Below are 288358 nucleotides of genomic sequence, written 5' to 3' on the forward strand. Positions count from 1 at the left end.
AGCATCACTTTTGGTATAAGGATCAACTCATTGGCATTATTTTTCACTAAGCAGCATTTGTACTTACTATTTCGGTCAATGTCAGACCTTGAAGTTAATAGTACACTAAAAACACAACATGGGGGACACAGCATTGTTTATCATAACCAACAGAATAAATGTCTTAATTGCTTAGCTACACTGATATTTGTTTACTTCCATCATAACTCAAATACAACATTTTCGAAGAGACTAAACTCCAAACATCTGTGGACATTCCCTACAACCATTTCTGAAAATAATCACTGTGCATCTATAGTTTACAACTACTGGCATAGAGTCTGATTCTCCCAGTATTTATATATTATAAATCTGCCAAGCTGCCTTAAAGCACATGAATCGTCAGCATTTGAAGGGATAAAGAAATAGAGAAGAGAGTTAATGGTTAGAAATTGGTAGAGAGTTAAAACCTTTCTTGTTGGAATGAGATGAAGGATTTAAGAATCTGTCACCAAAAAAAGAGTCAGTTTGGTGCTTTGTCATTGACTTGCTCCTGTTTTATGGTGGAATATCCATGTACCCATGAACATGTGAATCAAGTTTAAAGGCAAAGAATTGAGTGTATGGTAGTAGTTTATAAATATTCAAAAGGTGTAAATGTCATGAAAAGGCAGGTTTTACCATTGAACATGAGAAAAAGTGGAACTTGAAGCAGAGCCATAAATTTAAGGTAAATGAAAATGTAGTTCAAGTATCTAGAAGAAAAATTGTTTCATGAATAATCATTTCTATTAATTATTTTGACTTAAAATGCAACAACATATTAGAGAACATGGTGTTTTCCTTGTGTACATCCCAAGTCTCCTTTCACTCTTTAAATTTTAAAGAGCGCTGACCCATTTAGAGGTATAACAGCTAAGTGAAGCAGACACTTGAGCCCCACAAAGCTAAACTGTAGCAGATTAATTGGGCATCAAACCATAAAATATTCCACGTGAATAGAAAAAGATTTTTGGAGATACAGTTCTGGTGCTCTCGTCAATAGAGACTGGACTGTTTACAGGAAGAGAGAGTGGCATTTTAAAATGCTTCATGACTAGAAAAAGGTTGTTTTGTTATGTAAAACATAAATAAATAAATAAGGCATTATTTTTACCCATCCTCAGAAATACCTGTCAGCATGTGACTTTATTAGAAAGCTTTTCTGCATCTTCACTTTTCTTGAGTTGTTAATAATTTGTTTTTTGCTTTTTTTTTTAAATATCCTTGTACTTCCCTATGGTAAACTATTACTCCCCTGAGATTGCTTTTCACTCTATTTTAGAAAATCATGGAGAAAGCAAATGAGCCACCAGGAAAAAATATACTACAGGACCTTACATGTGTCTTCCTCTAGGCTATTTTCTCTTTACCATAATTATGTCACACTGGAAATCATACCAACAGCCAATGCCAGTTACAAGCATTGTAATAAACGTAAATATAAATATTCTATCCTGAGCAGTCAGATGAACAAGGAAGCCTGCACCATTCAGTGTCAGTTGAGGCATCTCTGGATTCTGTAACTGTATTCAGCTACTTTTATCTTCCCATGAAACTGAAGTTAAAATGAATTTGACATGCAAAAAAATTCTGTAGATTGCTTCAGAAGGATGTATATATCCTTAAGTTACTAAATATGAAGGGTTAGCCTTCTAGTTTTTCAACATTATCTTGTATAATTTCTCTCCTATGAAATCACATGGTTTGAAGTGCTTGAGATGTCATTAAATGGTAAGCTTGCTGGTACACAGGGTCTAGAGTTCTTAGCATTTCAAACAGTTTAATGTTTTGGTGACAAATAACTATGCAGCTACCTGACAGTTTTGAATGGCAATACTATCTTACCATTAAAAACATACAGATCAATGTTGTAACTGGAGGGTGTAGACTCAGTTTTTTCTGAAATTGGGGTGCAGAAAATACTGGTGGCAAGTCAAATCTAGTCTGCTGTCTTAGTAATTAAATTTTATTGAAACACAGCTATGCCTATTCGTTTAGGTATTGTGTGTGATTGCTTTCATGTTATGATGGTGGAGTTGATGGTTGCAACAGAGATGGTATTGCCTAAATTATCAATTCTGTGGCCTTTTACAGAAAAAATTGTTAACTTGCTTTAAAACAACTTTAGCATATTAATCCTTTAAGTTATAAGCTAAAGAAAAAAGTGGACTACAGTCTTTAAAATTTGATATTTGAATTCCATTTCTGCTTGGCTCATTCTTGCATTGGTTTTTAAAATGCAAATTTTACAGATGCATTAATAGTCCGATCTTGTATTAAGCTCTCATAACTTGCTCCATATTCAAATTCTGTTCCTGTAATCAAGGCTAAGAGTAGTTAAATGAAAGCCGAAAGCAGTGTTACAAGGCTCTTGGCAGAGTTCTCGCCGTGCAAGAGTAAAGTAGCAAGATGATTGCACTTGAAATCTGCTTGATCCTAGTAAATCATTGATGAGAGAGCAGAAACCTCTCTCAAGAAGTCAGAACAAAATTCACTGAACATCCAAACGTAGATTGTTGTGAGTCCCTTGATCCATCACAGCTGTCCCAACCCTTATGGCCTAGGCATTGTAGTTATGTGCCCAAACTTGGATGTAGGTGGCTTTAGTGAAGTTCAGATTGAGTGAGAAATAGTCACTTTAACTGTGACCTAATAAATGTATCAACGTGGTAGTGAGCAGAGATAAGTTCACTGCTAAGGCCACTGTAACCCATTTTTCTTGATTTAAAATATAGCTGAACTTTCTGTTAGTTACCATTCAAATTGTTATATTTCAAAATCTCATCAGCTAAATGTTTTTATAATTAATTCATATAGTGACCCTTAGGAAAATGGCCCATAATAAAATAACCCTCTAAACCCCAATCATCTAAGTCATCTATGTTTTTGGTTTTGGAAAATTAAAAAATCATTAATGATTCTGTTCAGATTTTTGGACAGAAGTCGAGGTTTAGGTTGGTGCCTAGCACCTACAGAATTTGTAAGATTTTGACTTGATATCAGACATCAAAATAATCTTCGTATGCTTTTATAAGAGAGGATGCCTATTAAGACATACAACGTCCTTTCTTTAGAAAAGGAACCAAAGCAGAAAATTCAGTTTTGAAATGCATAGGAGGTTAGTTAGTATCTTACAGCACTTACTGTAACGAATTTTATAATGAAGTACATGCCTAACCACAGCACGTTCATAGGACTGTATAGTATGCGGGGTTTTCATCTACATAATTCATGATTTTACTTTATCCCTTTCAGTGTCCCTTTCTTAGACATCTTCTATGTCTAATTTGTTATTGTATTTCATGCACACTTGAGGGCTGCCTTTAACTTAGGGGAAAATGTGTGAAAGTCTTAACTGAAGTAAAATTGTTTTAAAAATGGCTGTCCCGGGCCTCCCTGGTGGCGCAAGTGGTTGAGAGTCCACCTGCCGATGCAGGGGATACGGGTTCGTGCCCCGGTCTGGGAGGATCCCATATGCCGCGGAGCGGCTGGGCCCATGAGCCATGGCCGCTGAGCCTGCGCGTCCGGAGCCTGCGCGTCCGGAGCCTGTGCTCCGCAACGGGGGAGGCCACAACAGTGAGAGGCCCGCATACTGCAAAAAAATAAAAAATAAAAAAAATAAAAAAATAAAAATGGCTGTCCCAATTGGTTAGGTTTTTCATTCATAAAGACAGAAAAGTAAAAAACCTCAAAACAAGGATATAAAATAATCACTTTTCTACTTGCAAATTGTTTTAGATAGGGTAACATGATAGCCCCTTTGCATTGCAAACTCTACTTCTCTAGGATATAGGAAATGGAAATTACCATTTATGAGAGCTAATACTGAGCACCCATCATAAACCAAACACATAATAGATACTTTACTTACACTATCTTATTTAACTGCCTCAAGAATACTATTATTATTCCAATATTATTAATATAAATGGAGAAATTGAGGCTTATTGAAGTTAAATAATATAAGAAGTTGTGGAATAGGGTCCACTTTTCCAGAGTTATTTAGAGAGGCTGTAGCTCTATATTGATAGCTATGGCTTAAATTACTCCACCAGCATTCAGGAGACCTACTTTTTAAAAAAAAATCACGGTAATGTACACCTGACAAATTCCTAGTGAGAGCATCCTTTCGTTCCCAAATCAACAGCTTTACTATAGACACTGTAGTTATTTTACTTAAAAAATTTGCATATAAATGTATAAGTGAGATAAATCTACAGTTTTCATAAACAATCTCTAACAGGTTGTTAGTATTAAATGCTCCTTTCATAACATGATTTGGGAATATTTCCTTTTTATGAACTGGAGTGATTTAAATGACATTTGATTTGTCTGTTTTTATTTTTTGAAGTATAGATTGACTAAGTCATAAAACCAAGTCGTCCTGCTATCCTTATAATGAAGGAACTTTAACAAGTGTTGTAATATCTTCTTTGGTAGTGGTAAATTCATGCTTTCTACTTCTTCTCGGGTCAAATTTTATAATTTATATATTTGGGGATGTATATGGAAAATAACATAATATGACTAAGTAACTTTTATTCCAAGAATTTTCAATATCAGGAAATCTGTCAGTGTAATTTATTATAATAAACAGAGGATAAAATTCCAGACGTCATAGAGTACATACTTGTGGAAGTAACTGTTGGCTCTCCCACAATATCTGTTCTCCACATCTTCAAAGGTAATACAATATTCCAATTTCAGCTGGGTACGTGGTTGCCTCGAATAAAAATTGTATTTCCGACTTCCGGTTTCTGGTTCTGTATATACGGAACTTGGAAGCTGCCATTCCATCCTGACAGCAGGTAACAGACTGGAAAATTAATAACTCTACTTGGATCCGTAAGAGAGAGGAGGACAAAGGGCTAACCACTGCCCCCATGATTGGAGAGACGAACAGGTGATTACAGGCTGTCCCTGTTTACCTGAGCAGAGACTCTCAAGCAGAAATAGCCACAGGAACTAGTGCTGGGGTAGGAAAACCTGCACTATAATTGGTGAATCGCTGGAGGCTCAGTGTGGGCAACTCAGAGAGTTAAAAACTCCAGGTGGACCCATTCATAGGGGGCCCCCCACAATATTGTGATTTACCTCTAGGAACTAACCAGGTTCCTACAGTAAATATGGGGGAAAAAATCCCTAGTGCTTCTGGGAGGGAGAGGAGAAAAGCAACCATTTGGAAATAAACCAGAGCAATGTGTTCTTAACAAGGCCTGATCTCAGGGGAAACTAGTTAACCAGAGCCCAGCTGACCTAGTGAGGGAGAACGTACCCAACTCCAGCCCATTCTAGCCATCCTGTCTCACCTAAGGGGAGGAAAAAACTGAGACACGCTTGTGAAGTTCACAAGTCAGAGGCACAGGCTCACTAAGAGTCAGAGTCCTAATCATAGGACAATAGAACATCCCCCCCCCACACACACACAGCTCACCACCATATTACCGAAGGCCTATTTACAGTGGTTCCTTGTATCCATCACATCGTCTGGCTATCAAGAAAAAATTACAAGGCATAACAGAGCAAAAAACACAATTAGAAGAGACAGGGCAACAATCAGAATCAGACATGGCAGGGATGTTGGAATTATCAAGCTTAGAATGTAAAATAATTATGGTTAATATTCCAAGGGCTGTAATGGTTAAAGTAGACAGCATGCAAGAACAGATGGACAATGTAAGCAGAGAGATGGAAATTCTAAGAGAGAACCAGAAAGAAACGCTAGAGATCAAAAGCACTGTAATAGAAATGAAGAATGCCTTTGATGGGCTAATTAGTAGAATGGACACAGCTGAGGAACGAATTTCTGCGCCAGAGGATATATCATAGAAAAGCAAAGAGAACAAAGACTGAAAAACAGAACAGAATATCCAAGGACTGTGGGGCAACTATAAAACATGTAACATATCTGTAAATGGAATACCAAAGGAGAAGAAAGAGAGAAAGGAACAGAAGAAGTATTTGAAACAGTAATGACTGAGAATTTCTCCAGATTAATGCCAGAGACTAAACCACAGATCCAAGAAGCTCAGAGAACATTAAGCAGGATAAATGCCAAAAATCTACACCTAGGTATATCATTTCAACCTGAAGGAAATCAAAGGGAAAGAAAAATCCTGAAAGAAGCTGGAGGAAAAAAGTGCCTTACCTATGGCATAACAAAGATAAGAATAAAATCCAACTTGTCAGAAACTACGTAAACAAAAAGAGAGTGGAGTGAAATATTTAAAATGTTGAGAGGAAAAACTCCACCAACCTAGAATTCTGTGGGATTATTCTTCAAAAGGGAAGGAGAAATACTTTCTCAGGCAAAAATTGAGGAAATTTGTTGCCTCCGTAGACTTGCCTTGTAAGAAATATTAAAAGAAGCTTTTTTAGAAGAAAAACGTGTCAGAAACTCATATCCACATAAAGTAAGGAAGAGCATTGAAGCAGGAATACACAAAGAGAAAATAAAAACGTTCATTTTTCTTGTTCTTAATTGATCTGACATAACAGTTCATTCAGAATAATAATACAGTGTATTCGATTATGTATGCTTACATATATATCTTGTGTGTGTGTGTGTGTGTGTGTGTGTGTACATATGCATGTATATGGTTATGCATGCCTGTATAAGTGAAATGAATGATAGCAATGATACAGGGGACAGGTGAGAGGAATTAGTTTTATTTTGTACTTGTAAGTATTCACGCTACCTGTGAAGTGCTATGGTGCTCTTTGAAAGTGAATTGGGGTTAGCTGTAAACGTATATTGCAAACTTTAGGGCAACCACTAAAAAAAATTTTAAAGCAGAAATATGATCAATATGCTAAGCAAGGAGAGAAAACAGAATCCTATAAAATGCTTATTTAAAACCACAAAAGGCAGGGGAAAAAAAGAGTGGAAAACTGTACGGCAAGGCCGTATGACTAATTTCTGACCAATGTAATGCAGACAAAGCAGTGTGCGCATATTTTGGCAAGGTTTTTCAAAGGAAGGGGACTTGCCCTTTATTTTTCCATTTATTTTTCCTGCTGGCTGGAATGAAAACATGGTGACTGACCCTGAGGCATCTATGGCACCACAGCTATTTGTTGAGGTAGCAGAACAATAGGACAGAAGGAGCCCGGGTCCCAGTGATTGTGGATCTGTCACCCCAGCCCTTGGCCTACCACATTTATACACCCAAGAAAAACAAACTTCTATATGTCTTAAGCCGGATGACTTTTAGTCATCTGCTCTTCACAGCTGAACTTGACCCTATATAATGCAATGCAGAAAAAGGACTATATAGCTGTAGTTCAGCAACTGGTAAAAAAATTCTCAAAGAAAGAATAAAAATAATTTACTTAAATGAGACAGACTATTCATCAGAAACCAACAGCTAATATTTTTCTACATGGTGCAGTACTAAAATATATTTCAATTAAAATCAGAGACTAAATAATGTAACAGCTACTGCTATTGTATTGGTGGTTCCAAAACAAGAGAATATTATAAAACATTGAGAAAGAAGATATAAAACTTCTCTTCTTTGCCAATGATACTATATGTGTATAAAGAAATACCAGTGGGAAAAAAAAGTGTATTTAGTAAGGATGGATACAAGATAAATATAAGCAAAACCAATAGGTTTTCTTGTGTTAGCAATAAAAATGTGGAATGGGAAAATATTTCATCACAATAGTGATGAAAACTTTAGCAGTAAACTTAACCAAAAAGATTCAGAGCCAGTTGTGTAGAATTTTATTAAGGGTCATAAAAAATTAATCTTAAGTAGTGGAAGGCATAGTAATTCTTGGATGGGAATACTTATTAATAAAATAAAATTATCAGTGTTATAAGTATATAGATACAATATAATTCCTATTAGAATCCCAGCAGAATTTCTGTAATGAATCGCATAAAAAGCTTTTAAAAAATTATGTGGATTCTTTTTTTTTTTAACATTTTTATTGGAGTATAATTGCTTTACAATGGTGTGTTAGTTTCTGCTTTTTTCAACAAAGTGAATCAGCTATACACATACATATATCCCCATATCTCCTCCCTCTTGTGTCTCCCTCCCACCCTCCCTATCCCACCCTCTAGGTGGTCACAAAGCACCGAGCTGATCTCCCTGTGCTACGCGGCTGCTTCCCACTAGCTACCTATTTTACATTTCGTAGTATATATAAGTCCATGCCACTCTCTCACTTTGTCCCAGCTTACCCTTCCCCCTCCCCATGTCCTCAAGTCCATTCTCTATATCTGCATCTTTATTCCTGTCCTGCCCCTAGGTTCTTCATAACCATTTTTTTTTAGATTCCATATATATGTGTTAGCATACAGTATTTGTTTTTCTCTTTCTGACTTACTTCACAACTTACTTCACTCTGTATGACAGACTCTAGGTCCATCCACCTCACTACAAATAACTCAATATCGTTTCTTTCTATGGCTGAGTAATATTCCATTGTATATATGTGCTGCATCTTCTTTATCCATTCATCTGTTGATGGACATTTAGGTTGCTTCCATGTCCTGGCTATTGTAAACAGAGCTGCAGTGAACATTCCAACCCACATTTTCAAGTTCCATCCACATTCCTTGCAACCGTCATACACTTGGCTACTTCTTGGGGTTAAGGTATACATGCTCCTACAGCATTGTCTGCCCTCAGCAGGATGAACTTGGGGAGGAGAGTGCCTCCCTCACAGAGGCCATTTGGGCAGGAATTCTGGGATCTTAGTACGTATAGCATAGTCCAGATTAGGAGAGGTGTATGGACTCAGAAGGGGTATTAATGTTTGGCCTTTCAGACTGCTTGCCCATTAAGAGGCACACTGCCAGGGGAGGGCCAGATTAGTGCCTTCTAAAAAGTGTAGACTAGGGCAGGATATTTTTTGACTGATACCAGTGTTGTCATCATTTTAATTTTCTTTCTGCCACCACAACTGTAACAATGTCTCCGTCAGGATGTAGGAGTAAAGATAACTTGGAGCAGAATTTCCTAAAAATGGGAATATATCATGATTAAGAAATAAATCGTTGTTTATATTTTGGGTTCGTTTGTCACAGCAGCATAACCTACTCTTTCCTTACTGATCAACTTGCATATGTGTGTGCAAATGTGTGTCTCTGTGTGTAAATGTGTGTATATATGTGTGCAAATGTGTGTGTATATGTTGATGAGCATATATATAAACATGGATATTTATCAAATAGTTTGTTAACATGGGTTACCAGTCAGGAAAGAAGTAATCAGAGGTTGGGAGAATAGAAAGAAATGGGAAGTGTAAGATAAAAAATAAAGGGGAAATAGTAAGATGACAGACTACATTTTTTAAAAAGCAGGTAAGATATAATGCCACTTACATAAAATGACGCATTTATGATACTTATGCATAAGGAGATGCATGCAAAGATGGGCATTAAACGTTAAAGGTGATCATTTCAGGGTGGGATACCAAGTGATATCTTACTTAGCACTTTATGTCATTTGAATTTTCTAAGTGATCTTGTTATTTAAGTAGCAAGAGGGTAATAGTGAAACCATTTTCTATATAGAAGAAAAAAAAGGTTAATCTGGGAGAACGTGAGCCAGTTTCTTTTCTTGAATTGAACTACCTGAATTCCTTCTGGTCCCATGACTGTGACCTTCTTTCTTCTGGTAAGCTGTGGTTTGTTCCCAGAATTTACCTAGACTCCAACAGTTTCGTAGACAGAAATCATGACATTTTCTCACAGTTTCCTTGAATGGATTGGCTAATTTGTGAGGGAAGAAGACACTGTCTTTCAGGTATTTCTGTGTGCTGCCATAGGGCCACATTATCTTTATTGCTGAGGGTATATTTTTGGCTTGTAGGTCGATTCAGTTACCTAGTGTCAGGGGTTCATAATAGCAGTCAGACTCCCCTTTCAGACTGATTTCACAATCAAAAGATTTATCCAGGGAGGGAATTGAGGGGATCTGGAAGAGACATTGTAAAACCCATAAGAGGAAAAACATCTTTCAACATTCCTTGCTTAGGGCCTAGACTGATCTCCCAGATGCCTCCTTTTAGCCAGTATTTCTGCTTGCCATTTATAAATGTTGGGTAACGTTTAAAAGAAAACAAGAATTATCTTTTAAAGTAGATGATAAAAATAACCAAGATAACATAAGAAAACAGTAAGATAAAGTGGCGTAAAATAAACACTATAAAGTGGCAAAAATAAAAGTCCAGAATTAATAAAATATCATAAAAATTAGAGGTGAGACAATAAAAACTAGAAACTAAAAGATTAAAGAAAATAAAATTTAGAGTTGAAAAGTAATATTAGCTCAAGGGGCAAACTAAATGATGTCATGAAATAGAATATATAAATTATCTTAGAGACTATAATAAAAATAGTTAGAATCATAAATAAGGACCAAATCCAGGGATTAGCTGGGACCCTTTGGTCTGAGGCTGCTGTGAACAGTTCTTGGGCTTCATGTTCAATTCTTCTTCCTAGGCTGGAAGTGTGTTGGCGGGGATTTTGCGGCTTTGAGGCTCCCAGATGGATGATTTCAGGAGAGCAGAGCCCTGAGGTTTTGGCCATGAAGCTGCCTTCTTGTGTTTTTCCTATCATGACCCCACCCATTACTTCCAGTCAGGCAAAGTAGACCCCGATAGCTCCCCAAACATATGACTGATGCAATCTTTATTTGAACACATACTCAGATATTTGCATTTCTTTGTACTAGTTTCTTTGGGCAAAGAGAAAGAATAAAAAGAAACTTAAACTTAGCAAGAACCCCTAAATTTTACACTCAGCCCTTACTCTCATTTTTAAAAGAGAAATCACTCTTATACTCCTCTCATTTTGTAAAGCTGGTTTAAATTACATGTGTGTCAGTACGAATTCATATTACAAAATGATGATGTTGACTTCATTTCACATATAGGAATTTCTTTAAACATCTGATTTTCCTCTCATTATCTTCTAGTGTATAATGCAAGTGGTACAGACTAGTATGGATCTTAAAAACCTATGAATAATTCTACCAAGATCTGAAACAAACTTATCTTAAGTGGAAAGGATATCACTGAGATATGAGCAGTGAACATGTTTTTCTTACTCAGAGTGGCTTGAGATCATTTTATTTTATCAACCTGCAATGATTATGTCATAAGCAAAATGATTTAAATTAAACAAATGTCCTTGAATAAAATTTCACCTTGACTTGATTCCCATTTGACTAAATCTGTTGTAGTAAACCTACATGTCACATATAAACAGGACCACATGCATGTATTCCCTATAAACAGGCAACAGATGGCAAACATTACATCGAAAGTGACACACAAGAACAAGTGTGGTTTAAAAAAATCTTGAAATCTGGGGAAATTTGATAAAGCCTATTGCTCCATAGGAGAAGGCCAGGAATGAGGCCATTTGGAGAATTATGCACTGACTGTTGTCTCTGATTCATTCGTTTCTCAATTAGTGACCACCGTCTTTGGGGTAAAATTTTAGCAATATAATCTGCTAGACCTCTTCAGGAGTAGTTATTTATTCAAGAACAACAAGAACAATAACCAACCTAGGATTGTGTTTTAAGGACTAGCTAAAGTTAATATTTCAGTTCAACATTTCAAACCTAGGATGAGCTTATCTCAAAAGCTTAACTCATTTAAACTGCTTTTGAGGTCTCAGTACTAAGGCAAGCCATAGGGGTGGACTTTTTGGGAGCTGGGAAAACAACAGTGACGGTGGTGCCACCATACAGACTCTGTGACAACAGTGCCTGATAGGGCTCCAGAGCTGCCCCAAAAGAGCCACGGAACTCAGCATGTAGTGACGGGTCACCTGCACTGCTGGGTCATTGGGACTCTTCCTGTGTCATAACTCACTTTGCTGAACCAAGTTAACATGGATTTCAGCTGCTTTTGGATCAAGCATATTTGAAAAACCACACGTATTTCTGACCCCCAAACACTTTGGGGGATGGTACTGTTAGAATTTATTTTTAATTCCCTTCCAACACAAGTTCTTGACACCATCACAATCATGGTGGACTGACCAAGAAAATCGAGTTTACCCCTTTTATAGGACTTATTGATCTCAGACAAAACAGCACACTTCCTACAGGAAGCATTTAGCTGTGTAGCATATTCAAAACTATTGTTTAAAACCCTGGGCTCCTAATCATATATTTCAGAGGAAGCACTTGGAATAGTTTGCAGAATTAGTACTTACAAATTTTTCTACACCCTGAAACAGAACAGACCCTTCCTCTGGAATTAATAGGCTTCACCTGTAGCTTCCTTGCTTTGCTCAATGAACCTGGATTTTGTCCAGTGCTTAGAAAAGATTCACACAGTCTCTAGTTTATCCAATACTACTGTTGCTGTCATCCCCACATTGGGGGAGAAGCCATTGGTTCAGAAGATTAGGTATATTCATCTCTTTTTATCTCATTTGTATAGCTTAGCACTGCCACAATGTCAAAAACAGGTATCTGGGCCTGTTTCATGTTGCCTGATCTTACTATTGTCCTGTTGCACCTGTGAAGCCTACCACAGTGACTAAGAGGAAACTAGAATGTTTCGACCAGGCTACTTAGGCTTCCAGGGCTGTAGAGATAAAGCACCTGGGGGAACAAGAGGGGCACTGAACAGAAGACTTCATTTAAAAAGCCCACTCTGACCCACATTTTGCCAGGCAAGCCTCTGTACATTTTTGCCCACCCCGTGTTCAAGGATAATGTTTAGTTTAACTCACTTCTTTAAAAGCCTGGCCATGCACCCCCCCAGTCCCCAACTAGGCTGCTCATAGAACAACATCCAATGGATGCTCAGTGTTTGCCAACCAAACTTCCCTGTTTGAATTTTCTCCCACCTCTTGGATTCCCCATTTTCCATCGTTCCCTGGTCCTGTCTCTGTAGGCACCCACTGTGTGTTTCCTGACTTGACTTTTGGTCCTAAAATTCTGATAATCTCTTGCATTTCACATAATCTCTCTAAAAGCAGTAATGGATATTGACCTTCTCCCTCTTTTTTGGTATTATCTGTGTATTTCTGTACCTGCCTACCATTCTTGCAGACCAGGCAGACATTGGACAAGGCTAAGACCAAGAGAAAAATTGGTGAAAATGGTTCAATCCAACATAAAATAGTTCAACCGTTAACAAATCTAGTTCAAAAGGATTCAAATTAGGTTAGAGTAGTTAAAATTTACCTTTTAACAACAGTCATTTCAAATTGGACATCTAATTCCTCTTCATCTAGTTTCAGTTCTGGTCAGTAGAATGCTTTTTCTCTTTTGGTACCTTAAGATCTTGTGACTGTGAAAGAATTATTTACTCAAAAATTCATATTTATATCATGAATCTCTTTTGAGCCAAAGATGGTAATTTCATTTTGAGAAACACCGATGAAATAATTTGATCACTCGAATAGGAAGAAGTTACCTAAAATCTTAGAAAAATATAGATGAAAAAAATACCACTTCCAACATTCTTTGTTTGAATTTCTAAATTTAAAGATAAAAACCATCTATGTCTGAGAATATGAAGGCAGAAGGCAGCATAACTTTAAAATCCAATATTATTAAAGGAAATGGGAAAGAAAAGAGAATGTTGGAACTATGTAAACTATTTCCATTTGAAATGTAGTTCTTAAACTTCCAGGCTTTGACCAGTACTTCTCAAAACATATAATCAACACCAAAAAAAGTATATATATTTAGGTACCACCTTGCTCCAAAGTCTAAAGAAAGGAGTCTTTTTATATTAAAAGGATAAAGAAGTATGGTGTGAAAGTCATTTTTCTTTCAAGCAGTGTTCATATCCAGGTTTTTTTTTTTTTTAAACCTACCTAAACATCTTTTCATGCACCATATTTTTTCAATCAGTTTTTTGGCAATATATCTTAAATTTAGAAATGAAACCGTTCCATTGAAGTCTCCCAGAAAAGAGAAAATGAAAAATTAAGTGCTGATTTCAGACTTATTGAAGTCTCTGCCTAAATCTGATTTTGAGAATTAATAGTGCCAAAGTTTTTTCATTTGTGACTTATTTACCACTTGGCTGAAATTAAAGAGTAGAAATCATTATCTTATCACATCTTTGCCTCCAGGGCCAGCCATTTCCCTTCAGTGAATGCCTCCTAAAACAATAATTTTTTATGGAAAAGTGATATCTGTATTAGAAAGTACATATTCTCTTGGTCTCTACTGGAGATATTTCTTCACACTTGATGGATGATGCTTAAATTTTGTGCTATCCTTTGTGAAAAGCTTAGTACTTTGGGTACTTCCTGTATACCACGCAAATCAATCAGTTATTGTGCAACTCTTTGCCATTAATGTGGCCTAAGTAGTGAAAATAAATGGTATCACCATATGAATCTAAGTGATTTGAGGGAAAATGCCTTGGGGAACGGGAGAAAACTATATATTACTGAATCAGAGCATTAAGAGATGGAGAAGATCTTTGAGGTCATTTAGTCCAAACTTATTTTAGTTGGAGTCAACAAAATTAAAATCTAGAGAGTTTTGGGTTGTGTTCCAAATCCCACAGATTATTTAAGGCAAGAATCAAGTCTGGCTTTCAGAGTCCTGTTCTGGAAATAAATAAAATAAGTGTCCACAGTGTCCTTTTAAGCAAAAAGTAATCTCTAATGCTGTTCAGTTGCCCACAAGCACTGTCAGTCAAGCCGTATATTGTGAATATCATGATTCAGTTAGAAAAAAATATCTTTTGTTTTCATTTGAAGTTGAGCCACAAATACTCAAACATGCAGTTGGCAGAAAGCTAAATTTCCATCAAAATTTTTTGTTTTGTTTAGCTGATTTTTCCCATCTGATCCAATGGCCAATGCAGCCAATTTTGTAGTTAACTTAAGGGCAGTGTTGGATAGCCTTAGGTGATAATGATAATAATTACTACACTTGACTTGTGAAGCTTATTACAATCCTTTGGGTTTAGTTTCATTCCCGGGATATGGCTAGGACAGTAGTTTTCAACCTTGGAAGAACATTGGAATCACCCAGGAGGGCTTTGAAAATACAAATGTCTGGGTCCCAACCACAGAGAATTTTAATTGGTTGGGTGTACCACATGGGTATCAGATTTTATTTTGAAAGGCCTCTGAGTGATTCTAATATAGAGCTCAGTTGAGAACCACTGGGTAAGGAAATGTGGTTACCGTCGTTGTAGCTGATTAGAGGCCCTTGGAAATTCAGCTGATGTGCCAGTCATCTTAAAAATCTCTATTTCTGCTCTTGTGTTCCAAAGCTAAAGTGGTGGGTTACTGTGTTAAGGGTAAGTCAGAAAGAGAAAAACAAATATTGTACATTAATGCATGTATGTGGAGCCTAGAAAAATGGTACAGATGAACCGGTTTGCAGGTCAGAAGTTGAGACACAGATGTAGAGAACAGATGTAGGGACACCAAGTGGGGAAGACCATCGTGGGGTGGGGATGGTGGTGTGCTAAATTAGGCGATTGGGATTGACATGTATACACTGATGTGTATAAAATTGATGAGTAATAAGAACCTGCAGTATAAACAAACAAAGTAAGGGGTGATTCCGTTTCTCTTTTGGGGGCCTTTAAGGACCCTGTTTCCGAAGAGTTCTGATTTGGATTCCAGTGTTCTCCTGTCCTAACGTAGCAAAGGTGTGGGCATGCAAATGCAAACCTGGGGCTCTGCCATGTTGGGTCAGAGTTCCCCATGGCCCTTAGGGGGTACCTACCTCCAGACTCTGCAGGATACTCAAGTCAGCAAAGCAGTGCTGAGACACCTCCTTTTTTCATCTCATTTAGACCTTGAACACACTTTGATGTTGTTCTGCATATTATTGCTATGTTGCATGATTAAGGTATGAGTGATGAAAAGAAACAGAAATGGGTAAGGTGAGAGTGTTAAAGTACCTTCCCGTTGCCAAGGTTATAAAAGGGGCTTGTTAAATTTTTCTCTATTTTGAAACTAATTCCAGAGCAACAGTTCTGTTCCATTTGCAAACTAGACCCTTCCAGATTACTTTGTTTATACTAGCTAACCTCCACATTGACCATAGTAAATAATTATGTCCTTGGTACTAACTTTACAGCTCTATGGATAAAGTTATGTGTGTGAGGTGGAGCGCAGCCGTACCTCACATTCTACCCCTGGGAGTTTCAAGCTGGGGTTTGTACTGAAATCATGTTTTCTTTGGCTCATAGCATTTTATATTAATATAACTTCTCTCCTGTTTGACTGTCCCTGAGATTCTGGTGCTTTGGCTTTGGTTTCCGTCAGTCTGTATTTCACATGTTAGTTACATGGACTGGGTTTCAGTGAGAGAGTATCCCAAACATACTTCTAAATTAGGGAAAAAACTATTTCACTTTTTTTTTTTGGTATTGAGGTAATAATTAAGTAGCCACACATGTAATTATATTTAAATTGATGATAAGATAATTAACAATTTCACAGGTTCTATCAGACACAATGCCCTCTTTCCCTAACACTTTTGTAACCTCCTTTTACTTGTCTGAAATGAAAGTCATGGAATATACAAATCTACTTATACATATAATTTAAAATAATACATAGTACCATAATATAAAGGAACATGAAGAAGTATAAGAAAAGTGCTTTATCGTAAAATCATATGTATGCCAATATGTACACGCACAGCCATCATTTCACTAAAAAGTAAGCAAAGTCTTGAACATTTGCCAAGGGGACCAGAGCAACCAGCCTTGCCTCTTTGAGAGGAACTGCCTGTGACATATCCTTCCTACTATACTGTCCATTCCTGACCCTCCTCCAAATTCTCCGTCTTTTAGTTCTTGAACTATTCTACTTCCCACCACTGTGTCCAGTTTTTCTTTTTTGTGCAGAAACAACACGACTGGTTGTTCCAGCACCTTTTCCCAGTGTCAATAGACAGCTCATATAGTTTCATTCTTACTTTGGAGTTTGATGCAAATGTGTTCACTCAGGTAAAGGAAAGGTCTTATTAGAGTTCAAAGTCATTTAAGATAGTGGGCAGTTCCTGTTGAACACCTTAACTGTCTAAAGAAAGGACTATTAAAGAACAGTTTCGTTTCTTAGCTTTTACTGGTCTGGCTTACTACGAAGGAGCTGGGAATCTTGATTCCTAATTAAAGTTCTAGCTTCTTTCATTTGCTAGGCTTCTGATTTGACAGCTTTGGCTGTAGAAGTTCTAGGCAGCCAAGAATGTTAAAATTCTAGCAGTCTGACCTCTGACAGAAAACAAGCCGATCTGTTACAGATTGAAAGAAAATTCATTTGAGATCCATGTGAATTACTTGTTTTTCCCAAACGATTTACTCATTGTATATTTAAAGGTCACCAGTACACATCAGTGTTTCAACTTGCTGGGAATTTATTCACTGCTGGTAACTTAAAAGAGGCCACTCTGTTTTTCATTACTGGTTGGTATTTTTGTCTGTGAGCTCTGACCTTCTAACTTAGAAGCAGAATAGGATAGCTTGGTTTCAACATTCTGAATATTCCCGAGATGACCATCGGAACCGGATGCAATGTTACCTCCTTCAGAAACCAACGTTATCCTAAACAAGAGACTCATATTTTTGCCACATTGGGCAGATCTGATGGGTGTGAGTTTCAATTAAAACATTGCCAAGTTTCTGTTTGTGCAGGATAAAACAATCTCTTTCAGTAATTTATTTTTATTCTCTTTAGAGATGCTGTTATTTGGATGGAAGAATATACAGTTTTCAGTAGTTTTCTCCACATGGTGAGATCATGTATGATTTCCATTTGCTTGATTAGGCTTTGCCGTATTTTAAAACTTGTCACTATAAACAAGATTTTTTTTTGTAGTTAAAAAGAAACCTGCCACATATTATCACAGTTATGATCAATATGGTTAATTTTTTGTTTCAAATGAGTGTATCATCATCACTTGCTCTAGGCAAGGTACTTGAGGAGGAACTTTACCAAGACTCTAGTGCTTCTTACACTTTAAAATGCATAGAAATCATCTGGGGTGTTATTAAAATACAAAGTCTGATTCAGTAAGCCTGGGGTGGGCCCTAAAATCCGGCATTAACCTTACAAAATCCTTGGTGATGCTGATGCTGCTTGTCTAATAACCACACTTTGAATAGCAAGGCTCTGACCATTGGTTTCAAACTTTGGTCACATTAAAATCATCTGGAGAGGGCTTCCCTGGTGGCGCAGTGGTTGAGAGTCTGCCTGCCGATGCAGGGGACACGGGTTCGTGCCCCGGTCCGGGAAGATCCCACATGCCACGGAGTGGCTGGGCCCGTGAGCCATGGCTGCTGAGCCTGCGCGTCCGGAGCCTGTGCTCCGCAACGGGAGAGGCCACAACAGTGAGAGGCCCGCGTACCGAAGGAAAAAAAAAATCATCTGGAGGGCTTGTGAAAGTGCACATTGCTGCTCACCACTGCCACTATCCCCCGACCCCATGCCCCACCAGTTTCTGATTTAGTAGGTCTGGGTTTGGGCCTGAGAATTTGAGTTTCTAAAGTTCTACAGTTGATGGTGGATGATGCTTCAGAAACTTTGTGATCACTGCTCCTGAGACCTGTTAATCAAAGCCTGGTTCCCAGACAGCATCAGCATCACTTGAGAGCTTGTTAGAAATGCAGAATCCTACGCCCTACTCCAGACCTACTAAGTCAAAAACCTGCATTTTAATTAGTTCCTCAGGTAATTTCATATATTAAACTTTGAGAAGCACTACCTAGACAATTTCTTAGTTCCTCTTCATCAGTGACTCTCAACTTTAGTCACCTGTTATAATCAACTGCAGAGCTTTTAAAAGTGTGATGCCCAGGGTGAACCTCAGAATAATTCCATCAGAATTTTGGGGGCTGGAGCCAAGGTATCACTTGTTTCTAAAACTCCCCAGGGGATTCCAATGTACAGTCAAATTTGGGAACCACATAGTTGGAACTGGAGAATGGAAAGGTAGTTGTCTTGCTACTTGCCAAAAGATGAAGACTTGGAGGCAAGCTTTTTCCCTGTTGCCACCTTGTTGGACAATGTGTCATCAGCCATTGGGCCAACAGGAAGCACTGGACCAGAGCATTAAATTGCTTTGATACACTGGATTTTAGGAACCTGCCTACACATTTTGCCTCTGTTGCCCACCCTCACTTTGCTCTAGCTTTCTGACACACAAACAGGAGTAACTGTTCTTGTATTCTGCCATCTCTGGGTCAAGACCGTATAGCCCAAGGGCATTTGTATTATTTCTCCCGTACTTTCATTCAAAATTGGTGTATTCTGGTCTCTATCAGGTTTAATGGGAACAGAAAGATCTCCTGCATGGGTATTATGTACCAGGATGCAGATAAAGCTGCTTTAGCGAGATAAACAATACATAATAGAACAGACATGAGAGACGATTTATGTGACAGATTAGGTAGAGTACAACATTCTCCTTAACCACATATCGGTCATTTTCCCTAAAAGCACAGATTGGTCGTGTGTGGGTATATGAGCAGGAACACTTGGTATTGTAAGCCTGTCCTAATATTCTAAAGCCTTAAAATCTTTCCTAGGCCAGCTAAGAGTTTGTGGTTGATTGTTGGTTTTGGAAAAAGTCACGCATTACTCACCTATGAAGAAGTGTTAGATTGTTATCATTTCTAAGGTTAATAAAGACTGCTTTTGATTCTGGATAATGTTTTTTAATTTTATGTTCCAGGAAAGGGTGGACTACATTTCTACATACATACAATAGGAATTTCTGTATGCATCAGGGCCATGATCTATTTAGCTCTGGCAATAGAATCATACTTAGGAAGAGGATGGAATTTATTCTAAATCCCTCCTCAGAGAGGAAGAATCTGTTTGAAATGTTTTTTGTTCCTTTGTATCTTTGTCAACTTTTATTGTAAATTTATTTAAATCGTTGATTCAACTAATGCCAACTGTCAGGCTAGAAGTTCCCATAAGTTTACCACCTGTTGTCTGAATTAGTGCTCCTTTTCCTTTCCCTAGCAAGGCAGTATCTGTTCATTTTAACTCTAACCTGCTTCCCTGATTCCAATCCACAGAGGAGGCCTCTCCCAGCACCTCAAGCATCTCTTTCATGAAGTGGGTTTCCCTGACGTGATGCTCTCAACCTTGTTCTGGCTCTCCTGAGGGCGGCAGCATAATTACACACAGAGTTCCAGAAGTGGTTTTGACTGAGCCTTGGACACAGTTTTCCTATTGCTTCCTAACATATTTCCCTCATGTGACCATGAGTGTGTTGATTTTTGTCTAAAGAGTTTTGTTTTCCTGGAGATTTTATTCTGTTGTATATTTTGGGTGTGTCAGAAAAAAATTCCTCCCAGTTCCCTTTCCCAGCTATAGCTGAGAATCCAATGTCATTACTCTATAAAGACCAGAGGGATTATTTTTTTCTAACTCTATTACCCAGATTAGTCCAATTAACCAAATAATTACCAAATGGTCCTTTCCCTGTGACTGATGGGACACAGGAGAGGAATGAAGTTGAGCAGTTGTCTAAGAGATGGACATGTGCACAATGCCGTATTGTGAACTACAGGCACTATGTCCTACAGCGCATCTCTAGGACTTATTCATCCAGCACAGCTGAAACTATGTACCCATTGAACAACAACTCCCCATTGTTCTGACCTCCAGACCCTGGTAACTACTGTTGCATTCTTTGCTTCTAGGAGTTTGAGTACTTTAGATTCCCCCTAAAAGTGGAATCATGTAGCATTTGCTCTTCTGTGACTGGCTTTTTTCACTTACTACCTTCCTTCAGGTTCCTCCATGTTGTTGTAAATGACAGTATTTCCTTCCTTTTTAAAGTCGGAATAATTATTCCACTGTATGTGTATACAATATTTTAAAAATTCCATTTATCTGTAGATGGACCCTTGAGTTGTTTTCATATCTTGGCTATTGTGAATAATGATGCAATGAATGTGGGAATGAAGGCAATCTCCTTCAGAGCCTGATTTTAATTCTTTTAGATATAAACCCAGAAGAGGGATCATGTAGTAGTTCTACTTTTAAATTTCTTAAGGAACCTCCATGCTGTTTTCCATAGTTACTACAAAGTAGATCTCATATAAAGTATCCTTATCAAAAAACAAAAAACATGGAACTATATTCAGTATCTTGTAGTAACCTATAATGGAAAAAAATCTGAAAAAAATATATGTATAAATGAATCACTGTGCTGTACACTTGAAACTAACACAACATTGTAAATCAACTATACTTCAGTTCGAGAAAAAAACCAAAAAAAACCCCAAAAAACAAAAATCCAAACCAAAGTGACCCAAGGAAACTTTGGGAGATGTTGATATATCTACTACCTTGACTGTAGGGATGGTTTCATGGGTGTTTGCATAAATCTAAACTCATCAAATTGTACACATCAACTATATGCAGTTCTTTTTCTTTTTCTTTTTGAATTTCATTTTATTTTTTTATACAGCAGGTTCTTATTAGTTATCCATTTATACATATTAGTGTATATATGTCAATCCCAATCTCCCAATTCATCACACCACCACCCCACCCCCTGCCGCTTTCGCCCCTTGGTGTCCATACGTTTGTTCTCTACATCTGTGTCTCAATTTCTGCCCTGCAAACCAGTTTATCTGTACCATTTTTCTAGATTCCACATATATGCGCTAATATAGGATACTTGTTTTTCTCTTTCTGACTTAATTCACTCTGTATGACAGTCTCTAGATTCATCCACGTCTCTACATATGACCCAATTTCGTTCCTTTTTATGGCTGAGTAATATTCCATTATATATATATACCACATCTTCTTTATCCATTTGTCTGTCAGTGGGCATTTAGGTTGCTTCATGACCTGGCTATAGTAAAGAGTGCTGCAATGAACATTGGGGAGCATGTGTCTTTTTCAATTATGGTTTTCTCAAGGTATATTCCCAGTAGTGGGATTGCTGGGTCATATGGTAATTCTATTTTTAGCCTTTGAAGGACCCTCCATACTGTTCTCCATAGTGGCTGTATCAATTTACATTCCCACCAACAGTGCAAGAAGCTTCCCTTTTCTCCATACCCTCTCCAGAATTTGTTGTTTGTAGATTTTCTGGTGATACCCATTCTAACTGGTGTGAGGTGATACCTCATTGTAGTTTTGATTTGCATTTCTCTAATAATTAGTGATGTTGAGCAGCTTTTCATGTGATTCTTGGCCATCTGTATGTCTTCTTTGGAGAAATGCCTATTTAGGTCTTCTGCCCATTTTTTGATTGGGTTGTTTGCTTTTTTAATATTGAGCTGCATGAGCTGTTTATATATTTTGGAGATTAATCCTTTGTCTGTTGATTCATTTGCAAATATTTTCTCCCATTGTGAAGGTTGTCTTTTTGTCTTGTTTGTAGTCTCCTTTGCTTTGCAAAAGCTTTGAAGTTTCATTAGGTCCCATTTGTCTATTTTTGTCTTTATTTCCATTACTCTAGGAGATGGATCAAAAAAGATCTAGCTGTGATTTATGTCAAAGAGTGTTCTTCCTATGTTTTCCTCTAAGAGTTTTGTAGTGTCCAGTCTTACATTTAGGTCTCTAATCCATTTTGATTTTATTTTTGTGTATGGTGTTAGGGAGTGTCCTAATTTCATTCTTTTACATGTAGCTGTCCAGTTTTCCCAGCACCACTTATTGAAGAGACTGTCTTTTCTCCATTGTACATCCTTGCCTCCTTTGTCATAGATTCGTTGACCATAGGTGCGTGGGTTTATCTGTGGGCTTTCTATCCTGTTCCACTGATCTATATTTCAGTTTTTGTACCAGTACCATATTATCTTGATTACTGTACGTTTGTAGTATAGTCTGAAGTCAGGGAGTCTGATTCCTCCAGCTCCATTTTTTGCCCTCAAGACTGCTTTGGCTATTCGGGGTCTTTTCTGTCTCCATACAAATTTTAAGATTTTTGTTCTAGTTCTGTAAAAAATGCCATTGGTAATTTCATAGGGATTGCATTGAATTTGTAGATTGCTTTGGGTAGTGTAGTCATTTTCACAATATTGGTTCTTCCAATCCAAGAACATGGTACATCTCTCCATCTGTTTGTATCATCTTTCATTTCTTTCATCAGTGTCTTATAGTTTTCTGCATAAAGTTCTTTTGTCTCCCTAGGTAGGTTTATTCCTAGGTATATTATTTGTTTTGTTGCAATGGTAAATGGGAGTGTTTCCTTAATTTCTCTTTCAGATTTTTCATCATTAGTGTATAGGAATGCAAGAGATTTCTGTGCATTAATTTTGTATCCTGCTACTTTACCAAATTCATTGATTAGCTCTAGTAGTTTTCTGGTAGCATCTTTAGGATTCTCTATGTATAGCATCATGTCATCTGCAAACAGTGACAGTTTTACTTATTCTTTTCCAATTTGTATTCCTTTTATTCCTTTTTCTTCTCTGATTGCCGTGGCTAGGACTTCCAAAACTATGTTGAATAATAGTGGCGAGAGTGGATATCCTTGTCTTGTTCCTGATCTTAGAGGAAACGCTTTCAGTTTTTTACCATTGAGAATGATGTTTGCTGTGGGTTTGTCATATATGGCCTTTATTATGTTGAGGTAGGTTCCCTCTATGCCCACTTTCTGGAGAGTTTTTTATCATAAGTGGGTGTTGAATTTTGTCAAAAGCTTTTTCTGCATCTACTGAGATGATCATATGGTTTTTATTCTTCCATTTGTTAATATGGTATATCACACTGATTGATTTGCGTATACTGAAGAATCCTTGCATCTCTGGGATAAATCCCACTTGATCATGGTGTATGATCCTTTTAATGTGTTGTTGGATTCTGTTTGCTAGTGTTTTGTTGAGGATTTTTGCATCTATATTCATGAGTGATATTGGTGTGTACTTTTCCTTTTTCGTAGTATCTTTGTCTGGTTTTGGTATCAGGGTGATGGTGGCCTCATAGAATGAGTTTGGGAGTGTTGCTTCCTCTGCAATATTTTGGAAGAGTTTGAGGATGGGTGTTAGCTCTTCTCCAAATGTTTGATAGAATTCACCTGTGAAGCCATCTGGTCCTAGGCTTTTGTTTGTTGGAAGATTTTTAATCACAGTTTCAATGCCATTACTTGTGACTGGTCTCTTCATGTTTTCTATTTCTTCCTGGTTCAGTCTTGGAAGGTTATACCTTTCTAAGAATTTGTCCATTTCTTCCAGGTTGTCCACTTTATTGGCATAGAGTTGCTTGTAGTAGTCTCTTAGGATGCTTTGTATTTCTGTGGTGTCTGTGGTAACTTCTCCTTTTTCATTTCTAATTTTAATGATATGAGTCTTCTCCCTCTTTTTCTTGATGAGTCTGGCTAATGGTTTATCAATTTTGTTTATCTTCTCAAAGAACCAGCTTTTAGTTTTATTGATCTTTGCTATTGTTTCCTTTGTTTCTATTTCATTTATTTCTGCTCTGATCTTTATGATTTCTTTCCTTCTACTAACTTTGTGTTTTGTTCTTATTTCTCTAGTTCTTTTAGGTGTAAGGTTAGATTGTTTATTTGAGATGTTTGTTGTTTCTTGAGGTAGGATTGTATTGCTATAGACTTCCCTCTTAGACCTGCTTTTGCTGCATCCCATAGGTTTTGGATCATAGTGTTTTCATTGTCATTTGTTTCTAGGTATTTTTTTTATTTCCTCTGTGACCTCTTGGTTATTTAGTAACGTATTGTTTAGACTCCATGTTTGTGTTTTTTACATTTTTTTCCCTGTAATTGATATCTAATCTCATAGCGTTGTGATCAGAAAAGATGCTTGATATGATTTCAGTTTTCTTAAATTTACTGAGGCTTGATTTGTGACCCAACATGTGATCCTGGAGAACGCTCCGTGCGCACTTGAGAAGAAAGTGTAATCTGTTTTTGGATGAAATGTCCTATAAATATCAATTAAATCTATCTGGTCTATTGTGTCATTGAAAGCTTGTATTTCCTTATTAATTTTCTGTCTGATTGATCTGTCCATTGGTGTAAGTGAGGTGTTAAAGTCCCCCACTATTCTTGTGTTACTGCCAATTTCCTCTTTTACAGCTGTTAGCAGTTGCCTTATGTATTGAGGTGCTCCTATGTTGGGTACATATATATTTATAATTGTTATATCTCCTTCGTGGATTTATCCCTTGATTATTATGTAGTGTCCTGCCTTGTCTCTTGTAACAATCTTTATTTTAAAGTCTATTTTATCTGATATGAGTATTGATACTCCAGCTCTCTTTTGATTTCCATTTGCATGGAATATCTTTTTCTGTCCCCTCACTTTCAGTCTGTACGTGTCCCTAGGTCTGAAGTGGGTCTCTTGTAGACAGCATATATATTTAGTCTTATTTTTGTGTCCACTCACCAAGCATGTGTCTTCTGGTTGGAGCATTTAATCCATTCATGTTTAAGGTAGTTATCAATATGTATGCTCTTGTTACCATTTTCTTAATTGTTTTTGGTTTGTTTTTGTAGGTCCTTTTCTTCTCTTGTGTTTCCCCCTTAGGGAAGTTCCTTTAGCATTTGTCGTAGAGCTGGTTCAGAGGTGCTGAATTCTCTTAGCTTTTGCTTGTCTGTAAAGCTTTTCATTTCTGCATCAAATCTGAATGAGATTCTTGCTGGGTAGAGTAATCTTGGTTGTAGGTTCTTCCCTTTCATCACTTTAAGTATATCATGCCACTCCCTTGTGGCTTGTAGAGTTTCTGCTGAGAAATCAGCTGTTAACCTTATGGGGGTTCCCTTGTATGTTATTTATCATTTTTCCCTTGCTGCTTTCAATAATTTTTCTTTGTCTTTAATTTTTGTCAGTTTGCTTACTATGTGTCTTGGCGTGTTTCTCCTTGGGTTTGTCCTGTATAGGACTCTCTGAGCTTCCTGGACTTGGGTGGCTATTTGTTTTCCCATGTTAGGGAAGTTTTTGACTATAATCTCTTCAAATATTTTCTCTGGTCCTTTTGCTCTCTCTTCTCCTTCTGGGACCCCTATAATGCGAATGTTGTTGTGTTTAATGTTGTCCCAGAGGTCTCTTAGGCTGTCTTCATTTCTTTTCATTCTTTTTTCTTTATTCTGTTCCGCAGCAGTGAATTCCACCGTTCTGTCTTCCAGGTCACTTATCCATTCTTCTGCCTCAGTTATTCTGCTATTGATTCCTTCTAGTGTATTTTTCATTTTAGTTATTGTATGGTTCATCTCTGTTTGTTTGTTCTTTAATTCTTGTAGATCTTTGTTAAACATTTCTTTCATCTTCTCGATCTTTACCTCCATTCTTTTTCCAAGGTCCTCGATCATCTTCACTATCATTGTTCTGAATTCTATTTCTGGAAGATTGCCTATCTCCATCTCATTTAATTGTTTTTCTGGGGGTTTATATTGTTCCTTCATCTGGTACATAGCCCTCTGCCTTTTCATCTTGTCTATCTTTCTGTGAATGTGTGTTTTGTTCCACAGGTTGCAGGATTATAGTTCTTCTTGCTTCTGCTGTCTGCCCTCTGGTGGATGAGGCTATCTAAGAGGCTTGTGCAAGTTTCCTGATGGGAGGGACTGGTGGTGGGTAGAGCTGGCTGTTGCTCTGGTGGGCAGAGCTCAGTAAAACTTTAATCCACTTGCCTGCTGATGGGTGGGGCTCGGTTCCCTCCCTGTTGGTGGTTTGGCCTGAGGCGATCCAACACTGGAGCCTACCCGGGCTCTTTGGTGGGGCTAATGGCGGACTCTGGGAGGGCTCAGTCCAAGCAGTACTTCCCAGAACTTCTGCTGCCAGTGTCCTTGTCCTCACGGTGAGACTCAGCCACGCCCTGCCTCTGCAGGAGATCCTCCAACACTAGCAGGTAGGTCTGGTTCAGTCTCCTATGGTGTCACTGCTCCTTCCCCTGGGTCCCGATGTGCACACTACTTTGCATGTGCCCTCCAAGAGTGGAGTCTCTCTTTCCCCCAGTCCTGTTGAAGTCCTGTAATCAAATCCCACTAGCCTTCAAAGTCTGAGTCTCTAGGAATTCCTCCTCCCATTGCCAAACCCCCAGGTTGGGAAGCCTGACGTGGGGCTCGGAACCTTCACTCCAGTGGGTGGACTTCTGTGGTATGTGTTCTCCAGTTTGTGAGTCACCCACCCGGCAGTTATGGGATTTGATTTTATTGTGATTGTGCCCCTCTACCATCTCACTGTGGCTTCTCCTTTGTCTTTGGATGTGGGGTATCTTTTTTGGTGAGTTCCAGTGTCTTCCTGATGATTGTTCAGCAGTTAGTTGTGATTCTGGTGCTCTCACAAGAGGGAGTGAAAGCATGTCCTTCTACTCCACCATCTTGAACCAGTCCCCTACATGCAGTTCTTTGTACATCGATTGCATCTCAATAAGGCTGTTAGAAAAGAAACAAATTTATAAGTGACTCTGACCCATGACTTTGTGGCTAAGGGTGAGAGGAGGGATGCAACGAATGTTTCCTTTTTAATTTAATTAAATTAATTAATTTATTTTTTGAATTTTATTTTATTTTATTTTTTATACAGCAGGTTCTTATTAGTTATCTATTTTATACATATTAGTGTATATGTGTCAATCCCAATCTCCCACTTCATCCCACCACCACCGCCCCCTACCCCCGCTTTCCCCCCTTGATGTCCATACGTTAGTTCTCTACATCTTTGTCTCTATTTCTGCCTTGCAAACCAGTTCTCTGTATCATTTTTCTAGATTCTGCATATATGTGTTAATACACGATATTTGTTTTTCTCTTTCTGACTTCACTCTGTATGACAGTCTCTCGATCCATCCACGTCTCTACAAATGACCCAATTTTGTTCCTTTTTACAGCTGAGTAATATTCAATTTTATATATGTACCACATCTTCTTTATCCATTTGTCTGTCGATGGACATTTAGGTTGCTTCCATGATCTGGCTATTGTAAATAGTGCTGCAGTGAACATTGCGGTGCATGTGTCTTTTTGAATTATGATTTGCTCTGGGTATATGCCCAGTAACGGGATTGCTGGGTCATATGGTAATTCTATTTTTAGCTTTTTAAAGGACCCTCCATACTGTTCTCCATAGTGGCTGTATCAATTTACATTCCCACCAACAGTGCAAGAGGGTTCCCTTTTCTCCACACCCTCTCCAGCATTTATCGTTTGTAGATTTTTTGATGATGGCCATCCTGACTGGTATGAGGTGATACCTCATTGTAGTTTTGATTTGCATTTCTCTAATAATTAGTGATGTTGAGCAGCTTTTCATGTGCTTCTTGGCCATCTGTATGTCTTCTTTGGAGAAATGTCTATTTAGATCTTCCACCCATTTTTAATCCTTCGTCAGTTGCTTCATTTGCAAATATTTTCTCCCATTCTGAGGGTTGTCTTTTTGTCTTGTTTATGGTTTCCTTTGCTGTGCAAAAGCATTTGGGTTTAATTAGGTCCCATTTGTTTATTTATTTTGTATTTCCATTACTCTAGGAGATGGCTTAAAAAAGATATTGCTGCAATTTATGTCAAAGGCCAAAGGTCAAAAGGTTGAAGGAATCTAGAAACATGACTGTTGCCCTTACATTTCCAAGAATTCTGGACCTGCTGGGGAAACGCTGTCAGTATTAAAACCCGAGAGCATAGAACCAGCTGGTAATTACCTGGCTAAACACTCTTATATTATCTAAGATCTTTCTCTGCCAGGCATACACATATAAGTTCAGTCCTCAAAACAGTGAAAAATATTGCTGGAACACCATTTCACTTAGGTTGATAATGAAATTTCCATCATAAACCTTATAGAGAAGCTTATCAAATAAAACAAACAGTAAACCATGGCATTCTTATTATATGGAAGACTCAGAAATAAAAGTCCTTAGGCAATCCTCCCCATCTCCTCCATAATTGTTAGTATAAATGCTTAACAGTCATGTTTCGAGGTGAGGGTGAAGGGATTGATATGTGGCACTTGATAGTTTCTGTGGTATAAAGACTCCCATCATGACTGATTTCAAGCTACTGGGTAGAGATATTCACAATGGACTCTTGCAAGTCAGTACGAACCACCCAAGACCAGCATAGAGCTGTTTACTAGGTACCAAAACATTTGTGATTTTTTGGGTTTCCAGATCTCCTTTTCCTTTCACTTTCAAACGACACAGAGATTTATTAGAGGGAATCTCAAAGGTATATCCGCGCCCCCCCCCCCCCCCCCGCAGATGTTATCTTTGTAATCTGCTCCTGTAACGCTCTGTTTGATTCAGGAGGGTTTTAAAAACATCTCAGGAATCTCCATAAAGTGTGTTTTCTTATCTGGACAGCGTTCCCAGAGTTCCTGCAAAACTCTGAGCGTAAAAAGCAAGGCAGCCCAGTTAGCGTCCGATAGTATATTCAGGAGTCAAGGTGCAGAGCCTAAATCATAAGTTACAGTACAGAGAATGTTTAGGGCTGATTTAAAAGTCATCCAGAGCCATGTTTCTCAAAAAACTTATTCCTCCTTCCTAAATCCATGTATGTCCATGGTTATTAAAAATTGTAAAAAATGTGATGTCCTCCTAGAAATGTTATGTCCTTTATCTCCTAGTTGAAACCACAAAATCTATCTGTGATTAATGATACTAGTTGAGACTTTGCCAATTTTAGTCTGTAATTTCACTGTAAGAAGAATTTTAAAAAAGTATTGTAATACTCAGTGTGATGTTTAACATGTTTAAAATCTATGCCTGCTCTCTCCAACTCAGGATTCCAACATGCTTGGGAAGAGATGGATAGCAGTGTGACAGATTCCTTACTTGTATCTCCACCTCTCACTGAGAAACTCTTATCTAAAGACTGAGTAGCCTGCCAGAGGTTGCCTAATATAACAGCTGATAGGGGCAGTCCTTTCCTAATTATAGAAATGGAACACCACCCTTTGGTTAACTAGGCTTCATATTAAAAAGTTGATGTGTATGTTTCTATTTTATCCTTTATGGCAAAATCCTTTGGAAACTAGTTCAAATATTTGGAAACTAAAGCAGTCAACTTAAAAAAAATTGTTCTAATGGAATGCTTATGGCTAGGAGAATCTCTGTCAATAACCAATGTAAATACAGTTGCATAGAAATTTAAACACAACAGATAGTGTATGAAATATATTGTATGTTTCTTAGGCTAACATTGCATTGAATTTTTGGCCCCCCAATAAATCCTGAGCAGGATAGTATGGAAGTCCTGGGTTGGTGATAAAATATTACATAGAAAAATTCAATTCTGCTCATTGTTAGTAGTGTTGTTTGGATATCTCAAGACTCTTGGGGGACACCAACTAAATGAGGTGAACAAGACACAGTTATCCGAAGTAATCCACGAATTCTGACATTGTTTTGGTCATTATTTTGTGTATTTGCATTTGAAAATGTGAAATGTTAATTGGTATCATTTTTACTAAAGAAAGTAGAACATGAGGGAACCCTCATAGTTGAAGATTGTGTGAATGCTTTTCCAGATGTTTTCCATATCATCACAGTTGTTTTGTTGGTTATGCCATTTCTTGTTCTAAGGAGGAAAATTATTAACTGATGAGCAATATATTCTTTGTGGTTTTTTAATGAATATATTTCAACTCTGATCAGTTTTACCTTAACAGAGATGCCTTCTCTACCAGCATAAGGATGGTAGAGTTTCAGTGAAGTTTTTTGGCAGCAAATTTATACCTCCATGATTGACATATTTTCTTACTGAAGCAAACATTCCTGCAATCATCTCTTAACAGCTCAGTTTCCATCAATTTATAAGTTACATGACATTTCTCTCTATATATGTATATAAAATGTTGTTGTCCCTGCTTCACAGTTGGATAAACTGGTTTTAATTCTAGCTCTGTCACTGTCTTATTGTGACTTTGGGCAAATTGTATTCTGTCTTTCAAACCTGTTTTCTTAAAACATGTTTACCTTGTAGGTATGCTGAGAGAATTTTATGAGAAAATGTATATAGAGCATTAACACAGCCCTGGCAATTAGCATATAATAAGGTATTTATGCATATGCACATAAAGACATAAATATAGAGCTGTGCATAGAGATATACATATTTCTGTGCACAGAAATATACCTATTTCTGTCCACATACATATACACATATGTATATGTATACACACATATCCATATACACATATGGATATGTGTATATCCATATACACATATCCATATGTGTATATGGCTAAACAGACATAAATATAACCCCCCACACATATGGGATTTAATTGTTTTGCACAGTCCCTGCACAAGTTGACATATTTTCCTGGGAATCTTTTGATAGCTTTCTTAGCCTAAATGTCATCAGAGATGATGTAAACTGCTAAGAACATGAAGAATGCATTAATTCTTTCATAACCAGAAAAGGATTCCTATTGCCTGTGGGTAGACATGACATGTGGTAGGACGGGGACTTTTTATTTTTTCTTTTGCAAGTGCATTTATTTTTTTAGACATTTAGACCAAACTTCTCAGATGTTTTACCGGCCTTACAAATACATACAAGATTTTAGCTAAACTATTCAGGCAGTTGAGCAGCATTTGACCCACACATCATAAATTGATGCCTCTGTTCTATTGCTAAGTACATTCAATAAATGTTAGTTTCTCCCCTTTGTTATGAAAAATTTTGTAGCAGCTATAATTATTGGTTATTTACCATTATTATTATTAGGCACCAAACAGGGAGCCCTTGATCTTTAAGTGCCTATAATTTATTTTTTTAACATCTTTATTGGAGTATAATTGCTTTACAGTGTTGTGTTAGTTTCTACTGTATAAGAAAGTGAATCAGCTATATGTCTACATATATCCCCATATCTCCTCCATCTTGTGTCTCCCTCCCACCCTCCCTATCCCACCCCTCTAGGTGGTCACAAAGCACCAAGCTGATCTCCCTGTGCTATGCGGCTGCTTCCCACTAGCTATCTATTTTACATTTGGTAGTGTATATATGTCCATGCTACTCTCTCACTTCGTCCCATCTTACCCTTCCCCCTCCCCGTGTCCTCAAGTCCATTCTCTACATCTGTGTCTTTATTCCTGTCCTGCCCTTAGTTTCATTAGAACAAATTTTTTTTCTTTTAGATTCCATGTATATGTGTTAGCATACGGTATTTGTTTTTCTCTTTCTGACTTCGCTCTGTATGACAGACTCTAGGTCCATCCACCTCACTACAAATAACTCAATTTCATTTCTTTTTATGGCTGAGTAATATTCCATTGTATATATGTGCCATATCTTCTTTATCCATTCATCTGTTGATGGAACTTAGGTTGCTTCCATGTACTGGCTATTGTAAATGGTGCTGCAGTGAACATTATGTTACATGACTCTTTTTGAATTATGGTTTTCTCAGGGTATATGCCCAGCAGTGGGATTTCTGGGTCCTATGGTAGTTCTATTTTTAGTTTTTTAAGGAACCTCCTTTTTTTTTTTTTTTGAAGTTTGGTTCCAGCAAACTTATTTCATAGATTCTTATGTACAAGTGTCCAGTGACCAAACAAGCTGTGTAAACAGACTTATAGGATGAGAGATGGAGGGGTGATCACTGTCACTGTTCCAACCTCATTTACACAGAAGGAAAATGAAAGCCAGAGAACTAGGAAAATGACATTTGAAGAATCACACATTAAATCTGAGCAGAGAATGACTTGCCTTTTCATGCTGACAATGCTGAAAAACTCACTCTTGTTAGGACTTGTATGATCATAACCCCAAAACATTTTGAAAATAATGTGAATCATCCAATCTGAGGACAAGGGGAATAAATTTCCAAAGATGAAATATCTTGTGACATACTTAATATTCAGTTGGAAGCAAGGAAATAGCAGAAGCAGTAAACTATTTAACCACTTTGTTTCAAAGGTCATATGTGGTGGTTAATTAAGTAGTTTGAACTTCATGAGGATAGGAAGAGTGTCTAATTCAGTTTTGAACCCTGGCTAATAGGAGGCACCTCAAAAGTTTGCATTGTGAAGTGCCTAGAATACTATAGGTTCCCAGTTAATGTGTGAAGCACTTAGCATGTACTGCATAAATGTTTGTTGAATTGAATTTGGAGGTTGTAGTCATGCTGAGCCACTTAGCACAGCGATAATAATTTTTGCATCATCCATGCTCATAAACTTTCTAACATTGAAGTAAAGAAGGGAAACAATGAACAGGTTAAGGAGAAAAACTCTCCCACCTCTGTCTTATTCCATAAAGTACAATTTACATACAAATGCATAAAATAGAAAAACCACAAGCAATGGAATCACATTTGGAACGTCGTTAAAGAAAAGTCCATTTGTAATGTGTTTGTGTTCAAGAGTTTTACTCTTGGCAAAACGAAACTTCTTGTTTGAAAGATAAAAGGCTTATTTTCCAAATGGCTTCAAATGCAATGAATCTCTAAAGAGCAATTAGTTACTGATAACATTTTAATGTATTAATGTAAGTGAATACAAAATATATGAACCTGAATCTCCTGAATTCCCATATGATTCAGAGTAAATGAAAAAGATACTTTAGTAAATATTTTTGGATTTCTTAGTGAACTCAGGCAGTTTTGTAAGTAGTCTGATAGGTGAATGATCAAAAATGCATCTAGGGCTTTCCTGGTGGCGCAGGTGAGAGTCCACCTGCCGATGCAGGGGACACGGGTTTGTGCCCCGGTCCGGGAGGATCCCACATGCCGCGGAGCGGCTGGGCCCGTGAGCCATGGCCGCTGAGCCTGCGCGTCCAGAGCCTGTGCTCCGCAACGGGAGAGGCCACAACAGTGAGAGACCTGCGTACCGCAAAAAAAAAAATAAAAAAAAAGCATCTAAATTTGCTTGTCCTTGGTCAAGCATTCATTCATTGCTTCTACACTCATTCAGTGAGTGCCTACAATGTGCCAAGGCAACAAGCAATTGTTACTTAGGGTTTGGACAAACCTCCCCTGGAGCGCTCTGAAGGCTCAAAATCCAAAGTAAGAAAACATTCTCTTACTCTTTGTATCATCCTGTCCCTGGTACTTTGTGTGGACATGATTGGCTAGAGCATGCCAAGGTGAAAGTGATAAATTAGCTCAGTTAGGCATCATTTTGCAAACAAGCCAATGATGTACTTTACTTTCCATCAGCTATTTGGATAACTCTTTGATATATTTACTGCATCTGCGATTACAAATACGTTTTTCTTCTTCCTTGTCTTGGTTGTAGTCTTAAGGCCACACGTCATATTTCATTTGCTTCATACGTTATATGGAATTGCAGTAGGTATCTCCTATATCTGTATTGGCTTCTCAGGTGGAATAGATAATATAAACTCTCATAAACCCTTGCAAAATCTTTAGCACCAATATAAATAAACATTAGCAGAAGTAGAGGTCGCTGTTACAATATGAGTCATTCTAAGAATCAAAGATGTTTTTTATGTTTTCTAAGTGTGCCGAAAACTTCAAGTTTTATAAAAGTTGAGGATTGGCTCTTTCAGAAATTGGATTTGGAAAACTAGATTGAAGTTCCCCAAAGCTCCTAATATAATTATAAAGGCTTGACCTACTTTATGAACTCGAAACTCTGGAAGTGATCAAGTTGATTCCTTCAAAGGAACACATACAGGGATATTAATAGTCTTAAGAAGGTAAACAGGGCTTCCCTGGTGGCGCAGTGGTTGAGAGTCCGCCTGCCGATACAGGGGACATGGGTTCGTGCCCCGGTCCGGGAAGATCCCATATGCCGCGGAGCGGCTGGGCCCATGAGCCATGGCTGCTGAGCCTGCGCGTCCGGAGCCTGTGCTCTGCAATGGGAGAGGCCACAACAGTGAGACGCCCACGTACCGCAAAAAAAAAAAAAAAAGAAAAAAGAAGGTAAACACTTTATAAAATAAAGAATAAAAGTAAGCTGTTAAGTACTCTTGAGAAGTTCTCCCATAACTCTGTGAAGAACTCCATCATTTTGAACAACTTTAGACTTTGTGAGTCCTTATATCCCACATACATAAGCTCCTTGTTGCTAACATATGCTAAATATTCTATAACATAAATAAGCTAAGTTAGCAGGTGAAATTTAGAAAATAGCTAGTGTGAAGATAAGAAACCTAGGTCAAGAGGGATTATTAACTGGGAGCAAAGAACAGAACTTTTTTTTTATTTTCAAAATTACTGGACCGTAATCTACAATAAGTGTTATATTTTATCTCATGGCCCGGTGCTACACATACATTCATACATACATACATATTTATATGTATAGCTGAAACAAAAGTAACAATACTTACCCTTACTACAGTAAAGAATGCTTTCTATGCAATGGATGCTTTCCAGTATTTTCTATTCTGTTGTATATCATCTTTTAAAATATCATGTCCATTATAGAAATCTTACTAAAAGATAGTGGTCATGAATTGCAGTTTGACAAACCCTGGAATTAAAGGTCAGGTCCATCCCAGAAGCTGGTCATAGGGGCAAGGCTGGAGGAGTGTGGGGGGGAGGGCCACTAGGATGAGGCTAGTGAGGCAATTTAAGGAGGTACTTACCCTAACATAACTGACTCTTTGCTTTTAGGACCTGTGAGTAAGTGCTTCCTTAAATTTTGCCCTCTTGCACCTCACTCCACATCTTGGTCACATCCCTGCGGACCAAAACAGCTTCCTTAATGGGGGCCAACCATTTCATTCTGGTTGAAGAATAGTATCAGAATCAGGAAGGTAAATGAGACCAGGAGAAAGATCCAAGAAAGAAAAATGAAACACTTTAAGATAACTAGTAGGTCAGAAGTTCACCCAACTGGCTACACCTTGGAAGAGAATATTCCAGAGGGTAGATCTGAGTTAGAAAGTTCCCAGCAAAGAGGAGGCCTACAAAAGCCAGAGGTTTAATGTAGGGAGGATGGATCTTGCTGGTGTTAGTAATCTTCTGGCTGAGATGAAGTACTTCTATTCCACAACAGTGCTTTGGGTAGGGATTATGCTTGTAGTACAAAACTGTAATAGTGGTTTAAACACATGGGGGCTTATTATTGTCATGTAGCCCTGAATTTAGAGGTAGAAAGTCCAAGACTGCTTTAAAGATGCCACCAAAGACCCAGGCTTCTTGCTCCATCATCCTTAGCACAGGCTTTCATCTTCATGGATATAATGGTCCACGTCCACCCCCAGCCTCACAGACACATTCCAGTTAGTAGAAAGAGTATTCGTCGGAGGAGAAAGAAAAGGAAGGAAGAACATGAAGAAAAGGGAAAAGGGAGAAAGGGAAGCAGTACTTTCCTAGAAACAGTCAACTGAATTCATCTTGGGTCTTAGTGGCCAGTCACAGGCCCACTCGTAGCTGTGAGTAAGAGTTAGGTATGTTGCTTTTAATCTGGGTGCATTGCTGCCTTCTGTCGAATGATGGGCTTCTGTTAGCAAGCCACAATGGAAGAATGGATGAGTAACTAGGTCCACACACAAGAGGACCTAATCCCAGTTTGACTAACCCATGTGGAATAGGAAATTGAGAGCACTGGCTAGTAAAAGATGTATGTTTCCATTCCCCTTTTACACCTGAGGATACTGGGGCTCCGGGGCAAGCAAAGGGTGGCGGTAAGATGGAAACTCCAGTCTGTTTGACTCCAAAGACAGATTTTTCCATGACTCCATGATGCTCTCTGAGGGTAAATTAGCATATACCACTTTTCCTGTCTCCTGAGTTTTCATCTGTGGGCCCATATGGCCAAATGCTCTCTTTCTTTATACAGAATAAGAGATGGAAATGTCAGTGAGTTAGCTGATGGCTCTCAGAGAGGAGGGCATAAGGTTGGGGAAAGTGAGACTCTTGAGGTTAATTATCCCAGAATTTAGATTCTAGAGAAAACAGAAGGCAAGAAGACATATCATAATTTTGCTTTCTCTCTGGAGGTGCAAGGAGTCAGAGAGCATATGGTTGAGAATATTTGGGGAAGTCCAGTGCCAACCCCTGGGCTGCAGAGTTTCTTAACATATGGGCCACAGACCATGTAGGTCAGAATCACTGGGTCTCTTCTAAAAAATGCAGATTATAGGTAGATACTCCTGCCATAGGAGATCAGAACCTCTGCAGTTAGGAGCTGACAATGTGAATTTTAATAATCTTCTCAGGTTAATTATGCATAATACAGTTTGGGATCTATTGATATAAAGTATTAATAATAGCATTTATTGTGTACCTACTTTGGCAAACAGTGGGTCAGACACAGATATATATTGTTTAATCTGAACAAGATCCATTCTCCTGTTCTCATTTTATTACTGGGGATCTCGGATTCAGGAAAGTTAAGTATCTTTTCCAACTCAGTTGGCCCTTAGGTAGTACACCTGGGATTCCTTCCCAGCCTTCCTTCCAGCCATTCTCCTTCCTGGGCACCAGACTAAGTATGGAGAGTGGGAGCGTTCCCTGTCATTTCCCCTATCCCATGAGGTAGCCCATGTAAGGAGATTTTCTGGGTCCATTAGAAACTCAGTGTGTAGCTTGGGAAAAGACACCTAGACAAATACTAGGTGGTGTGAATGGAGTGAAGAGAAATCACAGATGGAAACAGTCCTCTCAAATTTTTCATATTCTAACTCTGGGGTTACAGCAGGGTTTTTCAACCTTGGCGCTATTGACATGTGAGGCCTGATCAATTGTATGGGGGACTGTCCTGTGCATTGCAGGATATTTAGCAACATCTCTGGGCTCTACCCAATAGATGCCAATAACAGCTCCCCTTTCTCCACCAGTTGTGACAACCAAAAATGTCTGCAGACATTGCCAAATCACTCCTGGGGACAAAATCGCCCCTGGTGGAGAACCACTGGGTTGCAATGTAAATCTTTGTAAAAGCCCATTGTGGTGGCTTCCCTGATAGAGAATTCTACTTATGCCTAGAAACGGGAAACAAGGCCATGTGAGAGCCAGAGGGGATCCTCCAGTGTGTGCAGGTCTGCGTGACGCCCTGCAAGTGCATGTGAAAGTAAGCTTCTTCCTTTAGTTGGGCAGGGGGCTACCTCCAGGAAGAGAGGAGAGAAGGAAAATAGCAGATATACCAGAAATCTGTCCTTGAATCAGGGCTGACACAGAGCAACAAAGTAGCAGGAGATGCACCAAGGGCGAGCTCTCGCTTGTCTTTGAGATTGTTGTTTTTGGGGAGTCACTTTAAAAAAAAAAACACAACAGGATCATTTCACCTGAGTTGGGAAAGCAGTAAATAATTAAGCTAATTTGTTTGTGTATGTGGTTCAAACACGCCTCCAGAAACCATGGTCCACTTATCCTAAGTGGTGAAGCCAAGCGGGAAGGCAAAGCCTCATCAGTGTAATGCACTGGATGCGGGGCTGGGGAAGGGCTGACTTGAATTATTCATCCTTGACATCTGGAAGGTCAGTTTGGCTTTTTACAACTTGATTATATTTTGGATTAGTGTACACTTTGTTGTCAAATGTTTCTAAGGCTACGATCAACTATTTAAGCCTCTGCAAATTACTTAAATCCATGACTAACAGGTAATTCCACTTAGGCTGGGGAAAATGGAGACAAATGGATCCATACTTCTTACATATTCCCTCTGCCTGAACCAAATTTCCACATCTTGCCTTTTTTTTCTTTTCTCATTTATTTCTTTTATTTTAGTTGTTTTTCCTCCTTTGATCCTTCACCTCATTATTTCTTTGTTTTTGTTCTTTTCCACATTTACTTTCACCGTTCCTCATTAGAGATTCTGCACCATCCTAGGGGTTCCTAGCCGTTGGTCTGTGGTGTACTAGGCAGTGAATGGAACGCCTTCCCCTGGGGTCCTTGAAACCATTGAAATTGTACACCACATTTTGTGAGGATGGACCTGCTTTTCTCTGCACAGTGCATCCTTAGACCTCCTCAGATTCCCAGTGGATCTTGACTTAAAAATGGCAAAGCCCACTGAGGGGAATTTGCTCCAGAATTTCAGCACAGAAGGGGCAGAGCCTGTGTAGGCTCTTTGCCCTGTTTCATCATTTAACCCCCAGATTCTATATGATACAGATGGTGTTGTTTTCATAGATAGCGGAGGATGTGAAGACTTGGAAAGACTAGGTAGTCACCAAGGTGATCCAGCTTTCGAAGTGGCTCAGGGGTCAGAATTTAAATGGCTCTTTTCAGGATTGACTCAAAAGCCTCTTTTCAAGACATGAATAAGATTGGGGAATTGATAATTGGGCTGAAGTAAAGAAGAGGGATGAAATGGAGGGGGGACTCATATCCCCATGCCATCCCCAAGGACAAGGAGAAGTAGATTCAAGTGGGCTCTGGTCAGTTTCCTAGAAAGAAAGATGATTAGAACAAGGACACTCTGCATTACATTAATACAGTATTTTAGTAGCTTACACTGTTAATATTGTCTGTACCTTCTGAATGTTGTGCTAACAAAAAGTGCTGTGCTAACATAAAAGGCTGATTTCAATAGATATTAGAAGAAATTCATAATTCAGTTTCACTAATTTGTAGAAAACTCTGTTTAGCATCAACGAACCGTCCAATACAAGTTAATGGCAGGTTTTAAAATAGTGAACCTTAACGTTGTAATTTCAGTAATGATCCCATTTATATTGTCTACTCCTGTCCATGTAAACAAAAAGTTTATTAGAATGTGGTACTCCTTACATTTAATTATTTTTGGAAAATAAAAGGATGACCACTCTTACTGTTATTTTTGAAAATTTTCTTTTCATTATTTTTCCCCTTAATTATTTAATATTGTGTGCCAAATATTTCCTCGTTTTTATATTTTCCATGTTTCTCTACAGTCATCAAATTGTTATTCTAATTGCTACACAGTATTGCATTATGTTGATTTACAATAATTTACTTAAAGACTTCTTTATTGCAGGATATATTAGTAGTTTTGAATTGTTAACATTTTAAATGATGTTGGAAAAAACAGCCTTGTGCATGTAGTATTTTTCTCTTATTAAATCATTTTATTTCAGGAAAAGAAATGGGCAGATCTACTCTGAGTTTTGATTGATGAACTTTTATCAGAGATTTTAGAAATGTAGTCCTTTTAAATAACCTTTAAAAATGTTAGAATTTTGTATATGTTTTGACCCAGCAATTCCACTTCTAATATTTATCAAAAAGTAATAATCTTGCATATGTGTTGAGGTCAAATAAGAATAATCATCCTCACACTTTTGTTTATGATGTGAATAAAATGGTCACAACTAGGCTTAATAACAAAATTAATTAAATTGAATAAAATAAATCTAAAGGTCATATAACAAGAGATCAGTTTTTAAAAATGGGGGGAGGAGCTTCAAGATGGCAGAAGAGTAAGACGCGGAGATCACCTTCCTCCCCACAAATACATCAGAAATACATCTACATGTGGAACAACTCCTACAGAACACCTACTGAACGCTGCCAGAAGACCTCAGACCTCCCAAAAGGCAAGAAACTCCCCACGTATGGGCAGGGCAAAAGAAAAAAGAATAACAGAGACAAAAGAATAGGGACGGGACCTGCACCAGTGGGAGAGAGCTGTGAAGGAGGAAAGGTTTCCACACACTAGAAGCCCCTTTTCGGGCGGAGACTGCGGGCGGCAGAGGAGGGGAGCTTCGGAGCCACAGAGGAGAGCACAGCAACAGGGGTGCAGAGGGCAAAGCGGAGAGATTCCGGCACAGAGGATCGGTGCCGACCGGCACTCACCAGCCCGAGAGGCTTGTCTGCTCACCCGCCGGGGCGGGCGGGGGCTGGGAGGTGAGGCTCGGGCTTTGGTCGGATCCCAGACAGAGGACTGGGGTTGGCGGCATGAACACAGCCTGAAGGGGGCTAGTGCGCCATGGCTATCTGGGAGGGAGTCTGGGAAAAAGTCTGGAGCTGCCAAAGAGGCAAGAGACTTTTTCTTGCCTCTCTGTTTCCTGGTGCACGAGGAGAGGGGATTCAGAGTGCTGCTTAAAGGAGCTCCAGAGATGGGCGCGAGCCGTGGCTATCAGCCTGGACACCAGAGACGGGCATGAGACATTAAGGCTGCTGCTGCTGCAACCAAGAAGCCTGTGTGCAAGCACAGGTCACTGTCCACACCTCCCCTCCCGGGAGCCTGTGCAGCCCACGCAGCCTGCCACTGCCAGGGTCCCGTGATCCAGGGACAACTTCCCCGGGAGAATGCATGGCGCGCCTCAGGCTGGTGCAACGTCACACCGGCCTCTGCCGTCGCAGGCTGTCCCCGCATCTGTACCTCTCCCTTCCCCTGGCCTGAGTGAGCCAGAGCCCCCGAATCAGCTGCTCCTTTAACCCCGTCCTGTCTGAGCGAAGAACGGATGCTCTCAGGAGACCTACATGCAGAGGCGGGTCCAAATCCAAAGCTGAACCCCGGGAGCTGTGCAAACAAAGAGGAGAAAGGGGAATCTCTCTGAGCAGCCTCAGGAGCAGCGGATTAAATCTCCACCATCAACTTGACGTACCCTGCATCTATGGAATACCTGAATAGACAACGAATCATCCCAAATTGAGGAGGTGGACTTTGGGAGCAACGATATATATATATATATTTTTCCCTTTTTCTCTTTTCGTGACTGTTTATGTTTATGCTTCTGTGTGTGATTTTGTCTGTATAGCTTTGCTTTTACCATTTGTCCTAGGGTTCTGTCTCTCCGTGTTTTTTTTTTTTTTTTTTTTTAGTATATTTTTCAGCGCTTGTTATCGTTAGTGGATTTGCTTTTTGGTTTGGTTCTTTTTTTTTATTTAAAAATTTTTTTTAATTTTTTAATTTTAATAACTATTTTATTTTATCTTTCTTCCTTTCTTTTTTCTCTTTCTTTCTTTCTTTCTTTCTTTTTTCTCCCTCAATTCCTTTCTTCCTCCCTTCCTCCCTTTCTCTCTTTCTCTTTCTTTCTTTCTTTCTTTCTTTCTCCCTCCCTTCCTTCCTTCCTTTCTTCCTCCCTTTCTCCCTTTCTCTCTCTCTTCCTTCCTTCCTTCCTTCCTTGCCTTCCTTCCTGCCTTCCCTCCTTCCTTCCTTCCTTTTATTCTGAGCCGTGTGGATGACAGGCTCTTGGTGCTCCACCCTCGGAGGTGGGAGAGCCAAGTTCAGGACATTGGTCCACCAGAGACATCCCAGCCCCACGTAATATCAAACAGCGAAAATCTCCCAGAGATCTCCATCTCAAAGCCAAGACCCAGCTCCACTCAACAACCAGCAAGCTACAGTGCTGGACACCCTATGCCAAACAACTAGCAAGACAGGAACACAACCCCAGCCATTAGCAGAGAGGTTGGTGAAAATCATAACAAGGTCACAGACACACCAAAACACACCACCAGACGTGGACCTGCACACCAAGAAAGACAAGATCCAGGCTCATCCACCAGAACACAGGCACTAGTCCCCTCTACCAGGAAGCCTACACAACCCACTGAACCAACCTTAGCCACTGGGGGAAGACACCAAAAACAACGGGAATTACGAACCTGCAGCCTGTGAAAAGGAGACCCAAACACAGTAAGTTAAGCAAAATGAGAAGACAAAGAAACACACAGCAGATGAAGGAGCAAGGTAAAAACCCACCAAACCTAACAAATGAAGAGGAAATAGGCAGTCTACCTGAAAAAGAATTCAGAATAATGATGGTAAACGTGTTCCAAAATCTTGGAAATAGAATGGAGAAAATACATGAAACGTTTAACAAGGACCTAGAAGAACTAAAGAGCAAACAAACAATGATGAGCAACACAATAAATGAAATTAAAAATCCTCTAGAAGGGATCAATAGCAGAATAACTGAGGCAGAAGAACGGATAAGTGACCTGAGAGAAAAAATCGTAGAAATAACTACTGCAGAGCAGAATAAAGAAAAAAGAATGAAAAGAATTGAGGACAGTCTCAGAGACCACTGGGACAATACTAAACACAGCAACATTCGAATTATATGGGCCCCAGAAGAAGAAGAGAAAAAGAAAGGGACTGAGAAAATATTTGAAGAGAGTATAGTTGAAAACTTCCCTAATATGGGAAAGGAAATAGTCAATCCAGGAAGCGCAGAGTATCCCATACAGGATAAATCCAAGGAGAAACATGCCAAGACACATATTACTCAAACTATAAAAAATTAAATACAATGAAAAAATTTTAAAAGCAGCAAGAGAAAAACAACAAATAACATATAAGGGAATCCCCATAAGGTTAACAGTTGATCTTTCAGCAGAAACTCTGCAAGCCAGAAGGGAGTGGCAAGACATATTTAAAGTGATGAAAGGGAAAAACCTACAACCAAGATTACTCTACCCAGCAAGGATCTCATTCAGATTCAACAAAGTAGTTAACACAGTTACAGACAAGCAAAAGTTAAGGGAATTCAGCACCACCAAGCCAGCTTTACAACAAACACTGAAGGAACTTCTCTAGGCAGTAAACACAAGAGAAGGAAAAGACCTACAATAACAAACCAAAAACAATTAAGAAAATGGTAATAGGAACATACATATTGATAATTACCTTAAATGTAAATGGATTAAATGCTCCAACCAAAAGACATACACTGGATAAATGGATACAAAAGCAAGACCTGTATATATTCTGTCTACAAGAGACCCACTTCAGAATTAGGGACACATCCAGACTGAAAGTGAGGGGATGGAAAAAAATATTCCATACAAATGGAAATCAAAAGAAAGCTGGAGTAGCAATTTTTATATCAGACAAAATAGACTTTAAAATAAAGACTATTACAAGAGACAAAGAAAGACACTACATAATGATCAAGGGATCAATCCAAGAAGAAGATATAACAATTGTAAATATTTATGCACCCAGCATAGGAGCACCTCAATACATAAGGCAAATACTAACAGCCATAAAAGGGGAAATCGACAGTAACACCATCATAGTAGGGGACTTTAACACCCCACTTTCACCAATGGACACATCATCCAAAATGAAAATAAATAAGGAAACCCAAGCTTTAAATGATACATTAAACAAGATGGACTTCATTGATATTTATAGGACCTCCGTCCAAAAACAACAGAATACACTTTCTTCTCAAGTGCTCATGGAACAGTCTCCAGGATAGATCATATCATGGGTCACAAATCAAGCCTTGGTAAATTTAAGAAAATTGAAATCGTATCAAGTATCACTTCTGACCACAATGCTATGTGACTATATATCAATTACAGGAAAAAATCTGTAAATAATACAAACACAGGGATGCTAAATAATACACTACTAAATAACCAAGAAATCACTGAAGAAATCAAAGAGGAAATCAAAAAATTCCTAGGAACAAATGACAGTGAAAAAATGATGGCCCAAAACCTATGGGATGCAGCAAAAGCAGTTCTAAGAGGGAAGTTTACAGCAGTAAAATCCTACCTTAGGAAACAAGAAACATCTCAAATAAACAACCTAACCTTACACCTGAAGCAATTAGAGAAAGAAGAACAATAAACTCCCAAATTTAGCAGAAGGAAAGAAATCATAAAGATCAGATCAGAAATAAATGAAAAAGAAATGAAGGAAATGATAGCAAAGATCAATAAAACTAAAAGCTGGTTCTTTGAGAAGATAAACAAAATTGATAAGCCAATAACCAGACTCATGAAGAAAAGAAGGGAGAAGACTCAAATCAATAGAATTAGACATGAAAAAGGAGAAGTAACAACTGACACTGCAGAAATAGAAAGGATCATGAGAGATTACTACAAGCAACTATATGCCAATAAAATGGACAACCTGGAAGAAATGGACAAATTCTTAGAAATGCACAACCTTCCGAGACTGAACCAGGAAGAAATAGAAAATATGACCAGACCAGTCACAATCACTGAAATTGAGACTGTGATTAAAAATTTCCAACAGGGCTTCCCTGCTGGCGCAGTGGTTGAGAGTCCTCCTGCCGATGCAGGGGACACAGGTTCGTGCCCCGGTCTGGAAAGATCCCACATGCCGCAGAGTGGCTGGGCCCGTGAGCCTTGGCCGCTGGGCCTGCACGTCCGGAGCCTATGCTCCGCAACGGGAGAGGCCACAACAGTGAGAGGCCCGCGGACCGCAAAAAAAAAAAAAAAAGAAAACTTCCAACAAACAAAAGCCCAGCACCTCATGGCTTCACAGGCGAATTCTATCAGACATTTCGAGAAGAGCTAACATCTATCCTTCTCAAACTCTTCCAAAATATAGCAGAGGAAGGAACACTCCCAAACTCATTCTACAAGGCCACCATCACCCTGATACCAAAACCAGAAAAAGATGTCACAAAAAAAGAAAACTACAGACTAATATCACTGATGAATGTAGATGCAAAAATGCTCAACAAAATACTAGCAAACAGAATCTAACAGCACATTAAAAGGATCATACACCATGATCAAGTGGGGTTTATCCCAGGAATGCAAGGATTCTTCAATATACACAAATCAATCAATGTGATACACCATATTAACAAATCGAAGGAGAAAAACCATATGATCATCTCAATAGATGCAGAGAAAGCTTTCGACAAAATTTAACACCCGTTTATGATAAAAACCCTGCAGAAAGTAGAGAGGGAACTTACCTCAACATAATAAAGGCCATATATGACAAACCCACAGCCAACATCGTCCTGAATGGTGAAAAACTGAAACCATTTCCACTAAGATCAGTAACAAGACAAGGTTGCCTGCTCTCACCACTGTTATTCAACATAGTTTTGGAATTTTTAGCCACAGCAATCAGAGAAGAAAAAGAAAAAAAAAGGAATCCAAATTGGAAAAGAAGAAGTAAAGCTGTCAGTGTTTGCAAATGACATGATACTATACATAGAGAATCCTAAAGATGCTACCAGAAAACTACTTGAGCTAATTAATGAATTTAGTAAAGTAGCAGGATACAAAATTAATGCACAGAAATCCCTTGCATTCCTATACACTAATGATGAAAAATCTGAAATTGAAATTAATAAAACACTCCCATTTACCATTGCAACAAAAAGAATAAAATAACTCGGAATAAACCTAACTAAGGAGACAAAAGACCTGTATGTAGAAAATTATAAAACACTGATGAAAGAAATTAAAGATGACAGAAATAGATGGAGAGATATACCATGTTCTTGGATTGGAAGAATCAACGTTGTGAAAATGACTATACTACCAAAAGCAATCTACAGATTCAATGCAATCCCTATGAAACTACCACTGGCATTTTTCACAGAACCAGAACAAAAAATTCCACAATTTGTATGGAAACACAAAAGACCAAATAGCCAAAGCAATCCTGTGAAAGAAAAATGGAGCTGGAGGAATCAAGCTCCCAGACTTCAGACTATAGTACAGAGCTACAGTAATCAAGACAGTATAGTAGTGGCACAAAAACAGAAATATAGATCAATGGAACAGGATAGAAAGCCCAGGGATAAACCCATGCACATATGGTCACCTTATCTTTGATAAAGTAGGCAAAAATATACAATGGAGAAAAGACAGCCTCTTCAATAAGTGGTGCTGGGAAAACTGGACAGCCACATGTAAAAGAATGAAATTAGAACACTCCCTAACACCATACACAAAAATAAACTCAAAATGGATTAAAGACCTAAATGTAAGGTGAGACACTATCAAACTCTTAGAGGAAAACATAGGCAGAACACTCTATGACATAAATCACAGCAACATCCTTTTGACCCAGCTCCTAGAGAAATGGAAATAAAAAGAAAAATAAACAAATGGGACCTAATGAAACTTAAAAGCTGTTTGCACAGCAAAGGAAACCATAAACAAGACGAAAAGACAACCCTCAGAATGGGAGAAAATATTTGCAAATGAAGCAACTGACAAAGGATTAATCTTCAAAATTTATAAACAGCTCATGCAGCTCAATATCAAAAAAAACAAACAACCCAATCCAAAAATGGGCAGAAGACCTAAATAGACATTTCTCCAAAGAAGATATACAGATTGCCAACAAACACATGATAGAATGCTCAACATCACTAATCATCAGATAAATGCAAAACAAAACTACAATGAGGTATCACCTCACACCAGTCAGAATGGCCATCATCAAAAAACCTACAAACAATAAATGCTGGAGAGGGTGGGGAGAAAAGGGAACCCTTTTGCACTGTTGGTGGGAATGTAAATTGATACAGCCACTATGGAGAACAGTATGGATGTTCCTTAAAAATCTCAAAATAGAACTACCATACAACCCAGCAATCCCACTACTGGGCATATACCCTGAGAAAACCATAATTCAAAAAGAGTCATGTACCACAATGTTCATTGCAGCTCTATTTACAATAGCCAGGATATGGAAGCAACCTAAGTGTTCATCGACAGATGAATGGATAAAGAAGATGTGGCACATATATACAATGGAATATTACTCAGCCATAAAATAGAAACGAAATTGAGTTTTTTGTAGTGAGGTGGATGGACCTAGAGTCTGTCATACAGAGTGAAATAAGTTAGAAAGAGAAAAACAAATATTGTATGCTAACACATATATATGGAATTTTAAAAAATGATCATGAAGAACCTATGGGCAAGACGGGAATAAAGATGCAGACCTACTAGAGAATGTACTTGAGGACACAGTGAGGGGGAAGTGTAAGCTGGTACCAAGTGAGGGAGTTGTAGTGTATATATGGACATATATACACTACCAAATGTAAAATAGATAGGTAGTGGGAAACAGTTGCACAGCACAGCGAGATCAGCTCAGTGCTTTGTTACCAGCTAGAAGGGTGGGAAAGGGAGGGTGGGATGGAGGGAGGTGCAAGAGGGAAGAGATATGGGGATATATGTGTATGTATAGCTGATTCACTTTGTTATAAAGCAGAAACTAAAACACCATAATAAAGCAATTATACTCCAAGAAAAATGTTAACAAATAGAAAATGAGAGGGAGACTTCCCTGGTTGCACAGTGGTTAAGAATCCGTGTGCCAAGGCAGGGGACACGGGTTCCAGCCCCGGCCCAGGAAGATCCCACATGACATGGAGCAACAAAGTCTGTGCACCACAACTACTGAGGCTGTGCTCCAGAGCCTACGAGCCACAGCTACTGAGCCCGCATGCCACAATTACTGAAGCCTGCTCACCTAGAGCCCGTGCTACACAACAAGAGAAGCCACTGCAATGAGAAGCCCGCGCGCTGCAATGAAGAGTAGCTCTCGCTCGCCACAACTAGAGAAAGCCCATGTGCAGCAACGAAGACACAACACAGCCAAAAATAAATAAAGAAGTTAAAAAAATAATTGAAAAATGAGAGGAACAATGAAATAAAACATTTATATTCTGCTTAAAATTATCTTGTAGACAAATAGTAGTAACAGTAGGCAGTAATAGTAGAATAGCAACAACTAATATTTATTAAGTATCTGGTATACGTCAGGTATTGTGGGAAGCTCTGTGTGTCCCGTACATCATCTCATTTAACACAGCACAGAAAGGATTCATTCATTGATTCAGCAAGTACAATGATAAGTGCCTATTATGTGTCCATATTGCACTAGATGCTGGAGATAGAATGCTGAACACCATATAGCCCTACAGTCATGCTTGCAAGGAGTTTGTGGACTGGCGGGGGGCAGAGGAACATTAATTCCATCCCTGGGGAGGAAGAGAGGGAAGTAGGGAGGGAAGAACAGAGCATAGGAGCCTCTGCTCTCCTGCCATCTCCATCACTCCTTAGCCCCAAGTATGTTTTCTGTTTGCAGGAGAGAGTGAGCAATTCTTGGGGTTTGGCAGGGGCCCATCAGACCTCACAGATAGAGGTGGGGGAGCCTAGTTAAGTGCCCAAGGCTCTAAAGATGGTTACCTGAGTTCAAAGTCTGGCTTCCATAATGATTAGTAGCCTTAGACAAGTGACCCAACTTCTCCCTGCCCCAGTTTCCTCAAGTGAGAAATGGGATTAATCGTAGCTCCTGCTTTGAAGTTATAATAATTAGATTATGATTCATTTAAGGCATGTAATACAGTATGTTAACTTTAGCTATTACTAGTACCAGCTTTCCTGGGGATACTGTGGTTGGAATCTGAAGGTTTTTCTTTTCCTTATACCAGCATGTGTCATTGTTGATTTCATTATACTTTATTGCCAATTACTTTCCTGTTAAAGGTAGAACCAGTGCAAAAACAACTGTTTGGGGTATTGTATATTTTATATAATTCATACATATCAGTAATACAAAATCAAACATATAGTTGAAACTGTGAACTCTAGATTCCACATAAAAGTTTTAAGTTTCACCAATGATGGGAGATAAGGAATGGAAAGATCTGAATTACCCCTGATAATTTAGTCTAGTCCAGGCGTTGATTCTTTCTTTCTTTTTAGATGAATTTTTAAAATTGAAGTATAGTTGACTTACAATGTTGTGTCAATCTTTGCTGTACAGCAAAGTGACTCAGTTATACACATGTATACATTCTTTTTTATATTCTTTTCCATTATGGTTTATCATAGGATATTGAATATAGTTACCTGTGCCATACATTAGGACCTTGTTGTTTTTCAATTCTAAATGTAATAGGTTGCCTCTACCAACCCCAAACTCCCAGTCCATCCCTCTCCCTTCCCCCTCCCCGTTGGCAACCTCAAGTCTGTTCTCTATGTCTATGAGTCTGTGTCTCTTTTAGAGGTTAATTTGTGCCATATTTTAGATTTCACAATTTCTAGTCACATCCATGCTGCTGCAAATGACATTATTTTGTTCTTTCTTATGGCCGAGTAATATTCCATTGTATACATGTACCACATCTTCTTTATCCATTCATCTGTCGATGGACCTTTAGGTTGTTTCATGTTTTGGCTATTGTGAATAGTGCTGCTCTGAACATAGGGGTGCATGTATCTTTTTGAATTATAGTTTTGTCTGGGTGTATTCCCAGGAGTGGGATTGCTGGATCATATGGTAGTTCTATTTTTAGTTTTCTGAGGAACCTCCATATTGTTTTCTGTTGTGGCTGCACCAACTTACATTCCCACCAACAGGGTAGGAGGGTTCCCTTTTCTCTACATTGATTCTTAATGATATAAATATCTGAATGTACTGAAAATTTGTAAAATAGAGATGATACCATTAAGGAGAGCTGCTGTTTCTAGAATTAGACATTAAAGTGAGAATTCTGTAAAATATAAATATTCTGAATTGCAGCACCACACATCAGTGCGATGCGATGGGAGCTGCTTCTCTAGGAGCCAATATCTGCCTTCTCTTTTTAAAGAAAAGTGGTGTGATTATTCTTTCTTCATCTGTAAGAGGAGTATATCCCAAGAGTTCTTTTAGCATTCTCCATTCCAGATTTCTATGATTTTAGTACTCTAACTTGGGTAATTATTTGAATGATGAAAATATACTTTTCTAAAAGAACTTTTGAATACGTTAAAATTGGCATGCAGATAGAAATTTGAAGCTCTCATGTTCCACTGATACTTTTGAAACATAACTGGCATCGTTTTTACTGTCTTTCTTTCAGGGACCAATAATCTTCTGTAAATATCAACATCAGTCTTTGTGAGAGAGGAAGAGTTGACAGGATACAGATCACACCTTCACACTAGGCTACCAGCAGAAACTTCCAGTTTACCCCCTTTGTCACCTGTGCTCCAAAGGTAAGCACTTGTAAGCTGCTATAGCCTTCAATTTAGATAAGCATTCAGAAAATAACAGATTGATAATGATAAAGATAATGACTTTTCATTATCTGTAATCTTTTACCTGGGAGAATTTAAAAGGATTTTTTAATGAGAAAAAAAAATCCATCCAGAAATTTAATTTCAGGAGAGTTTTTTTTTTTTTAATCACAAATGGATGTTGAATTTTATCAAAAGCTCTTTATGCATCTGTTGAGATGATCACATGGTTTTTATTATTCAGTTGGTCAATGTGGTGTATCATATTGATTGATTTGTGGATATTAAAAAATCCTTGCCTCCCTGGGATAAATCCCACTTGATTATGGCATATAATCCTTTTAATGTATTGTTGGTTCAGTTTGCTAATATTTTGCTGAGGATTTTTACATCTATGTTTATCAGTAATATTGGCTTGTCATTTTCTTTTTTGTGATACCTTTGTCTGGTTTTGGTGTCAGGATAATGCTCGCCTCATAGAATGAGTTCAGAAATGTTCCTTGCTCTGCAGTCTTTTGGAATAGTTTGAGAAGGCTAGGTGTTAACTCTGCTCTAAATGTTTGGTATAATTCACCTGTGAAGCCGTCTTGTCCTGGACTTTGGTTTGTTGGGAGTTTTTAAATTAGTGATTCAGTTTCATTACTGGTAGTTGGTCTGTTCCTATTTTCTATTTTTTCCTGGTGCAGTCTTGGATGATTGTACATTTCTAAGAATTTATCCATTTCTTCTCAGTTGTCCATTTTATTGGCATATAGTTGTTTGTAGTAGTTTCTTATGACCTTTTATATTTCTGTGGTGTCAGTTGGAACTTCTCCTTTTTCATTTCCAATTTTGTTGATTTGGGTCCGCTCCCTTTTTTTTTCTTGATGAGTCTGATTAAAGGTTATCAATTGTGTTTATCTTTTCAAAGAACAAGTTTTTAGTTTCATGGATTTTTTTCTCTTTTTTGTGTCTCTATTTCATTTATTTCTGCTCTGATCTTTATAATTTCTTTCCTTCTGCTAACGTTGGGTTTTGTTTTTTCTTCTTTCTTTAGATCGTTCAGGTGTATTGTTAGGTTGCTTATTTGAGATATTTCTTGTTTCCCAAGGTAAGCTTGTGTTTTTATAAACTTCCCTCTTAGAACTGCTTTTGCTGTGTCGCATAGGTTTTGGATTGTCATGTTTTTGTTTTCATTTTTCTCTAGGTATTTTTTCATTTCCTCTTTGATTTCTTCAGTGATCCATTCGTTCGTTAGTGGCATATTGTTTAGCCTCCATGTGTTTGTATTTTTTGCAGTTTTTTTTCTTGTGGTTGACTTCTAATCTCATAGTGTTCTGTTCAGAAAAGATGCTTGATATAATTTCAATTTTCTTAAATTTTCCAAGGTTTGTTTTGTGGCCTAGCATGTGATCTATATTGGAGAATATTCCATGTGCATTTGAAAAGAATATGTACTCTGCTGCTTTGGGATGGAATTTTCTCTATATATTAAGTGCATCTGGTCTAATGTGTCATTAGGGGCCAATGCTTCCTTATTGATTGTCTGCATGATCTGTATGTCGATGTAAGTGGGATGTTAAAGTCCAGTACTATTATTGTGTAACTGTTGATTTCTCCCTTTATGTCCATTAATATTTGCTTTATATATTTAGGTGCTCCTATGTTGGGTACATATGTATTTACAATTGTTGTATCTTCTTCTTAGATTGATCTTTTGATCATTATATAATGTCCTCCTGTGTCTCTTGTAACAATCTTTACTTTAAGGTCTGAAATAAGTATTGCTACCCAGACTTTCTTTTGATGTCCATTTGCATGGAGAACCTTTTTCCGTCCCCTCACTTTCAGTCTGTATGTGTCTTTAGATCTGAAGTGAATCTCTTGTAGGCAGCATATATACGGGTCTTGTTTTTGTATCCATTCGGCCACTCTTTGTCTTTTGATTGGAGCATTTAGTCTATTTACATTTATGGTAATTATTGATATGTATGCCATTTTGTTAATTGTTTTGGGGTTGTTTCATAGGTATTTTTTGTTCCTTCTTCTTTTGTTATCTTCTCTTGTGATTTGATGACTCTAGTTTTATGTTTTGATTTCTCTTTCTTTTTTGTGTATGTATCTATTATAGATTTTTGGTTTGTGATGAGGTTTAAGAAGCCATGAGGTTTTTATACAGCTATATATATATAATTGTTTTAAGTTGCTGATCTCTTACTTTCAGATGCATTTTAGCAACCTTCCACTTGTACTCTCCTCCCCACACAATTTTTTGATATCATATTTTATATCTAATTGTTTTGTGTATCCCCTAACAGCTTATTGTGGATATAGATGATTTTACTACTTTTGTTTTTTTAACCTTCCTACCGGGTGTGTGAATGATTTCCTACCTTTACTGTATGTTTGCTTTTCTGGATGAGTTTTTTCATGCTGTAATGTTCATGTGTCTAGTTGTGGCCCTTTCTTTTTCACTTAGAGAAGTTTCTTTAACATTTCTTGTAGAGCTGGTTTGGTGGTGCTGAATTCTTTTAGCTTTTGCTTGTCTGTAAAACTTTTCATTTCTCTATCAAATCTGTATGAGAGCCTTGGTGGGCAGATTATTCTTGGTTGTAGGTTTTTCCCTTTCATCACTTTGAATATATCATGCCACTCCCTTCTGACCTGCAGAGTTTCTGCTGAAAAATCAGCTGATAGCCTTAAGGGAGTTCACTTGTGTGTTATTTGTTACTTTTCCCTTGCTGCTTTTAATATTCTCTCTTTATCTTTATTTTTTGTCATTTTTAACTACAGTGTGTCTTGGTGTGTTCCTCTTTGGGTTCATCCTGTATGGGACTCTCTGCATTTCCTAGACTTGGGTGACGGTTTCCTTTCTCAGGTTAGGGAAGTTTTCAGCTATTATGTCTTCAAATGTGTTCTCTGTTCCCTTTTCTCTCTTTTCCTTCTGGGACCTCTATAATGCAAATATTAGTGTGCTTGCTGTTTCCCAGAGGTCTTTTAAACTGTCCTCATTTCTTTTCATTCTTCTTTCTTTTTTCTGTTTAGCAGCAGTGATTTCCACTACTCTGTCTTCCAGCTCACTGATCTGCTCCTCTGTATCATTTAGTCTACTATTTTTTCCTTCAAGTGTATTTTTCATTTCACTTTTTGTATTCTTCATCACTGTTTGTTCTTTATATTTTCTAACTCCATGTTAAAAACTTCTGACTTCTTGCTCTGCACATCCATTCTTCTCCTGAGTTCTTTGATCATCTTTACAATCACTACCCTGAACTCCTTCTTGGGTGGATTGCCTATCTCCACTTCACTTAGTACTTCTTCTGGGATTTTATCTTGTTTCTTCCTCTGCAACATGTTCCTCTGTCACCTCATTTTGCTTAAGTTGCTGTTTGTATTTTTATGTGTCTGGTAGGTTAGTTACATTTCTGGACCTTGGAGAAATGGCCTCCTGTAGGAAAAGTCCTATGCATCCCAGCAGTGTATTCCCCTCTTATCACCCAAGCTATATGCTCTAGGGGTTCCCCCTATGAGGGCTGCTTGGGTCCTTCTGTTGTGGAAGGCTGACACTGAGGGCAGTCTGGTAGGCTTGTGTGGCCCCCAGTCTGATTGGTTGCCAGGTCCTACCTTGTGCAGAGGCTGCTGGTTGGGGTGGTGGGGTCTGGGTCATGAGGCAGCTGACCACGGGATCCCAGGGGGCCCTGGGGCTAGTGCTGCCTCACTGGTGAATGGAGTCAGGGTCTAGAATACTTGGGATATTGCCCACCCACTGGCACATGAAGCCATGTCCTCGGGTTAGTGCCAGTCTACTGGCAGGCATAGCCAGGTCTTGGAGTCTGTTTGCAGGGCCCAGGGGTCTCAGAGCTGGTGTCATATAGCTGTTGGGGGGGTTGATTCCTGACACAGTTGGGTATGGGGTCCTGGGTGTCCCAAAGCTTGTGTTGGCCTGCTAGTGGGCAGGGCCAGGGCCCAGCTGGCCCCAGGGCAGGGTCTGGCCTGCTCTGGGCAGGCTGCAGGATTATGGTTTTCTTGTGTCTGGTATCCGCTCTGTGGTGGGTGAGGTTGCCCCAGAGGCTAGAGCGGGCTTCCTAAGGGCAGGTCCAGGGCCCAGGGGTTCTGGGCCTGGTGCCTGCCCATTGGTGGGTGGAACTGGGTCCTGGGCCATCTGGTGAACAAGGCCGTATCTGGAGGCAGCTGCAAGTTCAGGAGTTTTTAAAGCTGAGTGGGGCTGTGTCCCTATCCAGTTAGTTGCTTGGTCTGAAGTGTCCTAGCACTAGTGCCCACAGGTTGTTGGGTGGGTCCAGGTCTTGGAGCTAGAGGGAGGATTCCACCATAGTGCCTGCCAGCACCAGCATCCACGTGGTAGAAGGAGCTCCCAAGAATGGGTGTCATCTATGTGTATGATGTCCCCAGGGTGAGCCACAGCGGCCCCCCCACCTCTCCAGGAGACTCTCCAACCAGCAAGTAGGTCTGGCTCAGGATCCTATGAAATTTCTGCTTTTGCCCTGAATCCTGGGGTAGGTGAGGTTTTGTGTGTGCCCTTTAAGAGTGAAATCTCTGTTTCTCCTGTAGTCCTGTGGGACTCCCCATATTAAGCCCTGCTGGCCTTCAAAACTAAATATTCTGGGGGCTCATCTTCCTGGTGCAGGAATCCTGGGCTAGGGAGCCCAGGGGCTCAGAACTCTCACTCCTGTGGGAGAATCTCTGCAATATAATTATCCTCCAGTTTTCAGGTCGCCCACCGGGAGTATGGGATTGACTGTATCATGAGTCTGCCTCTCCTGCCCCTCTCATTGTAGTTCCTTCTTTATGTCTTTAGTTGTAGAAGATCTTTTCTGGTAGGTTCTGATATTTTTCACTGATGGTTGTTCTGAAAATAGTTGTGATTTTGGTGTGCTTGTGAGAGGAGGTAAGCTCAGGGTCTTTCAACTCTGCCATCTTGGCTGATCTCCCTCATAGCTTTTTATAATGAGATAATTTAAAATAGGTCTGGCACACAGTAGCCACTTCATAAATATTAGTTCCCTTTTTCTTTTCCTACATCAATACATTTTGAACTTGACACAAATGAAATGAAGACACAGCAGACATTTGGGGTGGTTCTGTTCTGCCTTGTCCCCACCATGGGGTGCTGGATTCCACTTAAGAGAGCTGATTTTGCCCATCCATCTGTTCCCAATTCTGTGTTTACTCATGTGACATTGGTGGCTTAAAATAAGCATGGTGGTAATATTTACACCATGAAAACTGACTAATTTTACAAATCAGCACTGTTTTGTTGTTTGAGAGATGGTTGTTAAACATTTATCAGTACACCACTACTAATGTCTATCAATTTCTTCAAGACTAAATTTTATTATTATTCAGGGCCACATTAAGTGTCTCATCTCTTTGTCATGACTAGTAAATTTAACCAAGTTCTCATCAGTCGGGAAATAGAGAACCTCAACTGGATAAACACTATATTCTTAACTAACAAGTTAATTTCTCTGTGAGTTTTTTTGGGGGGGGGGTGGTAAAAAAACAAACAAACATGAAATTGACCATCTTAACCATTTTTAATTGTACAGTTCAGTAGTGTTAAGTGTGACTTGTTATTTTTTGTCTTCTATAGCATGGTTTATGTGGTGGAGGATGGGCATGATTATAAAATGTCTAAATGATTTTATTTCATTTGCAAGAAGGTGGTTAAATTCTGTTATGGTCAGGCTTATCACAATTAGTTTTCGGTTGGTTTACTTCTGGCTGGTCTTTCAGAAGCCCTTGAAACCGATTTCACATCAGGCTAGCTTCTAGGGACCTTGGTCATTGGGAATTCTGGACTTCCTTAGAACATTGAAGTCATGTGATACAGTTTTAATGACCGCCAGTTTTCCTGACTCTCAGTTCCAAATTCCGGATACCTGAGACAGGACTGGGATCCACCAAGCTTGGTTTCAGAAGACACAATTACATTGCTCCAGTGCTGGCTCCATGGCAATCATTTTGAATGATGTGCTGGCAGAGCTGTTCCTTCATGTAGAGAGATTCTGGGCAGTTAAAGCACCTAGTCTAATACAGCGTGTTTTATATATCAAATGATGATAAGTGATGGCTTTAAAAAATATTTAATCAAGGTAGTTGGTATTGTAGTTAAGAATGTCCAGAATAGTATATATAGCATAGATAAAATTAACATAAAATTTCTGTAATCACAATGAGAGAGAAAGAAGAGAGTTAGTTAACATAATTCATTTGGGACTCCATCTGGTTAGAATTTTAGTTATATAATTATAAAACTAATTTCTTGGATTTAAAACAGAGACCATTCTTTTTGATAGTTTCTGGTGTGATTTAAGCATTAACACATGTACACTCATATTGTTCAAATCAGAAAGGGGGTTTCAAATATTTTTAACCCCACTTCCCCACTTCAAGTGGACAAATTATGATAAAAACAGTTGAGGTGAATAGTTTCCAGGCAAATAACAGTTTACAATGAAGTCTGGAGTCTAGGTCTTGAGTTGGCATTTCCCCAGAAGGTGATTATGGTATAGGACACAGCGTAGAATGTGGCACAGAGATTTGGACTGTGAGTCATTCCTACCTACTGTTTTTACATCATTGACAAGCTATGTGATCTTGGGAACATCATTTAAAACTTTCTGGGCCTAAGTTTCCTGTCCATAAAACAGGGAGAATAATATCTATTTGACAGAAATGTTTTGAAAATTAAGTTAAATAATGTATCCTTGTACTTAGTAAATAATACTTTTACTCAGTTTTCAGTTACAGGTTATCTTTTTCATGTATAACCAATCATTTACACATATCTAATGTCTACATATTACTTCATAACTCTTTTTTGGCACCAACAATCTGGCACATACTGTGTGGGGCGAATGGGATACCATGGCCCATCTAAAATGATCCCTGCCCTCAAGTAGCTAAACGCAAAGCTATTTGTTATTTAATTTGAGTAGCTATCACCAGTTTTTTCATATTATAAAGCCATGCCTAAAAAGCACTAGCCAAAACTCTAGAAACATGAGATGTTTGCACATGATTTTCATATTCAGTGGTCTGTAGGATATGCAGTCCTTATGGTAAAGTGTATAACAAATAGCCAGCTTGGAGGACAGCCTTTTCTGGAAGGGTATTTATGGAGAAGTGTTCTTTGCAACATTGAGTTTGGGTAGCAGTATCTTCACTTCTGACTATATGTGTTCTGTATAATACACTTGGAATTTAGCTCCTCAGAAAACAAGTTCATTTCTTTTTAAATATAGATTTATTATTTTTTTGACTACAAATACAGTGCATTGAAGTGGACACCGCTACACTGTAATACACCACCAGAGCTCTCCTACAAGATTGAAAGACTTCTACGTCTAGCTGCTTGGTGTATCTCGAAGTGCTACAAACTGGGTGGCTTAAAACAACAGAAATTTGTTCTCTCATAGTTCTAGAGCCTAGAAGCTCAAAATCAAGGTGTTGGGAGGACCATAGTCTCTCCAGAGCCTCTACAGGAAAATCGTTCCTTGACTCTTCCAGCTTCTGGTAGCCCCAGGCATTTGATTTCTGTCTCTGTCTTCACGTGGTAGTCTCTTTTTTGTATTTTTGTGTTCACATCCAAATTTTCCTCCTCTTATAAAGACACCAGTCATATTGGATTAGGCCGCACCCAAATTCAGCTTGCCCTCATTTTAACTTGATTACATTTACAAAAACTTTCTAAATAAGATCACATTCATAGGGTCAGGACTTGAATGTGTCTTTGGGGGGCACAGTTCAATTCATAACATCCTGAATATTTACATTATTCTTATTAATAAGACATTACTATGGCACTTTAATAAACACTGACACATGTTTCAGGAAAATTCAGTTTTATGTAACCATAAGCTTCTTATTGAATAAATAGCCAAGGGAGAAGGCAGTGGACTTACTCCTGGCTTATAAAACAGCTCAGAAAGTAATAACCTTAATTAAACTGACTAAGCTGTAGAATGTAAGCAGAGTATGTTTTCTGTGTTCTAAGGATCAAGAACATATCTTGAGCTCTCTGCAATATTGCATATCTTCGAGAGTATTAATCCAGTGATTTCTTATGAATATTTGGGGGCAACAGAAACAAAATAAGCAGATGGAACTATGTTAAATTAAAAAGCATCTTCACAGCAAAGGAAACCATTAGCACAATGAAAAGGAAACCTAGAAAATGGGAGAAAATACTTGCAAACCACATATCTGACATGAGGTTAATATCCAAACATACCAGAAACGCATACAACTCATTAGCAAAGAAAAAAACAATTAAAAACAGGGCAAAGTACCTAAATAAACATTTTTTCCAAAGCATGTATCCAGTTGCCCAAGGTGCTGAACGTCACTAATCATCAGGAAATGCAAATCAGAAACGCAATGAGATGTCACCTCACACGTGTAAGGGTGGCTATTATCACAAAGACAAGAGATAACAAATGCTGGTGAGGATGTGGAAAAAAGGGAACCCTTATAGACTGTTGGTGGGAATGTAAATTGGTGCAGCCTCTATGGAGAACAATCTGGAAGTTTCTAAAGAAATTAAAAATAGAACCACCATATCTGATCCAGCAATTCCACTTCTGGGTATATATCCCCCCAAAATGAAATTATCTCTTGAAGCTATATCTGTACTCCCATGTTCATAGCATTATTCACAAGAGCCCAGGTATGGAAACAACCTAAGTATCTGTTGATGAATGAATGGATCAAGAAAATGGGGTATATATACACAATGGAATATTAGCCTTGAAAGAGGAAGAAATCCTATCATTTGCAACAACAGTGGATGAAGCTGGAGGGCATTATGCTAAGTGAAATAAACCAGACAGAGAATGACAAATACTTCATGATAGCACGTATATGTAGAATTCTAAAAGCAAAAATAGTCAAATTCATAGAAACAGAGAGTAGAAAAGTGTTTGCTGGAAGGTGGGGGGGGATAGGAGGAGATTCATTAAGAGGTATAAACTTTCAGTTGTAAGATGAATAAGGTCTGAGTATCTAACGTATAACATGGTGATTATAGTTGATAACACTGTATCATATAACTGAAATTTGCTAAAAGAGTTGAACACCAACAACAAAAAATTGGGAAGTAAGTAAATGCCCTTATTGTGACTAAATGTTACAAGGTATATTCTAGAGCTATTTCATAGTGTGGTTCTTTAAACTATGGCATACAGAAACAAGGGTCAACACGAGTAGGCTACCACCGAAAATGGCATTTGGTATCATGGAGGATGAATTAAAAGCTACCACAGAGGCCCAGCTCGGCCCGGGCCCCGCCGCGGCGCCTCCCTCCCCTCACCCCGAGCCGCAGCGTGCGGCGGCGGCGGCGCCTCGAGCTCGAGCGACCCGCGGCCGCCAGCGACGGCCGAGGGCGATGGGGCTGGGCTGAGGCGAGGCGGCGGCGGCGGCGACAGCGGTGGGCCCCGGCCCTGCGCGGCCCCTCGGCTGCTTCGGCCGGGAGGCCGCCGAGGAGACGGCGCGGTGGTGCCGGATCTGACAGAAACATCCTTGGATCTTAGTGTCTGGACATAGGAGAAATTATGGTTAGTGAAATGTGTCTACATCTTTTCTTTAAAAAGAAGTCTTGAGGGCTTCCCTGGTGGCGCAGTGGTTGAGAATCTGCCTGCTAATTCAGGGGACATGGGTTCGATCCCTGGTCTGGGAGGATTCCACATGCTGCGGAGGAACTAGGCCCGTGAGCCACAACTACTGAGCCTGCGTGTCTGGAGCCTCTGCTCTGCAAGAGAGGCCGCGATAGTGAGAGGCCCACGCACCGCGATGAAGAGTGGCCCCTGCTTGCCACAACTAGAGAAAGCCCTTGCACAGAAACGAAGACCCAACACAGCAAAAATAAATTAATAAACTCCTACCCCCAACATCTTTAAAAAAAAAAAAAAAAGCTACCACAGAACCAGCCACAGCAGAAGCTCCCCCTGTTAGGGTTACAGGACCCGCACAGCTCATCTCTCATCTCAGATAATGAGCCACTGTGACTCTGGGAGCTCTGCCTGGTGACAGCTGAGAGCAAAGGCCGTGACATCTGGCTTCCAGTGCTGCAATGTGATCTTTCTTCTCCTCTTTTTGCCTTTTTCTCCATAAAAATTGACAATGAAGACCTTTTTGAGGGGGGAAATGACATAAATCATTGCAAATGGAGATAAATCAGTTAACAGACAAGAGAAGCTGATCTGGAAACCAAGAGATAATATTGTGTGTAAAATAAAGTTCATACATTCCTGAAAAATAAAACTGTGTTTTTGCTTTATGTTCTGTTTTGTATTTTGTTTGATTTTATTAGGGCATATAATAGTATCCTCTGTATTTGGTGAAAATAAAAATTATTTTATAAACCTGAATTAGAGGCATAAAGGAAGAACTCCTAAGTCTGGAGTCTCGTAGGATAGATATAATGAAATGTACTGAACCTTGAAATTGGGAGCTAAGTAGAAATGATCGTTATGATATGATTATTTTGTCGTGGCATACAGTGGTCATTAATAGTGACAGAAAAGGCAAGATCTTGATTTTAATTGTGCCAGAAGGTTGTTTGTAAAACTTAGAACATATTCTCATCTGTCAAGAGAATATGAATATTCTAGACTAGGAGTTGATGCTGTGAATGAACAGCTTTGGATTCTAATTTAGTGTAAATTTTTTTTAATCAAGAAGAGACATTTTCAACAGAAATAACTGGCTCATGGTACATAATTCAGGCTGCATTTTAATACCTCAAGTGTAAATGAATGAAAAACATATGAATTACATCTTCCTTCAAATATCCAAGTAAAAAACAAAAGGAGAAAATGTGCTTGACAAAATGATTGAGAGCATTTCAAGTTACACACACACACATACACATACACACACACATTCACACACACATTCATTCTGGATGACTTAGCCATTCCACATGGATTTCATTCTATTTGTAGAGTTTGTTTCCTGTCCTTTATGTATTATAAAAATTGTCTTAATTTTAGAAGCAGTACAAACACCATTTTATGATATTTAAATAAACTCAAATGTCTTCTTGCATTCCATTTTTTCAATGCTATGCTAAAACTAAAAGGAATGGAAACAGCCTATTCCAAATATCAGGGGTTTTGGAGTGTTTTAATCGATACCTTATTTCTGTTAATAAGTCTACATTTTTTCATCTTCTTCAAACTCCACTTGTCTTAGATAGATGTATTTACGGTCCTTGTCTGATAATTCCACTCCAGCTTCAGATGGTTTTCTTATGTTATATCTGTGCTTGGAAACTTTTTTTTTCTTCATGTCTTTTTTGGTCTTCCAGTTTGAAAAGCATTCTGTATTCTAGTACTCAAACATGTCCTAAAACATTACTTCCTCCAATAAAGCATTTTAAAGCTATTTGGAAAAGAGCTGACATTTTTATGGGCAGAATCAAAAATCATTCAACTATGCAAGAGTTGGATTTGCCATAAGGAGAATCCTGGTTCATTTCCTTGATTCAAAACTCTTCATCCATAGTCTTGGAAGCTGTTAATCAATCTCTGAAGTAGTAACACCTTTCTAGTTTTTCAAGCATCATCTGAATGAACTCCTAGCCCCTGATGATGACAGGTTTGGGTTGAGAGCAGCATTGTGCCCAAGCCATATTAGAGATGTAGATCTGGAATCTAAGTGTGAGAATAGTGCCATATTATCATCTTTTGAAAGCTTGGCTATGAAGGAACAGAAAGTCCTTTTTGGAAAGTGGTTAAGGGAGTTGAATCATACACATATTTGTTATTAAGGTCACAGGCTACACAGAAATTTCTGGCATAGCCATCCTAGGTCAGTGTGCAGTAGTTGGGCACATTGTCTTTCTAAAACCCACAAACTCAAAAACAAACAGGAAAAACAGACAAACGGTGTAAATATTTATTTGATGTAAATATTATGTCCTAAGGGGAGGCAAATGTATTCCTATGTTCAAGTCATAGAGAGGTCTGCAAAGGCATTAGGAATCACTAATCACATATCCAAATTCTTATATATCGTTGCCCCTTGAACAACACAGGTTTGAACTGCATGGGTCCACTTATATGCAAGTTTTTTTCAACAGCAAATACCACCGTACTATAAGAGCCCAGTTGGTTGAATAAGCAGATGCAGAACTGGAGATACAAGGAACTAGGGACACAGAGGAACAACTATAAGTTATGTTTAGATTTTCGACTACATGCAGGGTCGGTGTCCCTAATGCCTGCGTTGTTCAATGGTTAATTGTGTGCATATTACCATGAGACATAAACTCTGGTCAGAACCTACAGGCAATGTTTTTCTACTTCTTTCTTCTGAAATAAGAATTTAAATTATTTAAATTCCTTCCTACATAAAGAAAAATATAAAGAATAAGCGTCCTCCCACAATAATTGGCTTAATTTAATTTCTGACAAAATGCCATTCCAAGTCTTACTTACTCTGCAGAATCTCAGGTGTTATTCTTATGACTAACATAGAAATATGTTAGCTTTTTCCTTAAAGAATTCGAGAGAAAATATTTTATTCAGCTAATAAGAATAAAAATGGAAGCTGAAGTACCAAGGCTAATGACATTTATTAGCTTGTCAAATTTCTTACTGACCACTCTTCATGTATTTGTAATTGATAAATACTGTGATCTTGAAACTGAGTAATAATAAGTTTTCAAGTCGTTAAGTTTAAGTACTGATGCTACTTGCTAGCTAGTGAATGATCTAAGCCTAGGAACCCAGTCTAGCCTTGCCAAAACTTTCCCAAATCCTGACTTTCATAGAACACAGTTGCCTGATGTAGAAAATGTGGATAAAAGTGAAATTATTTGCTTCATGATACTGCTGTGAGAATCAAGTAAAGAACGTTGGTGAAATAGTTTTGTAACATTTTAAAATACAGTGTTAATGGTTGCATTAAAAAACAAAATTCATCTGAGTACATTTTAAAGATCATACTAGCTTTATTCAGGGATTCATGAATCAGGCAGCATCCAATCTAGCAGGTACAAAGGAGCTCCAAAGAGCTATACAAGGCACGAGATTTTATAGGCAGAGGGCGCAGGAAGAAGGAAGTTGTATTAGGCAGGAAGCAGCAGATTGATTATTGCAGGGTTTCTTTCCTTATAGGAGATGATGGGGGTCTATCAGTCTGATTAACTAACTGATGGTAATCAGTAGAGTCCCGACTGGTTTAAGATTCCATGTCTGGGAGAATCAAAACTGTAATTAAGTCTCAGTTTTGTGATATAGAGCTTAGCATAAGTGACTTCTTTTGGGGGACTCATGTTTTGTTTTTAGGTTGTTTAGTGCCTATTAACAAAGGAATTAGGTTAATAATTATTTCAGGGTGATTAATATATTTCTGCACTATTTATCATTGCCCACATGTTATTTATACTGTATTAGATGAACATCATCCCTCTGCCTGTGGTCCCCACTGTTCTCAGCACAGGAGCTGGTCTCCTCTGTCTAAGTCAGCCTCACCTTCCTCTACACCCTGCCCAGTCTGCTGCTGCTGTGATCCCTCAAACCCACCGACCCCCAGGGCTCCTCTCCCTCTGTGGAGAATGGAGAGAAACTCTATTCCCTTCTCATGAGCAGCTTTCTCTAAGAGGGAATCCCACAGCAGGACTGGGGAGCCTCAGCTGCACAGTCCACTCCTAGCCAGGGTGAACAAGAACTCCTGGCAAGGAAGAAAGGAAGGATTATTAGGGGGGTGCAGGTGGTAAATGGCTTCCATTGTGCCTGGACTGTTGCTTTCTCTGATTTATGACTCTACTCTGAAAGACCTCATCTTTCCATCTGTATGGCCAGATGGTTTTTGTTTCATTTTGATTTTAATTTAATCCTTGTTGTCTCTTTCTTCTGTTGTACCCCGTCAGCCAGACACATCCAAAGATAGCACACTCGTTAATAATAATCATCAAAACCACAAAGAGAGCTTAATTGTTACAATTAAGAATTACAGCATGTGTATAATCTCCCCTAAACTAATTGCATTTAAAACAAAGCAGTTATTTAAATGATTGAATTATTAATGAATTATTAATCAAGTATTGATTTATTTATTATTTAATAATAAAATTATTTATTATTAAGTATTGGTTTATTAACTAAAAATGGTTTAGTGATGGATGTTAACTTACTGTGATAATCATTTTATAATTTATACGTATATCAAATCATTATATTGTACCCTCGAATACAGTGTTATATGTCAATCATATCTCAATAAAACTTGAAAAAATAAGGCAATTATTTCTACCTCTAAAGGCCTTTATTCTTGAAAACGTTCAAAATGCAATTGACAGTAAAGTGAACACATTAGATATAGTTTGTGTGGACTACTCTCAAGTATTTTGCTCTTGGAGAAAAACACAACGTGTGTTTTATGTTTAAGAAAAAGCAGTAGTAATTACTTTTAAGCTGTTCTTAAGTAATATTTATCCAAATAGTCATGCCCTCAAGAGAGACTTTTGACTCTATTTCTCCTTACCATAATTTTTCTTTTATTGCTTATTACAGGTCAATAGAGGTAATCTGGCTAAAAGAGAAAATCTCAATGTTCATTTGGTAATTGTGGGCATGTTTGGGATGTGTTTGCAAAGGCATTTGTTAAAAGATAGTTTTAGAATTATTTATTTTAATTATTTCTAAGAAGGTAGCTTTGAGCAAAGAACTGTGACTATGTATTTCTGTTCCAAACATAGCAAATTGCTGATATTGAATGTAAAATTTCCAGTCCATAGGCCACTATTACCATGACTCTTTTTCCCATACAAGTAAATTATATTTGAAAGTAATCAATTATTTTAATCCTCATTTTAATAAGCCACATTCATTGATAACAAAATCTCATCCATCCATTTATTCATTTCTTCAAAACTACTTGTTAAGCCCCTACTACAGGTAAGGTACTGGGGCTATAATGGTGAAGAAGAAGTTGTCTGTGACTGCAAGGAGACAGCCTGGTGAAAAGGACAGTCAGTAGTGTGATACTTGCTCCATGCAGGCTGGCACGAGCACTGTGAGATCCCATAGAAGGGGCCTAACCCCATCTGGGCAGGAGGGTACACAGCGGTAGGGAAGTTGGAGAATTTGATCTCCAACTCATGATGAGTGGGAGTCAATCAGGCTAACTGAAGGAGTGGGTAAGAAGTCAGTGTGTTTCAGAGAAAACAAGGTAGAGGGAAAGGTGGTAGAGTTCATTGGGAGATCTGCGTTTTTTATTGTGTCTAGAATTGAGTGTGTGTTTGTTGGGGGCTGGACAAAAGAGGGTCCAGAAGAGGGGAGCGGAAAGATTGAGGTGAGACTAAATTGTGAGTAGAGGCTTAATCCTGAAAAGTCTTACAAAGGCATGCTAAAGAATTTGAACCGCTGAGTACAGTGGTGGGGAGTCGCTGCAGAGTGTCAAGCCCAGAAGAGAAAAAATTATACTTGTTATTTAGAAATAGGACTCATTTTCAATGTAGACAATGGGCATTTTGCCCATGAGTGTGTACTAGCTATCACAAGATATGCAAAATGTAAAGTAAAATGTATTCAACCAAGTTGTGATTTTCCATAGATTACATTATTTTAACATTTAGACTATAGACCAGTTGTTCTTAACGTAAGTAACAACTAATTTTCTAAAGAACTGAAATAATTTAGGTTGAGCATTTATAAAAACTGAAATTCATCTCTCACTCCTTTCCTACTGCCTAGGCAAATGTATCAGTTTTAGACAGTAAATTCTTGGGTGGACATGTTTTTATTAAAACACTTAAGCAATTTTTTTTTCTCCCTTTGGCTATTCAGTAATGGATAATTTAGGTTTTTATAAATCGAGTCAATTTGTCTTCCTTTAAAATAAATATGCTATCACATATTTAGTGAGATATTGTGAACAAGGCCCCGTGAGTTTCTGGGAGACACAGTAATGTCTGACATGGTTTCATCCCACAAATCTCTTAACTTATAGTAATTGGAGAAAGGAGACATACATGCAGAAAAAAATCCATGATAATACAGGATAATACATGACAGATATCAGGTAAGTGGAACTGATATTAAGAGTGATTAAAGTTTAGGGAAGGAAGTGACACTTTGAACACGATGCAAGAGAAACTGGGTTCCTTATCTTTTGTGCAATAAATATTTATGGAGAACATTTTCTAATCTTGGCATTCAGCTATACAGTGTCCCTGTTTTCATGGAGCTTGCTTTCTTTGAGGGAGATAGGCATGGTAAAAATAAATATTTAAGATAACTTGAGATAATAACAGATTTCATTAAGAATATGAAATGGGAGGCAGACTAACTGAGGAATCTGGGTACTATCTAATCAGAGGTACTTCTCTGAGGAGGAGACATTTAAGTTGAGACTGGATGACAAGAAGTCAGCAATGATCTATGGAGAGAGAATTCCAAGTAGAGGAACCAGCCAGTCTGAGACAGGAATACATTTAGAGTGTTCAAAGTTCAGAAAGAAGGTCAGGGTGGCTGGAGGGATTGCACTGGGCAAGGAGAGAAAGGTAGAAAATAAAGTGAAATGTGTCTAGATCAGGAAGGGCAATGGAAGTCAAGGGGGAAAGGTTTGTATTTGTTATATATGACATGGAAAGCCATTTCAGGGTTTAATGTAGGGTAGTGAAATAATGTGTTTATCTATTAAAAAGATAATTTGGCTGCTGAGCAGAGAAAGGGAGGGAAATCAGCTGTATCAAGTGCTATTGAGAATACAAGGAGGTCAAAGAAGTGACCATTGCTCTTGGCAATATGGAAATCATCATGACCTTGACAAGAGTCACTTGAGTGGAGCAGTGGCAAGTGAACTCCCAACAGCAGTTGGTTGAGGAGAAAATACAAGAAGAGAAAGTGGAATCCATGAAACACATCTTTGTGACAGTGATTAAATGCCTTAAAAATATTCTGCTAAAATAGTATCACCTTCTGCTTAAAAACTTTGCACAATGTAGCACACCCCACCCAAAAAAAGTATTTTAAAACAATATTTTTGTTGTTGTTGTTGAGCTAAAGTGCTTTGCATTATTATTGTCTCACTCATTTCAACAACACTGTGAGGGTGTGTGTGTTAGGGGAAAATGATCATATCTAATTAACTTTAACATCATAGTAGCACATTTGCTGCAGAAACACTTGGTTATATAAACTTTAAAAACATTTTATTGGAGTATAGTTGCTTTACAATGTTATGTTAGTTTCAGGTGTACAGCAAAGTGAATCAGTTATACATATACATATATCCACCCTTTTTCAGGTCCTTTTCCCATATACATCATTACAGAGTACTGAGTAGAGTTCCCTGTGCTATACAGGAGGTCCTTATTAATTATCTATTTTATATATAGTAGTAGTGTGTATATGTCAATTCCAGTCTTCCAATTTATCCCTCCCCCCTTCCCCCTTCCCCCCTTGTACCCATAATTTGTTTTATACATCTGTGACTCTGTTTCTGTTTTGTAAATAAGTTCATTTGTACCATTTTTTTAGATTCCACATATAACCAAGATCATATGATATTTGTCTTTCTGTCTGACTTACTTGACTCAGTATGACAATATCTAGGTCCATCCATGTTGCTGCAAATGGCATTATTTTGTTCTTTTTTATGGCCGAGTAATATTCCATTGTATATATGTACCACATCTTCTTTGTCCATTCCTCTGTCAATGGATATTTAGGTTGGTCAATGTCCTGGCTATCGTAAATAGTGCTGCAATGAACGTTGGGGTACATATATCTTTTTGAACTATGGTTTTCTCCAGATATATGCCCAGGAGTGGGATTGCTGGATTATATGGTAGCTCTAGTTTTAGTTTCTTAAGGAACCTCCATACTTGTCTCCATAGTGGCTGTACCAGTTTACATTTGCAACAACAGTGTAGGAGGGTTCCCTTTTCTCCATACCCTCTCCAGCATTTGTTATTTGTAGACTTTTTTAAAAATTAATTAATTTATTTAAATTTTTGGCCGTGTTGGGTCTTCGTTTCTGTGCGAGGGCTTTCTCTAGTTTCAGCGAGCAGGGGCCACTCTTCATTGCGGTGCGCAGGCCTCTCACTGTCGCGGCCTCTCTCGTTGCGGAACACAGGCTCCAGACACGCAGGCTCAGTAGTTGTGGCTCATGGGCCCAGTCGCTCCGCGGCATGTGGGATCTTCCCATACCAGGGCTCAAACCCATGTCTCCTGCATTGGCAGGCAGATTCTCAACCACTGTGCCACCAGGGAAGCCCCCATGTAGACTTTTTAATGATGGCCATTCTGACCTGTGTGAGGTGATACCTCATTGTAGTTTTGATTTGCATTTCTCTGATAATTAGTGATGTTGAGCATCTTTTCATGTGCTTTTTGGCCATCTATGTCTTCTTTGGAGAAATGTCTATTTAGATCTTCCACCCATTTTTTGATGGGGTTGTTTGTTTTTTGATATTGAGCTGCATGAGCTGCTTGTATATTTTGGAGATTAATCCCTTGTTGGTTGCTTCATTAGCAGATATTTTCTCCCATTCTGAGGGTTGTCTTTTCATTTTGTTTATGGTTTCCCTTGCTGTGCAAAACCTTTTAAGTTTAATCATGTCACATTTGTTTATTTTTGGTTTTATTTTCATTACTCTAAGAGGTGGATCAAAGAAGGTCTTGCTGTGATTTATGTTAGAGAGTGTTCTGACTATATTTTCCTCTAAGAGTTTTATAGTATCTGGTCTTACATTTAGGTCTTTAATCCATTTTTAGTTTATTTTTGTGTACAGTGTTAGAGAGTGTTCTAATTTCATTCTTCTACATGTAGCTGTCCAGTTTTCAGAGTACCAGTTATGGAAGAGACTGTCTTTTCTCCATTTTGTATTCTTGCCTGCTTTGTTATAGATTAGGTGCCCACAGGTGCATGGGTTTATATCTGGACTTTGTGTCCTGTTTCATTGATCCATGTTTCTGTTTTTGTGCCAGTCCCTTACTGTTTTGATTACTGTAGCTTTGTAGTATACTTCGAAGTCAAGGAGACTGATTTCTCCAGCTCTGTTTTTCTTTCTTATGATTGCTTTGGGTATTTGGGGTCTTTTGTGTTTCCATACAATAAAACAATATTTTTTATTTATTTTATTTTTTGCGGTACGCGGGCCTCTCACTGTTGTGGCCTCTCCTGTTGTGGAGCACAGGCTCCGGACGTGCAGGCTCAGCGGCCATGGCTCACAGGCCCAGCCGCTCCGCGGCATGTGGGATCCTCCCAGACCGGGACACGAACCCGTGTCCCCTGCATCGGCAGGCGGACTCTCAACCACTGTGCCACCAGGGAAGCCCAAAACAATATTTTTTAAAGTCAAAAGGAACTTTAGAGATGATCTAGCCCAGTGCTTCCATTTTACAGCTGGCTGAGATGAAGTCTGGGGAATTTAACTAGTAGAAGAACCAGAGCCAGATGCCTAACTTAGAGTTTTCTGTTCTTTTTACTATTACACTTTACACATATTCACTAATTTAATACTCATAATTAACCTTTGAAGGAAGTTTTATTAAAATATCATTTTACAGCTGAGAAAACTAAGGCACAGAATATTGAAGTATCTTGGCCAAGGTCATACATCTAGTAAGTTCTACAGAGCCAGAATTCGAAACCCAGGTACCAGATTCAAGAGGCCACATTCTTAACAATTATGCTATTATATTTATTATTCCATATAATTCCAATCCTTAAGACTCTATTTAAAATGAATATCTGCATACTTTACTGTTAACATTTCTGTGGTCTCATAACATACCTAATTCCATTTAACCCCAGTGCATCCCCTCATTACTTTCTGTAGAAAATAGTGTTTATGTTTAAAGTTCTGCTTGAGTATTCTTTTTTAAAGTATTCTTAAAATTTTTATTTTATATTGGAGTATATTTGATTTACAGTGTTGTGTTAGTTTCAGGTGTACAGCAAAGTGATTCAGTATTGCTTGAGTATTCTTAATTTTCATTCTTTTTTGTGGTGGTAAAAGTTGATACCATGTTGGCATGTTCATATTGCTCATTGAAACAAGCTTTCTATGAAATTTGTTTGTCATTGACTGACCAGTGTAATAAATCTGTTTGTGAAGAGAGTAAGGTAAGAAATCATTGCTCGTGGCTGTGCTTGCCAATCTCCAAACTTTACCTTTGTCATTATTCATTAAATTGCCTCTTTCCAACATGTAAATTTTAAAAGGAATAAGATCATCCCTTTTTTCAGAGCATCTGCCACATGGTTCTAGGCAATAGGGATTTAACATTTTTCCTAAGAATAAAAATATATAAATGGGATTTTCTCTTTTTTCAACCTCTTAAATAAAAACAGTGAAATTTCAGGAAACAATATTACTTCTCTCATGTCCCTTGCTTTTGTAAGATCTGAACTTCACAATTCAATTGGATTTTCATTGAAATTCACCATGCTCCCCTCCACAGCTGTGGTCTCAAAATACCATTTCTGCATTTATTTTCGCCCGTGGAATTACTGCTCAGAGAAACCACAGAGTCAATCAGACTCAGAATGGCCCAAATCCTTCCTGCTTTGGAGTTTTCCATCTTCAGATCAAAGCATTTCATGCCCGTCAGCAACTTTTTTTAAAATGCATTTGCTCCTCGTATGCATAACTTCCATTTATAGACTCTCCTTGGCTGACTTCTCTGATGAAGTTGTCTGCTTGCCAGGAGAGCAACACTAATGCAGAAGTAACAAAGGGGCCTTCAGGTCCTCTTTGTCAATGACCTGTTTCAGATAATGGCCAACTTCAGTTGTGGACAAACCATCATTCTTTGCATGAGAGGCAGAGAAACTGGTTTTCAGTGTGTGCAAGCTGTGAAGATAATGAGGACAAACATAAACTGCTTAAATGAGAAGATCATTTAGGAGGGGAATTAAAGACAGAATAGAAGTGATTAATGGAATCTGTCAAAGTAGTGTCATGTCTTTAATACTGGATTTAAGAGTTTTGTTTATTTTAGCTTCAGCTTGCATATGTGCAGTGGGGTTGAAAAAAATGTAGAAATGTTTTTTTCTCTTACCTTCTTTTTGTTAAAAAATCTGAGTTTATTTGAATAGCCTCAAGTTGCCTTCTTTTAATGAGAGGAAAAACAATACATGCAAAATAATAGATTTGGAAAAGAATAACCCAAAATCCCAAGGGCAGTAATCTTTTGGAAAAAGTTAATATTCGTGATTTATGGGAAAGTGATGAAAGCCAGCACACCATTTTTCTATGATCCAAGTCTTCAGCTTTTTGCCCACAGCCAAACCAGGCCTTATAATAAAATCATTATTACCTTAAAGAGGGGGGGAAGCAGCAAACACATATTATTGAGCCTTTATAACCTTACCAGTAATAAACCTAGGGTTTATATTTATGTATACCTTAAGCTCATGCTAAGTCTTCATGTAAAACTTCCAGCTATTTTTTTTTTTTTTTTTTTTCTTTTTGCGGTATGCGGGCCTCTCACCGTTGTGGCCTCTCCCGTTGCGGAGCACAGGCTCCGGATGCGCAGGCCCAGCGGCCATGGCTCACGGGCCCAGCCGCTCCGCGGCATATGGGATCCTCCCAGACCGGGGCACGAACCCGTATCCCCTGCATTGGCAGGCGGACTCTTAACCACTGCGCCACCAGGGAGGCCCCTTCCAGCTATTTTTGAAAGCAGTTTTTTTTTTCTTTGTATGTTTCATCAAATCATAGTACTGCTGTACTATAAAAACAGAGTTGGATGAAATTTGGCCTAAATAGCCTTCTTTCATTTCTGTATTTGTCCTAAATCAATACATCAAGGTCCAAATTCAACTTGCTGATTTATTTAGAGAATGTTCATTCTATACCACATAGAATTTATAACTATAGAAAATGTAGAAATAATTCTTTGCTTTTTTCAGGGGTTCCCATTCTAAGAGTGCTAGGTTAAACAGATCTAGACCATTCTTCTGTTCATTTTCATGTTTCCTTTCTTCTCTTAGGAGGACAGTGATAGTTTCTGAAATGGTGAGCAAATCTGGACATCTGCATTTCATCTTGACTTTTTTTGGGGGAGAACTTTATGAAAGAGGAAGGAATGAAGTGACTGGATGGGAGAGTAGGACTTGGCTTGGAAGTGTGGTGACTCAGTTGATAGTGAAAAACAGGGTCCCTCTCAATTTCATATACAGTTCTTCCAGGAAAAGATTCCTTGGATTTGTTTTTTATCTTGTCTGGCATGGAAAAGAAAGAGAATAGGGTACTCATAGGACCACTTTTACAACATGCAATGTTCTCATAGAGGTACATTTTTTGTTTGTTTGACAGACTTATAAGTCTATAAAAGGGCATGAACCTTAAGTCCATATATAAGAGCTTAAGGATTCATCTCAGCAACAGGTAAGAAAGATGTGCAGTGTGTAGAATGTCGTATGAGAGTGACCTCAACTAATTGCTGATTAGCTGAAAACGTGAAGAAATTTTCAGCAATTAGTGGAGAGATCAATAGAAAACATCTATATTTAATTAGCCATATGGTTGTTTTACTGGAATTGAAACTGCGTGTCTCTTCCAGTGTGTCTGGCTTTTTGGACTTCACAAGTTCTGTCTATGTACATACATATACTTCATTTGTTGTGGTTCTTCAGAAAAGTGAGCAGAACTGGGATCATATTCAGATCATATTCAAATCATATTTAACTGTGTTGCTGGAAAAGTAATTGAACTATAGCAGAGGTATTTCCATCCTTTAAGTAGTAGGAAGTCTGGAAACTATTGCTTTCAAGTGTACAAAGTACACTGTTTAAATTCCTTTACATATTATAGGTAGTTGTTAGAAAGAGATGATTTCAAGAACGGTGGCAAGTTCAAGCTCAGTAGTCACGTTCTGTAAAGTTGACTTTCAACTTAATCAAAAGTTTAAGGAATCTCTGACATAATGTACATCCTTTTCCCATGTCCAACAGAGGAAGCCAGGGCCACAATCACTATTTAATGCAAGTTACCTCTTGAAGCCTTATAATGAAGACTTTATTTTTCTATTTATGGTATATTAGTCCTGTCTCCTCCAAAAGGCTCCTTGGAAATGGAAGAGAAGTTATGGTTCTTTCTAAACCTAGTCATCAGCCTTGTCTGTGATTAAAATACCATCCAGCTACCCCTTCCCTCTGCCAGCTCTGCGAGTAGGTCTCTGGCAGAGAGATCCATTGTAGACTGGCTTTGTCTGGATTACAGAAGCAGAGATGCCCTATCCGTATAATTAGTTAGGTGGTCCTTCATTTCAATTATTTTATCCCTGTTCTTGTTATTTTATCCTTTTACTACTAGAAAAGTTACCAGTCACATATGTAGTGGTCCTTACCATTTCAGGAGGTTACTGTGAAGTGACATCTCTCAGGCAAGAAAGCCTAAATACCACAACTCTTAGATCTCATTAGTCACTTTTATATAGCAAAATAATTGATACCTTCTCTATCAAATCAATAATGTTCAGTCAGGCAATTTTTTTCAAGATGAGGATGAAATCTTTTTCAGAATGAAGGTGAAGTCTTATAATTCAAAATAGCAGTGAGGCTCATGAGAATTTTCCAGAAACTCACTGTTGACTCTTAGACAGCTATTCGAACTTCCTGTCTTTGATTAGACCAAGAACTCTTGATGCCTTTTTTTCTAGCTTCTTCAAGAGCTGTAATTAATCACAGAATTTTGGTATTGATCTTTCCACCAAGGCCATGATACTCTTTGAATGAATAACGATTATTTCTTTGTGTTAAGTCTCTCTGCCCCAAGACTATCAAAAGTTCATAGTTGTGTTTCTCCACATTCTTCAAAGCTTTCTCTTTCAACTTTTGCCTAAAAACAACATAACAAAACAAGATTCATTATCTGGGTCTATGTGTTAATCTGCATTCTAATGCCTGGTGATTATAGCACTTAAACCTGTTAATCAAAGCACAGGGTTTTGGAGAAAGTATATTTGAAAGTTGTGTCTGTAAGAAGGGTAGAAAAGTCTATGTCTTGATCAGAGCATTAGGACCAGGTAGTCATCAATCCACATAGATTTGGGGGACTAGCAGTAGGCCTCCACAGAGCAGTGGAGTTTACAAAATGAGCAAAAAGAGCCAAAAGATCAGAAAATAGTATTAGATGTCTGTTTCATTGTTCTGGAACTCTATTCCTAGATTATTGAGGAGTCAAAGGTGTTTTCACCTCTTCTTGTACTGATATCTAGAATTTCCCAGCTAGTGTGGCCGGACTTACCTGATGAAGACTCAGCATTTTACATCTGGCTTTTAGTTAAACTCCTTTGTGTAACCTGACTCTATCCTCCCATTTTATCTTCTTGAAATGGAAAACAGCCAAAACTCCCCTCTCCTGCTCTACATCTCTGTCTTTGCGTGACAACAAATCATCACACTTATTGCTCCTTCCATGCTTTTATTTTTTTAATGTTCTCCAGCTTCCCTTAACCAACCCCCAGTGCCATTCTTCCGTTCCCTTTCTCCCTCCTTCCTCATCTCTCCGGTCTACCTGCTCTGCTCTCACAGTTCTAAACGCCCTTTAGAAGGGCTTCCTCACACTCCATGCCTAGCCTAGTCTTCATCAGTTGGTAGAGTGATTCCCTGCTTCCCAAAGACTCAATGTAGAGGAGTATTTGATAGAAGAGAAAGGGAAATATAATCAAGCAACTTTTAGGAATTTTTGAGCTTTTGGAAAAAGTTCAAAAGAAAGTTGCAAAGCCTATGGGAAAGGTTTAGAGGAAATAAGATAGGCTTATTGAGATACAGCTGATGGGAGCTAAAGACTGTCATACAGTGAGTTAGAGTGCCTGGAAGCAATAACTATAGACTAGTTCCTAAAATAATGATGTGTGGGAAAATACATGGTCTAATTGTCATAAATTCTATGTCATTATGATAAAAATGTTCTGGTGAATAGGAAGACAGGTAAAACCAGATCCAAATTTAAAATGACTCACACATACCTGAAGATAAATGGATGGAAGGACAAGCAGAATAAATCCTCTATAGGAGTTGATGTCCATGGCATTTTAATATCACTAATGTGGACAATTACCTCAGTACCTCATTAATTTGATTTTGCAAGTATTTCTAGGTCCATGTTGCTCACCTGACCATGTGGATTATTCTCATTCATTATTTTTGTTGTTCATTCTGTTATGTGCCAGGTGGTGGGGTGATAAGGATGGTTCTAAAACTAATTGAATACGTCCCTGTACCAGGCTCCATACCAGTTGTTCTATCTTTGATAATGTAATTAATCCTGACAACTATCCTGAGAGATGAGTTTTATTACCCCCATTTTACAAAGGATAAAACTGAGGTTCAGGGTGGTTAAATAACAAGGTCACATGCTAATAAATATTAAAACCTGGACTTCAATTCAGGCCTGCCTGACTTCATTGATCAGGCATTTCACCAGCTGTTTACATTTACAGCTCTAAGTCCATTACCGAAAACCATGGTGTCCTGCCAAGAGATTTGGGGGTTTTAACACAAATTCCAGGAAGCCTCAGGGAGATATTATATAAAAGGAAGGGAGTTGTAATTTTCAGGTCAAAGGATGTAACAGAGTCAACAGATCATGGAATATTCACTCACTTATCTAAGCTGACCCTTTTAAATGAGATGAGGGGGCTTATCAGGGTCATCTTTCTTAGACCCTGGTATAGAACAGTGACACTTGTTTAACTTACCTATTTAAAGATCAGTGTTTTTCATTTATTTATTTAATAAATAGTTATAAAGAGCCTATAATATACAGGGCAACCTGAAAGGCAATGGGAATATAAAATAAAGAAGAAATGATCTCGGACCTCAGGGTCTTTTTAGTCTCAGGCAAGAAGTAATGATGCAAATAAATTTTATCAAACTTAAGAAACCATCGATTTTAAGATGCATTATTTTGCCTACCACCAAGGAAAAAGATGTCAAATTAACCCTGACATACCCTCAATTGTAAAATCTGAATATAGTTATTAGAATCAATTAAATAGACTGAGTGCCCTGCTACGTGTACATGCACTTGCAATGATGGTATTAGGGCTGGGATGAAGATGGGGAAAGAGGAGAGTCAGAAAAATCTTTCCAAGCAAAGTGACTTTAAAAAAAATTTTTTTTAATTGAAGTATAGTTGATTTGCAATGTTGTGTTAATGCCTACTGTAGAGCAAAGTGACTCAGTTATACATACATGTACATTCTTTTTTAACATCTTTATTGGAGTATAATTGCTTTACAATGGTGTGTTAGTTTCTGCTTTATAACAAAGTGAATCAGCTATACATATACATATATCGCTATTTCTCCTCCCTCTTGCGTCTCCCTCCCACCCTCCCTATCCCACCCCTCTAGGTGGTCACAAAGGACTGAGTTAATCTCCTTGTGCTATGTGGCTGCTTCCCACTAGCTATCTATTTTACACTTGGTAGTGTGTATATGTCCATGCCACTCTCTCACTTCGTCCCAGCTTACCCTTCCCTCTCCCTGTGTCCTCAAATCCATTCTCTACGTTTGCGTCTGCATCTTTATTCCTGTCCTGCCCCTAGGTTCTTCATGACTTTTTTTTTCTAGATTCCATATATGTGTGTTAGCATACTTATTTATATTCTTTTCCATTACGGTTTATCTCAGGATATTGAATATAGTTCTCTTTGCTATACAGTAGAACCTTGTTGTTTATCAATTCTACATGTAATAGTTTGCATCTACCAACCCCAAACTCCCAGTCCTTCTCTCCCCTACCTCCCCTCCCCCTTGGCAACCACAAGTCTATTCTCTATGTCTGTGAGTCTGTTTCTGTTTCATAGATAGGTTCATTTGTGTCATATTTTAGATTCCACATATAAGTGATATCATATGGTATTTGTCTTTCTCTGACTTACTTCATCTAATATGATAATCTCTAGTTGTATCCATGTTGCTGCAAATGGCACTATTTCATTCTTTTTTGTGGCTGAGTAGTATTCCATTATATGTATGTACCACATCTTCTATATCCATTCATCTGTCAATGGACATTTAGGTTGTTTCCATGTCTTGGCTATTGTGAATAGTGCTGCTATGAACATAGGGGTGCGTGTATCTTTTTGAATTATAGTTCTGTCTGGATATATGCCCACGAGTGGGATTGCTAGATCATGTGGTAATTTTATTTTTAGTTTTCTAAGGAAACTCCTTAGAGTTTCCTTAGCCACTGTTTTCCACAGTGGCTGCACCAACTTACATTTCTACCAACAGTGTAGGAGGGTTCCCTTTTCTCCACACCGTCTCCATCATTTGTTATTTGTAGGGTCTTTAATGATGGCCATTCTGACCAGTGTGAGGAGGTACCTCATCAAGCAAAGTGACTTTTGCATTGAATTTGTGAAGGTGAGTAGGTGGTGGTCTGGAGAAAAGACATGAAGGATATTCCATGCAGAAGAAATAGAACGAGTGAAAATGTGTGTCTGGGATGATAAATAGATAGGGAAACTGGAGCACTTCTGGAGGGCTGGGAAAAGGAGCACTGAGGCAGTGTGGTGGTTGATATGGCTCCCGAGGAGCAGGCTAGTCTAAGAGGTCTTGAGAACCATGCTGAGTGGTTTGCTTCAACCTAATGTAAGCAATATGATGCCACTGAAGAAATTCAAGCAGGAAGTGGAGTCTGTCTGGACATTTTTTCCTTCCTTTCAGCCCTTCCAACGAGGGACTTCACAGATATCTGTTTTTATATCACACCCTTGCCACCTCAAATTTCATGCAGCTTGTCTTTCCTGCTGCACTTCTATAGTCATGAAGATATGATTATCCAAATTTCTGATTCAGAGATTCGCTGTAAGATTCTAGTGGGTTACATGCTTGCCCTCCTTTAAGTCTCCTATTATCTCCTCTCTGTTATTTCCCTTTGCCCTGATCTTTATTCTTTGAAATAAAGTTTGTGCTCTAGCTCTGTCACTTACTATTTGGTTCCCAAGAAGGAAATTATTTAATCTCTTTTAAGTCATGGTTTCCACTCCAGTAAAATGGATATAGTCATTCACACTCTGCATATCTAAAGGATGAAATGAGTCAGTGTGTGTAAAAGGACTTTGTAAACTGCTAGACACCATCTAAATAGAAGTGCTTTACAAACAGTGATGCTGATACATTATTGGCTCAACAGACCCGTTTTCTAAGTTAACTGGAGGGTGGCCATCTGACAGCACAGATATCCTCTCCTGAGGTGGCATTTGGCCTGCTGGTGACTTGGGTGCTGGGCAAGTGTATGCCAGTCATAGACTTCCTGCTTTACCCTGGCTCATTCCAGGCTTCTCAGTCTCTGGCCTTCTGTACCGAATTTGATTTTGAGAGGATGGGGCCACAGAGAGTTAAGAACAGCATAAAGCCCTCCTTGTGGTCAACCTGATGCTGTCAGTTACAAAGTTAGGTAAATTTGCACCTTTACACTTGAGACAGGAAAAGAACAATGTATCCGTATCACGAAGAGAATCCTAGCTGCATTACTGAGACTGATATCTAAGACTGAATTATAAAAACAATGGAAAAATAAATTCACATTTATATTAAGCTTCTAAATAAATACATTAGATCATCCATGGACTAGCCCCCCAGCTTGTTTTATCATAGCATGTTAGAAATAAGCATTTCCTATCTTAAATTTTGAGTACACATTTTTGGTGAATATTCATAATTAACATGTTAAGAAACAAACATTTTCTATCTTAAATTTTGTGTACACATTTTTTGGTGAATATTCATAATTTACAACATACTTTTTTCCAGCTTTATTGAGATATAACTGACCTATAACATTATATAAGTTTAAGGCGTACAACATGTTTTGATATATGTATAGATTTCAAAATGATTACTCAATAAGGTTAGTTAACATCTATCACCTCACATAGGTAGAACATTTTTCTTGTGATGAGAACTTTTAAGATCTACTCTCTTGTTTTTAATTGAAGTATAGTTGATTTACAATGTTGTGTTACTGTTGTACACCAAAGCGATTCAGTTATACATATAGATACATTCTTTTATAATATTCTTTTCCACTATGGCTTGTCATAGGATACTGAATATAGTTCTCTGTACTATACAGTAGGACCCTGTTGTTTATCCATTCTATATAAGATCTACTCTCTTAGCAACTTTTGAATATACAGCACAGTATTGTTAACTGTAGTCACCATGTCATTCATTACATCCCCACAACTTATCTTATAACTGAAAGTTTGTGCCTTTTGAGCACTCTTATCCATTTCCCCCACTCCCCAGGCCGTGCTTCTGACAATCACCAAGCTGTTCTCTGTGTCTCTGAGTTTGTTGTTTTATAGAAGGATCATACATTATTTGTGTTTCTATGTCTAACTTATTACACTTAGCATAATGTCCTCAAGTTTCACCCATGTTATCACAAATGGCAGGATTTGTTTCTTTTTAATAGCTGAAAAACATTCCAGTTGTGTGTATATGTGTGTGTGTGTATCACGTTTTCCTTACCCATTCATCTGTCGATGGACACTTAGGTTGTTTCCATGTCTTGGCTATTGTAAATACTGCTGCAATTAACATGGCAGTACTTGAAACAGTGATTTCATTTCCTTCAGATATATACCCCAAATTTCTGGATCATATGGAAGTTCTATTTTTAATTTCTTGAGGAACTTTCTTACTGTTTTCCACAGTGGCTGCCCCAATTTACATTCCCACCAATAGTGTACAGGCTTCCCCTTTTCCCACATCCTCACTGGCATTTGTTATCTCTTGCCTTTTTGATAGTAGCCATTTGAGCACATAGGAGGTAAGATCTTATTATGATTTTGATTTGCATCTCCTTGATGGTTAGTGATGCTGAGCACATTTTCATGTACTGTTATCCATTTGAATATTTTCTTTGGAAAAAAAGGCTATTCAGCTCCTTTGCCCAGTTTTAAATTAGATTATTTGTTTTTTGCTATTAAGTTGTGTGAGTTCTTTATATAATTTGGATGTTAACCCCTTATCAGATATGTGGTTTGCAAATATTTTCTCCCATTCCATGGGTTGTGTCTTAATTTTTCTGATAATTTATTTTTCTGTGCAGATTATTCATTTGATGTAGTTCCACATTATTTTTGCTTTTGTTGCTTGTGCTTTAGATGTCTTACTTAAAAGCTCATTGCTAAGATCAATGTTAAGAAACCTTTTCTGTTTTCTTCTAGGAGTTTTATGGTTTCACATCTTACATTTAAGTCTTTAATGCATTTCTAGTTAATTTTTGTGAGTGGTATAAGATACAGGTCTAATTTCATTATTTTGTATGTGAATATCCAATTTTCCCAGCACCATTTATTGACAAGACTATCTTTTCTCCAGTGAGTACTCTTGGCCCTCTTGTCAAATATTAGTTGACTGTATATGCATAGATTTATTTCTGGGCTCTCTATTCTTGTTCCACTGGTCTGTGTGTGTGTTTTTATGCCAGTACTATACTATTTTGATTACTGTAGCTTTGAAGTATAGTTTGAAATCAGGAAGTATGATACCTTCTTTGTTCTTCTTTCTCAAGATTGCTTTGGCTATTCAAGGTCTTTTGTGGTTCCAAATGAATTTTAAGGTTTTTAAAAAATTTCTGTAGAAAAGGTCATTGGAATTTTGATAGGGATTGGATTGAATCTATAGATGGTTTTGGATTGTATGGACATTTTAACAACATGAATTCTTCACAATACACCTTTTATAAATATTCAGTGCTGAATGTATTTTTTGATAAAATTGTTTCTTTGTGACCAAATAATAGCTTGCTTTTACTTATCAGTGTCATTTAAATATTTCTAGAAGCCTAGAATCTTAGAGTTACAATTAATCTGACAGTCATGTCTGCCATTTCCCAAAAGGAATGGACTTTAAATAGTCTTGTCAGTGGCCTATTTATTTTCAAAGGCTTTCAGGCAAGGTATTGCATAACACCTTTAGCAGATGCTGTGGATATCCCACTCTTATTCCCTCAATGCCCATCTAGTTAGACAGCTTCTTAATGCAAAACCTTGCAACTTTCTGCCTGAGAGCTTTCTCTGGCTGAAGTAGCAAGCTTGGTCCATACATGCATGGGGAAGGCTGGAAGATCTGCGTGGTGAACACCCCTGGAAGCAGTCCTTAATCAACCAGTGACAGGAGCTGGTAGCTAAATACTCCAGCTTCCTCATGTCTTAGATGGTACAGCTCTAGGTGTGTTCTACATAGGGGGATTGAACTCTATTACCTAGAGTAGTAACCTGTTCATTAATATATCCTCTACTGGATTCCTTCCTTTCCCACTCTCCTACCAGGACTTCCTAAGATCACTACTCAAATAAACTCTGTGGACCCAAATCATTGTCTCAGAGTCTGCTTTTGGGGGGAATCCAACCTAAACACCCCCTTAATTAAGTTTTCTAAAAATATATCCAGCCAGCTCCAAATTATACTTTAGAATGTTCCCTCACCAGTGATATTTGCAAGGGAAAAATGTGCCTGGATGCCATTTCAGAAAACTTTTTTACAGTTATCCAAGCCAAAATGGTATACGAGAATCACGTTTTTTTCAGTAATATCAGTTGGCTGTATAATAAAACAGATGAAATAGATTTTTTCAAGAAAGTTTTTTTCAAATTAAATAAAATATGCTTATTACAAGAATTTCTACATCTTGTTGCATAAGAAAAGGAATAACTTTTTTCAGGTATCTTTCGTAAGTTAGTGGGCAAGGCCTTTCCACTTCTGGTCTGATGAATCGTCACTTGCTTTATAGGGACAGCTGGCGAAATATTGGGATAGAAGGAGGAGATGGTGGTGGGACAGCCCATGTATTTGTTAGTTTGTGATACTATTCAGTCTAATGGTAATTGGACTGCATTTTACCCTAGTTGGGAGCTAGTGGTAGAGGGCAGCAGATTTTTTGTTGGTAAGTAAATGGATTTCTCTGCTACCCTCCTAATTTAGATCAAATAATTAATTCTAACATTAATGGAATTGAGGCAAAGATGTAGATGAGGTTGCATTTTAGAAATTTTATAATATTAATTTTTAATAACCAAAATTATTATTCTTTCATGGATCATTAATTTGTTGCTTACTTCCTACATATATTCATTTGTCTTAGGTCAGATTCCCCAGAACACAGACTCTGAGACAGAGATTTGCATGAAAGGTGTTTATTGGAATGTGCTCTGGGAATCAGAGTGCCAGCGAGTACAGGGAACCAGAGAGCTGAGGTGAGACTCAGCTTCAGTGAAGGCCTCAGCCAATCTCATAGGGAGCTGTGGAGCTGATGGCCCTTCAGAGAGATCTTGAATTGAGGCCGAAGAGGCCAAGTCTTCCACCACCCACCCCACTGTATCAATCAGCTGCTGGATGCTGGTGCACCCTGTGAGGGGGCGTGGCTTTAATGGCTCCCTCCAACACAGGGAAATTCCCAGAGAGGACTGAGCTTTGAGCCAAAGTGCAAGTAGCTGGGGAAGTACAAACCTTTGCGCTTAGTAGGGGGATGGGATAACACAACACAGCCTCCACTGTAACCACTAGAAAAAGTGCATATTGGTCAGAGTGTGAGAACTGCTGTGAAAGAAAATACAGTACTTTGTTTACTCAGATATTTTGAGTAATAGTAAATCAAGTAGTTTGATTTTCAAGTTTCAAAGCATTAGAATACAACAGATATGCTTAACACCAAAGCTACATGAATTATAATTTAATTTTTCTAGCTGACACAGATGGAGGAAAAAAAATAATCCAAATCTTATAGAGCTTTAAGAACATTTATTAGCAAGGAGAAGCTTAGGGGTATATACATTAATAGCTTCCTGACTGATAGATAACTGCTTCATATGACAGTAGTACTTAAACATTTTATTCATGATATCACTTCACTGACCTCTGTGTCCCTTTTTGTCTCTTGGTTCCTGTTGCTTCTCTGGCTAATCCAAGAGTAGTGTTGGTGCCTTTGGGAGGCAGGCATTTGGGGGTGGCTCCTAGATCAGTTCTTGGGTAGGGTAGGTGGGCCTACAAGGGGAGCCTGCCCACTGAGTAATTCCCTGAGCTGAAAGATCCACTCTGCTTTCCTTTGCACCCCAGTGCTCTCCCAGCTCCTGTGGTACAGCCCACAGGATATGTTGCTGGTTCCCCTTACCCTCAGGGTAGTCCTCTTGAATAGGGTATCAACCCAAGAAGCCCACCTAGGTGCCTTCTATGGTGTTCTCAGAAAACTCATGCATTCTGTACAATGTGAGAGGGAACACAGAACACACCACTGCTACCTTCCCCACTCAGCTGTCTTTCTATTTTTACACTCTAGTGGGCATAGGTCAACTCTACTTCAAGGACAATTATGGAACAAAGAGAAGATCCCACTCAGTCTATCTATTTCTATATCTACATGTGAATTATTATCTATCAATGAATCCCTAGCACTTAATACAGTATCTAAGACACAGGGTGAATTGAATAAATATTGGTGGGTTGAACAAAGGTGTAGCTGCTCAATAGCTCTTTTCCAAAAAAAAATTTAACTCTTTAAAAAGATTTATCTCGAGTCACAGCCCAAGTGCTTCCATTCCATCTTGTTCCATTTTCATTGGGGAAAAACATCTGTTCCCTAGCCTCTTTATAAGGCATATTATACACACCAAAACTGCAGTTAAGTCACCCGCAGCCTTCTCCTCCTTCTGGCCAACCAACATCATTTCCATAATCCCTTCCTTGTAAGCCTGGCTTTCCAACCCTTTAATCATCTCTGCTCTCTTCTGGATCCAAATGTCCCACTTACTTTTAAACTATGGGGACCCAAATGCAAATATATCATAACGATGTTGTAAAAGTTTGGCAAATTTCAGGGGAAACCAACATCTGTTTGGTCCTTTCTCATTATCTTCTTGTGCCTTTTCATTAAGGAATTCCCAGGAAAAGCTGTAAATTTTATTTTTTAAAATTAATTCAGCAGTTTCCTTTCTAGTGTAAGTCTTCCTATTTGCATGCGTACGATTTCTATGCAAAAATGGATTCATAAATGGAGGATTTTTAAGCTCACAAATATAAGCCTTTACACAAAGTTTTAAAATATCTTGCACATTCTTTTAGGATCTAATTGCAGAATACAGATCTTTTTAACTCTTAAATTTTTGTGTGTGTGTTTTAATACTCAACAGTGACATTGTTTTTGAATAAATTGTTCTTCAGCTTAAAAATATTTTTGTTATTTTTATTTGAACCTTTTCCATGCTCTTGATATAGACCTACTGTATAAGAATAAAAATAATAGCTGGTATTATATAGCACTTACTCTGTGCCAGGCATGTGTTTTACATGTATTAACATATTTAATCTAAACAACAACCCAGTGAGCCAGCTACTCTTGTCATCCCCATTTTTCAGATGAAGAGATTAAGGGACAGAGAGGCTAAGGACTTGCCCAGGCTAGCACAGCAAATGAGGTTCAGCACTGGGATTTAAACCCTGGATACCTAGCCTTAGAGTTTACGATCTTATGACGATGTACTGCCATATGTTTATGAATATAGTGGTGAACTGATTCTTGGAAAAGGTTTCTTTTTATTAGTGGTCTTTAATACATACAAGCAGAATTTTTCTTTGTATATGAAGATGATTTTTCTAATACAATTATTATACTTGAGTACTGACGTTGGTTTGATTGAAGAAATGACTCATGGTACTGTCTTTGCTGTTACACTCTCATTGCTCCCTTACGTGAAGGGAGATTTCACTTACTTTTTGCTTTGAGAATGTGAATCCTGCAGTTGCTAAATATTGATGAATCTAATTTCCTTTAAGTCAAATATTGAGCTCATCTTGCCGCCATGAATTGCAAATGTAACCTCCAGGAGCCCTATAAACTTGCCCCAAACAACTGTGACATACGTGTTGGGCTCTCCATAAACATAGAGAGTGCTTGATCATCTCGCCTTGAGTGTAATTCATTTTGGAATCAGTTTTCCAGAACAGATGGTTCTATTGTTACCATGAAGGTCTTCCTGTGGGGCTTTCAGAAACCTTACTGTCTCTTCAGAGAACACTTGAGACTTTTCCCAGAAAACTGTCTGTACTATGAGTGGTGGTGTGTTGAAACCCCAGTAAACTTGTTATGCCTTTGGCTCTTTGGGTTGCTCTTTATATGTTTCATTTAAACTTTGGGAAAATAATTACCTTACTGAAGAAAACAGAATCATATCTTATTTCATTTGGACTAACTGACCTGTTTCAAAACGGACCTTTCTCCTTACTGTCTATATATAGGACAGGAAAAAATATTTGCAGTCATACGTAGGCATTTGAAAACATTTTAGCAAATGCTCTTTAACCAGTCTCTAATGTTTCAAAATGTTCTCTAAAATGATGATTACCCCTTTAAAAATATGATATGCATGCAGTTTCATGGTGGGATCTGCCCATATTAGGAAATACTTAAGCAGCACATCTATTTCCTAGTGTGCCATGATTTTCAAAGGAGTAACGCCAAATGTTAATAATGTTTCTCACTCAGGAAGTGGAATTGGTGACTGTTAGGGATGGAGGTGAATATTTTCCATTTTTCATTTTATTCATTCTTCCAATGTCTGGATTTCTTTCTATCCTCTACACATGTATTTCTTTACAAGTAGTTAGCTAAGCAGTGAGATTATGAGCCACTTTGTTTTCACACATTTTTCCAACTTTAACAGAAATATTATTTAAAATGCAAAGTGTTTCTTTAACTATCTCATAAAAGTTTAATCGGTTAATGTATTTAGATAGTTGGTCACTTTGACTTGGAAAGGGATAGGTGCCTATCTCTATCATTTTAGAATTTTAGCACTGAAAGGATACAGCCTTATGTCTTTATAATAAAGAACTGAATTTAAATGAAATTAAATGGTTTGTCTGAGTTCAAACAGCTGGTGAGTGGCAAAACTAGGACTAGAATCCAGGTCTCCTAACTCTAACCAGTACTTCTCCTATGAAACCATCCCACCATCCTAAGAGTTAATTATTTATATTTTCAAAATAGTATTGTATTTTGCACCTGTAAAAACTTACAAGTATATTCCATTAATTTCATTGTATAATGAAGCCAAGCTTTAGAAGAGATATAAATACAGGTAAAGAATAAATATCATGATTCATAGGTTAAATGAATTGTAATCATGTTACATACAGTATTAAATGCTGGAAAATACACTCAGTTTAAAAATGAAATGGTGCTTCCTAGGGGGCAAAGTCATTTCTGAGGGATGGAGGATTCCAGGTGAAAATAATGATCTCATCTAATGATTTGTATGCTGCCATTCTTCTGTTGGGATTGTAATGAGACCTTCTAATTGGGACATATGAAAACGTTAATTCTAAAAACTCTTTTAAAAAGAAAAAGGTTGGTAGAGTACAGACACATGTGTTCCTATAAAAGCATGATATATAGTGTATTTCATTCAAGGATTTTGCAGCCATGAAAAGAAAAGAAAAAAAAAAACGAGATAATTCTAGACTAGAAGGAAGTAAGAAGCATGAAAAATTATCAGCATTGATGCTGAAACCTAATTTGAAGGCAGATTTTATTAAAAATACACCTAAAGAGAAGAGAAACTGAAAGCATTGCTTTCGCCTATTGGAGTTATAGTCTTATTATTTCCTACCACTGTTTATAAAAAGGCTTAGGGGTGGAGTCAAGATGGTGGTGTGGGAAGGCTCCGAGTTAGTATCTCCCAACAACTAGAGTGCCTGCCCACTGGTGGGGGACCCTGACGCCCAAGGAGAAGGGAGGAACCCCCAAGTGAACTGGTAGGACGTGGGGGGACTGAAGAGGGAGGAGAGGTTGAGGCCAGACAGGATCGGTGCCCCTGAGGCCCAGGAGATCAGGAGAGGAAGGCGGGAGGGGCCCTCCAGGAGGAGTGGGAGAGGAGTGGAGGGCGTTTGCCCCACCCACTCGGGCCCAGGGAGCCTGCTGAGCTCTCAGGCCAGTCCCCTGCCCTCCAAGGCTCTCCCCTTCCCCTGGCTGTATTGGTCCTGGGGGCTTAGGAAGGAAGCGGAGGGGAGAACAGGAGAGGCAGGTGGGAGGAGCCCTGCGAGGGGAGCAGGAGAGGAGCAGAGGGCATTTGCCCCACCCACTCGAGCCCAGGAAGCTTGCTGGTCTCCCAAGGGAGGTTCCCTGCCCTCTGAGACGAGGGGTGGAGGGCAAGCCTGGGCCCCTTCTGTTCCTTGAGCCTAAACCCCACCCCCACAGCCCTCAGGGCCTTTTCTAGCCCTGTGGGTCCTAAGCATGGGCCCCACCCACTGCCCAAACCTCACCCTTGCTTAGGCCCCGCCCTCCACAGCCAAGGCCTTCACCACCACCCCTTTTTTTTTCTTTTCCCTCCTCTTCTACTTTACTACTATGGTATGGTTATAACTTCCGGTTGTTGATTCATCTATCTATCTGTATCTATCTATCTATATATATATATATATTTTTTTTTTGTAGTACGTGGGCATCTCACTGTTGTGGCCTCTCCCATTGTGGAGCAAGGCTCCAGACATGCAGGCCCAGCGGCCATGGCCTACGGTCCCAGCTGCTCCGTGGCATGTGGGATCCTTCCGGACCAGGGCGCAAACCCACGTCTCCTGCATCGGCAGGCAGACTCCCAACCACTGCGCCACCAGGGAAGCCCCTCATCTATATTTTGATTTTTATATTCTTTCTAACATATCTGTCAGTTTCCTAGTCTAATTTTTTTTCTTTTTACTTTGTTATTGTTCTCTTTTATTTTGTTTTGTTTTTGCCACCCCAAATGGCTTGTGGGATCTTGGTTCATGAGCTGGGGGTTGGGCCAAAGCTCCTGAGTGGGAGCTCCAAGTACAAACCACTGGACTAACAGAAAACCTCAGACCCCAGTGAATATTCATTGGAGTGAAGTCTCACGGAGGTCCTCATCTCAGTACCAAGACCCAGCTCTACCCAACAGCCTACAAAATCCAGTGTTGGAAGCCTCAGGCCAAACAACCAGTAAAAGAGGAACACTATCCCCACTCATAAAAACAAAACAAAACAAAAAGGAGACAGCAAAAAAAATATGTCACAGATGAAGGAGCAAAGTGAAAACTTACAAGACCAAATAAATGAAGAGGAAATAGGCAATCTACCTGAAAAAGAATTCAGAGTAATGATAGTAAAGATGATCCAGAATCTTAGAAATAGAATGGAGGCACAGATTGAGAAACTACCAGAAATGTTTAACAAGGATCTAGAAGAACTAAAGAACAAACAAACAGAGATGAACAACACAATAATTGAAATAAAAATACACTAGAAGGAATCAACAACAGAATAACTGAGGCAGAAGAACGAATATGTGAGCTGGAAGACAAAATGGTGGAAATAACTGCCAAGGAGCATAATAAAGAAAAAAGAATGAAAATAATTGAAGATAATCTCAGAGACCTCTGGGACAATACTAAACGCACCAACATTCAAATTATAGGAGTTCCAGGAGAAGAAGAGATAAAGAAAGGGTCTGAGAAAATATTTGAAAAGATTATAGTGGAAAATTTCCCTGGCATGGGAAAGGAAATAGTCACCCAAGTCCAGAAAGCACAGAGAGTCCCATACAGGTTAAACACTAGGAAAAACACACCGAGACACATATTAATCAAACTAACAAAAATTAAATTCAAAGAAAGAGTATTAAAAGCAGCAAAGGAAAAACAAAAAATAACATACAAAGGAATCCCCATAAGGTTATCAGCTGATTTTTCAGCAGAAACTCTGCAGGCCAGAAGGGAGCGGCAGGATATACTTAAAGTGATGAAAGAGAAAAACCTACAACCAAGATTATTCTACCCAGCAAGAATCTCATTCAGATTTGATGGAGAAATCAAAAGCTTTTCAGACAAGCAAAAGCGAAGAGAATTCAGCACCACCAAACCAACTTTACAACAAATGCTGAAGAAACTTCTCTAGGTGGGAAAAACAAGGGAAGAAAAAGACCCACAAAAACAAACCCAAAACAATTAAGAAAATGGTAATAGGAATATACATATCAATAATAACCTTGAATGTAAATGGATTAAATACTCCAGCCAAAAGACACAGACTGGCTGAATGGATACAAAAACAAGACCCATATATACTCTGTCAACAAGAAACCCACTTCAGACCTAGGGACACATACAGACTGAAAGTGAAGGGATGGAAAATGATAGCCCATGCAAATGGAGATCAAAAGAAAGCTGGGGTAGCAATACTCACATCAGATAAAGTAGACTTTAAAATAAAGACTGTTACAAGAGATAAAGAGAGACACTACATAATGATCAGAGGATCATTCCAAGAAGAAGATATAACAATTATAAACCTTTATGCACCCAACATAGGAGCACCTCAATACATAAGGCAAAAGCTAACAACCATGAAAAGAGAAATAGACAGTAACACAATAATAGTAGGGGACTTTAACACCCCACTTACACCAATGGACAGATGATCCAAACAGAAAATAACTAAGGAAACACAAGCTGTAAATGACACAAGAGACCAGACATTTAACTGATATATATACAGAACATTCCAGCCCAAAGTGGCAGAATACACTTTCTTCTCAAGTGCACATGGAACATTCTCCAGGATACATCACATCTTGGGTCACAAATCAAGCCTCGGAAAATTTAAGAAAATTGAAATTGTATCAAACAACTTTTCTGACCACAGTGCTATGAGATTGGAAATCAATTACAGGAAACAAACTGTAAAAAACACAAATACATGGAGGCTAAACAGTGTGCTAATAAACAACCAAGAGATCACTGAAAAATCAAAGAAGAAATTAAAAAATACATAGAAACAAATGACAACGAAAACATGACAACCCAAAACCTAAGGGATGCAGCAAAAGCAGTTCTAAGAGGGAAGTTTATAGCAATTCAATCTCACCCCAAGAAATAAGAAAAATCTCAAATAAATAATCTAACCCCACACTGAAAACAATTAGAGAAAGAAGAACAAAGAAAACCCAAAGTCAGTAGAAGGAAAGAAATCATAAAGATCAGAGCAGAAATAAATGAAATAGAAATGAAGAAAACAATAGCAAAGATCAATAAAACTAAAAGCTGGTTCTTTGAGAAGATAAACAAAATTGACAAACCACTAGCCAGACTCATCAAGAAAAAAAGGGAGAGGACACAAATCAATTAAATTAGAAATGAAAAAGAAGTCACAACTGATGCCACAGAAATACAAAGGATTATAAGAGACTACTACAAACAACTGTATGCCAATAAAATTGACAACCTGGAAGAAATGGACAAATTCTTGGAAAGGCAAAATTTTCCAAGACTGAACCAAGAAAAATTAGAAAATATAAACAGACCTATAACAAGTAATGAAATTGAAACTGTGATTAAAAATCTTCCAGCAAACAAAAGTCTAGGACGATGGTGTCACAGGCAAATTCTATCAAACATTTAGAGGAGAAGTAACACCAATCCTTCTCAAAATCTCCCACAAAATTACAGAAGGAGGAACACTTCCAAATTCATTCTACAAAGCCACTATCACCCTGACACCAAAACCAGAAAAAGAAGAAAATTATAGACCAATATCACTGATGAATATAGATGCAAAAATCCTGAACAAAATACTAGCAAACAGAATCCAACAGCACACTAAAAGGATGATACATCATGATCAGGTGGGATTTATCCCAAGAATGCAAGGATTCTTCAATATACGCATATCAATCAGTGTGATACACCACATTAAAAAATTAAGGAATAAGAAACCATATGATCATCTCAGTAGATGCAGAAAAAGCTTTTGACAAAATTCAACACACATTTATGATAAAACTCTCCAGAAAATGGTCATAGAGGGAACCTGCCTCAACATAATAAAGGCCATATATTAAAAACCCACAGCAAGCATCATATTCAATGGTGAAAAACTGAAAGCATTTCCACTAAGATCAGGCACAACACAAGGATGTCCACTCTCGCCACTCTTATTCAACATAGTTTTGGAAGTCCTAGCCATGGCAATCAGAAAAGAAAACAAAAGGAATACAAATTGGGAAAGAAGAAGTAAAACTGTCACTGTTTGCAGATGACATGATACTATACATAGAAAATCCAAAAGATGCCACCAGAAAACTACTAGAACTAATCAATGAATTTGGTAAGGTTGCAGGATATGAAATTAATGCACAGAAATCTTTGGCATCCCTATACACCAACAACAAAGAATCAGAAAGGGAAATTAAGGAACAGTCCCATTTACCATCGCAACAAAAATAATAAAATACCTAGGAATAAACCTGCCTAAGGAGGTAAAAGACTTGTACTCAGAAAACAATAAAACACTGATGAAAAAGATCAAAGATGACATAAACAGATGGAGAAATATACCGTGTTCTTGGATTGGAAGAATCAGTATTGTGAAAATGACTATACTACCCAAAGCAATCTACAGATTTAGTACAGTCCCTATCAAACTACCAATGTCATTCTTCACAGAATTAGAACAAAAAATTTTACAATTCATATGGAAACACAAAAGACCCTGAATAGCCAAACAATCTTGAGAACGAAAAATGGAGCTGGAGGAATCAGGCTCCCTGCCTTCAGACTATACTCCAAAGCTACAGTAATCAAGACAATATGGTACTGGCACAAAAACAGAAATACAGGTCAATGGAACAGGATAGAAAGCCCAGGGATAAACCCACACACCTATGGTCAACTAATCTATGACAAAGAAGGCAAGGATATACAATGGAGAAAAGACAGTCTCTTCAATAAGTGATGCTAGGAAAACTGGACAGCTACATGTAAAAGAATGAAATTAGAACACTGCCTAACACCATACACAAAAATAAACTCAAAATGGATTAAAGACCTAAATGTAAGACCAGACACTATAAAACTCTTAGAAGAAAACATAGGAAAAGCATTCTTTGACATAAACCACAGCAAGATCTTTTTTGACCCACCTCCTAAGCATAATGGAAATAAAAACAAAACTAAAAAATGGGGCTTAATTAAACTTAAAGCCTTTTGCACAGCAAAGGAAACCATAAACAAGACAAAAAGACAACCCCCAAAATGAGACAAATTATTTGCAAATGAAACAACAGACAAAGGGTTAATCTCCAAAATATACAAAGAGCTCATGGAGCTCAATATCAAACAATCCAATTATGGAATGGGCAGAAGACCTAAATAAACATTTCACCAAGGAAGACATACAGATGGACAAGAGGCACATGAAAATATGCTCAGCATCACTAATTATTAGAGAAATTCAAATCAGAACTACAGTGAGGTATCACCTCATGCCAGTCAGAATGACCATTATCAAAAAAGCTAGAAACAATAAATGCTGGAAAGGGTGTGGTGAAAAGGGAACCCTCCTGCACTGTTGGTGAGAATGTAAATTGATACAATCACTATGGAAAACAGCATGGAGGTTCCTTAAAAAACTAAAAATAGAATTACCATATGACCCAGCAATCCCAGCAATCCCACTACTGGGCACATACCCTGAGAAAACCATAATTCAAAAAGATACATACACCCCAGTTTTCATTGCAGCACTGTTTACAATAGCCAGGACATGGAACCAACCTAAATGTCCATCTACAGATGAATAGGTAAAGAAAATGAGGCACATATATACAATGGAATATTACTCAGCCATAAGAAGAAATGAAATTGAACTATTTGTAGTGAGGTGGATGGACCTAGAGTCTGTCATACAGAGTGAAGTCAGAAAGAGAAATACAAATACCATATGGTAATACATATATATGGAACCAAAAAAAAAAGGTCCTGATGAACCTAGCTTCAGGGCAGGAATAAGGATGCAGACAAAGAGAATGGACTTGAGGACACAGGGTGGGAGGGGGAACCTGGGGTGAAGTAGCATCAACATATATACACAACCGAATGTAAAATAGTTAGCTAGTGGGAAGAAGCAGCATAGCACAGGGAGATCAGCTCGGTGCTGTGCGATGACCTAGAGGGGTGGGAGAGGGAGGATGCAAGGGAGGCTCAAGAGAGAGTGTATATGGGGACATATGTATGCATATGGCTGATTCACTTCAGTGTACAACAGAAACTAACACAGTATTGTGAAGCAATTATACTCTAATAAAGATCTTTTAAAATTAAAAATAACCTTAGCTCAGCTCTTGGAATCGGTGAACAGAGATGTAGGACCCTTTTGTATCCTTTTTCTGTAACTTGTGGAAACCTATGTGCTCTGGTCCTTGGACTGCTGACGTCTACAAAGTGAGGGAATGTCCCAGAGGGATATTTCCTTTCCCTGTAGAAGCAATGACTTAGCACCAAGATGGCACTCAGTTTTTGGTGAATAAATGAATCAATACTTGTTACTGCTTTTCCCTCTCCACCCCTAACCCATAAGTACGCTTTGAAAAGTCTGAAGAAAATTTATTTCTACTTCTTTCCATTCTACTATTCTGAACTGGAAAGACATAAAGGAAAATGGATCATGGGTAATTTCAAGCCCAATTCCTGGAGGAAAAAAATAAAAGAGAAATTCCTACCTAAGAATGTTTGCGACCAAATAAATTTTCATTATTTCACCATTACCTCCTTCCTGGAGAAATTTAGCATGGCTAGTAACCCTCATTTATGTTTTTTTTTTCATTTAATATGCTCTAGTAGGATGATAAATGATTTGTTATTTTCATTTTCATTTTTTCGTATGTGATAACAGATGCTTTGAAAAGTTAAGTAACTGGCCACACAAAGAAGTCGCTGGTTCAGAGATGGGGCTGGTATAATGGGTTTGAAGAAGAGCCTGGATACAGAGAGGCAGGTGCTGAATCAGTGGAATGTGAGAAGTTGTTGGCCCTGAGTGAGGAGGCAAGCCTGAGAGAAAGAGGGCTGACTCACCAGGAAGTAGAATGTGCACAAAAGGTCAACTTTCTCTCACAGATAAAGGAAAACTCACAGTCATATCCCTGACATGACGAAAACAAAGCCTGGACACTTTGGCAAAAACATAATATGCCCAGAGTATGACTTTTCTAGAAAAGTCTTTGATTAAGATTTAAATATGAAAAAAAAATGTTTAAAATGGGGTACCTATTGGGATAGAAAGCATTTTCAGGCAAGATAAGGGTTAACTCTAGATCCCTTGTCACATCTTTAGGAGTACACAGAGAAATATTTTAGGAGCTTTTATTTCAAAACAAAGGTAAATGAGAGAGAACTGTGTGAAAATGATAATATAAAATTAATTTTAGCAGCACAGTGTCATTGCTATCATTTAAACTAAAAAACAGCAGTTTCAGTATTGCTACCACAGGCTTAATTCATTACCACTCGGGTTGGGACAGAGTTGCTGAAGACACAAGAGAAAGGGAAGAGCTAAATGTGAAAATCTTCAGGAGGGACATGGGAACCCATTAAAATTCACTAATTCAAGCGGTCCATTAAAACATTTTCCAGCCTGGTTATTGAAGCTGTGGAAAAATGGGGAACTCACATTTCTCACTCTCAGATGTGGAGTTTAAATTACAAGAAGAATGAGAGGAAGGAAAACTGTGATTCAGTTATGGCTAATCTGAATTTACTGGTATTTCTCCATTTAAGAAAAGGCAGAGGGGAAACAAAAGGATGGGTCTGAGATAAAACTGCAATTAATTTATACACCACAAGAGGAGGGGGAAAGGGCTTTCTTCAATAAAGCTCATAAGCTCTTTTTAAAAAAATTATTTTATTTTAAAATTTTTAATTAATTTTTATTGGAGTATACTTGCTTTACAATGTTGTGTTAGTTTCTGCTGTACAGCAAAGTGAATCAGCTATACGTATACATGTATCCCCTCTTTTTTGTATTTCCTTCCCATTTAGGTCACCAGAGAGCACTGAGTAGAGTCCCCTGTGCTATATGGTAGGTTGTCATTAGTTATCTGTTTTATACCTAGTAGTGTATATATGTCAATCCCAGTCTCCCAGTTCTTTATACTATGCCCTGCTCTCTGTCCCCTCTATCTTATCCTATAAGGCATGTTTAGTTTGACGAGGAAGAGAAAGTCTTCTGAGAACATGGAAACCAAAGTCACTACTCCCAAGAGAGGAGGGCTAAATAAAAGAATTTAAGATATCAACATGGACGCCTGAGAGGGTGCATGATGTGGGCACCTAGCAGAGTGCTTGGTGTAGCATCGGTGCTCAATGTATGGTAATATTGATGGAAGACAAGGAGGAACCAAGAGGCAGGCTTAGCCTGGGTGGTAAAACAGTTGGCCAAGTAGAAAGATTTTTCTTTTCCTTTGAATGAAGTTTATAGGGTTCTGTATGTGTCATCATTTCAAAGAAATGGAGGGAAGTGTACACAACTGAGATCATGCCAGAGATAGGGTTTTTGGAGGAATGGAAAAGAAATACCCCTTCAAGATCTGAGGGTTAGAGGCACGGTCTGCAAAACCCACCCCCACCCCCAATAGAGTGCTTTCTTATTCCATCAGTCATCATGCATGAAGGGCAAAGCATTTCAAAAAGTTGGGGCTTCAAAGGTTTAGGATATATATTTTCTTTACAGCTGCTAGTTTTGTCATTTATTTCTGTTAAACGTGTAAAGCTGGCTCTGTGTTAAGTGCTTGCCAGGGAGAAAGTGATGAGGAAGTGATTCCTCATCTTTTTTCAGCCGCTGCAGATCACAAGGGGCTATTCATCAACATTACAATCTGAGTTTTCACATCATTTTGTAAAAAGTTTCACTTTTTTCTCACAACATACTGAAAGGATTTGGGGGCACACATCATGACCTTGAACATTTTTTGAAAGAAAAAAATAAACATTTGAAATTAAGGAAAACCTTAAGTATTTAGAGGTAGCTGATTTGATCAGATTGTTGCCTGGAGAATTTCTACTAAATAGCATAGCTGTAGAGAGAGGCAGTCAAGCATGAAACCCCAGGTGACATTGACTAGAAGATCAAATAAAAGTTGTTTGTTTTTCAAAGTATCACATTACTTAAGGTATCTTAATATGTCTGATCCATACCTAAGTCCCTCTTACCAAAGTTGTGACTAAAAAATTAGCTAAATTTCTTCACTCTACCTTTTGAACATTTCTAGGGTAAAATTTTGGTCCCTTTCCTTTATACCTTGGTAGAAAATTATTGGTAGAAAATTTTTATTTCAAAATATACCTGTAAGTATTGCATGGTTTCTGATTGTAAAAAGTAAGGCATTATTTTCACCTTTCCAAAAGAAAAATATAAATAATCATCGAACTCATTTTGCAAACTACACAACAGTATAAAAAAGAAACATGATCACCATCCAAAGATAGCAATTTTGTATATTTCCTACAGGGCTGTCTTTGGAACTGGAGAAGAATGGTATGTTTTGATAGGACTTTTGTTCAGGCTGCCAAGATCAGGACTATTGCCTTTAATAGAAGGATTGTTAGAAAATCCATGGCAATGGATCTACAGTCTAAGCCTGTATTTCCCAAACAAAGGAAAAAAATGATTCTCGCCACCCTTATAAAGTAATAATGCCATGTCTAGAAAATGAACTGCTCAAAAGATGTTTGTGAACAATTGCTTAAAAATGTGTGCCTTGGGAAGGAAGGAAGGAATGAAAGAAGGAAGGGAGGGAGGATGGGAGGGAGGGAGGGAGGGAATCCTCCTCGGCTGTGTGGCTGACAGGGTCTTGGTGCTCAGGCTGGGTGTCAGGCCTGAGCCTCTGAGGTGGGAGAGCTGAGTTCAGGATATTGGACCACTAGAGACCTCCTGGCCACATGTAATATCAGCCAACAAGAGCTCTCCCAGAGATCTCCATCTTAATGCTAAGGCCCAGCTCCACTGAAAGACCAGCAAGCTCCAGTGCAGGACACCCCATGCCAAACAACTAGCAAGACAGGAACACAATCCTACCAATTAGCAGAGAGGCTGCCTAAAATCATAATAAGCTAACAGACCCCAAAACACACCACTGCATGCGATCCTGCCCACCAGAAAGACAAGATCCAGCCTCATCCACCAGAACACAGGCACTAATCCCCTCCACTGGGAAGCCTACACAACCCACTGAACCAACCTTACCCACAGGGGCAGACACCAAAAACAATGGGAACTACAAACCTGCAGCCTGCGCAAAAGAGACCCCAAACCACTAAGTTAAGCAAAAAGAGAAAACAGAGAAATATGCAACAGATGAAGGAGCAAGGTAAAAACCCACCAGACCAAACAAATGAAGAAGAAATAGGCAATCTACCTGAAAAAGAATTCAGAGGAATGATAGTAAAGATGATCCAAAATCTTGGAAATACAATGGAGAAAATACAAGAAATGTTTAACAAGGATCTAGAAGAACTAAAGGGCAAACAAACAATGATGAACAACACAGTAAATGAAATTAAAAATTCTCTAGAAGGAATCAATAGCAGAATAACTGAGGCAGAAGAACAGATAAGTGACCTGGAAGATACAAGAGTGGAAATAACTACCACAGAGCAGAATAAAGAAAAAAGAATGAAAAGAATTGAGGACAGTCTCAGAGACTTCTGGGACAACATTAAACGCACCATCATTCGAATGATAGGGGTCCCAGAAGAAGAAGAGAAAAAGAAAGGGACTGAGAAAATATTTGAAGAGGTTATAGTTGAAAACTTCCCTAATATGGGAAAGGAAATAGTCAATCCAGGAAGCACAGAGTGTCCCATACAGGATAAATCCAAGGAGAAACATGCCAAGACACATATTAATCAAACTATCAAAAATTAAACACAATGAAAAAATATTAAAAGCAGCAAGGGAAAAGCAACAAATAACATACAAGGGAATCCCCATAAGGTTAACAGCTGATCTCTCAGCAGAAACTCTGCAAGCCAAAAGGGAGTGGCAGGACATCTTTAAAGTGATGAAAGGGAAAAACCTACAACCAAGATTAATCTACCCAGTGAGGATCTCATTCAGATTCAATGGAGAAATTACAACCTTTACAGACCAGCAAAAGTTAAGAGAATTCAGCACCACCAAACCAGCTTTACAGCAAATGCTGAAGGAACTTCTCTAGGCAGGAAACACAAGAGGAGGAAAAGACCTACAATAACAAACCCAAAACAGTTAAGAAAATGGCAATAGGAACATAGATATTGATAATTACCTTAAATGTAAATGGATTAAATGCTCCAACCAAAAGACATAGACTGACTGAATAGATACAAAAACAAGACCCATATATACGCTGCCTACAAGAGACACACCTCAGACCTAGGGACACATACAGACTGAAAGTGAGAGGATGGAAAAAGATATTCCATGCAAATGGAAATCAAAAGAAAGCTGGAGTAGCAATTCTCATATCAGACAAAATAGACATTAAAATAAAGACTATTACAAGAGACAAAGAAGGGTTCTACATGATGATCAAGGGATCAATCCAAGAGGAAGATATAACAATTGTAAGTATTTGTGCACCCAACATAGGAGCACCTCAATACATAAGGCAAATGCTAACAGCCATAAAATGGGAAATCGACAGTAACACAATAATAGTAATGGACTTTAACACCCCACTTTCACCAATGGACAGATCACCTGAAATGAAAATACATAAGGAAATGCAAGCTTTAAATGGTACATTAAACAAGATGGACTTAATTGATATTTAGAGGACATTCCAGCCAAAAACAACAGAATACACTTACTTCTCAACTGCTCCTGGAGCATTCTCCAGGATAGATCATATCTTGGGTAACAAATCAAGCCTTGGTAAATGTAAGAAAATTGAAGTCATATCAAGTATCTTTTCTGACCACAGTGCTATAAGAGCAGATATCATACAGGAAAAAAACTGTAAAAAATACAAACACATGGAGGCTAAACAATACACTACTAAATAACCAAGAGATCACTGAAGAAGTCAAAGAGGAAATCAACAAATACCTAGAAACAAATGACAATGAAAACATGACAACCCAAAGCCTATGGGATGCAGCCAAAGCAGTTTTAAGAGGGCAGTTTATAGCAATACAGTCCTACCTTAAGTAACAAGAAACATCTCAAATAAACAACCTAACCTTATACCTAAAGCTATTAGAGAAAGAAGAACAAAAATAACCCAAAATTAGAAGAAGGGAAGAAATCATAAAGATCAGATCAGAAATAAATGAAAAAGAAATGAAGGAAATGATAGCAAAGATCAATAAAACTAAAATCTGGTTCTTTGAGAAGATAAACAAGATTGATACACCATTAACCAGACTCATCAAGAAAAAAATGGAGAAGACTAAAATCAACAGAATTAAAAATGAAAAAGGAGAAGTAGCAACTGACACAGCAGAAATACAAAGGATCATGAGAGATTACTACAAGCAACTATATGCCAATAAAATAGACAACCTGGAAGAAATGGGCAAATTCTTAGAAAAGCACAACCTTATGAGACTGAACCAGGAAGAAATAGAAAATATAAACAGACCAATCAAGCACTATTATTCAACATAGTTTTGGAAGTTTTAGCCACAGCAATCAGAGAGGAAAGAGGAATAAAAGGAATCCAAATAGGAAAGAAGTAAAGCTGTCACTGTTTGCAGGTGACATGATTCTATACGTAGAGAATCCTAAAGATGCTACCAGAAAACTACTAGAACTAATCAATGAGTTTGGTGAAGTAGCAGGATACAACATTAATGCACAGAAATCTCTTGCATTCCTATACACTAATGATGAAATATCTGAGAGAGAAATTAAGGAAACACTCACATTTACCACTGCAACAAAAAGAATAAAATATCTAAGAATGAACCTACCTAAGGAGACAAAAGACCCATATGCAGAAAACTATAAGACACTGATGAAAGAAATTAAAGATGATACAAACAAATGGAGAGATATACCATGTTCTTAGATTGGAAGAATCAACATTATGAAAATGACTATACTACCCAAAGCAATCTACAGATTCAGTGCAATCCCTATCAAACAACCAATGGCATTTTTCACAGAACTAGAACAAAAAATTTCACAATTTGTATGGAAATACAAAAGACCCCAATAGCCAAAGCAATCTTGAGAAAGAAAAATGGAGCTGGAGGAATCAAGCTTCCAGACCTCAGACTATAGTACAAAGCCTCAGTAATTAAGACAGTGTGGTGCTGGCACAAAAGCAGATATATAGATCAATGGAACACATATAAAGCCAAGAGATGAAACCACGCAACTATGGTCAATGAATCTATGACAAAGGAGGTAAGGATATACAATGGAGAAAAGACAGTCTCTTCAATAAGTGGTGCTGGGAAAACTGGACAGCTACATGTAAAAAAATGAAATTAGAACACTCCCTAACACCATACACAAAAATAAACTCAAAATGGATTAAAGGGGCTTCCCTGGTGGCTCAGTGGTTGAGAATCTGCCTTCTAATGCAGGGGACACGGGTTCGAGCTCTGGTCTGGGAGGATCCCACATGCTGTGGAGCAACTAGGCCCATGAGCCACAACTACTGAGCTTGCGTGTCTGGAACCTAGGGGCAGGACAGGAATAGAGATGCAGACATAGAGAATAGACTTGAGGACATAGGGAGGGGGAAGGGTAAGCTGTGATGAAGTGACAGAGTGGCATTGACATATATACACTAGCAAATGTAAAACAGATAGCTAGTGGGAAGCAGCTGCATAGCACAGGGAGATCAGCCCAGTGCTTTGTGACCACCTAGAGGGGTGGAATGGGGGGGTGGGAGGGAGATGCAAGAGGGAGGGGATATGGGGACATATGTATAGCTGATTCACTTTGTTATACAGCAGAAACGAACACAACATTGTAAAGCAATTATACTCCTATAAAGATGTTAAGGGCTTCCCTGGTGGCGCAGTGGTTGAGAGTCCACCTGCCGATGCAGGGGACGCGGGTTTGTGCCCCGGTCGGGGAGGTTCCCGCATGCCGCGGAGCGGCTGGTCCCGTGAGCCATGGCCGCTGAGCCTGCGCGTCCGGAGCCTGTGCTCCGCAACGGGAGAGACCACAGCAGTGAGAGGCCCGCGTACCACAAAAAAAGGAAAAAAAAAAAGAGAAAAAAAAAGATGTTAAAAAAATATGTGTCTTTTTAAAGTTACATACCATATTATCCAATCTGAAATTTCAGCATGTTTTTTTTCTCGGATTTTTTTTATTAATAAACTTTATTTTTTAAGAGCAGTTTTCACAGAAAAAAAAGATGAACAACTAACTCTTCACATTATAGGTAATGTGCAAAATGACTTCAGCTTTTCCAAACTCAGTCTGCATGATTTTGCATGTTCATTGTTTGTAGATGACTCCTTGGTGACTGAACGGCAACCTCTTCCCTCCTAATGTGGCCCTGGTTCCCAGACTCCTTAGCCTCATTTTTCTTTAAGGGAAGATGCAGCACGAGATTATTTTCATACTTCAGTCTAAGGACACTCAGGGATTTCAGGTGTGCATTTCCTTTTCTAGACCTAGTCTGTTAATTACACCCTGTTCTAAAATAAGTTCCTATCTACCCTTCTTTTCAAAGAATCTTTTAACTCAGGCATTAAGTTGCACAGCCTCATTTTCAACAATTCTTTAGATAGGTATTAGTTTTACTGGTTCCTTGCTCCACATTATTTCTTGTTTCCATATCTGTCTTTCTTGGATTCATGTTTCATTTACTAGACTATGTTTACAGTGGCTCTTTGCACATCTGAAAAGTTTAAATTCTATAGTTTCTGTGTAGTACCTATTAACGATGCCTCAGAACAGGTGTTTCATAGCTTGTGTTGACTGGAAGCATTGAGATTTTTGAAACCAGACTTTATTTCATTATAAAGATGAAACATTTTTGTGATCCAAGAACCCCCATTCGTTCTAATGGGCTTCATACAAATAATTACCAGGAATATACATTTACCTTTTTTTTTTTTTTTTTTTTTTTTTTTGCGTTACTCGGGCCTCTCACTGTTGTGGCCTCTCCCGCTGCAGAGCACAGGCTCCAGACGAGCAGGCTCGGTGGCCATGGCTCACGGTCCCAGCCGCTCCGCGGCATGTGGGATCTTCCCGGACCGGGGCACAAACCCGTGTCCCCTGCATCGGCAGGCGGACTCTCAACCACTGCGCCACCAGGGAAGCCCCATTTACCTTATTTTAATAGATGGAATATCAGTTATACTTTCTCCCTCTGTTCTATTGTACTGCTGAGTTACAGACAAAGAGAAATAGGAAATTAAACATGGTTCACCTAAAGTCTTAAAAGTAAAAGCTTCTCAAAAAAGGCAGGATATGGGGGGCTTCCCTGGTGGCACAGTGGTAGAAAGTCTGCCTGCCGATGCAGGGGACACGGGTTCATGCCCCGGTCTGGGAAGATCCCACATGCCGCGGCGGCTGGGCCCATGAACCATGACTGCCGAGCCTGCGTGTCTGGAGCCTGTGCTCCGCAAGGGGAGAGGCCACAACAGTGAGAGAGCCGCGTACCGCAAAAAAAAAAAAAAAAAAAAAAAAAAAAAAGGCAGGATATGGGAAGCTGTACATTTATCCCTTCTACTCTATTGCCCTTACCCCCATCATAGGTAAATTAGATCATAGTTATCAATATATATATATAAGATAAGAAGATAGCACATCCTATGCTTGTGAACCAGTATCACTACTGAGCTTTGTATGGCCAAAATTACCTTTGCTAACAGTGTATGGAAAATGAGGTTTGGGTAAGAACAAATGCTAAAGTAAGGAGTGATTAGCAACACTATTTTGAAATAAGACTTCCTAAAGTAAGTGCTTTTCATTTATGACTGGAAATTTCCACTCTCCCTATCCCTCCGTCCTGCCCTAGTTATCTGTACTCAAAATTCATTGCTAGGGATCCCAACCTGTAGTGTGAAGGTATTTAAAGAAACCATATAGATGAGCTCTGGAAATATAGAGTCACATTTAAAAGAAAAATCTCTTATTGGAGTTTGGTGACATTAGAATTTGCTGGCTATGGAAAATGAATACCATGGCCTTTCCCTTCATATCCTGGAGTAGCCCTGCCATGCCCACCGGAATTCCTCCTTGAGAACTTGAAACGAGATTTGATTTCAGTCTCCACAATGTACACATGGTGGATCTACAAATGGCTTCTAAGCCTTTTGATGTTCATGAAGAGGAAGGAGCGGGGAGCTGTTTCCTGGAAGCGTATGGGGCACTAGGGAGCATTAAAGAAAGAAACAATGGCAAAGGAAATGTCAGCCTTCTGCACTCATTATGTTCCTGTGAACAATGAATTTCATGAGTTTTGGGTCCTTGAATGGACATGTTACAGGTTCCAATCCTGTTTCCAGCACTGTCTTGGGGACCACACATAATACTTTAGATTTATACTTGAAAAAACAATCAACATTGTACCTCCTTCCCCAAGTCACCTAATGGGGATACTGGGTTATTTTCATTACAGACAATATGAAAAGGCTTTTGGAACATTTGTAGTTTGAAGATTTATTAAAAGGCATGATTGTGTCAGATCTTACTCTTTCCACCCCTCAGTTCCTCATGTTAATTTTCTCCGTCTTAAGAATAGAGAATACTAGAAAAACGTAAAGAAGAAAATAATAACCCTCTATATTTATACATTAACTTCTCTGTGACTTTCAATATGTATCCTTATAGTCATATAAATAGGTATGTATTGTTTTGCTCTTAAGGTAAGAATTAAGAGTTTTGTAAGTTATAACAAATGGGATTGATTTTTAAAAATTTTAAGCATAGTTATTCAAATAGAAGTCATTTGTGGATTTTATTTCCCACAAAACTTTGTTTCTGCCAAACAACTACTCTAATTTTTATTTTTTCTGACCTTAAGTCACAGTAATACTTTACAAATTTTTTAATGGATTGTGTACGACTCAGACATTTCACATGTTTTATCCAGTGCATATCATCCAAACCCTTAGATTGCTCCAGAGTTACAGAAAGAGAAATCATGGTAATCTGGACAACACCTTACTCAAATTTATCCATGAACTGTTCAACTGACAAAGTCCCAATCAGAGTCTAATCTTCTCTTAAGCTTATTACCTTAGGACTTTCAGTGCTGAATATGGTTGAACAGCAAATAATAAACTAGCAGATATCTACCACCTATAATTTCCAAAGAACTGTGTTAGAAACAAAAAGTAGAAGTCATGGTTCATATAACCAAAAAGTAATGACTCCTCATCCCTGTCATGTTTTTATAGAGGTATCTTAGGAGAATTATTCCATATTCAACCTCCACTTGACACTTAGTGTTAAATAAACCATTCAGGAGTGAGAGTTATTTAAATTTCAGGTATCCCCAGACCTGGCTCATTTTCCCCTACTCCCCTCATGTCTTAATTTAGAGCTGTGCATCATGTTTCTCATTTCCCTTCCTGTTTTTTTAATAATTACCAGTCCCTTAAGAAGAACATAAATGAGGGCAAGAGAGTCTTTGTTGTGTATTAAGCCCTTAGTCATACTCTATATTAGCATGTGCTTAGCATGTTAAAAATATTATCTAATCTTTACCTCTTGCTTTGATATTGGTATTGCTGATATCTATCTAATACCTATTCACCCTCAGAATCCCATTCTCCCCTTTTTCCTGGGCACATGGCCTCTCTGTTCCTGATCACATTTGTCAGTTTCTCATGCTCTTCCCCTTACGTCCTATTGGTGAGAATGAGTCACATGATCAATGGGAGGTGAGGTGAAGAGCAAAACCTTTGCGTGTGTGACTTATTTATAGAAAATTGCTCGTCCTGGGCTTCCCCTTTTCCCCCTTCCTGCAGGCTGGCTGGATTTGCTGAGACCCAGCTTTGCCCTTGTAAAGGTGGAAGAGGGTCTAGAAGATGGAAGGAATCCGTGCTCCTAAATGGCTCAGAGGAGTAGAACCGCCCACCCAGCTTAGAATGCCCACCTTAAAATGGTTCCACAAGAAGGAGAGACACAAACCTCTAATTCAAGTCATTGCCTTTTTTTTTTTTAAGCATTGTATTTTGAGGTCTCTTTCTTTCAGCAGCTTAGTCCTTACCTCAACTTAGAAAGATTTCTTGATTTCATTTTATAGATCAAGAAAAGAGAGGCTCACAGGAGTAAGTCACTTACATATTAGGATTTTTCCAGCTTCCCCTCTTGCTCAGCAGAGCATATTTCTACTGAGCCCCATTGGAATAGGAACAGAACAAAACCCCAAACCATGTGGGCCCATGGACCAGAGAACACTCAGCCCCTATAAGATCTAAGTCAGAACTCTTTATTCTCTCTATTTCTGGATCTCAAATGAGCACCCTTTCATTCAATGGTTCTCCTCCAGAGATTTGCTTTCTTGGAACTGCCCATCCTCACTGCAAGTTCAAAAAAGAGCTTTCAGGGTTGTAGGTCATGTGACATCACCTCAGTTGATCTCAACACCTCTGACAAATGGCAGCAGAAGAAAGGACTCTTTCCATGCGAGTTCCTCATCTGTCCCCGTCTCTTAGGGAGGATGTTATTCCTTACCAAAAAAAAAAAAAAAAAAAAGCTATCATCTCGTTTTACAAAGGCCAAATAAATATAATTAACACCAAATTTGTTCTGCTGACCAAACAGCACAGTCATAAAAAGATAATCTTCATGAAATAAATGACAGGCCTCCTTGATAAATCAATAAGGCAAAAACCTTGAGAGTAAATCAAGACAAAGGGGAAACCAGCTGGCAGAAATCAAACAGGCAAAGCAGGTGCATTGGCTTGTATTTGGGAAGATAAAACACAGCATGAGGCATCGCACATTTACACAAAAAGCAAAATCTGTAACCTTTGTCAGGCTTTGAACTGAGCTAAATGCATGACTTAGAAGAGCTGGTAGCTGGGAACTAGTTGAACTAAGAGTGTCAAGACCAATTCTGAAGATGTTTTCTCATACTTAGCCTGTTTTCCTGTGCTCCGAGAATTGCCAAACAGCCAGTGGCAGATGGCCCTTCCGCTAAGTGTGTTTTAAGTGATATGAGGGATTGTGTGATGGACCATTTCCCCAGAGTAGCAGGAAGAAAAAATTCTTGTAAAAAATGCCTCTGCTATGCGGGGCGGCTGTAAAACATGCAGGGGGTGAGCAGACCTTTGACAATACCGCACTGGGCCCAACAGTGCTGAATGACTTCAACACACATCTGTGGGCATTTAGCAGGGACAAAAGCATAAATACTAAACCACGGCACGACCTGGAATACATACCTTAGGCAACATAATCTCTTACCCAGCAACACTATTTCCTTTTCCAGAGAAGGCCTCCTTGCCGTTGTGGAGGTAGATTTAGATATCACACTTGATTCCATTTTGGCAGCGTTCATTAGGCCAAACATAACTGCCTCCTTCATTTTGGGCCTCTGAGAATGCTTCAGAAGTTGTAGTCCAAGCATGCAAACACACACACTGAAGAGTGCCAGGAGTCTGATTTCCAATAGTTTCTGGCTAAGAGCCTTTCCTAATTTCTCACACAAAAATGTGAACACTGAGAAAAGCCACCAAAAATTTGAATTTTCAGAATCTGGGAGCTCTTAACATCCAACCACAAGATGGGCAGAATTGGACTGAAAAATGCAATTGAGACCCACCAATGCCAGATCTTTGCAACAGAGCAAGCTGCCCAGCTGGAAGAAAAGTAGAGAAATCCCCAAACCATTTGTCTTTTGGCTCCAAAATCTCAGAACTATACCAGCAAGAAAATTGAGCATCTGTCTTGCTCTCCTTCACAGGTGTCCAGCCTTACGAAGTACACTACAGCTAATACAGCTTTTCCCATGCAAATTAGAGACTGATGCTTCTAGAGAACAACTTGAGAGGAGTGTGGAGGAAGGGTTGCCAGATTTAGCAGATACAAATACAGGATGCCCAGTTAAATTTGAATTTCATGTAAACTACATATAATGTTTTAATATAACTATGTCCTAAAGAGTAAACAGAAACTACAACATAATTTTTTTTTTTTTTTTTTTTTTTTTTTTGCTGTACACGGGCCTCTCACTGTTGTGGCCCCTCCCATTGCAGAGCACAGGCTCTGGACACGCAGGCTTAGCGGCCATGGCTCACGGGCCTAGCCGCTCCGCGGCATGTGGGATCCTCCCGGACCAGGGCACGAACCCGTGTCCCCTGCATCAGCAGGCGGACTCTCAACCACTGCGCCACCAGGGAAGCCCCAACAACACAATTTTTTAGTGTAGGTATGTCCCCAATACTTGTGGGACATACTTACACTAAAAAATTACTTGTAGTTCTATCTGAAATTCAAACTTAACTGGGCATCCTGTGCTTAATCACGGAGATATAGATCCTACAAATAAAGGTGTGGAAGGTGAGGCAAAGCCACAAGAAACCCTTATAAGCATGCTAACTGGATGTCAGAAATTTACATTTATTTAATCTGTTCAGAACAGCATAGCCTGGGAAGGATAATACCCCAAATCAGCCCAGCACAGATGAGAACTACTACAATGGAGACTGCCTCTTAGAAACCAAGAATTGGGCTAAATTCTTGTATATTCACTGTATATTCCTGTATATTCAAATTCTTTTATATTCACTGACCTGCCTTCTAGTTGGTCTATAGCTAGATTCCAACAGACGCTGAATGTCATGAAAGGAAATCCACATTCCCATCAACTGGCAAACACTGGTGGAGTGGCAGGCTCTAGACAGAGCTTGTTTCATTAAGAATAAATAAAGGAAAAAAGACAAGACAAAACGAGGGAAAACATATCAGAGAAAGTAACTACTAGCCGAAGAACATAAATATTTTTATACTGCTTGACATAGTCCATTTGCACTCCGTGAGACAAGAGGCAAAAGTCATAAAGCTGAATTGAGAAGCAAGGTATGTGAGATAAAGAGATTTTAGGAGTTCAGAATTAAGTATAGTAGGAGTATTAGAAGTGTTGTTGGAGTCATGAAGGCATTAATGTGTGACATTGATTCAGAGTTTAGATAGGAGATGCTTTCAGAACTTATAAGAAAAGTCAAAGGCAAAAAACATGAAGAGGTGATAGCTAGAAAGGATGGAGAACCCTGCAAGTTTCAAGAATAAACAAACAATACAAATTAAAAAGGAAAAAGAAAAGTCTGCATCAGACTTGCCTTCTGCAAATATAAATGCCAGGAGACAGTGTGGAGAAATAGCTATAAAATTTGAGTAAAAATTGGTCCCCCAGTGTCCACATTTACCTAAATTACTCTTCTTGTGTAAAGAAATAAGACATTCTCATGTGTGAAAGATGTGGAAAACATATCTGCATGTTTCTTGAAAGTAAATTTCATTGAGAAGTTCAACATGTGTTCAAGAAATTAATCAAGTTAAGAATTCAAAACTAGGTAAGTCTTGGAGAAAGTGCCTTGATGCTTTCCGTAATCATCTGAGGAACAGCAGCGTTCATGCTGGTGAAGCAGTGTGGTTTACAGCAGCGGTTCACAAATGTGGAAATGCATGGGAATTACCAGGGGAACATTTAAAACCACAAGCAATTAAGTCCCATTTCAGATTAATGAAATCAGAAATTCAGAGCAGGAGGTGTGAAAGTGGGTGTTTAATGCTTTAAAAGCTTCACATTTTAGTTTAATACATAGCCAGGGTTGAGACCCATCATTTAGATAGAGAACAAGCATGAGATTGGAAGGTCTGGGTTTAAACTCCTTGCCTGTGACTTGTGGAGCAAGTGGTGACTACAAGCAAATGGCTCAATCTATCTAGACTTAGTTTATTAATTTTTTTAAAAAGCTTTGATAATAATGTGGTAAGAACAATAATACCTGTCCCATATATTGGTCATTAACATAAAATTGGAAAATATATGTGCCATTCGCCGAAACGGGCTTATACAGTTTCTAGCCACAACACAATATTTTCTGTCTTTTCTGGGAATGGCAGTGTGCACGTGCTGTTTCTTTCGTGTGTGTTATCATAAAGAAGGCTTTTGTAGTTTAGTCAGCCTTTCTCCCACAAACCACGAAATTTTATGTAATTTCAAACACATTTCAGTTCTACAGAGAGCAGCAGCTCATTTGCGAGCCTTGAAAGGCCCTCTGAAATTTGGTCCCTCTCGTTTATTTCAGTGCAGACCAATCACTCTGCTCTCCTCACTGAATCCTTGCCCAGCGCTAGAGGGCCCTGACCCTGCTCTACTCCCTCCTATCCTGAATCGTTCGCTCCCTGCTCACTGGTTCCCACGCCTGCTACCTCCTCAGGCCCAACTCATCTTTCCTCTCCACTGCTCTTTCCTGATGACCCCAGCTCTCAGGGACCTTCCATAACACCCATGTAAACATAGTCATATTTTCCAACACCTACCTTATAAAATTTAGTACTCTGTTAATTATAATTTTGAATGTATTTGCCCTAAGTAAACTTTAATTTCCTGTGAGGGGTGTAGGAAGAAGACAGAGGGATGTGGAAAGAATACTTCATAACATACAGAATGCTCATGATATGGTATTGAAGCAAAAAAAAAAGTTGGACACTAAATTGAATATACAATATTGACTCAATTATGGAAAACTGCATAAAGCCAAGACTGGAAAAATAAGGGGTTGGCTCTGGGTATCTCTTAGTGGTCAGGTTATGAGGAAATTTTATATGTTTTCTTCATACTTTTCTTTGTTTCCCATGAGCTGTATTTATTAATTCTATAATAAGTCAAAATATGTTTTATAAAGAAAATGAACCGTGATACAAAATGGCATATTAACAGAATCAAACTTTTCAGAAAACATGTATTATAAAAGTTTGAGAATAGTGTACAAAAATGTTAATAGCGTACACCAAAAAAGATATATGGATGGCAAATAGGTACAGGAAAAACTTGCTGAATGTCACTATTTGTCAAGAAAATGCAAATTAAAGTCACAAGGGAATATCATTGCACGTATCAGAGCATGACTAAATTAAAATGTCTGACAACACCTAATAATAGCCAGAATTGTACATCTATATTCAATGTTGGCAGCAATACCTATAATAGAAAAAAACTGGAACTAAATTATCTAACCCTATAGAAACTGTCAGAAATTTATTGTACCACTTCAAAACAGAATAATTTACAGCCAACAGAAGTTATGTTTCAAGAGAATTTTAAATAAGTTAAAAGCTTATAATATTGAGAAAATATGTCAGACATCAACAATAGTTAATCTTTGGTGGTGGTAGAAGACAGCTAATTTTTTTCTTCATGCTTTTCCAAATGTTAGCGTATATTATGTCCATTAGAAGAAAAAGCAAACATTTTAATGTAATGACTTGTTTCTGGAATACAAATAGAATCACTTCAGCAGGGGAATTCAGTGACCCTTGCTGCTGATTTGTGAATGACTTGGGTTTCTAGGACAATAGATTTTCTTTCTTTTTTTTTTTTTTAACATCTTTACTGGAGTATAATTGCTTTACAATGGTGTGTTAGTTTCTGCTTTATAACAAAGTGAATCAGCTATACATATACATATATCCCCATATCCCCTCCCTCTTGCATCTCCCTCCCACCCTCCCTGTCCCACTCCTCTAGGTGGTCACAAACCACTGAGCTGATCTCCCTGTGCTATGCGGCTGCTTCCCACTAGCTATCAGTTTTACAGTTGGTAGTGTATATATGTCCATGCCACTCTCTCACTTTGTCACAGCTTACCCTTCCCCCTCCCCGTATCCTCAAGTCCATTCTCTAGTAGGTCTGCATCTTTGTTCCCATCCTGCCCCTAGGTTCTTCATGACCTTTTTTTTTTAAGATTCCATATATATGTGTTAGCATGTGGTATTTGTTTTTCTCTTTCTGACTTACTTCACTCTGTATGACAGACTCTAGGTCCATCCACCTCTCTGCAAATAACTCAATTTCGTTTCTTTTTATGGCTGAGTAATATTCCATTGTATATATGTGCCACATCTTCTTTATCCCATTCACTTGTCGATGGACATTTAGGTTACTTCCATGTCCTGGCTATTGTAAATAGACCAAAGAAGATATACAGATTGCCAACAAACACATGAAAGAATGCTCAACATCATTAATCATTAGAGAAATGCACATCAAAACTACAATGAGGTATCACCTCACACCAGTCAGAATGGCCATCATCAAAAAATCTACAAACAATAAATGCTGGAGAGGGTGTGGAGAAAAGGGAACCCTCTTACACTGTTGGTGGGAATGTAAATCGATACAGCCACTATGGAGAACAGTATGGAGGTTCCTTAAAAAACTAAAAATAGAACTACCATACGACCCAGCAATCCCACTACTGGGCATATACCCTGAGAAAACCATAATTCAAAAAGAGCAATAGCTTTTCTTGATATATTGTGTATTTTTGATTTAATTACTGGTCAGTTTGTATTCTATATGGGAGTAGTGCTCAAAATGTGGTGTGTATCCCTGGCAGCCTCTGGATCCAAAAACTATTTTCATAATACTAAGACATTATTTGCCTTTTTCAAGTGTGAGATTTGCACTGAGAGTACAAAAGGAATAGCAGATAAAAACTTCTGGTGCCTTAGCATGAATCAAGGTAGTGGCACAAAACTGTACCAGTTCTTACTGAATTTTTTTTTTTTTTTGCGGTATGCGGGCCTCTCACTGTTGTGGCCTCTTCCGTTGCGGAGCACAGGCTCCGGACGCGCAGGCTCAGCGGCCATGGCTCACGGGCCCAGCTGCTCCGCAGCATGTGGGATCTTCCTGGACCGGGGCACAAACCCGTGTCCCATGCATCGGCAGGCAGACTCTCAACCACTGTGCCACCAGGGAAGCCCTTTACTGCATTTTTTGATACCACATACTCACTGCAAAAAAAAGAAAAAGGAGAAGAATATTTAGTTCAGAGTGTCCATGAGGAAGCAACAAAAATTACTTTATTAAATCTTAGTCCTTGAGTTCATGTTTTTATAGTATTCTCTATGACACAATAGGAAATAAACCTAAAGTATACTGAGCATGATGATTGTTTTAAGAGAAAGAACTTGGGCTATTATTGATTGAAATTCTGAGCTGGACTATTAGTTTTTTTCATTTTTACTTGAAAGAATGACTGACAGAAGGCTATGGTTTTCCTGATCTGGATTTTCAACATTTTCTTGAAAATGATCATAGTGAGCCTGTTACTTCAAGGAAAACAATAAGCAGTATTTGTTGTCAGGGATAAAAATCTGAGCTTTCTGGTGAAAATTAGAATTTTGGAAAACTGCTATCCACCATATGAGCTTAACAGCTTCCCAATACTTAAAGACTTTTCTGATAAAATTAATTTAGTATTACAGAATGTGTTTTGTTTTTTTTTTGCCGTATGCGGGCCTCTCACTGTTGTGGCCTCTCCCATCGTGGAGCACAGGCTCCGGACACGCAGGCTCAGCAGCCATGGCTCACGGGCCCAGCCGCTCCAGGGCATGTGGGATCCTCCCGGACCGGGGCACGAACCCGTGTCCCCTGCATCGGCAGGCGGACTCTCAACCACTGCGCCACCAGGGAAGCCCTGAATGTGGTTTTTTTTTAATGTTACATGATGAATGGGTCGACATTTGGAAGAGCTGTATAACTCATTGAAGCAATATTTTCTAAATAACCAGAGCATGATGATACAAAGTTATGCTTGGGTAAAAGATCCATTCAGAGTGCAGGAGAGACCAATGGCCTTTAAAGTAACAGGGTAGGAAAAGTTCACTGAGAACGTTTCAGATTCCATACTGCAATTTTTAAGAAGCTATTATTAAAATATCCTTCCCTTTTCCAACCATGAATATGAGGTGGGGTTTTCTTTATATACTTCAACCAAAATAACATACAACAGATTGAATGCAGAAGCTGATATGATAATCCACTTAAGTTATTCTCAGTAAATTCCTGAGTTGGGTTTATGAAGCCCTGAGTTTAAAAGCCCCACACTCACTGTTTCAGATAAATTAGGATTACTATCAATTTTCTGGTACCTATATTCAACAAAACAAAGGAAACGGCCTTTTTGTACAAGATTATCTTAATGAGACATTTCCTCTATTGCCTTACATATTGGAAAGTAACAATTGTATCTGTTTATTTTTTGGAAACTATCCTAATGTAACTGACCCCAATACCAAATATACATTATTCCAGTGTATCAGTTAGGATGGTGTTTAGCAACATGTAAAATAAAACCACAATTACAGCGAAAGAGATTTATTTTTTCTTACATAAAGAGAAGTTATGATAGATCCTCTAAAGCTGGTGCAGTGGTTCCACAATGTGGTCGATGTCCGAGGCTTGTGGCATCTTTCTGCCTTGCCTTCCTTAGCGTATGATTTTAATCTTCATGTTTGCAAGAGGGCCACTCTACTACGCATACTCCAGGCAGGGAGAAGGAGGCAAGGGAACAGAGAGCATCAGAGCTGTTAATTAGCTTTTCACTTCATTGGCCTGAACAGTGTCATGTGACTACTCACAGTTGAAAGAAATGCTGAGAAACTGAGTTTTAACTTTTACTGTCCTGTGGCAGTTGTGGACAGGGGAGAGATGGGTTTGAAACACAGGTTGGATCAGGCAAGTATCTGTGGTATCTAGTAAGAATAGAAGTAATGGAAAGAAAAAGAATAGACACTGACGATCGCCAGGAAAAAATGAAGTAGGCATATATTTCCTCCTGGGTGAAGTGAACAATAGGGTTGACAGGGTGGCCAATGTGCTGTTAACTATACAAATATACTCTGTTGAGAAGGAAAGAGTCAATGCAGAACTTAACATTCTTTTTTTTTTTTTTTTTTTTTTTGTGGTACGCGGGCCTCTCACTGTTGTGGCCTCTCCCGTTGCGGAGCACAGGCTCCGGATGCACAGGCTCAGCGGCCATGGCTCACGGGCCCAGCCGCTCCGCGGCATATGGGATCCTCCCAGACCGGGGCACGAACCCGTATCCCCTGCATCGGCAGGCGGACTCTCAACCACTGCGCCACCAGGGAGGCCCAGAACTTAACATTCTTAAAAAGAAGGAGGGCTTCCCTGGCGGCGCAGTGGTTGAGAGTCCACCTGCCGATGCAGGGGACACAGGTTCGTGTCCCGGTCCAGGAAGATCCCACATGCCGCGGAGCGGCTGGGCCCGTGAGCCATGGCCACTGAGCCTGCACGTCCGGAGCCTGTGCTCTGCAACAGGAGAGGCCACAACAGTGAGAGGCCCGCGTACTGCAAAAAAAAAAAAAAAAAAGGAGCAAAAGAGTCAGCCTTTAATTTTCCTTGTAGGAAAAAAAACTCACTTTAGGATAAATAACCTAATTACAGAATAGAAAATTTAGCAGGTGCAAAACTTCTTCATTTATGTGGCCCACAGCATGCAAGGAAGCTAAAAGAAGGAAACACCAAATGACGTCTGTGAGCCAGTCCTTACTAGAAACAATTATCTGAAGATGACACCACAGATCCAGAATCAGTAAGGAAGGCTTCATTCCTTCCACATTCACTGTTTATCGAGCACAACTATGTGTCTGGCTCTCTGTAGCTGGCACGAAGCAATGAGTAAGGTATGGGTTTTCATCTCAGGGAATTCAACATCCCAGAGAAACTTGCTCTGAATTTTTGCCCATTATTTTATTTACAGGCAGTTTGATAAGCCAACTGATATAAAACTGTATTAAAAATGTCTTGTTCTGACATCAAGAACATGGCCTTTATTTTATGTACTTTATGGTATAAAATACACTTTGCTCTGCAATTAGGGCACCAAGTACATAATAAATGACTTAGTGACTTATTGAATAAGAGCCTGCAGATAATTTTATTGAAGCCAAATTCTTAGGAATTATTTTAAAGTCAGAAGGAGAGAAGAGAGCCATATAGCTTTGCTCAGAACAGGTTATTAATTGTTCCTGCACCAAGAGGGGGGATTTGAAGAGCAAAGATTAGGCTGGAAGTTTCTTTCAGCTGAAAGGGTTGACTAAATTTTATCTTCTCTTTTGGAGGAAGATGAGGAATACATAGATAAAAACTACTTAATATTTGAAGATCAAAGTTGAATAATTTCTTAAGCTTTCCAAAATTTCAGTGGTAGAAAATAATTATATATATATAATGTTTTATCATATGCTGTTTTTTTTTTTTTTTTTTTTTTTTTGCTGTACGCGGGCCTCTCACTGCTGTGGCCTCTCCCGTTGCGGAGCACAGGCTCCGGACACACAGGCTCCGCGGCCATGGCTCGCGGGCCCAGCCGCTCCGCGGCATGTGGGATCTTCCGGGATCGGGGCACGAACCCTAGTCCCCTGCATCGGCAGGCGGACTCTCAACCACTGCGCCACCAGGGAAGCCCCATATGCTGTTTTTTAAATATTGTTTTTAAATTTTTTTAAGCCAGAATTTATTTGAAGCAGTTGTTAAACTACTTGATGAGTTTTTCTGGTTTGAAGTCTGCTGTTAGTCCCAAATAAAACCAAATACCTACTTAGATATTTTTAACGCTTTACCAAGATTAAATACACCAAACCATTACATTTTTTGTGGGCTTGAAATTCTAAATTCTGCTTTCAACACTACTTTGAAATGTTTTATTTGGGGAGAAGGAGATAAAGAAATTTCCAAGTTTATGTGGCCGTTAGGGGAAGTCAGAAGGATAGATCCACTTTAGCCTTGCCTCTATTTAAATCTCCAACCCTTTTCAACCCAAAGAGGCCCTCTAGTAAGTCAATTCTGCTTCTGTATAACTTTGGACACAACATTTTAGCATTCAGTCCTTTATACAAGTTATAATATTGGGATATCATTGCACATATGAACCTCTTTATTATGAGAAATTTGTGCTTGTTTTTGGGAGGGGGGAAGATCAATTAAGTATTATATTGGGGAACCATTATGAAGCTCAATTCTCTGCTTAGTTTTAATCTAAGCTAATATGATTTCTGGTTCTGGATCTATTACTCTAATGAAACAATTACTTCTACACCTGAAACTTTATTTTCTTTATTCTTGTTAGTTCTATTAAAAGTTCATACCTCTATAATAAAATTGAAAGTTTAATTTTTAAAAATCATTTTGCTTGCGTGTAAAAGCCAAGGTAATTTTAGTATAGATATCAAGCATTAGTATAATGAATACAGTTTCTGAATATAAGGAAAAAGAGAAGGGGGGAAAATACAGGCCCGGAGTGCAGAAGATCTGACCTTTGTCCCAGTTCTGCCATCAATCAATTGTTAATCTTCCTTAAACTCCCTTTATTTTTTCATATCGAGAAAAAATATAAGTTTTGTGTATTTCTCAATTCCACAAATCTCCTAAGTATTAGAGAACAGTATATTCTGTTTACTATTTATGTATCTTTAAATCTTTCCAGGATACTAGCACCCCAATGTTACAACATCATGGAGTACCTTACAGTTTACAAACTTACATATCATATACACTATTAGATTATTATTTATTATCTCTTTAGGCATATCTTCTAGGCAGACTTAATTGTAAGGACTGGAAGAAATTGTTTAATGGGAAATCTTTCCATTGAATAAAAAGCAAGATTTGCACTTCCAAAATCTCATCTAGTATTTTTGTAAAATATATAACCTATCACATCTAAGTTAAAAGCATACTTAATACTCAGTAAAAATGTTCAGCTATTTATGAAACTAAAAGGAAGTTACACACTACAGGTTGGAAAGCAAATGTAAACATTTTGCAAAAATCATACCAGTGACCCCACCCTTTTTCATTAACTTCATATCGAAATAAAATTTTATCCAGGACCCTGCTTCAGGCAACATCTGTTCCATATTTACTATTATCAATCCTTTCAGTTTTTCTTAAAACCTACTTCTAAAGATAAACTTGATTTCATAGGACTCTAATTTCCAACATTATAAAGCAAAGCTTTCTTTGTTGAATCCATCATCTACAGTACTTAGATTACGGCAGTGTTTTTAATAAAAAACTTCATAGGAGGTATTTAGATCATTATTAATTTCAGAATATACCAGTGAGGACTATATTAGCATTTTCCCTTCATTGTTGTTCACAAAGCGATTGTGATGGTTTTATCATGTCCAGGATGGTTTATTGTTTTTCTACTGACTTTCTTCCTGAGTTTTAGACTAACATGGTATTTCTCATCCAAAACCCTCTCAGGTAATTATACTGTTGTAACTGCCCTCTGGGGCATCTTTATTTCATCTCTAACAGCTCATGCAAGAAACACACACATGCAAACTCATTCACAAATATGAACACACACCTGTCATTCCATGGCTTTCACAGTCCTTTCCACTTATAAATATTTCTCTATTCCTTCCATTCATGTATTCAGTAAACATTTATTGAGCACCTTTTATATACTGGGCACTATGCTAAGTGTTGTGGACCTAAAGGTAAATATTACGTTTTTCTGCCCTTAAGCAGAGTGCAGTCCAATGACTAATACAGGCATGTAACTAAGTATTACAATGCATAGTGATCAGGTGCTATGAAGTGAAGTAAGTGCAAAGATAAATCTGAGTTGGAAGGATAGCTAGGAACAAAATTAAAAAATCAAAAATAAGAGTGAAGGCAGGAGCCTGATGCTACCGCATTTGAAAACATTGTAGAGCTGGGACCTAGCATTCTCTTGATCCTCAAGGGAAACCTGGTTATTCTCCCACACTGTGTGTACCCCATACAAAAGGTGATTATCAAAGCCTCCTAGCTTCCCAACACAACTCATTCATTCTCATTCCTCAGATGAAAACCTCTCTTGCTTTGGGGCTCTTGCCATCTGGTTACCATCTCCTACCTTCCATCTGGCTCTTGTTCACCAACACCCTTGTCACTCCTCCACTTTCATCAAGGGCCTTAGACTCTGATCACTTTTTTTTTTCTTGCCACTTTTCGTGGCCAAATTCAATGTCAGGGCAGACGACCCCATCCAACCAACTTTCTTAAGTTCCCTGATCTCTTCAATGCCAGGGACCAGCACCACATACAACAGACCCCACCTGGACTTCATCAGCATCCTTCCATTTTCCTGTTCTGGATTCTTAAACTCTTGGCAGTACCTTCCTTTTCCTCACATTTCTCTCAATCCCTTATTTTCAGCACTCCCCTTATTTGGCCACATCAAGAACACCAACACTTTTACTCTCCTTTTCTCTCCATCCTTCCACCCTCTCTTCTGTTTCTGACTTGCATCTGCCTAAACCCCAGAGGCTCATTAATGTATCACTTGAGCCCAGGTGTGCCCGTTGCAGCACCTTCCAAGGAAAATACAAAGCTTAGCTCATTCCCGACCTTTCCTCTACTCTTACACCTGAGAATCTTGACACAACTGGAGAGAAGGAACAAACGGATGTGATGATATATTCATGGTCTCCAACTTGAGGCAGACCCTTGTTCTCTTTCCCAGACTCACAGAAATCGCTTTAAACTTCTGCCAGTCTCCTTAATGTCCTGACTTGCTGTTTTACCTGTTAGTTTCAACAGATGACTGAAATCGGAATTCACGAGAAAACAGTGACCATCAAACACCTCTTTGCCTTTTTGACCTTCCTTTCGGTCAAGATCTGTATGTATCATAAACTGTCCCTTCAGTTTTAGTGGGAAGAGAGACACCCACCTCTGATGAAAGCTATTCTCTCCACCTTCACGTGGTTCCCATTTCCACCTGTAGCCTCAGTCACCTGATTCATCAATTGCCTTCTCTCTTCCGTAGTCAGCCTTTCCTTTTCAGCACATTAACATTCAAGTTTCTCTAAGAAAAAAAACAAGACCCTTTTCTGATTCTGTTTCCTACTCCAGCTACTTTTCTCCTTTCTCTTCCTTTCACACCTAAGTGCCCCCTCCCAAAAAGGAACATACACGCTCAGCCTCCATGTCCTCACCTTCCACCCATGCTTTATCAATCATTTATTATAAAATATTACATGTTTAAAATAATATGCATATATAAGATATAATAATTTAAATGTCTCCACAGCTCAGCTTAGGAAATATAATATTACCAGTGCCTTTAAAATTAGTTTGTTTTCCTTTCCAATCCATGCCCCTCCCCTATAAAGGCAATCATGAATTTTTGCTTATTTTTCATTTGTTTCTTCATTTATACCTACCTAAACAATACATGGTATGGTCTTACCTGTTTTAGTTTTATGTAAATTTTATCATATTGTTGGTATTCTTCTGTATCTTGTTTTCTTGCTGTTTTTGCTCCATATTAGCTCCGTTCAATTTATAGTTATATTGACAAACCAGGTGACTGTGGTTAGTAATGTATTACATCATGAGAATTTACTATGAATGGTAATTGTTTTCAGTTGTTGCTGTTACTACCTTGAGCCTCATGAAACTGCAGCTTTTGTAGATTAAAAATATGTGATTATCAGGATTTAGTATGGTTTAACCTATACAAACAACTGTGCTGCCAACATTCCTGTACATGTTTTCTTATGCCATGTGTGAGAATTTCTCGAGGTCAAGGTAGAAGTGGAATTCATTGTTCCAACAGAATAAACATCTCTGTATTTACTTCAGGATGTCAAATGGTTTTTCAAAATTATTGTTCCAGTTGGTGTCACCACCATTAATGTTTAAATGTCCTCACTGGTTCATATTCTCAACGACACATAGTGTAAGAGGAAAAAATTTGCAAGTCTGAGATATGTAAAATTACACTTCACTATGTCTTGAAATTTTTTTTGTATTAAGACCACTTTTTTAAGAAAAGTTTCAGGTTCAAGCAAAATCGAGGGGAAGGTACAGAGGTTTCGCATGTACTCCCTGCCCACACACATGCATCATCACAGCCCCCCCCATCCATCATCAATGCTTCACACCAGAGTGGTGTATGTGCTGTAACTGATGGATCTACACGGACACATCATAACCACAGAAAGCCTGTAGTTTACGGTTCACTCTGTGGGTTTGGATAAATGTATAATGACAGGTATCCATCATTATGGTTTCATTACAGCGCCCTGAAACTCCGATGTGCTCCATCTGTTCATTCCTCCCCTCTCCCAGCACCTGGCAACCACCTCTCTTTTTACTGTCTCCATAGTTTTGCCTCTTCCAGAATATTATATGTTTGGAATCATACAATATGTAGCCTTTTCAGATTGGCTTCTTTCAGTTAGTAATTTTAATTAATAAATTAATTAAATTATTAATTTAAATTTCCTGCATTTTTTTTCATGGCTTGATAGCTCATTCCTTTGTAGCACTGAATAATATTCTGTTGTCTGGACGTACCACAGTTCATCCATTCACCTCCTGAAGGACATCTTGGTTGCTCCCAAGTTTTGGCAATTATGAATAAAGCTGCTATAAGCATGTGCATGCAGATTTTTGTGTGGAGATAAGGATTTGACACCTTTGGGTAAATACCAAGGAGTGAGATTCCTGAATCATATTGTAGGAGTATGTTTAGTTTTGTAAGAAACAAAGAAAACTGTCTTCCAAAGTGGCTGTGCTGTTTTGCATTCCCACCAGCAATGAATGAGAGTTTCTGTTGTTCCATATCCTTGCCGTCATTTGGTGTTGTCAGTGTTGCAGATTTTGGCCAGTCTAATAGGTGGGTAGAGGTATCTTGTTTTAATTTGCATTCCCCTGATGGCAAATAATGTGGAGCATCTTCTCATATGCTTATTTTCCATCTGTATACCTTCTTTGGTGAAGAGTCTGTTAAGGTCTTTGGCCCATTTTAAGTGGTTGTTTACTTTCTTATTGTTGAGTAATTAAGTCTCAGTCTTTCAGGAGCCTGTATCTCTGGACTGTGAACTTCACTAGTGTTTCTGGTTTTTTCTACCCCTTTTTAGGTGGGACAGGATGACTAGAGCAGGCTGGAGTTGTTATTTTGCTACTCCCTCGTGGAAGGTACAGCTGACTGCAGTTGAGATTTCCCTTCCCCCCAGGTCAGTTAGGTCCTGATTATACCCCAGCAGGTTAGGCTCTGGTTAATTAGTTTCCCCTGAGGTCAGGCCTTGTTAAGAAGCACAAAGGTGCTCTGGCTTATTTTAAAGTGGTTTTCCTCCCCCTGCCAGAAGCATGTCGGGATTTTTCTCCCATATTTACTGTGGAATCTGGTTGAGCTCAGGGAAGTGAGTCTCACAACATGGTGGGGCCCCGTTATGACTGGGCTCCCAGGGATTTTTTTAACGCTCAGAGTTGTGCACACTGAGCCCTCATCAGTTCCACAATTATGGCTCAGGCCTTCCTACCCTGGCAGTGGTTCCCACGGGTGATTCTGCTAGTGAGTCTCTGCTCGGGTAAGTGACAACAGGCGTTCTTCCCTACTCTGTCTCTCCAGTTTTGGGGGCAGCGGTTTCCCCTCTGTCTCCTCTCTTTTACGGACCCAAGAATTGTTAATTTTTCAGTCAAGTTCAGCCTTACTTGTTGTTAGGATGGAGTGGTGTCTTCCTAGCTCCTTGTATGCAAAACCAGCTTTTATTATGTCTTTAATTTTCATTTTCCTAATTAGTAATGAGGTTATCTTTTCATATTTTTATTGACCACTTGTGTTTTCTCTTTGCTCTATGTTTTATGCCCTTTTTTTCTGTCTAAAATTTGTTGGGTAAGACTTGTCTACGAGCTCTGGATACTAATTGTTTCCCAGTGATACTGATTGCAAATATATCTTTCTAGTTGTGGCATATTTTTCCTCCTTGATTTTTGTGGTGTCTTTTGATGAACGTCGTAATGTTCTCAGTGTTAATGGAGTCAAATTCACCAATTACTTTCTTTACTTGTTGTTGTTAAAGAATTCCTTTTTCCTCCTCTACAACCATATAGTTTCCTATTTTGCTATGTAAAATTGTTCAAGTTTTGACTTTTATGCTTTATCTTTAAATCCATTTAGAACTGATTTTTGTGTAAGATGTGAAGTAGGAATCCATCTTCAGTTTTTAAATAGAGATACCGATTTCCAGAGCACCATCTATTGAATCGTTCATCTTGTACTCATACCTATCTGTGCTGAATCTGTCATCTATCAGGTTTCCTTAAAAGCTTTGGTCTAATTCAGGCCTCTTTCTTCACTTCCACTGGTTTGTCTATTTCTGGACCAAAGAAGCTAAGACACCTGTGACAGCTAGTGTCTACACTTCATTTTTTTCTTCTTGACTCTAACCCTTCTCCTTAAATCTTCAAATCAGTCTTTTAAATTTCAAGGGATATTCAGTTTAGATTCTGGAAGAAATTTCATTGACTCTGTATATCAATTTAGGACAAACTGATATATTTGAAATATTATTCTTGTTATTTATATCTCTCAGTTTAGGTTTTTTAAAATGCATTTTAAAAAGTATAAATTTCTCCATGAAAGGATTGATCATCTTTTGTTAAATTGATTCCTAATTATATGTTTTTATAATTTTTAAAATTTATATTTTGTTTTTAACTTTTGTTTATTGATCTTATGTAGTCACCGAACTAAGCTCTTTTATTGGAATACTTTGTAGCTTTCTTTTGGGTTTGACTGTCTTCAGTAAATGTCATTTCTTCTGTACTTTTTCTATCCTTACATATTTTTCATTTTCTTATTTTCTTGTGCTTTCTGGGATCCTCAGTTCAATGTTAATGTGTGTGGTAATAGTAGGTATCTTTCTTTTGTTTCTCTCTTTAAAGAGAATGATTTTTCCATTTACCAAAGACTATGCTGTCTCCTGTGAAATTATTATACTCTTTTGCCAATTAGGAAAGTTTGCTTCAATTCCTAGTTTGCTAAGAGTTTCTAATATGAATGAATGTTGTGTCTCTTTTATCTGTAAAAACTGAAATGATTTTATGGGTTTTTAGCATTTTTCTGTTAATTTATATTAATAGTTTTTAAAATGTTATCTAGCTTTTTATTTCTTGGATAAAGCCAACTTAGTAATATGTGTGTGTGTCTCTGTGTGTGTGTTTTTAATATATTGCTGGATTTAGTTTGCTAATATTCTATATAGGACTTTTGCGTCTGTGTTCGTATTTGAGACCTATAATTTTTCCTTTGAAACTTTCATTATTGGCTTTTGGAATCAAGATTATAATAATGACTTTATAAAACAAGTCAAGGAGGAGTGTGTCATTGTTTTTTGCTTTTTGGAATAATTTATGTGATGTTGGAATTGTTTGCTCCTTAAATATCTAGTGGAATTTGTTGTCAAACTGTGGACTTGAGATTTTTGGTGAGAAGATGACAGTTTAATTTCTTAAATGGTTATAGGATCACACAGGTTTTCTAGTTCTTTTATCAATCAATTTTTTTGAGAAATAATTTTCTAGAAATGCACCCATTTCATCGAAGTTATCATAATCTGAAGTTGTCATAATCTAAAATTGTCTATAACATTCTGCTCTGTTTCTTCTGTAGCTATGTTTCCTTTAACTTTGCTAATATTGTTTGTATCTTTCCTCTTTTTTCTTGATCAATTTTATCAGAGACATCTGGATTTTGTTTTTGAAAAAACAGACTTGTTTTTATTGATTCTCTTAATTATTTTCTACTTTATTTATTTTTATTATCTTTGTTAATTTTCTTCTAATTTTGGGGTTTATTTTGTCACTGTTTTTCTAAATTTAATTAGGTGCTTAATTTAATTATCAGCCTTCCTAACATATTACATAAGACTATACATTTTTCTCTATGAACTATTTTATCTGTATGCTATGTGATATAATTTTTCATAATTGTTCTAAAATTTTCAATATCCATTTTGATTGCTTTGTTATTTATAAGTATTTTCAAATTTCTAAACATGAGTCATTTCATGATCTTCAAACTTAATTTTATTGTGGCTAGAGAATGTGACCCATATCGTATCAAATACTTCATATTTGTTAAAACTAGTTTTATAGTTTATTACATGGTTTCTGTATATTTATATAGGCAATATGTATCAAGTGTGCTTGAAAATTACGTGTTGTCTCTAATGTTTCATACTTTACGTAATGCAGTTAGTTCAAGCATGTTATGTATATTCTCAAAGTCTTTGGTATCTTACTGATTTTTTTGGGGGGGGTCAATTTGACCTATCCATTGTCAAGCAGTATGTCTCAAAATCACCAACTAACTATGATCTGTGACTCTCTCCTGCTAATTTTTACTGTATACATTTTGAATTGTGAAATTTGGTGCATGGGATATTTTTATTATTAGGTAGTGTGACCCTCTAACCGAAATACTGCTTTATACCTTAAGGACTATTTTATCTGACATTTGTATAGTCACATTAAATTTTGTTCACCATTTCATTTAAAAAGATGTTTGTGTGCTTATATTTTAGATTTCTGGTATATTTTGGTTAATTTCTACCATCTTATTTTGTTCTTTGTATTCATGCTTAATACAGTTTAAAATTAATCTGTATTTTTTTGAACTTTATACAAGGACTTTAGCATGCTTTAACTCTAATCATGCTCTTTCTGACTTACTGTTTTAGCTTTATCTTGTTTTTTTGTCCCAACTTCTTTGTGCAGTACACACCCTAAGGTGACCCCCGATGAGTCATGCCTTTGCATAATTCTCTCCCCTTGAGTGTTGGCAGAACTTATGCCTTGCTTCTAACGGATAGAATATTGTAAAAATAATGGGATGTCACTCCCTTGATAAGATTACATTATATGGCAAAGGTGATGGGGATGTCATTTCAGTTATTGTGTTGTGTTATACACACTGGGGAGAGATTCTCCTTACTGGGTTGAAGAAATTAGCTGCCCTATTGTGAGGGGGTGTATGGAATGGGATGGCCTCTAGGAACCAAGGGTAGCCCCTAGCTGGCAGCCAGTTAAAGGTCTAGACCCTCAGTAATAGAGCCTCAGGGAAATTACTCTGCTAAAAATGAGAATGAGCTTGAAAGTAGATTGTTCCTCAGTGGCCCCTCCAAATGAGATCACAGCTTGATATCTGCCTTGATTGCAGACCTGTGATACCTATATCAGAGGACCCATTAATCTGGGTCCCAACTCATGATCCTTGGAAACTTAGCGACCAACACATATGTGTTGTTTTAAGCCACTAAATTTGTGGTATGTCAGTACACAGCAACAGAAAACAAATACATTCTCAAATTAGACTTCATTGTCATTTTATAGAGTTAATATTTGTTTAGATTCACATATATTTACCGCTTCATTTGCTTACCTTTTCTTCTTGAACTCGGTAGTTTTTCTGAAATCATTTTCCTTTTTCTTGAAGTATATATTTTAGAAATTTCTGTAGGAGGAGCTGCTCGTAGGAAATTTGATTTAGTTGTATCTCAAAGTTTCGTTATACTACCATACCACACTTCTAAGTCTGTAGCTATGAATATTTTTTTCATAATTTAGATATTATCTCACAGTTTTTGTGCTTCCATTGTTGTCATTTAGAATTCAGTTATCTTTCTAATTTTTTGTTTGGATATAATGTTTTTCTCTCTGGTTTTTTAAAAGTTCTTTGGCATTTGTGTTCTGCAGCTTGGTTAAGATTGGAATTGTTTTGCTTCCTGAATCTGAGGATTCAAATCATCTGGAATTCTGAGATTTCCCTGAGCTTTTGCCTTCCAAAATAATGTCTCTCCTATTTTTCTGCTATTTCTTTATGGAATTCTCATTTGACTTGTGTTACATCTATCACTGTATCCTTTATATCTCTCAATTGATTTTATATTCCATCTATGTCTCTCTGTGCTCTCTTGGGGCTAATTGCTTTATGTCTATATTTCTAGTTTAGTCATTCTTTCTTCAGTCATGTCTAATAGACTAAGTAGACACCTATTGTTTTTATTCCCAATTTTTATTTCTGTATGTCCAACTTATTTTTGATTTTTTATTCCAACTGCTTGTTTATAGTCAATTCTTCCTTATTCATACATTTGATTTTTTTGTTTTGCTTTAAGTGATTACACACTAATCTCATATTGTGAATGTGACAGTTGCAACATCAGAACTCTTGAGTTTGATTTTGTGTTTACTGTTTTTGCTGATGTTTACTCCTACTCCTTGTTTCCTTGTTTATTTTGTACTTAAATTCTGAGGAGACGTGAGGACTTTACATGTGGAGATTCTTTGAGGCTTGATTTGATGGTTGATTCATCTAGAGAAAGCTATCATTTGCTTTTGACAGGCACTTAGGGAAGCTTTAAGACTGAGGTTGCTTGAGTCTTTTACAGACTATGCAGGCAGTGAGATGTGAGACCCTAGCCTGTATGAGGACTAGCTTGGGCTTATGAACTCCCAGGGGATATTTTGTTTGTTTCTTCATCCAACGCATATTTTATTTATTTTGAAATTTTTTCAAATTCACACTTTCACTGAAGACGCAATTCTTTACAGGTCCCAGAACTGAATTCCAGCTCTCCTGCCAAAGCAGACCTGAGTTTGTCAAGGTCAAAACCAAAGCTCTAGGTTTCTGGAATTAATAGATGATTTCGGTGCTTATAACTCTTTGAGTTGATTCTCCCCAGAACTTTTGGCATCTGATGATTCTGATAGTTTCTCTTAGTCTTTCCAACTCAGTCATGCGTTAAAATGTGTTTTTAATTTTGTATCTACTAGGATACAAAATTAGGAGCTAGGATAAGCAGCAGGATCATTTTCAGGATATTTACTCTGCCAGTATTGTTGGAAAAGGAAGTTTCTGTCTACTCTTCACCTTCCTGTAACCAAGGTTTGCCCTTAGCACTTTATAGAATCTATCCTTGCTCAGGTCACCAGTGACATCATAATTCCTAAATAAAGTGAATGCTCATCAGATCTTTTCTCACTTTGCAGCCTCTGAAACTATTGTTCACTTTCTCCATGAATTACTCTTCTTCCATATATTATCTGATGCCTCCCTCATATTATATAGGCATGCACACTGACACATGCTAATTTGGAATTTGCCACTGCCAACTCCTAGGATGGTATTTTCACACTGTCTATTATCCTAATAAGGGCTATAAGAAATATTACCAAACCAAGGACATTTTCCTAACCCTGTGTATGTTCAGTGGGCTATTGGCCATACATCTCAATACTTCTATTTCTTATTGCAAGAACTACTTGTCTCTCAAGGCTGCTCTGTCATTCATCTATTCCAAAAATGCACCAGCCCATCTTAAAAGTTGCTTGTTACTTAAAATCCTATCACTTCCTGATTTTGTTGCATCCTGCTACGCAGTTGATTGATTTGCTTTGAATTACCAGCAAATAAATGGCTAGGTGCTGGTTTTAACAGCAACCTTCCAATTCCGTAGAAGTGGTAAAAGTCAACTTCAGTAAAGCTCCTGTTGGAATGATTGGGGTGGAAGTTCCAGAGTCATAGGTCACTTCACCACCAGAACATCAGGTTGAGGTCTGATTTTTCAGCTGTGTCCCTGCGTCAGGAGGCAGGATCATTAGTGACTCTTTAGCAATGGCTAGTAAAGAGGATCATGTGGTGCCACTCTGAACATCCCTATGATATGTACCTCTCCATGTTTTGAAGTAAAATGTCCTTTTAAATAAAAATCTATAAATTATGTTAATCAAGTTCTATTTAATTGGGAATGTTACTTTTTTTCAAACTCAGGGAATGTCACTGAACATCAGATAGATGGTAAGATCTGGACTTACCGCTTTAGCAGTTGGCAAAAAAACAGGTAAAGCCTGTGCTCTGGACCAGAAGCACGGAGAGCCAGTTTCCCCTTCTGTTCCAGCTCTGGAGTTGCAGGCTCCTTCCCCGGCTCCTCATCCACTCTGTCCTCTAAATAGTACTCTTCCCGTAGTGTGTGTGCTCTCAGTCATCATCTCTTCTCATTCCGCCTGAGCTCCTTATGTGCAGTTCTGGGCACCAGATTTACTTTCATGACTCCCACACGTGCGCTATTAGCTCCAATAGCCATCTGAGTTTAAGGTACAATTTCAAATTCTTCCTGGTTTTCTCATTTAGAGGCACCTAAAATTCAGCATGACTGAAATGGAACTCTCTCCCTACTTGTCAGCTGTCAATTCTCATCACACCAACACTTAATAAAATCTCTTACTAGTTCACTCCTTTCAAATTGCTCCATAAAATTAAAGAAAGCCTAAATATAGCCAAGGAATAACCCATCCTGCTTAATCGATACTTGTAATTTTGCCCTCAACTTCAGTAGTTTCTGATGTGAGAGATGTTCCATTCTTCACCTCTGAGTAAAGAAGTCAAACTTGTTTTTGCAGTTTCTAAGTTCCCCTTAACCTTGAGGATTTACTATCACCTCTGGGTTACAGCTAAGCTCCTCGTGACTGATACTGCTAAAAGCTTCATTTTAATAAAACATCGATGTATGTCTGAAAGAAACCATCTCACTAGAATTGCTGAATTTGAAGAAAAAGATTTAATGATAAAGACAGAAGCCAGTATTAAATCTCTAAATGATGTAGACAATAGGCAGGAAGAAAACTAACCCCAACCATTGGCCTCCCAGAACCCAGCATCTCTCTCACTTCCTGCTTGAGGTAAAGGAAAGCAGAGAGACTTCATTCCTTACGTTGCCATGGTCACAAGATAACTATGAGCTGTTATTATTTTTAAATCAATAAAGAACTTCCCACTGCTCCTTTCGCAGCTGTGTGCACCAACCACTTCCCACTCCTAACTCCAGTCAACGGTTCTCACATCATCTGAGAAAAATAGGTGGAGGATATTTCTGCGATCCTCTGCTGCTGAGGTTGCCCACATTCAGGTAAAATCGTGGGAAATGCCTGGACCACTAAAAACCTATTCCTGAAAGACAGAAGTAGAAAAAAAAAAAAGTACACATATAAGAAAAGAGAAGTTGAGGTGTTGTGGGCGAGGCCGGCAACTCGATGAACTTCCTCTCAAGATAAAATAAAATTGAAATGCCTCCTGCTGTATTGGCAGAAGCCAAGACCAGTCTTTTTATAGGCACCTCAGAGCGTATCTTCAGGATTGCCAAATGTTTAAATATTTTCAGCTTAAGCACCTGGGGCAACAGGAAGGGTATAGGCAACCGTGTTAGCAGAGCCCTTTGGAAAGGAAGCTGGGTGAGCTCTTCAGGACTGCTTATCATTTCCCTTTTTTGAAGATAGGAAGAATTTAGTGACCTTTCCATGTTGCTTTATTTGAATTCCATGTGAGAGCACAATAACAATATGATCACATTTCTTTTGTATTTTTTATATTTTAAGGTCCGCCTTAGGAGAAACTGAGCCAAGAAGAAAATATTAGTAGAAAATAGCTTTAGAAAACAAGCATGATCATCATAGTCTCACAGTTTACTCTTTCTGCTGAGATGGAGGTTGAGTTTGGTATCCAGGTTACTGGGTCTTATTTCTATGTGTCTTAAATTTTGGGGGGTAGATGTTGAGTAATAGGTGAGAGAGAGAGAGGGAGGGAGGAATTCAAAATAGTTCATTACAGTGTGATCTGATTTGGACTGGAAAGGACAGATGGTTACTAAATAGAAAACCAGAGTAGTTAGAATAGCTGCCTCGGTGCAGAGAGAGAAGATAGGAGACATCTTGGTCTGGATTAAGAAAGAGTTTGGGTCAAACTGAGGAATGGGAAGGCAGCTGTCTTTCTGGTGAGACAACTATAGGAGTGGTGGGAAAAGAGAGTTAAAAAAAAATGATTCTCTGCATCGTGATCAAATGTCCCTTGGACACCTTTTTCAAGATGCTTCCATAGACAATTAAACTGCTTTTCAGCTGCGGTTTGTAGGTGCCCCTTGGTTCGCTGTGGGATACTGAGATGGGCTACAGGGAAGAAGCAAAAAGGTCTATAGCTGTTCACATAATTGCATCTGCCCCATCACAGCAGGGATTACATTCTCCTTAAGAATAGCCTAACATACTTGGAAGTCACATCAACAGTTTAGGCCTTGACAGTACAGAGTTAAATAATTTAATTATTTGATCATAATAATTTGTTACGTTAGTTCTTGTTATACTAATATTTACTATTATTGGGTGAATATAACAAATAAGGAGTTGTGTTATGTGCTATGCATGAGATAGTTTGATTACCTCTATGAACTCTAGGAGGTCGCTGCTATTTTTATCCTTATTTAAAGGTTGAAGATACTGAGACACAGAGATTTAATGACTTGCCCAGTCATACAGCAAATAAGTGGCTAAGCCAGGATTTGAATGGAAGCTGCCTGCCCTCTAAGCCTGAGACTTTCCCCCCGCCCAAATTTATTTGTTTGTTTGTTTGTTTGTTTATGCTCTGCCTCAAAGCACCTGCTTGATTTATATTAATCTGAAAATGGAACCATCGACACAATTTTGTATTTAGAGTTTAAAAGCACATACTTAGACTTTTAAAAGCACAGTCATGGTCATATATCCTCAAGTCCTGTCTTTGAATTGACTGGACTAGTTTTCCACTGGGAAAGCTATATTGCTGTCCTTTGTAAGGAAAATGATACTTGGATCATGTCACTAGAGCTTCCTCCTAAAGAGATGTGTCCAGAGAGTGATTTGAAGTTGGAAAATGTTTCCTTTTCCTTAAGGCTATTCCATGCACCCTTCTAATTAAATGGGAAGATTTTATGCTGCGAGATTCACTTACTTCCTTCTTTTCCCAAATCTAAGAGATCCTGGAGATGACCAAAACAGGATCTGATACGAGAATAACTCCCTGTCATTCATCATCTTTGAATATCACGTGTCATGAAATGTGCCATAAGTTACCCTCAAGATACCATGAAACGGACCAAAAAGACACAGGGAGTTCTATTTCTAGCTTCTCATTCCACAGTTTCAAAACTTGGCTTTTGTAGATCTGCAGGTGGACTTTGAGAACGATATCATGTTCTTCCAGGTGGCTAAGAAAATGAATGAATATGTAAAAGAAAAAGGACATTTCTTTTCTTTAGGTCTTGACATTTCAGTGACTGTCTATCTTTCCATTCATGCACACACACACACCTTCCAGCTTCTACTCTAAGTCTCCACAGTAAGATGTATATCACACGCATATGCATGTACACATACACAAACACTTATACATATCATAAAACTTTATGTTTCAGTCACTATTCTTCTTAACAACCTAAAGCTTTAAACAGTACTATTGATGACTTCTAAACTGCAAACTTCTAGCAGTCTAAGAATGTGGAGTTCTGGAAAGTCCCTCAGTGGACACCACAACACGAATAAAAACTACTTGGAACAGTTGCCTCTCAAAAAATATTACCACACATGTTATTCACATGGGTTATCTGACAACATGTAATGAGAAGAAATAGTAGTGCAACCTGATTAGCCTGAGAAAGGCGTATGGCTGCCCCAAGAAATATATTCACCTGAATGCAATGTGTGTTACTTTATGGAAAGCACACTGAGAGGAAATGAATAACTGTACTCATCTCGGGTGACCTTGGCCTACGGCGGCTTGAAGCAGGGTTTCGACCCGACCAGAGATAGAGGTCCAGCAGCGGTAGTGAGAGCGTTGAATCCTAGCTACCAGACCACCAGGGACCAGTGGCCAGTGAACAAGGCCCTGGCCTGTCAGCTGTGTAGAAATGAATTTCCACATAGAGACGGAAAGTAGTGAAGCAAGTAAAGTGTTTATTAGGAGGAAAAAGAGTACAGTACGTGTGGATAGACGCATGTATGGGCTCAGAGAGAGAGAGTCACTCCCTCGTGGCAATTTGAATCACTTTTATAGGGCATTTATTCTGGGTTTCCTTTGACCAATCATCTTGCTTTGCTGGGTTCTGGGTCCACATTTGGTATATCTCAGGGTCCTGCCCTGTGTGCCTGTGCATCTCTTAGCCAAGATGGATTCCAGTGAAGAGACCTATGGGTAGTTGACATCACTTACTATGGGGTGGCGCCTCCTCTCTTTTGACCTCCAGGGAGCCTTTCTGTGCATGTGTAGTCAGGGAGGTCTCCTTGACTTTGAAAATGAGGAATATGTGGTGTTTTATCTGGGCAGGGCCCAGCCTCCTCCATCATCCTGCTTTTATGGAGTTTCTGTCCACAGGGGAGAAACTGTTCAGCCTGGGGCCCATCTATCTCCTACCTCAGTACCTTGAATTGGATATATGAATATATGACACATAAATACAAATAATGCATTAAAGTCTGCCTACCCTGGTTATAAGAAAATTATAGGTTTTTTTGAAAAAAGAGAAGTTTCTGGAAACTAATCCCTAAAATTCTTTTGCCTGGCTTTCCTCTCTTCTAAGTACTTTTTGACATGATTATTTGCCATTTTTAAATGTTCAAACACAAAAGTATTTTCTTTAAGGACTTGGAAAGTGTTTTAACACCCTGACTGCAGAAGATATAGGTCACATCCATGTATACATGCGCACATACACACATATACACATACGTACACACATACGAACACACATCTTCCAGCTTTTTTTTTTTTTTTTTTTTTTTTTTTTCTGTATGCGGGCCTCTCACTGCTGTGGCCTCTCCCGTTGCGGAGCACAGGCTCCGGACACACAGGCTCCGCGGCCATGGCTCGCGGGCCCAGCCGCTCCGCGGCATGTGGGATCTTCCGGGATCGGGGCACGAACCCGTGTCCCCTGCATCGGCAGGCGGACTCTCAACCACTGCGCCACCAGGGAAGCCCATCTTCCAGCTTTGACTGTCTCCCTGTCTTCACTACATACCACTCAACAGCCAGAGTAATTTCTTAAAAAAATATAAATTGTATCTTGTCGATCCCATGCTCTCCTTGGCTTCCAGTTTTACTTGGATAAAAGACAAAGTCTTCTCTCTGGCCATCAAGGTCTGGCGTGATTTGGCTGTTAACCTCTTCAGCTCTTACTATTCTATCCAACCCTTTGCTTGTGATCTCCCACCACTGAGGTCACCTTGCTGTTTCTCCCACAGGCCAAGCTTGTTTTCACCTCTGAGCCTTTTGTCAGCCTGAAATGTTCTCTTTTTATGGCTGGCTCCTCCTCATTTTTCCTGGTTACTTTCTTGGAGAAGTCATCCGTGACCATCCAATTTGAAGTCTCTCCCTACTGTTCTCTCATGATATTCCCTTCTCATTTTTGCTTGTACTTGTTAAAGTTGGTCTCTTCTGCTAGAATATCAGTTAAAAGAAGGCAGGAATGGTATCTTCTTTATTTTCCATGTATATTCAGAACCTAGCACATTGATGCATGTGTGTATAGGCACAGGCAATTATTTAATTAATCAATCAACTTCCTTTCAAATAAAAATTGTTTCTGGCTTCTAACACCCCTCCATTTTCACCTCATACTGTCTCCAGTTATCTCACAAGACACTGAAGTTTTAGTGAACTTTACAGTGAAGTGAGGCAATACAAGACGCCTAACGTAACTGTTGGTGGACCTATAAGACAGAAAAACAACCGGTTAACTAAGGAGATTATGTTGTTGCTAGCAATGTAACTTTTTCTGGAAGGATTCCAACCCGAAATTTTGGTCAGTCTCATTGTGATTATCTGAGATATGGTGGACAGGGTCAGCCCAGACCTCAAAACTCAGATTTTATTGTACTGCAATGACTACTTTGAACTTTGATTGTATCATCCATATTGACTCCCCAACTTATTCTGGTAATGGGCAAGTAGAAAACAAAACCAGTCCACCTGATGGTTTGTTTGTATAGACCAAGGAGCAAGTTGGCCAAATTCTTCATTGTTCACTAGTTATTACGGTGGCATATTGACCCTGCCTTTAGCTTTAGACATTCTACAAAGTAGTCACTCAAACTGTCATATTTCAAAATGGTCACATTGTTGATGGCTGCTACTTACTAAAGCACAGGAAAGAACATCTGTCTGTTAATACAGCTCTGAAGAATCTTAGAGAATGTTTCCATCGTTTCATTGAAAGATGTGAATTGGATCACTTTACATATTTCAGCTGCCATATTGATTCACAAATAGGAATAAATTTCTCCTTAAGGTACATCTTTGATTGAGCTTTTGGGAAATGAAAGATAACTCTTGATGCACCTTAGATCCATCCTCTGAATGGCTTCTCTTTCCTTAACACCGTCTTCTAGCTGTTCCTCAGTAGACAGCTGCTACTGTTGCTAACTTTCCTGACATTACTAGTTCAACAGTACTTGCTTATTATCTTGTGGTAAGCCTACTTTTCAGACTAACGGTGCAAGTATTAAGAAAGACAAACATTTTCTTCTAAAAATGTATAGATAAATTGACAGTGTACAAACCTTAGAGAAACTTATGCAGAATCTTTAGGCAAGCTTTGGACCACTGCTTGTTAAGCTACATTTGGTGACAGAAAACTATCATCATCTTTCTTTAGATGGTCAAGTAAAATTCCCAAATTATTGTTAAAATATGTGTATGTTATGCATTTCAGTTTTTAAAATTCACACACATAGGATTAATCTTGTAGCTGGGCAGTAAAACAAAAACCAAGTTACTAACTCTGACACACTGTATTTTGAAAAACAAACAAACAAAAGACAAACAAATAGTCACTGTGTTGGATCCATAAGCAATACATTTTATATGTATTACCAAGAAAAACTATTATAAAACTTGTATAATTCCAGGTCAATTAGGAAGAACTTTGTCAGCTGAGAAACATTCTCACAATTTTGGCTTTTGGCACAATACTTTTCAAATGTCAGTGATTGCTGCTTTTTTTAACCCAAGGGCATAGAAACATGCTTTAGTTCTTTGAATTTATAAAAAAAAAAAGTGGAAAGAAAAATAGGAGTTTATTAGTATTGGATGCTTTCGTGCTTATGTAACAAAAAATCTGGCTGAAGTGCTTTGGCAAGTATGCAATGCATCATATAGTGTAATAACTTATGGTGTTTGGAAGAAAAATAAAAGCTGCTAAGATATTGTGGTTTTGAACTTGGCAAAAGAGTTGTAGAATGAAATTGGCCCATGCACTTTCATAAGAACTTTGACAATGGATAACAGACTTTCCCAGTATTATATATAATGAGGTGGTAAGCAACTTACTACGTTGAATCCCACTGTAACCTTTTTAGTTTCCATATATTAAGAGAGTCTTAAAGGGAAATTATTTTATAGAGAAGGGTCCCTGGAACATCAATAAATGAACTTTTTGAATATAGTTCAAGAAAGTTGTCATTTATCTTATATTTAAGAGGGATTGCCATATAGCAATATTTTAATTTAACATCAAATATTTAGTGAATACCTCCTATGTGCTAGTAGCTATAGAGGATACAATTATTAGTAAGAAAAGACAGACCCTGCCTCTGTAGAATTTATGTTTTATGGTCTCCCATGTAGGCATATAGCCATAACAGTTCTATAGGCAGAATAATGTAGGTTTATAAGAGAGGTAAAATAGTTCTGTGTTTCAGGTAGTGGGTGAGGAAAAGGCTTTGCTGGTGTCACTCTCTAATCTCTAGGGAAGAGCTGACTATTCCCTTTCTCACAAGCAACACCAGAACATGAATCAATAAATAAGATCCCTTTCTCCAAAGACAGAAAAATAATATGAGAATGAGTATAGGATGAAGAAAAGGAAATCCTCAAATATACTTATTTAAGATATTACAATAATGACTGGAGCATTCATTCATTTCATGGGAGGATAAAAGAGTTTAAATTTCCTCTTTGTGGTGCTTTCTTCCATGAATTCTGATACCGCTGATGTGGTCTTTATGGGAGTGTCCAGGGTTCTGAAGCAGCATCCATTATAGGGCTTTTGGAAAAGGAGGTACCTCTTACTCTTGGCATTGTAATAAAGAAATAAGGACAGTGGGTGAATTACAAATGACCCAGCTCTGTGTGCTAGAGCAGGAGAGAGCTGAAGATTTGTTACTAATGTTTAGTTGGCAGTTGGGAACCTATCACTTTTTTGGAGTAAATCCCATGAAAATAACCCTTAGAAATAAGCAGAGGTGTTGTCATAGGCCACTGGCAGCTCATAAAGGATTTTAGGACTTGGCATCCCAGCTGTTTCTTCTTTATGAGCTTTATGAAAGATATTTTGAAGTTAACCTTGAAAGTCACAAAGGATTTCAAATGGCAGACATAAGAGGAAGAATATTCTAGAAAAAGGAAATAGTGCATATACAGGTATGCAGAAGAATGGGGCAGGTTGGGGATGGGGTACCAGAGCTGACAAAAAGATGTAAGTAAGCGTTTCAAGAGAGGCAGTGCTGGAAAGAGAGGTTGAGGTCATATTGAAAGCTAGAATGAGAAAGCTGTGGTAAATTTAGCAGGAGTTAGCATGTCTCCAGCATTTCTGCTTGAACATACGACCAACATGCCTTTCATATGTTCTCTAGGAAGATGCCTTTTTTTCTTTTTTCCTTCTGTCCCTTTGAATTAGCTCCATAGACTTCACCCTTCCATTCCTGGATGGAATCTTGTATAGATCTAGTAACTTACCCAGGTAATAAATAAGTAGTCTCTTTTTCCAATTATTGAAACGCCTTGTCCAGTGTAATTTCAAAACCCAAAACTGTCATCCAGTTTACAACTGCTGTTCTTTATTGGGCTGGAAATCTTTTTTAAAAAATAGAGGGCTTCCCTGGTGGCGCAGTGGGTGAGAGTCCGCCTGCCGATGCAGGGGACACGGGTTCGTGCCCCGGTCCGGGAAGATCCCACATGCCGTGGAGCAGCTGGGCCTGTGAGCCATGGCCGCTGGGCCTGCGCGTCTGGAGCCTGTGCTCTGCAACGGGAGAGGCCACGGCAGTGAGAGGCCCACGTACCGAAAAAAAAAAAAAAAAAATATATATATATATATATATATATATATATATATATATATATACTTATCTATTTTCATTCAGGGTTTCATTTCATGGTTATCAAGGTATAATATAGATATAACAAATTTCACTGTGTTTCAGTGTTCGGTTAATGAGTTTCAACAAATTTATATTGTCTTATAACAACACTGTGATCAAGATTATAGAACATTTCCACACTAACAAAAAGCTTTCTCTCAGTCCTTTGCAGTCTCTTCCCTCTCCCAGTCTTTGCCAGCCACTGATCTGATTTCTGTCCCTATAGTTTTGCCTTTTCTAGAATGTCATATAAATAAAATCATGGAGTAAGTATTTTGGGGTTGGGTTTTTTCCTCTAGCATAATGCTTTGGATATTCATCCAAGTTGTTGCATATATCAGTACATTCTTTTCGTTGCTGAGTAGTATGCCATTGTATGATGTACCTCAACTAGTTATCCATTTAAGGTTGATGAATATTTGAATTGTTCCCAGTTTTTGACTGTTATGAAATAAAGCTGTTATGAACATTCACATACAGGTCTTTACGTAGAAATGTTTTCAGTTCTCTTGGTTTAATACCTAGAAGTGGAATTGCTGGGTCATATAATAAGTATGTTCTTAATTTATATAAGAAACTGCCAAAATATTTTCCAAAGTGGCTTTACCATTTTGCACTCTTATCAGCAGTGTATGAGAATTTTCCATTTTAGCAATTGTAGTGGACATGTTCTGAATGTTGTTTGAAGTTATCTATTCTAATGATGTCCTTGCCTGGTTTTGGTATAAAGTGTATGCTGGCCTCATAAAATGATTGAGTCATAAAATGACTGAGGAGGAATGCATTCTCTTCTATTTTCTGGAAGAGTTTACTTCTTCCTTAAGTGTTTGGTAGAATTCACCAGTGAAGCCATCTGAGCCTGGCTGTTTTCTCCAGGAAAAAAACGTTTTTCCTTTCAGTTTTACTGAGATAAAATTGACATACAACACTGTATAAATTTAAGGTGTACAGCATAATGACTTGACGTACATATATTGCAAAATGATTACCACAATAAGTTTATTTAACATCCGTCATTTCATACAGACACTAAAAAAAAAAAAACTTTTCCTCTTGTGATGAAAACTTTTAGAATCTACTCTGTTAGAAACTTTCAAATAGATCATACAGCAGTGTTATCTATAGTCATCATATTGTATATCCCCAATACTGATTTATCTTCTACATAATGACCAGCTTCATCCAAATTTCCATGGACTGGGAATCTTGCAGTGGGGAATAGGGAATAGTTGGCTGCTTTTCTCCCTTGAAACAGCTCCTCCCTTACTTTCTAGCTGCATTTTCTGGTGGTCAAAGAAAGGCAGAGAGAAGAGGGAAGTGAAGGGAAGTCTTTCTTGATTGGTACAGTTATAGGGCACTGGTACCCTTTAGTTGTGGTAGATGACAAAAGCTGACTCACTGGTGGGTGACTTGCGAGAGTTCTTTGGACCCCATGCCTCCATCTCCTCCCAGACCTTCCACTGCCTTTACCTGAAGCCTGCTCAGTTTCAGTAATGGATGTCTGTTGTACTCACAGCCAGAAGCCCTCTTCCTTTTCAAGAGATCTTGCCATCAGCTCCCCCGCTAGCCCATGGAAAACGTGCATCCTTTATATACTGTGGGTCGAAGGGGAGCCCTTTATTTATTCCCTTTGCCTTCTCAGAATGCTGCCAGTGTATTGCTCTGGAGTATTGTTAGACAGTTCCCTAGCCCCACACTCCAAGGGAAATACGACAAGTTCTTCAAGTGGTTCTTTCAAAGCTCCCTTCATTGATTTGAGACAAATGGGAAGACTCCATTTCCCCTCCCGCATGGGAGAAATACATAGCACATTTACTACAAAGTTGTTACTACCGTCTTCTTGATGCAAGGATTTGGTCTGTATAAGCTGGATGTGGGTGATCAGTTGAACAGTGTAGCATGTGCTACATAGGTGGTCTTGTACCTCCATTTAGGATCCTGGGCTGCTTGGAACTTAACTGGTTTTAGGGGTCTCTGCTGAAATTTGATCATAGGGAAGGTCTAATTTGACAACCTATTCCATACATAAACAGGAGATCCAGTGTTTATGAATGGTTTATCTAAAGGTCCACTTGTGAGTTACTTTTTGGATCATTGAAATCACATTGCCTAAAAACCATGTATAATCATCATACGTGAGGTTCAGAGAGGACCTCAAAGACCTGTGTTTATGTGAGTCACAATTACTGATATTTAGCCTATTAAAACAGAATCTTTTAAAACAAAAGAGTACATAAGCACATGTCACATTAGACATCAGAGCAATGACATCATCACGTGTCATGTAGCCTCTGGAAAACTCCAGTGTGTGCTTGAGTGAAAACAAGTGAAAATGGCATATAGCATCTTGGCATTATTATGAAAATAGTTTTGACAGCACGAACCCCTTGAAAGGATCTCAAAACCCCGCCAGGGGTCCCTGGACCATGCTTTGATACTTGCTTGTCTAGAGTGAGGAAGGGCTGGGAGTTAGGAAAGAAGCATTGTGTTCAGTGCTCTCAAGTGTGGAATTCAGATAATGATTGAGAAGAATGGGTAATGGGAATAAGGCAATCCACACATAATGCTCTGAAAATGCTACATCATTGGAATAAAGGCATGTTGTCTTCATTCGTGAAGTAAATATTTGATGCCAAGCATTGGAAATACAATGCTTATCTGTAGATTTGACAGAGACCTTGCTCCCACAGAATGTGTATTCTGCTTTATAGAGGCAGATAACGTAGTAAACAAAAGCACATGTTAATTGGAAAATCATGAGACTGTCCAAAGAAAACGTATTTGGGATAAAACATGAATAGAGAAATCTAGGGTTGAATTGACGCTTCAGAAGATGGCTCAGTATTCAGAAAGATTACGGTATCATTTCAGGATACATTAATACCAATACAAATGTGTTTTTCTTCGTGTAGTGGTGGAGGAGGAAACAATAGGCCTGAGTATGCTGCTCAGACGGCTTCTAGTCCTCATTCAGCTCTGAAGTCAGAGCAAGACTTCAGAGGAAACAAGATGGAGAAAGAATTTGGGTCATTTAAGATCACAAATTTACTTAGAAACCAATCTCTGATTACAGATAAGGGGGGTAAGGGCACATGGAAAGGATGAAACATACTCTGTCACATGTGCTATGAGAATGCTTTTTTGTATCTATGAAAAGCTCTGCCTAGTAATTAACGGTGGTAATTGTTCTGCCATTGAGAACTTTCTTTGACAAAGACTTTAGATTGGCAGTCATTCAGCAAATTTCACACCTGAATTGATCTTTTATCTGTTGTACTTTGAAGTACATAGTCTTTATGTATTGGTGTAGGTGTCATAGGTATGCATTTGGGAGTATGTTTTCTGTGGAAGTATTTCCATAATTATTTACACCATTTTTCTTCATTATTAAAGTTAATCAGATCTGTCTGGATATCTAATTTAAAATCCTGATTAGAGTTATAATAAATCTGTTCTCTCCTACATTCTTCATTCTTTTTTTTTTTTTTTTTTTTTTGCGGTACGCGGGCCTCTCACTGCTGTGGCCTCTCCCATTGCGGAGCACAGGCTCCGGACGCGCAGGCTCAGCGGCCATGGCTCACGGGCCCAGCCGCTCCGCGGCATGTAGGATCTTCCCGGACCGGGGCACGAACCCGTGTTCCCTGCATCGGCAGGCGGACTCTCAACCACTGCGCCACCAGGGAAGCCCTCTCCTACATTCTTAGGAGTTTATGTATCATTTCAACCTCAGACTTAAAATATTTTGGGATTTTTGTTCTGTTTTGTTTTTGTTTTTTGATGAGTAGTGACGTTTGTCCTTTATTTGTGTACCCAGAATTATTAAACCATTGTTGGCCAGATACTTTGCCTTCCATGACTTTTTACAGTAAAAAAAATTTAGGTAGAATATTTGGAGAAGACCTGGTAGAAATACTTAAAGGCTTAAAATAGTGATCAGAGGTTTCTTAGGTATATATGATATTTGTATAAAATACAGATTTTATTCCATTTCTTCTTGGCAAAAACCTGTGACATTCAATAAGACACTGCACCAGCACCGACTCTTGGCTTGATGACTTTAGTTTCTTCAAATCACCCCCAATGGCATAAAATTTAAGTCCCAGTCCAATTGTAATAGGCTTTTTTGTCGTACTTGGATTTTATAAGACTCTCTAGTGAGCCCTCCACAGTGCACATATGTGATAAAGACAGAGCTCTTGCTATTAAGTGCTTAAATATTTAGAGAAAATAAATATGTTTTTCTTACATTTTGATCATTTTCTCAACCATGCTGCCAAATCAGTAAATTGATTAGGGGTTGAATAAGAATTATTAGAAAACCTATTATATCTACTCTTTTAAAGTGAAAGAAAATAGACATGAGTATTTCATAAGTCTCTGAAGAAGCAAGGGCTTCCTAGATTTAAAAAGGGTAGAAGAAATCACAATTTAAAAAAGCAAAAGATAAAAATCTTAAACTTTTATATTTCTGGAAATAACTGAAATAGATAGATTATATCTATGTTTAACAGTTTGGCTAAGTAATTCCAGTGGGAATATTATGTTACTTCTTTTATAGAACTGTTTACTCAAGCTGATAAGAAAAATAGTAAGATGTCTAATAAATTAATGTTCAAAGAACTGGAATGGACTTCACAACAGAAGATATAAAAAGGCATTTGCATAAAAGTATTTATCTCTACTAGCAATGGAAGGGACATAAATATATATAAAGATAGGTTCATGAAATTAACCAATTAAAGTTATAAAAAAACTCAGTGTTAGTGATATGTGCTCACTAGAGTACTCTTTAGTGACTGTATCCAGGAACCATAATTTTAAAAACTTTTTTGGTGAACAATTTAGTAATATGCATTATAAGTCTTCAAATAATCATATCTTTTGATCCAGTAGTTCACTTGGATTGTTACTTTATCTTAAAAAAAAGTCTTAGGCACCAAAATGATAGTTACAGTGCCGTTTTACATGACAAAAATAAAAGCAACTTAAATGTCAATATCAAGAAAATGGTTAAGTAAATTATGGCACATCAACATGACGGAACACTTTGCTTCTACTTAAAAAGGATGCTTGATTCTTTTAGAAAGCAGTGTTCTCTGAAGCCTGACATTTTTCAAATCCCCACTTAGTAGCCATGTGTCCTTGGGCACGTGTCATAAGCTCATAACAGACAATGATTGTCTTAGTTTAAAAAGGGGGAAATTATTGAGGCATTTGATGTAATTTAATAACGAAGGACATGATATCTATCCTCATGAAGTTAAGAATTCAACAGAGGACTAAAGTTAAGAATTCAACAGAGGGCTAAAGTTAAGAACAGGAAAAACTGTCATTTAGGGCAGAATGTATTAATTACTAGCACAGAGAAAGTAGGTGATTGATTCAGCAGAGAACAGATGAGATGCTTCACAGGGAAGTAGCATTTGGCTAAGGCCTGACTGAATTAGATTTAAGTACATGGGAAGATTTACACTTTTCAAACGGTGACAACAATGAGGACTAAAGCAAGAATGTAAAAGGAACAGTTGCCGGCAAGTCACTTGGCCTGGTTGGAACATACAAAACTTGGACAAAAATTGAAAAAGCTGTTTGGAATCCATAGTGGAAGGTCTTAAATATCTTCTGAAAGCAATTGGGTATATTCAGGTTTTTATTATCCGCCATCTATTTAGAGAAGGATATAGATGAGGTTTAACTCTCACTGAAATATTATCTTCTACCTAAAAATATTAAACCATAAAACAAACAACATGGCCGCAGCCTTTTGATTCTTCACAATGAATAAATTCTTAGTGAGCTTGCTTACATTAGTAGCTAAAGTCCTCTGGGGTCTGCTTGCATGCAGCTTCCCCACCCCTCTCTGTGTTTACCCACACTTTCAGGCCTACCGTCCATCTCCTGAACAAATACTCCTCCCCACATTTCCAACTGTGGTCAAGAAACCCTTTTGTCATCCTGCTTATCTTTTTTTTTTTTTTTTTTGTGGTACACGGGCCTCTCACTGTTGTGGCCTCTCCCGTTGCGGAGCACAGGCTCCGGACGTGCAGGCTCAGCGGCCGTGGCTCACGGACCCAGCCGCTCCGCGACATGTGGGATCTTCCCGGACAGGGGCACGAACCCGTGTACCCTGCATCGGCAGGCGGACTCTTAGCCACTGCGCCACCAGGGAAGCCCCTGCTTATCTTTTTGACTGCAGTGCTGATTTATTCCCACACTCAGCTCAGTTTTTCGTTCCACCTCTGCCAGGGCAGTCCTCTGTGACTCTCTCTGCTTGTTCTCTCCTAAGACACATACATTTAGTCTGTTGTGTACTGCCTTGAGATCCCTCAATATTCTTACCATGAGCCTATGTTTTGGGCCTGGTATTCATTTTTAGGAGTTAAAAGTATATTTGGGTTCAGGGTCATTTGCGATGCTTCTTAGTGTCCTCCATGGACAATCATTTACACCCAGTCAGTGTTCAGCTCATTTTTCCAGTGCTTATTTCTTTGACCCTGTCAATAAATTACTGAGCAGCACTCTGGATATACAAGAAGAGCTAACTTTATGGATCCCATTCTGTTTCTGCTCAGGTCTGTCAAGAAATAGACTTAATTTTCTCATGAAATCCATGTAATTTTCAGATGTCATTAGTGTTTCTGCAATTCTTATGAAGAGTTTTAGATATTTAGCCATTGTTTCCAAATACCGTAGCCAAACCAAATTGGTTTCTAGTCCAAGATTATTTCTACTTGTATGAATTTTAGATGTAAATGAAGATGAGATCTATATTTAGAATATTACTGGATTTAAATGCATTGGATAATATTTACAGTTTAAAGCAGCCCATTTGGAGACAGTTAAATTCAGCTTCAGTTTTGCAACTAATAAAAAAAGATGTATAAAACCGAGAAAAGGTCTAGTTGATAGTGGGAGGATACTCAATTAAAGTCATGTCATGATAAATGCCCTGAGAAGTCACACTGAGACTTATGCCTGATCATTTTTCCTTGTATCCTTGACACAAGCATGCGCATGAAATATTTGTAATTTCAACACAGTTTCACATTAAAAATAGCACTGGCAAGGAGATTTAAATGACAGAACTCAGAGATTGGCAAGGGTGTAATAAATGAGCACTTTCCTACATCACTAGTGAGGGTGTCGATTTGTTCCATATTCGGCAGCGTAATTGAATACATGTTGCCAGAGGCTTTAAAAAGAGCATATCCTTTAATATAGCCGTCTTACTTCTAGGAATTTTTCCTAAGGAAATAATTCTGGATGTGCACGCAAATGTAGCTATCAAGATGCCTGTTGTGGTGATCATTTTTGTAATGTGTAGAATATCAAATCACTACGTTGAACACCAGGAACTAGCATAGTGTTGGAGGTCAATCATACTTTAAATACAAACAGACTCGTAGAAAAAGACATCAGATATGTGGTTACCAAAGGTGGGGGGGGGAGAGGGAATTGAATAAAAGTGGTCAGAAGGTACAAACTTGCAGTTACAAGAGTAAAGAAGTACTAGGGCTGTAATGTACAACACGATAAATATACTTAGCACTGCTGTACGTTATATATGAAAGTTAAGAGAGTAAACCCTAGGAGTTCTCATCACAGGGAAAAAAATATTTTTTCTTTTATTTTGTGTCTATGTGAGCTGATGGATGTTCATTAAACCCACTGTGTTAATCATTTCAGGATGTATGTAAGTCACATGATTGTGTTGTACACCTTAAACTTATACAGCACTGTATGTCAATTATATTGCAACAAAACTGGGAGAAAAAATGATTCGAAGTGGCAAAAAAATTTAATAATGTAATATGAAAAACACTGTACACTTGAAATGGAGGAATTGTATATCTCATTGAGAGACTAGACATAGATAGGTAAGTGAATTATGTCTCAGTAAAGTTGTTTAAAAACAAAAACAACTGCTATTTGGAAAACCATGGCCCATGGGCCAAATCTGGCCTACCATCTGTTTTTGCAAATAAAATTCTATTGAAACAACAATACCACAAACAACAAAACACATAAAAACCACAAGAAAAAAAGATGCTTATCACTGCATGATTAACATAGTGAAAAATTGGAAACGACCAAAATGTCCTGCATTTGAAATTATGAAATTTTAGAATGATTGATAAAAATAATTTATGACACACCCATACACACCTGTATACACAGAGCCACTGGATATAGCCACTGCATGATGTTGTGGGAAAATATTTTCTGGCATGGAAAAACGTTCGTGGTATGGTCAGTTCCAATTAACAGACCTACAAATACTTCCTGAAAAACAAAAATGTGCTTGACATTGGTTGTAGGCTCAGCTGTTATAAAAATGTCGAGAGACATACTACGACCACAAACAAATGAATTTCAGGTACCGCTATGGACTATAAAGAAAATAAAATTAGGGTGATGTGATAAAGAGTGACAGGGAGGCTGCGGAGGGGCCGCTTTGTCTAGACCTGTCAGGGGAGGCCTCTCTAAGAGGTGACATTTGAATTGAAACCTGAATGAGGCAGGCACACGTAGATCTGGGGAAGAACATTTTAAGCAGAAGAAACAGCAGTGGAAAGGCCTTTGGACAGGAATGAGCTTATAAGGTCTATAAACATGTGTATCAGAATGCTAACTCATAATGGTTATTTCCTACTGGTGAGATTACAGATTAATTTGTACTTTATTGTATTTGCTTACCTGTAATAGTCTAATATTTCTGTAATCAACATGGATTTTTAATAAGAAAAAATGAAAGGTAATCTAATAATAAAATACCACTTTCATCTACATGCTTTAGGTGGCAGTTTCCCAAAATGATTGTCTACAGTAACAAAGATAAGGTCTTAACTCTAGAAAGTAAGGCATGCTTTGCCAACTGTATGACTGAAACGGCCTATTTTACAGGTCATTCTTATCTTGTTGTTTTCTTTGATTGGGAAGTAATTCATTTAGCCTAGTTAAGATAGTCTATGGAAGGCTAAGGGTAGTGTAGAGTTGCACACTTGCTGAAGAAGCTAGGTCTGGACTTAACATGACGGCCGTGCATAGATTGGGGCAAATTTATTTTGGCTCAGTGTTATGATATAGAAAATGCAACTCACTTACCTAGTGTTAAAATCAAATAGGAGTGGGACAGCAATCTTTCACACGTGACTGCCAGTAACACAAATCCACACTTAGATGCAAACATGCTAAATATCATCTTCTGTAGAGGACTTATATAGTACCGATTGCCAGGGAAGAAAAATAAAACATCTGCTTTCTATTGATTCTGTAGGGAGCAACTCACTGAATCATCACATTTCTTCCTAGTGAAATAAGCACTTTGGTCTTTGGTCCATTTTCTGATAAGAGGTTAATAAGTAATCCAAAGGAAAATGCACATTTGCATTCACACTGTATAGCGATTCTGAATTGCTTTTTATTTAAATCAGTTTGACTTAATCTCTAAATACTGGTTGTTTGCTGTGGCAGCAGAGAGAAATGTGATAGAACCACACAGCTGGTTAATTCACTAAAGATGCAGAAGGTCTATGGAGAAGGGAACTACTCCTTTGCAACTAATGTAAAGTTAACAATGCAAAAGTTCTTTGGCAAAAGGAGAAGGCTTTGACCTCTACTGGGCTAAATTTTTATAAGCAGTTGTACCACAAGATTGAAGTTAAGTTACGTGTGGGATTTGGAGTAAGTACACGTTTGGGGATACAGAAGAAGGGAAGGATGGATGTTTTGGAGGAAGTCCAGGGGAAAAACACTTTGTGTAAAATTTTGCTTTAGTTTGGCTCTGCCTAAGGGATTTTTAGGATTTATTTGATCTCTGAATTTCTATCAGACTTTACCTTTTAATGAAAAGCAGGTTAGACTTAGAGTCATAAGGGGCTCACTTGGTAGAAACTTTAATTAAAATTGAAGGTTTGTAAGAATATTTATATTAAACTTTTCAGTCTTCTCATTTTTCTTTCAGATGCATCTATTGTTAAAAAGTTTTTCAATATCTCTTAAGAAATGAGGCTATGGTTTAAACCAGTTTATAAAGCAGACAGAGCTGCCTACTTTCTGTAGACCAAAGGACTTGACAAAGTCTTAGTAGGACAGACAATAAAGAATAGTGTTTGCTTGGATTACATGGAAATCAAATAAAAATGTATCAGATTAATATCTTGAATAATGGAAGAGACAGAACATTTGGTATTATTTTGAGGTGCTAAAAAGGGTTATTGTAGTTATTACATTTATAAATGAAAAAGATTGGCCCTTCAGAGGCATGATAAAATACGGCATTTTTCAAATAATGGAAATTCCATGGATATCATAGAATCATTAAACAAATTGCTGATTTGAATATATTTTTACAAAGGTTGCTGGGAAAAAGTCAAGTTTCGAAAAACAATCTTATTTACCCCAAAAAACTCATTAGAATTAATAAAAATAATTGGAAAATGTAAACCAGATGAAGTAGTAAATAGAATAAATAAATTAAACGTCAAATATGAGTCCGTTATTGCAGATTCTGTCCTGAATGTGACCAGCACCAATCAATTGGTGCTTATTGCGTGCAGCTGTTAAAATGAACAATCCTTTGAGCCTTTTTAACTTTTTTTTTTTTTTTTTTTTTTGCCAACTAAAACCCCTCTGACTTTACTAAACCAAGGAGCTCTGGACAATTGTACCCGCAATCGAAAGACAGCATTTATGATGAGTCTTTTGATAGTAATGAAAGGTATAGACAACATTCTTTTAAACACATAAATAAATACACAGAATATGTCCAGGAGCAGCTCATTCTCTAAATTTCATTAAAGGAAGAGCCACCTCCGGGGCAACCTGAAATTGTAGACTATTTATATATTGTTGCAACAGTTACATACTTATGTCTTCTTTTCAGGTTTGTCTTAAAAATGGAGTATTTAAACGCACATGCCAAATTAGATTTTCCTTTAAAGAATTTAAATATAATGAGGTGGTTTGCCCATTGCAAAGTTTTTTAGGCCTTGGAAGAGGTACGATGATACCTTTTTTCTTTTTTCTTTTTAATTGAGACATAATTGACACAAACACGATTGTTTCAGTTATACAACATAATGATTCGATATGTTTATATATTGTGAAATGATCGCCACAATAAGTCTAACTCATATCCATTATCATACCTAGTTACAATTTTTTTCTTGTGATGAGAACTTGAAGAATATTTTAAAAAACAGGGAACCTCAAACTCAAACAAGATACAACATTTATTTAAAAAGTTAATAAAGCTCAAATACACCATTTTAAACTGTAAGTTGTAAAGATACTTAGAACATTTCGATAAAACAGATGAGAAACTATAGACGCCTTTTTTTGAACTCTTAATTGGTCATCTTGAGATTTATTAAGGAACTAAGGGAGAATGTCGATAAAACCTTTAAAATTATAACAAAAGCAATAAAGTCGAATAATAAAGTCAAGATAAATTATTCTGACACTTAGAAAAATATTGTAACAAAAAGTTTTCATGGGTAAACTGCAGTTATGTCTCTAAGTTCTAAAAGGCTGTGAAGGACTAAGGATGCTACTGGCTTGTGGAAAGCCCTCAGGACAGTCACGTGTAGTCCATGACTTGTGATTGCAGAAATGCACTAAGAACCCAGGCATTGGTGTCAGACAGTGGATCAAATATTAGTAAAGTGTAGCTTGTTCTCTATTCACATAAACAGTACATTTAAATCTAAGTTCTGATATTAACTCCCTTTGCTCTGTTGGATCCTTCAGTGCATTTCCTGGGAGGCAAGAACAATGCTTAGAGACTAATGCTCTTAGGTGTTTTCATGCTTTAAAATTCTAAGATCAGGTCACTTTAACACATCAGTCCATGACTGATTCATTAGACTCTGATCCAAATAATGTTAATTTTTCATCTGGCTAACATTCCTTCTATGACTAATGATCAATTTTTCCTTAATATGAATACTTAACATTAGCCTCATATTAATCCTTTGGTCTCTGGGGAAGAAAAATAAAGATGCTTGACTATTTTGCATGTAATTTACCTAAACACTTCACGCTTTTCCCCATGTTTAAAATATTTGGGGATATAGTAACTTATAATTAATAGAAAGACATTATTAATGGAAATATACCACCCATACTGAAAACTGCACTGGAAGAAAGTGCTTTAGGATAAATCTTGGGTTAGAGGTTTTAGCATAAAGCCTAAGAGCTGTGTGATTAAAAATAGTAAAACACAGTCTGTTAGACATGCTGCCCAGCAATTCTCAGAACCGTCTAGTAATCTACTGACCACATTGTTAGAGCCGAGAGATGGGTGCTCATTCAACTGAACTTTGTGATTCAAGTTAATATAGCTAAATAAATTATATTTCTGTAAATGTCCTTTTCAGTTTGTCATGTTAATCATTAAGATAGGCAGTGGTGGATGCATGTAGATATCTAAAAGTATACACACCTTAATGTTTGGTAGAGAGAAGGTAAGAGTACTTCATTATTTGATAAACTTGGCTAACTTTCTTTTAAATTACCTTTTTAAACTTGACAATTTTAACATGCACTTCAAGGTCGTATAGGTGCATATTCTTGGTCCAAATTCCATGATATTTTAAATAAACCTATAACATTATGCATTACTGCAGATATAACTGTGATTTAACAGCCATTAGATAAAAATCTTTTGCCTTAAATGCTTGTCATTTTGAGTACGATTTTGATTGTGAGTGCACCTCAAAAAATTTCACACTCATCACCAGGATCATCCTCCCACCCTCCCGTGAAATTTCCCTTTCTATGAGAGTCATAGAAAGTCTCAGATGACATGTTGCTGCATGTAATACTTGGCTGCAGAAGGGGTAGAAATTTAACTCTTTCCTTAATATTTAGCAGTTTTCATTGCTCAATGTTAAACCTACCTTCCAGTTTAAGGAGATCCACTGTTTTGTGACGTTAATCCCCCAAGTGGATAATTATTCATTTTATAATTTGAGGCACAAGATCAAGAAATTTAAAAAGAGAGCCATGAAGAGGTAGAATATGCTCTGCTACATATAACCCTGTTATTATTATTATTTTTTTACTTTGGGAAAAATATGAAATATTCCCACAAATATTAGAGAACAGCAAATAGCAGTTAAGGAAACACCCTTTGCACCACCAGTATAAAAACTAAAGATGCATCAATTCTGGAAATGACAACCAAATGAAAGGTATTCCCAGGTCCTTGGAAGAGCAGCGCCATGAGAGGGATGGGAGGAAAATAATCTTCGTTGGGAAAACATATGCACATCCACACACACATGGACATCTATACAGTAACCCATGATAATCCACTCATGTTCCTCCACACATGTGTATGTTGGTACCTCTGAATGTTCTCATTACTAAGTTTAGCTGTGTATTTTATATGGGCCTATTCATTTAGCTATTTTTCTAAGTCAACAATTTATACAGAGCTCTTCACTCTGTCTGAAACACACAAACCAAAGCTCTAGAGCACAGACCATTCACAATTAATAGGTTTCATGCACTTTTGTTTCCAAGCAATTGAGTTGTGCCTTGACTGAAATTCATTTTAATTTGTCTCAAACCTGTAATTACAAATATTAGAAGTGAAGTAAGTGTAAAAAGGAAGAATTTTGCTGTGCCTGTAAAAATTCAGTTAAAAGTTTTGAGAAAGGGAGTCATTAAAAAATGCTTTTGAGGGCCTCCCTGGTGGCGCAAGTGGTTGAGAGTCCGCCTGCCGATGCAGGGGATACGGGTTCGTGCCCCGGTCTGGGAGGATCCCATATGCCGCGGAGCGGCTGGGCCCGTGAGCCATGGCCGCTGAGCCTGCGCGTCCGGAGCCTGCGCGTCCGGAGACTGCTCCGCAACGGGGGAGGCCACAACAGTGAGAGGCCCGCATACCGCAAAAAAAAAAAAAAAAAAAAATGCTTTTGAATTAAGTGTGGGTGGGAAAGTTGTTAGAGATCAGGGAAGAAAATGTTAAGATTCTACAGAGATTCTGCACTCTGCTTTCTTTACAAGTGTCTCTGAGTTCTCATTCCATTTTTTAAAAATGGGGCTAGTACAGAATATGATATATAAGAATGACAGTGACAAGCTCCATCAGTAGATCTTTTTCTAAAGACAAGGGCTTGGCTCTGTGTCAAAAGATCAATTAAAAGATGAACAATTTTTATGTTTTTAGTTAAAATAAAAATTTTAAGGTGTGTATACATCATATTTTCATAAAACCCTGCATTTAATTGCATTTTTCAACTAATCAATTACCTATTAGCCTGGATCTCATCGTAGAAAAGTGCTTCTAATGTAATTAACTTATGCTGATACCATTCCACAAAGTACTTGAATCACCTTACAAAAACACAGACAGTCTTATAAAATTATATTAAATTTATGTATGTAAAATGTACATAAATATTATATAAAAGTATAAAGCAAAAGCTGAGATTTTTAAGGAGGAAAGGGAAAAAAGGGAGAGAAAATAATAAAGCCAGTTTTATTTAGTTCTTGAGATTTGGGTCACATTAGTTTTCTAATGGCCAGAGCAAAGTGAGAGATTGGCCACAAGATTCATAGCATCCAAATTAAAATAAAAGAAAAATGAAAACAGACTAGTTGCTTAGGGGAAGCACAGCTTTTCCTGACATTGAGAAAAATCTGATAAATAGCAGGTCAATCTGGCATGGTTGTTTGGATACTAAAATATACCTGAAATGAAATACGTTTACAAAGTGCTTGAAAAACCCAAGAGGACTTTATTACATGGCAGTATTTCAGTGTAAACGTCCAAGATAACCCTATATGAATACCAGTTCATTTCTGAGTCTTTAAACATTACCAGAAACAGTTTATGGCTTGTATGGATTATCTCATTATTCGTCACTGCAATCACAGAGGGTAGGTGGCATCATAGTGCCATTTTAAAGACAGGAATCTGAGGCCCAGAGGCCAGGGTTAGAGGGCTAGCAAGCAGAAGACCAAGCCCCAGGATGCCATACCCCTGCCCATCATAATGCTGACATTTACCTTCTCAAGTATTTTTAGTCGATTCCACTGAACCTAGTCCTTGGACAGCTTCCTTGAGCTACTTTTGCTTGTATTTCTAATCAAAGCTGCTGGCACATTAGAATCACCTAGGCAATTTTAAAAAATACTTTGGGGCTTCACCCCCACCCCTTGCCCCAGAGATTCTGATTCAGTCGGTCTGGGGTTGGGACTTGGCATTGGTTTTTTGTTTTTTTTTTTTTTCGCGGTACATGGGCCTCTCACTGCTGTGGCCTCTCCCATTGCGGAGCACAGGCTCCGGACGCGCAGGCTCAGCGGCCATGGCTCACGGGCCCAGCCGCTCTGCGGCATGTGGGATCCTCCCGGACCGGGGCACGAACCCATGTCCGCCGCATCGGCAGGCGGACTCTCAACCACTGCGCCACCAGGGAAGCCCTACATTGGTATTTTTTTTTAAATCACCCTATGTTGAGTACCTGTGGAGGTGGGACAAGCATTTCCTTATTCTTAGTGAGAAATGATGCTTTGTAAAGTAAGTGTCCTGATCCTCATCTTCTGAGGTTACTGTCACCTCTGGACATGACATAATCCTCCCCCCCTCCTCCCCCCACCTCCTTCCCACTCTAAGCACAGATGATTGGGCTAAGACAACTGAAGTTATTTCAGTCTCCTCTTTGGTGAGCTTTGCTGATATCTAGGAGTAATTTTCTTAGAACCACCTTTTACCTTGGATTCATCGGGCATGACCTTAGGAAGGGAGGGGAAAGTTGCTTGTTACAAATCACAAAGGATCCATCACAATTCTCCTCTACCTCTTCCCCACCCTACTTCTCTATCCTGTCCTTAAATACCCTGGGGATCAGGGTGATTGTAGACGGCCTATTCTGCTGCTTCTTAGTCTGTGCCTATTTTGGGCAGCTCTCATTATAACTGATATACTTATAACACCTTACTTTTCCAGCTTTATGGCTTTAGTCACAATTCTAGGGTAACACAAAAGTTTCATTTCCCATCCCATTATATTAATTTTTAGTCAACTTTGAAGACTTTTCTGGTTATTTATTGCTGTGTAACAAACCACCTCAAAACTTAGTGGCATAGCTCATGAAAAGCCTGTCAACGTCACTAATCATTAGAGAAATGCAAATCAAAACCACAATGAGGTATCATCTCACACCAGTCAAAATGGGCATCATCAGAAAATCTACAAACAACAAATGCTGGAGAGGGTGTGGAGAAAAGGGAACCCTCTTGCACTGTTGGTGGGAATGTAAATTGATACAGCCACTATGGAGAACAGTATGGAAGTTCCTTAAAAAACTAAAAATAGAACTATCATATGACCCAGCAGTCCCACTACTGAGAAAACCATAATTCAAAAAGATACATGTACCACAATGTTCATTGCAGCACTATTTACAATAGCCAGGACATGGAAGCAACTTAAGTGTCCACCTTCAGATGAATGGATAAAGCAGATGTGGCACATATATACAATGGAATATTACTCAGCCATAAAAAGGAACGAAATTGGGTCATTTGTAGAGACGTGGTTGGATCTAGAGACTGTTATACAGAGTGAAGTAAGTCAGAAAGAGAAAAACAAATATCGTACATTAATGCATATATGTGGAACCTAGAAAAATGGTACAGATGAACCAGTTTGCAGAGCAGTAGTAGACACATAGATGTAGAGAAACAAATGTATGGACACCAAGGGGGGGAAGTGGTGGTGGTGGTGGTGTGATGAATTGGGAGATTGGGATTGACATGTATACACTAATGTATAAAATAGATAACTAATAAGAACCTGCTGAATAAAAAATAAATAAAATTCAAAAAAAAATTTAGTGGCATAAAACACCACCGTCTCATGACTCCCTCAGATTCGATGGGTCAGGGATCTGGACAGGGATGGCTCCATGGTGTGGGCTCAAAGAGCTGCAGGTGACTTGAATGGCAGTGGGCAAAAATCATCTGGAGGCTTCTTCCCTCAGGTCTCTGGGGCCTGGGCTGGAATGATGTGAAGGCTAGCTGCAGCTGGGACTATCACTGGTACCTTACATGAGGGCTCTCCTTGTGGCCTAGGCTTCCTCACACCTTTGCAGCTCTGCCTTATGTGGCAGCTCAGGGCTCTGAGAGCAAAAGTTCTACCTGATATTCAGTGACCTTTCCAGCTGTGGACAGTCACTCTGTATCACTTCTGCTGAACTCTATTGACTGAAGCAGACACAAACCTCAGAATCCAGAGGAGGAGACCAACACCCCACAGGTGCTTTTAGACTCAAGAATAAAATCTATCTTTATGTCTCCCTCAAAGTACATAATGCCTACCTTAATAGGAAGTATTTAAATATTTGTTGAACTAGTACAGCTGATGTCCCATAGTTTATAATGATTTTTTACATCTATTGGAAGATAATAGAACTGAATTCTTTAAAGTACACTTTCTTAGCAAGCAAAATGTCTAAGCAGCTCACTCAGGTAATCAGAGCAGAGTACTTAGTGAAAAGATATCTGCACTATACTCTAATTCCAAACCCTTTTTTTCATAAATGTATAGCATTGGTTATAAATGGGGTCTGGGTAAAAAGAATGGTTCAAATCAAACTAATCAATCTATCTAGAAAATAACTCAAAGCCAAGGTTGTATGGTATTGTTACTTAGCAATGTCTTTGATAAATGGAGCCAAGTTCTGGGTTTTTTGGATCATTTCTTAGTTTTCATTTCATTTCCATGGAACAAGTTACAATTACAGGGCGTCTCAATAATCTTCTCAGGAAGCCTCACTCCTGGGTTTAATACAACACTGAAAAGTCCCAGATGTACATTGGATTAAAATTAATCACTCAGTGAATTTTTTCCAGACCTATTTCTTATTTACTTAGACTGGTTTAGGTAATTAGTTGGATGCCTACCAATTCTTAACTAAGTTTAGTTTGAAGTTTGTTTCAGCATTGTGATAAAATGAATAATAGCCCCCCAAATGCCCAAATCCTAATCCCCAGTACCTGTGAATATGTTACTTTACATGATAAGAGACTTCGTAGATGTGATTAAATTAAGGATCTTGGGATGGGTAAATTAGCCTGGATTATCGGAGTGGGCCCAATGTAATCATGATAGTCCTTATAAGAGGCAGGCAGGAGATCAGATGAGTAGTAGTAAACAGAAGCAAGAGGTTGGAGTGATGTGAAGAAATCATGAACCAAAGAATGCAGGTAGCCACTAGAAATTGACAAAGGCAAGAAAATCATTTCTTCTCCTGTTGCAGAAGCAACCAGCCCTGTCAACACCTTGGCTTTAGCCCAGTGAGACTCATTTTTAGATCTGTGACCTCTAGAACGATAAGATAATAAATTTGTGGTGTTTTAAGCCATTAAGTTTATGGCAATTTGTTATAGCAGCAATAGGAAACTAATAAAAAACATTTAGGACAAACAGCTATACCTTCCATTAGATTGGCCTGAATATTGGTGTTAATATTTGATTCCTACACCATCTACTTCATCACTGTAAAAACATAATCTGTTGTTGGTTTAGATTTCATTGATGACCTGAGAAAATATTATATATGTCCGTCTTTGAGAAAACTTTTAAAAGTTCAGAATTAAAAATCAGAAAAAAAAGAAAAAGAATTACTAGGGTTTTATGTATAAACATGATTAATACAATGGACACTTCTGTATGTTATATATGAAAATTGTTGAGAGAAAATCCTAAGAGTCCTCATCACAAGAAAAAATATTTTTTTCTTTAATTTTGTATCTGTATAAGATGATGGGTATTCACTAAACTTATTATGGTAATCCTTTCATGTTGTATGTAAGTCAAATCATTCTGCTGTACACCTTAAACTTATACAGCTGTATGTCAGTTATATCTCAGTATAACTGGAAGGGAAAAATATTTAATATGAAGAATGAATGAATGAATAAGTAAGTAAATAAATAAAACTCGTTATTGTGATTCAAAAAAAAAATAAAATAAAAATCAGATAAAGGGTGGCTCGTCATTTTCCCAAAGGATGTCTTGTTTAATCAAAGGCAGATTTATTTTATCAGTCTTAAATATTGAGCCATACTAAACCTTTTCAAAAGTGAGTCAACTTAGAAAATTGCAATTTGCTTCCCAATTTTGGGAGCACATCTACTGCATAAAGGAATCAAGCAAGGAAGGAAGTGATAAATAAAGATAAAATTAGAAATTTTTTAAAAATGAAAGTAATTTTTTTTGAGCACAGAGAACTCTAAAACAGGTTTGACATTATTAGCCTTAATGCTTTCCTTATGTTCCCCAATAGTGCCCAAATATATTGAGTTGTAAAAATTAAGATAAATTTTGTGGAGGTGCCTGGATTAGCATCTAGCATATGGTAGGTGTATAAGTAATATTAGTTGAGTGCGAATAGAGATGGTGTGAAAGCTGCAGGGCAGCAGACTGTTTATTGGAAGGCAATGGATGTCATCCCCAGCTTAGAGCTTAGAGAGAGACCAGCTTTTCCTTTTTCTTTTCAGTAGAGGAGAGGGGAAATAGGGCCCCTTTAATCTGGCTCTGTGCCAGGGCCTTAAGCTATTAACATTATCTACCATAAATAACTTGTGTTGACACTGACACACTTCTAGGCCATCACGTTTTCATAATGTTAGAGAAGGCATGAACATGAAATGAGTTTTTAAATACTTAACATATGTGTTTTACTTCAGAGCTCTCTTAACAGTGAGCTAACAAATCTAATAACAAGTGGTTCTTTTAGTAGACCATTGTTGTTCAGCATTTGCCAAAAGGCAAATGTCTGATTAACTGCTCGCTCGCTCTCTTGCTCTCTCTTTTGTCAATAGTATTTGTAAAACATTTGTCACTAATACTGCAGCAAGAAAACCTCTCTCAGAATCCTGTGGTGCATGTTGTAAGCCGACCTACTGTGGCTGAGTATAAACACAAGCTGCTCCAGAATTTACCTAGCTAACTAGAGGGCTAAGAAGCCGTGCGCAGAGGGTGAGGAATGTTTTCTTGAAGTAATGTTTGTACATTTGCACCTTAGAGAAGACTGAAGACATTTCACACCCCAGCTGGATCGTCCCTGATCTGGGGACATGTTGGCACCCCCATACAGCTCAGGTCTCACCTTTTCTAAGCTTGTACTGATGACAATGGAGAAAAGTATTGACTCCTTCCCACTCCCTACCATATCAGCAAAGACTCCATCTTGACCTGGAATCTGAGATTTTGCTTAATTGAAGTTTGTACCATTGAAAAATGCAATATTGATAATACCTTGACTTCACTGTTCGAACAGAAAGAAACATGTCCGATAGTAATAACCGTGCTTCTGACTTAAGTTCAGTGTGTGACCCCAAGATGCAGGAAGAGCTCTAAGACTGCTTTCAGATCTAAAATTGTATAATTTTATGTTTTAAGCTAGTTGTCTTTTCCAACATAGTACTATTACCTTTTAAAGCAGTGGTTTCCAGCTGTGGGTGATCTTGCCTCCTATGGAAGGAACATTTGGCAATTTCTGGAGACATTTCTGGTTGTCACAACTGGTGGTGTGGTGCTACTGGCACCTAGTGGGTTGTAATGGACTGTTAGTGCCCCCCCCAAATTCATATGTTCACATACCTTATTCATTCACACACCTAATGTGATGGTATTTGGAGATTGGGCCTTTGGGAGGTAATTAGGTCATGAACCCCTATGATGAAATTACTGTCCTTATAAAAAGAGGAAGAGAGCTAGCTCTTGATCTGCTTTCACCAAGTGAGGATCTGAGAAGACGCCTCTCTCTAAACCAGGAAGAAGGCCTTTACCAAGAACTCAATCATGCTGGCACCCTGGTTGTGGTCTTCCAACCCCCCAGAACTATGAGAAATAAGTGCACCGTGTTTCAGCCACCCGTTCTAGGGTGTTCTGTTATAGCAGCCCAAACTAAGACATGACCACAGCCCGGAGATGCTGCTAAACACCCTACAATGCACGGGACAGCTCCCCAAACTAAGAATGACCAGTCCCCAAATGGCATTAGTGCTGAAGTTGAGAAACCCGTGAATGAGAGCCTGCAGGAAAGAACAGAGTGGGTTAGGGAAGGGAACTTGTTATGAGCGAAAGCCGGCAGTTTTATTTCCAGGGAAGATTTTGCTAGTTGCAATTTTGCAACGTTGATTATTACTTAAGAGGAAGCAAAGCATGCTCCGAGTGAGTGGGAGAGACAGGCATGCACTTTCTGAATTATGAGCCTCCTGTGCTAAGGATACTAAGAAATGCAATTTGTGTACTTACACAAATAGGAGACATGTAAATTCATCCATCCTCTTAGTTTTACTTTTTTTTTCTGAAAGGACCACTCACAAGAAATTCTGTTCGCCTTAGGCACAGCAAAATAATTTTCTGATGAGAACTCCTTACCTTCTTACCAGGAAAGAATTAATTCTCAGTGGGAAGTCTTGCATACCTTTCTGCTGGAGGCTGAGGTCCATCCACACAAGGCCAGGGCGTTGCGTATAAACACTTGATATTCAAAAGTAGAGGCCAGCAACGTGGGCGCCACCGGGGAGCTTGTTAGCAGTGCAGAATCTCAGGCCCAGACTTGACCTACTGAATCTGAATCTGCACTGTAACAAGACAGGGGTGGGGGCGCGGGTAGATAGCTATGCATGTTCAAGATCAAGAAGCGCTGCTAGATAATCTTCATTCTATGGTAATCAAGCCCTAATTTTTGAGCCTGTGAATAAAATGCATTTTACTCTTTTCAAAGTATATGGGCATTTGTTGATGACTAGTTCCGCTGTATTGGGCAAATTGGTTCACCTTTTGGGCTTCAGTAATCTCATTTTTGAAAAGAGGGAGTGACGAGGAGTGGATCTCTAAGTTCTTTTCCACTTCTAACATTGTCAGAAATAGATATTTTTCCTCCAGTGTAAACATCATTTATAACTGCCTGAGTTATCCTGGTGAATGTAAACTTAAGAAAAAGAAGGTCTCTGGCCAGTACATACCATAGATGCACATATACATAGACCCTTGTCAATTCATAGTCACTGAATTTTTATGCAAAATATTCCACCTCCAACTTGGAAACTGAACCTACTGAAGTCAGGGGCTGCCTCTTGACTGGCACTTGGATCTGCTCTTTGCAGGAGCATTGCTTGCCTCCCTGGTTAAATGAGCATCCAGTGTAAATGAACCATCACCAAGCACCAGCCTTGTGCGTACAAGCAGGCTCTACCTGGGTGTGCCACGTGGGCCCCTGTGCAATGTCTACCTGCTCCGAATCACCCCACTTAAATCCCAAAGCAGAGGTCACCCAGCTCCCTTCTTGCAGTCTGCACCATTTGAAAACAGAAAGCCTGGGTGTAGGAAGATCTTTCAGCACAACTCACAAAGATGAAAAGTGTCTGCAATTCAGCTTCTTTCCAGAGCTACCTCTGGAGTGTGATTTAGGAAGACGGTACTTTGGCTTTTTTGTTTTGCACAATTCAAGAGACCACAAGATCACAAACGCCAGCCCAATCACAGACACCACCATACCTCTGAAGCACAGGAGGGACCGTTGAAGTTCTTTTTCCTCTGGAAAAGATGGAATAATTAAGTGGAAAAGTGAGATTTATTTTTACTCTAAACCAGAACATAGAAAAAATATAATAGTTTATTATTGTCTAGGTAGCCAGTGTAAACTGCTCTACAATAGAGAGTTGAAAATAATGTCACGTTTCTTCACTTCCCAAATTAAATTAGAACTGGGTCCAGCTGCCAACCATCGGATGAACAAAACATTCAGTATCAGTGTCCTCTCCCAAGGTTAAGAACTCACAGGGGTGGTGCCTTGGCAGGTAATGAGGTGGGAGGCCTGGGATGGCATCTGGACTGTGGCTACTGCAGACCTAGCAGGGGTCCTCCTGTCTGCTCACACACCGTCTGCCTGGCCTTGCAGCCCACCCACGTGCAGCTTCCTGCCCAGGCCAGTGGGGTCTCCACAGATGGAGTTAGTCCACTTCCACTGTTTCATGAGAAGGAGGTCAGACCTTAGAAAAGGCCAGCTCTTCCATGCCTCAAGAAGGAAAAAATGTATCTTTCTTTCATTCCTTGACACAACCCAGTCTGCCTTCTATCAAAATGGTAAAAATTGTAAGATGATTATTAACACTTTGTGCATTTTTAAACACTGTAGCAGGATTTACATTGCTACAATCTTTTCAGAGGGCAATTTGGCTGTTACCTTTCAATATTTTAAATGTACATATACTTCACTGTACTAAGAATTTATCAAACAGAAATATCTCCAAAAGTGTATGAAGATGTACATAGAAAGATTATTTCTTCTTTGTTTGTAAAATAGTTACAAAAAATTGTAAACAACCTAAATTTCCATTAATAGGGGAGAGATTGAATAATTCGTGGCAAATGCATATAGTAAATCACTACCCAAATTCCTAGTGAGGAAAAATTGAGTTTTATATACAATCATTCAGTAGACAATGTGGTAAGTGAAAAAGCTTCATACACCCACGCACACACACGAAACACTGAAACGATTGCATATAGAGTATGAAAGTATATACATTCATGCAGCAGGCCATTAAAAATGACAACCTCTGGAGAATGGTTTGGAGAGATGAAACTTTCACTTTCTGTGTTATGCATTCCTTTACTCTAAATATTATGCAGTAGCAGGAACTACTTTTGCAAACATAGTTAATATTTGGCTTTTTACATCTATAATCTGAAACAAATAATAAAGATGAACAATTTTTGATTATATAATATTACCAATCCCACCACAGTTTTGTAGTGAACATCCTATCAACCCTTACTCATTGTGCATAATTTATTGTCTCAAAGGCCTCTCTTCTTGGTCTCTGTGTGAATAATTGGCTCCCTTCTGATTGACCCTCTCTGCTAGATGATCTGTTACAGCTAGGCTCCACACAGCTCTTCACTAATTTCAGGGGTGCTGTTGGGAAAGAGAAAGATATGAGTTAGGTAGGACCTTTCAGAAACCACCATTTAATTTCATTTCCTGGACCATCTCCAACACACAAAACTGTGTCCTTTTGGAAATCCTCCTCCTTCTATTAGTGGTTTTGAACCAAGGGTGTTTCCCTCCCTCCCCACCGCCCAATCCCTAGAGGCATTTGGCAATATCTAGAGGCATTTTTGGTTTTCACACCCGGCGGTGGGACTGTTACTGTCATCTAGTGGGTAGGGGCCAGGAATGCTGCTAAGCATCGTGCAACACACAGGCCAGCCCTTCCCACAAGGAAGAATTATCCCAAAATATCAATAGTACCATGAGTGAGAAACCCTGCTCCGCATCAAGATAAAATGGGCATTTTTTTTAAAGCTGCTAGGCAGGCTCTATGCCTGCCTCAAAAGGTTAGCTTCTACCATTCACACCTATCTTTTCATCACAGCTTTTTTGAGGTATAATTTACAAATAAAATTTTAAGATATTTATAGTGTACAACATTAGGATTTGAGATATATATATATATATACACACATATATATATACACATATATATATATATGAGAGAGAGAGGGGGGAAAGATTCCCCTCAAATTAATTAACATAGCCGTATTTACCCCCCTCCTTCTTTTGTAGTGAGACCATTTAAGTTCTACTCTCTTAGCGAATAGTGATTACACCATGCAGAATTATCAACAATAGCCATCATGTTATACATTAGATCCTTAGACCTTATTCTTATAGCTGAAATTTTGTACCCTTTACCAACCCCTCCTTATTTCCCCCACACCTCATCCATTGGCAACCTCTTTTCTACTCTCTTCTTCCTCCCTTCCTTCCTCCCTCCCTCCCTCTCCCTCTCTCTTTCTTTCGCTCCTTCTCTCTCTCCCTCTTTCTTTCTCTTTCTCTCTTTTTCTTTCTTTCTCTCTCTCTTTTTCTTTTTCTTCAACATTTAAGTGCTGTCATGCAGTTTTTGTCTTTCTCTGTCTGGCTTGAACTTAGCATAATACCCCCCAGGTTCATCCATGTTGTTGCAAATGACAAGATTTTCTTTTTTTTTTAAGGCTGAATAATATTCCATTGTATGTATATACCACATTTTCTTGATCCATAAATTTGTCAATGAACACAGGTTGTTTCCATACCTGGGCTATTGTGATCAATGCTGCAGTGAACAAGGGAGTACAGATATCTCTTTGAGATAATGGTCTCATATCCTTTGGATAAATACCCAGGAGGGGGCTTGCTGGATACTATGGTTGTTCTGTTTTTCTTGAGGAACCTCATACTATTTTCCATAATAGCTGTACCAGTTTACATTCCCAATAATAGTATAAAGGATTCTGTTTTCTCCACATCCTTGCCAGAATTTTTTATATCTTTTTGATAATAACCTAAAAGGTGTGCAGTGATATCTCATTGTGGTTTTGATTTGCATCTCCATGATGATTAGTGATGTTGAGCATCTTTTCATGTGCATGTTGGTCATTTGTACGTCTTAGGAAAAAACATCTATTCAGGTCCTTTCTCCATTTTTTTATGGAGTAATTTGTTTTTTTCACTACTGGGTTGTATGTGTTCCTTGTATAGTTCGGATGTTAACCTTTTACTGGATATGGGGTTTGCCTTTTCATTTTGTTGATTGTTTCCTTTGCTGAGCAGAAGCTTTTTGGTTTGCTGCAGTCCCATTTGTTGATTTTTACTTTTGTTGCCTTGGCTTTTAGTATCAAACCCAAAAACTCATTGCCAAGGCCAAAGTCAAGGGGCTTACCACTTGTGTTTTCTTTTAGGATTTTAAAGGTTTCAGATCTTAGTTTCAAGTCTTTAATCCATTTTGAGTTGTTTTTTGTGTATGGTATAGGATAGGGGTCCAGTTTCATTCTTTTGCATGTGGTTGTCCAGTTTTCCCAGCACCATGTATTGAAGAGACTGTCCTTTCCCCATTGAGTGTTTTGGATCTCTTGTAAAATATTAGTTGATCATATGTGCAAGGGTTTATTTCTGGGCTGTCTATCCTGTTCCATTCATCTATATGGCTGGTTTTATACCAATACCATACTGTTTTAGTTACAATAGCTTTATAATGTAGTTTGAAATCAGGGAGTGTGATGCCTCCAGCTGTGTATTTAGTTCCCAGGATTGCTTTGGCTATCTGGGGTCTCTTGTGGTTCCATACATATTTGAGGGCTGTTTTTTTCTATTTCTGTGAAAAATGCCATTTGAATGTTGATAGATATTGCATTGAATCTGGAGATTGCTTTGGGTAGTATGGACTTTTTAACAATATTCTTCCAATCCATGAGCACAGAATATCGTTCTATTTATTTGTGTCTTGGTCAATTTTTTTCATCAATATCTTATAGTTTCCAGTGTATAGATCTTTAACCACCTTGGTTAAATTTATTCCTAGGTAGTGTATTTCTTTTTTTTTTTTTTGATGCTATTATAAATGGGACTGTTTTCTTAAATTCTCTTTCTGATAATTCATTGTTAGTATGCAGAAACACAACTGGTTTTTGTATATTGAGTTTGTATCCTGCAAGTTCACTGAATTCATTTATTAGTTCTAACCATTATTTGGTGGAGTCTTTTGAATTTTCTTTATGTAATATCACATCATCTGTAAATACAGAAAATTTTATTTTATCCTTTCTGATTTGGATGGCTTTTTTTTTTTTTTTTTTTTGCCTGATTGCTCTGGCTAGGACTTGCAGTACTATGTTGAATAGAAGTAACAAGAGTGAGCATCCTTGTCTTGTTCCAGATCTTAAAGAAAAAGTTTCAGCTTTTAACCTTGAGTATAATATTAGCTGTGGGCTTGTCATATATGGCCTTTATTATGTTGAGGTACATCCCCTCTCTAGCAAGATTCTTGAGATATTTCATTGTGAAAAGATTTTGAATTTTGTGAAATGCTTTCTCTGTGTTGATTGAGATGATTGTATGATTTTTATTCTCCATTTTGTTAATGTGGTGTATCACAATAATTGATTTGTGCATGTTGGACCATCCTTGCATTTCTGGAGTAAATTCCACTTGATTATGGCATGTGATCCTTTTAATGTATTGTCGAATTCAGTTTGCTAATATTTTGATGATGATTTTTGCATTTATGTTTATTGAAGACATTGGCCTGTAATTTTATTTTCTTGAAGTGTCTTTGGTTTTGGTATGAGGTTAATGCTACCCTCGTAAAATGAGTTTGGAAGTCTTCTCTCCTCTCCTATTTTTTTTGGAATAGTTTGAGAAGGATAGCTATTAATTCTTTTTTAAATGTTTGGTAAAATTGACCAGTGAAGCTATCTGTTGGATAGTTATTTGTTGGAAGGTTTTTGATTACAGATTTAACCTCCTTATAGCAATTAGTCTGTTCAGATTTTCAATATCTTCATGAATCAGTCTTGGTAATTTGTATGTTTCTAAGAATATATCTATTTCTTATAGGTTGTCCAATTTGTTGGCATATAATTGTTCATAGTAGTCTCTTATGATTCTTTGTATTTCTGTGGTATCAGTTATAATGTCCCCTCTTTCATTTCTAATTTTGTTTGTTTGAGTCCTCTCTCTTTTTTGTCTTGGTTAGTCTGGCTAAAGGCTTGGAAATTTTGTTTATCCTTTCAAAGAACCAACTCTTAGTTTCATTGACCCTTCCTATTGTCTTTTTAGTCTCTGTTTCATTTATTTACATTCTCATCCTTGTATTTCCTTCCTTCTATTGACTTTGGGCTTAGTTCTTTTTTCTAGTTCCTTATGTCGTAAACTTAGGTTGTTTATTTGAGATCTTTCTTGTTTCTTAATCTAGGCATTTATTGCTGTGAATTTTCTCAAAGAACTACTTCTGCTGCATAGAATGAGTTTGGTGTATTGAGCTTTCATTTTCAGTTATTTCAAGATATTTTTATTGCACTTTGATTTCATCTTTAACCCATTGATTGTTCAGAAGTGTATTGTTTAATGTCCACATATTTGTAAATTTTCCAGTTTTCTACTTGTGACTTCTAGTTTCTTACCATTGTGGTTAGAAAAGATACATGATATGGTTTCAATCTCCTTAAATTTATTAAGACTGAGAAGAATGTGTTCTGTGGCTTTTGAATGGAATGTACTATAAATGTCTGTTAGGTCCATCTGCTCTAACATAACTTGGGTTCATTTTCTTATTGATTTTCAGTCTATGTGATACATTTGCTGTTGAAAGTGGGATATTGAAGTCCCCTAATATTATTGTATAGAAATTTATTTCTCTCTTCAGATAAGTTAATATTTGCTTTAAATATTTAGGTGTTCCTCTGTTGGGTGCATGAATATTTATTAATGTAATATCCTCCAGATGAATGGACCCCTTTATCATTATATAATGACCTTCTTTGTCTCTTGTTACTGTTTTTTTGGTTAAAAGTCTGTTTTGTCTGATATAAGTATAGCTACCCCTGTTTCTTTCTGCTTCCATCTGCATGGAATATATTTTTCCATCCCTTCAGTTTCAGCCTATGTGTGCCCTTAAAGCTAAAGTGAGTCACCTGTAGACAGTATGTAGTTTGGTCTTGTTTTTGTAACCATTCTGTCACTCTATGTCTCTTGAACAGAGAATTTAGTTCATTTCTATGTAAAGTAATTATTGACAAGTATGGACTTACTATTGCCATTTTGTCAATTGTTTTCTGGTTGTTCTATACATCCTCTCTTCCTTTCTTCCTCTTTTGTTCTCTTCCTTTGTGACTTGATGATTTTCTGTAGTGATATGCTTAGAATTCTTTTTCTTTATCATTTGTGTATCTACTATAAGTTTTTGCTTTGTGGTTATCATGAAGCTTACATAAAACATGTTATATTTGTAACAGTCTATTTTAAGCTGATAACAACTTAAAATGCACACAAAAGCTCTAAATTTTAACTCTCCCTCCTTGCATTTTGTGTTTTGGTGTCAAAATTTACGTATTTTTACTTTGTGTGTCCACTAACAAATTATTGTAATTAAGTTATTTTAATACATTTGTCTTTTGCTCTTTGTACTAGAGTTATAAGTGATTTACCCACCTCCTTTACCACATTAAAGTATTCTGAATTTAATTATATATTTACTTTTACCAATGAGTTTTATACTATCATCTGTTTTCATGTTACTAATTAACATCCTTTTGTTTCAGCTGAAAAATCCCCTTTAACTTTTCTTGTAAGGCTGGTCTCGTGGTATTGAACTCCTTTAGCTTGTGTTTGCTTGGAAAACTATTTTTCCTTCAATTCTGAAGGATAATTTTGCAGTGGAGTATTCTCATTGGCAGTTTTTTTCTTTCAGCATTTTGACTAAATCATGCCCCTCCCTTCTGGCTTGCAAAGTTTCTGCTAAAAATTCTGATGATAGGGTTCCTTTGTATGTAAAAAGTTGATTTCTCTTGCTGCTTTTAAGGGTTTTTTTCTTGTTTTTAACTTTTGACAACTTAATTATGGTGTATCTCGGTGTGACTCTCTTTGGATTCCTCTTATTTGGAATTTTGTTGGTTTCCTGCATCTGAAAGTCTGTTTATTTATTTAGGTTAGGGAAATTTTCAGTCATTATTTCTTTGAATAAGCTTTCTGCTCCTTTCTCTCTACTTCTGGGATCCCTTATAGTTTGAATATTGGCTGCTTGATGGTGTCCCATAAGTCCCTTAAGCTATCTTCATTTTTTTCATTCATTTTTCCTTTCACTCCTCAATTGGATGAATTCCACTGCCTTGTCTTTCAGTTTGCTGATCTCCTCTTTTGGTTGATCTAGTCTGCTGTTAAACCCCTCTATTGAATTTTTCAGTTCAATTATTATATTATTTTGCTCTGTGATTTCTCTTTGGTATTTTTTAATATTTTCTTTCTCTTTGTTGAAATTCTTCCTTTGTTTATTCATTGCTCTCCTGACCTTGATTAGCATCTTTACCAGCATTATTTTGAACTCTCTATCAGGTTAATTACTAAAGTTTGTGTCATTAAGATCTGTTTCTGGAGAATTATCTTGTTCTTTTATTTGAAACACATTCCTTTTCATTCATTTTCCTCGACTGTCTGTGTTGTTTTCTATGCATGAAATAGAGTAGCCACATTTCCCAGTCCTGACAGAGTGCTCTCATATAGGAGATGAACCTCATCAATCAGTCCAGCCTAAGATCCTGGTTTTCTCTCAAGACTTTGTAATTGACCAAGCTGCCCTCTTTGTTCTTAGTGACTTACAGTAGTTGAGGGTGTGCCAAGACCTGTCAGTGTCCCTAGAGGGAGGATCGCATTCAGTGTCTAGAATGTGGACCCCCATAGGTGGAAGGGAATGTATGTAGTTAAGTCCGTTTCACAGAGAAACCGGAGATGGGTATTTTTCTTCCTGCTTCCTCTGTACTGGATCCATGTGTATAGCTGCAGGGGTTACCTGTAATTGCCATAGTCCTGTTGGACCTGTGAAGGGAAGCCCCACTGGATGTCAGCACCAGACATACCACGGACTTGCCCCTTGTGCAGCAGCTGCAAAAGCTGGGACACAGACATATGTACAAGCTTCTTCCAGGAAGATACTGGTGACTTGGAGCAGGCTACCAGGAGTCAATGAGAAAGGTGTTTGTTAGTTTCCCTGGTTTCCAGGAATTTCCAGCTATCCCCTGTATGTGTGCTAAATCAAAAGGCCTAAATCTCAGGCAGCAGCTTTCAGAGTATGCAGATGGACTCCTTTTTGGGGAAAGACTAGGAGTTGGGCAATTTTGCTTGCTCCCTCTGTACTGAACCCTGGGAGAATAGCTCTATTGCAAGTACTTGCATACCCGTTAACAACTATTCCTTTGTTTGCTATAGTCTTACAGATACAAACCTCATTGGCTTTAAGAAATAGATGTTTTAGGGGCCTATACCTCAACTGAGAGTTTTAAAAGTTTGGGTATTAAATGTGGGAGCAAACTTTGCTCCTCAAGGAGAATCTGGAAATTAGGAGTTCCCTTCCAATAGTATGGTGTTGTGCAGGGGTGGAGTTTATGGCATGTGTATATCTCAGCCTTTTCTACCCATTTTGATGTGGGCAATTTTCTAATTTGCTTGATGTGTAGGAATTGTTCCCTAGTTTCAGATTTCTTTAAGAGGTAATTGCTCTTTGTGTAGCCATAGATTCAGTGTGTACATAGGAGGGGAATTCAGGAGCCTCCTATATTGCCATCTTGGTTGACCTCCCTGTTCATAATTATCTTGGTCACACCTTTAGATACTCATGGATTTTTAACTGAAGCAATTAAGGAGGATTGAAGAATTTGGTTCCTTTTATTGTGTATGCTAGCACTATTATAAAACCAGAAAAAAATTAGCTACCATGAACTTTGTTGACATGTATTCCAAATTGAACTATGAATGTTAAGTACTCACCCAGTATCAGTTATATCTGGTATCACTGCTTCTAGTAATCAAGAATTACTAGAACCAGAGTTATTTTTCTTTCTTTTTTTACATTCTTTGTTTTGTTCTTTTATCAAATCATTCCAAAAAGAAAAAATAAATCTGATTAAAATGAGAACACATAAAATAGTATAGCAGGAACAGAAAAAGAAAAAGCAAGATAACAGCAGAGAAAATATAAATTAGAAGGAGAGGTTAACACAAGTTAGAGAGAGGTGAAAATATAACACAAATGTGCAGTCTGTAAGAGCACAAATCCTTGATCTAGTTGTGCCCTGACTTTGCTTTAAGTTTCCTGGTGTTCAGAATAAAGAGAGACTCAATTATAGTTTGATGAGGAGAAAACATGCTGTTTTCCTAGTTCTAATACTAAAAAATGCATATGGATCTTTGCAAAGGGACTTAAATACAATCTCTACAGTAATTGCCATAATATATCTCATAAGACTGCTTTTCCTACTACCCCTCAACAAAAACTAAGATCAAAACCTTCCCAAATAAACTCGGTGAAACTCTTTCTACATATAGTCAAAATAATGTGGCGAAACTACAGAGTTTTTTGATGGTCAAGCTTGATCAGAAGAAAAGCTTACAATATTTTTATAGGTGATATAGAAAAGAGCCCCTACAGTGAGTACTTGAGGTATAAAAATAACATTAAACTCCTCCACATAGTGAAAAGCTGGATTGGAGGAATCTGTGCGCTTAGGCAGAGAAATGGCAGATCATTTCAGTGTGGATGGGTACGTCATAGGTATTCCAAACAATATCTGTAAAATAAGGACTCTGAGCCATAGGAACAATCCAAGAGAAGAACCTGGGATCTTTTACCATAGATCAAATTTTCTCAAAGTATTTTCCTTGGCATACTAACATCATGTGATAAGGTCTGAAAATGGTTCCAGTGTCAAATAAGTTTGGAAAATATTGCATACCAGTTCCATCTCTTGGAAAATTAGTAGTAGTATTACATGGTAGTACTACACAATACTACACAGCACAGTACTACATTAGAGACCTGTAATAAAGGAATCTGATTAACTTTTCTTTGCCTAGTGTTTCCCAAACGTATTTGATCATCAAATCCACGTTAACATTTGGTGTGACTAATATTCTATAAAACAGACGCTGAAAAATATCTCATAGTTTCTGATGACATTGACTCAATGTTCTTAAGATTAAAATCACTTTAAAAAACATCATTGTGAAGAATGTTCTAGGAAACAAAACAGTAGACATTAACTCAAAGCTCTTGCACACCCACAGCCAGAATAGGATTCTGGTATATCTACTTTAAACAAGTATTAAATGGACATATGGCTTCCTCAGAACCTCAAAAGGCTAATGAAAATTTATATACTGGATGTTTATAACATGGAAGGTAATCAGAAGTCAAAAATCTTTTCTATACTATAAAATCTGTTTGGTAACTTGATTTTTAAATGAATTTTCAAATGCCGTAGGTTTTGAATTCAGGGAAAATATGGGAGTCTGTTTTCTTTGTTTTTTAAGTGAGGTATTCTCATAAATTTTTAAAAGTCCAATTTGCAGCTTAGGACTTTTCTTTGATACGTACACAAATGTAAGACTATATTTTGTCAATGGCCTTTGTGTAGAGGCACATGTTAATTTTCTGGGAACAGTGAAGTTCTGTCAAGAGCAAAGAGCCATCTTGCATATCCTAGTTGATATGAATGTTCAGTGGGAAACAGTTTCATATCTCACTTGAATCAAGCAGAGAAACCTCCTAAAAGATTGGTCAGTCAAATGACCAGATGATTCTTAAATCTGGTTATATTAATTTACTAGACCAATAAGGGGCATTTTAGGTAGAACAACATTGATTGTCTCATATTCTAGCTTCAATTTCTTCCACTGTAGGAATTCCTCAGCAGTTTTTCCTCAACAGATTCCACACACGTATTCCTGCCCTGCTATCTGAAGATGAACCCACAGTGTAGCATCTCAACTTCAAGGGAAATTTTAACTGTTTGATGCATGTAGTTAAACCAGTGATTCAATTCCTGTTGTATCCTATTGAAGACCAACCTGAAATATCCTTAAAAAAATTTTTGAACTTGGAGGTCAGATGACTTGAGCACAGTTTTTGATGCTACCAGTTACTGGCTGTACGGTGTTGCATAATCTTCTTGGAGTCTTCCTTTTCCATAAAAACTCACCTTATTGTAGCATAGTCGTTGGAATCAATTCTGATAATGGTTGTGAAATTTCTGAGTAAATAAAGCACTGACCAGATATATGCTGCCCTGCGTTCAGAAAAGAAAAGCTTTCTGACACTTCTGGGTCACTTACTCTCTTTTAATGGTCTTTTCTTAGACCCACCTGTGTGAGACTGTCAAGGTCTAGGTAAAAATGTGTTTTTCCCCATATACAAGAACCTTAGATGCATAGTTGCAAATAGCATCCTCCAAAAGGCTTTATTAATTTTAAAATAAGAACAAACACTTCAAGCTGTATAACTGACACTGCCTGTGTAATGTCTAACTTACTGGAGTAAAACCATTCTTCTCCTAGGAATCAGGCCAATTTTGGGGGTTATTTGCAAAGACCAGACACATTTATCAGGACCCTTCTTCAGAAACACATGTGGGCTGTAAGCAATGTATTTCCTGGCTTCTGACATGAGCTAGACATCTGGAAAAGGCAAAGCTGTAATGAAACTGTGCATTGGCTGTGTTCTTCCACGTTTCTTTGCAAAGGCAAGGCAACGCTGGCGCCCGTAAGGCACCATTCTCATCTATAAAGTGGAGGTTCTTTTGCAGGCCCAGATGTATCTAAGGGTGGAGTGGAGGGATGGGGACTACTGCCAGACCTTCCTGGTCGTCTCCTGCAGAATGGTCAGGGAGAGGTACAGAGAATGACTCTTCTATTCTTCTCTAGACATGATTTTAACAGAGGAGTGTTTTCTTCCCCAAATGCCTCCCTTGCCTTCTTAAAATCGATAACCAACGTATTAGTTTCCTATTGGTGGTAATACCTAAATTACCACAAACTTAGTGGCTTAAAACAATGCAAATTAATTCTTACAGTACTGGAAGTCAGAAACCCTAAAATCAGGGTGTTGGCAGGGCTGCCTTCCTTCTGAAGGCACTAGGGGAGAATTGGTTTCCTTGCCTTTTCCAGCTTTTAGAGGCTGCCTGCATTCCTTGGCCTGTGGCCCTCCATCTTCAAGGCCAGCAGCAGAGTATGTTCAAATCTTCTCTCTCTCTCTTTTTCTCTTTCTTTCTCTCTCTCTCATCTCTCCTTCTGTCATCACATCTCCTCCCTTGACTCTGACCCTCCTGTCTTCTTCTTATAAGGACTCTTGTGATTACATGGGTCCACCAAGGTAATAGAGGATAACCATTCCATCTCAAGCTCCTTTCCTTAGTAACATCTGTGAAGACCCTCTTGCCATCCAATCTGGGGATTAGAATATGCACATCTTTGGTGGTGGGGGGGGCATTATTTTATCTACTGCCACCATGTTGGTTGTCTTGATATCTTTTTAAAATAGTTTCATCATGTGTAATGTTGGGACAATTATATTCATCTCCTGGAGATATAGAGTTCATGAGATAGGTTGGTTTCAGCATCACAGCAAAGTGCTTGGATGGTGGCCATTAGAAGATTTACTTTTTGTAAGTGCTCTCAATTCAGAGGTGCAAAGTCTAGATTCCGTACCCACTACCACTACCTGAACAGGCCACTTTGCCTCTTTCGCCTCAGTTTTTGCATCTTTAAGTGCGTCATTTGAGTTTTCTCATCAGCCTGTGAATAATGACTCAAGTTGCAATATGACTCCACCTATAAAAGAAAGCACTTACAAGCTTCTTACAGTGTCACCTACTTATTTGTAGGAGTGTTAAAGTGGTGTTTTGCATGTATCCACACATCAGTTCTCCCAAGTGTTCCCACTCTGGGCCCTTTTTACTCAGGTCCAGAAAAGTAAGCAGATAATCTGTAGGATAGGAAATAGTTGAAGATATGACAACCACAATGGGGAATATTAGAGGGGTCAAAAAGTAAAGAATTTCATGGACAGTGCAAATAATTTCAAGTTAGCAGTGTCAGAGAGAAGGATCATGAAAAAATGTCACAGCTCCAGAAAGGCAGACAAGATTGAAACCATTATTCATAGTCATCATCCCTTCATCTTAAGGCTACTTCTATACTGAGCCAGTGTGTCTCCTGTAAATGCTCCCAAGTTTAATTGGCCAACACTTTCTCCAAAAGCACTCATGGATAGCATGCTTCTCTTCAACATTTTTTCCTACATCACTGCATTTACTGATTGCGTCTTTATGAGGATAATTTATATCCTAACTAAAAAGAATTTGTGGCAGCTGACATGAAAACTTAAAAGTGGTGACGTCTAGAGGGAAGTAACAGATGAAGCAGGAAGAGTAATCAGGCAGAAGCACAAATAAATTTGCCAGAAATAAAGGCAGAGGGAAACTGTTGCACTAAGTACAAAACTGAATTCTGTGCTTCCTGGCAGAGCAAACAGGTAAATGAAAGAAATCATGCAGCGCTTTGACAGAAGAGACAAGTCTTTTTTCTCAGTCTAAACTCTGACTTAGTTCTGCATCTCATTGGTGTCATTGAAGAAAATAATGGACAGTGGACAGGGCCCTTAAGAGAAGTTTTTACCAAATTAATTTGCCTTATAATAATAATGATTGTGGTGATGGTGGTGATGTTTGGCCAGGAAAATCTTTTTCCTGTTGCTCGAGTTTCCATGGGGAAGGATGAGCACTCCTAGCCTCTTGCCTTATTCCTTAATTCTCCCCATGGTAGAAAGCCTGGGTGGGTGACAGCCACTGTCCACTCTCCTCACATATGTGGAGCACACCTATCAGTGGCCCGGGCATGAGGAATTTGGTCTCTTTTCCCCTTTTTCTCTCTCTGGAATGGCAAGAGGCAGTGACATGGGAAAGTAGGCTGGCTCTACTCATTGAAAATATCCCAGAATAGTTTATTCTAAGGTCTAGATTAAGGACTGGGGAATGGAGTGGTCAATCCCCATTTGACTCTTCCAAGTTATAGTTTCTAGTAATGATGACATTTTCCCTGTTTACACTTTTTTCTTATTTCTCAATAGCTTCAAAATTCCGGTGGAGTAGAGAAGTGATATTTATTTTTTTTTCTTGGTCCTTTCAGTTGCCCACCAAAATCTGTTTCTTCTTTTTCCACAGAAATAGAATTGTTTCTGGGCAGATGGTGGCAGCCAGGTGTGACCATAGGACTAAGTTCATGGGTACCGAATGTGGGCAGAAGGAATGTATGCACCTTCTGACTTAAGCTCTCAAAGATCCTTGGCCTGGACAAGTTCCTTCCTTTCCTTTCTCCTGGTAGGAAGAAGCAGTGGCTGGAGCCTATTGAGGATAGAAGAGCTGCCCCACCAGCCTGGGTGGCATTCTGGAGCAGAGCCCACTCACATGAGACAAAAACAACTCATTCTTTGATCTCTTCATTATTGCAAGTTGGTCTTTAGCTAATACACACTCCAGAAACAATAAAAGCTAACAATTTTTTAACACTTTTTTTGAGTTTTCTGAAAAAATTTTTTATTTTATATTGGTGCATAGTTGATTAACAATGCTGTGTTAGTTTCAGGTGTACAGCACAGTGATTCAGTTATACATATACATGTACCTATTCTTTTTCATATTCTTTTCCCATTTAGGTTATTACAGAATATTGAGCAGAGTTCCCTGTGCTATATAGTAGGTCCTTGTTGGTTATCTATTTTAAATATAGCGGTGTGTACATGTCAATCTCAAACTCCCAATCTATCCCTCCCCTGCACCCTTCCTCCCCCGGTAACCATAACTTTGTTCTCTAAGTCTGTGAGTCTGTTTCTATTTTGTAAATAAGTTCATGTGTATCATTTTTTTTAGATTCCACATATAAGCAATATCATATAGTCATCTTTCACTGCCTGACTTACTTCACTTAGTATGATCATCTCCAGGTCCATCCATGTTGCTGCAAATGGCATTATTTCATTCTTTTTAATGGCTGAGTAGTATTCCACTGTATATATGTACCACATCTTCTTCTTCTTTTTTTTTTTTGCTGTACGCGGGCCTCTCACTGCTGGGGCCTCTCCCGTTGCGGAGCACAGGCTCCGGACACACAGGCTCCGCGGCCATGGCTCGCGGGCCCAGCCGCTCCGCGGCATGTGGGATCTTCCGGGACCGGGGCACGAACCCGTGTCCCCTGCATCGGCAGGCGGACTCTCAACCACTGCGCCACCAGGGAAGCCCATACCACATCTTCTTTATCCATTCATTTGTCGATGGACATTTAGGTTGCATCCATGTCTTGGCTATTGTAAACAGCGCTGCAATGAACATTGGGGTGCATGTATCCTTTTGACCTATGTTTTTCTAGGGATATAAGCCCAGGCGTGGGAATTGCTGGATCATATGGTATAGCTCTATATTTAGTTCTTTAAGGAACCTCCACACTGTTCTCCATAGTGGCTGTACCAATTTACATTCCCACAAACACTGTAGGAGGATTCCCATTTCTCCACACCTTCTCCAGCATTTATTGTCTGTAGACTTTTTGATGATGGCCATTCTGACTGGTGTCAGGTGATATCTCATTTTAGTTTTGATTTGCATTTCTCTAATAATTAGTGATGTTGAGCATCTTTTCATGTGCCTCTTGGCCATCTGTATGCCTTCTTTGAAAAAATGTCTTTTTAGGTCTTCTGCCTATTTTTTGATTGGGTTGTTTGTTTTTTGATACTGAGCTGCATGAGCTGTTTGTAAATTTTGGAGACTAATCCCTTGTTGATCGCATCGTTTGCAATTATTTTCTCCTATTCTGTGGGTTGTCTTTTCATTTTGTCTATGGTTTCCTTTGCTGTGCAAAAGATTTTGAGTTTAATTAGGTCCCATTTGTTTGTTTTTGTTTTTATTGCCTTTACTTTAGGAGATGGCTCAGAAAAGATACTGCTGCGACTCACGTCAAAGGGTGCTCTGCCTATGTTTTCCTCTAAGAGTTTTATATTATCCAGTCATACATTTAGGTCTTTAATCCATTTTGAGTTTGTTTTTGTGTATGATGTTAAAAAATGTTCTCATCTCATTTTTTACATGTAGCTAACCAGTTTTTCCAGCACCATTTATTGAAGAGACTGTCTTTCCTCCATTGTATAGTCTTGCCTCCTCTGTTGTACATTAATTGACAATATGTGCATGGGTTTATTTCTGGGCTTTCTATCCTGGTCCATGGATCTATATTTCTGTTTTTGTGCCAGTACCATACTGTTTTGGTGACTTCAGTATAGTCTAAAGTATAGTATAGTCTGAAGTTAGGGAGTCTGATTCCTGGCTCTGTTTTTCTTTCTCAAGTTTGCTTTGGCTATTCAGGGACTTTTGTGTTCCCATACACATTTTAAGATTTTTTGTTCTAGTTCTGAGAAAAATGCCATTGGTAATTTGATAGGGATTGCACTGAATCTGTAGATTGCCTTGGGTAGTATAGGCATTTTGACAATTTGATTCTTCCTATCCAAGGATATGGTATATTTTTCCAACTGTTTGTGTCATCTTCAGTTTCTTTCATCAGCATCTTATAGTTTTTGGAGTACAGGTCTTTTGTCTCCTTAGGTAGGTTTATTCCTAGATATTTTATTCTTTTTGATGCTATGGTAAATGGGGTTGTTTCTTTAATTTCTCTTTCTGACCTTTCATTGTTAGTGTATAGAAGTGCAATGGATCTCTGTGTGTTAATTTTGTGTCCTGCAACTTTACTGAATTCATTGATGAGCTCTAGTAGTTTTCTGATAGCATCTTTAGGATTTTCTGTGTATAGTATCATGTCATCTGCAAACAGTGATAGTTTTACTTCTTCTTTTCTAATTTGGATTCCTTTTATTTCTTTTTCTTCTCTGATTGACATGGCTAGGACTTCCAAAACTATGATGAATAAAAGTGGCAAGAGTGGAGCTCCTTGTCTTGCTCCTCATCTTAAAGGAAATGCTTCCAGCTTTTCACCATTGAGTATGATGTTTGTCATATATGGCCTTTATTATGTTGAGGTATGTTCCCTCTGTGCCCACTTTCTGGAGAGTTTTTATCATAAATGGGTGTCAAATTTTGCCAAACTCAAAAGCTTTTTCTGCATCTATTGAGATGATCATATGGTTTTTATTCTTCAATTTGTTGGTGTGGTGTATCACATTGATTGATTTGTGGATATTGGAAAATCCTTGCATTCCTGGAATAAACCCCACTTGATCATGGTGTATGATCCTTTTAATGTGCTGTTGGATTCTGTTTGCTAGTATTTTATTGAGGATTTTTGCGTCTATATTCATCAGTGATATTGGTCACTAATTTCCTTTTTTGTGGTATCGTTGTCTGGTTTTGGTATCAGGGTAATGGTGGCCTCATAGAATGAGTTTGGGAGAATTCCTTCCTCTGCAATTTTTTGGAAGAGTTTCAGAAGGATAGGTGTTAACTCTTCTCTAAATGTTTGATAGAATTCGCCTGTGAAGCTATCTGGTCCTGGAATTTTGTTTGTTGGGAGTTTTAAAATCACAGTTTCAATTTCCGTACTTGTGACTGGTTCTCTTTAACACTTATTGTCATGTGCCAGTGTCTGTGCTGAGCACTTTGCATGTATTACGTCATTTGGGTCTCATGAAGATCCTATAAGGTAAAGTCATTACATCTTTTTACAAAGGAAGGAATGAAGGCACAAAATGTTAAATGAGCGTTTATACTACACATCTAGCAAGGGAGCAGAGTCAGAGTTCAAACCCAGTGCCCCCTGCCCTGAATCGTAAACATCATGGTATCTTTGCCCTTTACAAGGACTTGGAACAGAGACTTAAAGGCAGGGTTTCAGAGCTATTTCCATGGAAAGTCAGAATAATGTAACTTGAGGATAGAAAATGCTTCAGGTTTGCCCCCCCCCCCTCAAATAACAATCCTCTGTGTAGTCAAAACAGGAGGCAGTCAACAGAGGAAGGATGAACATTTTACTTGAAAGGGCAAGCAGAGCCCATCAGGGTAAGTGCTGGAGACCATTCTCCAAGGGTCTCTTGTGTTTCTGCACGTGTTGCAAGCAGAGGCACTGACTGCTTTTGTTCTGAACCATCTTTCCAAGGATGTTTGTATAGTGAACAGTCTTAGAAGATAGTGACAGTGTCTCCCTTCAGAGTAAAGGGTCAGGCATGTGTACTGCTGTCATGAAAGATTTGGGTTCCCTAAGGTCAGGGTTCCTTTCCTGTAACTGTATGTGGGGATGTTTGTCTTGCCTTGTGGGGAACCAACACAAATGCTGACACTGGTTGCTGCTACTGTTGTAAGTTATCAAGTGCCCTTTGACTCTGACCCAGGAATCACATGTCTTTCTGCAGCTGGTTAACCTGTTGGCTTGAATGTAGGGTAGAATCTCAGACCATTCACAGTTTACCTTGACAATAAGGTAAATTTTTCTATCCCCTTTTAAGTGCAATGAAACACTCAATATTCAAAGGCAGCTGGTCTGGATTTTCTACATGTCAGTTGATTGAACAAGGAAGAAGGGAAATGTCTTCCCAGATAATGGAAATTAACATCCTTGAAATAGATATTCATTTAGTCAGAATTCATGTCAACCTAATTCTGAAACACAGAGTTCAGTCTCAGTTCTAAATGTTTATGGCAAAGTCCCCAAATTAGATTTCAGTACCCTAAAATGTCAACAAATATGTGGTTTAAAATTTTTTGAAGATACAACCTGATGGGGAAATGGAGTTGAGATAAATTTTTAGACTTTCCACAAGCATTAGGATATCCAGTTCTGTTGGAAAGGAGGGTGAAACTATAATTCTGAATAGAAGGAAAACAAAAATTTCATACATAAAGCTTAAAAATAAAGTTATTTAAATATTTTGATTTCCCTAAGTGGGGAATAGAGCCAACTTCTTGTGTTGAGGAAAGAACACTGTACCAGAACTCAAGATAGGTGAGATCATTTTATCAACTAATTGTGAGACTTCCACAGGATAGTATCTGGGCCTTGTTTTTTCTTCAAGCATAAAACAGGGGGTATGAAATACATCTCAAAGCTCACATCTAACATGGAAGTTAATGGAATGATAGACTGTCTGAAATAGAAGGAAACAGTAGTGAATTATTTTCTCAGCATAAATTCTAAGTGGTGTTTCTAGAGAGAGGGAGATCATTACATTTCAAATCAGCCTATTTCATCTCCAGACATCTTTCAATAATGGAGTCTTCTTTATATTGAGGTAAAATGTGTTAACTTGTAACTTTTATCATTGATCCTGGATTAACTTCTGGACCATAAGTGACAAGAATAATCTCTTCCCCCTCACCCTTGCTAGCATATTAGTTACTTGAAGTAGGTCATCACATCAGAGATCACTCTTTTCTAATCTATTAATCCCTGATCCCTATAAATTCTTCTATATATGGGTTTGTGTTGCTTCCTAATTCTGGTTGGTCTTAAATTGTAAGCTGTTTCATGCAGGCCTGTGTACTTTAGACAGCAAAACAGAGTTCTGTCCATTGCTCTTCCTGAAAAAGTTTGCTAGAGAGAGGTGGAAGAACTGGTATCAGAAACTGATCTCCAGGGGCTGTGGATCCTGTCCAAGATGGTGGCAGTGGGGTTGGAGATGGGGAAAGGAAGCCAGGGCTGGTTCTGCCTCCTGGAGTTTTAAAAGTCTAAGCTCATCAGCACAGGAAAGCTGAAGGGGCAGACTTAAGTTCCATCCAAGCACATGGTGATATCCTAAAGGTCACATACCACGAGAGAAGGGCAGTTCACCTAATAAACATGATTTTACTTGTCAGTTGGGAGCCAGAGGATCAACTGGGATCACGTAAGGAACAGTGTAGCCTGGGCAGGCCTCCCTAGTCTAATACTTAAATTGTAAGACTATCCTGGTGGTTTTCATATCATATCATCAGAGTAGCTTGTTAAAAACAAGATTCTCAGGCCTACAAATTGGATTCAGTGAGCATGGGGTGTCCACAAATCTAATTTTCAATAGCTCTCTCCATAGATAGAGATGCAGATGGCACATGGACACTCAGTAAAATACACTGTTTCTAGTTCTTCTGACATCAGAGACACCAAATCCTGAGGACCCCACCATAGGTCCCACCATGATGGAGTAAAATAGAGAACTATTCAGCTGGATGCTTTAAGGTCAACCTAGAATGGCCCCCTGTAGGCCTGGATGGCTAAATGTTTGTTGAATGAATGAATGACTCCCTGCTCCTCCTCTGTAACCACTCCCAAATCCTTGTTTGTTGAAACCATTTTTGTTTTCAATTTTGAAACTTCTCTCAGTCCCTACAACCAGTCTCTCCCTACACGTTCCTGTCAGATCTTCGGTAGAAGTTTTTTTTCTTCCCATTCTGTCTTTTCTTACTGCAAGTTGGCAGATCATTCTTGCTGAGTTCCTAACTATAGTTTCAAGCTAAAGTGTCTTAGATTATAAGTACAGAAGCAAAGAATTCCATTGTCCAGTGGGACTGACTACTGTGGTAATAGAGAGGGCCAGCTGTGAGGATTGGGTTTGAGCTCCTAGAAGATGGAAATGGAGGTGTTAACAAAAATGTTAGGAGAATCCCTAGACTCAGGAGGGAAAATGAGTCATTCAGTTTTGTTCAAAGACAATTTAAGGTGCTGGTAGGATATTTAAAAGAAAACTATACTATATTACATATTGTACAAAATACACCATTGGAAATCTGGGCCACTAACTCAGAAAAGAGGTCTAGGTTACATATTGAGTTATACACAGTGATTTGCTTAGGTGAGATTATAAAGAGAGAGAGGTATAGGGGGAGGGTAGGAAAAAGGACACAGATCGAACCTTAAAAAAAAAAAAAAAGCCTATCTAGCAATATAGAAGGAGAGAGACCACGAGTAATCAAATCAGGAAACTAATTAGAGTACGGTGTTACAGAAGCCAAGGTAAGAAAGTATCAAGGAAAGAAGATTCCTTGACTTAATAGAACATTTGTACATACAAATTGGTGGTAGTTAAATTCACACTGAAGATTTAAGAAATAAGAGGTCAGTAATGAAGAAAGCAAACCGTAGCAAGCTGCTCTATTCAGATGTAAAACAATAAAAATGAATGAGTGAATGGATGCATGGAAGAAGAAAAAAAATGAAGTAGCAGTTTGATTTATTGTCCTTAGAAGAAAATGGATGATGCTTGCTGGAGAAACCAACACATTCAGTGACTGAAAATGCAAGAAAAAGGAGTTAAGGAAAATCTGAGAGGATAACTGATAGCAACATAAAAGTAAAAAAGGAGGAAACTGAAAATTATATCAGACTTTTTTGAGCCAAGTTGGAGATAACGTCACTGGAGAGACTGAGAAGATGAAGATACCGTGGGTGGCTGGCAGTGGGGGTGGGATAGATAATAGAGTGATAGGTTAACCAAGGCAGAAGTCTATTTATCTCTTATATAAAAGAAGTCACAAGGTACACAGACAGGGTTTATTTGGTGGTTCCAAACATGTGGCTCCAAGTCGTGAGGGACCCTGGTTCATCCTGTTTTCAATTCACCATCCTAGTTTATGGCGTCTATCTTCATGGTTCAAGAGAGCTGCTAGAGCTCCATTGATCACACCCATGTGTGCTGGCTAGAAAGGAAAAGCAGAAAAGCAAAAACGGCTCCTTGCAGCTGCATTAGGTCTCTTTCAGCAGCCTTTTTGGAAGTATCACAAAAGTTTTGCTTTCGTATATTTGGCCAGAACTTTTATCAGCTACACCTGTTCACAAAGGAGGCTGGAAAATACAGTTTTGTTCCCTCATTGTGACCAGAGGAATGTCAGTTCCCTTACAAAGAAGGAAGGGAAGATGCTGGTGGTGTGTTCCGTAACTGTCAGTTTCTGCCACAGACATGGTGAAACATTTGTGATGAGGCCATTATTCCAGGTTTGTCACTTTTTCTAGCAAAACTGGTTATCAGGAAAAGAAATGTTTTGGCCGGGGCTATGGATTGGAGTGGCAGTTTCCAATAAGGAAGTGAGCAATTCCAGGGTACAAGCAAACATACTGCTGAAACCCTGATACTGAGGTCCAGGCAGATGGACTGAAAACGAACAATGGGTACTCATGGGGCTAGAGATCACAAGGAACACAGAGAGCTAGTTGAATAAAGAAGAAAGGAATGGGAACGTGGACGAAAGATGGTGTGATGAGAAGAGGAAATTTCAAGTTGGCCAAAATACGGCAGTTACAAATGCTCAAAGTATGAGATGTGATTATTCTTGGCTGGAATGGAAAAATAGGTTATATTGATGTGTAGTAGTTACGGAAACAAGGCTAGAAGGATCATTGATAAGGATGATATCAGGACTTTAAAGTAGAAAGCAACACTGAACTAGAGACTAAAAACCTAGATATTCATGACATCAGAAGTAAACAGAATGAGGAGTAGGGTCAATGTAGAGATTCACCTACAACTGAGGAGAGGTTGATTGGAAATCACAGGGAAATATGAGTCATGGCAGACATGTATTGAGTACTTGCTATGTGACAAACAAAACTGTGTTTTTAATAGAAAAATGATTTTTAAATTAACTATTTAGGAATAATTTTAGATTTACATAAAAGTTGTGAAGATACAGACTTTTCTTTCTTCCCTTCATCCGTTTTCCTCTAAACTTAACCTCTTACATAACCGTGGTACATTGGTAAAGCTAGGAAATGACAGTGGTACAGTAGTATCAACTAAACGTGATTCGGCTTTCTGCAGTTGTTCCACTAATGCCTCTTTTCTATTGCAGAATGCAATCCCAGATACCCTGTTGTACTTTGTATTTCGTTGTCATGCCTCCTTAGTCTCCTCTGACCTGTGACGTCTCAACGGCTGTTTTTCTTGACCTTAACACTTTAAAGAATACTCCCAGGAATCTTGTGGAATGTCTCTCAATTTGGGTTTCTCTGACATTTTCTGATGATTAGACTAGGGCTATGTGTGTTTGAGAAAATACCACAGAGCAGAAGTGTGCTGATCATATAGCATCATATCTGTGAGAACACCACGACATAATTGATATCAAACTCGATCTCTTGGTTAAAGTGGTGCTTGCCAGATTTCTACAATATAAACATTTTTTTTCCCCTTTCTGTACTTTATTCTTTAGAAGCAAGAGGCTGAGTTTAGCCCACACTCAAGGGGAGGGGTATTAAGCTCCATCTATTGGAAGGCATAGTTACCTATTTTCGTGATTTTCCTGTAATGAAGATTTGCCCCTTCTTCCCCATTTATTTATTTGTTCAATCATTTATTTATATCAGGATGGACTCATGGATATTTTATTCTTTGGGTTGTAATCCAATGCTATTATTTTTTTGCTCAAATTGTTCCAGTTTTGGCAACTGGGAACTGTTTTTACATAAATTATTTATTGAATCCTGTGAGGTGCCTATTACTGTTATCCTTATTTTGTAGAAACGGAAGCTCAGGCTGAGAGAGTAAGAAACCTTCCCAATGATTCACATCATGTGTGTGTTGAGGCCAGGAGTCTTCAGAGTCTGTGTGCTTAGCTTTGCTATGCTGCTCTTAGAAGGAAAGGATGCTCAACGAAAGTCAATCAGAGATAAGGTAAGGTGTCTTTTATTTCACCCTTTTTCAGAAGTGAGATCAGATTTTGAGGGGATTCATCATAAAGGTAGTAGTTGCAGAATGGATGAGCTTCCAAAGGGTCAGTATGTAGAGAAAGAACCACACATGGTGGTCAGAACTAAGCCTGTTGCCAGGTGGGAGGAGATGAGAGTAGCTAACAAAGGCAAATGAGGGAATAAACAGGATGCAGAGCAACTAATGTCATAGAACCTAGGGGAGGAAAAAAGTTCATTGAGGGTGCAGGGCCATAGAGAATCAGCCTATGGTAAGATGGAAGTTAAGTGACCATCATCAAAGCAGCGTAATGGGAAGAAAACAAGATTTCAGGAGACCAACATTACTTTAGAGAAAGGAGGCAAAGAAGTAATTTAATAAGAAAAGGGATGCAGCATCAAGTAATTTTTCTTTTTCCTGGGATAGAGGATGACCGGTATACAGGGGTGCCCATAGGAGAGAAAAGACTCTGGAAGAGGGAGATGGAGTAGCTGAGTGTATGAAAACTGGAAAGGAAGGGTGCTTGGTGTTTTATTGGAGTTGATTTACAGTGTTGTGTTAATTTCTGCTGTACAGCAAAGTCATTCAGTTAAATATAAATACACACATTCTTTTTTACATTCTTATTCATTATGCTTTATCATAGGATACTGAATACAGTTCTCTGTGCTGTATAGTAGGGCCTTGTTGTTTACCCATTCCAAATACATTAGCTTATATCTGCTACCCCCAACCTCTGGAGGTAGAGAACAGACTTGTGGTTGCCAAGGGAGAGGGGGTAGGGGAGGGATGGAGGGGCAGGTTGTGGTTAGGGAGAGTGTCCATCTTGGAGGCCGGGGAGCTTCTCCTTCTCCCATGTTGGAGGTTGGCCTAAGAGCAGAGGACAGTGGTATTGTTGAGGTAAATGTACACTTAGGATGTGCTGTGGGGGGTTTTGATGGTTTCAGTCGTACTAGTGGAACTGGAAGCATGGTCCTCTGCGGACACTAGGAAAAAACTTGAGAGACATTCCCTAGTCTTGTGAGTAGCTAACATCCCTGGTCAGTGTTTGACAGGCTTGGTGACAAGGGGGCAAGTTGAAGTCATTCATGCTGATGAAGTCATTTGACTGAAAGTAGGGATCAGAAATATTATCTGGATTTTTCTTGATTCTTTCAGATCAAACAGTTAAAACTGAATATATTGTGCACGTAGGCCAAAGACAGTGTTAGTCTTTCTCAAATATTCGGAATTAAGTATGATGCTAATTTGCTATGTTTTTATCGACTTGTTGAGAAAAATATCTAATGATTAAGAATAAATGTAAAATTAATGTAAAAAATTGTTACTAGAATGAAAATTTTTTCCCAGGAATTTTTCTTCAATTCTAACTGCAGAATTCTTGGTGAGTGTTTAATAGTTATGAATTTAACACCAAAGGCTTAACATGGGCAATACCTTTTCTAATCTAAGCATAGAATAGAACATGGGTTGTTTAAATTTTTGTCATAAATACTCTTAAAATATTGGCTATTAAAATGGAATGTTGGATTTTAATCTGAGATACGAACAAATACCACTAGACTATAACACTGATAATACAAAGTTTAAAACAACATCCATTTCAGAAGCATTTTAACATATGAAGTTACTTGAAGTGTGTTTTTTTTTTTATATTCCTGTCAAGGCCAAAATATCCAGGGGCAGAACTTTATAAGAAGTTTATGAATTATTGACTTAACCTATCCTTAAATATTGAAGACTGCTTTCATCTAATATAACTATAACACTATACTATAAATACTCACTTTCTTTATATGGACTAGAAAGAAGAATTTGCATTAAAACATATTATTCATACTTGGTGATTATTTTATTACCATATATATTATCGTGTACAATTTTTTGATAATAGGGAAGGATATTTATTATAAATCATATTTTAAACAAAAATGTATTCACGGCATATGTAAGCATTAACATCTTGAAGGAGAGAATACCCATGAAAACACTTACCTCAAATTTAGTAATACTGAAAAACACTAGTTTGTGCATAGCAATGATTGAAAGCTATATAATACATTGGAACACTGGTAAATCTTCAGGTACTTAAGAACAACCTGACATAGGAAAAAGATCAAATGAGGCAAATCCACATCCTCAGAAGTGCACATCATCTAAAAATAAATCCCTCAATACAGCAGTACACAAACCATTCTTCCTTTGTTTGGCACTTAGCAGTACAGACAAAGGTGTATTTGTTTTAATGTGATTTTATTATTCTTAGATAAATTTTAGTTACTTTTATAGATAAAAATATACAATATTGCTTTAAGTTTTTAGAAAGTGTATACTTGATTGTCATTATATTCACAATTTAAAAAGCCTATTTTTTCCCCCACTAAACCATTCAGTAACATGTGGAAGAGACTAACACAAATGGTTTATATGAAGACTTTTAGTGAAAGGTTTAAATGTGAACATGGAATATTAATCTGGATCACTGGTCTAAATCTTTAGTGATACCTCATGCTGGAAACAAATTATGAAATGTTTTAGACAAATTTATTATTTTCAACTCTTAAACTGATTCTACAGGTTCAAGATTTTGTCTGAAAATGCATAAAACTGATGTAGATATTTTGTCTGAAGTCACTTTTATATACATTAATTTACTAAAAAAAATTTTTAATGTATTTTAAAACATTTCAGTGTGGGATTCCATCATGTTTTTATATAATACATGCAAAATGTGTCTATGCCTTTCAGATGTCATATTTAAATAAAAGAAAGGCAGATGGTGGCACTTTTAAGTCACCTGAGGATGGTTAAATTAGTAGCCTGATTAATTTGCCTTATTGATAATAGAGATCATTATATCATAGAAACCTAATATTTGAAGTTAAGAGAACTGCATGATTGTCTTTTTCTTAATACCAACTTTTGAAAGAAGCTGGATTCATTATTTGCTATCTTAAAAAGACTGATAAAATACGTTAAGACCCAAACAAATTATTTATGTGCATATATAAGGTATGCACTATCTTTAAATGAAAGACAAAATATTTTACAAATAATTTTGTTCATTATAAACTATACAATGCACCATTCTTTTCACTCATACCAATACTTTGCACCAAACATTGCTATATTCAATCTTAACACTCCTCAAATATGAGAAAAACAGTTTCCACTGTACTAAGAAGTGAAATTTATAAAGTCAGCATATTCCAACATCTTAAAGGAACATAGATCTACAACAGTTTTTAAAGAATTTATACATATTGAAATGGGTGCTTTACTTATTAAAGAGCTAAAAATAAAGCTGCTTCTCTTCATTTTAAGTTAATATACATTTTAAGTTCAATTCTGTTGCATTTAACAGCAGATTCTTTACACTGCAACATTCAACTACTAAGGTGGAGATTTTAGTAAAGCTAAATGGTGGTATATCTCTTACTTCTGAAAACTGTTTAAATTTTAGTGCTGCTGTCTTATTTATATGATAATTAAAAAATAATTTGGAAAGACATCTTCCCTTTCAAACTTTTTCAACATAAGGCACACAGCAACATTAAAGTCTAGAAACAGCTAGATTAAATAATTATCTTTTCAACCATTCTTTGCCCTTTACCTGAAGAAAGTGGGTGAGTAGCACAGTTAAAACATGCCTGGATTAATAAAAATGACTGAAACACTGATAATATTTGTGTGCAGAATGTTATTAATTTTAAAAAGAGAAAGTGTATTTTATATAAAACATACTCCTACAGTGTTATAGGTAGAAAAAATTGTGAGGCACTTACATTACCAAGGAAGGAGGAGAGCACTGAGACTATCTGTTTATAAAAGCACCAAAGCACTCGTTAACGAGATAAAAGCAGAAGCTACAAATGGAAGAAAACAGTTCATATTTGGTACACTAATAAGAATGTTGAAGTTCAAAACTCGAAGTATTTCATTTTATTCTGACAGAAATAATTCCAACAGAGAAAATTTTCTTATTTAAAAGTGTCATAATGTCCCCCTGAATAAGTTTTGTATATTCTGTGGTATCTCAGAATACTATAAAGTGTAGATTATTTCACTCCTCTGTGGCAGCATACTTTCTATTTTAATGATGGTAATATATGTAATTAACTCCTCTTATAAAATCATTAAAATTTGGTTTGGAGTAACAGAACTACATACATCGATGCCTCCACGTGAACTTGCTAACATCCAACAATGACAGTTTTATTACCCCCTAATGATGTTTCACAAACGAATTTAATCAAAAAACCAAGATGAAGAGTGGGCTTGGAATTACAGGAATCCACTGGATGTCAGGTCAGGGAAAGGTCTGGCTTCTGACGGGTGAAGATGGGCGGTGGGCTGAGTGTTATTTATGCTGTTTAATTCAGCTGGATAGGTTTCATTTAAGACTCCTCCGTTCTGAAACTGAAAACAAAAATTGCAATGCAACTTATTAGAACAGATCCTTCGTATACCTTAAGCCATTAGATGTATGAAAATGTATTTTTAAAATCTTTGTCCTGCACGTTGTTAAACTTCAAATTCCTTTCCTGCTGCTAAATTTTAAATCATTCAGTGAAGACATACTGAACATATATTCTGTATTAGTTGCGTTTACAGCCTTTTAGTTTCTCTATTACATGGTATGGATGAATAATACCATTGTCTCACTGCAGATTTGGCATTCCATACACTGAGAGAGTACTTGATCAGTGAGCTAGCTGCCTTTGGTTTGGATAGGAACTGATGGATCAGAGAGTACCAATCGTGAATCACAGTAACTGTACTCTCTGGCATAAGTAAGTTTGTTTTGACCAGATTTTATCCAAAAGTTCTAGGTACCAATGAATTAATTACATCGAAGATCACTACACTGGACTACAGATAACCTAGAGCCTTCTCAAAGGAGGTAAGTTTCTTAACATATTACATATATGATTGCTAGAACCAAGTTTTTTAATTCATAACATGCTTTACTACTAACATTACTGTCCTAATTATGGAAATAAGTTACCAAAGTAAAATACTTGCTCTTGCCGTGTAACAATGAAATTAGGCTGATTTCCATAACTGCTACTGAAAAAAAGGAGGGAGGACAGAGATGCGTAGTTCTGTAGGATTTTTACAGATTAGAGAGCCTTTCGTATTTTAGAATATAATTAGTGAAAGTAACATTATAATCATACCCTTAATTGCTCTGAATAAAACCTAACTTTCTAAAGCCTATGTAACATTAGGTCTCAGTAATCAAAACAGACTGCTTCTAAACTTCGTCGAGTTTTCAAAGGGGATATATAGTAAGTGCCCAGAGAATGGTAGGTTTTGAATAAATTACTGTCATCAGTCATAATACAATGCACATCAGCAATTCTCTTCATTGCCTAGAGCAGTGCTGTCCACCAGAATATAATGTGAGCCACAAATGGAATTTTAATTGTCTTTAGTTTTAATAACTCCTAGGGGGAATATATAGGTCTAGAATTCTTATCATTCATAAAGAAGTAATACAAAACAGTGGGGGAAGAAAATACTGTAAGGAACTCATGCTAATGCAGGCCCTGTTCAAAATGTAATTTTACATAATTAACTTGTACAGTAAACTGTACAGAAGTTACCTACCCAGGCTTACTTCACAGCAGTGTTGTGAGATAGACTGTAACCAATTGTTAAATAACTGAAGGAAGTCAGGAATGAGGATAAGAAGAACTTTCACAGCCATTTTCTATTAATAAGCTCATATATAATCACACAAACCTCATAATATAATCAGACAAAACCACGTGTATAAAAAGGCCAGAAAAAACAATTAGTAAAAAAGATGCAAGTAACATTTATAAACTATTATAATACATAGTCTTATAACCAGGATTCGCTTCAAAACTAAACTTAAATATACGATAAAATGAACTAAATATTTTCTAATGGAAAAGCATAAATGCAAACATGATATATTCCTGGGTGGCCAAAGAGAGTTGCAATCATCAGCAAGCACTTTTTTTTTTTAAGTTACCAGGATGCTAGAAGGGTTCGAATGACACATTTAAACAAAGATAAAACATCCAGCTTGAGTCCCCTGATAGAAAGCCAGCTGAGATACACTTTTTTTTTTTTTTTTTTTTAAAGAATGCCAGGGAAAAAAACTATTCTACCTTAAAGGATAAAATGAGGATCTGGCAGGTCAGGTCACATAGAGGGACTGCCAGAGAACACCAAGGAACCAAGCACTGAATTCCAGAGATCATCTAGGACAAAAGCACTTGAAGGAAGCACAATTATACTGATTTTAACCCAATTTCAACAGAAAGAGAGCCAATATTTAATAATAGAGTATAATCTATAAAAATATTGAATCACTATGTTGTACACCTGAAAGTAATTGTAAATCAATTATGTCAGCAAAAAAATTGAGCTTTGAAGAAAATATTTTTAAAAATTTAAATCTTTTTGAAGTCTGAATTTTTAAAAGGCCATATTTTTAAAAATCAAGATTATTCTAAATAATATACTTCTAACTAATCTCACCTGGTCGTCACTTAAGGCCATGTTGCTTTTTTCCTTGATTTCTTTCTCCTTTCAGGTAACTATGATATACTTGTATTACTAACATATTAAAAAAGTAATGGCTTATAAAAAAAATAGATAAAATTAAAAATGCTCTCTCACATGAATGCTACAGATTAATAGATTAAAATCAGTCACTGACATAGAAAATTTATAACTTGGTTCAATTAATAATGTACGAAGAATCATCTAAAGGGTTTATTCAGTTTGATAAAACCCTTACCTTGTTTAAAAATGCCTGCGGGCCTGGCATTGTTGGGTTGTACTGCATCTGAGCCACATGGCTGTGCTGAGCTTCCGGCTGGCACTGGTACATGGACACAGCCCCGGCGTAACATGTCTGAGGAGTTAGTAGGGCTGACTGTGGATTGAGTCCGTGCTTTTGGTTTTGAGGAACTTGTAAACATGTGACAAAATCTTCTAAATTAGAAGAAGTTGTAGGGTATGGGGCTGGTTCAAAATCCCCAATGGGAAAGTCTAACTGTGTACCCTTAGAATGTGGCGGCAACACAGATTGACTACAGGGAATAAAGTTCTGTGCGTAAGGCATAGTATCAATCTCAGATTTGTAGGGAAACTCTTGACTGGTCCCAGGTAAGTCTGAAAAGACATTGTACTGCTGCAAGTCTTGCTGAGGACAATTAAAAGGCACGGATTGGTTAGAGTTCCAGTTTGCAAACATGCCATTAACTTGCATATGCTTCATTTTCTGACACAGCTGTTGCTGCTGCTCCACTGCTATGTGCTTCGGATGGTGCTGTAGCTGCTCTTGCTGTTCTAACTGGAGGTGCTCCTGTACCATGCAGCTTGGGTTCAGAGCCATGGACTGTTGCTGATGGTAACCTGAACACCCCAAGGCAGACTTATTTAAAGAGTCTTCAACGTAGGTCAGAATTTCATCTGTTAAGTCAATATCTCTGAAGTCATCTTCACCAGAAAAGTCAGTTCTGAAAAATTCCTCATTCTGTTGCATGTGTTTGATATCTTCAAAATCAATGCCTAGGTGTTTCATAATGCTGTACAAGTCACTATTTCTATTATCTGGAAAGAGCCCTGCGTGATCTCCAGAGAGTGTTGGGTTCATCTCCTGAGACTGGCCAATCTGCTCATGTTTCAGGATACTGTCACTTCCCATTGGTGCAACATTGTTTTGCCAATTACTGCACTCATTCTGAGAGTCATTGAAAAAGTTTCTTTCAAAAGGTGTACTACTTGAAGCAGGATAGAGATAAATAGATTCATCTTGTTGCATCATGGCATTCAGGAGGGAATCCTTATTTAGAGTTGACTTGGTAGCAGAATCTTTTCCACCAGCACCATTTTTAGTCCTTATTGGTAAGGGATCCATTATGGGAGGAAAAGGGTTGGTTACCTCATATAAAACAGCTTCTCCAGTGGTAAACATAAAAGGCAACTTCATATTTCGTTTTCGTAGATGCTCTGTTCCTTCTTCATCTCTAAAATTGTGCACAAGAAAGTTTGTGTATGTTAAGGAGAGTCACATCATAAACATTTCAAAATAAGAAATTTTAGAAAAGAAAAAATAATAGCAAGCAAAATACACTGTAGTTGAGTTTCATAGCAGGGAGCATGAACTTTGAGAGATATCTTTTTGATGATAAGTACTTAAAATTGTTTTTCAGACAAATTTAATTTAGAATTTGTCTAAAAACTTGATAATACAGTCATTAATTTCACACTCAGGTTCCATCCCTACCTGAAAAATGGATTACAAATGGAATAAAGATCCAAATATAAACATGAGGCTTGTTGAAATAAAAAAATGAGCCTCTTTGAAATAAAATATAAAACCCAGAAGCTCTAAAGGAAGATTGACATATGAAAATGAAAAATTTTTGCATGGGAAAGGAATTCATAAATCAAGGCATGGAGAAAATGTCATAGTTATAGGTTCATATGTACTACACAGAGTGTATATATGTAAAATTTAATATCCATATTAGGTAAAGAGCTCCAATGGATCTCATAACTTCTTAATAACTAATAGAACAAGCAAACAAAAATATCAAATGTATAAAAACATGAACACCACAAACCAGACCACTGATATATAAAGAACACTATACATACAACAGAACATGTATTGATAAGAGCACATGGGATATTTTAACATTGACCATATACTAGATCATAAAATAAGCCACCACAAATTTCAAAGGACTGAAATCATTCAGAGACTATTCTCTAACTTCAGTGCAATTAAGCTTAAAGTAACAAAGACAACTAGAAAATCTCCTAACAAATAGCACAAAGGATATAATAACACTGTATTTCTAAATAATTCATGAATTTAAAAAAGTCAAAATAAATACTAACAAATATTTTCAATTGAATGATAAAAATAAGACATTCCAAAACATAAGGGTTGTAGATACTCAAAGGAAAAGTGATTGATAGCTTTTGTTAACAGTCTGTTTTGTTAAACAGACTCTGTTAACTCTGTTTTCTCAGTGTCCTTACCCTATGCCTTCTACTTTCTGTACATATTACCTTTCAATTGTTATTTCCAGTGTAAGTTCTCTTAAAATTTATTTTTAGGTTTTCATGTAGGAGAATTTATAAACCAAAGTGTTATTAAAATAAAAAAACAAAACATGAAATGTTCTAGGTCTTTGTGCTTACGTTAGAGGTCTCTGAGTTGCAATGATATAATCAGGTCTTCCATTCTTATAAACTAAGCGTGCATTTGACTGCACCCAAGTCCATCGATTGTCTTTCGTAAGAAGCCTGAACACTATCATGCCAGTCTCTCCAGTCTTAATCACTAAAACAAAAAAGAAATTATCAGATCCAAAATCAACACAATAATCTCTGTAATATTTCTACATGTAATTCACATATCACCAAAGATGATAAAGATATTGATGACTTTTAAGCACAGTATATTAAAATGTATCAAAATACTTCTTCAGCATTGCTATTTTTTCCTGTTTCATACTAAATTTATTATTTAAATGGTTCAAGAAAAGATTAAGTCGGACAATTCTCGTAACACATGAAAAGAGAGTATAGAGTTTGGAGGGAAAATTGTTTTCGTTTTAAAAAAAAGGTAACATTTCCTACAGCCTAATATTTTACTATACTCTTTTAAAGCATAATCTCTATTAACATAAATTTTAGAATTAAAAATGATGCCATTAAAAAAACTCCTGAGCAAAAACGTGGGCAAAATGGTCATTTTCAGAGTAATTAAACTACTTAATTCCTGTGTGGCAGCTAATAAATAGTGTAACTCAGGCTAATCATAATTGTGTGATACTAAGGAGAAGTTTATCCAAATAGTTTCCTTAAACACATTACATTAGTAATAATTTGAAACACGTACTAGAGCATAAGCTGCTTTCACAGCCAAGCTCATAAGAAACTACAACTTACTCCGGATATGGTACTCAGCACAATAAAGCATATCAGCAGCATGAATAAATTGATATCCTGATCCTCTCATGCATAGCTCTGCTTCAGTATAGCCTAAAACAATTCTTCCTCTGTTTTAAAAAAAGGCAAAATAAGAATGAAATTAAAATTTAACAAAAATGAAGTAGCCAACATCAATTCATTAGTTATATGCTAGTTTCTGTATTATGTTGACATTCAGAATTTCACACTAGCAGGTAGAAACACAATTCTGTAACTGCTCTCTTTTGCTTATAGTTGCAAATTTCACTTTTAGACTATTTTCTTCTCCTGAATAAAGACAGACCATGAAAATTGTTGCTAAAGATCAGTCTAACAGAGTAGATTATATAGGTGAAACACAAAATCTCTAATTAAATTCTAGAATACTTATACTACATTTTGAGGGGCAGGGTTTCTCCAACCTGTCTGCATTCCCGTTATTAGGAAGGAGAAAAGTAGCAACATGCTTTGGTTACTAAACATCTAGGGCTAAAAGTCAAAGTTTGTATAATTTAAAAATGTAAAACAAGCCAACAATAAATGTCATCAGGATACTGAATCTTATATAAACACATCATCTGTATAATACAGAAATTGTGTCAAATATTGTAAAATAATAAAATGATTTGTGAACGTGATGAAATTTTATTTTAAAAGGCTATGCTGTAAAGTATGAAATAATAGCTACTATAATAATAAACAATACTATAATCAACACCATATAGAAAATATATACATGCTAAGACACACTTACTGCAACAAAATATACATTTGGTAAAATAAACCTGAAAAGGTTTCACTTACTTGGCATCACAACCAGTAGGTGAAAAGTCTAACTTGTGTTTGGTTCTAAAGATGAAATTTTTGGTTCGGATTTCAAGTATGGATGGTGGCTGCAGTGGAGTAGCTATTGCAAACAAAGCCAACTGAGGTGGAAGTATTGATCCATCTTTCCCTTTCTTGTTCTGTCCGTGAAGATACTTCAATCTCCCTTGGAAATTCATTGCCTTAAAAAACCAAAACACAGTTCATTAAGATCAACGCTTTAAAATGTTTCCTTTGTAAAGGCTCCATCAAGGCCATTTCCAGTGTTCTTGATAATTCCATAAAAGTTCATGAGGCTATCAAATGTGACTTGAATTCCTTTCTCCCCAGAAAGCCCATTAAAAATATCCTAAAAGGTAGTATGAGGGCTATCCTCAAGGAATTGGTAAGTGAACCACTCAGTGCTTTAATAGGTCACAAAAGGAAGACCTAATGGTTTTCTGACCTTGCGGCTGCCCTACCATCCACACCTAGCACGGGTCCGTGCATACCGCACAGTCAAACTCTATTTCCTAAACGAATGAATAGTGATAAAGCCACAAGTACATATTAATTTTCAGATATAGTCTGTGGATTAGTCCACAGCTCAGTATATTTCAAAATTCATGGGAATCTTTTATAGAGAGATAAAACAACTGTTTAAAAACACTAAAATGAATCATAAAGCCATACAAAGAACACACAACTCTATTAAAGAATAATTTTAGAAGACAGAGGAAACAGAGACAATTTAATCATGACTATGATCTGGTTGCTTAAAACAGTACCAGGCCAAGGGATGATTCTGACATCGATATGAGAGCAGCCCAAGGGAGAAAAGGCCCAATTACACAAAAATTCCACCTAGACATAACATACTAACTGATGATCAGTACTAGGAAACTAGCTCAAAGCACAGTTCTAATTCTGGGTCAGCAAAACTATCTTCAGGAATAAACACACCAACAAAAATCATCGTTTGCTAATAGATTTGATTATGTTTCCAATTCCTGATAAGTCACAAAAGTCATATGCAACATGCTTTGTCTCTTCTTCTGTACCTGGTGGAGTGCACAATCTTCAAGACACAGGCACCTGACGGGCCGGGCCGTCTCTACTCTTAGCGTCCTGCCTACACTGCTCCCTGGCCATCCTACTCAGGAGTTCACACTGCTCAAGAGCATTTCATACTAAAGGAGGATCCTGCCATCATGAAGACACAACCACTTTTTTACACAGCAGTTATTCCAGCCATGCGGAAAAGGCCGTGATAATTTTTCCATTTGGCAGGCATTAAATCCAAGGAGGGTAAGCAGTCTGCTGCCAAAGAAGTGCTATATAATTCTCTATCATATACCTAAAAAGTCGAAAAAAAGGGGAAAGATAGAGAGTTCCCTGTTATTCCACTCAGTCTTTGTTACTGCATCCTAAAGGATAGAGATTTTGAGTTATGGAAGATATTTTTAAAACGTTACTGTCCTTTATAAAATTATTTAATAAAGTAGATTTTTATAACCTAAACTCAAATACATTCAAATTAAATTGGTTTCACTTTTCTTTTTAATTTTCTAAAACTTAATAGTAAATGGCAGTAAAAGATTTTGCACCTTACCAGAAAACCAGATGAATTATCCAGCAGACACCTTAGTCGGCAAACGAAGCACCTTTCCATAGACGAAGAGTTCTCTGGAGGAACCTGGTCTGGGTTATAATAGACTGCTGGCTGTGAGAGGCCATTAGCTTCTGTAGAAATAATAGCAACACAAAGTTACTTCCCATTTTGCTGTAAAACTAAGTGTTTGAACAGCTGAAATTTGTGTTAATTTCTAAACCGAAGTCTGTATTTGGATTACAAAAGAAAAATCGCTTTCAGAAGGGGAGCTAGTGAAAAGAATTAAAACTTATTGAATAACATTTTCACTACATAGAACTTTACCTATTCGGCTGTTTTTATTTCTATTGAGCTATCCTGTCAACAATTTCTATATTTTCTAAGCCTTTTTTTCTTTTTAACATTTTCACAGATGTGTGAAAACACTGCTTGCATTGAAAGAAGGTTTTTTATCCTTGCATATGCTAGTCTGCTTTTATATTTGGTGCATTTTAAACACAGAACAATTTATGCACACTCCAGAATCAACCTTGTACATTCCTTCCCCCTTTTCACAATAGTGTAAGAGTTCTTTTTATACAATATATTAGTGAGTATATGGCTATACTTTGTCACGTGAAATTCATCAATGGCTGTCATCTGTCAAAACCCCCCTTAGGTCACCAGGCTCCCTGTGACCTGGCTCTGGCCCACAGCCAGAGATTCATGTCTTTCCCCTTCTTCCCAACCTTCACCATGGAGTTCTATGCCCCTAAAGGTTCTCTGCCTTCTTTCACAGAATTATATCAAAAAATCCCCAACACTATCTTTTGGTCAGCATTCTTACCATCAATTTTTTGTCCAGAGTCTGGACACTGTGAAGGGTTTAATGCCCAGTGCAGCTGGCGCTGAAATTCAGCTCGGTCTTCAGTATGGATCAGTTCATACACACTCTGATGGATGACATCAGACTAAAGAAAAAAAGTACAAGGAAATTAACAAGAAGTACTGATTTTTTAAAAATGTGGCTTACTGATTTCAAAACCTTGCTAGATTAGTGGGTGCTTGTTAGTGGTGATGAACGCAAATGAAATGATTGCAAAGCTCTCCAGGAATCCAATATAGGAAAAGCTAGAAAGAGACTAGCACTGTAATTGACAAGTCAAAAGTTATTTGCCATCACTTCCCTGTGTGAATGCTTTTCAGTGAAATAAGTCACCTTCCCACGCCTTAATTGCAGCACATTAAGTTCTGCTGATTTTTATCTATTTACTGATCTTTTAAAATCCTCCTTCTTCCACAAAACCTTGTCTGAACATCCAGCTGCATTTGACTTCTCTAAGCTTGATAGTATTATGTATTTCCTTCACTGCTCTCTAATAGTTTTCCTTATATGAAATTTTTACTTCTAGAAGATTCCATAAGAGTAAGGGATTATGCCATTACCAGGTCAGAATCCCTCCTTCACCTCTTGCTTCTCAGCATTTACTACAGTGCTGAGCCCTTAGCCCTTCCACCAGAATTGCTCTAATTTTTTTTATTGCATCTCATGGCAAGAAATACATTTTCTATCCGTCGTGTGTGTGTGTGTGTGTATATACACACGTGGAAAAAAGTTTCACAGAACACTTCTTTTATGTGTGACAATATTTTTTAAATTTATTTTTATTGGTGTATATTTGGTTTACAATGTCCTGTTAGCTTCTTCTGTACAGCAAAATGAATCAGCCATATGTATATATGTGTATATATATATATATATATACACACACACACACACATACCCTCTCTTTGGTATTTCCCTCCCATTCAGGTCACCACAGTGCATTAAGTAGAGTTCTCTGTGCTATACAGTATGTTCCCATCAGTTGTCTATTTTATACATAGTATCAATAGTGTATATGTGTCAACCGCAATCTCCAAATTCCTCCCACCCCACCCCTCTCCCCGCTGGTATCCATACATTTGTGTTCTATATCTGTCTCTATTTCTGCTTAGCAAATAAGGTCATCTCTGCCATTTTTCTAGATTCCACGTATGTGTGACAATATTGTGTTTCCTATTTTATTTCATTTCAAGCAACTAAAAGGAATGATTGATGGTGATCCACTATATCAATTTCATAACCCACTAATGAGTCACCAGATGCAGTTTTAAAAATGGTGCCATAAACCACCACCAATGTCAGATATGAATGTTTTCTTAAAGAATATCCAGGTTATATGTATATACGAAGAAAAAAACAGATTGGGAAACAGCTAATCTTTCTGATTTCTTAACTGTTATGAATCACATCAAGTAATAATTAAACTAGTTATGCAATTAAGTTGCAAACAGGCTTTTCCATGGACATTAGTATATTTTCTTTAAAGTTCAAAAATACTTAAGTTAGGCTTTGTGTCAGTAGCCAGATTCCACCACTTTAGCTCTCTGGACTTAAATCTTCCTACGAACTTTATCTTCTAGCATGAAGTCATCTCTATGCCATCCATTACAAAATGCCAGAGTTATCTTCTGAAATATAGATTGGAGCATACCCGTTCCCTTTAACAAAAACATTTAGTGGCTTCTATAGCGTGTATGACATAATTTAAACTTCAGTCTATGTAACAGTGCAGACGGTGCCATTCAACCATCAGTCTTGGCATCACCTGGGAGCTTGTTAGAAATGAAATACATGGGCCCCACTCTGACGTACTGAATCAGATTATATGGGAATGAGGCCCATCAATTTTATGACATGAAGTTCTTCAGGTGATTCTTATGCACATTAGAATGTAAGAACTACTGATACATAAGAGTTGTTAGGATTCAAGTGTACTTACAAACTTCTCAAGTCATATTGGATGTTCTTGCCCCTCAAATATGCCGAACACCTTATTACTCCATTTATTCACTATACACTCAGTAACATTAAACCAAACACGCTCACCTCCTTCAAGGCCTTCCAACCTACTGTCTACAGTACATCTAGCTTTTCTTCTCTGTGTTCCCTCCACAATTGTCCACCCATCGGATCCTACACTTTCTTTAGGTTAGCTTAAATACCATTTCCTTCAGGAAAACTTCCATAATCCATACAAGTCGGAATTAAAGGGAGAAGCCATAGTATTTTGCTCATACCTTTACATATCACCTCATTCATTTCATAGTTGTCATATACCTTCCAGTATCCATAACTAATTTGATGGTAAATATTCTGTCTGCCCCTGTCCAAACCCTATCTGCCCCTTACCCTAAAGTTTTGTGTACATAAGAGTTCTTTATAAGTGAAAGAAGAAACACAAAATCCATGACTCACATATACCCTTAAGGAAATTATAATGCAGTAGATTTTTTAAAGTATAAAAATATATTAGCTGCAAACATACTTTTTTATTCTATAGCATCTGTATTTTAATTATATTTTATATATACAAATTATTGCTTGTGTCCCTAAGTATAAGATAAATTAAAAGTAGAAAATTAATTTTCAAAAAAAAATTTTTTAATGACCTAAGAAAAATATATTTACCTGCTGAAACCCCAGGTAATCTTGTATAGTAGAAGAAGCATAAAAGACCAAAGCATCTGTAGTGACAACCAATACAAAGCCATTCAGTGCCTACAAGGAAAAAAGTTACAAAATTAGTAATGTGACTAAATAAAAATATTATCATCCATAAATACTGACTTCAGTTAAGGCTGTTACTTTTATTGACAAAAAAATCTTTAAAATGGTTAATATTATTACACTCCACAAATGCAGAAACACCACACACCCCAGTAGGGAGAAGAATCTATTCACACCTTTTGATTCTGCCAAAGAAAAGCTTAGAAGTAATTTAATACTCAATCACAATAACTTTAATATTTCTTTCTTCTTCTTCCTCATGCTTTAGATTTTGTTTTAAATATACTGTACATGTTTTTTTTTGTTTTGTTTTGTTTTGTTTTGTTTTTTTTGCTGTACGCGGGCCTCTCACTGCTGTGGCCTCTCCCGTTGCGGAGCACAGGCTCCGGACACACAGGCTCCGCGGCCATGGCTCGCGGGCCCAGCCGCTCCGCGGCATGTGGGATCTTCCGGGATCGGGGCACGAACCCTAGTCCCCTGCATCGGCAGGCGGACTCTCAACCACCGCGCCACCAGGGAAGCCCTGTACATGTTTTTTAAATATAATTGTATACACATCATTTACTGTAATCTGTCACACTGCTTTTAAAGGAAGATAGTGTGTAAATATGTTTATTAGAACCATAAAAAAATTTGATAGAAGAAAAGCTCTGTGCAAAGATAGTTTAAGCACTGACACAGTTTGAAATGTGGATGCTCTCAAAGTATTATAAAACTTTTAAAAACTTTTTATTAGAAAAGGAATACACAAATGGACTCTACATAAAATACACATGTAGAACAAATACATGTAAGACAAGTACACAGCAAATATAGTCCATTTAAATTTAATATAATTACTAATATATTTAGGTCTAAAGCTATCATTTTATAGGTGTTATTTTTATCAGTTCCACTTATACTATGCTGCTTTTTCTTTCCATATTGCCTGCTTTGGGCCAATTATTTTTTATTACTACTTCTTTCTTTTAGTTTAGAAGTTATCCTCTCTTTTCCTATTCTTTTAGTGGTGGTTCAAGTCCAATGTTAATATCTCTATACCCTAAGGTAATAAAAGTATTTAGATCAAATTAAACATTAATTGTGATCACATATTTTAATTCTAAAGCCCTCATTATTTCCTGCTTGAGTTTAATTCCATACTTGTTTTACTCTATGCTATGTGATCATTGTTAAACCCTCCTGAGACACTCTTCTTCATGTAAAATGAGATGTGGAATGGTCTAGTTTAAGAACCACATAGTTTGGAGTCAGAATTTGGACTGGATTCTTCTGTTTCTTACTAACTGTGTGGTTTTATTAAGTTATTTACCCCTTCAAGCTTTAGTGTCATTGTTTGAAAAACAGGCACTATACAGTGCCTGGTACAGAGCTGGCACTCAATTCATGTAAGGCACCATTACTATAATATGAGGTTGTGGAAATGAGCAGATAAAGATTTACATGATCATGCTTTGTGAACTATAGAGAGATATATAAACGACAGCAAGTAGTTCATTCAACACTTAATGAAATATTGCATACCAAAGAGGATGCATGCTAAGTACTGAGATTCAAAACTGAAGAAGCTACTGCGCCTGTGCTTATGATGCCCACATAGTCTTGTAGATACCCTCACTGTTAGATGAGGTAAAAGAAATAAGGTGACTGTCTTGCTTTTCCCTCAAAGTCCTTTCACCTTCAAGATCCCTGGTCTATATTATACTTCTGAGAACTTAATTATGCAGACAACAAACAGCACCTACTATTTAACAGCCACTTTCTAAATGCTTTTTATTTAATGTATTCAAGTACTTTAACTCCCTCAGCAATCCACTGAAGTAGGTGTCATATTCCAGTTTTTAAATCGAGAAAACTGAGGTAAAGAGCTGCACAGTAACTTGCCCACGGCCATACAGCTAGGAAGAAGCTGAGCCAGAAGGTAAACTTTGTCTAGCTCTAAAGCCTGCACACTTAACGTTATATCATGATCTACTGCTTTTATGTGTTACTGATCACCAACTGTTGCATGCCTATAACTCATGTAATCACAACTGGGATCTAAGATCCTTGACTTCAGATATTATGCCTTATAAAACCTGGCAATTTCCCCAGGATGAAAAATGGCGATGGCACCCACCAAGAACTTAAATGTTTAATGATTTACACCCCCAAAATTGAGTATTCTTAAGTTTTAGCTGGCAGTAATAGTATATATCCATTACCGCATTTTTTTATCTTGCAGATGTCTTCCTTCTAGAAAATAGTATCCATTGATCATATGCATATTATTTTGTAGAATATCATGTTTTTCGAACAGTGGAATGAATTTAGTACTGTACAATAAGCTCATTAGTGCATGCCAGGTGACACAAAGATAATTTAGGGTATGACAGGTAAACACTCTTAGACAAATGTTAGTTGTCAGATATAAAACAAAAAGACTCTTAAAAGAATATATACATACCAATCTTAAAAGAATATATACATACCAATTATATGGATATTAAATGATCTTAAATACCATGTGGAGCAAGGTTATTACTTGTACTGAATTATTATCTTAGTAAATTAAAAGAAGGAATTAATTTGGTAATTACATATTAATAAAAGAGATTATTATTCTTTGCTCTAAGTCACAATTATCTCTCTATCTGAAAATCATGTTGAGCTTCACTTACTATTTAATAAGAGAAATAAACTGCAATTAGTACTGTTATTTATAATTTCAACTGCTATTATCTCAAAAATGAAGCTACAGATTTTAATAAGCACAGTATTAAGTAGCAATGGATAGAACATATTTAAATATATGAAAATAAACAACTAAAGCAAATAACAGATAATGAAACGATACAAAAAGTTATTTTATTGTTTTATTTTTATTCTTCATAAAACAGTAACAAATTTAAGCTAATCAAGAAAATAAATATTTTAACCTTTCATTAAACATCTTGTAACATTTTCTTCATGTGCCTCCTTTGTTAAAACCAAAGGAAAAGATTTCATTTCAAAAGTTTCAAGCCAAATGGTATACTGTACCTCTGGAAACATCCTCTGCATTTAAGTGGTAACTAGGTGATAACCGCACGTTGGAAATATAAAGTAAGATGCCATTATGGCAACTGTGTATAATGAAATATGCCATTTTCACATGTCTACAATGTGCTCAGCTGCTTCATAAGAGATAAGAGGTTATGGCCCTAAGCAAACTGTATAGTGTGTGATGCTTCCTACTATAGAGGAAGCATCACATACTATACAAATGGCATCCAACAGAATTAATGACAAGACCATTTATTTTAAATACCTAAATATTTCCACTCTTCAGAAAATTAAAAAGTTAACACTAGTTTTGCAACGGTATATTTTTATTCTGGGTCCTTGACATAGGATATGTTTAAAATTTATCTAAACATTCTAGGGGAAAAATAAAAATCATGGGCCCAGATATCACTGATGAACATAGATGCGAAAATCCTCAACAAAATACTAGCAAACAGAATCCAACAGCACATTAAAAGGGTCATACACTATGATCAAGTGGGATTTATCCCAGGAATGCAAGGATTCTTCCGTATATGCAAATCAATGAATGTGATAAACCATATTAACAAACTGAAGGATAAAAACCATATGATCATCTCAATAGATGCAAAAAAAGTTTGACAAAATTCAACACCCATTTATGATAAAAACTCTCCAGAAAGTAGGCATAGAAGGAATTTACCTCAATATAATAAAGGCCATATATGACAAAACCACAGCCAACATCGTTCTCAATGCTGAAAAGCCGAAGCCATTTCCACTAAGATCAGGAACAAGACAAGGTTGCCCACTCTCACCACTATTATTCAACATAGTTTTGGAAGTTTTAGCCACAGCAACCAGACAAGAAAAAGAAATAAAAGGAATCCCAATCGGAAAAGAAGAAGTAAAACTGTCACTGTTTGCAGATGACATGATACTATACACAGAGAATCCTAAAGATACTACCAGAAAACTACTAGAGCTAATCAATGAATTTGGTAAAATAGCAGGATACAAAATTAATGCACAGAAATCTCTTGCATTCCTATACACTAATGCTGAAAAATCTGAAAGAGAAATTAAGGAAACACTCCCATTTACCACTGCAACAAAAAGAATAAAATACCTAGGAATAAACCTACCTAAGGAGACAAAAGACCTGCATGCAGAAAACTATAAGATACTGTTGAAAGAAATTAAAAATGATACAAACAGATGGAGATATATACCATGTGCTTGGATTGGAAGAATCAACACTGTGAAAATGACTATACTACCCAAAGCAATCTACAGATTCAATGCAATCCCTATCAAACTACCACTGGCATTTTTCACAGAACTAGAACAAAAAATTTCACAATTTGTATGGAAACACAAAAGACCCCAAATAGCCAAAGCTATCTTGAGAAAGAAAAATGGAGCTGGAGGAATCAGAAGCCCAGATTTCAGACTATATTACAAAGCTACAGTCATCAAGAGAGTATGGTACTGGCACAAAAACAGAAATATAGATCAATGGAACAGGATAGAAAGCCCAGAAATAAACCCACGCACATATGGTCACCTTATTTTCGATAAAGGAGGCAAGAATATACAATAGAGAAAAGACAGCCTCTTTAATAAGTGGTGCTGGGAAAACTGGACATCTACATGTAAAAGAATGAAATTAGAACACTCCCTAACACCATGCACAAAAATAAACTCAAAATGGATTAAAGGCCTAACTGTAAGGCCAGACACTATAAAACTCTTAGAAGAAAACATAGGCAGAACACTCTATGACATAAATCACAGCAAGATCCTTTTTGACCCACCTGCTAGAGAATTGGAAATAAAAAACAAAAATAAACAAATGGGGGCCTCCCTGGTGGCGCAAGTGGTTGAGAGTCCGCCTGCCGATGCAGGGGATACGGGTTCGTGCCCCGGTCTGGGGGGATCCCATATGCCGCGGAGCGGCTGGGCCCGTGAGCCATGGCCGCTGAGCCTGCGCGTCCGGAGCCTGCGCGTCCGGAGCCTGTGCTCCGCAACGGGGGAGGCCGCAACAGTGAGAGGCCCGCATACCGCAAAAAACAAAACAAACAAACAAAAAAAACAAATGGGACCTAATGAAACTTAAAGCTTTTGCACAGCAAAGGAAACCATAAACAAGACAAAAAGACACCCCTCAGAATGGGAGAAAATACTTGCAAACGAAGCAACTGACAAAGGATTAATCTCCAAAATTTACAAGCAGCTCATGCAGCTCAATATCAAAAAAACCCAAACAACCCAATCCAAAATTGGGCAGAAGACCTAAACAGACATTTCTCCAAAGAATATATACAGAATGCCAACAAACACATGAAAGGATGCTCAACATCACTAATCATTAGAGAAATGCATATCAAAACTACAATGAGGTATCACCTCACACCAGTCAGAATGGCCATCATCAAAAAGCCTACAAACAATAAATGCTGTAGAGGGTGTGGAGAAAAGGGAACCCTCTTGCACTGTTGGTGGGAATGTAAATTGATACAGCCACTATGGAGAACAGTATGGAGGTTCCTTAGAAAAGAAAAAATAGAAATACTATATGACCCAGCAATCCCACTCCTGGGCATATACCCTGAGAAAACCATAATTCAAAAAGAGTCATGTACCACAATGTTCATTGCAGGTCTATTTTCAATAGCCAGGACATGGAAGCAACCGAAGTGTCCATCAACAGATGAATGGATAAAGAACATGTGGCATATATATACCATGGAATATTACTCAGCCATAAAAAGAAACGAAATTCAGTTATTTCCAGTGAGATGGATGGACCTAGAGACTGTCATACAGAATGAAGTAAGTTAGAAAGAGAAAAACAAGTATCGTATGCCAACACATATATGAAATTTTAAAAGAAAAAAAATGGTTCTGAAGAACGCAGGGGCAGGACTGGAATAAAGACACAGATGTAGAGAATGGACTTGAGGACACGGGGAGGGGGAAGGGTAACCTGGGATGAAGTGAGAGTGGCATGGACGTATATACACTACCAAATGTAAGATAGATAGCTAGTGGGAAGCAGCTGCATAGCACAGGGAGCTCAGCTCAGTGCTTTGTGACCATCTAGAGGGGTGGAATAGGGAGGGTGGGAGGGAGACACATGGAGGAGGGGATATGGGGATATATGTATACATATAGCTGACTCACTTTGTTATACAGTGGAAACTAACACACCATTGTAAAGCAATTATACTCCAATAAAGATGTTAAAAAAATAATCACTGGCCCATAATTTAAAGCAGTTTAACAAGTGTTAAGCATGCCACATTTGTCTATTTTCACTTGAGATAAAGAACTTCCTTATTACTTAACTACATAAACTAAGATGTGTGCTTAATCACATTAAGCAGCAATTATTAGAATGCTTCGTGTGACCTGAATATGGGGTCTTTATGTTTCAGCTAATATACATAAAAATCCTCAGCTAGAGGCAGGAGGAGGACGACTCATGGTTGAATATATTTAATTTTTTCTAACATAATGGAAGCAAAAGTTAATTTTCGGTATCAGGGATTTGAACACAATTACAAAATTATAATAAAATCTTATAAATTGTTAGGTTACACTTAAGCATTTACTGAATGAATGGAGTTACTGAAACTTACGGCTACTTTTTGTCACAATGGCAAATTAAGTTCTCCACTCAGTTCACTGGGAAGAATTGAAAATTATTATGTAATAGTAATAGCGCAGATTATAGCACACATCTTTTCTGTTTTGTTTTATTTTATTTAACAAGTTTCTTTTTTTTTTTACCATTTTTTAAATTGAAGTATAGTTAATTTACAGTGTTGAGTTAGTTTCAGGTGTACAGCAAAGTGATGCAGTTATACATATATATATATTCTTTATAGCACACATCTTCATTCTGTCTTTCTTTAATAAGATAAATACCTGAGAATTTTAACTGAGAATCGAGCATTGTATCAGATCCAAAAGAAAGAAAAATTGGAAAAGATTTAAAATACTTTTATAGACAAATCTACTAGAAACTCTCCAAGTTCTAGCACATCTGTAGCAAGTTGATAAGTCACACATAGATGCTAAAAGAAAATATAGTTATAAGAACACATTGAAAAAAATAAACTTCAGGTTAAGAACAATTTCAAACTATTTAACAAATAAAATTATTTTAATGGAGCTATATTCCTCAAAACATATACGTAAATCCAATGTCTTAAATGAGAACCTTTAAAATAATCTAGGAGTTCTTGCTATTTAAAGAAATGCAACACAGAAAGTGATAACTAGACTTCTAATAAATATACTTCATAAAATTCCATTTTTTCATGTACAATACTAACATTATACCACTATTGTACTTCAGATGAAAGTGGTATGAAACGCTGGGTGAGTCCTAAATAAACTGGGGATAATTAAAAGGCTGTTAATTAATTCTCCATTTATAATTGTCCTAATGAAAACGAACTATATTTACTACAATTTACCTGCAGTAAGAATTCTCCTTCCTGCAAGTTCAGGCCTTCTCTGAATTTTGTTCTACAGTTGTCCTGGCCTCCATTTCTGTCAGCTGGGGTGGACTTTAATGCAACTATGAAAAAAAGGGAAAAACAATGATATAGTATACGTGGTTTTTAAAATAAGCAGTTTCAAAGAGCTATAATAAAAACCTCTGTACACCAAACACAGAGATAATTTGAAAAATTGGTATCTACTGGTACTACAGTAACTAAGTGAACAATCCTTTGCCAATGGGTGGTTTCCAGTCAGCTGACAGATTGGTTTTTTTTTTTTGTTTGTTTGTTTTTTTTGGCTGCATTGGGTCTTCATTGCTGTGCGGGCTTTCTCTAGTTGCAGCGAGGGGGGCTACTCTTCGTTGGTGTGCGGGCTCCTCATTGTGGTGGTTTCTCTTGTTGCTGAGCACAGGATCTAAGCGCGGGCTTCAGCAGTTGTGGCTCGCAGGCTCAGTAGTTGTGGCGCACAGGCTTAGTTGCTCCGCGGCATATGGGATCTTCCCGGACCAGAGATGGAACCCATGTCCCCTGCGTTGGCAGGCAGATTCTTAACCACTGTGCCACCAGGGAAGTCCCTGACAGGTTCTTAAAGATAACTTTTGATGAGTTCACTATATGATTTTTGGCATATTACTTGAGGAGTTTCAAAGAATTGCCATGACGTTGCTATAAACACTCCTCCAGTTCTTATCTATTTAGGAGAATAAGGTTCCTCACAACCTAATCTATAAAAATATTTTTAATATGTCTCTACATATTTATCTTAACAGCTGTGAACTACTGGGTGGTGAGAAGAATCAACCAAATGCCTTATTAAGAAATATATGTCCACTGAGGTTAGGATCCTCTTGTCTAGTTTTAAGGTAAAAAAACTGTTAGTAGTATTATTAAGTTCACATTAAATTTATAGATCAATTCATGGAGAATTAATGTCTTTATGATGTTGAATTAATCTGAGAACATGTATGTTTTCCCATTTGTTCAAGTCTGTATTTTTTGTCCCACTAGAATGTTTTGAAGTTCTCCACAAAAAAGTATTTTTATGTCTATTCCTAGGTATTACACCTTGTAATGTGGCTTCTCTTTCATTATCATCTTCTAGTTGCTTATGGATTGCATATGTGAATGGGAGTCTGACAGGATGGTGGGATGCTTACTATAGAGGGTAGCACGCTGTAATGCTGCATCTCCCCACCTTCCCATCTCTCTCCGCATTGTGTGTGTGTGCATGCATTTATAGTCTGGGAGGCAGCACAGCTGAACAGAAATAATAATTGCTACCATTTACTTATTTAGCATTTTTCCAAGCACTCTCAAATGTTTTCTCAGTTAAAACACGTGGATGGACATTGGTACCTGACAGAGCTGAGTTCAAATCTCAGCTCTGCCTTTTCCTAAATGTGTGAGCTTTCTGAGCCTGTCTCCTAATATGTAAAGTAGTAATTGAAAAAGCAAACAAACAAACAAAAACACCCTGCAGGGCCGTTGTGAAGAATAATTAGAATATATGTGAAGTTCCTGACATAGAGCAGCTCAATATTAGTTGGTAGCTTTAATTATTAGCAGTATTTCCCAAAGCTCATAGATTGCCCTGTTATAAAGTTTAAACTTTTAGACACTATTACACCACCTTTCTATTTTTCTGATCTTTTTTTAACCTGTGATACTTAAAATAAGAGAAACCATTAAGCCAAACCAACTGTGACGTTCCTTTTAAGATTTCTTATTTCATTAGATTTTTAAGCGCTAAGGATAATCTGGCTCAGTGATAAGCTGGAGATATATTAATAACCAGATTTTTCTCTCAGTTTGAGCAAAGCATCACATATAAAACATTTTCATGTGTGAAGCATATTTTCTGGTAAACCATCAGTGCATGTGTCACACTGGACTCTTATGCCAAGTCCTTGCCTTTGCAGAACTTGAAGCATATCTCTTTGAAACAAGAAGCCAAAAACCTGGCCTCTGAATATAACAATTCCAAAAGGCCACAGAACAGATTTCCTTAGGCCAAAATATTGTTTGAGGTAAATTAACTGATCTAACAGTTAACCAAGACCAAAGGAAAGGCTTAATCTTTTCTCGTTGAAAGGTAAAGGACAGAGAGGGCTTTCCTCCCTTTCTATCCTGTAAGCTTTGTTGTTCCTTGCTTTCCAGTGGCCACAGTTGCTTGAACACATTAAAACCTCACAGTGTAAGCGTTAACCACTCTCCTACTTTTCCAAAAGCTCCAGTACGAGGCACAATTTAAGAGTTATACCAAATATCAGTAAGATTTGCTGTTAGAAAGAAAACAACAAAACCCAAACCCTGACATTATGAAAGAAGCAAAGTCGTCCTAAAAATGGATAGATATTAATTGTGTCAAATTTACAATGTCTAAATTTTCTTATTAGGAATCTTTTAAAATTAACTTTTTAATCAGTGGAATGATGTCAGTTTCCACTAGAGTTACTGGACCACTGAGAAGCTGAATAAGAAATGAAAGAGGCCATTCATCTCAGTAACTTACAATTTGTTTCTGGTCTTGTATTGGGGATATTAGCCAATTTAATTAGACATTAGACAGACTCTGCCTTTAAGTAGGGCCTATAAGCTATGGAAATGAAGAACTAGAAAAGAATGTCAAAAATATTAGTAAAGAATGTCAAAAATATCAAGTACCAGGATGGAATTTAATTAAAGTATTAGAGGAACTTGAAAAAGAATGAGTTCTTTCTAAACAACAATGCTTACAATTCTAAATGTTAGAAGGACAATATTTAATACGTATGTATAACTACTGCTTAAGTAGGAAAAGTGTTAAGTGCATTTGGGGGAAGCATCACTGGAGGGTTCTTCCAAAAACAGGCAAACAAGTATTTCTGTTGCTCTCTTGTTTAAGGTTAATAATTAATCAGTTAAGAATTTAAGTAAATATTGTGCAAAGATGAGTCGAGGAAGGGTGCACTCCCTTCCCATCCTCATCTAAAAAATACTAATATGACTTTTTAGAAAACTTATTTTATGTCCTAGCCACCTGACCCAAACTATGTAATTTTTGCCTTTCCATGAAGTTTGTCCTCTATTTCTTGATCTCATACCTACCACCTCTCCCTTCTTAAAGTTACTGGAAGATGTATTAATTAATACTACTCACTTTCACATGTACATTTCTTGCCCTGATCAGAAAGCAATAGAAGAGTAAGAAGATGATGTGGGGATATGCCTTCCTACCATCTGAGTGGCCTTAAATAATTTCCTTCATAATAATATGTGATACTTAGAGCCCACACTGTATGCCAGGCAGTCTCCATGTATTACGTCTTATTTATTTAATCTTCATAAGAGTTCTATGGGACTGGCCTTACTGTCCTTTCAGTAGATTAGGAAACTGAGACTTAAGGAGGTTAGGAAACTTTCCCAAGGTTCTAGCTTTAAGTGGTACAGCCTAGATAAGAACCCAGGTAGCCTAATCCTAAGTGCATGAGCTATTATTAACCACCTACCAGACTTCTCTCCCATGCTAACCACCTTTGACCATTAGTTTCCTCATCTTTAAATTAGGTCAGTGATACCTCTGGAGACAAATTCTTGTGAGAGCTAAAATAACATGTAGAGTACCTGGGTTAATGCCTGAATCTATAACTGACAGTCAAGGATGGAGAAAATGGGCTATATGCTGAGTTCACCCACCCTCAAGCCATTATGGAAGCTTACACTAAAAGTTGCAAACTAGGGATAATTGAGTGTTTTCTCATCTCTAAACAGGGAGCATTAATGAGTGTCTAACAGGACTGCTATGGTGACTGTGCAACATAAATTTGAAGGTACTTCAAACTAGTAAACTGTTATAAAAATTATATGCATCATCAGATGCAGAAGACACTTTAATCATTACACCCCTGGAATTAAATACATGGCAGTTCATAGAAACAAAATATAATATCTGAAAATAAGTCATAAGCCAGTTCTGCTACTCGGGAAACACTGGCCGTACTGAAGAGACATTTGTTAAAATCCTCCCCATATGTGCAGGAACGGCACACCTTCCAAAGTGTAAGGCTCTGACTTTCAGCATTCAGCAGAATATTAAGATAATAAACCATCAAAATATTTCAACTATTTGCTCTTTGAGAGATCAATGATGCAATTAAACAAGGATTTAATTGATAATGGAATTTAGAGTGTAAATATATCACAGCATTATCAGATTGTAATATTATCCATATAATTAGTACCAACTGATTCAAGTCTTTTTCCCATATTCAAGTGTTATTCCCACATGCATTTAATCATATCCATGTTTCCTAATATGGCACTTTCCTTCCTTATACATCTAAGCTCAGATTTCCCATTTCTCCCTACAAGCCAAATATTTCCTCTTCAAAAAACATGCTCTGAATTTTTCAAGAGAGAAATTCACGGGGAACAAATATTGGCATGTGGTAAACTATACTTTGTATTTTGTTACTGTAGTTGGCATTTAAACTGAAAGATGACATGGTACATGTTTTGCCAGGAAAAAGCATAAGCCTTTTTAATCTCTAATTGTTGATATAAATTCAATTTATTTTACAATAATGTTTATCATCCCCCTTTATTACTTCTGGGAGGAAAAGTTAAATTCCATTCCCACATTCATATAAGCATAAAAGAGAGCACAGCTATCGTCTATTATGAAATTCAAACAACCACATCTCTAAATTAGAAAGTAGTATTTCTTAAATATAAGGAAAAATCCCCAGTCTAGTATGGATGAGTATTTACAAATAATTTCCAATCATATATAAGTGTACCTAAAAAGAGTTCCTTCTAGATCCTTTGAGGTAATAGATAGATATTTCACTTCAGTAATATCAAGTTTGTTTGTTTGTTTGTTTGGTAAATGAAGCATTGTCCTTTTGAGGGAAAGAAGGAAGAAACTGAAAATCTTTTTTAAAAACTATGTTATAGTCTAAGTTTTCAGGAGACAAAGATCAGGTGTACACAGTTCAGTGCTTTCTGATGATATTCACAGATTTTTTTCTGCCTAGAAGTTTCTAGTCACCAAGGCAGAATAAAAGTAAATTCAGGTTTTAAAAAGGCACATGTTAGTTTATACCTTTATGAATGAACGTAAGTTGCATAACTGGCGGTTACTGTCTTTTTAGCAAATCTAAAGAAACACATCATTCTAAAGCTGCAAAAATCCTTAGAAGTTAGATCTATTCTCACTCTTGATTAAGTGGAAACTAACTTCCAAAGATGTTACTCAACATTTTTCCAGTTTTACATTTAGTTACATGCAATTCTACTGTAACGATATGTTAGGTCTCTGAATTAATGAAACCAACTAGAGCAATTAATTTACCTTTTCAGTGGGGAATGAGTTGCATTTAGCTTTCCACATAAACAAGAGTGGAATTAAAACTGCATTCTAAGTAGGAAAATTTAATCAGCCAGAGCAGTGATTCTCAAACTTTCATAGACATTAGAATCATCTGGAAGGCTACTGAAACACATTGCTGGACCCCACCCTCTAGAATTTCTGACTCAGTAGGTCTAGGATGGGGCCCCACAGTCTGCATTACTGACAAGTTCCCAAGTGATGCTGAGGGGCAGGTATCACATTTTGAGAACCAGTGACTTAGAAAATCAGGATTTAGGAAATAACTCACAAATGTTCTGGATCTCATTCCTTCGTACTTTCTAAAATTATCTTTCCTCTGCTTAAAGAGTTCATTATTAATATGTCTTCAGGAGATAATTCTAATCCCAATTTTATAAAGATAAAAGTAGAACCACATAATTTACTACTGAAACACAGGGCAATAACAAAAAATTCTGTATGTACAGTTGACCTGTGAAAAACATGGGGTTTGAATTGGGCAGGTCCACTTACATGTGGGTTTTTTCCAGTAAATAATACAGCACTACATGATCGTGATTGGTTGAAACCATGGATGCAGAACTTTGGAGATGGAGGAACCATGGATATGGAAAGCCGACTGTAAAGTTATACACCAATTTTCAACTAACCCTTGTGTTGTTCAAGGGTCAACTGTATACAATTTAAATTTTATAACTGTGGTTCACAAAGATCTTACTTTTTAGGATAAACCCACTACACACTTAAAACATCAGGCAGGCAAGCATTCTTACTGTCCATGCTGAGAAGATGAAGACTCTTGTGGAACAGTGATGACAAAGGTCTAATCTAAAGCCACAGGGTTAGTAACCGAACTACCCCCATGTCCCCTGCCTGCTGGTGCTCCCCTTACATGACAGTCTCCCTCTACTGGGCCAGGACAAAGAGAGAGAAGCTGCCTCTGTAACACAGAGACTAGACACTTGAAACTAAACACTATCAAAAATGCAGGAGGCAACAGAATATTCTGTATAACTGACCATAAAGGCACTCCCACATCATGTGGGCAAATTTAAGGCTAGAAGAATTCAATACAGACAATTCTAGGTTCATTAAGTTGATCCAATTTGACTGTCTCTTCTCTCAACCTCCCACTGCTGACACCTGAATGGCTTTATGTCTTCTATGGACAACGAAGAATCAGAAATTACCTCCTCTAGTATTATTATTTTTCTGTAGACTTTAATTTCACTTTAGCTTACACTTTCATGTGCAATTTTCTCTTTGCCCCTTTAAGAACTTGAAACACCAAATGAAGTCATCTTTGAGCAAACTCATTATCACCATAGCACAGTTTCATATTCCACACACAGAGATGTGCTTTCCTCTATCTCTGGCTATCCTTAAAGCATTTCATCTTTGGTATTTTCCCTCTTATTCTATATGCTTTCCCCAGGAATATTTTATTCACTTTCATAGTTTAAAATACTATTCCAATGACATTATGATGACTCCAAAATCAATCTCCAGCTACAAACAAATAAATGAATTTGAACTACTGATTAAAAATGACTGATCAAAAAGTCAAAAAGCTATAAGAGCAGGATTAAAAAATAACACAAATATAATTACTAAATAAAAATGATTAGTGGTAATATAAATGTGTTTTATTACAGACCCTCAAGTGATTAATTTTACATTACATGTGAAAATAGTTTCTAAAACACTATAACATGGCAAATGTATATTTCCATTAACCAGATCAGCAAAGACTCAAAAGAGTCAAACAATTTAACTACAAACATTTAAAATCTGTCCTGGGGGAAAAAAAAAAGAGAAAATTGCTGAAAGTTGGCTGGCTTTAATATTCCCCCAATGGTAATCTCTGTTTAAAAAAGAAAGCTAAGCCCATAAATTTATGACCAACTGGAACTGTTCATGGCCAAGCAATTAAGGATCAAGGATCCTAGAGTCATATAACACTAGCAAATGATCAAAGAGAAAACCTATTAAAGCAGTAAATTTAAAAGAGACAAGAAAGAAGCAAAACATATAATAAAGGATATAATGAGTATAGGTTCAGTTTGAAACTGTTATAATATTTGTCACTGTTTTTAAAAAAATACTTGTCAAAGCAAAGGAAAACACTCAGAGATAAAAGTATCCTATGTAAAATATCATAAAATTATTTTTTCACTTATTCATAGAATTTGACTCTTCTGCTGTAAGTTAGGATATCTGAGGAAAAGAGATTAAATTACTGATCCAAAGAGGCCATATTATTAACTATAAAAGCCAGGATTTGAATACCACGATACCCTGACTCAATAAGAATGTCCTACCATTCTTTTCATCCATCCATGTTTCAATCTGCATGGATTTGATTATATTAAGTCCATAAATTAAAATTTAAAAGAATCTCTAAATCTTACAGTTTTAGTTACGGAAGGTATCATGAATGTTAGAGTTTCATGTTTTCAAATGTAAATTCTGGAAAAAAACACATAGCTAAATTACCATCTAAAATGGATAACATCATGGGTTAATGAAACAACACTATTTGATGATTTCAAATGTGCTGATCTTTTAGGCATACAAACCTACTTTGGACATTTCTAGAATTCAGAAATCACAATTGCTGCGATACTGCAAGTTTTGTAAATTACTTGACACACAGTAATTAAAAAAAAAAAAAAAAGCAGATAAAGTTAGTACCCAAACCCTGTGAGTGTAAAAAAAGCGCACATACAAACACCTTAAACTTTATAAAACATCAACCCTTAAAAAGGCTTTTTATTTAATTCATTTTTACTGCTTGTTCAAGCTCATTCTTCATATATATACATGCATATATATTTGTTTTTCAAGATAATGTTCTGAAATCCAGAGAAACACATAAGCTGAAGATGAATAAACACAATAGCTCTTTTTTGAAAACCTAATGAACTGGAAATGAACTGTTAAAGTATCTACAAAAGGAAGACCAAGAAAAGAGCACATATAATTTTTAATGTAAAATAAAGTCAAAAAAGATCCATGGTAAACAATGAGGTTGAATAAATTTTAGATCATCACATAAAGTAAGTTAACTCTCACCATCCTCTCCTCTCACAGCATTTTTAGACTTGGTGAATTTAAAATACTCCAATATGTAAAATATTTACACTTAATACATGCTTAAAATAATCACCATTTTATAATGATTCATGACTCACTGCCCCTACACTGCCTAGTTTTAAAAATAACCAGAAAACTATTCCCTATGACAGTTGCAGATGCAGAACTTTGGAATTAGAAACTCAGATCCTCAAGCTCACCTCTGTCAGGCTTAACGCAGCCTACACAAAAGTCACCTTTTTTTTGTTTATAAGTTTTCCTTTCCACAAATTAAATTTGTACATCTCAAATATAGAGATGTCATAAAGAGTAACTCATGACTGAGATTAATGAAGGATGCAAAAGATTTCACAGTTAATGACTATATTTTAATGGTATAATAACTACATGAGTATTTTACAGAATTAACAAATACTACATGCCCTTGACATTTACTATTGTCTCAAAGAAAGAAAACTTTTCTGCCTTTTTTTACCTCATTAGGTATTTGTGTCTCAACAAAGAACGTGGATTAGTCATTCTCATCAATTTGGGGGATTGCTGTCGAAAAGTAGAATAATTTAAACAATCCTTACATGATGATGAATATTTTTAAAACTGATAATGAAATCTAATTCAAAAATTTTACATGTTGAAATTACTCTTGCTAGGAATAAAACATTACCATACTGATTCAGACTGGTTAACAAGCACAATGTCCACTGTTTGACCCTGGCATTAAGAGACACAATATAGGAGGAAACAACCCTTTCCTTTCACATCAACCAATTTCAAAGACTGGGTTATGTATAACCACCCAAATCTAAGTGTCTCTTAATAAACTATGACTGATCATAGTCATTAAGTAATTTAAACTTATTAAATATTTTCCATCTCAAAGGTAACATGATATGTGGGTCTAAAACTCATTTTATGACTGGGGTCTTCTTTTTATTCTCTACTTTTCTTTTTAAATTAGAAAGGGATAGTTTAACAATTTGAAATTTGATGAAAAAGCATGAACGTGATGTTAAAGATTTTAGGCTTTCAGTCTATATTTCCAAAACCTAAGTCTGCAATGACTTGCCAGGTCATAGCTCCACTTCGTCATTTTCTGTCTTCAGGCTCCCCTCAACTTTGATTTAATCTATCAAGATGCAAAATTTGCACTTTACTATGTTTAATTACCAACATGAGAAAATAGCAATTTTGAATTTTTAAAATTTGTTTCCTAAAAATACAAAAGACACTACAGAAGTACTTCAAAGATACATAATTTAGAAAAGTCTTTAAACTGTTAAAATAATCAGGGAAGAATAGAAGGTAACACAGAAGAACAATGTTACTGAGGAAACTGAAGAGAACTTAAAACACCTTCTACAATTTCAATTAATCTATTATTAATATAGCATTGTTATTAATCCTTAAACATGTTTAAATGTGTCCACTGTGCAGAAATTAAAAATAAAGTATCACCTTATTCTGGAATTTTTAATCTATCAAATTTACAAAGGGAGTGATTTTCTTCCTTTAAATCCAGAGACCTATTTTTCCATCCTATCTATACTGACAAAACTGAAAAACACACCAAGATTGCCAGACGACTGGGAAGCATTAATACAACAGGAACACGCAGCAAAGAAGAAAAAGACCGTAGGCCCAGGAACAAGATAATGAACACAAAGTGAAGGCAAAGGAGCAAAGAGGATGGCACAAGGACGTAAGGGGCAGTACTGAAAGCACCAAGAAAGGGCACAGTGATACAGGTAGTTCAAAGAAGATTGAATCCTTAAATACTTCTACACGTTTCACTGTATGATCCAGCCAATCAATTAATTAAAAGCCATGTAAAAAATTTCTTACTGCCGATTCCTTAAAACAAACATTCCTTGCATTTGTACATTTAGAAATACAGAAGAATATAATTGATAGAACCAATAATTATAATTGGCTATTAACAGAAAGCTTATTTGGAAATAGCAAAATATTAACGTCAAAAACTAAACCCTAGAGCCATATTTCTAAGTATATAATTTAGAATTTCCACATTGTTTTTCAGATATGTTAATACAATTAATATTAATTACAATTAAGTTAATAAATAATTATTGAGTGCTCACTCTGGGTCAGGCATTGTCCTAAGTGTTTAAGGTGTAACAGTAAACATATTGATAATATTCTCAAGGACCTTCCATTCTAGTGAGAAAAATAGGCAATAAATGGCATATTTAAGTGCACCAAAAAAAAGCATATTATGAAAATGAAAATTTTATAATCATTGCTTCATCATCTGTAAAATAAAGAGTGTACAAACTGAAAAACAATTCTCTGAGCTTTACTGTCTAGAATACATATAGTTCGAGTTTTCAAGGATTAAACGTTCAAAGGTTCCCACTGTTCCTCAGTTGAAACCAAAACTAAGAACTAATGAAACTTCTAATCCTTTTCCCTCCCTTGAAAATGCTCCCTAAATGTTGCATTATAAATACTTAATGTGCACATTTTTAAAGGATTTCACATACAGTATTTGTCACAGTTTCTGAGATACTCGACCTTGAGCTATTAGGGGGCATAAGCTTTTTTTCCCCTCTTTTTCTTCTTCATGAATTCAGCACAGTGCACACTATTTAGAATACAGCACAATCTCGAATTACAAAATGTATTAAAAATGATTTCAGTTTAATTATGTCAAAGAAACACTTTCTAACTTAACCACAATGACTGAGTCTTGTTCAAGTACTTCAAAGTTATATTTTAGAATGTTTTGATTAATTAGAAATGGATAAAGATTCATGTTGTACTTGAAACTTAAGTGCTGCTTTTCAGACAGTCTTAGAAGTATAGTAGTCATGGCTCCAAAGTTTAAGAAGATCCCATCCAAGCTGGATTATTTAAACTCACAATAAATAGATGTATTTTCTTGGAAAAATATCTATTGTTACAGTAAAACTTGAGTTTCCTTTCTAACAAGATTGTATGATTACTCGTTTATATTGTTCTTTCCGCAGGAATTCACACACCCCCTGTTTGCATCCTGTTATTCACTTAGAGCTTCCCTTCACTTCGCTCTACTCTTTCCCTAATAGTGGGAGAGTGGTTTTAACCGCAGACAAAAATCCTAATCACTGTCCGCCTGCTCCAAATCTCCTCATTTGCATTTAGTACTTGTTCAGGTCATAAGAATTACTTGCAAATTTTATTCTCTGTGTTTTTTTCAAAATATTGCATTGTCTTCCTAGAGAACTGATGGTCTGGGGAAGACTTTGGGATTTTTCACAAATTATTTCCCTCATCTTCCATCAAACTCTGTTCCTGTACTGAACAACCCTACAAAACTGCTTAGAATACACACTACCCTGAAATCACACTTATAGTCTTTCTAGAACTTTGTACATTTGGATTTGTCTTTCTAAAGGCAAAGAAAAAAATTTTTTTAATAATTCAGGACATAATCAAAACCAGGTTAAATCACTGCCTCAGACTTATCTAGAACGCTTATAAAAATACAGGTTCCTGGGTTCTACATAAACCTACAAAGAATCAGCATAAAAAGAGCATATGCTAGAATGTGCATTTTAACAGGCTTTCGAGGTTATGCTGATGCATACTAAAGTATAAAAACCAGTAATTCAAAGTACCAACAATCCCAACAAATCCCAACAAACTGGGCATATACCCTGAGAAAACCGTAATTCAAAGAGTCACGTACCACAATGTTCATTGCAGCTCTATTTACAATAGCCGGGACATGGAAGCAACCTAAGTGTCCATCAACAGATGAATGGATAAAGAAGATGTGGCACATATATACAATGGAATATTTCTCAGCCATAAAAGAAACGAAATTGAGTTATTTGCAGTGAGGTGGATGGACCTAGAGACTGTCATACAGAGTGAAGTCAGTCAGAAAGAGAAAAACAAATACCGTATGCTAACACATATATATGGAATCTAAAAAAAAAAAAGAAAGGTTCTGAAGAACCTAGGGGCAGGACAGGAATAAAGATGCAGACGTAGAGAATGGACTTGAGGACATGGGGAGGGGGAAGGGTAAGCTGGGACGAAGTGAGAGAGTGGCATGGGCATATATACACTACCAAATGTAAAATAGATAGCTAGTGGGAAGCAGTCGCATAGCACAGGGAGATCAGCTCGGTGCTTTGTGTCCCCCTAGAGGGGTGGGATAGGGAGGGTGGGAGGGAGACACAAGAGGGAAGGGATATGGGGATATATGTATACATATAGCTGATTCACTTTGTTACACAGCAGTAACTAACACAACATTGTAAAGCAATTATACTCCAATAAAGATGTTAAAAAAAAGATAATTGATGAAGGAATGACACAAATAGGGTAATAAGATCTTACTGTCGAATACATTGAGCCAGAATAAAAAATAAACTTATTAATGAAAAGCCAAGAAAATACTTTTTAACAAATGAGAATTCCACAATGAGCCCCGCTACACTATGACATTCTTTATAAGGTAGATTTGGGAATCGCTTTTACTTGAGGTATTGAACAGGATACACATCTAATCATGAAATATATATATATATATATATATAGAGAGAGAGAGAGGGGGGGGGAGGGAGACTGCTTTTTTTATTAAATATACATATATTAATGTATATGTATGTGTATGCATGTGTGTAAGCATATACACATACTCACACACATAGAGACAGCCTAGAAAGCAGTAAGTATGTTAATACTGAAATGGCACACTGGCTATTCTCCAAGCAGCTTCAATTCTACTCCACTGCTTCTAAACAGGGAACAACCCATACATTTTTTTTCTCTTTTTAACATATAACTTGATTTCCCATTATAGAGGAGCAGGAAACGAAAAGGCAAAATGATCATGTCAATACATCTTAACCAAAGTCAAGGAATAGTGCCTCCTTGGCTTCTTGACTATAAACCCTCTAACGACAGAGACCATATCTTACATGTCACGGAACCCTCCATCATAAGGTCAAACAGCACAGCATGTGAATAAATGCTGAAGATCAGGACTGTATTCCAAGAAGCTGGGATTGACCTTGGGGTTACAATCTACAACGGGGGCTCCCAAACTTGCCACACCACCAGAGTTTATGATTCCATTGGTCTAGGGTAGGGCCCAAGATCTGGCATTTCTAACAAATGCCCAGGTGACACTAATGCTGACTGTCTAGGGTCTATACTTTGAGAATCACAGATCTAGGGAAAAGTTCTCAGGATTCTGTTATATATATATGGTTCCCAGAAAAGAGAAGTAACTTAGATATGGTCAGCAAAAACAACAGAGGGAATGTGGAAACCTAGTTCTAGCTCGATCCCAAAATAAATATACAGCTGATACATACACACACACACACACACACACACACACACACACACATCACCACTGAACATCACGTGACTCACCTAGAAGATGAAGGGTCTGCTATACATGAAGATTGAAAATTCAAAGGCTTTTTATATAGATCAGAGAAAACATAAGTGCCTACTATGAACACTTAAATATATAATCTTCCCTGAAGTTATTATCCTCAAATCAGTGTATATTGCCCAGATCACAATGGTTAAACTATACAATTTTTAAAACATCTTTATTGGAGTATAATTGCTTTAAAATGGTGTGTTAGTTTCTGCTTTATAACAAACTGAATCAGCTACACATATACATATATACCCATATCCCCTCCCTCTTGCATCTCTCTCCCACCTTCTCTATCCCACCCCTTTAGGTGGTCACAAAGCACCGAGCTGATCTCCCGGTGCAATGTGGCTGCTTCCCACTAGCTATCTATTGTACATTTGGTAGTGTATATATGACCATGCCACTCTCTCACTTCATCCCAGCTTACACTTCCCCTCCCTGTGTCCTCAAGTCCATTCTCTACATCTGCGTCTTTATTCCTGTCCTGCCCCTAGGTTCTTCAGAACCTTTTTTTTTTTTAGATTCCATATATATGTGTCAGCATACAGTATTTGTTTTTCTCTTTCTGACTTACTCCACTCTGTATGACAGTCTCTAGGTCCATCCACCTCACTACAAATAACTCAATTTCGTTTCTTTGTACAGCTGAGTAATATTCCATTGTATATATGTGCCACATCTTCTTTATCCATTCATCTGTCGATGGACACTTAGGCTGCTTCCATGTCCCGACTATTGTAAATAGAGCTGCAATGAACAGTGTGGTACATGACTCTATTTGAATTATGGTTTTCTCAGGGTAGGAGCAACAAAAAGCCAAGCAACTTCGTAATTGGATTATATTAATCATTTAGTCGAGCAGTTTTTGACCAAGAATCAGAAACCCAAGGAGTACATTTATTGCTTTAGTCTGCACTCCCTAAAGGCATTTATTACTGTACTACAGCTTTGTGGTAGTCCATTATTCTCCTTTTCCTTTTTGGCTCTTCAAAAACTTGAATACTTAAGCTCGTACATGATCTTGTGTTTTGCTATCCTTTTTACTGTAAAATGCAAATATTTTAAGGGATATTTTGACTCTAAATATGATAAAAGAATTTCTCACCTAACAAAAACTATATAATTTTTAATCTAAAATGAAGAGCATGCAAACAAACCAATAAATAAAAAAGATGCTCAGACTAAACACAGCAAACCATCTAAACATAAACCTAAAGGGAAGTAACTGTTCTGCAATATTCTACACACAAATTGCAAATTCAAGTATCTGTAAATATGTCAAGGGCAGCAGTATCAGCATCATCTGACAGTTTGTAAGAAGAGCAAAATCTCTGGCTACACCAAAACCTACTGAATAAGAACCTTCATCTTATCAGGGTCCCTATGTGATTTATGAGCACGTTAAAGTTTAAGAGCACTGACATGTCACTGAGATTTTACCATTAATTCTTTACTACTATGGGTAAAATGACATGGTATATTTAAAAGACAGAACAGTTCCTAAAATATCTATTTCTGACATATAAACAGACAAAAAGAGAAATCGAGGAATTATTTTACATGAGAAGACACACTGAAGCATTATTTTCAAACAAAAACTTCCATTTAAAATAATTTATGACTATGATATACTGTGCAATTAAAGTGTAACAAATATCACCTAGTTCAAATCCCTAGCTTAAAGCAGGGTAAACTGATGCTAACATGTTAAAGTCAAATAGTTGTCAGTGGCACAACAGAGACTGAAATCCACCTCTACTGACTCCAGTGACAAAATGCTCTTTCCAATGGAAAAAAAAAATTAATTACATTTTCCTGGAGCAAACATATAGTTAATATAAAGCAGTAGAAGTATACATAACTTTGAAAGGATAAATAAAATGATGTATCTGTGAAACATATTGAAGGAAATCCAGCAAAAATATATCATAGTAGTTAATATGTGTTTTATTCTTTCCATTAAAAAAAAGACCTTAAAAAATTGAGTAGAAAGGAGAAGAACCAGAAAGTGTCCTTCTTAATATAGTGTTATGATTTTCAAAGAATGACACCACATATTATTTAAGTGGCAGCATATGTTTGATGAATCAATCTGGAAAACTGATTTTAGAAATATTAAAAATTTGGCTTTGCTACCTAAGTTTTACTATCCAGCAATAAACAGAACTTTTTCACGTAAGGCTCATTTTTGCAGTTTTCAACACAGAAGCAGAAACAGCCGTATTCAACGTAAGTATTTTGTAAGCGACTGTAGAAAAATTAAACCCTTCTGTCTTACCATCAAAGAAGCTCTTGGCTCTGAGATAACTGACACTGAGCCTAAGAACTGAAAGTTTGTCCAGCTTATTAATAACATCTTGTGGAAAAGGCAGCAGGCTGGCCAAACGGTCCAATTCCGTATTAAGTCGGTCTCTATGCCGCTTTGAAGGATTTGACTTGATTCCTTCAGCTGGGACTGGCTTGACACTAAAAAACAAACAAAATTCCATAGAATACATTAAAATCTATAAAGAAAAAATTTTGATCACATTATAACATCTCCTCAACTATTTTTCTAACAAAACAAACATCTAAAATCTACTTCAGGTTTACATAAATCCTTTCAAAATGCTCCCTTCATATCTTAATTAAGAAAAACAAGGGAATGGGTAAACTCCTTCATAATGTTTTATTAAAAACTTATGAACCCATCACAGGAAAATGCTGAGTACCTCTTATATATCTCATACATTTGTGGTACATGATTCCCAATTAACAAATCTATTAGGAGTTTTTCCCCTTCACACACATCTATTGTTAGGGGGAAGAAAGAAATCTGCAGTAAGTTATGTGAAAATTATGCCTCCTTTGCTATCCTCCACAAAAATCATCTTGACATCATTTATGTTGCAAATAAATAGGAGCGACCCTAAATAAAAAGCTGTTCTTCATCATCCTCAGCTTCCTATATTTAACACTTTCCTGTCAGTGACAACTTCTCAAAGCCATTGTGGCATCTCCACAGGGTCCTCCAGCCATCTAATGGGGTCCTCCAATATTAAGGCGAGAAAAAATTTGACTTTAGTTATTGATATTTGTTGATTGTGACAAATATTAGATGTTAACTGTTTACCAGCAATTGCCAGCAAATTTTGCTTTTATGACTGGTCAGTAATCCTTCTTAATTATTAGCCATCATAGTTTGTGTCTCAATTAGAAAATCCAATGAAATCCCAACATTTAGCATGATTTTCATCTGAGAAAAAAGATACTTATGGTTAGGAGTAGAACTTGAGTTCAGAAATGAGAAACTGAACTTCACACAAAAGCCTTAGCCAGGATTTCATAACAGAAATTAAAGTGGATTTACAGATCATCAGACACCTAATGTTGAAATATAAAAAGAGAAGATATTAAAAAACTAAACAGGGGCTTCCCTGGAGGCGCAGTGGTTGAGAGTCTGCCTGCCAATGCAGCGGACACGGGTTCAAGCCCTGGTCTGGGAGGATCCCACATGCCGCGGAGCAACTGGGCCCGTGAGCCACAATTACTGAGCATGCGCGTCTGGAGCCTGTGCTCCGCAACAAGAGAGGCCGCGATAGTGAGAGGCCTGCGCACCGCGATGAAGAGTGGCCCCCGCTTGCCACAACTAGAGAAAGCCCTCGCACAGAAACGGAGACCCAACACAGCCATAAATAAATTAATTAATTAATTTAAAAAAAAACAAAGTAATTTTTAGATCATGTCTCTGTACCCCACCATTTGCCAGAAAAATAAAGAATTAGCCGGAGCATTCTTATGATGAAGACTTTTTTCCTCCAGTTTTACTGAGAAGACAAATACATTTTTGATAATTCAAATTAATTACATCTGAAAGAGCGGAAATTGGCTTGAGTATAATGCTGTTAATTTGAGTCAATCAAAACATTTCTAGACAACATGTTTTCAATGTTATATGAACATGAAGAAGTAATACTTTATGCCAAAAGATAATAGAAAGTAATATGAAAACTTAACAGGCTTTTTTCAATGTCCCTACCCAGTATTTCTTCAGAACTTGTCTATTTCTATTTTTTTCTATTACAGTTCATGTTATTTCTACAAAAAATAAGAGTAAGAAACTGGTAAAGTGGCATATATACAAAATAAGTCAGTAGATACTTCCTCTAGACTATGCGTGTAACTACATACTTAACAGAAATTGGTGAGCATATCTCTAGCTATTTTCCCTGGTCACGTGTATACTCAAATTCAAGTCACACCTAATTACTGCATCTCTCCAGTTAATCAACTGAATCTCAACTTTTACCTATAATGCATGTCTACCTCACTGAATAACTGTCTACTGACTAATCACCTGTTAAAGCAAATATTTATTTGCACCTACGTCCTGGGTGGTCCAGGAAAACATTCTTCTCCTATACACTCAAAAAGTGTGACGGGAGCTGAGTACAGTGAGCAACTGCTTGAAGAAAGATTTTTATAGAAAAGGTGGTATCTGAGCTACAACTTGAAAGGTGAACAGGATTTCAGGAGGCGGCATAACTGAGGCACAGTGAACTGTGAGAGGGCCTATCTGTGAAGCACGGGTAAAGAGAGAGACGGGGAAGCTGGTTAGGGCCGCCTTCCTTCAGTAAACAGTGACCACCCAACACGTGCTAAGCACAGAACACTGAGCAGTGAACCAGCTTCAAAGCGCTGCTCAGTTAGATCACTTTACTGTAGAGTCTTCCCTGACCTACTCCCACTGGATTCCTCCCAGGTGACTACTGTACTTTATGTATCTTATGTAAATGCCTCAAGCACCATTCCATTGAGAAATATTCTGTGCAGACAGCATTTCCCGTAATTGAAAATAAAATCTAGTCGTGCACTCTTGGTAGCTTTCCAGTAATGATTACAAAACACTGGGGAGAAGACAGTAACACAAACATGGAAGCAAGACAAGCTGCTCGGACACAGAAAGAAATAACAATAACAGCAGGATAAAGAGGTTTAGAGGTGTTTCTCCATGTGATATTGCTGCCTGCCTTGCACTGGCTTTTTGCAGTAGTCAACCCTACACTAGATGAGACTATTTCCATACACAATGCAACACTGTCCACAGATCTAATGTATTATTATGCACATTATGGAATATTTAGCTTGAGATTGAATTTCCTAAGTCAAGTGTTATGCAACCTATATTGCATATATTTGTTTGTTCTCTTATTACAGTATCAACTCAATCATTTTGTGTCTCCAGTGCTCAGCATAGTACTTGACACAGAGTGGACTCTCAATTAATGGTTGCTGATCAGAAGTGTCCAGAAAGGAAATGATTGGAGCCTGACCACAGGGAGTGATAGTGGGACGATAACAAGTAAGGCCTGGCTTGAGATTCTTAAACACAGCACTCTGTACCTACCACAAAGCTCGGTACAGAGCCAGACTCAAGTGTTCACTCAACTAAACTGACGTGCTGACTTCCTAGGTATAGGAACGTGGGTTCGTGCCCCGGTCCGGGAAGATCCCACATGCCACGGAGTGGCTGGGCCCGTGAGCCATGGACGCTGAGCCTGCGTGTCTGGAGCCTGTGCTCTGCAACAGAAGAGGCCACAATAATGAGAGGCCCACATAACGCAAAAAAAAAAAAAAAAAAAAAATGCACCCAGTTATTAAGGAAAGTCAGGCCTGAGAAGTGCCCACTGGACTTGGCATTTCTAATCCACTGTTGTTAAAGCTGAAGTAATAGATTTGAGACACCCTGTCACCGATTTTAGGAGAAATATTCAGAACTATTTTGTGAAAATACTTCATACTTATCCACACCTATTAAAGATGCACCAAGGGCTTCCCTGGTGGCGCAGTGGTTGAGAGTCTGCCTGCCGATGCAGGGGAAACGGGTTCGTGCCCCAGTCTGGGAAGATCCCACGTGCCGCAGAGCGGCTGGGCCCGTGAGCCATGGCCGCTGGGCCTGTGCGTCCGGAGCCTGTGCTCCGCAATAGGAGAGGCCACAACAGTGAGAGGCCCACATACCACAAAAAAAAATAAAAATAAAAAAATAAAAATAAATAAAATAAAGATGCACCAAGTAATTAAAAATAGAGAGTAATTCTACATCAATTACACTTGAGTTATGCTGGTACTTTTACTTTTGTATTGTCTTTAAACTTATGCCAAAACATACTGCCAACCATCTATTTAAATAAAAGGCTACATCTGAAATGTAAATAAGTGTCCCCGCAAGATTGGATTTGGGATATCTGGAATTCAGACATCTCCTGAAATAGAGAGACTGTAGATATCGATCAGGGAAAGGAGCAATTTATTATTTTTTTAAACCTTAACCTCAAAAATCTTGTCCCAACCTGTAAATCAAAATTGTTGTGAAAGCAAGACTTGAGCTGACTACATGCCATGCTTCTGTTTTAGAAGCCCTGCATGCCATAAGTACTGGCAGTAACAAGCCCAATAGCATGTCCAGTGCCAGCTTGCATGCTCTCTTTAATGCCTTTTTAATATCCCAGGCTAAAATGTCTCTTAGGCTCATCACTTGTGCTCAGGGTTTGAAACAAAGTTGAAAAACATAACAACCCAGTTTAATCATAAATTACTGTAAGTGTTTATATTTTCAGGACATTTACCATAAAACCTCAAAATGACACGCAAAGACAAAGTTTCAGTAATCCTGAGATTAAGGTGGCATTTTCTAACGAAGATTACCTATCACAGTACTGAGTTTTTTGCTCTATCGGCTTTTTCCTGTGGGTGATTTAATCTACTCTCACTGCTTCAGTCTACTTACCAGTAACTTGTTTATTTCCAGTCCCTGTACCTGAATGTCCTCACATTCATATTTTTCAGAAGTTGGGCACTGCTTCTCTGCATCTATTACGGTATGACTCTCATTCCAACATCTAGGAAATTGAAGTATTTCTCGATAAATCTCTCTACCATACCACGTACACCCCATTAAGCCCAACTCTTAAACCCATTCATTCTTCATTTCCTCCCCATGGCTTCAGTGCATACTTATTTATCTCTGAATATAAATGTTGAATGTTTATCATCATAAATTATATACTTAATGTGATATTGGAGAGGGGATCTGTGACACAAATTAAGTCAAATTTCACTGTTACTCTGAATACAGCTGGATATTTTACTTCCCTATGTGAGGCAAAAACATGTCTACAAAAACTTCTGAGAATTCTGGCTGGCAGTTACTTGTAAGGAGTCTGAATTCTTCAGTCGCTCTCCTGCAGCCGCTCTACAATTGTGATGGGTTCTCCCCTTTCCCTCTTTTGCTATGCTTAAGGAGTGGTGATGAGGTACAAACAGCATATAATCTTTAGCACAAGACTTTAACAATGAAAACTGGAACATGAAATATGCCTTAGAAATCACTGTTACTTCCAAAATCCTGGAAAAAAATCATTAAGAATGTTCCCTTTTTCCTCTTCTTTTTTAAATATACACTTTTTTTCTTTGTATTTCCCTTGGAACCCACATAGAATACATCACTAAAACATGAAAATTTTTAACTGGTAGCCAATTGTTAAATTAGTAAATGTTCTCAAATACCTACTATGTATATGGTACTAGGAAGCTCTGGTTGCTATAAAGACAAATAAAAGGTAGACCTATCTTTACAGAGCTTGTCTTTCTTACTAGGAGGAGATACATTCTATAACAAGCCAAAAACCAAACATAATGTATTGCTCAATCATGTAGATGCCATAAAAGTGATGCTGGAGAGTTCAGGAAGGTAAGAGCTCACGTACAGGTAGAGTAATGGGGGAAGGATTCCTGGAAATGTGGCTTCTACATCAGGTCTTAAAGATAGGTAAATCGCTTCCAGTTTCATGATGGCAGAGTACATGGCTTTCTGCAACTACCTTCTCTCTGGAAGATCATGCCAAACAAAGAAAACAGAGGTAGACACACAAAATGTGTCTTGGATAAACCTAAGACACAGCTAAACCCAGATATAAATAATATGAAGATGAAAATTAGGTAAAAAGTGAAATCAATGACAATGGAGAACAGAAAGGAAAATGTAATCATAGTATATTACTTAACTCAGCAATAAACAATACTTACAGTTAAGGAAACACTGCATGTGAATTTAATCCAAAATTGTGATAAAATTATACGGGGAGGATGAGGAGAGAGTAAATAGCACTAATAACCATAACTATCACAATAAAACATCAACAGATAATGCCTACTATGCTAAACTTAATATTATACACATTATTGACTTTTTCATGTGCATGTGTTATTTAAAATGAATACTTTTCAAAATAGTATTTCATTAAAAATAAGGTAAAAGAGCAAATTGAAAAACAACTGAGGGCTTCCCTGGTGGTGCAGTGGTTAAGAGTCCGCCTGCCGATGCAGGGTACACGGGTTCGTGCCCCGGTCCGGGAAGATCCCACATGCCGCGGAGCAGTTGGGCCCGTGAGCCATGGCCGCTGAGCCTGCGTGTCCGGAGCCTGTGCTCCGCAACGGGAGAGGCCACAACAGTGAGAGGCCCGTGTACCGCAAAAAAAAAAAAAAAAGAAAAGAAAAACAACTGAAAAACATAAGACAAAGAAAATCAGTATGTAAAGGACATCTCAAGTAGAAAACTCTGCAAACATACTCACTATTATTCCACACATACAGTCCCAACATAGAAGTTCAATTATCTACCCCATTTTTTTTTGCTTATGAAGTTGACAATTAATATTTTTAAAGCAAAAATGCAAGGATATAGGCACTCCTACAGACTACCAATAGGAATGGAAATTTTTTGCAGAGTAATTTGACAGCATGTTTCAGAGCATAATATTTGGCTCAACCGTAAAAGTATATCATATCTTTGTACCCAAATTTCCACTTACAGGAATTTTTCCTAAGGAATGAACTAAAAATTTACATAGAAATTCACATATCTCAAGGGTATTCTCTGAAGTACTAGGTGAAATAGTTAAAGATTGGAAATAACCAGAATTTCCGCCTCAAAATAAATGACAGAACTTTAACAGAAGGGAGTACCATGCAGCCACTGAAAACAATGTTTTAAAGGAGGGGAGGTAGCTAGCACATCAATGAAAATAGGAGGAAAAGACTCTAAGAAGAAAGGGCATGAATGCAAGTATGGAGTCAAGCAAGCACAAATCATGTATGGGCAAAGGGAAATAATTTATTTCAGAGCACTATTTGAGAAGAAACAGTGAGCGTTAAGGAAATGCCTAGTATATGGGTGTACCATATGCATCACTGAACTTACCTGGGCAGCACTGCGAAGTTGGAATGAACGTAAGCTTTGGAGCCAAAAGACCTGGAATCTGATATTAAAACTCATCCTTTCATTTACTACCTAACAATTTTGAATCTGAACCTCAGGTCCCTATCTGGAAAACTGAAATAACAATACCTTTTCATACTACTATTATAAAAATGAAATAAAATGATGTCTGTAAAGCACTGTGCATGCTTATGTCACAATAAGTACTAACAAACAGTACTTTTTTGTTATATAAAACCAGTATGCAAAAGTATCAATTTTAAAAGAAGAGTGGAAGTAGAAAGGTACTGTTGTTAACGATTTGCATGGTACTAATTTCTAAGTAAGTGTCTAAATTACATGCACCAATAAGCATGTACTGTGTAAGTTTTTTCACCAGTGGAGTAGCACATTTCATTACCCACAATTGAGAATGCAATCATATACTGCCTCTTACTGTTTCACAGGAGAATTGATTCCTCTGTGATAATGTAAGCTGAAATTATTTAAAAATAGAATCTATATTTCTGTTAGAAGTCTTTACAGCTTATAAAATACTACTCTTCTGCTAATTTTAGTTGCGAGAGTGGCAATGTAGGTGTTGACTGCCTGCCTTATTGGTCAATCACTTGCCCAGACCTATACAAGTGAGAAAAGTAGACCTCATCTTTTAGTTTAGAACTAGTACTTTTTCAATTTTAGTTTAGAACTAGCGCTTTTTCAACTAGTGTTCACTGTTTCCTCTTTACACCATTTATTTTTATAAATGTTACCAATAACTAATCACTTTCACTTACTTATTTCATAGGTCCAATATGTGAGAGCCTTTATAGTCACTATGTATAAACTATCTGAACAAAGCTTATTTGAAAGAAAAACAACAGTGGAGAAACAACTATGTAACTAAAAATACCTATATTTTTATTTTAGAAGCTATTTAGGAAATTTTATCATAGTATGTTTATATCAAACATTTTCAGTAAAATATAATTTTATTCAACTAAGTAGGTATTGTGTAAGTGAGGTTCATTAGGTTTCAATAGAATGAAGAGCAATTTAGCAAACATAGCAAGGAAGACACTGCTTTTATACTAATGTTATTAGTGTGTTAACAAAGTAAAAAGGGTCAACTAAGGCTGAGAAGTTATTTCTAACTCTGACACTTCATGATGGCTGGCTTGATCACCACCACTGCTGATATCATTTTTAAGTGTAGATTTCATTTACTCAACACCTATTATTTGCCAATATTCAGCACTAATTTTCTAAAAATATCGTAAATTGAAGTACCACTAAAACTTTTTATGTATTAATAGAACTTAAAAACTACAAAAATACATCCAAAGTTATTATCATTAGGGGAAAACAAACCCAGACTCTATTTAATTCAATAGTGTGCTTTTCACCTATGTTCATGCAGCAAAGTAATTAAAGAAATGTACAAAAAGGCTTTCATCTCCAAAGAAAATAAAACAAGAAGAGGATTTAAGTAAAAACAAATTGTTTTTTTCTTTCTTTCTTTTTTTTTTGTTGAGCAGGGTTATTTTAAGGAACATGTAAGGAAACAGTAGAACCTATTCCTAAGGGTATCTTTGAAAATTTCTTTAGGAACATGGATCAGATGCAAGGTTGCTTCATATCCTTTAATCTTCTAGCTTTCATTACTCCGAAAAGAAAAGAAACATTTACTGAGTGCCTACTATATACTTTAGTGGGATTAAATTTAACACGTTTAAAATATATTTCGTACTAAGATAATTTGCAACGTTGGACTTTGCCACTAGGGGGCGTTTATCCCGTTTAATAAATTCCATTGAAGATTGGAAGAGCTTCAGGTTAAAATTATGTCACCCACTTGATTCCAAAATTTTATGGAATTGTATATTTAAATGGCCATCTTATTAACAGTCCTATAATTATGCTACAACATATTTTCTCTTTAAGTAAGATACAATGGCTGACTTAAGGGGTCAAAGTTAAATAGATCTCAATAACATTTTCAGCTCAAACAAGATGAATTTTTCTGACAATGTGCCAACATATTATAGAGCCTATTAGCCACAAACTAGTAATTTAACTAAAAAAACACATTAAACTTAATATTGGGTTTATGGCCCCATTCTTAAAATGGACTTTGATTAACTGCATTTTAAGTTAACCATTTTTTCATTCTGGTAAAAACAATTTATAAACAATTTCATGTGATTCTGTAAATGCCAGCACTAGGCTTTTCTTATGGAGCAGTGACATTTTAAGGCATTTATATGATTAAAAGCAACGCATGATGCTCAATAAAGATCTGATAAACATTTATACTAACTAAATAAAATAAGGGTGAATGTGGAAACGCTTTAGTTGTATTGTACTAAAGATGATTAAATACAAATATACTAACATCTTATAAAGTATATTAAAATGCTAAGATAAAGTAATAAAAGGTACATCTTACATAAATAAAAGAAAATGTACAGTACTATGTTTAAAGGAAAAATCTTTAATAAAACATTAACGAGAAGCCAAAAATGTTAAACTTTATGATGAATAAAAATTAAAGCATTCTATTAAAGTCATCTAGGTCTTTCTGTAACACACTGACTGAAATGCAGTAACTTAAAAATCCATCAGGGACACCTTCAGGTTTTTTGACCATATACATAAAACCTATGATAACTCTATTATATATAATGCCAAGTATACTAGTGTATTAATAAATACATAGAAGTGTTTGTGACGCCTCTCAATTTTAAATAACCACTAAGGACAAAGTCAAATTAGACAAATACATTTTTATATAAGAAACCACTCTATAAAACGCAAGTATTGTAAACCAATGTCAACAGAACTGCCAAGACAAAAACTGCTGACTCGGCAGTATTCCTAATGTCGGCCACACTGCAGGATAAGTCTTCCAAATTTTAATCAGTCTATTTATAGATGAATATCCTCTGTTAATGCCAAGTCTAGATCTGAAGACCTATAATCACTGAAATTCTAAAAGGAAATTAAAACTCCAGAATAATTTAACTTTTAAACTGGTCTTAAATATTAATCTTAAACTGTTATTTTTCTGGTTTGGATTAGTGACCTAAATTAAGTTTTAAGCCAAATGCACACTTCTGATTTGTTCTGAGTAACTGTTTAATGTGTTCTGAAAATTGTTTATGAAAGTTTGAAAAATGTGAAGTAAAATAACTCAGGGATAATAATTAGGAATAAACACATGAATACTGCCAATTCACAAAAGTAAATCTGTCTCAAGCACGGATTTTTCTTTCTTCTGAAAAAAAAAAAGTATTTGCCATCTCACACAAATACCCCACCAAAACAAACAAAAAATCTAAGTTTGTAATCTATCAGAACTGACTAAACTTGGAAATAGAGGGAGAAGGGAATTAGAGAAAGATGCTAAGAATGAAAACGTCTGTTTCAATAATTCCAGCTCCAAATCATTTACAGACCCTAAAACCACCTCCAAAGTGATAAGAAAGCTCCCCCAAAAGGTGACTGAAAATACAAATCCGTTACTGTATTCTGGCTACTACACTCACTCAAAACTGCTGCCATCTCTATACATTGTACCGAAGCGTTCACGCTGAGCGCTACAAAATTACTGCCAAATAAGAGTGCAACGGAAAGCCAGTTGCACCGGACTAAAAAATACCTTCAGAAGCACTCATTCCCTTTCCTGCAGACAGCACGTGTTTAGCTCTTAAAAGCATCTCCCCGCATCAGGAGTGAGAATGGTGACCGTCCTCTAACCTAACCGAGGAGGATATTAAATGTGAAAGGGGATTTCAAGACGGGCTTAGGTTAACTAATCCACCAGCCCCACAGGGCAGACCAGAGCTGTCAACTAATTAGGACCACAGCACAGTGAACAGTGCTACAAATGGGGGGGGGGTGGTGGTGCGAGGGTGCGCGTGCCCTGGAGACTGGGGAACGGGGGGCACAATTTTTTAAATGCAATCTTTAAACACGGAAAAGCCCAAGGCCTGGGTTTCTCGACCGGCCTCCAAATCGCGATTCCACGGACTGCGTGGGGAAGGGACCTAATCCCCAGGCCGCGGGGATGTGGGCGCGGGTGGAGCGGCCTCCCGCACCTGCGCGCCTGAGCGCCCACCCCCGCGCAGAAGACGCGCACCAGACACTCACGTTTTCTGCACCGGCTTCCGCCGCTTGCGACTGGCGTAGGTGATGTTGGCGCTGCTGCTGTTCATGGTGCCCGGCTGGCGGCGGCTCCTCCCCGGGCGCGGGCGCGGACAGCCCGGTTCCCGGGACCCGGCGGCGACCGGGACGACGGCGGCGGCGGCTGGCGCCGGGTTCCACGCAGCCGCGCCCGCTCCACCTGCACCCTCCCCGGGCGGTGGCGAAGACGCCGCACCCCAAGAGCCTTGGCTCCCGCAGCCCCGAGTCCAAGTGCGCCGCCCGGGCCTGGCGCCGGCGGTCGAGGGGCGGAGACCGGTGAGCCGGGCGACGCAGGTGCCGTCTATACCAGCGGAGGCGGCGCAGCGCTGCCCGCAGGTGAGGCGGCCCGAATGGAGGAGGAGCCTGGGCCGCGCGCTCTGGCGCCGCGCCCCGTGACCGTCGCCGCGGCCCCTTGGGTAAGGGAGGCGACGCCGCGCTGCTCCCGGGGCTTCCCCGATCCCGGGTACTTCCCGCCTTTGGAGCTCGGACTCCGGCCGCCGCTTTCGGTGCCACCAGCTTCCGCTCGACTACGCGTCTGCCCCTGGTCTGAGCCGGTGGTCCCAGTGACGCTCTCGGAACCTAGCGTCGAGGGGACTCGACAGGCGCTGCCTCCCGCCGCCGCTTGCACCGGCTGAATGGCAGAAACACCCCCGACTCCTCTCTGGCCCCGCCCCGCCCCGTGGCCCCTCCTCTCTAAGCCCCGCCCCTGTCAGCCCCGCCCCATTCTACTTGACTCCGCCCTTCCTTACAGTTCCCTTGAGGGCCCCACCCTCTCGGCACGTGATGACGCAAGGCGTAATGACCCCCTCCCCCACCCCCGGTATCCATGTTCTTGAGGTCAAGGGAAGGAATCTGTGGACACATTTCCAGCCCAGAAAGATGTGAGACAACAAATTATGTGTAGCCAAACGCTTTGTAATTAGACAGTCTCAAGGATAGAAATGCCAAATAGTGAGCTTAAATTCACCTATGTAAGAGACAGTGACGCAGCTAACTTTGGGCTAAGAATTACAGTGAGCTGGCAGATAACCAGTGGAACTATAAATTTTCCTAGAGAAGAAATCTGCAGGAGGCCACATCTGAGTTGAACTTGAAGGCTAGGCGTTTACTTGTCTTTTTGTTTGGGTTTGGTTTTTGCCTCCATACTAGTCAGTATAGTATTTTTTCCCCAGCCAGAATAACTTTGTTAATCTGTAGTCAGATTTCAGTAAGGTAGAAAGCAAGGAAGAAAGGCAGCAGGAGGCATTTGAGGATAAGTAGTCTGGTATGGTTGGAGAGAGGAACTGCAAGTGAAATTCAGGAATTCTAGGATCAAATCATAAAGCTTTGATCAAGAGTCCAGATTTTATTGTGCAGTCAATGGAAACATTTTAAGGATCCACAGCAGGAAAATGACATTCTGGTGTCTTGGAAAAGTCACTCTGGAATGAAAGTGCAAACTGGATTACAGGAGAGCAAGACTGGATGCAGGGAGAGTAGTTAAGGAGTTGTTGAATTAGTCCAGGTAAAAGTCCAGGGAAGTGACAGTGGGATAGAGAAAAAAAAGAAAGAATAGACAATAAGGAAATAAATGACGAGAGGAGTATGTTTTGCTTGTCAGGAGCAGAAGGGCAACCAGACTAAGATGTCTAGATGAAATCTCACACCATATCCATTCCTACATTTTAAAATGTCATCAAACCATTTCCACCTGGTGAGTCTGTTACCTCAAATTCAGAACATTGATAAATTGAACATGAATTTCTTTAGCTGAAACCTTGCTCTGTCATTGGCTCAACCATTCTCCAATGAACCTATGAAACATCTTCAACTCCCCTACCACTTACATCTAAATATTCCAGCAAATACTATTAAATTTTGTGCTTAGCAACATCCCTAATTCATCTTCCTCCACCTTATTCTTCAATAATAACACTGAGAGTGCCCAACTCAAATGCCATATCATTTGCAATTCCTACCCAAATATTGTGGATAATTATCCCCTCCACACATTAATTCAATTAAGAGACATTTTGAGGGTAATGCCTGTGTGCCAAGATTGTTCTAGTACTGAGGAGACAATGGTGAACAAAAACATAAAAGTACCATACTCTCAGGAAATACTGTAATGGAGACGTACACGATTCAGTATGGTCTCCTAGTAGAGAAATTTGACCTAGTCATTGAGACAAAGATAGGCTTTCCCAAAATCATGACAGTTGAGTTGCGGGCTGAAGGATAAAGTCTTAGGAGGAAAGAGGGGAAGGGCATTCCAAGCCAATGAAATAGTACAAGCAACATCTGTTTAGTGGGAAGGAGCCTGGTAAGTAGTATGATGGACTAAAACAAGTTCAGGATGAGCAGGGGAGAAGGGCAAATATGATCAAATTTGTGTTTCAAAATATCACCATATCTGCAGGGTATAGAACAGATAAAAGAGGGAGGAGCAGAAAGGAATGGAAATGATACTCCTTAGGAAACCATTAGCAGTAGCCCAGCCAAGGGATGACAATTACTGATACAAGGGTGGAGGTGATAGTGTACATGGAAAAAAAGTGAATAGGTTCCATAGAATTTGAGGAGGTCTTGAAAGATGGAAAGGATGACTATATGACAATGACGGAAGAGGATGTGTCAAAAACACAATAATAGCTTTTTGGACTATGTATCAGGCTATGTAATAATGGCATGTGCCAGTGGGAAATTATTAGTTTAGCTTGGATCTCTTATGTTTGAGGTACCTTTGAGACATCAAAGGGGTCAAGTAGGCCGTAGGATATATAGGTTTGTAACTCAAAGGTGTGTGAGCTGGAGAATATCTCAGAAATCATTTGCATTTAAGTGACAAGAGATTATGAAGGTTGTGGGGTGCAAATATATGCTAGAAAAGGAGGACTGGGCACCAAAAAATTTCAGTATGTAATATCTAATTGCCGGATAGAAGATTATGGTGCTGTAAAACTGAAAAAGATTTGCTAGAATGGTAACAAAAAAATGAGACTTTTGTCATGGAGGACAAAGTGGAAAAATGTCAGAGTGGTTCACAGTATTGAATGCTGTTGAGAGGTTCAAATAAGATGAGAACTGGAAATGTCCTTTTTGGCTTCTCAAAATGGGGTAATTTGTAACTTTAGTGAACACTGTTGGTGGGCTAATGGACCTACAAATCACACGGAAGTGGGAACAGAATTGAACTGGAGATGAGGAGGTGACATCGGCAAACACAGACAATTGTTTTTTTAAAAAAGTTTGTGAAAGTGAGAGACCTAGGATGGCAGCTAGGGGGAGTAAAGGGTTAAATTGGGATATATATATATATATATATATATATATATTTTTTTTTTTTTTTTTTTTTTTAAGTGGGTGGTACTTAAGCAGATGAGAGAGAGGTGAGAGAGAGATTGAAACTGACTGTGTAAAAAAGACAAAGAACATTAAGAAGAAGAACTGATACTAAAAATAGTAAAGGCAGGAGGGAAAGAGTGCCAAAGCAGAAAGGGAGAGTTAGGATAACTGTAGTTTAGATAAATAACAGAAACAGCTCCTCTAGTGCTTTACTCTTCGAAGTGGTCCCCAGCTTCTCATGAGAATTATGAGAAATGCAGAATCTCTGGGTGTCCTTACTGACTCAGAATCTGAATTTAATAAGATCACCCAGGTGATTCAAAGGTACATAAAGTTTGAGGAACATTACTCTACAGAAGCTGGGGGACAGAAGAGTGGTGGGTGAGATAGAGTAGGCTGGTAACTTTGGATCGGAAAGATGAAGAAGGTGTGATGAGGAGGTAGCATGACCTACAAAGGGACAGGTGTGTTTTGTGGGTGATGGTTTTTGTTTTATTTTAATTTTACAAGACTGTAAGGTAAAAGTGATCCAGGATGTGGCAATGGGGAACTAGGTGGACATCAACACTATATCCTGTATATGTGATGAAAGAAAATAATTAGGCACCATTTGGGAGCTGATAGCCTTGGGGAGAGCTAGATTTTGGTTTAAGGCAAAAGGTGGAACGAGTTCCCAAAGAAGACGGTGCATACAGAGGAGTTTGCTGTTTATGGATTAGCAATTCCAGGGGCACAGAATCAACCATCTTTATCTTACCTTCTCTTTTATTTCCCCATCTCTGTATTATTATCCATAGCCATTCTGTCTAAAATGTATAAAGTGTAAACAAATAATTTCCTCCTTGCATAGGAACTTTAAGGGTGAAAAATGCATAACAAAACATAATTTATCGATTCTGTACCTTAAAGTGCTTTTTCAGAAAAGGGATATACTAAATGTACAAAATCCCATAAATCAATCTTAATCTACTGTTTTAAAAGTCCACCCTTTTTAAGGTTGTTAGTTATTTAATACAATCCTTTGCTATCTTATTTTGTCCTGTTTCCATATCCCTATTTCCTGTTTGACCTTAGGATTCTGTTTGACTTTATTTTACTAATTGATCTTTATACCAGGATTAAAATAGAGTATCAGTAAGATTTTCAGAATTCATTTCATTTTAATCGTGACATCATGCACTTCACTTAAAATTTGTGCTTACTATGTCAATAAAATCAGGCTTTGTAGTAGAATGCCCTTAAAAAAAAAAAAAAGAATGAGTTGCCACTTTCTAGAAACTATCACCTTCTACTTCTAATATCACCACTGTAGAACATGGTTCTCAAAGTGTGGTCTGTGGCCTTTGCTAAGATTTTAAAATTTTCTATGAGCAATTTTTATGTAATAACATGGCTTTTTCTGCTACAAAGCTACAGTAATCAAAACAGTATGGTACTGGCACAAAAACAGAAATATAGATCAATGGAACAGAATAGAAAGTCCAGAGACAAACCCACACACCTATGGGCACCTAATCTATTACAAAGGAGGCAAGGATATACAATGGAGAAAAGACAGTCTCTTCAATAATTGGTGCTGAGAAAACTGGACAGCTACATGTAAAGGAATGAAATTAGAACATTCTCTAACACCATATACAAAAATAAACTCAAAATGGATTAAAGACCTAAATGCAAGATCCGATACTATAAAACTCTTAGAGGAAAACATAGGCAGAACACTCTCTGACATAAAGCACAGCAAGATCTTTTCTGATCCACCTGATAGAGTAATGAAAATATAAACGAGGTCTTCCCTGGTGGCACAGTGGTTAAGAATCCGCCTGCCAATGCAGGGTACATGGGTTCTAGCCCTGGCCCGGGAAGATCCCACATGCCGCGGAGCAACTAAGCCCGTGTGCCACAACTACTGAAGCCCACGCGCCTAGAGCCCGTGCTCTGAAACGTGAAGCCACGACAACGAGAAGCCCGTGCACCGCAACAGAGTAGCCCCCACTCCCCACAACTAGAGAAAGCCTGCGTGCAGCAACAAAGACCCAACACAGCCAAAAATAAAAACAAATAAATAAATTTAGTTTTAAAAAAAGAAAATATAAACAAAAATAAATAAATGGGACCTAATTAAACGTAAAAGCTTTTGCACAGCAAAGGAAACCATAAGCAAAATGAAAAGACAGAACTTCCCTGGTGGCACAGTGGTTAAGAATTCACCTGCCAATGCAGGGGACGTGGGTTTGATCCCTGGTCTGGGAAGATCCCACATGCTGCAGAGCAACTAAGCCTGTGTGCCACAACTACTTAACCCGTGGCTCTAGAGCCCATGAGCCTCAACTACTGAAGCCCATGCACCTAGAGCCTGTGCTCTACAACAAGAGAAGCCAGCTCAATGAGAAACCTGCACACCTCAACGAAGAGTAGCCCCTGCTGCCCACAACTAGAGAAAGCCTGCGTGCAGCAACAAAGACCCAATGCAGCCAAAAGTAAATAAATAAAATAAATAAATAAAAATTTTTTAAAATCATGAAAAGGAATGTTTAAAATAAAAATGAAAAGACAACCCACAGAATCGAGAAAATATTTGCAAATGAAATGACTGACAAGGAATTGCCAAAATATACAAACAGCTCATGCAGCTCAATGTCAAAAAACAAACAAACAACAAAAGAACCCAAAACAAACAACCCAATCAAAAAATGGGTGGAAGATCTAAATAGACATTTCTCCAAAGACGACATACAGATGACCAAAAGGCCCATGAAAATATGCTCAGCATCCCTAATTATTAGAGAAATGCAAATCAAAACTACAATGAGATACGAAGTCACACCGTTCAGAATGGCCATCATCAAAAAATCTACAAACAATAAATTCTGGAGAGGGTGTGGAGAAAAGGGAACCCTCTGCACTCTTTGTGGGAATGTAACTTGGTACAGCCTCTATGGAGAACAGTATGGAGGTTCCTTAAAAGACTGAAAATAAAGCTCCCATATGATCCAGCATTCCCACTCCGGGGCATATATCTGGAGAAAACCATAATTTGAACAGATACACGTACCTCAATATTCATTGCAGTACTATTTACAATAGCCAGGGCATGGAAGCCACCTAAATGTCCATTGACATAGGAATGGATAAAGAAGATGTGGTACATATATACAATGGAATATTACTCAGCCATAACAAAAGTGAAATAATGCCATTTGCAGCAACATGGATGGACATAGAGATGGTCATCCTGAGCGAAGTAAGTCAGAGAAAGACAAATATCATGTGATATTGCTTATATGTGGAATCTAAAAAAAATGGTACAAATGAACCTATTTACAAAACAGAAATAGAGTCACAGAGGTAGGAAAAACACTTATGGTTACCATGGGGGAAGGGTGGGGGAGGGACAAATTGGGAGACTGGGATTGACATATACACACTACAACTAATAAGAACCTACTGTATAGCACAGGGAACTCTACTCAGTACTCTGTAATGACCTATATGGGAATAGAATCTAATAAAGAGTGGATGTATGTATAACTGATTCACTTTGCTGTACAGCAGAAACTAACACAACATTGTAAATCAAATATACTCCAATAAAAATTAATTTAAGATAAAAATAAAATCACACCTTCCAAAAAATGACTTTTTCTTATAAAATTAATTTGCCTCTAAGAGTTTATGAATATTTGACTGCCTTTTCCAAAGCAACATTATCCTTTTATTTAGTTTAGGTGAGATTACTTTCTGAGGTTTACGATGCAGCTTTATATCTGTGGGTTCTTTTTTTCCTGCTAAATGTTATGAGAAAAAGAAATAAGTTTTAGGAATGCTACTATAAATAGCAGCTGTTTTACAATAAAAAAGGACTGAAATGAATGCTAACCTTATTCTGTCAGAGTATGTGCATTTATTCATTTCATCCAGCAAGGTTTTAGCTTCTATAATATACCAGACTGTGGGATGTGGTGCTGGAACCAGACATATTCCTAGCCTCTTAGAGCTTACATTCTAATGAGAGAGAGAAGTTATACAAGTAGTTATACAAATAAATATATAATTGCCACTATGATAAGTGCTCTGAGATGAGTACTCTGAGAATGTGTAATAGGTGAATTTGCCTTGGTTAAGGGAGGCTGCCCTGAGGCGAATTGTGAGACACAGGTAGGTATTTTGTAGGTGACATGGGGAGGGAAAGTGCACCCCAAGCAGACAGACATTTATTACAATTTTTACCTTCTTTTCAATCCTGCAGTTTCTTACCCCAGGGCTTCAGAATGATCTATTTCACTTATCCTCTGCTTCTACATTTTACATCACATATTACATTTACATTAAATATTTTAGAGAGCATAGCCCATCCTTCACAAACTGTGTACTGGGGCACCCCAAGGGCACCACAACAAACTCAAAGGGGCACCTCATAGAGCTTACATTCATGGGATATTTAAAATTTTCAAGGCCAACACAGTGACATCAGTTGGACACCATGCAAAACACTACCTCCAATTAGATAAGACCTTCAACATGAAATTGTACTCAGTCCTTTTTTTTTTTTTTTTTTTTTTTTTGCGGTACGCGGGCCTCTCACTGTTGTGGCCTCTCCCCTTGCGGAGCACAGGCTCCGGACGTGCAGGCTCAGCGGCCATGGCTCATGGGCCTAGCCGCTCCGGGGCATGTGGGATCTTCCCGGACCAGGGCATGAACCCGTGTCACCTGCATCGGCAGGCGGACTCTCAACCACTGTGCCACGAGGGAAGCCCTGTACTAAGACCTTTTGATGACATCTTTTGAGGCAGTGTTTTGTAAGCTGCTGTTATAAAACACAAGAACCATGGGAAAATGCCTATGGAACAGGAAATGAGGACACTGGTTTCCCATCCAATTCCAAGGTTTCAGAATTTGTAAAGTACCCTATAAACATGCACACGCCATTAAGAACGTAACAAAAAGTTTAAAAAATGTATGTGTATTATTATTTTTTAATAGCAACAAAGTTGTTAGGACAGACATACATAATAAGTTTGGACCTAGCTACTTAATAAATGGAATTGTTAGGTATTTCTTTTAGCCTCCACACCATGAAAACATTTCTGAGACAATAAGAGAGCCATGGACTGGGAAAGTCTGAGAATCTTTGGCATAGCTAAACCCTTCATTAACAGATGAGAAAACTGAGATAAAGTACATTGGTAATCAAAGCCTAGAATTCAGGTCTTGTGGCTTCTATTCCAGTCAAAAATATATAATTTATCTCACTGTGAACTGGTTTGATTCATTTCTTGAAAAATAATCAGTTTACGAGTTGCTTGCTCTAACACAAAATAACAGACGTAAGTATCTAAGGGCTATTTCTAAATGCATAATGCCCTCTTTTCTTGCTTGTATATGTTACACAATGTCATAGTCAGAAGCCAAAAAAAAGTAATACCTTTTTTTTTTTTCACATCTTTACTGGAGTATAATTGCTTTACAATGGTGTGTTAGTTTCTGCTTTATAACAAAGTGAATCAGCTATACACATACATATATCCCCATATCTCCTCCCTCTTGCATCTCCCTCCCACCCTCCCAATTCCACGCCTCTAGGTGGTCACAGAGCGCCGAGCTGATCTCCCTGTGCTATGCGGCTGCTTCCCACTAGCTATCTATTTTACGTTTGGTAGCGTATATAAGTCCATGCCACTCTCTCACTTTGTCCCAGCTTACCCTTCCCCCTCGCTGTGTCATCAAGTCCATTCTCTATGTCTTCATCTTTATTCCTGTCCTGCCCCTAGGTTCTTCAGACCTTTTTTTTTTTTTTTTTTAGATTCCATATATATGTGTTAGCATACAGTATTTATTTTTCTCTTTCTGACTTACTTCACTCTGTATGACAGACTCTAGGTCCATCCACCTCACTACAAATAACTCAATTTTGTTTCTTTCTATGGCTGAGTAATATTCCATCCTATATATGTGCCACGTCTTCTTTATCCATTCATCTGTCAATGGACACTTAGGTTGCTTTCATGTCCTGGCTATTGTAAATAGAGCTGCAATGGACATTGTGGTACATGACTCTTTTTGAATTATGGTTTTCTCAGGGTATATGCCCAGTAGTGGGATTGCTGGGTTGTATGGTAGTTCTATTTTTAGTTTTTTAAGGAACCTCCATCCTGTTCTCCATAGTGACTGTATCAATTTACATTCCCACCAACAGTGCAAGAAGGTTCCCTTTTCTCCACACCCTCTCCAGCATTTATTGTTTGTAGATTTTTTGATGATGGCCATTCTGACTGGTGTGAGATGATACCTCATTGTAGTTTTGATTTGCATTTCTCTAATGATTAGTGATGTTGAGCATTCTTTCTTGTGTTTGTTGGCAATCTGTATATCTTCTTTGGAGAAATGTCTATTTAGGTCTTCCGCCCATTTTTGGATTGGGTTGTTTGTTTTTTTGATATTGAGCTGCATGAGCTGCTTGTCAATTTTGGAGATGAATCCTCTGTCAGTTGCTTCATTTGCAAATATTTTCTCCCATTCTGAGGATTGTCTTTTCGTCTTGTTTATGGTTTCCTTTGATGTGCCAAAGCTTTTAAGTTTCATTAGGTCCCATTTGTTGATTTTTGTTTTTATTTCCATTTCTCTAGGAGGTGGGTCAAAAAGGATCTTGCTGTGATTTATGTCATAGAGTGTTCTGCCTATGTTTTCTTCAAAGAGTTTTATAGTGTCTGGCCTTACATTTAGGTCTCTAATCCACTGTGAGTTTATTTTTGTGTATGGTGTTAGGAGTGTTCAAATTTCATTCTTTTACATGTAGCTGTCCAGTTTTCACAGCATCACTTACGGAAGAGACTCTCTTTTCCCCATGTTATATTCTTGCCTCCTTTATCAAAAATAAGGTGACCATATATACGTGGGTTTATCTCTGAGCTTTCTATCCTGTTCCATTGATCTATATTTCTGTTTCGGTGCCAGTACCATACTGTCTTGATTACTGTAACTTTGTAGTATAGTCTGAAGTCAGGGAGCCTGATTCCTACAGCTCCATTTTTCATTCTCAAGATTGCTTTGGCTATTTGGGGTCTTTTGTGTTTCCATACAAATTGTGAAATTTTTTGTTCTAGTTCTGTGAAAAATGCCATTGGGGCCTCCCTGGTGGCGCAGTGGTTAAGAGTCCGCCTGCCGATGCAGGGGATACGGGTTCGTGCCCCGGTCTGGGAGGATCCCATATGCCGCGGAGCGGCTGGGCCCGTGAGCCATGGCCGCTGGGCCTGTGCATCCGGAGCCTGTGCTCCGCAACGGGAGAGGCCACAACAGTGAGAGGCCCGCATACCGCAAAAAGAAAAAAAAAAAAAAATGCCATTGGTAGTTTGATAGGGATTGCAATGAATCTGTAGATTGCTTTGGGAAGTATAGTCATTTGCACAATGTTGATTCTTCCAATCCAAGAACATGGTATATCTCTCCATCTGTTTACATCATCTTTAATTTCTTTCATCAGTGTCTTATAGTTTTCTGCATATGGGTCTTTTGTCTCCTTAGGTAGGTTTATTCCTAGGTATTTTATTCTTTTTGTTGCAGTGGTAAATGGGAATGTTTCCTTAATTTCTCCTTCAGATTTTTCAGCATTAGTGTATAGGAATGCAAGGGATTTCTGTTCATTAATTTTGTATCCTGCTACTTTACCAAATTCATTGATTAGCTCTAGCAGTCTTCTGGTAACATCATTAGGATTCTCTATGTATAGTATCATGTCATCTGCAAACATTGACAGTTTTACTTCTTCTTTTCCGATTGGGATTCCTTTTATTTCTTTTTCTTCTCTGATTGCTGTGGCTAACACTTCCAAAACTATGTTGAATGACAGTGATGAGAGTGAGCAACTTTGTCTTGTTCCTGATCTTAGTGTAAACGGTTTCAGTGTTTCACCATTGAGAATGATGTTGGCTGTGGATCTGTCATATATGGCATTTATTATGTTGACATAAGTTCCCTCTGTGCCTACTTTCTGGAAGGCTTTTATCATAAATGGGTGTTGAATTTTATCAAAAGTTTTTTCTGCATCTATTGAGATTACCACATGGTTTTTATCCTTCAGTTTGTTAATATGGTGTATCACATTGATTGATTTGCGTATATTGAAGAATCCTTGCATTCCTGCGATAAACCCCACTTGATCATGGTGTATGATCCTTTTAATGTGCTGTTGGATTCTGTTTGCTAATATTTTGTTCAGGATTTCTGCATTGATGTTCATCAGTGATATTGGCTTGTAGTTTTCTTTCTTTGTGACATCTTTGTCTGGTTTTGGTATCAGGGTGATGTTGGTCTTATGGAATGAGTTTGGGAGTGTTCCTCCCTCTGCTATATTTTGGAAGAGTTTGAGAAGGATAGGTGTTAGCTCTTCTCTAAATGTTTGATTGAATTCGCCTGTGAAGCCATGTGGTCCTGGGCTTTTGTTTGTTGGAAGATTTTTAATCACAGTCTCAATTTCAGTGCTTGTGATTGGTCTGTTTATATTTTCTATTTCTTCCTGGTTCAGTCTCAGAAGATTGTGCTTTTCTAAGAATTTGTCCATTTCTTCCAGGTTGTCCATTTTATTGGCATATAGTTGCTTGTAGTAATCTCTCATGATCCTTTGTATTTCTGCAGTGTCAGTTAATACCTTTTAAGCTAATATTAGTCTTAATACTGATAGGGAACCTACAATAAAATGTAGCAATAATTTTTTGTTGGTCAAAATTACTTCTATTTACGTAGGAAGAATGCTTTGTCGTAAAAAAGTCAAGATTTTTAACAAATGAAAAAACGTTATCTGTTAAAATATTAACATGTATTAGGTTTAGATTTTGACTTTTGCTTGTTGGACCTTTTATTCTTATAACATGACATTTGATTATGAAAAAGTTATTAAGAAGCTTTATATTTTACTTGCTAAGATTCATATCTGACAGTTTATTAAATAAGGTATATGTATAAATATCTTGTGCTTAAAGTTATTTTGCTTTTGATATAAATATATTTAAGATTTACATAACAATACATATTTCATGCATTTAAAATCATGATATAGAAGATACTGAAATGAAGTTCAAATATATTTATATTAGATAAATATTTAAAAAGAAAATTATATTAACATGATAAGAAAAACTTAAGGAAATATAAATTATTATGACACTCTGTCCTAAAATCTATAATTTAGATCTGCTAAACTTTAAAAGACTAGCACATTCTTATGCATTTTAAAAAACAAAAACGATGTATCCTTTGTTGAAAATATTTAACTTGAATTTAATCATTCTGTAGACAATGACCCTCAACTTTTATTGTACATTGTGATCTCCAGGGAGCTTTAAAAAATATTGATGCCTAGGGCCCTTTCAAGAGATTTTGATTTAGTTGATTTAGGTCGTGGCCTGGACATCAGGACTTTTAGAGGTGATAATTATGTTGTGGTTGTGAATGAGATCTCAGGAAATGCATGCTGCAACATTTAAGTATGAAATATCCGGATGTCTGCAACTTATTTAAGAAAAAAATGTATATTCACATATATATGTATATTTATATGTATACACAAGTGTGAAGGGATGCACATATATATGTATATTTATATGTATACACAAGTGTGAAGGGAATATAGGTATTTGTTGTGTTAGTCTTTAAATTTTTCCATATGTTAAAAGTGTTCACAATAAAAAGTGAAAAAAATAAGAGCAAAACAAATAGCCATTTACCCTCAAGTTTAGAATTCCCAGACAAAATAATTCTTTGAGACCTGATAACTGTTTCAGTGAGACCAGGACTGATATATTACCCACCCAGCTCTTACATGAGATAAAGCATTGGAACTTTCTCTAGCCCTTTATATTCCAGGAAACAGATGGAAGATAAGTGAAAGAAGACACAAAGGAAATTTCTGCACTTCTCTGGTTTGAGAACAAACTTAGACGCGGAGATTCCCATTTTGCACCATCTGTGGACTGAAGGATGTATGTGTACAGTAGTTAGTTGTGCATTTCAAGAACTTAGCTGATTTACGTTAACAACAAATTATTCATTTTGCTGTATCCACCAGTTACTTACATATACTAAAACGCTAATAGTTTCCACTACCTTACAAATATTTTTCACTGGTTCTTGTACTATAAATTTGAAATGTCTTCATTATCCACTTTTTTGCTTATACTCCCTGACTTGCGTAAGACTTTACAGTGCATCAGTAATCAGGAGTTACGTCTGTAAGGCTTACATGCTAAATTAATAGCTTTTAAAAAATCTTTTGGGGAAAATGCTAAGTTGCACCCCAAGTTAAATCTTTTCACATTAATGCTATGCCAAACAAGTATAATAAGTAAGGCTCTCAGGACCCTCCTAAAGCAACCTCTATAGCAAACAACAGAAAAATCTGCCATTACCTGATTGGTAAGTAGATAATGATAAAGGAGATCTGATTACATAATTAATCAAGGGGATGTAGCTGCGGGTGGAGTGTCCTGTGTAACAGTGGGTTCTCCACCCTTCCCTTCTAAGGCAGGGTGAAAGAATTTCCCTTGTAAAACTGTAAACTTCAGTTGAGTTGCTTTCCTGCCTGAACATCGATCGACTTCCCATCTGCCTTTAGAGTGGCAAGGATTCCTGATGGGAATGGCTTAAAAGGATTCAGTTTATTCCCAGCTTTTGGATAAACCTTGCACATTCTTTTTGTACGTGCTTCAGGTTTAATCCATCCTGGTTATCTGGGTCTATAAATAAAGAATCACATAAAGCAAATGTGTTTCTGAAAAAAAGCATGGAAATCAATAATTGTTTTGGAGTACATTGGTATTTGATGGAATACCAACTGGATTATTTTATAATGTAAACAATCCTTATCTAAACTCTTCAGGAAATAGGATTTTCAATTATTTAATTTATTAAACATTATAGTTTTCCATATTTACTTATTTAAACTAAGATTTTGTGATCTAAGATTTATGTCAACCTTTTGCATGATTCTTTGAAGCAAAGCATCACTACCACCAGCACCCAAACATACACCTGTGTTAATCAAAATACCAATCTAAATCCTGCTAGGGTGTTTTGACAGTAGATGAAAAGCATATGAAAGATAAAAAATGCAAACTTTAACTCTTTTTATTCTTGAACAGCTCAGAATTAAATGTTAACTTGGGCAAGAACTGAATGATTTTTTATGTAGTAACATGAATTTAACCCCTTCTTTTAATTTTCACATAGTATTATCAAGACTAAATATACATGTTATCTAGTAATTTATATTTTTCTTTTAATGTATAGATAAGAAATTTCTGTACTTATATCATTAAATGTGCATATAAAAATATGTTCCCAAAGTTGCTGTGAAAAGCATTTGGAATGAAAGTTGTGATTTAATTTATATTAATGAGATATTATAGATACATTAAAAATTTTCCATTTGTCCAAGTATTTTATTTGCATATTCCATATTTTTCATTTCAATATTGAAGTATACACTTAGGAAGATTTCTCAAAGAGAAGTTTCAGTCTTCTATTTTTCTTTTATGCATGATTAAAATTCAAGAGGATTTAGCACCCCATATCTTTTCTTTTTAAATGTTTTCCTTGCACCATTAGCAGAAAGTGCAAATTAAAATAAAGATGAGGTACAAATATTGCCATATTGGCGGTCTTACCCAGCAGAAAGACAGCCACTAATGTATTCTAATGATGTCCTTTCCCCCATTTTAATAAGAAGGTTTGTGTTGTTCTGACATTAAATGGATTAAGCAGCAAGCCTGCTGAGAAAAATACTCAAAGGTATTAAACCCTTGCTGTGTTGGTTAAACTGTAAGTACTGTAAAATAAGATTAAGTCTTAGTTTGGAAGAACAACTAGATTTGACATAAGACTAAAAGGTAACAATATTCACAGATGCCTGAATTAATGCTTCATTGAAAATATAATTAGCACAACATTTGAAAATATGTCTCCTTTGGCAAATGTCTTCACAGAGTAATGAGTGCTGTAGACTGATGTAGTGGAAAGAGCACTGGGCAAGTGGCCAAAAATCTTTGAATTCAAGTTTGTTCCTCTAGCACTTGCTAGTTCTGTGATCTTGGGTAAGAAATTTCTAAAATCTTCAAATCGCGTAAGGTGGATGTGGCCGGTTGAAACCACTGTCCACTTTGCAGTGTGCATCTCTGTACTGCAGAAGCTTGAAGGCTAAAACCTGCACTTCCCAGATTCCTGCACAATTAAAGTTGCAGATGCAAATTAGGTTCAGCCAATTAGATGCCCTTGTTAAGATTTAGAAGGCAGAAGTCAAGTGGAGGTCATCTTCCTGCTGCTTGCACTGTTTTCTACTAATAAAGATTGTGAAGACGTGATTTTTGTGTGATAGGTTCCAGGATCCAAGTTCTGCGTTTCATGGGTTTTGAGAGGTTTTTGCAGTGGCAGCAGTGGTGGTTTCCTGATTCCTTACTTGTAGCTACAGCGGTGCGCGTTTGAACTCAAATTCTGTAGTGACTTCCGGATTCCTCACCTGACTGAAGCAGAAGTAGTGGTTCCCCTAATAGGTCAGTTCTGCCATGTTCTGGAAACATTTCTGGATGCCCAGCCTAGAGCCTCCATCTCTAGCCTTTCCAATTATTTTGTAAGCTTTTAATGCCCTGTATTTAGTTTCCATCTACTTAAAGAACCTGGAGCTTATTCTGTTTCCTGTCCTGATACACACGTATGCAAATTTCATTCATACCTCATAGCGTCATTGAGAAAACCAAGCTGTACTCTCTAAGTGTATTTAATATTGTTTCCTTTTTTTTAAAAAAAAGGGTATTCATGACATGACAAGCGGCTGTTAAAAATGTCTCATGGTATTTTCCTGTCATTAATTTTACTCAGATAATATTGTACTAAACAAATTTTGTGAAATATTGGTTTTGTTGGGTGAATAACACAGGAGCAGCAATTGAACATACTACAGGTATCTAGACATTCTAAGTCTCTAGTCCTAAGAATGCCCACGAGTTTGAATGATACCTTTCTTATAAGTGAAATGAAAAATCTTCACTTCAGTTTTATATTTTCCTGTTATTGTTATATTTTTATCATAATAATTAGAAGCACTATGATGATTCTGTAAGTGGAAACGGACTGACAGACATAACTCTATGTCTGTCAAGATTTTGAGCATATTTGGAAAAATTTTGCTCTGTGCTCTCTGACCTCATACTTTCGAAAGTAATAAAATAATCTTTTTTATCATCTTTTTCCCCCCAGAAACAGTTTTTGTTGCATCTGCAGAGCCAAGAGACCTTTTATCTTTAAACCAGCCCACATGCCAAACCACCATTAAGGCACGAGTGTTCTTTCTTTTTTTTTTAATACATCTTTATGGGAGTATAATTGCTTCACAATACTGTATTAGTTTCTGTTGTACAACAAATTGAATCAGCCATATGCATACATATATCCCCATATCCCCTCCCTCTGGAGCCTCCCTCCCACCCTCCCTATTCCACCCCTCTAGGTGGTCACAAAGCACCGAGCTGATTTCCCTGTGCTATGCGGCTGCTTCCCACTAGCTATCTATTTTACATTTGGTAGTGTATATATGTCGATGCTACTCTCACTTCGCCCCAGCTTACCCCTCTCCCCAGCCCCCATGTCCTCAAGTCCATTCTCTATGTCTACGTCTTTATTTCTGCCCTGCTACTACGTTCATCAGTACCATTTTTTTTCTTTAGATTCCATATATATGCGTTAGCATATGGTATTTGTTTTTCTCTTTCTGACTTACTTCACTCTGTATGACAGACTCTAGGTCCATCCACCTTACTACAAATAACTCAATTTCATTTCTTTTTATGGCTGAGTAATATTCCATTGTATACATGTGCCATATCTTCTTTATCTATTCATCTGTCGATGCACATTTAGGGGAGAACTGGAGAGTGTTTATCATAATTGAGGTCCAAGTGAATGAATTTAAGTCATGAGGGATCAAAATCATTCCTAGTTTCATCTATATATATATAGATGTATAGGTGTGTGTGTGTGTGTGTGTCTGTCTGTCTCAAGGGCACAGAAGGAGACACACATAGAAATGGAGATGAGTCAGGGGCCAGGCTGAAACCAGAGTGATGTAGCAAAGTCAGGAAATGTGTAACTGATTTGAAGAATATTCTATCAATCTCATAAAGTACTTGCTTGTGCCATGTGTTCTTAATCAATATGTGTTTGAGTTGAATTTGTATACTTAACACAACATAGCCTGAACATTTGATTGTTGAACTTAAACAACCTAAAAATTGCATTCATGCTATGTTTAATTATTGATTTGGTAACTGTCAAGTTTTCTCAGCTACAATGTTTCTTTTTTTTCAGATGTCAGTAACAAGTTTGATATATTGCTTGTAATTTGAGGTAATTTGGTTTATATGCTGAAGCCAGATCATTTCATTAATTGTACAGTATAATATTTATTTGATAGGCATAAAGGATGCACTCATTCAACAAATATTTAAGTACCTGAGCACACTGAGTAATGCGGATAGCATCAAGAATAAGACATGGTCCTTGCCTCGCTTTCAGAAAATATACTGAGTATTGGGGTGAGGGGAGTGAACAGGAAATCACAATGGAGTGTGATGAGTTTGAGGATTATGGTAAACACAAGGTACCCTGAAAGCACGTAAAAAGGATGCCCAGTCTAACCTCAGGGGTTCTGAAGTGATATGCTAACTGCTGAAGACCAGGCATTACCCAGCAAACAGGGCTTGAGGAAGTCAGAAAAAACCTGGGGCAAGGTCTGAAGACAGTGAAAGGAAAGTCTTGCTAGGTTCGTGAAAGGTTTAAAGACAGAGGCAAAATTATTTAATTACTTACATTTTTCTGCTGTTATATTCAGTTCTGATTCAGATTTCATTTGATTCTAGCTCATATCTTAACATCTAACAAAATTACCTCAAACCAAAAGCACATACTGGGAATAATATATTTAAAAATAATATTTCATTGACATTTATTATTTCTAAAATGTTCTCAAGGGAAAAATTCTTTTCCTTCTGTTTTAGGGCACATTCTTAAGAGCTTTTACAGAGGGAGTGCTCTCAGGAGAAGAGGATGTGAGAAGTAGGATCGGAAGGTGGGGGGACCTAGGCAGGAGAGTGGTCGCAGCTGGAGCCAGCCTGGGATGTGAACTGTATCACAGAGTCGGTCCCACCTAGAGGCAAGAAGCCTGGCTCGTGTCAGGGAGGAAGGAAGGAAGGATGGATAACCTCCTGGATGCAGGACATAGAGGCTTCCATAAAGCAGAGGGAAACGTTAAGGAGAAGGGAAAGCAGTAAGCCTGGTCAGCCAACACTCAGAGCATCTGGGGGATGGGTGCAGCTGCCCGCAGTACCTGGTAAAGGGGATCTGGGTGAGGAACCAACAGGACCTTCTAAACGTTATTTCTTACATTTCAGGAATTCTAAGTTCCAACAGCAACAAAAAAGACTTGTTCAAATGTCTAGTATACGTTCACGTATCATAAAACTTAATTGGTTTTGTTGATTTTTAGAAAAGTAAGGGGAATAAAGAATTATGTGCTATATATGTAGCCTAAGACACAGCTATATGACAGTATGATCTCAGTCTTGGTGAGGTCAGAGTCATTTCTTCTCAGTTTTATTATATACTAGAAACCTGCCAAAACAGACATTAGGCATTATGTTGGAAAAGAACAGTCACACTGTCATGAACTGTTTTATAGTTGTTTTTTTAGACAAAGCCTTAGTTTATTTTCTTTAGCCTTTCTTCCTATGATTTTTCTTTTGTCTTTTTAAATTTATTCTATTTTTCCCTTTACAAAATTTTCTCTCTCCTTTTCCTCTCTCTCTTCCCTCTTTTCTTTCTTCCTTTTTTTTCTCTTTCTTTCTTTTCCCAGTGTTATAAACTGCCTGTCATAGAATGAGCAAAGCTAAACCTGGAATCAGAAGAAACACATTGTTTTAGGAAATTAAGTATGTTCTTATTTTTTTTCACTTTGCATTCACCTAAAGCTTTGTGAACCATTTCATGATTGTGGTCTTCTCTGAATTTTAATCTCTGATATACTTCCAAAGTACCTCCTCAATAAACTGAATAAAATTTATTGTGTTTCATCGTCATTCCACTTTGATGAATTTATAGAATGTTCTTTGAAACGATGTTCTTGAGAAAAGTAAGTTCCTTGGATATCCCATAACCTAGGGAGCAGTATTTCCTAAAACTTTTGTACTTAGCTAAGTTGCTTACCTATCTCTGTATGGAGTCAACTTGTCATCAAAACAAAATTAATATTGCATTCTCCTTTGGTCAAGAACACATAAAACATTTACTGCAGCACACACATCTTTCAGGAATGCAGAATCATAAACAATTAGTTATATACACTTCTTATGACATAAGGTGACTTTTACAATGTGCTGTGCTACTGTTTAAGTGCTCACCATGAGATAGTGCACCCGTGAAGACATTACAGGCTGGCTTAATTTAGCTCTAATAATTTTGAACTTTTTTTTTTTTTTTTGCTACAGGTAGTGGCTCCACTGATGATGATATAAAACTCTGACATGATTATTGTGATTACATTCTATTTTTCATTATCTGTTGTGTGATGTATAGCAACCAAAATATTAGTCATAATGGGAATTCAGTAATTGGTTTACTCAACTGTTGGATGGGGTGTTGTGTGTCCATCCCTAGGCCCACGACCTGTCTTTGTTATTGTGATGAAACTTACAAGGAGCATGAATAGCTTGATGCGTTCATGTTAGTACAAACTGTACTAGTCAGAAAAAGGCTGATTAAATGGCCCACTGTCTTCCTTTGGATTTATTAGCTCTGTAAGAAGTATTTTGATAAAAAAGTTTTAATACTTTCTATATAGCATTCACTTTCTCTATAGCTTTTGTAAACCACAATTGTTTTCAATTCTCAACAATGAATAAAATCTATCTTTTCCATTTAATCGGTTTTTAAAAGATGAAAATTAGTGTTTATCGGATATAGGCCCTCAGCATTTTACATACTTCCTTTCATTTAGTCTTACCACAACCCTATGAAACAGGTGTTTTTAAAAAAAATATTGAAATAAAATTTACATACCATAAAATTCACCACTTTAAAGTGTACAACTGAGTGCTTTTTGGTGCATTCACAAGGTTATGAAACCATGAATTCTATCTAATTCCAGAACAGTTTCATCACCCCAAAAGAAACCGTGGACTCATTAGCAGTCACACTCCCCCCTCCTGCCAGCTTTTAGAAAACCACTAATCCACTTTCTGCCTCTAGGGATTTGTCTATTTTGGACATTTCATATAAATGGAATCATACAATAAATGGCCTTTTGGATTAACTTCTTTCATTTGGCATAGTGTCTTCAAGGTTCATCCATGCCCTACGTGTATCAATATTTCATTCCTTTTTATGGCTGAATAACATATTGTGTTGATATATCACATTTTGATTATCCATTCATCAGTTGATGGACAATTGGGTTGTTTCTACTTTTTGTCTATTTTGCATAATGCTACTATGAACATTCACATACAATTTTTGTGTGGACATATGATTTCATTTCTCTTGGGTATATATCTAGAAGTAAAAATGTTGGGTCATAGAGTAACTCTATGTTTAACTTTATGAGGAGCTGTTTTCCAAGTGGCTGCACCATTTTACATCCCCACCAGCAATATATGAAGGTTCCAGTTTCTCCACATCCTTCTTATTACTGCTCTTTTTTATTGTAGCCATCTTAGAAAATATGCAGTGGTGTTTCACTGTAGTTTTGATTTTAATTTCACAATGACTAATGTCGTGAGGCATCTTTTTATGTGCTTATTGGCCATTTGTATATCTTCTATGGAGAAATGTCAATTCAAATCCTTTGCCCATTTTAATTAGGTTACTTTGTTTTTGTGTTATGGGAGCATTTCATATATTCTGACTACTACACTCTTATCAGATATAAGACTTGCGAATATTCTCTTCCAGTCTGTGGGTTGCCTTTTCACTATCTTAATTAATAGTGTCCTTTCATGCACAAAAGTTTTAAATTTGGATGAAGTCCAATTAGTCTATTTTTTCTTTTGCTTCTTATGCTTTTGGTGTCACATCTAAGAAACCATTGCCAAATCCAATGTCATAAAGATTTGCCCCTGTATTTTTTTCTAAGAGTTTCATAGTTTTAGATGTTACACTTTGGTATTTATTTGATCCACTTTGAATTAACTTTTGTACATAATGTGAGGTAAGGGTCCAACCTCATTCTTTTTTTTTTTTTTGCGGTACGCGGGCCTCTCACTGTTGTGGCCTCTCCCGTTGCGGAGCACAGGCTCCAGACGCGCAGGCTCAGCGGCCATGGCTCACGGGCCCAGCCGCTCCGCGGCATGTGGGATCTTCCCAGACCGGGGCACGAACCCGTGTCCCCTTCATCGGCAGGCAGACTCCCAACCAATATGCCACCAGGGAAGCCCCAACCTCATTCTTTTGCGTCTGGATATACAGGAGTCCTGGCACTTTTGTTGAAAAGACGATTCTTTCCCCCATCGAATTGTGCTGGCATCCTCCCTCCAGTCTAAGTCATTGTCTTCTTTTTAAATGGACTTACATGGGCTTTCTCATATCACTTCCAAGACTACTCTTACTTTTTATTTAGACATTTCTGAAATCTTATCTCTTGCACAAAACAATTATCATACCAAGTAAACAAGTTAAGAAATATCATCTTACACATATCCCCTTATAACAATCAATTTTCCCTTCAGATTTGTGCCAGCTTTTCAACGAGTTAAAGGCAAACTTCAAGAAAATAATGTAATAATAGTAAATTTTAAAGTTTTAAAATAACTATATTTTGTGGAGCATTTACATGATATTATTTAAATTATATATATGCAGAGGGAAAATGGCCTTATGAAATATATGTTCTGTTGTGGTTTCTTCTGTATATAAAGATGCTTAACCTCAAAGGCAGATAAAGATTGAATACCATTCAGTACACAAGCATTTGTTGAATAGCTAGCATGGCACTAGCATCACTGATGCTGGGAAAACTAACACAGCTTCTCTCCCCAAGGGACTTAGCTAGGAATGGAGAAAGATCAGTAAACATACGATTACATTCTAGCCCTGTGGTAGGGGCACAAGTGTTGGAGGAGAACAGGACATTTGTTTTGTCTCGGGGAGTTACTTAGAAGGTAGCACTCAATGAATAGATCTTGAACATAAAACAAAACTCTTTTAAGAAGACAAGAGGGACGGGCAAATGATTTTCCAGCCAACTGAATGGCATACAAGGTAGGGAAGTACAAGAGGAAAGCATGATGTATTGAGAAAAGGATCAGTAGTTTGATGTGGCTAGATGCCAGAATGTGTTGGGAACGTGGTGACAACCGAGGACTGAGAGGCAGGGTAAATGGGGCTAGAGTGTGGGCTTGATCCTCTGGCCACTGGAAATCATAGAGTGTTTTTAAGTAGTAAATGATCCTGTGCTTATCATATTTTATATGTTACTGCAGTGATCTGCTTCCAACGCTAAACTGTTATTATACTATAATAGAGACTGTGTAACCAAGTAGTCCGAAACTTGGATCCTAGAGACACATAGGCCAGTTCAAAATGAGTTTTTCCAACTACACAGATACGTGATTTTCAGTAGGTCATATAATCTCTCTGAGACTATGTCTCTTCATCTGTAAGCCTCACAGATTTATGATGAGAATTAAATAAAATAATACAGGTGAAACCTGGAACATATTACATGCTCAGGAAATGACAGTTATGAAAATATAGATAAAAATGTCTTTCAAGACTGTCCTGTCTTTCCAGGGCCAAATGCAGTCAGTGGGACTTCCATCAATATTTTAGAATGACATAATGAGTTTAAGGGGTCAGCATTTGGAAATACAGATCTAAAGCTTGAGAGTGAGTTAGGGCCTGGTAGCTAATGGCTATGAATCAGGATGTCATCCAAATAGAAATATGAAATGAAGCTCTGACAGTTGTAAAGCTTCAACAGAGAGAGCAGAAAATAAAAAGATTGCTCAGGAGGGAATACTGAGAGGAAAGCAACTTTCCATGGAGCAGTTTCTCATGGTTTAGGAGCACACAACCTTTGAAAAATTTGTGAAAACTCTGCACCCTTTTCCAAGGAGAATATGAACATTTGTAGAATGTTTTGTTTGCAGTTTTAGGGATTTAGGGACACCATAAATTTGTCCCAAGGACCTCTGGTTTAAAAAGTAAGGAAATAATGAAGAATAAAAATATGAGACTTGTAAAGAGTAGGTAAGGAAAAAAAGTCCATACTGGGATATATATTAATTTAGATTGTACCTGTGGTGACTATTTAAGAACCTAGAATCTTTCCTGGTGATGTGGAATAGGAAATCAGAACAATTGTTCAGCATTTGGATGGAGATCCTTATTTATCGATATAACCAAGTTCAAATCAAATACCTGGCAACCTTAAATTGGGCAAGGGAAATCCTCCTGCAGTGTTGACAACTCCATGGTCAACATTTCATGGATCTCCTCCGACTACACTGCTAGTCAAATACAAAGAGGAGACATCAGACAAAGTATATTGTTTCTATATTGTTTTTCAAATGCATGTTTCTCATCATCATTAGAATGGCAAGCCTGTAGCATGTGCAGAGAATGTTTTCTACTTCTCAAGTTTATGAGAAAATCCTATTTAGACCTAGTGGTTTATGTACAGTTAGTGATAGAAAAATCTTTTGTGAAGGCATGTTTCTTTCTTTCTGCCTAATTTAAATCTGTTTTCCATGTTTTACAGCCTAATCTCCTTATCTCTTTTTAAAAGAAATGGAAAGAAAGGTTAGAAGGTCCTTAAAGTTGTATTTCTAACTAGCTCCTATTGATGAAATGAGGATATTCTTATAGATTAATTGGATTCTGCTCATTTCTTTAGGCCAGAATGCTTTAGTAATTAACCAGTTTAATCCATTGTGGACATTTTAAATCTTATTTTAACTGGTAGTGAAGACAAAGCCTGGACCTGACTTTTGTTCTGCCCTTTATACACAACTAAAATGAATTAGTCAAGGAAGCTGTGGTGAGGGTGAAGGGATACACTAGAGACAGATATGTGTTTTCCTGTGTATTTCAATAATTGTCCAGTCTTTATTAAGAACCTCCTGTGTCCTAGGAAATATGTTAAGTGTTAAGAAGACAAAGATGAATATGGCACATCTCCTGTTTTCACAAGTTCACTCTTAATCTAGTTGAGGAGTCAACATACAGATAATTATGTCAACATACAGAGGAGAACAAGTTTAGCTTCCTTGGCGTTATGGGGATGGAGTGGTATCATGGAAATCACAAAGAAAAAGTGACACCTGAGAAAACATCTGAAAGATGAAATATGAATTTACATGAAAGACATGAAAGGGGAAGAGAATTCCAGGTAAGGGGAACAGCATGTTCAAAGTCAGGGTGGCATAAATAAGCACAGTGTGTTCCTCAAATTACAAGAGGTTCAATGTTGTGGTATAAAAAGTGGGAGAGAGCATAAATGGGCTGCCAAATATTCTGCATCTTACAAACGAATTTCCGTGGGTTTGTAGGTAGGTACTTGGAAGCAATAGTTGATTAATGAAAAATCTGAAGCTATATCCTTGTTCATGTGAAAGTCTGCTGTGATTAATTTGTGATGTTTGTTTGGAGCTCGTGGTCTAGAAGGGGCAGTCTGGCTTCAACAAAAAACAACTTTACTTATCCTGGGGAAATCATTGTCAAATGAAACTGGAAAAATAGTCTGGGAGCAGAGTATAAAGGGCCTTACAAACTGTGGTAAAGCTTTTTTGTGTGTCTATGAGGTCCACGGGTTTCATTTTTTAAAATAAGACTATTTTTTTCGAGCAGTTTTAGGTTCACAGGTCCATAGATTTTCACTAAGTAGTTATTAATGAATTCCATGATATTGTACAAATTATATTTGGAAAAATAACTGGTAGCATTTTGGAAATGAATAGGAAAAGACAAGACCAGTTAGGAGGTTATTATAATACAAAAATAAAGGCTATTTGGAATTGTTTTACAGGACCACACTTCAATGTTATGCCATGGATTTTTTACTGAGAAACACTTTTAGAAATAAACATAAATTACTGTATATGCCTCTGTGTTTTTAAGAAAAACTGGTATAGATTTTTTAATATCCCATAGCTGGAAAATTACTCCTAGAACTCTGTACCAGGAAAAAAAAATTCTTCTCTTGAACTATATGATTCCTCAAATTAGATGAGTCGTTTATCAAGTTACAAAAGAAAACAGTCATATAGACTGTGGTCAATCTAAAGCCTGTGCCTTATCCTAAAATGGAGAGCAGGTGACTGGAGCTGTTCTTGCTGGCTCAGGGTTAAGAGGTCCTGGTCCTGGCTGTTGGTCTTTAACCTTCCTTAGGGAGGACCAGTTTGAGGGTCATTGTTCCAAACAATGAGAATGAAGTAATCATGTTTCTCTTTTTCCCTTGTGAAGTAGGAAGCTCAGAACTAAGGTTTGTGTCTTGTCTTATACATTTTCCTGTCTGGGATTTCTTAATGTAGCATTTCTCCTCTTCCTCTTTGTTTTCTGTAATTATTTCAAGTTAGCATATCCAGGCTTAGAGTGGAAACAACCTCAAATTCATTAAGTTGATTGTATATACATTAATCAGTCAATCGTTTGTCCTCTCAATTTGATGAAAATAGACTCTCAGTTACAGTTTCTCCAACAGTTAGAGGCTTTCCCTAGTTGTTAGAGGCAACTAGGAAATGACACAGGACAAACAGACCTCTATCCATCTCAGACAGCCTCAGCGGGACTCTGGGATCTAAAATGAACATTCAGTAATGTGAAAGATCATATAGGTAAAATACAAAATTGCTTGTGAATTCTGAGTTTGTGGAGCAAAAATGAATTGGTGCATTTTTTAAAAAATGCAGTTTGAGAAAAACATTTGCCCACACCAGTTTCTATACCGCAAACCAACAGATGACACATATAAAACTGAAGCTAATAAAACTAATGACAGATATATCTATTTAAGACTATGGATTGTGACTCTCAGCCAGCTGTAGAATGATTCACTGGAACAGCTGCTAAATCCAGTAGCTGCCTTTTTCATATCAACATTACAACAATTGGCAATAACTGTGTCTACGAAGCATGAGCTCAGGAAACTGGCAATGTCATGTCCCAAAGCCAGGTTTGTAAAGGGCGCTACTCAATGTTAGATCAGATAAATGCCAACCTGAAAATTCATCTATGTGACAACTAACTCTGGAACCTTCCAATTCTCTTTAAATAGATCTGTAAATTTGCAGTAGGTACTTATTTGAAGGATGGGGAAAAAAGAACTTAAAAAGTAAATCTCTTCAGCCTTAACAAATGTTCAACAATTATTTTTGTTGAGAACCTAACATTTGCCAGACACCATATTAAGAGACTCAAGGTTTACAAGATGAGCAGGACATTTAGATAATATGTAGACCTTTCATGGGAAAAGTAAGAAAAAAAAAGCAAGAATGCCAGAAGTTAGGCATTTATTTTAGCATTGTTCCTCATGTTAGCATTAGAAATGCACTGTTCTCTTTCAGTCTAACTGTACAATCCACAGCATACATGGTTTTGCCAGGGAACAAAAGTAGGCATGTTGAGGAATACACTGATATGTTAATTTATTAAAAACTTGAATGCTGAGAATTAAGAAAAAAAGACTTTAAAAAAATTTTAAATTTAAGAATATAAATGAACACAGTAAAATGGTGTTATAACATAAAATTAATGTTATTTTATTATTGCAGTTAACATTTATTGGGTGCTTACTATGTGCCAAACACTGTAGTAAGTGTTTTTTTTTTTAATTTAACCTCATAACTAATCTGCAAAGCAGGTATTATTATTGGCCACAATTTTACATATGAGGAAATGAGCCTTCAAGAGGTTAAGCAACTTAATTGAGACCTCACTGCCAACAGGTAGTGGAACTGAGATGGTAATATTAATACCATATGCTTCCACAGAACTCGGTACTTCCCTTATCATGATACTCCTCATGCTTCCTTGCAATTGCTCGTTTAGTATTTGTTTTCTCCACTCTATGAAGGCAGAGTCTGTGTCTATCATATTTAACATTTTATGCTCAGGACCAAAGTACTTGCTATCCAGTATTAGTAGCTCAACAGTATTTGTCAAATGAATGAATCTACAAGTTGAAGAATGAATAAACCCATGAAACAACACGACTTAAAAATTATAGAGAAAAATAATTGATTACTAACATTCTTCAAGGGTTACAGTATAGATGCTTATTCCCTGACATGATTACCCATACTTGACTTTTAAAACAGATTGCAGCTATAAAGACCACAGAGTGACACATATGTTTGGCACAGAAGCTAGCCTTTCTAAGTAAAGCAGCCAAGTGCTATGTTGTTGGAAGCTGAGCTGCGTGAAAGGCAGTAACTTTTTGGCAAAATCTAGAAATGACAACTAGAGATCGTGAACTAATAGCTCTTAGGAGTAAGGATTACCTTGGTGTAGGACATTATTAGATAAACTGTCATTGTGGGAGGATATTTTTCTCCACCTTCTTAATTCCTCATGGAGTTACTCCCAACCCAAATAAGAACCAACAAAAGATAGATTGGTTGCTGTTGGACTGATCCTACCCTTCTGTAACAGAGAAGACAGGCGGGCACATGGTGATTGATTTAGAGAAGCCAGGTTAAAGGCAGGTGAGGATTAGCAGTTCTACTGAGTGGAACTGCTTAATGTACTCAGGACTACTTAATCAACTGAAACCACTGAAAACTGGCATGGAAGTTTCTTGTACAGACCATTTAGAAGTAAATTTGTCTGGAAGAATATTAAACGGGGGATGATGGTAGGTGAAGAGATGGATGGATTCAGGTGATGACAGCAGGCATAGAAATGAAGGCATTCACTATAAAAACACAGAATAAATAATCCCCAAAAAAGTCATTCTTCAAGTATGTTTTTAAAGTAGGAACAAAAATATATGTTTGAAATGTAAAAAATAAGAAATTTGTATTTTTTTGTAATTTTAAAGGTGTTTTGGAAAGGGGCACCATTTAGTCAGTGGGATGACGAGTTTAGTTTTACGAGATGTTAAGTTGGGACATGGTAAGAGATCTAAAGAAGAGCAGCTGGGATTACAAGATTAGAAAGCTCATTTGAGATCCGGACTAGAGACCAAGGTTTGGGGATCATCAACATAGGTAAATCTGTTGGCAGATAAGAGTAAGAAAACCTGTGAGCCTTAGCAATATCCACAGAAAACAGACAGGAGGATGAAGTGTAATTGGAGGGGTGGTCAGGGGCGGTCAGGAAGTTTCTTGTTTAGCATTCTAGAATTCAAGTGATGAAAGAGTTTCAGGAAGGCCAGTAGTCAAACTTGTATAATATGACAAAAAATCCAAGAAGGAGAAGATTAAGAAGAGACATCTGAATTTGTCGAGAAGTCCCTGATACAGAGAATATTGGTTTATGGAAAGCAGCCAAAAAGCAAATTAAGGGGTGAGAGGTAAAGTAAAGGGAGGTGGTAAGCATACACTTTTCATGTAAGGACTTTGGTATAAAAGGAAGGAAAGAAGTATAATGGAGGGAAATGTTAGGGGCATTAGGTTAACAAAATAAAAGGGCACTGATAAAATAAAGAAGAATCTCCCCGAATTCTAAGCTACCCCCTCCTGGTAAATTAGTAGCCCTGGGAGACTCATTAACTCTGCGAGGGCACAGGGGTATTGTTCCATGCATTCTAGTTGCAGCGCCTGACAAAGGATAGAGGCTATTATTCATGGCTTTAGGAAAACCACTTCCCGTCACATTGGAGAGACTCCCTAGGAAATAAAGATACCATTATAAGAAACAGAAGCAGCAGTGTCTGCTTTTCTAGAAGGAAGATATACTTGAAGATAACTGTCAACTCCTCTAGCAAAAAGTTCATCTGTCATTATCAGATTTTAAATCACTGGTTTAAAATCATATTTACGGCTTTCCTGTATCATCTTTACATCTCAGTTTCTTTCTGTGAAGTAAGAAGTTTGGAGTTGATGAACTGTAAGAAAACTTTTAATTTTCAAAATCTATGTTCTCTGATCCTTTATTGTCTCAGACATCACCTGTAAGGAAAGGAAGGGTCTCCATAACTCAAAATGCAAAGAATGAACAGAGGAAGCTTCTATCTATCTTCTTTTTCTCTTCCTCTTTCTCTCCATTTTCCTCCATTTTGCCCTCTCTGGTTTAAAAACATGCATTGACTTTTTACATATTTTACCTATTATGTAGCTTCTAGGATTCTTATAAATAGTATTATCAGTTGTAGTATCAGAAAAGCAGTAATAATAAAACTTACCATCACAATGTTAATTTCTTTGCCTTAATTAAGTTTTGAAAACAGAATGTACAGTATGGAAATAGATTTCTCATTTGTAGGCTTCCAACTTTCAGATTTACTTGGAAGAGTGTGACAATTCTACTGTCCTCCGTAACCCTATGTTGTACAAACTTTTAATGATGCATATTGTAAATACTGGAATGCTTCATACAATATGGAATGTTTCAATTCAATTTGTCACACGTTTGTTGGAAGCCTGTTACGTGAGATTTTGGAGAGAGCAAAATCAAGTCAGGGTAGTTACCTACAGGACTTAGGTATCTAACAGGGGAGGAGAATGACCACATTTATAATAGCTTTCATCCAGATGCTAATTTACAGTGTAAAATATTCTTTCACCATCGTTCTCATTTGACCCTGACAACTGCCCTGTAGCGTAAGCGTGCATCTTAGTTTCCTACTTTTCAGATGATGAAATCAAGAAAAAGAGGGAAAGTGGCTTGCTCCAAGTCAAAGTTAGTAAATGATGGACTAAAACCTGAATCTTCCCATTGAAAACATCAAGTTCTTTCTCCTCCATATGGAAGCAGCAGAATGCAAGAAATGTTTGGACACTTGCAGTTAGAATAGACATATTGGGGTGAAATGGGGAGAGGGGTATTATTGCAGGAGATAATGCTAGAAAGCAAGGCAAGAACTATTTATTAAGGGAGTTTAAATCTCAACCATAAGAGGTTAGGTGATAGTATTTACGGATTAGGAGCTAATTGAAGAATTTTGAACAGGGGAAAGACAAGGTCAGATCTGATTTTTAGGAAAAGAGCCTGATGGCCATAGGCTGGTGAGATGAGCAAAACAGTGGAAGCCAGGGTATAGCTCTTGCTACTTGATCCAAGAAGGGGACGAGGAGAGCCATCGCCAGCACAGAGGGAGTGGGATTGGAAAGGAAGCAGCAAATGGATGCGGTTTCTCTAACAGGAGGTTCCTGTTAATCCAGTTTTGGATTTATAGGAATGTTACCAGGCCTAGATTCAGGGCATATGTCATAGTACCCTTCTCCAAAGAAAAGTATTTACTCTTTCAAAAAATGTACTGTACAAGATAGGGGACTTAAAGATCACTTCCTGTTACTAGAAGCTACCTGAGGATTTCAAGTAATTAACTTGTTCAGCAAGCTTTAGTAAGACTGCATTTCTTTTTTTTTTTTTTCCTGACATTCTTCATAATTTCTCTCTATACCGGGTCAGGATATGAAATCAGCTTTTTGGTTTAATTTCTTGAATTTCAGTCTCATCACAGTTTGCTGGTTCCTTCAAAGCAGAAATCCTATTTCGGTGATATCGCACCCATATGATGTCCTCTATCCATCCCAGTATAACATCCCAAATATAATTCAGTTCCATTCTAGGGTTTGTAATAAGGATGTATGTTGTGCTAGACATAATCCCACACTGTAACCAATATTTACACCTTACGAGATGGTAGACCACAAAATATATTTTGATTTCCCTTAAGTACTTGAATTAGAATTGCTTAAACCTCCACTGGTTGAATGTAGGAATTTAGCCCCCCAACCCTGATACTCCACCCCCAAGTTTCCCTCTGATGCCTAAGGATGCATTTATATGCACTAATCAACAGATCCTTCACCTTCTCCCATCCTGCCTTCTCCCACAGTGTCTGCTCTCAGCCAGTGACCATCACAGCTACCATCTGTGGTCTTGGATGATATTTTGGCTTTCTGCCAACATGGCTAGACCAGGCCCTTTTCTGATTCTCTACACCTGAGACTAGCCTATAATGTTGAACAAGAAGGATCAGAGATGATGGGAGAGAAAAATATGTAATTTACAATTGTTTCTTCTACCCACAGCCACACTCAGATATCCATCAAGACCAGACTCTCCCACAGATACAGCTCCCCCTGGCTTCTAGGAAGGCCTCAGATGAGCTTCACTAGTGATGAAGCAAGTCCAAACTGATAGATGTTGAGGGACTGGATGTGAATTTCTCCTTCAAGATGTTTGGCTGTCAACGTATGTATGACTTGTAGAGCATCAAAGGGCCTAATATGTTTCTGTTGTGTGTCAAGGCATGCCTCACCCTGACAGTTTTCTCAGTAACTTCAGGAAATGTTGTCAGAAAGCCCAGACTGAGACAAACAACTAAGCAAAAGTCTATCAAACTGAAAGGGAATTGAGGGGGAGTTTTCTGCTTTCTTGGCTCCAGAGAATGTGACTTCAGAATTGTGTCATTATCATAAACTTCTTCAACTGAGTTTTCCTTTGGGGGAGAGGAAGGGATGGAGTACTAGTTTCCTATTGCTGTTGTATCAAATTACCACAACCTTAATGGCTTATACGATACAAATTTATTATCTTATAGTTCTATAGGGCAGTGGTCCCCAAACTTTTTGGCACCAGTGACCGGTTTCATGGAAGACAATTTTTCCATGGACGGGGGAAGGTAGGAGACAATGGTTCAGGGGGTCATGCGACCGATGGGGGTGATGGTTCAGACAGTAATGAGAGCGATGGGGAGCAGCAGATGAAGCTTCGCTCGCTCGCACGCCCACTGCTCACCTCCTGCTGTGCGGCCCAGTTCCTACTGTATTGGACTGGTAGCGGTCCAGCGCCCGGGGGCTGGGGCCCCCTACTATAGGGTATAAGTCCAGCACGGGTTTTCCACTGGGCTGAAAGTCAAGGTGTCATCAGGGCTGCATTCCTTTCCGGAGGCTCTAGGCAAGGATCTATTTCCTTGCCTTTTCCAACTTCTAGAGGTGCTCACATTCTTTGGTTCATGCCCCGCACCCACCTCCATCATTAAAGCCAGCAATGGCAGGGCAAATCCCTTTTAAGTAGCATCTTTCTGGCCTTTCTTCTATCATCATATCTCTCTTTCTGACCACAGGCAGGAAAGGTTGTCTGCTAAGGACTATGATTAGATAGGCCCGCTCAAATAATCCAAAATAATCTTCCTATCTTAAAGTTAGCTGACAAGAAACCTTAATTCCATCTGCAACCTTAACTCCCTTCTGCCCTGTAACATAATAATGTACTCACAGACTCCAGGAATTAGGACATGGGCATCTTTGGGAGGCCATCCTTCTGTCTGCTATGGTTGGCTAAAGACAAGGAGAGCTAAGGTTCTTGAGACCATTGTGAAGTTGATAAAATGTTAAAGAAAAGAGGAGAAAAAAAGTTTTTCCTAAGTGAGAGAATATTCATTTAATTTTCAGTATTTTATTTATGTATAGTTCAGGAAGAAATAACGTGCCTTAATTGTCCCCAGTTTCTGGTGCTTTTGTCTGTTTCGTGGGGTAGTCCAGACTAGCTTGTTTCTGTCTCGATATCCTGTCTGCTAAAGAGATGCTCTGCTGGGAGAATAAACATAGGTCTTAGCACATAGTGGGCCAAGTTATGGGTACTACTTCCCCTTGTGTGGGGCAGACCCCTCCCCAACATTACCCATGGTGAAATGTTTCCCAAAGTTACCTCAACCATTTAGGTTGAAGATTTTTCTACCCACTGCTGTTCATGGGTGTAAAGTGTAGCACTTAAGCGGTGGGGATTTGCATGTTGTGGCCCGCTGCCATGGATACAAGGTGCTGCTTTCTAGGGGCAGGTAGCTCCAAAACATGACGGAGTTATGTCTGAGTAACTGGGGAGCAGTGGCATCCCTTTAGTGGAGCACTAGAGTTATGAAGAGTGAAGCTGTACCTCCGGTGTGGAGCTTGGCCTCGTGGCCGGGGCTGGGTCCTCTGCTCTGCCCATTATCTTGGGTGCTGGCACTCATTCAGGTTTGCCAAAAAGGGGATTCTACATCATGCTTGGCAGGCCTAAATGAAACCTTTCCAGCAGGGGATGCTATATGGGCCCAGATAAATCAGAACTGAAAGAAGCCCTAACACTGGAGAAGGATCGAGAAGATCCCTGGGCACGTGCCAGTTAGTGGCTTGATTGCAAGGAGGTCTACTGTTTCCAGGAAAAGGAACAGGGAAAATAAAGCAGGGAGGCAGCAGTATACCAACTGTATTGAAATATTTATAAGTTAACAACTGATATGGGCACATCAGCTGAAGAGCAGCCCTAATTTTGGTCCAGCCAAAACACTAGGCAATTTTTCTTTTCAATTCTCAAAACCCAAAAGGTCCTCTCATACTCCTCCCCCAGGCAAACAACAGCTTCCCATCAGATCTACCCTTCTAAAGGATGCTACCCTTGGTGATTCTAAAAGAATTTTGTGTTCTCAACCTATGAAGAATTAGCCCTTTTCTCACTAAAGAGAAAATATACGCAGGCTATGCCTTTAGTATACATCCTTCTATATCATGCTCATCAAAATATTTCATGAAAAGTGTTTTGGATTCATAATGTATTTTACCACTGGATTCCAAACTTAAAACTTTCTAAAGATGGGGGCCTACAGGAGTAGCACTGGGTAAAATTAACATTCAGTTTTCCAAACTTCCATTTTAATCACTATGACCATCACTAACAGGTTTATTCATGCTAAATTGACTGATATTCCCAAAAATTCTCCCTCAGAGTTAAGGAATATCTTACATTAACATACACTGATTTTCTTATAAAACAAAAAAATCTGATAAAAGTAACATTTATATGATTATTCATAGCTCTCCTAATATCTGCTGCTTGATAAAATAGGATAACATTGTGAAAACCAGTGACAAATTCCTCGAAGCTATCAGCAATACTTACGGAAAAGACTGGAGAAAAGAAGAGTTAGATAAAAATATCAGAGGTGCAAATACTATGGCTTTCCTGTAAGTCCCTTGAGGTCAGTATTTATTCAACAGATTTTTACTGAAGCTACTAAGGCAGGCATCACAGTACATGCTAGAAATATCAATAGGACAGGCAGAGATTATTTTAAAGATATGAGGTTTACTGAGGAGCAGCTGTTGACAAAAATGGTAATAAAAATGGTGGGAATGGAAAGGTTTAGCAGAGGAAATGACTAGTCAAGATTTTGTGGGTTTAAGAATATAATATTTGTATTTGCATAGAACCATTTTACACCTACATCCTCTTTCTAATGATACCTAATCTTATGCCAGGGCTGGTGTATCAGTCATTAAGATTGAAATGTCTAGACGAGACATATTCTCAAGGCTCTTGGCAGAATGACTCACTTGGGTATGAAACCACATATACACAAAACAATCTCACTTTGGAGTCCAAGGTGATAGTCTGGCATTTCTCGACATTTACAATCTTAGAAGTGAGTAACCACAGAATGGCAAGTTGCTGTACATGGTAATTTGATAAAACAGTTAAGGAAGATACCCAGAAATTAAAATGAGTTTTTGTCTATACCTCCTAGTTCAAACATCCTTTCCCACTGATATGACTGTACTTATAGTCAAAACAGGGTCTACCACTTTTAAAATGATTAAATCAAACAGTTAAATTTTTGGTTCACTTACTCTGAAGCTTGCAGTGCATAACCTCAAATTTAAATTTTTTCCTTTGCCAAAAATATATCTATAATTTAATTCAAGAGTTTAAAAACAACTAGAGTAGAACCACCAACTCTACCAAAACGAGTTCAGAAAAAATGAACCACTATAAACATTCAGGGATGTTGTCTCACACTCAAAAACTCAATAGGTAAATGTAATCAAACACCAAGGAAAATAAAAGCCATCTTAAGTTTGTAGGGACCATCAAACAGTGTTCTATGAAGAGGTACAGTATGGATTGTAAATGGTAGAACTTGCATCTTGAAAGGCAAATATTTTGGATTAAAATCACCACTGTGAACTGAAGTGCCATAAAGAAAATAAACGAACATAATGGAACTCAAATGGGGCGTTTAAATGCTAACACATTTGGTTCAAAACTTTTACAAACGCAATTAGATTTTACCTTTAAGACGCAGAAATTAATATGAAAAACTTAATAAGTAAACACTGTGCTTTTAGAATATTAGAAGACTAGAGAATGTAACATTAGTTACCTAGAAAGAAAAAAATACAAATATGAAAAAAATAAGCAAAAGGGAATTCTAGAGCAGTGAAAATACTCTGTGATATTATAATGATGACATATGTCATTACACATTTGTTCAAATCCATAGAATGTATGACATCAAGAGTGAATCCTAATGTAGACTATGAACTCTGGGTGATTATGATGTGTTAATGTAGGTTCATCCTTGGTAAAAAAAATATATATACCACTCTGGTAAGTGATGCTGATAATGGGGGAGACTGTGCATGTGTAGGGGCCGGAGACATGGGCAATCTCTGTACCTCCCTCTCAATTTTTTGTAAACCTAAAATTGCTCTAAAAATTGTCTTTTTTTTAAAAAAAAAGGCATTAAGATTTTAGAAGTCAAACAAAATTTAGCATTCTTTAAAAGAATTTCCTAGAGCATGGAAATATAATCTAGATATTTTCTTATTAGACACAGAATAGCATTATATGAGATGAGACACAATGGATATAATATTTTAAGAGATGTAATGTGCTTATGTTTTTTCACTTCCTTGTGGATAGCTGTTTCCTTAGACAGCCTTGGGAATTTAAGGGAGATTAGGAGAGTTGCAGCAGAAAGGAAGAAAAAAAAAAAAAAAAAAAAGAAACTGCCCGAAGGCAATATGCAGACAGACAAGAGTCTTGAAAGCCAGACTTTGAGAAAATGTTCTAAATTCTTTTATTTCTCCTTTTAAAAAGTCTAGAAGCTGGCATAGCAAGATTGATCACTAAAAAAGAAAAAGTTTCTAGTCAAAAAGAAAGAGGAAGAGGGAAAATCTTACCCTTTTGGTCCCAAGGGGTTGATAGGAAGAGAAAGGGAGGGGCAGGTAGAAGCCAGAGAGATATTTACAGCTAGATCTCCCCTTTCCAGGCTGAAGTTCTAAAGGGACAAGGTGTGTAACACGGGACAAGTTGCCCCCAAACGCTCCATATCAATCTGGACCCCAAACAGCAGAAAAACTTGGTGGTGGACAGTGATTAGGCAGAGAGAAGACCCAAGTTTGGTTTCCTTCTACATTGCTTCCTGTGTGTCCCAGATCAGACCCACAAGGGCCTGTGTGCCCTGAGGGGGACAGGTGGAAGCTGAGAGGCTGGGGAGCTCTTCCAGGGAGCTCAGAAGTCAAGGCTCAGAACCTGTGTAGTCAACTACCTGTGAAGCTTATGGTGGGACTGAGTCAGCAAGAAGATGACTGTGCCCTGACCAAGTCCAGGGTGTCCAGACCATAAGTTCCCCAGCAGATGCCTAGACACGGATCAGATGCTCAAGGAGCCCTTCCACTGCCACTTGGCTGAGCTTCAGACCAGTCAGCCGCTTCACAACAGAGGCCAAAGAGATTACAGAGGCTACTCCTTCCACTGCCTCTACAATGTCAAATAAACCACACACTCCAAACTGTAAAAACCATTTTGGACAAGGGCAAAAAAGACAGCCTCTAAGATACTGCTTATTTTACCAGAGATTAATATTATAGTGGATTTAGGTTTTGGATGGACCAAACTTTAGATTTTTCTTCTTACCTTGTAGATGCATATCACGAGGAAGATCTGATTGTTACAGAGATAGGAAGAGGCTCTATTTTCTTTTCAAATTTGAATGAGGATGTGAGTAAACTTGCAATTCCATTACATGCACTTTGTCATTATTTACTTCTTCAGAGCTTTATAATCTTTTCCTTGAGACCCAGATTACCTTTCCCCGTTTTCCAAATAAGAATCTCTTTCCTTGGCTCTCATGGCACTGGCCTCCTCTTTCTTTCCCTGTCTGTGCAGGATCTGCAGATCTTTAAACTCAGCCACTTCTCAAGGCTCAGTTTTTGGCATCACATACTGATTCATTCTGTTTGATGTTTTGTTTCACAGGAAATAATTTTATATACTACATGGAAGAAACTATTTTATAAATAATTTTGTTATGACCAGTTTATTCTATTGTCTATAATTGTGCCTTGGATACTTGTTTTGTCACTTTCCTTAAATGAGTTCATGTGTGTATGGTTGAGCTATATTAAGCACATATTGACCATAACTCAAGAACAGTGACTCTCATCAACAGGATATTGCTCAATGCTGTATATACCATAGATATTTACTAGAAAATTCAGCTGCTTTGGTTATGATGAGTAGACTAAAGGTACATACAAGAGAAGTTAAGAAGATATTTTTGCTTTAAAATAAGAAACAAATGGCCAGTGACTAACTTCAAAGTAAAGCAATAAGAAATGCATGCTTCTTAAAGAAAGATAATGGACAAATAAAGAAATATTTGTCCAGTCACTCAATTTTTATATGACCTCATGTAGTAGCCAGGTTCAATTTTAACTTTCTGTGTCCACTTTCTTAATTCCAAATGGATGGAGCATTTGAGGAAAAATTACAATGAAACAATGGTTTGCCAAGTCCAGTGAGCAAGAAAAATCAATTTTAACAAATTCAAATCAGTAAATTGCAACATAACCAGGACTGACAGAGCATGTACTATATGACTGATAAATATAAAGAGGAAGAAAGCACGACCTTGTCCTCAAGGAACTTTCCATTTAGCAGGGGGAACAGATAATTACAACTAGGCAGAACCTCAGTGCTCTGACAGGTGCAAAAAAGGGAAACTTTTATTATTAGGTAATGGGAATAGCTCCTATAAGAAAATGGTCAATGAGCTGGGCTGTGAGGATGGGCAAACCTTGGGAAATATTCTGAGCAGAGAGAACCATATGTGCAATGGCATTTCCACAAAGCTTATTTCCTGCTCCATTGCATTTATGAATAATAATTAACTGTAGTATTAAATTAATCCTTTAAACTGAAATACAAATGTTTCAAAATTGTTTACCAATGCATGTGATATTTGTAGTAAAAATACAATTTCCAGTACAAATTTAAAGGAAATTTCTATCATTATAGCCTTTTTCTTCATTGAAGTAAAATTCATATATAATTAACCATTTTAAAGTGTACCATTTAGTGATACTTAGTGCATTCACAATGTTGTGCAAACATCTGCTCTCTCTCTCGTTTCAAAACTATTATAGCATTTTAAAAGAATGACTGAAATTATCTGAATGATTATATATTTATACAATTTAAACTCATTATCATCCTGTCTCTCCCAACACTAACTGGTCCATGATAGAGCCAGAGAAAGTATTTATCTGTTAGAAACTACTTAATTTAGTCTATATTTTTGAAGGATTTGAAACCTTCAAATTATTTCATGCAATTCAACAATTCAACTTTCAGTTTTAAGTGTTTTTAGATAATATGTCCACACAGCTTGTGTTATAATATGCACATTAAAAGTTCTAATCTGTGGCATATACACATAATGGACTATTATTCAGCCTTAAAAAGAAGAAAATTTTGACATATGACCCTAAGATGGATGAACCTGGAGGATGTTATAATAAATTTAAAAAGTCAGCCACAAAAGGACAAATACCGTCTTATTTCACTTACATGAGGTAAGTAGAGGAGTCAAATTACAGAGACAGAAAGTTGAGTGGTGGTTTCCAGGGACTGGGAGGAAAGGGAAAAGGAAGTTATTGATTAATGGGTACAGAGTTTCAGTTTGGGAAGGTGGAAAATTTCTGGAGATGCATGATGGTGATGGTTGTACAATAATATGAATATATTTAATGCCACTGACCTGCACACTTAAAAATGGTCAAAATGGCAAATTTTATGTTATGTATATTTCCCACAATTAAGAAATTTAAAAAATCTTATCTGGATAGTCAGAGATAAGTTGTCCCACTAAGATACATTGAATAAAACATTCCCATTGCTATGAGAAAACACTGGAGTAAATGTCTTTATTATGCTATCATATCATATCATACCATGAAGACATATCATCTTCATGGTTATATTTACAGCTATGGGTCATTCCAAGGGCAGAAAAATCCATGAAATTGATCTAACCAGTAGGAACACAGTATCTTTGTGATGGGGGTCAGCTCACATGAGGAAAGCCAGCTTCTGTTAAGAGGGCTAAGCCTTCCATTTATTGGAGCTTCCTGTTCTAAAACTGCCCTCGTGAGCAAAGAGATCAGCATATCCTAACTCACCGTATCTTTGACAGTGTGAAAACACCTGAATGATTGTCTTTTAAGAAAAAAAAACATTTCTTGCACAGCCTTCTAACTATAGAAAATTATTCCAAATGTGTACTACTCCTGGGGAAAGAAACAAAACTCTTTCTGCTTTTAAAAACAGAAGCTAAAACAAATATTTATGTGGCAGACACATTACATTATCTTGTTGACTTTATATTTCTATTGGAAATATATTCTATATTTCTATTATATTTCTATTGGATTATAGTTATTGGACTACAGTTACACTAGGGAGCCATACTATAGATTCGGGCATTTAAAAACATAGTTGGGCATCTGTAGAAATAACTGATTTAGAAGACATCTATTAGTAATTCAAGAAACTGAGGACTAAGATAAAATGCTATAAAATTATAGTCTTTTAAGCATTATGTTTACATTAAAACTCTTCAAAGGAAAAATTATTTTTTAGTGATTTTTGTTTATAACAAATATTATCATTTAGTATGGCATATTACAAGTACACAAATTATCTGAGTCATGAATGATTAAGAATATTTTTTAATGGGTGTCTACTTTAAAGTTAATTTTAAATGCCTTTTTAGAACTTTCGGGAAAGATGATATCTTGAGCTTAAGTCCATTGAAAACTACCTCAAAATAAAAAGAAATATAAGAATAGATAAAAGTATTTTTTGGTTTTTGTTGGTGGTGAAAATTGGGGAATAAAGAATTCCTTATATTTAGAGCAGCTCTTTTTTATTTGGAGCTGCATGAGCTGTTTGTAAATTTTGGCGACTAATCCCTTGTTGGTTGCATCGTTTGCAAATACTTTCTCCCATTCTGTGGGTTGTCTTTTCGTTTTGTTTATGGTTTCCTTTGCTGTGCAAAAGCTTTTGAGTTAATTAGATCCCATTTGTTTATTTTTGTTTTTATTTCCATTACTCTAGGAAATGGCTAGAAAAAGATATTGCTGCGATTTATGTCAAAGAGTGCTCTGCCTATGTTTTCCCCTAAGAGTTTTTATAGTATCCAGCCTTATATTTAGGTCTTTAATCCATTTTGAGTTTATTTTTGTGTATGGTGTTAGGGAGTGTTCTAATATCATTCTTTTAAATGTAGCTGTCCAGTTTTCCCAGCACCATTTATTGAAGAGACTGTCTTTTCTCCATTGTATATTCTTGCCCAACCCAATCAAAAAATGGGCAGAAGACCTAAATGGACATTTCTCCAAAGAAGACATACAGATGGCCAAGAGGCACATGAAAAGATGCTCAACATCACTGATTATTAGAGAATCACAAATCAAAACTACAATGAGATATCACCTCACACCGGTCAGAATGGTGATCATCAAAAAATCTACAGATAAATGCTGGAGAGGGTGTGGAGAAAAGGGAACCCTCCTGCACCGTTGGTGGGAATGTAAATTGGTGCAGCCACTAAGAAGAACAGGGAGGAAGGGTGAGGGGGGAGGGATACATTGGGAGTTTGGGACTGACATGTACACACTGCTATATTTAAAATAGAAAACAAACAAGGACCTACTGGATTGCACATAGAATTCTGCTCAACATTCTGTAATAACCTAAATGGGAAAGAATTTGAAAAAGAATAGATACATGTTTATGTATAACTGAATCACTTTGCTGTACACCTGGAACTAACAAAACATTGGTAATCAACTGTGCTCCAGTATAAAATAAAAATTTAAAAAGATAATAAAAAGGCAATTTGTTAAACTTAAAAAATAAAAAGAGCAGCTCTGTTTATAGTCCATGAATTTTACATTATGGAATTTCTGCTTATTCTTGGACTTCCCAAGGCCACCACATCTGGATGCTGTTCTACACTGGCAAAGAGGTCTCCAGTGAATACCTACAAGCTCTTACCCCATTTTTGCCTTTCCAAAGTAGGATTCTGCCTTGCATTTATGGCATTTCTTTCTTTTCTGTTCTGTTCATGGACTTCTCTTCTATCCATCCCACAAATGTTGGAGTACTCACTGTTTGCATAATTAACAAACCAAGAATGCCCTTGATAAACTCCTATTTCTCAGCTATCAATTTCATATTCAGATAAAATAAAACCTTAAAATTTCATTTGAGATTCTTCCTGCAAGCTCCAGATTAGGATAACTGCTTTGTATGTTTTTCTAAGCCCTAAGCATTTTGCATTACAACGAGACTAGGATAGGAATAATTCAATAAATATGGTCTATGCACGAGCTTTGTCTATCCGTGTGTTGACAATAAACTGAAGTCATGGTTGGGTGCTGACACACAGACATTGGTAGAAATATTAGATATAAATCAGTCCTAGGAAAAGATTTTTATGCCTGAATTTTAAGTAGCAAAGCTTTAGGTTTGAAAAATATTTTGCTTAACAAGAATTGCACTAAATACACATAGTCAGGAAAAAGGGTGATTGTTGGCTATTTATGTTAACAGTGTTGAACATTTGTTATGACTATTTTATATTCTATATGCCTTTTTAGCCATACATTAGGCAGTGTTTACCAGGAGGTAAACAGCACACCAGCAGGTGTCTTGACCTGTGGAAAGCATGATGTGATTCTGTAAGGTGTCAAGTAAAAGTTTTAAACCTTGAGTTCACCTTTGGCCTGTGAAGTATGAGTGAATTGTTCAGAATCTTAGTCTTAAGTGTCTCATTACACAGCCTGAGCTGGCACTGGAAAGGTAACGTCAGATGTGTAAACAACTCAAGACAGATCACTGGCAAGTTAATATGGAGATCCCACATCATTACACTTTCATTTTATTTTGTGTTTGTGTTTTGAAAGCTGTCTTTAGGCTCTGAACTTATGTGGTCTAGTCATGAACAGTGGGTATGTTCAGAGAGGAATGTTGAAAAAATTCTCACCAAACAAGCGCAGCAGTTTTATTCAGAATTAGCTAAAGGGCATAACACTGTAAAAGAGAAAATGAACCACTCATTTGCTGTCATCAAAAATGAGGAAATGGCTCTAGGCAATAGCTGAAGACTCCTTTTGAACTTGAGAAGTTCACTGACTTGGCAGTGAGGAGCATCTTGTTTGTCCTGCTAGTTCTGAAGAAGTATTTATCCTCAAATAATTCCAGTAAGTAAAGCCAAGGAAAAAATCATCAATCTCATTTTTTCTAAATATCTCTCATATTATTATTATATTTTACATCACATCCAAAATATGGCCTTTGTGGTTGTTGTTTTTTTTTTTTTTTTTTTTTTTTTTTTGTGGTACGTGGGCCTCTCACTGTTGTGGCCTCTCCCATTGCGGAGCATAGGCTCCGGACACGCAGGTTCAGCAGCCATGGCTCACGGGCCCAGCCGCTCCGTGGCATGTGGGATCTCCCCGGACCGGGGCACGAACCCGTGTCCCCCGCGTCGGCAGGTGGACTCCCAACCACTGCGCCACCAGGGAAGCCCGGCCTTTGTGTTTTATATAGATCTTGATATATGCTATATCTTTCTATTTAAAACAGATGATCTCTTTAAACTAATACCACAAGTAAGACAGATACATAATATAAAGTCAAAGTTGTTTTGAAAAATGATATATATTTGTTGTCATAAGAAGTCAAGGCAGGGCTTCCCTGGTGGCACAGTGGTTAAGAATCCACCTGCCAATGCAGGGAGCACGGGTTTGAGCCCTGGTCCGGGAAGATCCCACATGCTGAGGAGCAAATAAGCCCGTGCACCACAACTACTGAGCCCTTGTGTCATAACTACTGAAGCCCGTGCGCCTAGAGCCTGTGCTCTACAACAAGAGAAGCCACCACAATGAGAAGCCTGCACACCACAACCAAGAGCAGCCCTCACTCACCTCAACTAGAGAGAGCCCGCGTGCAGCAACGAAGACCCAGTGCAGCCAATAAATAAATAAATAAATAGATATATTAAAAAAAAAAAAAAAGAAATCAAGGCAGGACAATTTCACCACGGTCTCAACATTCTTATCTTTACTGCATTTCCACCAGCAATTTATGGGCTGTTCCACATGCTCACCAGCATTTAATATTGTAATTTTTACTTCAGCCATTTTAACATGTGTGTAGTGGTAACTCATGATGGTTTTAATTTGCATTTCTTGAATGGCTAATGATGTTGAATATCTTTTCCTATGTTCCTCTGTCTTCTGAATATCCCCTTTGATGGTATCTAGTAGTTTTTTCACATGCTTTAATTGGGTTGTTTTCTTACTGTAGTATTTTGTGAGTTCCTTTTTTATTTTGGTGCAAGTTCCTTGTCAAATATGTAACTTCCAAATGTCTTCTCTGAGTTGCTAGCCTGTCTTTTCATTCTCTTAGAAAACTGATTTTTGACAAAGATCCAAAGGCAATGTAGTGAAGAAGGGATAATCTTTTCCACAAATAATCCTGGAATAAATGGACATCCATGTCCAAAAAATGAACTTTGATTCATATCTCCCCCCACCATACAAGAATGTTAACTCAAAATATATCAGAGACCTAAAAGCAAAATTGAAACTATAAAACGTCTTGAAGACAATTTTGAAGAAAATGTGTGTTCTTGCATTAGGTGAAGATTTCTTAGATGAGACATCAAAAGCATACTTCTAAAAGAAAACAAAAATTGCTAAACTGGACTTTATTAAAATCTTAAAAGTCTGCTCTTCTAAAGACAGACTATTTAAAAAAAATGAAAATTCAAGAAGTTGGGAAGAAGAGGAGGAATCAGCTAAAGGAGGCCACGGAAAAACCCAGGAAAGTATGGGGTCCTGGAAGCCAAGTGAAGAAATTGTGTCAAGAAGGAAGGAGTGATCCACTAGGGTCAAAGCTGCTGATGGGGAATGATTATTTTATTTTGAATCAGGGAGTAAACAGAGACAAATGTCCCTGGACTCTACCACCTCTGGCTACTGTTGTCTTCCTAATCCTGACTCAACCATACCACCAAGGTAGGGGTTATAGCGATGGCCTTTGCCCATTATCTAGTGAGCCGGACTTAAATTTGGTGCCATAGGCTTTGTATCTGGAACAAAAGCACTGAATTTAGGTTGATGTATGCTGAAACTCAGTCACTATTATGTCTGCATTTATTCATTCACTCCTTCAATGCTTATCCAGCTCATTTTCTGTACTCAACATTGAGCATATAGTGACACTGGGTATACTCTAGTGATTTAAAACAGGCCTAGTACCTGATAATATGGAACTTAGAGAATGGAAGAGATAACAAGTATTAATCAAATAGTCACACTGGTTAAAACTATGATGTTTCTCTCCACTGCATTAGAATGATAACTTCATTATTGATCTTAGCATTTTAAAGTATTATTAATCATAGTATTATGAGCATTATGTTTGGAATTACTCTGTTGCTATTGATGGCATGTTTACATCAGTTTTCACATACTGTGAATGTGACTTTTGGTGTGAATAACCCAGAGTGTTTCAACTCATCTTTATGTTTCTAAGTGAGATTTCTTTATCCTTCCCCAAATTGAAGTTGCCATACACCTTAATTCCATTATTAGTCCCCAGATATCTCTCCTCTTTTTATTTGATTCCTGTTGAGTAAATAAGCCAGATTTAAATGTGAGGACTAGAAAAACATTAATCATGAATAACTGATGAATCTGAAACATATGTGGAATTTGTATAATACACAAATGTTTATAGGTTTTGCTACCTCTGGGAAATTGCCAATTAAAAATGTATTGGCGGGCCTCCCTGGTGGCGCAGTGGTTAAGAGTCCGCCTGCCGATGCAGGGGATACGGGTTCGTGCCCCGGTCTGGGAGGATCCCATATGCCGCGGAGCGGCTGGGCCCGTGAGCCATGGCCGCTGGGCCTGCGCATCCGGAGCCTGTGCTCCGCAACGGGAGAGGCCACAGCAGTGAGAGGCCCGCACACCGCAAAAAAGAAAAAAAAAAAAAAAAATGTATTGGCAATAGAGGTGGAAAACATATTTTTGAAAAAACTTCTATTTCTGCAAGTATCTTCATTAGATAGATTTTCATTACTAGAAACCACATGTTTTTGTTGTGAGTACTTTTCAAAGATCAAAGAGAATATAACATAGCGGTTGAGAGCACAGATTCTGAAATTAAAATGCTTGGGCTCCCAGTTTCTATACCTACCAACTGTGTTAATATGAGCATGTTAACCTCTCTATGCCTCAGTTTTCTTATCTACACAGAACACATAATATTTGTGCTTACTTTAACAGTTATTATGCAGATCAAATGAGTTAATTCATAAAGAGCATTAGAAGAGTTGCTGGAACATAGTAAGCTCATTATATACAGAAACGGGGGTGGGGGAGAAAAAGCAAGTGCCTAGCCTCTGAAGTGAGACAATTTGGGTTCAAAGCCTGGTTACACTATTTACTACCTATATGACCTTGGGTAGTTCAATTAACCTTGCTGTTCAATTAACCCCTCCATGCCTACTTAACAAAGCAGGACTCATAATAGTAATACTCATTCTTCATAGAGTTGCCATGAAATCGTTCATGTGAAGCAATTAGCACATGCAATTAGTATTAGCTCTTCTTTTATGACTGGTGGAGAGGCGTTTCCAAAAATATAGATGAAACCATGTAAATGAAACACAATCAAATTATTTATGATATACTCAAAAACTAAAATAAGAAAAAAAGAAAAAAAAGTAGGGGAAAAATATAACATATATTTGCCTGGGTTCTAGTCATTCTGAGTGAGTGTGGTAACTCAGAGAATTTCCCACAGATAGTAGTACCTTAAATCCAATAAGAACACGGAACATAAATGTTAACTGAATGACTTTAAGGCTACCAGAGTAAGTGAATGGCTTGTCATTAACTGATGGTCTATATCTTGATTTATTTGCTGCGAATATGACAATTTATCTCTGAGAGGACGCTAAATACTTCACCACTTTTGATGGAGTGTCTATATGCAATAAACGCATGTCAACGGATATCCAGATGGTTGTTCAGTGAGCTAAAGAGGAATAGCCTTAAGTACGGAGGTAGGAAAACAAATACACTTTTTTGATGCTTGAGGTTGAGCTTGTAAAGAAATATAGAGAGCTGAGAAACCACTGCAGCCTACATACCAGCTGACAGGCAGTCATAGAAAAAAGCAGAGGCTGGGACCACTGAGCATTTACAGAACTGGATTACCCGTAGCTACAGGCTCTGAGTAACAACCACAACAATCAAAGAACAATCTACCGGCATAAAGAACATGAAAAGGACTATTAAGACCACATTAGGTTTTCCTGTGACACCTGCATGTATAAATGATATCCATCAATAACCACGTTGCCACCTTCTCAACCAACACAGCACTACCCTCATGGAGAGAGCTAACTTTTTTTAACCAAAATAATTGAACTGTTCGCACTCTGTAAACACAATTTCATTTCACCAGGGAAACCAATATAGGCTTTTTCACATATTCTTTTCTACAGTGGGCTCTTTTGATATATTATAAAGCTATCAAATGGGAAAAACGGGCTGAAATTTCATTTTAATTATGTTTCTTTTTTGAAAAAGACTACTTCTGTTAGTAAGTTGACAAAAGAAAAATATGAGGAAGTGTTTAAATAAAGGAAGTTATGACTTTTTAATCCACACTTAGAAGTTTCCTGAGATACCACAGGAACCGTTCTCCTTAAAACAAGGTTAATTTAAGCATGCCAAGGGGATGTGTTTGTGGCTAAGGTAATCTGCTTTCACACTGAACATCCACCTGAAGATAAAGATTATATTCTCTGACTTGGACCAAGTGATGGCAGAAGCTGTATTTGGATTTTGACCCTCAGTCATTGTCCTGACTATAATTTAAATGAGCAAAATATGTTATATCAGTGGAAATATAAAACCCTTTTAACAGTAAAATTCCATAATATTTACTAATTAAGAATCGAAGACAGGGTTTCTGTATTTCTCATTAAAAAGTAAAAGTAGATATAAGTATACAATTTTTAATAAAAACTCATATAGACTGCATTCCTGAGAATTCTTAGTATTTCATTGTCAGGCTTTATTGCTTGCCAGCTAATGGCTATTACTTCTCATCTAGAAATTATTCTTAGAATGAAAGTATTTTGTTTTGTTTTTAACAACCATTAAAGGTTGCCAATTAAGCCTGATACTTGTGTATAATTCTTGTAAGTTAGTACACAACCGAATAGTTAAAGGTTAAGTACATAGTTGAGCAATTGTCTAGTTAAAAGCAGTAAATATAGTCACAATCCAGCTATACCATTTGGGATCCAAAAAATTCTTTATAGGCATGGTGAGTTATTTGCAAACTATTCTCTTTCTTCATTTAGGGACAATGTCACATGAACAACTTCTGTGTCACATTTACTTTACCAATTCTTTTAAAATGTACAAGGATTAGTGAGTTCTAAGTCTGGAAATAACCAGACCCACATAATAGCCAAAGTAAAAATGAGTGTCCAGTTCAAATAAAATATGAAGGTTTCCGGACTTTCAGAAACTTTTGAACTCTGTGCAGCTTGCCAAACTTAGTTAAATTTTAATTGTAGTGTAAATATTATTTATCTTAGAATGAAAAGGAGAATTAATCCAAATCTTTTAAAGTAGGCAGAAAGTATTTTACATAACGTTTTGTTAGTTATGTATCAATAGGGAATAAATACCGTTCTGCCTGATAACTTCATATATCCCATGCATTTTACTTCCTAATGCTTATTAGGCACTGGTCTAACAGGTAGTTCTTAAAACTTGGTGGTGAAAAGGTCATGGTGCTAACGAGATTAGATTCATAGCCAATCATCTTCAAAAATGTGTATGAAAAGTAGGGGAAACAGAAAGTCTGTGCACTGCGAAAATCAAGTTTCCGGCTCTCTAAAACCCTGTGAGCTGAAAGGTGAAAATAAAACATCAAAAAATAAAATGTCTGCAAAATTGGGTTTTGTGTGAAACACTTACCTTAGTCAGTTCCATTAGCAGAATCTTGCATTCAGGTAGTGGAAGGGAGGATATGAGTGTGCACAAATGTTTTTGTTAGAAGCAGCATAACCCACCAGAGACAGGAATCCCGTGATTGCATTTCATACTGTCCAACCGATTCTTCCTTTCCAGGCACTAAGAAATATTTCCTATCAGTCCAATAGACTTCTTTAGCAATTTAGGGCTTCGTATCCGACCAGGGCAATTGTGAGAAAACCATAGATCCTAAAAAAAAAAAAAAAAACACCAAAATTAATGAAGTGAATGGTACTGGATTTTTTCTTCTAGTTTTATTTTTTTGAATTTTTATTTCTCCTTTTATTTATTTATAACAACTTTACTGGAGTATAATTGCTTTATATTGCTGTGTTAGTTTCTGCTGTATGACAAAGTGAATCAGCTATACATATACATATATCCCCATATCTCCTTCCTCTTGCGGCTCCCTCCCACCCTCCTTATCCCACCCCTCTAGGTGGTCACAAAGCACCGAGCTGGTCTCCCTGTGCTATGCGGCTGCTTCCCACTAGCTATCTATTTTACATTTGGTAGTGTATATATGTCCATGCCACTCTCTCACTTTGTCCCAGCTTACCCTTCCCCCTCCCCATGTCCTCAAGTCCATTGTCTATGTCTTCATCTATATTCCTGTCCTGCCCCTAGGTTCTTCAGAACCTTTTTTTTTTACACTCCATATATATGTGTTAGCATAAGGTATCTGTTTTTCTCTTTCTGACTTACTTCACTCTGTATGACAGACTCTAGGTCTATCCACCTCACTACAAATAACTCAGTTTCATTTCTTTTTATGGCTGAGTAATATTCCATTGTGTATACGTGTCACACCTTCTTTATCCATTCATCTGTCCATGGACACTTAAGTTGCTTCCATGTCCTGACTATTGTAAATAGAGCTGCAATGAACATTGTGGTACATGTGTCTTTTTGAATTATGGTTTTCTCAGGGTATATGCCCAGTAGTGGGATTGCTGAGTTGTATGGTAATTCTATTTTTAGTTTTTTAAGGAACCTCCATACTGTTCTCCATAGTGGCTGTATCAAGTTACATTGCCACCAACAGTGCAAGCAGGTTCCCTTTTCTCCCCACCCTCTCCAGCATTTATTGTTTGTAGTTTTTTTGTTGATGGCCATACTGGTGTGAGGTGATACCTCACTGTAGTTTTGACTTGCATTTTTCTAATGATTAGTGATGTTGAGCATTCTTTCCTGTGTTTGTTGGCCATCAGTATATCTTCTTTGGAGAAATGTCTATTTAGGTCTTCTACCCATTTTTGGATTGGGTTGTTTGTTTTTTTGATATTGAGCTGCATAGTGGGGATAGTTCCCTGTGCTGCACAGTATATATCCTTGTTGCTTATCTATTTTATACATAGTAATTTGTGTCTGTTAATACCATACCCCTAATTTGCCGCTCTCCTGTTTGATAAACACAAGTTTGTCTTTTATATCTGTGAGTCTGTTTTTGTTTTGCATATATGTTCATTTGTATTGTTTTTTTTTGTTTCTACATATAAATGATATTATACGGTATTTGTCTTTCTCTGCCTGACATATTTCACTTATTTTAATGTTCTCTCGGTAAAAAAACAAACAAAGAAACAAAAAAACCTAAGGACTACCATATGACCCTGGGTACTGGATTTTGAGCATAATTAGAAACAGCCTTTTTCTTAAGCCTAGAAATAAAATAAATAGTGTGATCCTGCTTAGTGTCACCCCTTTGAACTTAATTCCAGTTTCAAGTGACTCTTGTTCTTCCTTTTCCCAAAGAAGTGTTAAATCTTTTTGAAACAATAGAGTTCATTAAAATGTATAACATTTGCTGCAGGTAACATGTTATGGATCCATGTTCATAGGAATGAAATATTATGCACTACTCAATCTCTATTCATGCTGTGTGCTCTAGTATGCAAGGCTTTTTATTTTCAGGGAATAAATATTGTATCTCTCCTGAGTATCCAAGGAACGAAAAAGGTAGCTAATCTATAGTACACTGAAATAACTGAAGAAAATGAAATTTATAATATTAGCAAAGACTGAAGAAAGTATGTTTAGAACTGATTCAAAATAAAAGTATTACATATTAAACCTGTGATTTGTGGCCAAAGCTGTACTCAGAGAAAAATTTGTCATTTTAAATGTATTTATTAGAAAATTAGAAAGATTTAAGATAAAAGAACTAAGCAATCAATCCAACAATCTAAAACAATTACAAAAATAAATTTAAGAAAGAAATTAAGATAAGTATAAAAATTAATGAACAAAACAAATAGAAATAATTGACATGATTCAAAAACAAAAACTAATTCACTGAAAAGTTATATGAAAGGTCAATTTTTTAAAAGTTATGATTAAGAAAAAACAAAGCACAGCTTAAAAAGTAAGATTATGTAAGACTATATCTACAGAAGGTTAAAAAATTACTAAAATTGACAAAAGAAGACCTGGAAAATCTAAAAAAGACAAAAAACAGTAATGAACACTGAAATGGTAATGGAATAATATCTTGCCCCTACCAGCCCTCATCAAGGGCCAGATTATTTTATGAGCAAGCACTAACAAATCTTCTTGAAACAAGACATTTTTGACTGGCTGACTATGGATACAAAATAATAAAATAGTAACAAATCGAATCCAGCAATTTGCTGTAAAAAATAATACAGAATGACCAAATAGGGACTTACCTTGGGAAAGCAAAAGTGGCTCAACATTAGAAATCTTTCAGTGGAATGCACTATGTTAAAGCATAAAAACTATTTGATAATCTCACTTGATTTTGAAAAAGAATCCTAAAGGAATTCAACATCTTTATGACAATTTTTAAAAACCTTTCTGTAAAATAAAAAAATACATAATTTCCCTGACTTTATAAAAGGATCTACCAAAGTCTTGAATCAAGCCCTCCCCATAATCATGAGATATTGGAAGCAGACCCATACTGACAAGAATCAGGCAACTGATCAATCTTCAACTCAAGGTCCCAGACAATGTAATAAAATAAGGAAAACAACTCAAGTATTGGAAAGGAAGTTACAAAACTGTCACAATTTGCAGATAATTGGTCCTGAGGACACCAATGGGACAAATTTTTAAACCAGTAAGTAAATTTCATTAGGATGGCCAAATACAAACTCAACATATAAAAACCTGTAGCTTTTATTCACAGCAGTAAGCCCATTAGAAAATAAAATAGAATAAGAGGTCTGTTTATAATAGAAACAATCACATCAAATATTTAGGAATAATCCTAACAAGACTTCACTGGAGGGCGTAAAAGAAAACCTAAATAAATAGGGAAAAATTCTTTGTTCATGAATGAGAAGTTTCAGTATTTTTTTTTTTTTGCGGTACACGGGCCTCTCACTGTTGTGGCCTCTCCCGTTACGGAGCACAGGCTCTGGACGCGCAGGCTCAGTGGCCATGGCTCACGGGCCCAGCCACTCTGTGGCATGTGGGATCCTCCCGGACCGGGGCACGAACCTGTGTCCCCTGCATCGGCAGGCAGACTCTCAACCACTGCGCCACCAGCGAAGCCCGAGAAGGTTCAGTATTTTAAAGATGTCTATTCTCTCTAAAATAATCTATGAATTCAGTACAACACTAAAAAAAATAAAATAAAAGGGTTGGGAGGGGTAATTGGGCAAAGGTGGCCAAAAGGTACAAATTTCCAGTTATAAGATAAATAAGTACTAGGGATGCATGTACAATATGGGAAATACAATTGCTGTGTGTTATTATAAAAGTTGTTAAGGAGGAAATCCTAGGAGTTCTCATCACAAGGAAAAATGTTTTTTTTCTTTTTCTTTTATTTTGTATCTGTATGAGGTGATGGATGGTCACTAAACTTATTGCAGTAAACATTTCACAATGTATTTAAGTCAAATCATTATGCTATACACCGTAAATTTATACAGTGCTGTATATCAATTATATATCAATAAAACTGGAAAAAAAATAATTTAAAAAAAACATATAAAACAATGTTTTGTGGAAATGTGAAACCTGTTCTAAAACCCATAAAGAAGTGTGAATATGTAAAAATAACCAAGATAAATCTATAAAAGAAAACCAAGATGGAATGGACTTTCCTACTATGTATCAAACATATTATAGGATTATAGTAATAAAAATAGTATAGTAGTGGGACAGAAATTATCTAGATGCATAGGAGTCTAAAAATAAATGCAAGTATATATGCTTATTTAAGATACAATAAGAATGGCATTTTAAATAAATGGATAAAGGGTAGATTTTAAAATAAATGTTCTGGGAGAATAATTTACTTATTTAGAAAGATATAGTTAGTTCATATCTCATATTCATAAAAACAAATTTTAGATCATTATAATCTAAGCATAAATATAATACTATAAATGTATTAAATATAGTACTATAAAAGTCTTCCACTAAATTGTAGTATAATTTCTCTTTGATATTGGGATCAAGAAGGTGTTCTTAAATAAAAAATTTCTACACCAAGAAACTTGAAGTGAACTCAATATCTGTATACAGAGGGACTCATAATTTGTGGTAGAGAATATAAGGCCAGAGTTTACAGGAAAGAGGCACTGAAAAAGATCAGGTTTTTGGTATAGTAGGTATATTATGACACAGCTTCTATAAAAGAGAAATACCAAAACAACACTATACATTTTCTCTGTGATTATTGATGTGTACACATGCATAGAATACAGTCAAAAAAGTATCCACATTAACCTGATGGCAATGGTTGGTTGTGTAGAGGGGGACTAGAGTTTAGTACTATTCTAGTCAAAGCTACATTGGCCTTGTATATAAGAAGAAAGCATTTAAGTGTCCATCTATATATAAATGGATAAAGAAGATGTTACTTACACACACACACACACACACACACACACACACAATGGAATATTACTCAGCCATGAAAAAGAATGAAATATTGCCATTTGTAGTAACATGGATGGACCTAGAGATTATCACATTGAGTGAAGTAAGAGAAAGACAAATATAATATGATATCACTTAAATGTGGAATCTAAAAAATAACACACATGAACTTATTTACAGAACAAAAACAGACTCACATTGAAAACAAACTTATGGTTACCAAAGGGAAAAAAGCGTTGGGGGGAGGGATAAATGAGGAGTATGGGAGTAACAGATACACACCACTATACATAAAATAGATAAACAACAAATGTATAGCACAGGGAACTATATTCAATTTCTAGTGAGAACGGATAATGGAAAAGAATCAGAAAAAAAATGTGTGTAACTGAATCACTTTGCTGTATATCTGAAACTAACATAATATTATAAATCAATTATACTTAATTTAAAAAAAAGAAGAATATATAAAAATAGGTAAAATTATAAGTAGATAGTGAAGTAAATTAGCATTATGGGGAAAAGTTGATCTATCTATTTCACAATTCCACAAAGGAAATGACAAATATGAAAAGGATAAAACGTTACTAGAAAGAAAACAGCTGTCTGATTTGACAACTATGAGAAGAATGAATTTGTTTTACCCATTTAGCTGAAATCCCACATAATCGAGCAGTTAAGTATATTAGTGTATAAGTAAGATCTAGAAATTTCTGTGCTCAAAAATAGCCAATGTTGACCATACGGGATTCAAAAGCAGTATTAACCCAAGGTCACTGAAATGGCCCTAAGAATATAATCTTTCCAAAAATAAACTCATTGACCAATCTTGTGCACATTTTTAAAACTACATGTTTGTTTTCTGAAACTGTGGCTTATTATTTTGTGCATGTTTTAGCTCTACCATGAATCCTATTTTGATATCCCCAGCCTCCAAAAAAAATAGAAGTAAGAAAAAATAGAAAGGAAAATAACAAGTGACTCTGACTCAGACCTTAAACTTTATTAAAATTCATGCCAGTAAAGATTTTTGTGAAAGACAGTTAATACTGCTGGGTTTAGTGAGAAGGTCTTCTTTAAACATTGCTA

At 37.5% G+C, this 288358-nt stretch overlaps 1 protein-coding gene and 1 long non-coding RNA gene across 2 annotated transcripts; one reads left to right on the plus strand and one right to left on the minus strand.

Moving 5' to 3' along the window:
• The first annotated feature begins 50323 nt into the window (after positions 1 to 50323).
• LOC132496078 (uncharacterized) lies at positions 50324 to 187847 on the plus strand. The gene is made up of 3 exons (XR_009533368.1): positions 50324 to 50448; positions 182777 to 182929; positions 187771 to 187847. It is a non-coding gene; the product is annotated as an uncharacterized LOC132496078 (long non-coding RNA).
• AHR (aryl hydrocarbon receptor) lies at positions 186872 to 233835 on the minus strand. Its single transcript, XM_060108262.1, has 11 exons — positions 233685 to 233835; positions 222576 to 222763; positions 206418 to 206521; positions 198826 to 198915; positions 196159 to 196282; positions 195333 to 195463; positions 193721 to 193923; positions 192896 to 193005; positions 192143 to 192284; positions 189723 to 190956; positions 186872 to 187363 (listed from the first exon to the last, which is right to left on the minus strand). Exons 1-11 carry the CDS (start codon positions 233747 to 233749, stop codon positions 187229 to 187231), a joined length of 2526 nt encoding a protein of 841 aa, XP_059964245.1. The 5' UTR covers positions 233750 to 233835; the 3' UTR covers positions 186872 to 187228.
• Positions 233836 to 288358: the final 54523 nt, after the last annotated feature.

Source organism: Mesoplodon densirostris, chromosome 9 (assembly GCF_025265405.1).
Source record: "Mesoplodon densirostris isolate mMesDen1 chromosome 9, mMesDen1 primary haplotype, whole genome shotgun sequence".
In the NCBI taxonomy this organism is placed as follows: domain Eukaryota; kingdom Metazoa; phylum Chordata; class Mammalia; order Artiodactyla; family Ziphiidae; genus Mesoplodon; species Mesoplodon densirostris.

What these genes read in the sequence shown, in the direction of transcription:
- AHR (XM_060108262.1), bottom strand. Translation starts at nt 233,749, where the DNA reads ATGAACAGCAGCAGCGCCAACATCACCTACGCCAGTCGCAAGCGGCGG. An exon ending in TGCTGAGTACCATATCCGGA is followed by an intron (nt 192,285 to 192,895) that starts GTAAGTTGTAGT and finishes TTTTTGTTTTAG; the next exon opens with TGATTAAGACTGGAGAGACT. An exon ending in GCAACTCAGAGACCTCTAAC is followed by an intron (nt 190,957 to 192,142) that starts GTAAGCACAAAG and finishes GCACAATTTTAG; the next exon opens with AGATGAAGAAGGAACAGAGC.